The sequence below is a fragment of the Molothrus ater genome, chromosome 12, assembly GCF_012460135.2.
Source record: "Molothrus ater isolate BHLD 08-10-18 breed brown headed cowbird chromosome 12, BPBGC_Mater_1.1, whole genome shotgun sequence".
NCBI classification, from domain to species: Eukaryota; Metazoa; Chordata; class Aves; order Passeriformes; family Icteridae; genus Molothrus; species Molothrus ater.
The window spans coordinates 19,246,898-19,532,074 of NC_050489.2; the positions used below are offsets into that span (position 1 = coordinate 19,246,898).

General features: G+C 47.4%; 4 protein-coding genes across 5 annotated transcripts in view; 1 reads left to right on the forward strand and 3 right to left on the reverse strand.

Moving 5' to 3' along the window:
* Positions 1-7,587, reverse strand: part of KLHDC4 (kelch domain containing 4) — a 20,589-nt gene extending 13,002 nt beyond the window's left edge. The window contains exons 1-5 of one of the 2 annotated variants that reach the window (XM_036390468.2): positions 7,197-7,587; positions 6,148-6,239; positions 5,278-5,356; positions 4,341-4,439; positions 2,107-2,243 (exon numbers count right to left, since the gene is read on the reverse strand). In XM_036390468.2, the coding sequence (XP_036246361.1) occupies positions 2,107-2,243; positions 4,341-4,439; positions 5,278-5,356; positions 6,148-6,239; positions 7,197-7,295 (506 nt within the window). In that variant the 5' untranslated portion in view covers positions 7,296-7,587. Of the gene's footprint in view, positions 1-2,106; positions 2,244-3,672; positions 3,796-4,340; positions 4,440-5,277; positions 5,357-6,147; positions 6,240-7,196 lie in introns of those variants that run through there. The other variant, XM_036390469.2, reaches the window with a different exon arrangement.
* A 15,393-nt stretch (positions 7,588-22,980) lies between these two features.
* Positions 22,981-55,006, reverse strand: SLC7A5 (solute carrier family 7 member 5). Its single transcript, XM_036390258.2, has 10 exons — positions 54,249-55,006; positions 43,559-43,684; positions 36,036-36,141; positions 35,615-35,659; positions 34,066-34,189; positions 32,843-32,946; positions 32,109-32,205; positions 31,538-31,687; positions 30,535-30,712; positions 22,981-29,371 (listed from the first exon to the last, which is right to left on the reverse strand). The coding sequence occupies exons 1-10, from the start codon at positions 54,829-54,831 to the stop codon at positions 29,316-29,318; spliced, it is 1,569 nt and encodes a 522-aa protein (XP_036246151.1). The 5' UTR covers positions 54,832-55,006; the 3' UTR covers positions 22,981-29,315.
* A 3,793-nt stretch (positions 55,007-58,799) lies between these two features.
* Positions 58,800-72,154, reverse strand: CA5A (carbonic anhydrase 5A). The gene is given in 8 exon segments (XM_036390455.2): positions 58,800-62,832; positions 63,998-64,153; positions 65,421-65,456; positions 65,458-65,484; positions 65,922-66,017; positions 66,954-67,072; positions 70,803-71,000; positions 72,001-72,154. Coding segments are annotated over 8 exon segments (900 nt in total). The 5' UTR covers positions 72,134-72,154; the 3' UTR covers positions 58,800-62,697.
* An 11,966-nt stretch (positions 72,155-84,120) lies between these two features.
* On the forward strand, positions 84,121-196,954 carry BANP (BTG3 associated nuclear protein). The gene is made up of 13 exons (XM_036390682.2): positions 84,121-84,192; positions 94,887-95,028; positions 95,852-95,946; positions 97,138-97,337; positions 111,181-111,303; positions 113,067-113,242; positions 121,686-121,925; positions 134,398-134,565; positions 140,331-140,461; positions 142,546-142,608; positions 144,778-144,822; positions 191,471-191,614; positions 196,207-196,954. The coding sequence occupies exons 2-13, from the start codon at positions 94,959-94,961 to the stop codon at positions 196,276-196,278; spliced, it is 1,527 nt and encodes a 508-aa protein (XP_036246575.1). The 5' UTR covers positions 84,121-84,192; positions 94,887-94,958; the 3' UTR covers positions 196,279-196,954.
* Positions 196,955-285,177: the final 88,223 nt, after the last annotated feature.

Genomic DNA, 285,177 nt, shown 5'->3' on the forward strand with positions numbered 1-285,177 from the left:
ATGCAAAATGCAAGGAAAACACAGCTAAATCCTGCTAAATTTAGCAACGTTTAACTCTGTCAGGCAGCCTGCCACCACTGTGCTCTGTGCTAGGAGAAAATGGAGCTGCACTTGCCCAGCACAGGGAAGTTTTCAGAGTTAGTCAAGGTTTCCTCTTCCCAAGTCTTTCAGAATCGAGCCCCTCATGGTACCAGGATGGTTTGTGGCAGGAACTGTAGGCCAGGAAGGACAACATCACTGTCTGGAATCTGAACTGGGGGGCTGGAATAACCAGATTTCCTAGAATTTCATGTTTATATCACAGCAGGGTCATCTTGGACAAACCAACACATCAAACCCACCTGGAATGTGGCACTTGTGACCCTTCCCATGGGAACAGAACCAGAAACTTTGCCTCTCTTGTCCAGGCATTTCTTAATGAATAATTAATTGTATTACTTTATTATTTGCACTAAAATGACATTTTCTAAACCCCACACTAGTCTGTACCCCATGTGTGTCACCTGGCATTTATTCAGGTAACACTGGCAGCACACTGGACACATGGAATTATTCCTTGGTCTGTGTGAAGGCTCTTGGCACCAGGAATGGCTCCTCACCGTGATCCCAACAAATGGGAAATGCTGAAGGAAGTGAAGTGCAGCACGTGCCACGATCAGAGTTTTAAAAGAAGCAGGATAAAATCCCTTGTAGGAGTCAACAACCACCTCTGCTCTTTCCTCTTCCCCTTTCCAAGCAGCCTCCTGACCAAGATGTGGATGGAAAAGCAAAGAGGCAGCAGAACCTGCCTTTTTGTGCTCAGCCAGGTCAGCATTAAAACAAAGCCATTCCCTCCCTTTGCCTCATTAAAGCAGCTCCAGGAGCAGCCCAAGGATGGGGAGGGGATAAGCTTTGTCTGATTCCAACACTGGGACCAGGGCATGGGTGTTCCCAAAATCCCAGCAGGGCTGAAGGACAGAGGGCCACCCAAACGAGGCAGGAAGCTCAAATGGAGAAGACTCCAAATTCCCATTGTCAGGCACTATCAATGCTCCCACTCTGCAGGGAGAGGGAAAAAGGTGAGACAGGCACAGTGAGACACTGTGAGAGCTCAGCATGGAGCCCCTGGCTCCATCCCTGCACAGCTCATCCCAAAGCAGCCTCAGCTGCTGTGCAAGGAGAGGCAGGCACAGCTGACAGACCCCACACCCTCTAACAGGGTCAAATGGGATCAGCCTGGACAGATTTGGTGCTCCCATCTGAAGGAAGAACATCACTCCTAAGTGAGCAAAGGCTGCTGCTTTTCTCAGAGCACTTTGAGGGTGATCTGGAGCTCCAGCCCACCCAAAGCTGTGGTCTGGTACAAGACAATCCCAAAGTCCAAGAGGAAGCCAATCCCAAACTCAGACCCAAAGCCAATCTGCTGCCTCTCAGTCCACTGGATGTCACTAGAACTCTTCTGTCACGCAAATACAAACAGGAGCAGCCAAAGCAAGGAGCCAAAGGTTAAAGAAACATCAACACAGGACTTTGGGCCAGATCCACTGAAAATATTTACACTTTCACTCCTGTCAAAAACTTTTGGCACCTGTTTCCTTTGACAGGCCTGAATTACTGCCTTGTTTATCCCGAGGAATCTCAAGGCAGCAAATGCCAGGAGTGAAGTTGGGTGGGTACAAACTGGGTTCTCCAGTGGTGTTAAAATGGGGAGATCCTTGCACTGGCCTCGTACAGCCCCCACTGGAGGAGCCCAGGAAAACAGAGCAGCAGCTTTGGACATCTGCACCTGCCAGGGTTGGGAACAGAGAGCTGCTCATGATACTCTTCCCTTCAGTTAAGCAACACCAAGGCAAACCCACACCCCAAAAATCAGGATTGAAATGAACCAGCTTTGGTCTCAAGAGACTCAGAACACATCTTTCATTCCCACTTCTTTCTAGGGGTGTCTTCTCCAACCCTCTGTATTTAAGGGAGAGCTGGGAAATCACAGCACTGAACCAGGAATCAAACTTGGATCACACTGGCACAGCTCCTCATGAGGCCAACACCAAAGAGCCACTGAACACCAGGACCTCAGGGATCAGAAATCCAAATTTCTTGGCAAAAGAACGAGGGCCCAGCACTTACTTGATCTGCTCCCAGGTCTTGGTGGCCAAATGCAGGACCCAGAGATCTTTGTAGTGGTAGAACTGCTCCCCGTTGGGAGAGGCAAACTCGCCCCCGAAGATCCAGAGCTGCCCCCCAGCCGTGGGCACCACAGCTGCCTGCAGGACAAGGGACAGCTGGGTCAGAGAGGATTCCAAAGCAGGCACACAGCTCCCCCAGTGTCAAACACACAGCGCCAAACCCCAGGGAACAGCAGCAGCAGCTGCTCTCTGGGGCTGAAGGAGGGAGAATTTGGATTAAAGAGTGTTTAGCACATCTTCCCTAGAGCAAGGGAAAGCTGGCCTAGGAGCTGGGCTCTTCCCACCTCCTGGGGGAAGTTCAAAGTGTCCTAGAAAACACCTTGGGATTAGTGTAACAAAAAATGTTCAACTCTCTCTGTTCAAAACCAAACAAAAGAAAGAAAACAAACAAAAACCCCCAAATACAGAAGGAAATGTGCAGCATTTGGGCAAGAGGGGAGACTCTTACTGCTTTGATTGGGCCATAGCAGAGAGGGTTTTTTATAATTTTTTTTTGCACAGAGCAGCACCAAAACACCTCTGGCATGCAAGATGCCAGTTAAAAGCAGGGAGAAGAGCAAGACTCCACTGAAGTTATCTGTGGTAGGACCAAGGGAGAAGGAAGGAATCCCAAGAAGGAAATGCTGTGGCTGTGCAAATTTCAATTTCTGTTTTCTCCAGGGTACCCATCACAGCTCAACGTTGGGATAATGATCTCCTTCCTCACAAGGCTTCATTCCCTGCCTGTCTCTCCCAGCCAAAAAAAAAAAGATTTTTAGCCCCACAGAGGACCATGCCCTGCCATAGACCAGCCCAAACATGAAATGATTAATTAAGAAAATCCAGGGTGTGCCTTCAGGCAGGATTTGTGGGAACATGAAGTTACCTAAACAAAGGGGATGTGTGCCTGAATTCCATGGGCATCCAGTGCTTAAAAGCTTAAAGGGAAGGTTTATGCAACAGCCTGCTCATAGTTGTGGGTGACATTTCCAAGAGCTGGCTTGAAATTCATGACAAAACCAAACCCTTTTCCTTGAACAACTGCCAAAACCTGCCCATAGCTCCTCTCACCTCAGCTCCCACAGTGGATTGTGTGTGAGAGACCAGGGTAAAATAAACCTAAAAACATGTACCTAGCAGCCACAGACACACTTCTGCTTAGCTCTGAGCTATGCATTAAATATAAAGCCACAAGGAAGACAAACCAGTGAGCTCATGAGGCTGAACTGTCCCCTGTGAAACCATAATTAATTATCAGACAGAAGCACTGCTGAAGCAGGACTCCTCAGTTTCTTGTTGTTGTAATCCAGCTGCAGCTCCTGAGCTGCTCCCTCTGGATTGAGCTGCTCGACAGCCACCTGCTGGCTGCTGGAGCACAGCTCTGAAACCAAGCTCGACTTCAAACAGCACAGAGTAGCCCAAAAAGCAAGGCAGAACCTTTCAATTCAAGGATGCACAGCTCAGAGCAACGCTGGCACTCAGTAACATAACAGAGGGATATGAACCTAACTGGGGTGTTGGATCTTACCAGGGAGCTTTGGGATGGGTAGGAAAAGGACATTCACATCCTGTATGGCAGCTTTGGGAAGGCACCAGTCACCCACTGGCTGCAGCAGGTAAGAAAATCTATCAGCTGGTGAGGGCCAAAGACCTGCAAAAAATACAAGTCTTTGGTCCAGGTTGTGCTGTGCAGGTGTTCACATGAAGTAAACAAACCCGAATTCCTCATCCTCACAAGCAGCCAGTGACCTGGATTTGCAGAGAGGTGCAGAAGAGCCCAAGTGCTCCCTGCTGGCAGCAGTGGCAGTGGCTGGGATGTTCGTGGATGAAGGCTGTGGCCATGAAGGGAACAATGGATTTTGGGCAAATTCCAGTCTGGAAACTCAGGGGCCCCTGGGATTCTGGATTTGAGCTGGTCCTTGTACAATACAGCAAAGAATTAATTTCTGAGGAAGAATCCCCCCCCTGGCTCTGCCAAATCAACAGACACAACCCCAAATCTTCACACTGAACACTGCCAGAGGACACCCAGTGAGCAGAGCACCTTGGACACAAAAGCTGAACTGACACCACTGGCACCCCATTATGAGGAGAACAGAGAGGCAGGAAACCCCCAGGAGGTGCAAAAATTCAAACCCTCCTCCCAGATCTCCTTGAGAACAATCCCAGCTGCTGCTCTGGCAGCCAGAGCTTTACCTGGTGAGCACAACGCCTCGGGGGTGGGTTGGGGATGTCCAGCTTTGCCCAGCTGTTCTTCCTGATGTTGTAAATGTACAGCTCATTGTACAGGTAGGTCTGTGAGACAGGGAAAGAGCAGCTCAGCCCAGCCCAGCCCAGCCCAGCTCTGCACAGGGGATTTGGGGTGAAGATTACAAAGCACAACCTCCTCAGAGGGCAGGGAAGGAGGACAACCAGCCCCTGCACTGCACTGCACTGCACTGGGAGGCAGCAACTCTTCCACTGGGCTGGAAGGTTCCTTCCCAAACCCTTGGTGAAGGCTTGAGATATGAGGACTTAAAAAGCTGGAGCTTAACACAGATGTTTAGGTTAAAGCTGCTCAACTCCAGAGCAAAGAACAGCTCCAGGTGGTAAAAAAAAGCAGAATTAGTTCAGCTCATCACACTCTGAGGTGGCCAAGTATCACTGCCAGGCTGGAGTTTTCCAGAGCAGTTTGTTTCCAGGAGCAAAATAACCACTTGCAACCTGCAGAAATTCAGGAAAAAAGAGTATTCCTGAGTGCAATAATCTGCTGCTGCTCCCATCTCCAAGGCAGCCAGCAGCAAAGGTGTAGAAATATCTTGTTTTGAGAAGGGCAAGAGATTCTTCACTAGTTATCCCAAATGAGGGGCAGATATGGCTGCAATTAAGTCTGGAGAAATTATGAAGCCCTGAAATATTGATGCTGAGACAATCACTCTGACTCCTTAATGGGTTCCAGAGTGTCTCCTTCCTGCCAACTGCTCAGCCATGAGACAGAGCCATGGCAGAATTAAAAGGCTATTTTGCTCTCATTCAGGGACAAATACATATTTTATGACTCTGCCTTGAATTTCCCTTCAAATGAGACCCGTGCAAATTACAGGAAAAGGAGGGAGGGGGGAGATAAAGAAAAAGAAAATGAAGTATACATTACTTTTTGGCCATTGAAATATTCACCTCCAAAAAGGATCAGCTCGTCTCTCTCAGGGTGAGCACAGAAGGAGCAGTTCAGCCTGAAAGAAAAGAGGATGGAAAAAAGCAAAAAAAAAACCCATGTGAAAGTCCTTAAAACCCTGAATCTTGGAGCCTTTAACTCAGGCACCAGCACCTCTGCCCTCCAGCCCCAAAGGTCTCTCCATCATCTGCCAAATTACTGTGCTGTGACGTTCACCCCAGGGCTAAAAACTTCTCCAAAGAAATTAGTTTCTTCCAGCAAGATGAATGGGGCACTGTCTGAGAGGCTCTCCTATTTCAGGAGCACACGTTACTCCGTGATTTAACTCCCCCTTTGACGTGAGCTCCTGAATTTTAATGCTGGGGTGGCAGGAACAAAAATTACTTTGATGAGGGCACAGAACTCTGGGCTGTCTCCTCTCCATTTATCTGTGTCATTATTCTGCACTTGCTGCTGGTCACTGCTCTCCTGAACACCCCAAGTCTGTGAACCCCACTTAACAAAGTGGTTTTCACCTCATGACACATCCTTTTGCCTCTGAATTCCCTTCAGCTTTCTAGTCCAAACCCAAAACTTCCTCTTCACTTTTATTTTCCCTCAAAGCCCTGAAATCTACCCCTGCTTTGCCTCTTTTGTGCTGATGTGATGGTTAAAAAATGGATTTTGATGCCCAAAACCAGGCTTTTGGTCTCTTTATAACCATGAACTCAGTATTCCAGCTGTTTCGTAACTCCAGATATCAGCTATACCTTCCACTCTTGGGAAATAACTTTACATAAAGAAATTACATCAAAAGCACTCCCAGCTGCTCTACAAGTGGCAGCCAAAGCTTCACACAAGCTGTCTCACCTGGGTGAGGGGGGTGGGCAGGATGACTCAATTACTTGGGTCTTTTTAGCATCCAAACTCTGGAATTCTGCTATCAGGGCTTCAAGATCCTCCTGGAAAGAAAAAGCCAGACATGAGCAGCTTGACATGCACAGAAGCACACATGAAAACAGCACTCACTCGACAGTTTCCCTTTTTTAAAAAGAAAAATAACTGCCCAAATATAACTGGAAACTCTTTTATATCCAGAAAAACCTCGTGCATCTTTATTCCCTTTCAACTTCACTGAATTAAAACCAAAATCTGTCCCCATAACTGCTGACAGACCAAGGGCAGAGGCAGGACTGCAGCAATGGGAGGTTCTGAGCCTGGGTCTCTCCTACCACCCCACTTCAGGTCACTTTGCTGAAGGTGGGCTCCAAGCAGAGATTTCCAAAGCCTGGGAATTCTGCAGCATGGAATCAGCTCTCCCTGCAGCCAGGATACTCCACAGGGGCACCTTCCATGCCTTGGAGCTTTGGATGAAGCCATTAACAGCACTTTATACCAGGGAAAAGTCACTGCTTTGAGGCTTAAACACAAGCAGCCTCTCTAGGAGTGCGAGAAATAAAGGTTCTCATGTGCTTTTAAGGAGAAAAGGATGAAGGGGATGGAAAGCAAAAAGGAGCCTTAAACCGTGGATCGGAGGGGATTTAAACAAGATTCTGCTTGGAATCAGAGAATGAGGGACCTCAAATCTCACCCATGGGCAGGGACACCTTCCACAATCCCAGCTGGCTCCAAGCCCCGTCCAACCCGGCCTTGGGCACTGCCAGGGATCCAGGGGCATCCCTGAGTCCAACTTCAAGGAGCCCTTGGACAAAGCTCTCAGGCACACTGGGATTGTTGTGGTATCTCCGCAGGGCCGGGAGCCGGACCGGATGATCCATGTGGGTCCCTTCCAACCCATGGCATCCTTCACTTTCCCTGGGCAGCCCAGATTCCTGTTGGATTCGGTCTTTTGTTCCCAACGCTGCCCTCAACCTTCCCCCTGCCCCAGAGCGGCCCCCGCCCTCCCTGGCGCCCGTCACCTCCTCCTTCTTGGCTCTGCGGGACACCTTCTTCTCCATCTTGGCCAGCGTCTTCTCGGCGCCTTTCCCCTTCTTGTCGCGCTTGCCCTTCTTCCCCATGGCGGCGGGGACGGGATAGCCCGGGATTCCAGCGGGATCACAGCGGGACGGGGCCGGGATACCCCGGGATCACAGCGGGATCACACCGAGATCACCGGGATCACCCCGGGATTCCAGCTGGATCAGAGCGCGCCGGGGCCGAGATACCCCGGGATCGCACCGGGATCACAGCGGGCCGGGCTGCGATACCCCGAGATCACGTCAGGATCACAGCGAGACGGGCCGGGATACCCCGGAATCGCAGCGGGATCACGCCGGGATACCCCGAGATGCCCCGGGACCACGCCGGACCGGGATACCCCGGAAAGCCCCGGGACGGGGCCGCTCCCTGAGCCGCGCGGCAGCGCCCCCTGCCGGCCCGGAGGGCTGATGGCGCTCAGGGAGCGCTGAGGGAGCTCCGCGGGCTGCGGCCGCTCCGGGCCGGCGTCAGGAGCTCCGCAGGGCCGGGGAGAGGGGTTCGTGCAGCCCCGCACACCGGCCGGCACAGCCCTGGCACGGCTTGGACACGGTGGGGTTGATGCCCGCCCTGAGGAGAACGTGGAGCCCACAAAATGGCCCCCTCCCCTCACACAAAATGGCCCCCCCTCAGGGGAGGGGAGGCGAGGACGTGTCTGGAGGGGAAGGTCAGGCTCTGTTCAGTGGTGCCCACGGGCAGGAAAACAGCAATGGCCATAAACTAAACCACAAGTTCCACCTCAGCGTGAGAGTGGCACTGGCACAGCTGCCCAGGGAGTTTGTGGAGTCTCCATCTCCGGAGCCATTCCAAGCATACCTGGGCATGTTCCTGTACCACCTGCTCCCTTCCAACCCTAACTATTCCATGATTCTGTGATTAGGAGGAATTTCTTCACAGAAAGGGTGGTTAAACATTGGCAGGGCTGCCCAGGGAGGTTTGGGGTCCCCATCCCTGGAGGTGTCCCAGGAATTCCTGGATGTGGCACTCAGTGCTCTGGGCTGGGGACAAAGTGGGCATCAGTCAAAGATTGGATTCCATGATCCTGAAGCTCTTTTCCAACCTCAGTGGTCTTGGGATTCTGTAATTTCATCACCTGAAACGTGAGCCAGGCCTGGGGGAGGCCCTGTGCAGAAATAAAATAAAATTAAACCACGGGCAGAGTTCCCCAGGGACTGGGGCCCTGTGCAAGTGTTTTCATTTCCAGCTGCAGACCTCGGGGAATGGGGTTTATCCAGGCCACTCTCCAAATCCTGAGTTGTTGGAGAGCCAAAAGAAGTACAGGCACTGTCAGGCAATGCCAGGCAGCTGCTTTTTCCCTCAGTGGTGGAGAAGGAATAATGATGATTTTTGTGGTATTTCACACAGAAATGCTGAGCCCAGGGAAAAGTTCCTGGGAAAACACCTGCTTTGAACACCTAGTAAGTAAGGGTTGAAATACATCTTTTAGCTGCAAGTTCATCCTACTGTGTATCAAAATCGCTGCCATGATTGTTTCTTGCAGAGCAGAAGGAATAAAATCATTATATTTTTCACTGAATTCCCACAAAACCCCTCATTTCCTGGAAGCAGGGGGGTTTCACCACCCCAATCCAGAGAGGATTTCCACTAAGGTACAGTTCAACACCCACTGAATTATCCCAAACATCCAGCACGTGCCATGGAATTGCAGGATGGATCCTTTGCTGGGAACATCCACCTACTCTTGAACCTGGGATCAGGGAAAAACGCAGCCCTGGGGCACGGAGGGAAGAGCTGGGAAAGTTATTTTGAGGTTGCAGACAATGGTCACCATGAGCAGCACTTTGTTTTTCTGTTTGTTCTGAAAACATTGTGGTTCAAGCTGAAGCGTGTCCATGTTTATGTGCAGGAAGGGGAACAGAAACCCTGGAGGCACCGGGGATGGGACACTGCAATTCCCAGATGTGGGAGCTCTGCCAAGTTCCCTGGCCCTGCAAACGGGCTCGGAAGTTTCCCCGCTGCTCCTTGGGCTTCAACTTCAAAGAGACATCAGTGTGTGAAAACACATCCCCTCCTGGTGTCTACAGGTCAACAATTCCTCTGGGTCCAGATCGTCCAGCACTTTTTAGGGAGGCTTTGAAATGAAAAAGCTGCATTTTTAGGAAATTAACCCTCAAATCTTCACCTGCTGAGGGAGTGAGAAGTTTTTCACCTCCCGCACACCCAGCACCACTCACCCCCTTTTTGGTGCTGCATCATTCACGGTTATTTCCATAAGCTCAGAGATTCTCCAAGCTCAAATTGCTTTCTCACCCCTCTATTTTCCATGTTTCTGGTGCAGTTTGGGATGTGTGGGGTCATTCAGAGCTGGCTCCCATGTGAGGCAGGACATTGCTGGTGTGAGTTCTCTGATCTCTTGAACTCCCCAGTCCGGCTTCTCACGGGGGATGTGAGAAAGGAGGATGGGGGGACAACTAAAGCTCTGCTTTGAAAATGCAAAGCACGACAGGAGCGTGAAACAGGGCAGGAACTCCTCAGGGAATTCTGGGCTCCACTATTGAGGAGTTGCTGTGTCCATAATGGTGACTTCAGGGATCAATCTTCCTCAGAAGGTCGAGGGTACAGATGAGACTGAACACCTGAGAGCACCAACCTGCCCGAAAACATCAATTTAAAACTCCAGTACTGACTTAGGTGAGCTCTTTCCACAAGCTTCCCATCACCCAGGATGGAAAGGCCACTCCACATTCCCACAGTCTCACCAACATCTGCACACAGCTGGCAGGCAGAGGCAGCTGTGGCTCCGGGCTGGGGCACACACACACAGAAATCCCACGCCCAGATGTCCCACGCTTGTTTCTGTTGTGTCTCAGGTTTGGTCCCTGCTTTGTTTGGAGGAACATAAGCTGCACTTTGGCTGTGTTTGCACATTTCGTGCTCTGAAGTCGTCCTGTGCTGTTGTCTCTGGCAGCCCCTCTCCAGCTCTGACCTATGCAAAGCCCACGTGGTTCGACTTTGTTATTTTTTTATAGTCTGGAATATGCTCATTCAACAGGATGGTAAATCCAGCTGTATCAGCAAAGTAAAGAATAACAGGCATGAGAGCCTCAGAAAAGGCTCAAAAGCTTTTTCCCACAAGTCTTCTTTGTGCTCCAACACTTGATTTATTTTTCCCTTGTTAATGCTTTCTGAAGCCAGTAGCAAGGAAGGAATTAATGCCACAGATTAAGCGGGAGGACATGCTGACAGCACAGGAACTAAATCAACCAAAAAAAGCATAGCAATGGTTGGAATTGCTGCTGTTGGAGAGTTCTGCCTCTGTCTGTATGGAAAGAGGAGGCTAAAGATAAACCCTGCAAACAGAGAGAGCTGTGGGGCTGCTGATGGCGAGTGTTTTATAGAATCATGGAATGGTTTTGTTGGAAGAGATCTTAAAAACCATTCCATCCGTCCCCCTGCCATGGCCAGGGACGCCTTCCACTATCCCAGGTTGCTCCAAGCCCTGCCCAGCCTGGCCTTGGACACTTCCAGGGATGGGGAGTCAAATGATGCTGGTGGGAATGGGGAGCACTGCCAGGGAACACGGGGGTGTCGGAGAAGTTCGGCAGAGCCAGGGCTCCAAGTGCCCTGGGACATGCCAGCATGCCCAGGAAAAATGATTTTCTTTCACTGCTGTGTGGTGAAAAACCCAGAAAATCATGGAACCATTAAGGTTGGGACAGGCCTTTAAGATCATCAAAGCAGCACCACATTCACTACCAGCCATGTCCCCCAGTGCCACATCTATGTGTTTTTTACACAATTCCAGGTGTAAGGACTCCAGCACTTCCCACTCCAGTCTGTGCCAGGGCTTGACAACCCTTTCCAGGAAAAAACGTCCCCAATATCCAAAATATCCAAATATCTAAATCTCCCCTGGCAAGTCCTGAGGTCATTTCCTCTCATCCTGTCGCTGGAAGCAGCTTCATGCAGGAAACTTCACAAAATGAATCAAAACAACCTTTGGTCTTCAAGCTCAGGCTGCAATTTTCCTCCACCACACAGATAAAATAGGGAGAAATCCACCCAAAATGTGCCCTCCAAGCTGTGGTGGCAGCCAGAGTCAGTCATCTCCAAAGGCAAATCCAGCTGAGGGACAAAGGTTGTCCATAACCAGGGCTGACTTTGAGAAAAGTTGGGAATTCTTCGTTTTTCTCCTGGCTGTGCTGACAGTCCAGCAGAGGCCCCTCATTGCCTGCTTATGCCAGAGAGCCTGGAGCTGGACTGGGAGCTGGCAGGTGGCTGCTGCTCCATTCAAGGCTCATTTATAACCAGGAGCTGATAAAATCTCCCAGCCATTGAATTGGCTTCCTGGATTTTCTGTTTGGAAATCGGTGCTTTAATATCTCGAGAACAGAGGAAGCCAAGGAAGGCAGAGGCTTCCCTTGAGGGAAGTACAAAGCATGGCTCTATCCAGATACACGTCCCAAGGGACATCCATCTAAATCCATCAGCAAAATGACAGGCTTCAGGCCAAAAACTCCCCGTGAAGCTGTGAAAGCCCTTACTTTTGCCATTCCAGTAGGATTTCCTTGGGGTTTCTGCACTTTTTGAGAGAAAAATCGGAGCAAATAAATAAGAGTGTCAGAGCAAAGGAGGCTGAGACTCCCCCTCTCTGATCTCTGGTTTTAACTGGTTATGGATTGGGGGAAAATACAGAATTTCTGATTTGAATAAAGCAGACCCTGTCTCTGACTGTGCTGGGATCCTGCATGGAGCACCTTCTGTGCCAGAGCAGGGAGATGGTGGAATTATTTCAGCTGCTCACCAGGAGCAGCTGCCACAAGAGAGGGTTCTGCTCCCATTGTTCACTGGCTTATATCCCCACCCTCAAAAGCACCCAAATCCCCAAATTCCCTCCAGGGAAAGGCTCTGGTGACTCAATCCCTGCACACGTGGGTGCTCACGTCTGAGTAAGCACAGGAGGATGGGGCTCTTGGAGGAATGGCTGTTTCCATGCTGCTCCAGCCACACTTCCTCAGGGAGCAGCCAAATTTCTCTGCACGTGTCACTGCCCTCCTTTGCTTGTCCTTTATCAGACACCAGGGACTGCAGCAGGGCTTTGGTGCTGTTGTTTCATCAGAGCAGCAGCTTTGGGGTGTTGTCACTGAGCTGTGACAGGATTCACCAGCCCAGAACCGAAGCTGCTCCTGATTGAAATGCTCCAGCAGCTGCTCCCAAAGGCTCTGTCCAGCTCTTGCCACATTTTCCAGGACACTGACCCCCATCAATCTGCTCCAGCACCACAACAGCCATGAGAAAGCAGAAATCTTACACTGTCTTAATGTCTGTCCCGGATCTTCTTTAATTAGGCTGGTGAACCATTAATTAGGCTACCTAGGCTTCTTTAGAGATGCTTAATCTTCCTGGGCAAGCAGGGCTCACAATATCAGGGATGGATCCAGCTGACACCAGCTGAAACTGCTTTTCCTTACCTGTCACCAGCCTTGTTTTGCTCTATTCCCAATTTGCTGATGAACAAGTTTTGATATTTTTCCACTCATTTATGTCCCAAGCTGATCCAGAAGCACTTTGATGCCAGTGTCATTACACAGGTCCCTGACTCATTTGGAGTCAGGGATTTGTAGGTCCAGGGGCACAATTTGGGGCTCAACCCCATATCTCTGAACCCACTTTGAGATTTCTAAAGAAATAATTGAGTGAACCTGAGAGAAATGAAGGGAGTAAAAGGAAATCTTAGAAAATCAGAGGTGAGAAGTGAGTCCTGGCCAGTGAGATCGATCGTATTGCTCAGAGAACAAACCAGCCAAGAATACCTTAAAATCCGCTGCCCTTAGGCAAAGGACCATTTTGTTTCCTCACCAATATTCAAATTCGGAGTCTGATGCAACCCGGGCTGGAGTGGAGTCAGGCTGCAGTGGCTGCGGAGCCCCACGAGGTGTCAGCGCCAGTGCAGCCCCGCTGCTGCTGCTGCTGCTGCTGCTGCTGCTGCTGCAACACCCGACCCTGCCTTGCATCAGCTCCGAGCAGGGCTCGGCTCTCAGGGATGCGGATGTGCCGGCTCCACGCACAGCCTGGATTCAGGCTGTGTCAGGGATGATTCAGGCTGGAGTCAGGGATGTGGATATCCCCTGGATTCAGGGATGTGGATATCCCCTGGAGTCAGGAATCTGGATATCCCCTGGAGTCAGGGATGTGGAAATCCCAGCTCCAGCATAGCCTGGATTCAGGGATATAGATATTCCCTGGAGTCAGGGATGTGCATATCCCCTGGAGTCAGGGATGTGGATATCCCAGCTCCAGCATAGCCTGGATTCAGGGATGTGGATATTCCCTGGAGTCAGGGATGTGGATATCCCAGCTCCTGGAAGCCAGCAGGGAAGTGTTCTCCAGTGAGCAAAGCAGGTTGAGATGGAGAAATCCTTTGTATTTCAGTTTCTCCAGCTTCAGGACATCCTCGGGAATTCGGCAGTGGAGAAAGTATTTCCACTATTAGTCCCATTGTTTTGCTGAGAACGTGTCCAAGCACATTCAGGGACACCTCCTCTGCCATGAGGTGCCTGCACAGCCCAGGGCTGTTTTTTGGGATACACCATCTCCAGGACAGATCCTGCAGTGGGTGCTGCAGAGGACTGGCCACAATCCTCAGCACTGTTTGCCCTCAGAAAGCAGATACAAACTCACTTAAAGAAAACCTTAAATGCTGTATGGACATCCAGTTATCTTACAGCCAACACTCAGTTCCCAGCACAAACCCTTCCTCACAAGGCTGAGAACATTTCAGAGACGTTTCCCTTAGATGGAGAAGGAAATGCTGGGGGCAGATGAAATCAGCACTGAGACACAGCCAGGCTGGGGCAGGGCAGGGTTTACTGTCCCATTGGCTTTTGTGGCAATCCAGGAAAAAATGTCCTCATCCAGGTGTTCTCCAACACCAATTTCCCTCTGTCACTTGCCGAGGGAGCCTTAGGAGCCTGGGCTCAGTGGCTCACCTGTGTTCAGGGGGAGGGATCTCCTGGCAGGGAGGGTGAGGAGGATTGCTTATACATTATCAGAAAAACATCACAGAAAATCAGCGAGCTCCAGCACAGTGAGACATGGGAAGAGACTGATTGTGGCATTTTCAGAGCTGTGTCTAAGCCCCTGTCAAAGAGGGTTGGAGGGAATCAAGCTGTTCTGTGGAAAGGGTGGACCTGGATCGTTTCTGCCTGTCCTGCCATGCCCAGCTGAGGAGGTAAAGGACAGGGCCTGACCCTCAGTGTTTGATTTTTACCTCCCTCAGCCCCGACAGCAGTGCCACTGTTGACATTAATTCTGATTTATCTCCACAGAACCCACTGACCCTGTTCTGATGGGTGAGTAGGTTTTCCCAGAGCTGATTGGCATTGCTTTTCCCGGTGGTGCTGTGACAGCCTTTGGGATCAGATGGATTTCCTGCCCTACCTGCTGCTGTCAAGGCACTTGACAAGGCTTTACCAGTCAGAGCAAGGCTGGGGAGGATTTGGTGAGCCCTGCTCCAGTTCAGGCTGGTTCCCTGAGCCCCTCAGCAGAGATAACTCCTTACATCTCTTATCTTGCTCAGCATTTACCCTCAGGAAACGATGACCCTGGCAAGATTCCTTGTGGTTTTGCAAAAGGAAAGAAAATATTTGTTCATTCTCAGCAGCTTAAAAAGGTACAAGTGGGTGTGTTAACCACTCTCTGAGCAGGAATGTTCTCCTGAAGCAATAACCTGCAGGAGGAGGAGCTGCTGTGGTGGGGTCAGTGCAGGAGACACGGGAGAGCTCTCCCCCATGGTTAAAATGATGTTGAATTTCCTTTCTCACTCTTCCCTGTGAGCCCCCAAAATCTCAGCAGAACCTCTAGGGATGAGTGGCAATTTAGGAACCATGAAATGGAAATAAAACTTTGCTTTTCCCTCCAGTAGAACATGGAGTGTCATCTGCAGAGCCCCCCACCTCCTCCAAACACTGCTCCTGCATGACTGCCCACATGGATTCAAACTCCAGCAATTTAGATTTTAAAAGATGACATCACATGCACTCCTGAACATGTCTCAGGGTGTTTTTACAGACATGACGTAACAGGTGATTGTCCCATATCTCTCTATCACTGACTCAGTTTTTGAAGAAAAGGTCTAATTTTAACCTGCAGCCTCAGTTAAGTGTTTCCATCCTGTTCTCTCTGAAAAAACCACCTTGGTTTCCTGATCTGAGCTGTCATTTGTGCTGCTAGGAAAGACAGAGTCACACAGGAAGGCCAGCCCAGGTGTCAGGGACACGTCACAGCTGGGGTTTTCTGTGCTGCCTGCACGGAAAGCAGGGGTGACCACATGGTGACCACATGAACAGCAGCCTGACCCACCACACTCCATCCATCCCACTGGTGAGGCAGGTGGGAGTTAGATCCCATTGCAGAACCAATATTTACTCAGCTCCCTGCTGGGCAGCTCTGCCTGGCATTGCTTGGAGTGCAAACGGAGTTTCTATGGTGGTTCCTGGCACCCAGCACAGCTTCACCCTTCCCACAGGGTAAACTGGCACATCCTGGGGAGAAGCAGCCCAGGAGGGATTGGGATTGGGATTGGGATTGGGATTGGGATTGGGTTGGGATTGGGTTTGGGATTGGGATGGTGGCTGGGTCCCTTGCAGTGCAAAATTCATCAAGGAATCCCACGGTGGGGACAGAGCCACGTCCTTTCCCACTCCAGTGCTGTGACCACCAGGTCATTCCCTGCTTGCTGTGACTCCCACTAAAACCCTTCCAAGTCTCTGCTGATCAATCCTGCCTTTTTTGGGGTTATAACCATCCACATAGTCATTCCTGCCCAGCACTGGGAGTCTCTTCCCAAACTGGTGCTCCTGGGTGATTCCTGAACACTCAATGGGAGATGAGAAATCCCAGAAAAGGGCTGCAGGGTGGCCAGGAGGGGTTGTTCCTCTCTTCCAGGCTGTCCCCACAGCAGCCAGCAGGAGTGCTGGGTTATACTCTATGGAAGAATATCCTGAGTTGAAGGGAATCCAGAAGGATCATTGAAGTCCAGCCCCTGGGTTTTATAGAGCTGCTTTTCCCCACAGTTTCCCTGAGAGCCCAGGGCAGGCCCTTGGAAGAGGAGGACACGGGGGATGTGTTTGTGCACACCAGCTGCACCCTCTTTCATGGTGCTTTCATGGACAGGCACCTCCTGCTCACTTGTGGCACTGGGGCTGTCAGTCCATGAAAGGTTGGATAGTTCAGGACACCATGAAATCAAACAGCCCAGACAGGGCAGTGAGTCCTTCCACGTGGCACTGCTGCCATGGGACATCCACTGGAGGATCTCCAGGAAGGTTCATCAGTGGGAATTGGGGAATATCACACAAATACACGAACCAGGGATGCTCTGAAGTGCAGAGCAGCTGTGAGGAGAGGCTGCAGCTCTGCCCAGGCACAGACTTGCCTGGAGAAGGGCTCAGCTGGAGGCAGGCATGGGCTGGTGCTGGGCTCATTCCTCCCAAATCCCTCACCTTGATCCCCTGCAGCCGCAGGGCAGCGGGGTTTGAACAGGCTGGGGGATCTTTACTGGGGAGAGGCAGTGAGTCAGGCCCAGCCAAAGCTCTGCCTGCATCCTCACAAATCCCTTCAGCCCCAGGTGAAGTCATGGCAGCTTCACCCGGGTGCTGCAGGCACTCTGGGCTGCCCTTAGAGCAGCTGAGGCTTTGCATTCCAAAGGCTGTGGCCGTGTGCTTCCCTTCACCCTTTGGGATTCTGTGTGCAGGGATTTCTTCCTCCTGCCCACCACCAAACCACCAGCAGGGAATCTCCTCCTGACCTTCCTTTTCCTGTTTGGAGGATCAAATCCCTTTCTGGTTCCAGGCCCATTTTCCTCATTGTCTCCAGTTCCACATCTCTTCCCAGGCCCTTTTTCTGTCACACCTGGCTGGAGCCAGCCACCCCTGAGATCCATTTTGTCCTTGGTGTGTTCTCAGAGTCTCCCCCATGTCCCTCAGGGGGATGGATCCCCATCCCAGCAGGATTTAGGGGATGAGGCTGGAGCAGATCAACCCTCAGTGATCCTTGCAGGGTCAGGCCTGGCGCCTGTGAGGCTGTGGCACACAAAGCAGCGTGTGCAGCTCCACAGAAAAGCTGGAATTCATTTCATAAAGCTGAGGAAAATCAAATGAAAGCCTCCTTCCCTGCCTAATCCCCTGCATGAATCAACAGAGCTGCAGCATCCAAAGGCTCCAGGCTGGAGCCTTTTTCCCAGTGGAGAGCAGGCCACAACAGGCAGCTGGGAAAATCCAAGAGTTGCCATAAATTCTGTTCCTGAGGGAATCTTCTGCAGCTCAACTTCCCTTTCTTGAGACAGCTCTGCACTCAGTCCCTTTCCTCAAAAAAAAAAAAAAAAAAAAAAAAAGGAAGGAAGAAGAATCTGCAGTTTTTGGGGGAAACCAGGGCAGAGCCAACTGTTTCCTGCTGCTTTTTCTGATGCAACAGCCCTTGGCAGGGTCTTGCATCAGTCCCTGAGGATGCTGCAAGCCCATGGCCTGGAATGAGGAGAGTGTCAAAGTGCTTTTCAGGCTGATTTTTCTGTCTGGAGGGCAGGAGAGAAATCCAGATGGTATTTGGCCCACACAGCAAGAAGCAAATCCCAGAGAGAATATTTTGCAGGATTTATGGGTTTATCTCGTTTGCCTTGGGTACAGGAGCTTCTCTCGGATTTGGTTTCCTAATTAAGACAGACAAAAACCTGTTTAACCTTTGCTCAGCAGTGATAGCACCTGCTCAGAAATTCCATGGGGTACTAGGAAAAAGGCTAATTTTGCTTCAATTTCTATTAATTTTAATTAAACGTGGAAGATGAAGAGAGAATGGTTTGAGGTTTGCAGGATTTCTAACTGGGTAATACCAGGCTGCTGGTGTTTCTAGAAAATATTAGAGGTACCTGAAGAAAACAAACATAAACAAGGGACAGGAGAATTTTCCATCCCCAAATATTCCTCCTCAAGAAAAAAATTGTGACCTGCAAGAGTCATTTTTGATTATTCAGGGGGTCTTGCATACACTGGGATTAATGTGGCTCTAATGACTTTCTTCTGTGAGCCTGGGATTTTTATTTTGACCACGTTATTTCCTGTACCTGTGGAAGAACTCCCCAATTAACAGCCCAGACCCCTCCATGCAGCTGCTTCCCCAGGATCCTGCTCTCCCCTGGGAATGGGCTGCCCACAGCTGATTCCTGCAGTAATTGCACAGCCTGAGCCATCATGTGAGGGCTTAAACTCTTTACATTGTGGGCAGCCAGTGCCTCTTGGAAAGCCTCTTTCAGGCAACTTTGTCAGTGTGGATTATGATTTTTTTTTCCCCTTAATGCAAACCCAGTGCTGGCACAGGGATAAATCCCATTTAGTAGGAGCAAGGCTGTGGACAGACAAACAGACAGACAGGAGACTGCAGCCACCAGCAGGGAGCTCAGCCCTGCAATTCCTGCAGCCCACCAGGAATATCATTCAAAGATCCAGCTGCTTCCAAACATGCAGGAAAAGCTGGGGTAACCCCAGAACCCTCAGCTTCATCTTCCCCAGAAAACTTCCCTGGGCTGCTGGCTTTAGAGCCACTAGGTGATACCAGGCTTTTCTATTTTCTAGAAAATATTAGAGGTACATGGAGAAAACAAACATAAGCAAAGGGAAAAAGGATTTTTCCATCTCCAAATGTTCCTTCTCAAGAAAAAGTTGTGACCAGCAAGAGTCATTTTTGCCCTGGTGCCTTTTGGCTGCTTTTGGAAGCCGGGGCCAGCAGGAATCTCCTTCAGGTCCTCACAGGCTCCAGGAGTGTCTGGAATATTCTCCACCACAGAGAGCCTGGCAGGGCTGAAATCCCAGGGGCTGAGCAGGAGCTTCAGCCCCACCCTGCTCCTGGCACGGGCACCAGGGCCCCTCCAGCCATTGGAGTTGTCTTTTAGCTGAGCTGCTGGCTTTGTGCCCCCAGATCCAACGTGCAGCAGCTCATTGCAGCACACAGCCAAATTCCTGAGGTGCCCAGACCTGATTTCTGTGCAGCCCAAGGGATGAGGCTCCTGCTGGTTACACAAGTGAGGAGCTGCGTGAGCAGAGGGGCAGCCCCTGCTTTTCTGGGCAAGTCAGAGCAGAAATGACCTCACTGAGATCCAGAGATCTCCTGGAGATGGTGACCAAACCAGCCAGGAAATGGCTCCAAAGTGGAGCTCACCACACTCCTGGAATATTGCAACATCCCAAGGTTTGCTTAGGCTCAGGGCTCTGTACCTTTCATTCCTATCACTCATTTTGGGATAATTCTGGGAGGCTGCAGGCTTTGTCACCTGATGCAGTGACAGTCCCTGGAGAGGTCCCTGGTGCTGCTGGCATGATGCAGACACGTGGGATGGGAGCTGCCCATGGAGATGGGTGAGATTGAACCCCCAAGCATTCCATGATTCTGAGGGCAATGAAGGCTGCAATGATTCTGAAGGCTGCAATGAGCTGCTGCACGTTGGATCTGGGGGCACAAAGCCAGCAGCTCAGCTAAAAGACAACTCCAATGGCTGGAGGAGCCCTGGTGCCCGTGCCAGGAGCAGGGTGGGATTTCAGCCCTGCCAGGCTCTCTGTGGTGGAGAATATTGCAAACACTCCTGGAGCCTGGCCAAGCACGGCCAAATGCGCCCCCAGGCCCGAGGTGGCCCTGTGACCTGTCCCTGTCACCCTGAGGGACACACACAGTGACAAGTGATGCCAACTCATGCAGAAAAACTGGGAGAGCAGGGTGGGACCCTGGAGCTGGGCATTGCAGAGCTCCTGCCCTGGCTGCAGAGGGAGGCAGGCAACCACTTCCAAAAGGAGCTGTTGGAAAGAGCTCTTAATTCCTTATTTTAAAAAAAAGAATTATTTTCCCTACATAATGTGCCCATAATCCTGCCTGTTCCCATGTTTTGGGCACTGTCCTCACTCCTGCTGCCTCCCCAGCTCCATCCCAGCTCTTTGCTGGCTGCCACAGCTCCAGGTGCTCCCGTGGATAATTGGGTTCAGCTCCCCCAAATCCAGGACAGGCTCTCCAAGGCTGGGATTGCACTGGCCTAAGGCAACAGGGGCATTTTCCCAGCAAACCCTGCCTGCAAACTGGATTTTGGGAACAGGGTCCTGCATGGCCACCCCAGGACAGCGGCTGAAGGACACATTAATTAAATCAGGACATTAATTAAATCAGGAAAGAGGCTCAGGCAGCAGGAATTGCCATTTCTTGCTTCCCCGGTCTCTGATTCGATGGAGGGATCCAAATGTGGATTCATCTTTCCCGTTGTGCAGCTTGGATGAAGAGCAGGGGAATTTCCAGCATTTCTTGTCCCAGCTGATTGAGACAGAGCTTTCAGTCTGTTCTGGGAAGATGAGCAAGACCTTTCTTAGCAGGGGAAACTGAGGCACAGCCAGGAACAACGATGGTTTCTGTGGATTTTCCTCCTGCCCACCCCACTGCTTCCTGTGCCATCCATTCCCAGCTGGGAGAATTGCAGTCCAAGACAGGCAGGAAATTTGCATCTCCAGGAATTATGCAGGGGGAAAAAAATCCTTATAGAGATCTCTGAAAAATCCCTGTTACATTTCAAGATCTGGAATTAGGGAGTTGAATGGATCCTTTTGTTAAAGATCTTTAATACCCATTGTTCCATAAAAAACCTGTGCTGCTGATCTCTGACAGCTAAAAAATAAATAAATTAAATAAAAATAAATCTCCAGCAAAATCAGCTGGAGACACACCTTTATTTCCTGGCTTTGCAGGTTAAAATCAGCAACTCCTTTAAAGAAATGGTAAAAAACCCCTTCAGGCAGTTCCATTGCCTCAATATCAAAGGAGCAATTTTGTTACTGGGTGTTATTTTGCTGCAAGGAAGTTTGTCAACATCAATTTTCCTTGTCTCCAATTTCCCTCATACCTGGAGCTCATTTTCACTGTGTAAATTGATTTCCCTCCGAGGATCCCTTTATTAGTTCCAGCCACAATTCCCTGTCAGCTCCTTGTTTTGATTTATCTGTGCACCCTGTGTCACACCCCACCCTTCAGTGGCTTCTTCCCAACCCAAACAGATTTAGGGCCTTTCATCTTCCACACAAATCTTCAAAGGAACAGTTTTATGGGCTTTGCAATTCCCTCCAGTCCTGGGACATTCCCACCTGCTGCTCCAAGGGCTCACCCTTCCTTGGTGGCATTCCCTGTGTTCTCCACAGCCCTCCCACACAGCAGCTCCTGGGTTTGGGGAGAAAAACATCCTGGGATTGGTCAGAGGGTGGGAAAATGTCAGCCTTGCTCCCTGTGTGCTTTCCAGAGGGATGTTCTGCCCTCTCCCAGCACCTCCAGCCCCCGGACAAACCCAGCAGCCACAAGAGCAGCGCTGGGGACGTGTCTGGACAGTGCTGGGGCCACATGTGGCTCCCATTCCAGGAGTCCTTCCCAGGAAAAGCCCTCCAGGAGCCTTCCTCTGCCACACTGGCACCCCTGGTGAATCCATGTCTGTTCTCTGCTGTGGCTGCTCCATCCCTGGGGGTGTTCAAGGGGTCTGGAGCAACCTGGCCTAGTGGGAACAAGAGGAGCTTTAAGGTCATCCCACGGTTCTGTGAGGGCACAGTGGCACCAGGAAGGGTCAGCTGGGGGTACCAGGAGCCAAAGGGCCCAGTCTGGTGACCAACAATGGTGATCTGTAGGGAATGCATGGAGCAGGAGGGTGATCCCACCCCTGATCTCACAGAGTGTCCCCCAGATAAAAAACCCTTTTGTCTGTGCTGTGGGAGCTTCAGTGCACAAAGCAAAGTGCCCTGAGCACATGCCCAGCCCCAGGGTGTGCAGACACTTCCTGCCTTTGTTGGGTGTCCAGGTCCCCTCCTGCTCCCACCCAGAGCCCAGCCCTGGAGGGGGCACTGGTGGGGCTGGAGCAGCATCCCACAGATCCATGGGGATCGCCCAGATCCAGTGGGATTTCACTCCCTGGCTCTGAATTTCCTTGTTCTGCAGGCTCTGCCAGCCTGTCCATCTCCTTTTCCAGGAAATGATCCCTGGGTGAGCCCTGCAGACCTCCCTCTGTTGGTAACTATTTCTGTCAGTGCTCCCTCTCTCCCAAACAAGAATTCCCTTTTTCCAAACCCCATGGCAAGCTCAGGGAGTCCCTCCTTGTCACTCCTGAACTGGCTGTGGAATTTGTGTGACATTTGCTCACGTGGCACCACTCCAGTCCCACTTCACTGGGATTGCTCCACAGGTTTTCCTGCCCATTTCTTCCTCTGGGATGTGTTTGTGTCCCAAGGAAACAGCCCCAGCACCGCCCTCTCCTTTAGGAAGGAAAACTTGGGAGTTTTGCCCTTTGCAATCCAAAATCAAATCCTCCACCAAGCCCTGGGAGCCTGAGCATCCCTGCCCCGCTCCTTTCCCACTGAAACTCCTCTTCTCCAGCCTGGAATGCACAGGGAAGAGGAATTGCAGCACTTCTCCCATAAAAACTTGGTCCCTTCCTGCTGCTGGACATTCCTTTTGCTGCACAGAACTATGGACACACCCTGGGAATTGGGATATTCCTCCTCTGCTCGCTCCTCATGCCCAAAGCCCTCCCACTTCCCCATTCCCTCAGTTTTAACCTCAGGAAAATTATCTAGAATTTAAAAAGGAGGATGGAGATGGAGGCATGGATGCTCTCATTGCTCCTAAATCCAGCTGCAAGAGGAATATTGGGGAACCCAGGTGCTGATGGATGTGAGGTAATCATGGAAAAAGAAAACTTTTTGAGGCAAAGACCAGCAACCAGAGTGTTGTAATTCAGCTTTCTTTGTTAAAAAAACAAAACAAAACAACCCAAAACATAGAACAACCCAAACATTGAACAGATTTGTTAAACCACAGACATAAAAGAATCAAGAAATACTACCCAAAAAAAAAAAAAAAAATACAATTGCAAGAGACGTCTTGTTGTCCAAGGCCATTGGATTCAGGAGCTGCTGGTGCCCAGCCCTCAGTCAGTGGAACTGCTGTGCTGCCAGGAACACAAACATTGGGAATACACAGCGCTTACTGGAGAAGAATTAAGACTAAAAGATATTTACCCCTTTCAAATAAATATAGTGTCATCTACAGATATATTTAAATTAGTAAAACAGGTTTTTTAAAGCAACCAAATATAACAAAATCATAAATCAGATTCAGGTTTTCTTGTGTGTGTTAAGAGCTTTTTTTTTTTTTCTGTGTTTAAAAAAAACAACAACAAAAATACAAAGCAAAGTGTCTGAAAAGTCAGATTCTCCACAGGGAGTGAAGGTCACCCTCCCTTTGTTCTGAGGGTGGGAGCGAGGTCTGGGAACCACTCAGGATCCTCCCTGTCCAAGAATTTTGGTGGGACATGGACCTGCCCCATCCTCTAAACAAACCAGGAGGTTTTTCCCCTGCCTGCCGTGGATCCCAGCACAGCCACACCCCAGGATGAGGGGGAGCCCCTGTGCTGGGCTGAATGTCAGCCCTGGGGAGGAACTCAGGTGTAGCTATAAAGTCTCTTTTAGGCAGTTTAGAAATTAATTCAGTGTTTAAAAAAATACTTTTTATTTTTACTCATTACCACTTCCACAGCTGGAGAAAGCAACACCCCTTCTCAGGCAAGGAATAATCCTCTGACTATGGGATCTTTTGGGATCACCAACCCCAAGCCACATTTCCTACCACTGCATCATCAAATGGGAGCTCAGCAGCATCCCCCACACATTCCCAACCCAGTTCCGGTTCCAACTGGGAAGAACTCGAGCCCAGGCAAAGCCAGCACCATCCTGGGTGCAACTCCTCAAGGGGACACCCAGAATGAGGAGCCCTTGGAGCTTCCCTCAGCACCGAGGTTTCTGGGATGTCCTGGCAGGGATGAGGGAGCAAATTCCCATCCCTGCAGGATGAGCAGATTCCCATCCCTGCAGGGTTGAGCAGATTCCCAGCCCTGCAGGATGAGCAGATTCCCATCCCTGCAGGATTGAGCACATTCCCATTCCTGCAGGATTGAGCACATTCCCATTCCTGCAGGGTGAGCAGATTCCCATCCCTGCAGGGATGCAGGAGCACATTCCCATTCCTGCAGGATTGAGCAGATTCCCATTCCTGCAGGATTGAGCACATTCCCATCCCTGCAGGGTTGAGCACATTCCCAGCCCTGCAGGGTTGAGCAGATTCCCATTCCTGCAGGATGAGCAGATTCCCATTCCTGCAGGGTTGAGCACATTCCCAGCCCTGCAGGATGAGCAGATTCCCATTCTTGCAGGGATGCAGGAGCACATTCCCATCCCTGCAGGATTGAGCAGATTCCCATTCCTGCAGGGATGCAGGAGCACATTCCCAGCCCTGCAGGGTGAGCAGATTCCCATCCCTGCAGGGTTGAGCACATTCCCATTCCTGCAGGGTGAGCAGATCCCCATCCCTGCAGGGTTGAGCAGATTCCCAGCCCTGCAGGGTGAGCAGATTCCCATCCCTGCAGGATGAGCAGATTCCCATCCCTGCAGGGTTGAGCACATTCCCATTCCTGCAGGATGAGCAGATTCCCATCCCTGCAGGATCTCCCTGCTTGGCAGCCAGGCGTGGCTGGCTCTGGCTGAGGCACAGGCTGGGATTCAATCCCTGGGGTCCCAGCCAGAGCTCAGCACCAGCCTGGAGCCACCCTGCCCTGGGGCTGCCCTTTCCCAAGCTCCAGGAGCTGCTTTGTTCCAGCCCTTTCCCAATTCCATGTCAGGAGGTTGCAGTGGATGGAGGAAGAGCTGGCATCCCACGGGAGCAGCCCCAGGTTGTGTAAGGACGTTTGGCAGTTTCCTCAAGGATTTGTTTCGTAATTTGATTTTCTAATAAAGCCCGAGAGCTGAAGGCACAGGTACCTTCCCAGACTGAGTGGAAACGTTCCCTGGCATTCCCTGCAGCCAGACCAGGACTCTGCCACTGGGAATATCCCTCCAGGGTTGGGAAGTCACAGCTCCAGGGACCAGCCCCACTGCCCCTGCCTGGACCCACCACAGAGCAGCCCCTGGAGCAGCCCAATTTATTCCCTTGCCCGAGCCACCCACTGGGAGAGGACTTGGACAACAGCAAAGCCACTTCCAAGGAGTCCCAATCCAGCTGAAGGGCCTTTAAAGTTTGTTCAACTGTGCCAGAGTCCCTTTGAACTCCGTGGCCACCAAGGGGGCTGTTCCAAACAAAAGCCTGTTTACCAGAACACGGTGTCTGAGATGGAAACCACTGCAAATTCTGCAGGAAGTTTTAAGAAAAAAATATCATTAAAAGTCCATCACGATGACATAAATCCCCCTGGTTCTTGCAAGGCTGGTTCCCCTCCCAGCTGGAGGAAGGGTTCATTTAGAAAGAGGAACCCAATGGGTATGGAAGTGTCTGGCCAGCAGCTCCTGCTCTGTTTAGCAATCCCTGCGGGATGCAATTCTGGGAACACCCCAAACAACATCTGCCAGCCTGGGAGCCTGAACTCAGAACAACTGGAGAGGAGCAGGAATTGGAAGCTGGGGTCAGCTCAGAGCACAGGACCATGGCACAGCCACGGGCTCTGTGACCTGCAAGGTCTTTTCCAACCTGAATTCCATGGACAGAACAGCCCAGCAGGACTTGCAGGGAGCTGTCAGTGGAGCAGATTCCTGTGGAACCTCCTGTGGGTCACTGTGGCTGCAGGGCCCTTGTGGGGAGGGTTCATCTCCCTCCCTGCCTGACCACAGGCTCCAAAGAGCACAACAGAGAAACAACAGGGAAAATCCCAGTGCTGGCCAAGGATGGGGAACTGGGAACTCTGTCACTCCCCTGCCCTCCTTGACACATCTCACTCCATGTTTGAGGAAAACACGCAGCAAGGTCTTTCCCAGGGCTGAATTCTCCCTTCTCCATACCCAAACCCATCAGAGCAGCACAAGCTGGGGGCTGCCATGCTGGATAGCAGAGGCTGGGGCAGCCATTTCCATGATTGCAGAAACTCCTTGTGGTCTCTTCTTTCTAAAATGAAATTCAGTTTTACCCCATTCCTCGGCATCTCCCAAACCTCCAGGAAAAACCAACCCAAGCTATTCCAGCTGTGCCACCAAGCTCTGGTGCAGGGCAGCTCTGGGGGATCAGTGACTCCAGGGTGAAAGAAATCAGCTTTTTGGCAGATCAGCTTTGAGATGTGAGCTGTGGCTGACCAAATTCAGCCTTTTTGCGGCTCTGTGCTGGTACCTGGTTTAGTTTCTTCCTAAACCTCTATTGCCAAGGAGATGCTGATGAGATGCCCCCAGAGGTGGGATCAGAGCCTCAGGTTAGTACAAGAGAAAATCTTCAGCAGCAAGTGAGAAACCATGGAAATCCACAAAAAGCAAAGCAAGCCAGTTAAGGATTAAATTAAAATCAGCTGATTGCTTAAAAAATACTTTTTAGTGTGACAGCTCCTCTTTCAAAGCAGTGTGAAAGGGTCACCAGGAGGACACTGTGATGGTCACCACCCTGATGGACAATGTGTCCAAGCCAACCTTTGGCAAGTCTGGCCCCAGTGCTGAGCTCTCTGTGGAAGGCCCTTGGTGCCAGGTGACTTTGGGTTGAGGTGGCTGAGATTCCAGTGCCTTTGCTTTGCATCCCAAGGAATTCTGCTGGTGGGTTTTGGCACTGAGAGCCCCCATGCTGAACCCAGGCCCTGCAGGAGCTGCCCTGGGACCTCACAGCCAAAAAAACCTGCAGCTTGAGTGGCAGGTGACAGACTGAGGTCCCCTCTCCATGGAGCAGGTCCAGCAGGAGCTGGGATTTCCCATCACTGCTCAAAACCATCTCAGCCTTCAGCTGGAAGAAGGCAAAACTCGAGTTCAGATTTTGTGATTCATGACTTATTTATGCCAAAGCCTCTCCACTGGCATTGGATCTGAGATGCTCCAACCCATTGCACTGGCCAAAAACCTTGGGGTCTGCCCTCTGGATATTCCCAAAGCAGCTGCAAATCCTCATGGATTAACTCAGCTTCCAGAGAGCTGGACTGGGAATGTCCACACTGACAGTGGGAGTCTCCACACTCTGACTGAGCTGGACTGGGAATGTCCACACTGACACTGGGAATCTCCACACTCTGACTGAGCTGGATTGGGAATGTCCACACTGACACTGGGAATCTCCACACTCTCACTGAGCTGGACTGGGAATCTCCACACTGACACTGGGAATCTCCACACTCTCACTGAGCTGGACTGGGCATCTCCCCACTGTCACTGGGTATCTCCCCACTGTCACTGAGCTGATTTGGAATCTCCACCCCAGCTGCCATGGAATAAAGTGCTGATTGTCTCCCCTGTTCCTGCCTCAGAGCAGGACACGGGGCTGGCAAAGTGGGAGTGTGGAGCTGCCCCTGCCCCAGCACAGCTGCAAACTTTCCAGCACAAAGTGAGTGAGCACCAGGGTGTCCTTAATGCCCCTTCACCCCACAGAACTCTGCTACAAGGAGAATCCAGTGGGAAGTGACAGCTCCTGGAGCACCCCGGCTTCCCAACGGCCAAGATTAAAAAAAATGGGGAATAGTTCACCAAGCCACCTGCACAAAGCACGAGCACAAAGATCTGCAACACAGACAGCAAAGCAGCTCCAGTGGGGAAAGATCAGAATTCCAGCTGATGTCAGAGCACAGAGGCACAATGAGCAAATGGGTCAGGAACTGCAGCTTTCCAAAAGGTGACACTTTGGAGCAAAGAAAGCAACGTGTCCCTCAGGGGACAGTGCTGACTACAGGGAACTACAGGAATTCTGGGGTGCTCAGGGATGGGATGGCACCACCCACAGCAGCAAACCAGGATTTCACATGCAGATCATGGATTGTGCTCAGGGATTGCTCCTGGAACAGGAGGGTGCTGATGGGATCTCATCAAGCCAGACCTGATGCACGAAGGAGGATCAGGCCAGGCCCTGCTCCTTAGAGCAGAGCTCACTTTGATTACTCAGAGGTGGGCAGGCCCTGGCACAGGTGCCCAGAGCAGCTGTGGCTGCTCCTGGATCCCTGGCAGTGCCCAAGGCCAGGCTGGACAGGGCTGGGAGCAGCCTGGGACAGTGGGAGGTGTCCCTGCCATGGCAGGGGTGGCACTGGGTGGGCTGTAAGGTCCCTTCCCACCCAACCATTCCATGACCTCCAGCAGCCCAAGGTGGCTCCAGCCAGCCAGGACATCTGCCCTTCTCCACAGCCCAGAGCCAGTTGGTCCCATCTCCATGGCACATTCCAGAAGAAACACAGCAGGACAAAGGGAACAGTGCCAGGCAGTGCACAGAGACCCCAGGGAATGTGACAGGGCAATCCCCACCCCTGATTTCTCTCTGCAGGTGGTTTAGGGGCAACCATGGCTCCCTGAGCAGGGCCATGAGGAGAGAGAGCACAGGGCTGCTCATCCCATGCTGGATGAAAGCCTGGCACAGAAAAGCATGGAATGAGCAAGCCAAGGGCTTGGCCTTCTGCTGACTGCAGCTCCTGGGGCTCTCAGCAGGAATTCCCCCCTCAGTGCTCACTCCCAGGGATGGGCACTGTGGGGAGGAGCATCCTGGAGGACTGGCTCAGCAGCAGGGAGCTGCCTTGGATCTGAGAGTGGTGATCCAAATCCAAAGGGTGGCAGGGCCCCGAGTGAGGAGCACAGTGACACTCAGAGGCCCCCCCACATCCGGTGTCCAGCAGCACATGGGGGTGTGAGTTTGGGGGAGTGAGACAACATCAGCCAACCTCTGCCCCCCACCCTCACCTGGGCCAGGTAAGGCAGCTCAGGACCCCCCCAGGCACTCTGAACACTCAAAGCAGGCTCCAGCAGATGCCAGAGCCAAAGCCAAGGAGCCCCCCAGAGCCAAGCACAGCCCTCACACACACACAGAGGGCACAGGCAGCACTCCCCTGGAAGTGCCCTTTGGAATTCCTCCTCCTGGCTCGTACCAAGGACTTCTTCTGGCTGCTCTGCAGGGCTGGGAGGGGCTGGAGGGGCTGCAGGAGGTGAGCAGAGCCTCGGGGCAGTGGTGGCAGCAGGAGGCAGCTCCGGTGCCTGGGACTGAGGAGTGAGGGGTCGGATCCTTGTGTCATCTCAGAATAACCTTGTGCGTTTCCTCGAGCTCAGAGTCCCTGCTTGTCCTGCCTAGGATTCCTGAGGAACCACTTCCATCAGCTTCTGGCACAGCACGGTGGTGGAGACTGCAGAGAAAGCAAAGGAGAGGTCAGGAATCACCCCCAGCACAAACCTGGGTCCATGAGGGAAGGGCTGAGCCCTCTGCCTCCCCACCATGAGTCCAAGTACAGCTGAAGGCTTGGAATATTCCAAGAATTCCATTCCATTCCATTTATTCAATAAATCAATTTTTAAGTTCCTGTGTTTCTCACTGGACATGTGCAGAATTATCACAGTCTGTTCCCAGAATATTTTCAATATTCTCCTTACAATCCTTTGGTGGAGGAAAACAATGAATATGGTAATTTACTACCCAGGTATTGCAAAAATGGCTTTTCCAGGAACTGAGCCTAATACTCAGGACAAAAAAAGTGAGCGTGGGACAGAGGAACAGAGAGAGAGAGACAGGGGGAAAAGAAGAATAACAAGTGCTGAGTGCTGCTGAAAGCTTTGTTCTTCCTCATGAAACACCCAGCTAAGGCTGGGCACTTCTCCTTGTCTGCTTTTCCAGGTCAGCCCCTTGCAGGAGAGCAGGGAAGCAGCTGCTGAGCTCAGTTACTTGGGCAGCAGGGATTGACTTTCTGGGCTCAGTTGTTGAGGTTCTGTGTGTCAAGCACAGCCTCTCCATCCCTCCAAACACACCCTGGCCTTGTGGCAGCTGGTGGAAAACCTTGGAGCAGATACCTTAAAAATAAACCTGACAGAAAACATCCAGGGAGCTTCCCTTCCCTCTGCCCTGCTGCCACAGGGGGATGCCAAGGAAATCTCTGCCTGGATCCCAAATGCCAGCACTGCCTAAGCCATGGCTTGGGACTCATTGTCAAACTGAGGCCAGCTGTGCTCAATCCTCCCTACACCACTGGGAAGGGATTCTTTGCTGAGCAAAGGCTTGGCCCTGAGCTATTCCAGGAGCAGGGAATTCTGCTCTGCTGCTAACAACCTCTTTGGCAGGATTAAAAGCCCCCAAAAACATGGGATTGGTCCCAGACTTTGGCATTATTGCAAATCAGGATGCATTTTGGATGCTTGGCACACATGGCAATCATCAGGATCAACTTGTTCCCATGAAAGAAGAATGGAGCAGAGCCAGGATTCTGGAAGCTCCTCCAGAGGGAGCAGAGCCTGCACTGCAGCACAGCACTGGGAAATCTTTCGGGAGCCAAAGCTGCTCCTCCCTGGAGATACTCACAGATGCCTTGGAGAACCCACTTGGGCTTGTTTTGCCACCAGACCCCAAAGAAGTAAATGGGGATCCCACTGAGGATGATGGCAAAGCCGATCCCGCACTCCTTGGGCGTCATCCAGAAGGAAACGGCGATGAGGAACAGGCAGGCCAGGATGAAGAAGATGGGCAGGCAGATGTTCACCTGAGCAGGGAGCAAGGGACAGCTTAGGACATGTGCCAGAGTTTATCCAGCCTGGGGAGGGACAGAGTTACTGTCTCCCCACGGCCAGGAGCCTTTCTCAGCACCTTTTTGGACCTCAGCTCCATAATTCCATATCCAAATCATCACCAAGCACCAAAGGCAGCAGAGGCACAGCACAAGCTGGGGCTGTTTCCCAGGGGACTCCAAGCAGGGCACCCACCAGAGCAGCCCAGCTTTGAGAAGAAAACCCCAAAAGCTGAGGGAAGAGCCAGCCAAGATTCCCTTTGGGAAGGCACCAGTCCAGGCCCGTGGGTTTCTTTCCCTGTGGGTGCTGCTGCCTGGCACGGACCCGAGTGTGCTGTGGGATGAGGGAGAAACAGCTCTTGGGGGAGAAGCACCAGGGGCTGACAGGATCTTGGCCTTCCCCCAGATGGGACATGGGGCTGCCAAGCTGGCCAAGGACACTAGGGACAGAGCTCAGCACGGGGCCGGCTGCTTTAGCAGAAAACTATTTTAGGGGAATTCCACGGGGGTACAGAGTGTTACACTGAGAGCCACAGCCTGGGATCTGTCCTGGCACTCATGGAGAGTAATCCCACCACAACACCCTGTCCCTGTCACCCAAAGCTCCCTCACTGTGCTGTCCCCAAGGCGGCTCTTTGTGCTCCTGCATGGATTCAGCAGCAGGGACACCTCCTTTAGCCACAACACAACATTTCCCTGCAGTCCCAGCCCCTTTTCCATGCAGGACCAGCAGCTGAGCCTCCCCTGGTGCTGGGAAGGAGCAGGGGAGGGGTCCCCTGGCAGTGCCCACCCCGTTCTCACCTTGATGGGCCTCTCCAGCTCTGGCTTCTTGTAGCGCAGCCACATCATCCCAATGATGGCCAGGGCCACACACAGCCAGTTGAAGAAGCTGAAGAAGTTGATGACTGAGAAGATGTTGTTGGAGAAGGCATAGAGCAGGGTCATGACACACTAAATTCAGGGAAAAGGCCATTAGGAAAGGGAGCACGCAAAACCACCTATGTTACAACACTAAACGGGGGGATTTAGGGGAAATACTGCCAGGAAAGGGATCACATTGACTATTTTTTACTTATTTAAGCTATTTCAATTGGTGCCTGGAACCATTTCATAGGATCATGGAATGGTTTGGGTTGGAAGGTCCTCAAAGCTTAAAGGACCTCTAGTTTCAACCTCCTGCCATGGGCAGGGACACCTTCCCCTATCCCAGGTTCCTCCAGGCCTTGTCCAGCCTGGCCTTGAACACTTCCAGGGATGGGAAGAATTCAAGACAGACGTGGACAATGAGGATATGATGGGAAGGGTCCATCTCCTGTGGGCACATGCAGGAATGGCTGTGGCTCCATGCCAGTGGGATCCCAGCCCTGCTCACCGTGAACACGAGGGACGGGACGGGGGTGAGCAGCCGGGGGTGGATCATGGACAGGATGGAAGGCAGGTGCCCCTCTCGGGATCCCACGAAGAACAGCCTGGGAAGGGACACAGAGAGAGAGGGGACACAGCCCAGTCACAGCCCTGCAGGGCTCTGTGCTCAGCACACAACGAGTGAGTGGGGCCAGCCCGAGCTCAGCCCTGCTGGCCCCGAGGCAGGAGTGGAACACCAGGCCTGAACAGCAGGCCCTGCTCACCAGGGAGGCTGGACATGGCCAAGGAATGCAGGAAGGATGGATTTCTATCCTGCTCTCCAGGGACAGCAGTTAAGTGACTCCTCAGGAAACCCAGGGATGTGTCAGAGCCGGAACCATCTCAGTCCTGCCCCTGCCCAGCCTTTCACCCCTTCCCGAGGGATTCTCAGCCCTGAAGTTTCCCAACTTTCTGCTTCTCATAAAATGCACTTTCTCAGCAGCCCCAAGCCCCGAGCCTGTGTCTGGTTCTGTTTATTGACCTCACCAGGACTTTGCCTGAGGAACACAAGATTGACACTACTGAAAGGTTGCATTTAATCTGGTTTGAAGTCTGACTTTGTCTTCCTGCATTCCCCACGTGGCCTCCAGGCCCTCCAGACTTTGTGTCTGCCCACAGCCACCCTCTGGAGGAGAACTCCAAAGGGTGAGGAACTGAGCACAGCTTGTAAACAAAACCCACAGGATTGAGCAAGGAACCTACCGGGAAGAAGTGAAAAGAGATCCATTGACAGACCCAAAGCACGAGAGCCCCACAAAGACAGGGATGATCCAGGACATGACACCGAGGTGGTAGTTCCCAAAATCCTAAATGGGGGACAACAAGAGACATTTCACACTCACAACGTCCCAAAAAACTCCGAGCTGCCTACAAAGAGTATTTGGAGAAATCCCAAAAAATGCCACAGCTCAGTGCTGAAGCTGTGACGGAGTTTCCCATATTCCCATGTGCTGTTTCCCTTCCCTGAAAAAGCAGATTGTGGAATTGCTGAAATACATCAGCAGCCAGCCCTTCCCTCGGGGGCAGGACACGACATTTACCCACCAGCTATCGGAAAGTTCGAGACCAAACGGAAACTGTGAGGAAACTCAGACAGCAGCTCCTGCCAAGTGCTGAGGCAGGAGCTGGGAGCCAGCCCTGGGGACACGCAGGGACCTGGCCCTGCAGCTTTTTGTCACAGGCTGAGCCTGTGCTGCTCCACTGCGGGTTTGCACCAACAATACAGGATTGATTTCCAGCCTCTGCTGTTCCAGGCCAGGCTGCATAGGGCTGGCTTGGACAACCTGGGATAGTGGAAGGTGGGTGGGATAGGATCCCATGGCAGGGAGTGGGATGGGAAGAGCTTTCAGGTCCCTTCCCACCCAAACCATTCCAGGATCTCCTGCAGCACTGGAATAGGGCCTCTGTCCAAATCCAAAGGATGGAGCAGTGTCACCTGAGGGGCTCAGCTCATCCTGGGCTGGGAGACTCCCCCTGAAGCCCTGAACAATCCTAGTCAGGCTCAGTCTGCAAGGTCTGCTCCCTTCTGAAGCCATCAGGGTTCCTGACCACACTGGCATTTTAACTAATAGAAGTATTATTTTTCTCTCAAAGAAGATATGGAGAGAGAACAATCCAGTTCAGTGTTGACTGAGTGACCTTTCCCCATAAATATCAAGCTCTGGTAACTGATGGGCAGTCACAAGGCCAGCAGCAACCTTCCCTAGCTCAGAATGAAGAGCAGCACCGAGTGCCACCCTCACTGCTGCCCAGGATAATCCCCTGGGGATCACGTTGTTCTCCCCTGCTCTTTATCTCCTGCTCAACATCAGGGTTTCTGCAAGCAGCCCTGAGCAGCCTGGAAGGAAGCAGGAGATGTGTGCAGTGATTCCAAGGCTGATTTCACCTGCCCTAGGATGAGTCAGGCTGGAGCAGAGGGATCTTACCACGGCCACGGCCTCGGACGTCAGCATCTGCTCGGTGCTCAGCGTGGTGAAGTAAGCCAGGTTGGTCAGCACATACACCAGCGTGACCACAGGCAGGGAGATGATGATAGCCAGGGGCAGGTTTCTAGGAAAAAAACATCCATTGTCCTGGAGCAGCTCTGAGGAGGGAGCTGCTGATCCCAGGGATTGCCAGCCTCCTGAGCTCGCTCTGAGCCGCTCCGTTCCCTGGCTTTTCTGCTCTGCAGTGTCCCAGGCACACACTGCTCCCACAGGACAGGGGATCCACAAGGGAAAGGCTGCCCAAGGAGTGGGGGACTCCCCATCCCTCGAAACCACATGGATGTGGCACTTGAGGCCATGGTTAGTGGTGAACATGGTGCTGGTTCACAGCCTTAAAGGCCTTTCCAGCCTCAAGGACTGAGTGGTCCCTGAACAGCCTGGAGGCTGCAGGTGGAGAGGGAAGGATGATGGCAGAAGGGATGTTTTGCATGGAGAGGCCCTGGCTGCCTGGGCAAGCAGGAATCCAAGATCACTTTTAATTAAAAATACCCAGTGGCACCAGCACAGGGATTCTCTCTGGGCAATGGAGCTCCCTTGTGCTGGGGGGATTCCTGGGGGAGATGGCAATCTCAGGGATGCACTGGGCAGTTTTAGGCTCTATCTAAACTCAGCTGTCTGGACTGAGGGAACTCAAAGAAAAGGAGTTCAGGCACAGCCTAAGTGGGTCTGTGAACAGCCTGTGTTGGTACAAATATGCCTTTCCCAACAGTTTAATTCCATTTGTGAAGGGAAAGTGCAAAAGGAAACCCTGCTTGGTGCCACTCTAATTGCTCCAGCAGAGCTCCAAGCTGCAGGAGCGGAGTCAAATACCAGGACTGCATCCAGCAGACATGAAAATAATTGCAAAATGCAGCCCCCCTTCTGCTGTTTCTCTGGGAGGGGGTGGATCCAGCCCTGTGCTTCCCAGCAGGACCAAGGCACCCCCAGGGGCAGCCAGGATGGGCTCTTGCACAAGTGCCCCCAAGCCTCAGCTCCCAGCAGCTTCCAGCAGCTCCCAGGCACCTTCCCAGGAGCAGAAGGGATTTCTCAGCACTGTCCTGCTCTGCTGAGGGCCCCAAATAACCCCGAGAGGCATGGGCAGAGCAGGAAGCAGCTCTTGCTCAACAGCACGGGACAAACACATGGAGAGCAGCACAAACACATGGACAGCAGCACAAATGCTCAGTGGGAGTTGAACCAAGGCAGCAATAAAGCCCTGAGTGCTCTTTCCTGGCCCATAACTCACAGAGGTGTCAGGCCAAGGAAGCAGAAATTTCTCCCAGTGCTGATAACACAGCACAGGAGAGCAGGGAAAACAACAGCCCTGCTCCTGCAGGCATCATTGCTCCCTTTCCCTGATTCCAGGGAGGTGGAAGGTCATTAACTCATCTTGTTTTCACTTTTTCCAGATGAAGACCTTGGCTTCCTCCTCTGTTAAACACACGAGGAAGGGGCTTCCCCAAAACAGCAGCTTTTTCCCCAGGGAAGTCATGCCAGGACTCACACCTACCTGTAGGGATTTATCATCTCTTCTGTCACAAAATTCAAGTAATTCCTGTAATTTCAAAAGGACAGAGGTTAATTCTGGTTAAACAACCCCTCCAGTTTAACTCATCTGCACAGGGATCCCAGGAGGGGCACAGGCACTGATCCTGTAGGAAAGCTTAGGATGGCTGATGTCTAAAGCCAGGCTGGACGGGCTTGGAGCAACCTGGGATGGTGGGAGGTGTCCCTGCACACTGGATGATCCTGAAGGTCCCTCCCAACCCAAATCATTCCATGATGAGGATGGCTACAAGTGGCCTCTTTTCACAGCAAATCGAGAGCAGGTGCTCAGAGGACTGACAAGGGAGCCCTGCAGGAGCTTCAGTTTGGAATAACTGGAGCTGGGATTGAGCTCAGTGTGGCAGGGAGAGAGGGCTGTGCCTTACCATCCTCCATAGGCAAAGAGGCCGCTGTACAGAGCCAGCACGATGTTCCCAACGCCCACCTTGGTGCCCTCGAAGGATTTCTCAGGGGTCAGGTTCTCCACGTCACCTGCAGGACACAAACCCTGCTCAGTGCCACGGGCTCTGAACCCCAAAGGCCTCCAGAGAAACCTGGAGGCAAGAGCTGCTCTTAGGATGGAATTCTTTCATCATCACCCTGCTCCTTTCTGGGTTATGCTGAGCAGGGGCACATTTTCCCTCGTTTTCCAGGGATCGCTCCAGTTGGGTTCATCCCCACATGATGACCCCAAAAACTCATCTCAGGCAAGGACTGACTCCTCCAAACTTTCTCACGCTGCGACGTGCTGTCACCAAGGTGATGTCCCAGGGACATCCTTGGGGACCTTCCTGCTGGAAGATGCTTTGCAAACAGAGATTGTCACATTGTCCTCTCAACTCCAGGCTGCTGGCCTTCGATAAAGCCCCAGGATTTCCTGCACTTCCACCAGCCACCCAAACCCCCAGAAACCCAGGATTTCCTCCAGTCCCACCAGCCACCTGATAAAGCAGAGGCCTGTGGCAATCCCTTTGATTGAGGGAAGTCAGGTTCTGGGGGTTTGGATATCAGAAGTCACCTTCTTTAGGGCCTGATGATCAAAAGTTCCTGTTGTGGATCTGCTTTTGAAAGAAAACGCCAGAAATAGAAGATTTGATTGTGCCTCTGGTCCCAGCTCTCCCCGAGCAGCCCCAGGTTTATTTATTTTGCTTTCAAATGCTCTGCAGTTGTTTTGTTCCCTGTCTTTGATGGAGGGGCTGGCTGTGGGACAGGGATGGCAGAGCCACACTCCCAGACTGAGGGCAGGGAACTGTGGTGGGATCCAGAGGGGCACCTCTGCACCCAGGGGGAGCCCATGTGATTCCTCTTAGGGCACAGAGCTCTCCTAATCACCCCAGCAACTGCATCACAAGGCAGTCAGCAGGGCCTGCAGCTTAACCCTTCATCCCTTGGCACTGGGCACCCAGGAGGTGCTGCTGGAAAAGCTCAGGGATGCTCCAACAAAGCTCAGGTGTGCAAGGCTCCTCCTGCCCAGATCCCAGTCCCAACTGTTCTCTGCTGGAGTCACCTCTTTCCCAGCAGCTCCTTGCACCAGAAGGGTCTTCCCTGAATCTCCCTTGGGATGTGCTGGATGTATTTGATCCTCCTCAGCAAAATGCACCAATCCTTTTAAAAAACAAATCTGAGTGCAAGAGGAGAGCCAGGAAACACAGAGACTGATAAAAGGCTGAGTTTAACCTCAATTCCTGCCTTGCAGGTTCTGCACAGAATCCCAATTTAGCTCAGGTGACTCAAAGGGCTGAGCAGGAGGGGTGGAATGTGATCCCCTGCATCCCTTGGGCTCAGCTTTCCCCACCTCATTTTCTGCCCTTCGTGAATAATTACCAGTCTGGTTCTTTCCAGGCCTTTTGTTATGGGAATAAGAGACACATTTTGTTCACAGTGCCTGCAATTAGCTACTGCAACAGCACATGGATGGACTGGGAGAGCAGGAGGCTCTCCAGCATTTCAAACACCCCTCGGGATATCTCTTCTCAAAGGTCTCAGGCTCTCCATGTTCCCACCCTGATCATGGACCATCACCTTCACCACCCAGGAGGATGCTCCCATCTGGGAGCAGCACAAGCACCACTCCATTTCTTGTCCACAGCTCTTCCAAAATCCTCCTTGTCTGTCACAGGCAAAACCCTCTCAGGCCAAATGTTCCTTCTCCTGAGGCGGCCAACACCTCACTGCCCTTCCCACATCACCTTTGGAGAGCTGGAGCTCCCCAAAACCTCCCAGTGAGTTGTTAAATTTCTTATTTCTGTGCCCCAGGGTCAAATGGATTTAGCAACATGTCAGGACACAATTAAATTAAACCACAGGAGTGCCTGTATCTCACCATCCACAGCATAAAAGAATTCTTCCTTACATCTAATTAAACCTCCCAGTTTAAAACCTCATCCCCGCAACAAGCCCTGCTAAAAAATCCTGGAATTATTTAGGTTTGATCCTAATTTGGAGCTTTGATCCAGCCCCACCCTGTGAAGCCGGGGTGTGCTGCACCATCTCCCAGGCACTCCATCCTTCAAGCCTCGACAATTCCAACCCCAGGCTTTTGATCTGGCTGAAATTAAGGTTACAAATGTGCAGGTGAGGCTGCCAAGCACGGCCTTGGGGCATCCCCAGCTCATCCCGGGCTCCAGGCACTGCCCTGCCCATGCCCAGCACCCCGGAGAGCCCGAGCCTGGTTTGAACCGGCTGTTCCACCGCACTCTGCTCTACAATTAACCAAATTAAGGTAACGAGCTGTGACACAAAGCCCATTTGCGGCTCCTCCAGCTGCCAGGACTGCGGTAATTGTGCCGGGTCAGCCGGGGCCCTGCCGCGGGAGGGCTGAGGGAGGGCCCGTGAGGCGCTGCGTGTCTGTGCCCGGCCTTTCCTTCAAAAATGTTCATTTGCTCCCCGGTCATGTCTAGTCTGGTTTTAATAGCACAGCAATCTTCTCCTGCACAGAGCATTGCAGGATAATTAAATATTTTCAACTTGCCCCAACAGCAAGGAGAGGGAACTCGGCCATGGGGAGAGGGAGCCCTCAGCATGGGGAGAGGGAGCCCTCAGCACAGGGTGTCTGTCCCCAGAGCCCCAAAGGAGGAGGAAAACAGGGACAATTCAGGGAACTGAGTCAGGAAAAGAAGCGTTTGACACCTGATTAATCTGATTGAAGTGATTAATCTGCAGCAGGAGGCTGCTGTGATTTACAGGGGCAGGGTGTGGCAGCTGTCCCTGCTGCCAGGGGAGGATGAGGAAGGAGCCTCCCTGCGAAGCTGGAGAAGCACCGGCAGGCTCCGGTGGCATTTGGGATGCCAGGGGACAGCAGCAGCAAGGAATGCTGTCCCTGCCATCCTCCTGTGCCCTCAGGATGTTTCCTATCCATTTGGAGGATCCCTGGTGGGAGCCAGGCTGGGCTGGGTGGGGACATCCCCCTGCTCAGGGCTCCAGACTCCCTCACAGCTCCAGCCTTGTGCCAGGAGCCCTGGCTGACCACGGAATCCAGGACTGCTTTGGGTTGAAGGGACCTCAAAATTCCTCCCATCCCATGGCAGGGACACCTTCCGTTGTCCCAGGGTGCTCCAAGCCCTGTCCAGCCTGGCCTTGGGCACTGCCAGGGATGCAGGGGCAGCCACATCTTCCCTGGACACCCCAGCCAGCGCTGCCATCCTCACCCCAATACTGGCTTGTAAAAAGCTTTCTAAAGGTAATATTGTGGCTGGAAATCCTGAACTCTGCTGGGAGGGTTCTGAAAGTACCAGAAGGAAGATTCAGATCTTCAGTGAGCAGAGCTTGGCTCTTAAAATGCCATTTTTAGTACTCCAGGTGCAAGGAAACGTCTAGCACTGTGGGGTTGAGACATCTGGGTGCTGCTTTCACTTATCAAATCCCTTTTGCTACAAAAGGCCCCTTTGGCCTCTGTATTTCTCCCTGGGGGTTATTTTGGTAGCTCCCAGTCCACATTTTTTCCCTGCCCTTTTTTAGTGAAGAATCCCATGACTGAGAGAGAGAGGGAAGGAAAATTGAGTCTCTTCCTTTCCTCCAAGGCTTGGAGCAGCCTGGGACAGGGGACAGTGTTCCTGCCCATGGCAGAGGTGGGACTGGAGGAGCTTTGAGGTCCCTTCCCACCCAAATTATTTCATCACTCTGCAAAAAACAAAAGCAAAAAAACCAAACCAAACCAACAAACAAAAACCCACTGAAAAATAAAGCCCAAACAAAAAAAAAAAACCCCAAAACAAAACCAAAAAATCAATCAAACAAAACAAAAAAAGAAAAAAAAAAAAGCCCAAATTAAACCCAAATCTCCAAATCTCATGCCCAGCCTAAGCTCTGCTCTGGAGTTAAACCTGCCTGCTCTGTCCTTAACTGACCCCGAGCTGCTCTGGCAGATGCAGCTCTGCATCCCTGACAGCCCAAGGAAGGGAGGCAGGGAGAAAAATGCTGCTGCCACCAAACAGCTCCTGGAGGCACCACAGACCAGGAATTTCCCAGCCAGGATAAAGAAAAGGGACAATAAATAAAGGGACAATAAATCCAATAAAAGCAATTCAATAAAATCAGTGTTAAATTCTATTTCTCCAAGTCCCAAAGGCCCAATTCCAGGTTTTTAAGCAGAGCTGCTGGTGAGAGATCACACCAAGGGCTGGAGCTGCATCCCTGCTCCAGCAGCCTGAGGGCACAGAAACATTCCAGAAACCCTGAGGCATCATCCACAGGGAAAAAATAGATGTCAAACATGTCTGTGATATGTTTATTTCTAGTTTTTTAACATCAAAACCTTTCCTGAACTTCCTCAACTCTAAAAAGCACAAGGGTGTCCTTGAGGAATCCCAGATTTTTTGACCATTTCACACCTCAGTCTGTTTTAAGAGAAATTTTAAGGTGTGGGTATGGAGAGGACAGAACCACAGACTTCTGTGTCACATCCAGGGCAAAAATATCCCTCAGCCCTGCTGTCCAAACCTTGTCCATGACCCAGTCCCAGGTATCCCACTCCCCAGCTGAGGAATACTGCCAAAATATACCCAGCTGGACAGAAAGCAAATTGAGAGAGCTGGTAAAATGAGAGAACCAAAAGAAATCTTGTTTTCATAATACTGGAGTGAAAAAACTCCAACCCTCTTTATGTTTTAAGTTATTTCTATTATTTAAGTAAGTTATTTCTTACTTAAATAATATTATTTAAATAATAGATATTAATATATTATTGATATATTATATAAATAATAGATCAATATATTATATATAATATATTAATATATTATATATAATTATATTATATATAATAATATATATTATAGATAATAATTATAATATAAATATAATATAATTTAAATAACATTATTTAAATAAGTTATTTATTTAAATTTTATTTATTTATTTATTTATTTATTTATTTATTTATTTATTTATTTATTTATATTGTTTGCAGGCTATAATCTGGGGGCCATACACAAGATTTTACAAATCAATACCCAAATCCAGGACTTTTCAAGCCACACATTTCCAGCCCCAAAAAGTTTTTTAAAAGTTTTACTCTTGGATTAATAAAATAATTTCATCCCAAGCAGCTCAGTTCCACTGAGTCAACCTCCAAGCACTTGAAAGGCTGAGTAGGAAACCAACTTCAGCCTCCTCCTTTGGGAAGGGCAGGGAAGGAGTGATGGGAAACAGCTGCTGACAGGGAAATGTTCTTTTTGTGGGCAAAATTGCCACAGAGTCCTTTGTCCTTGAGAGATCCCTGCTCTTCTGCAAACCAGGAAAAGAGCCAAGGGGAGGATAAAAAGAGAAAAAGCCAAAGGCTGAAGGTGGGAGGTTAATGCAGAGAGACTTCTGTGAAATGACAGAAATTTCCACATTTGAGCAAAAAATGTGGTGCTGCTCCTCCGGGCTCTTTATGGATACTGGGAACACAAACCAGCAGTGGGACAGGAACCAGTAAAACCAGTTCATTGTCCAGAACATCCTGGGGATACACAACCCCATCCCCCTGAAAATTGGGTGCAGATCTCACCCCAAAACTGCTGCCAGCTTGGATGGGGTCACCCAGCTGCTGGTGGGAAGAGTCTTTGTTCAAAAAGAGCAACACTGGAATGGGCACAGGGTGTGGAAATGTGGGACAAAGCTGGAGGACAGGTCAGTGCTCTCCCATTGTCACTGAAAATGGGAATTTTTGTGCTTTTTTGAATTAAAAAAAAAAAAGAAGAAAAAAGACAATTTCTTGCTGTATCCCTGCTAAAAGCACAGAGTGACCTGAGAAGATAACTGAAAGGAAAATGGAGCAAGCTGCAAACTGCAGGTGGGAGCTGAGGAAGGGACAGGAAAGGAGCTTGCACATTCTTAAGGACTTAGCAGAGAGCCTGGAACTTCCCAAAGGAGATTAACAAAACCCATGCTGGAGCCAGGCAGAATCCCAGCTCTGGGATTCTGGACAAGCAGGAATGGGCACCTGGACAAAGTGGGAGCCAGGATCTGCTGTGGATCCTGAGGATCCCACTCTGATCCTGTCTGGTTTGAGGGCTGGCTGCTCAGACAGGGAGAAAAGTCTTTGCTTACAGGTGTCCCTGTCGAGGAACTGCTTTTGATCTCCTTGCCAGGTGGATCAGCAGGAAAATAAATCACATGGAATTCTCTGCCCTGCAAGGTCTGCACAGCCACAACCACCTGAAACTTCAAAGGAAGGAAAACAACTCCTGGGACACAGGAGGGGAAGGGGGGTTTTATTGTAACAGGGCAGAAATCCCTTCGAGGTTACACAGAAGCCAAGGGAAATCTCATGGATTTCCACCTGAGGAAGCAGGGCACAAAGTGGCCCAGCCTCCCCAAAAAGGCCAAAAGAACAGCACATTCTGAAGATGCAAATTGAGATTCTATCTGCAAACAAAGCCCAGTTGTAAAGATCTTCATAGTAAAATGTTAACCAGCTCAAAGAGATTTATCCTGATTTATCCTTTTCCTCCTGAGAGAGATTCAGGTCCAGCAGAGCAGGCTGGGGAGCTGGGCAGAGGGAGGAGGTGTGTTTTCTGATAAGCCTCAAACAATGTCCCTGTTGAGTGTCTGCACTGAGCTGGAAGAAAATAAAACCTCTGACAAAGCAAGAAATTCTGCAAAGACAGCACTGGCTCCCAGAGCTGAGACAGGAATTAGAGACCCACGAGCAGACACAGACTCACCCCTGTGCAGGGACACCATTCCCTGGAGATTTTATCCCCTTTCAGCAAACAAGGACATAACTGTTCCCCAAGACACATTTATTCCCACAAAACTTGCACAAAAAAGCCACACTTTGGTCTAGCTGTGAGTTAATCAGGTTTGGAACAAACTCAGATGGGTTTGGAACAAACCATCTCCCTGCTCTGAGAGGATTTTATGGGTGCATGAAGCAAAGCAGCAGAAGCACCAGAAAATCTGCTTTATCTTCCCATTTTTGTCTCCTTTTCCAGGTGCCAGAGCCAGCTGAGAGCTCCAATCTCTGCTCCTCGTGGGCTCTGTGTCCCTGGGTGACCCAGAGCTGGCCTGAGCCACTGCACACCTGGAACAGGATGAAGGGAAATGTGCAGGGGGAGTTTGTGGAAGGATTAAGATGACTGGGAGAGGTTTGCACACGCAGATAATTCTCTGAGAGCAAAATGTTACAAAGAGATTTGCCAGTGCAGCAGCACCAACATTTTCACTCCCAAAGGGAGAAATCACTGTCTCTGTGTAAGTGGGAAAGACTTTAAGTGGCTTCAGGAGCATGAAATCAAGCCTGGCAGTGATAATAGAAAATCCCACAAATAAAGCACAAAACCCCAGCCTTTGGCAAAGCTGGGAACATCCCCCAAGCAGCTGAGAGAACGGGAGGTTTGTAAAGCTCTGGAACACCTGGGGCTGGACTCCTGGGCTTTGCCACTGATCCTGCTGTACCCAAAAGGAGACAAGGAGCAGCACTCACCCTTTGCCAGCTGCACGAAGCCCAGGATGATGATGAGAGCCAGCGCCAGCAGCTTGGCCGCAGCAAAGGCGTCCTGCACACGGGTGGCAGCTTTGACACTGTAGCAGTTCACAGCTGTCAGCAGCACTGAGGGGACAAAAGGGACAAGGTCAGCACTCAGGGAGACATGCCAAATGCACCAAAAATCACAAGGAATCTTTAGGTGGGATACATGGAAGGAATTCCTCCCTGTGAGGGTGGGGAGGCCCTGGGTGCCCAGAGAAGCTGTGGCTGCCCCTGGATCCTTGGCAGTGCCCAAGGCCAGCTTGGATGGGACCTGGAGCAGCCTGGGACAGTGGAAGGTGTCCCTGCCATGGCAGGGGTGGAATGAGATGTTCTCCAAGGTCCTTCCAACCCAAACCATTCAGTGATTTCCTTTTGCTAGACCAACCGACCAGAACCTCTTCCCAGAAGAGAAACTCACTGAGAGCTCTGCAGCCTCACACTTCTCAATTGCACCTTTATGTTGGCAATAAGTGTTTTGAATAATGCCTGTGGTCCTTGGGACATGGAATGGGATTGCTCCACTGGAAAACACTCCTGAGGGCTTAGTATTTGTTTGCTGAGAAGCTCCTGCTGCCCACAAGTTGCCCTGTGGTTAATGCAACTACTGGGGTTCACTTCCAACCTTTCCTTGCCACATTCCCCCCCAGCTCCTCTGCATCCCACTCCTGCCAGTGTGACATTCCTGCCAGGCAGGGCACAGCCTGAACCAGGCCTTGATCAAAGCCTGAGCTTCACCTGCTGCAGCAAAGCTCTGCTGCCCTCACAAATCATTGACTATTTTGGTGCCCTGCTCCCTCCCCAGAGCCTGCTGCTTGTTATAGACACAGCAAATGTCACACTGAGGGTGGCAGTGCCCACGTGCTGGATGCCCTCCCTCCAGCCCAGTGACCCCTCACTGTCCCCAGGCGAGCCCCAGGCTGAGCTCTCACCAGCAGCTCAGGGAGGAGCAGATCCCAAACCTCCTCCTGGAGCTGGAGGCTTTTCCCTGCAGGATCCTTTCCCACCTCCCTCTGCCCCTGTGCAAAAGCTCCTTCCCAGAGCCTGCAGCTCCTCTTCACAGGAGCTCTTGAACAGAGCCAAGCAGCTGCTTCCCAAAACATCCCAGTCCCTCTCCTGAGGGCGGGAGCTGGAGCTGGAGCCCAGAGCTGATCTCAGAGTGGGTGGGCTTGGAAGGATCTCACAGACCCATTCCCACCCCTGCCAAGGGCAGGGACACCTCCCACCATCCCAGGGTGCTCCAAGCCCCATTCAAGCTGGCCCTGGGCACTGCCAGGGATCCAGGGGCAGCCCGTGCCAGTGTCCCAGCATCCAATGGCTTCCAGGATCACTGGCTCCTTCCCCCACTCTCCCAGCTCCAGGATCTGCTGCCATTCCAACACAGGAGCAGCTCAAGTGTGGAGAAGTGAGAGCTGTGTGTGTCAGGAAGGAAAGCACGGGATCCAAGCCATCCCACAGGGGTGACAGCCAGCAGCAAACAGGGACTGGAGATGGATTTTTGTCCCGTGCCCTTGGAGCCCCTTTGGGAGTGTGGCTGAGGCTGAAATGACCCTGAGCTGTTGCTGGGGAAGCAGAGCCATGCTGGGGACACAGGACAGCACGAGCTGGGCTCTGGCCAGGAGCAGGGGTGAGTGACTGTGCTGACAGATGTGCCACGCCACTGTCCCTGTGCCAGGCCCCTCCAGGAGATACAGGACAGGGACGGGTCTGGACAGTTCCCAGCCCCTGGAGCAGCCCTGTCCTGTGGGGTCACAGCTCTGTCCCCACAGAGGGACACTGGGACACATCTGCCTCTGGGGACAGGGCAAAGGGACACAGCCAGACAGCAGCAAGGAGGACACACAGCTTAACCAAGTGACCTTCGAGTGCTACAGGGGACAAGGAAACACAGGGAATGTCTCCCAGCAAAACTCCCAACCCAGGCAGTGAAAGCACCTCCAGTGAGTCCTCAGGGCAGCAGGCTCTGGAGCAGGATTCCCTTTGACCAGTGATTATGCTAAAAATAAATCTGCCCTTGTTTACTGAGGGATATTTAGAGGATGAGCTCACCCATCTAGGACCACACTGCTGCTGCTGCTGTCGTGGTGAGGACAGCCCTGAGAGGTGTGACAGTGACAGTCCCTGCCCCATTTAGGCATTGTGTGTCTGTGGCAATAAATGCTTCACCCCCACTTCAACACTGATTTTTAGGGGCTGTTTGCCCTGCTCTGGCTCTGTACAGAGTCCCCTGGAGGGTGGTGGTGAAAATGATTGGCAAAAGTTTCCAAGTGTGTAGGAAACCCTACACATGTTCAGCCCCAAAGCCCCGTTGGTGCCAGATAAACAGACTCCCTAAAAAAAGAGAAACCAGTTTGGGATCAGAGAGTAAACAGGGCTGGAAGTTTCTGCTGTAGTCATCAGTCAGAGCCCTGCCAGTCACATTTCCTCAGCTTTGCTTTTCCTCCTTTACAATAATATTTGTCTTTCCTAAAGGAGCACAGTAGAGTTTCTCCACTGAATCCCCCAGTCTCACCCATCAGGAAGAATCCAACAGACAACAAACAGGATGAAAGCTTTTCCATAAAACTCCAGGACAAATTCCAGTGGTTGCTGAGCTTCTCAGGAGGCTGGGATTTCTTAGGGCAGCAAGTTTGATTGCTTTGATCCCAGATGCTGCCCTGGCAGGCAGGGGCTGTGGGATCCTCCTGGCAGCGCTCCCTCACCTCGGCTGAATCACTCCAGGAAAAACACAGCAAAGCTGCACAGCTCCACCACAAACCAGGGCACTGACACAGAGAGCAGGCTGTGCTGCCCTAATTCCTGCAGTGTTTTCCTAAGGCTCCAGCCCCTGTCAGCCAGCAGCAGGGCAGAGCTTTGGAGTGACCCATCAGGGCTGTGCTGGGAAATCATTCGAGGAACGAGGATTTCAGCCTGACCTGATGTGCCACAGCCTGGCTGAGCCAGCAGCCCCTCTCCAAAGCTTTACATAATTGGGATAATAAGTGTTAGAAAGCTGAAGGGATGGCAGATGGACAGGGGGTGACTTTTCAGAGAATCCCAGACTGGTTTGGGTTGGGAGGAACATTAAAGCTCCTCTTGTTCCAGTCCCATGGGCAGGGACAATTTCCACTGTCCCAGGTGGCTCCAAGACCATTCCAGCCTGGCCTTGGGCACTGCCAGGGATCCAGGGGCAGCCACAGCTGCTCTGGGCACCTGTGCCAGGGTCTCCCCACCCTCACAATAACAAAAGTTTCCCCTACACCTAATCTAGCTCAGGTGATTAATTACTCATGACTCTGGTAGGAGAGATCCTGGTTTTTGCTCTCCAGGTGCTGTTCATCCCTTCACCCTCCAGGGACTGCTCCAGCCCAGCCTCATTCCAAGGCAACTCAAACCACAGAGGGAAATCTGAGTTTCTAAATACACCAGCAGGTCTGGCTTCAGTATTTCCTCTGTCCTGCAGTCCCTGCTGGCTTCAGGCACCTCACTGAACCTGCTCCACTGGCACTCACCTGCACAGCCAGGGAATTCCCCACTCCTGATAGGAACAAGGACAAACTGATTAATGTGACACCAGACCCAGGACTTTACCCACAATTCTCATTTTATGGCTGTTTGCCTCTGAAGTTGCCTCCCAAGCTCTCTCCCAGACACAACTCCTAGAGGACAACAGGAAAAACTGCAGACAGATAAATGGATCAATCCCTCCTAGGACACATCCATGGAACCACAGCTCCTGTGTCTGGGGAAAGGCAGGATGGGGAGAGTGAGGCTGTGCCCAGAGCAAACAGTGGGAATGGAGCAGGCACAGCTGAACCTGGGCTGCCACTTCTGATGCAAGAGCCTTGGCAGCACTGCTGTCCACAGGCACAGCTGCAGCTCTCCCAGGACAAGGGACAGGGACAAGGATCCAATTCCCACAGGGAACTGCCTGGGGGTGTCAGAGCTTGCTCAGCCCAAGATCTTCCTCAGCAGCTTTGCAGGTGAAATCTCTGGAATGAGCACAGGAATGAATTCCCAAGGTACTGGCACAGCTGCCTGTGGGGTCACACACACTTGCACAATGGCCCTTTTGTCCCTAATTTCACCTCCTGGGCCCAACCTGTGGCACTGGCAGTGAGATTCCACCTACACCTCTGGAACGTGGGTAAATGTGTGGAAGTAGCTGCCTTTAAGGGACTAAACTCTTTAACTTGCTCTTAATTCCCATGGGAGTCCTGTTTGTGGTATCACAGGACCCAGTGCTAACACAGAGCAGGTTGGGAAGTTGTGGAAAATAAAGGGAAATTGAAGGGACAATGAAGAGAAATCCCTTCCATCAGCTTCCCTGCCAGGAAAACAAGGCCTGTGAACTGCTCTGTCATGCATGACTCTGTCTGTAAGCCACATTTCCAAAGTGCCTGGCCCCTGCCACTGTAAGATGATGCTCCCATTTACCATCTGCCACTGGGTGATGTTGACTTTCCCTCACAATTACTCCCAGAACATTCCTTACCCCATCCCACAGCAAAGGCTGCTCCTCTCCCTCCACATGAAGTGCAGATCACAGTTAATCCACACAGGACAAAGCAAAAATTAAGTTCTACTGAGCAGAGTGGATGAAACCCACGAGAAAATCAATCCACCAAGGCAAAAACACCCCACCAATTTTATATTCCAGCGGCTGGGATGTTACAGTGTCTCCCAAAAATCTGTGGTGACTCTTTCCAACTGCACATGCCAACATGGGACAGGCAAGGTCACAAGCAGAAAATGATTCAGGATATTTCAACTTGGCAGGTATTGACTGAAGACTTTTGTGCCCTGCAAGGTGGGGAAGGGAAAAAGCAGAGGGAAGAACTTCGCAGATATTTCTGCAAGGACAAATCCCTGGAGAAACTTAACACCCAGGGCAGTCAGTCCTGGAAAGGGAAAGGCCTGGGGGCACATGAGGCTGTTGGAAAGCTCCTGGCCTCAGAGTCAATGTGTCCATATTAAAATGTCCTTATAATAATCAACATCCCTGGCAATGCTTCCCAGTTCCCTTTTTATTCCTCTTTCCAAAACAGCAATCAGGGAATGGACACATCAACAAGGAGAAGGCAAACTTGCCCTACCAGGGGGTTTAAAAAAGGGATCATCTCCAAACCCACACTGAGGCCAGGAACTCTGGATGTCCCAACAAGCAACCCCAGGCAGCCTGACCAGGTCAACACCCCTATCCCATAATAAGAGTAGGACACAGGAAAACTCCAAAGAATTCCTGAGTGTTGGGAGAGGTGGCTCCTATCTAGAGGCAGGAGCTGCTATTTTGGCTCCTTAGGAAGAAGGCTGTGATTTACTGCCAAGGTTTCCAAAGGACATGACACAGCAATTCCACCAACAGGACATTTACCTCAGGAAAACAAACAAAATACAAGGAGAAAGAGCTTTTCTATATCTTTTCTCCCTATTTCTCCCATTCCCATCAAATTAACCATCCCAAACTACCTCCATGCTCACCTCACAGAAGCATCTTCCCAACAGGGAGCAGCACCTGCCACTATTTTGTGTGCACAGAATCCAGCTCTGCATCCTGACTGGAAAACCTGAATTTCCCATCCCTTGTACTGGATCTGTGGCCACATCTGGCCCTGGGACTATGGAACTCTTGGAATACTTAAAACAAATGATGCTGCTTTAAATGAGGCTGACCCTGGAGGGGTTTTCCACAAAAACCTTCCCAATTTGTTCATGCCAGAGCAGAAAGACTCAGAATGATCTCAGTGATACCATAAATGATTCAAACACAGTAACATTTATTGGGGTAATTGTTGTGAGAGCCAGGAGAGGGGAGCTGGAATTGCAGTGGCTGCTCCCTGTGTGTTTCAAGAGCCCTCCAAGCTCTCACTGATTTCTGGAGAGCCCTGTGAGTGTCAGAGCCTGTTTCCATTAATGCTGCTCTAATTAAACACAGATTAAAAAAGCAACCTCAGCCCTGCAGCCTCTGCCATCCAGCAGGGGCTCCACAGACCCTTTCCTTCCACTCCACTCCACCAAGGGCAATTTGCTGATGGAGCTTTAGTCCCTTAATCCCCTTTCTGGAGGAGGGAAAAGAAATCTTCAAAGCTTCACACCCAGCTTGTCCTGGCTGATTAATGAAAAGCAGCAATGCTGCAGAAGGAACCCATCTCAGGCAGACAGGCCCTGGGTGTGTTTGGTGTTTGCAGTTAATTCCTGATGAGGTGAAAATCCACACACCTGTAAAAGAGCTGAGCCTGGCAGCAAAACCTTGATGTCAAATAAAGACATTCCTGCTTCCCACAGGATCTGGGACTTCTGGGTGCAATGCTGACACTGGATATTCCCTCCTGGACAGCTTGGCAGCCACCCTTGCTTGGACTCCTTCTCTCAGGAGTGTCAGCACTTCCACAGGACAAGGGCTCTCAGACCTGCCTCCTGCTCATCCTTCCACTCTCTGGCTGCTCTAAACAGAAGAGACAAATGAGGAGTTTATCAGCATTCCCTGGAATCCCAGCCCTGCAGGGGGAATGCCCAACAGCAGAGCTCAGAAGCAGGGAGGGAAGTTTAGATAAATTCTGAGGAAGATTAAAATTCCCTGGCTTTGATATTGCTGTGCTGGCATAATTAGTGCCAGATTTCCATATCTAATTAACAAGTGAGACACGAATTCAGAAGCAAACTGTCAAACTGCTGATCTAACACTGAGGAGCAAGAACAAAATTAAAACAACAGAATATCCTGAGCTGGAAAGTATTCACAAGGATGAGTTATCGAGTCCAATCCCAGTTTTCCACTGTGGAGCAGATTTTCTCGTCAGGAAATCAGGGAATTCTAGAAGCTGTATGTGGCTCTCAGGGTGTGAGGATGTGTGGGATGAACAGCTCAGGCACTTGTGGAACACCAAGATCCAGCTCAGGGCTGGCAGCAGCTTCATTCCTGTCTCTCTGATGCACAGGGAATGAATTTACTGCACCAGACCTGGGCAGGTGCCTCTGTGCAAGCAGGAAATCTGCAAATCAACAGTGGGAAATGAGGAACAGCCACAGCATCTTTAATAAATCAGTTTAACACCTTCCATCCCTGAGCCCTCTCTGGAAAACACAGCGTGTACTGGTGATTTTTACTGATTTTTGTTAGGATTTATTAACTTGAAGCGTTCACACAAGTGGCAGCAGGATGGAAAGAAAACCTGAGCCCCTCACAGCTGAGACAGAGCACAGGATCCAAGGTTTAATTCTTTGCCGTGTCCAATATTGACATTGTAATGCAGATCATCAGGGATGCAAATTCAGCACCTAATAACTGTCCCCCCACCCACTACAGAAGAGGTAAAACTGGTTTAGATGACCTCAGAAGTGAGAGAATTCAAATTATTCCTGGGTTTGCACACAAATGCACAAACTCTGTTTCCTGAACTTCCAATTTTTGTACACCAAACGTGGATGGATTTTGTGTTACGAGTTTTAAAGTATCAACCATCCAATCTCCCAGCTACAAGAGATGCTCGAGTTTCTGAATCACCCAAGTAACCTGCAGCCTGCAAAGTCTTCAGCCAAATTTGGGGAACATGAAATGAGGCTAAAGATGAACAGCCTGAGCCCTCCTGCTCCAGGAAGATTTCCCTGGAGTGGATTCCCAGCTTTTATTTGTGGCAAACACCACAGGCACTCCCGGTGCCCATGAAAGAAGCCCTGCATACCAACTGTGTGTAGATTACAACCTCCAGGGCAGAAAATACCTGCTTGTAGGGAAATTCTCCTTACCACCCACCTTGTTTTCCTCAGCACCTTCCAGGGGAACAAAACTCTCTCTTCCAACCATTTTTTTCCTTTCACTCAAGCCTGTGATTTAGATTCTCTTAATGCATTAATTCACTCTCTGAAGTTCACGGTGGCAAATTCTGAACAACACATGATTTATTCAACCCTTCAGCAGCAGCAAAGTGGAAACAAGTAACTTTAGTTATTCCTCCTCTTACTACAAACTGTGCAGCCAAGTGCATTTCGTGTGGAGATACAAACCCTGCAAGGAATAGAGCTGGGACTGTTCTGCAAGGCTGGATTTTGGCTACTGTACCCCAGCCCCAGGTCCCAAATTCCTCTGCTGCTTCCCAAGCTGCTCTCCCCCATTTTGAGGTAACTCATTCATGTATGTGCTACAGCCTATGCACAAATAGGTCATTTTTTTTTTCGACTCTAGAGCTTTTGAAAAGACTAAAGAAGTCTCTCTCTGTGCAGTTTCTGTTTGAACAAAGCTGTTTGTGAGTCCCCACAAGTGTTGTGTGGCTGCCTGAGCCCCTGGAGCAGATTTATTTCGTTTATTGTTCCTGGGTCACGGTGTGGTTTTGGCACCAGGGAGATGAAAAGCTGATTCCAAAGCTCAAAGTTCCAAAAATCAAAGTTCCAAAAATCAAAGTTCCCAAAAGCTGCCCTGCTGAAGGCGCTGCAGGATGAACAAACCTCTTGGAGCAAAGGAGACAACCCCAAACTTAACCCAAAGCATAAACAAACCAAGAGCCAGCAGTGCAAGGGGGAGCAGAGCTTAAAGGAGAAACACATGGGGATGATGCAGATTTGGAGAACTCCAAACCTTTCCCTTGGCAGTTCAGGATAGAGGTTCAGGAACAAATTCTGCCCCAGGCAAATCCTAATTGTTACCAAAGGAAGGCTGGAGACTTTTCTTGGAGGAGCATAAACAGGAATGAGAGCTGGCTCCAAGGAGCTTGGTGCTGCAAATCCTCACCAGTGAACAGATCCCAACGTGGACAGGTCTGTTTAACCCTGCCCTGGGCTTTGAGCAATAGAATGGGAACAGAGACCCCTTTTGGGAATGATCCTGAAGATGAAAAGTCACTTTTGGTTAGAAACATGTCCCCAAAGGCTTTGCCAGCTCTATCTGTGCTTGCACGGCAAAACTTTGCCATAAGGCAGCAAGAAAACCTTGAATTATATCCTAATTCCTTGGTTTTTCAGCAAGGAGCACAAGTAGCACGTGCATTCCTGCCCCTCTCCTGAGGAACCCACAGCGCAGACCAGCAGCAAAGCTCGAAAATCAGATTTCCAAAAGGCAGCACACCCATCAGAAGCACTATTCCCTGACCAGTTTACAGCTGTCTTTGTTAAATGAGTACATTTCCCTAAGAAACACTCTACACACTGTAAAAAATTTGGATGGAAATCCACATACCTGCCCAGGTACCTTTATATTCCTAAAAATCAGCTGGGGACTGAGCAGTTTCAGTCTTGCCTGAAGAAAGCACAGCCCAGTGCCATGCCTGTTATCAATCCTATAATTAACCATATCATTTACCTCCCACAGCCCGGGTCAGGCTGGCTCTGAGACATTTCCAGACAATCTATCTTCCCATAACGACCATGTGCTGCAGCTTTGGGATGCCTGAGATCCTCGGGGGGGGGGAAGGAATCTCACACAATTCTAGAAAAGGGCAGCACCAACGAGCAGCTTCCCTCTCATCGTTTAAAATGCAAAAATGTAGAGATCACCTGGCTGTGAATTTGTACAGTGGAGAAACGATTTATAAAGCCCTCACAAAAACTGAATCTTCTCCCAATAAACATCTCTAGAAAGAGATTAAATTCCAGTGGAGCAGAACAGACTGAATGGGAAATGAGGAGGGAAGAGGCAGGGCATGGTCCTGTATTTAAAGGTTTGGGAATTTGGATGGGGTGACTTTGCAGTCAGCAGAGGAACAGAAAAAATGATTTGAGTGGCAAAACTGCAGATCCCAAAAGAGCAGAGAGGTGACAAAAAGTGCATTGGGAGAGATCTGAGTGCCCGGGCAGGGCTCTGTGTGCCCAGGCTGGCACCACTGCTCCTGACTTCACCCCACCGTGACCGAACATCCCTGCAAGGCATCGCCCCAGAGACAGACAGACAGACAGACAGACAGCCAGACAATGTTTGCTGGCAAAAGAAACCCCACAAAAACAGGTTTTGAGCGCGCTATCAGCGCACACACGGGCGGGAAACACCTCCTCTCACATCTGGTGCTGAAAGCAGCTCAGGGGCGAGTTCAGCACCAGTTGCTGGTGACAGATAATTGTTATCCTCACCCAAAGCCGCACACCAACGCCCACAGGGCCCTGCAGAGCCCGGGGACAAGGGGGCTTTACCCTGCATGGTCCTTTGGGAAAGCACAAGAAATCCCATTCCAGCTCCCAGGAAAAACGCACGCTGCATTGATCACACGCTGCTCGGGAGTCAGAGAGCCTCACTAGCCCACAGCTGCCATTTGAGGAATTTTCTGCTGAATTTTTTACGGGTGGAGACACATTTTCTGCTGTGGCTATTCAAAGTAGCCAAAAAAACCCCAAAAACCCAGGATGTAACCAGCGTAGCACAGGAGAGATGGTGCAGATCTTTAGGGGAAGGTGATGGAGAGTGAGGAACCACGTGGAGTAGGAACAGCGGGGACCTGCAGAGGGTCACTGAATCACGGAATGGTTTGGATGGGAGGGGAATTTAATGGTCATCCTGTCCCATGGGCAGGGACACCTTCCACCAGACCAGGATGCTCCAGCCCGGTCACTTCAGTGATCCGGGGGCAGCCACGGCTTCTCTGAGCACCATGTGCCAGGGCCTGCCCACCTTCCCGGGGAGGAATTCCTTCCCTAAACCCCACCTGCCCCTCCTGCCTGGCACCCGAACGCCACTCGCTGCTACTTACAGACACACAGGCAGGCCACCAGCTTGGCGGCCTCGTCGGGCACGGGGCAAGTGGGGAAGATGGGCTTGAGCAGGTAGGTGGCGAACACCAGAGCCACGATGTACTGCGAGGAGGGCCGGATGATGAGCAGCTCTATCCAGAGCTTGAGGAAGGCGGGCAGGGAGCCGTACACCTCCAGCATGTAGGCGTAGTCCCCGCCGGACTTGGTGATGGTGGTGCCGAGCTCGGCGTAGCACAGCGCGCCCACGATGGAGAAGGCGCCGCACACGGCCCAGACCACGAGCGAGAGCCCCGGCGAGCCGGCCTCCCGCAGCACGCCCGTGGGGGTGACGAAGATGCCGGAGCCGATGATGGTGCCCACGATGATGGCCACGCCGTTGAGCAGGGTGATGTTCCGCTTCAGGGTCACCCCCTCCGCCGAGCCGCAGGGCGATGGCGAGCGGGCGCAGCCGTTTTCCTGCGCCCCTTCCAGCATCTTCTCCATCGCCTGCTTCTCCTCCTCCTGCGGCAGCGAGGCGGCCGAGCCGGCCGGGCTCCGCTTCTTCACGGCATTGCCGGGGGAGCTGCCGCCGCTGGCGGACATGGTGGCGGAGCGGCGGGAGCAGCGGGCGCGGCCACGCCGCCACCTTCGGCCGCCCCTTTTGTTCCGGCGGCGGTGGGCCGGGCTGCGTGCCGGGGGGAGGAGGAGGAGGAGGAGGAGAGCGGCAGGAGGAGGGCAGGAACGCCGGGGGATGCTGCAGCGCCCCCGGGGCGCCCGCTCGGGCCCGCGTCGCTCTCAGCCCGGGCCCCAGAAGGGACAGAGGGAGGCAAAGGCCAGCCCGCGGTTCGGCCCGGGTGGCACTCGGTGCCCGCAGGGGAGAGGTGTTAGCGGCGCTTCTCCGCCCGGCATGGGCGCTGGGCCTTCGGTGTGCTCTGTAAAGGAGCTCCTGTAGAGGAGAGCGGGTCCCTTTGCATGTATACATGTATACAGACATGTATGCGTGATATACAGGAGATACAGACGTGTATGTATGATATAAAGGATATACAGACATGTATACAGGCTATACAGACGTGTATGTATGATATACGGGATATACAGACATGTATACAGGATATACAGATGTGTATTTATGATATACAGGAGATACAGACATGTATGTATGGTATACAGGATACACAGACATGTATGTATGGTATACAGGATATACAGACATGTATACAGGATATACAGATGTGTATTTATGATACACAGGATATACAGATGTGTATGTATGATATACAGGAGATACAGACATGTATGTATGGTATACAGGATATACAGACATGTATGTATGGTATACAGGATATACATACGTGTATACAGGATATACAGACATGTATACAGGATATACAGATGTGTATTTATGATATACAGGATATACAGACACATATGTAAGATATACAGGATACACATGCATGTATGTAGGAAACACAGGATATACATACATATATGTATGATACACAGATATGTATGATATACCCACATGTCTGTATGATATACAGCCATGTATGTACCATGTACAGACATGTATGTATGTATATCCTGCCTCTCCCAGCCCCATCCTGCCATGCTTTTCCATCCCAGTGCACAAGCACAGGGCAAGGCCCCGGTGCTGCATCACCTGCACCTCTGCAGAGGCGCTGCGGGAATCAGCCCCTCCTGGCAGCCAAAAAGGCTTCTCTGAAACATTAATGAGTCACCAATCTCAAATCTGACAGATGGAAAAGCCACCAAAATGCTTGTTTGTGAAACGAAAATATAAAATAATTCACCCATCTGGCAGTCGTGCAGGGAAAAAAGGCAACGTGTGCCTCACTGAAGGCAGAGGTTCTGCATCCAAGGAGAATCACTTGGGTACTACAGTAATGCCCAAGGAGCCAATCCCTCAGCAAATTCAGATTCCCTCTTGCCCTCTTGGGAGGAGAGGAGCTCAGAGGCTCCAGCCTGGAAGCTCTGATTGCAAACATTCCCTCTGAGGGTGGTACCTGTGAGGAGCTGCTTCCCAGGCAGTGCTGTCACACGGGGAGTGGTGCTTGAGCTCCAAACCCGAGACTGGTTCAAGCTCCTGAAGTCCCCTCTGTGCACGGTTCAGACACGCAGGAGGTGGCCTGGAGGGTTTTCTCCAAGAGAACTCCAGGGAAACGTGAGGTGGACATTCTGGGGGGAAAGGGCACATTTCAGTTCCATTTCATTTCCATCATGACCACTTCCAGCCATTCCAGAATCCCAACCAGCCCAATCCTCGCAGCACTAGTCCAAACCTGACATCTAGTGGCTGCTCAGGGGCTCAAAAATCTGCTGCTGACTTTAGGTAAACATCCAAATTCTGGAAGGGAGCAAAACCAGAAATTACCTTGGCACGAAGCACGTTCCTCCAGTTTTCAAGGAGAAATGGGACCCTTGAAGAGACTGAAAAGACTCTGACAATTAATTAAAAATAAACAACAAAACATTTATCACGGGTTTTCTATAACCCCCAAAGCCTTTTTTTACTTTACAAGTTTACCATGACAGGCCATTTTTGTTGCTGCATTTCATGATTTCTCCCAGGCCCATGAAATCAGGAAAAGAATCAGATACTTACAACAAATGGGATTATCCCTGTGTCAGCCTTGGTACACAGGATGCAGCAGACAGGACTGAGATTGAAATTAAGTATTTGCTTCAGGTGTTTTCAGATGAATACTCACTTATATTTTGGGGGAATAAAATCATTTCTCAAGGGATTTACTTCTCCAGTGCTCCAGGCCAAGCTCCTCAAGGCCAATGATGACCTGGAACCAGGATCTCCTGAGCTGGAAGGGACCCACAGGGATCAAGTCCAATTGCTGGCCCCAAGAATCCCACCATGGGCATTTTACACCTGATATGAGCCCACAGAGACATTTCCATGAGCTCCCACAAGAATGGGACACAGTTATCCTGTTCTAATTCTTCCAAAGGGGAGTTTCTTCCTGGACTCAGAGCTGAGGACTGAAATGCCAGGCTTCAGACAGCAAACACTGAACTGCCCTGTTCCAAGCCAACCTCGTGCTTATCTCTCGTACAAATTATTGCAAGTTATTGCACGGGAGTTCATTCTGCAACTGTTTTTCCATTTGTATTCCTGAGAAAAGACCAGCCTGGCACCGGGGTGTGTTCCCAGAGCCGATATCTTCAAAGCAGCTGCCAATGGCAGGCGCTGTTATCAGCCGGCCCTGAGCATTACCTCTCCTCAGGGCCCCGAGTTCTTCCGCAGGATCTTTGAAGACTATTTGATTATCCAATCAGCTCTCCATGTGCTAACACTCAGAGCTTGGCACATCAAAAAGGAGGAGGGAAGGAATGATTTGTCAGAAGCACAAACAAGGAGCAGGAGCAGGAGCAAATGGGCCATTTGTCAGGAGGGATGGGGATGTTTTGAAGCAGTTATTTGGAAAAGCTGCCTTGATCCTGCTGGCATCAATCCCCCATTTCTTCAGCAAACACCTCAGCTGTGCTGATAAAGAGCTCAGAGCTGCTTTTCCTGGGTAAATGGAAGGGGTGGCACTTCTAGAACCATTAAATGGTCACAAGAGCTGAGCTGGCCTCACTCCTAACCCAGGCCACTCTTTCTCCACAAGAAAATGGGCTGCCCACCCACCAGCACACTTGGGGAACCTTCTAGAAACATTACCTACAATTATTTTAGGGGGATTCCTTAACCAGGAATGGAAGCTCCTGTTGTTCTTATCAAGAGAAACTTCTTTGGATTAATCCAGCTAAACAAAACCTGTCTGGGTGAGAGCTGGACTCCAGGTGTGGCTCAGCTGTGAGACAGAAATTAACACTTATTTCACCCAAGGTTCACGGAATCGTGGGATGCTTTGGGATGAAGGGACATTGAAGCTCATCCAGTTCCAACCCTGACACCTCCCACTGTCCCAGGGGCTCCCAGCCCTGTCCAGCCTGGCCTTGGGCACTGCCAGGGATGCAGGGGCAGCCCCAGCTGCTCTGGGCACCCTGAGTGAGGGCCTCCCACCCTCACAGTTGTGATTCCTTCCCAATATTCCATCCAAACCCACCCTCTTAGATCAACTTCTAATCGGTATCAGTAATTTAATCGACTTAAAGGGTTTTTTTGGCTATTTGACAGCATTGCTGTAGGCACAAGCAGCAGCTGAGTCACAGCACCCAGCTCGAGGCTCAGTGTTATGACAGAGGAAGGAGCTCAGCTGACAGGACCAGCTGAATGGGCAGTGTCCAGTGAAGGAGCTCAGGAAAGGTCCTGGAATGCTGCTGGAGATGGCCTGAGGCATCTGCCTGGCTGTGATCAATCATGGGACACCCTCCAGCAGCACAGAGAGCTCTTTGTGCTTTCACTCTAACACAGCTCAGCAGAGCCTTTCAGGGCTTGGAAGTATCACAGAACATCTGCCAGCTGATCAGACTCTGCTCCTAATGAACTGGGGCATTCCCAAAGAGCAATTCTCATCTTTTTTTGACAGGAAATTTGATTTTTCTTTTTTTTTTTGACTTGAAAAGCTTAATTACACAACGAGATACAGGCATGGGTTTCTCTGTTCCTTTATTGTAGTTGCACTCTAATGTAACAGTGTAAAATGCAGCAGCTGAAGGGTTCTGTACATCAGGGAAAAACTCTGGGGAAGGGCCTGGACCCCAGGAAAACAAAAAGCATTCCCTGTTCCAGGTGTTGTCTGCAGACAGTGATTTCAGTTATGGTCAGGCAGGTAACACACATTAAATACACAACATCATAAAGGCCACAGAAATGAGATGCACAAAACAAACAAACAAACAAAAAAAAGCCAAGATGTGCCAGGAAATACAAGTTAAAACATCCCAAATTAAGGCATGAGGGGACCCTTCATCCAAAGCAGAATTCCAGTCCTCTAAAACCCTCTGGAGATCAAAGCAAACTCCAATTCTGGAGCTTCCAAAGGCAGGGGATGCCCTCCTGTCATCCCTGCCAGAAAAGGCAGCACAAAAGTGGGCAGGAATGCCTGGAGAGTGAAAGTTCTGGAATGCAGGAACAGGGACCAAACACCCCAACACCAGAGGAAGGTGTCCCCAGTGTGAAGTCAGCCAGGCCAGGGTGAGAGCAGCAGTTCAGAGGAATCCTGAAAGGCAGCTGGAATCAGACCAGCACAGACCCTCCACACCTCCTCCTCCTCCCTTTGCAGGGAGCTGTCCCACAATTATTCCTGTGCCAGTCTTTAACTGCTGGGACTTGCTGCCCCAGGAATGCCTCCCAGGGCAGTATTCACTAATAAAGTGACTCTTATGCAAGGAAAATACAAATGTGTGCTTTGACCCTTTTGTATTGTGCCACCCAAAAGAGCCCAAAAATTCCTTTTTAACTTAATTGTGCAAAATCAGCTCTAACCCAACAATCAAATAATTTTTCCTCACAGAACTGGATGAGAGAATAAGGCACAGGAATTCTATCCCATCTCTTGATTTAAACACAATTATTTTCCTAAAGTTTACATTCACAAGGTCAATAAAGTCATTGTAACAGGAAAGTTAGAACTGGAAACAAACAAACAAACAAACAAACCAACCTCAGTGTGTTCATTTCCAGATTAATTCCAACAATCTGCCCTGCAGCTGAGCTCCTGCCTGCCTTAAGGAGATGCTGAAACACTACACATAAATGCAGGACTCAAGAAACAGCAAAATAAATGTAAAACCCTGTAAAATTTCTTTTTGTAGCACAGTACAGTTATTTTTTTTTATCTACATTAACCCTGTTTTCAGATATTTGAAGTGATCAGTGCTATAATTGGAATTTCTTTATTTTATGTCAGTAAAAATAAGTGTGATTTGATGGAGATATGGACACAGCTTAACTGCATCACTGGGTAATTCACTATTCTCTAACAAAGCTTCCATGGCAATACTTGAACAAAGCAAATCTCTGTGAGAACTTGAAATAAATCTCTCTGAGAACTTGAACTGGATCACAGGGAAGGGAATATCCCACATCCCCTCTGATGAATGCAGGGGGGTTCAAAAGGGATTTACACATCCAGGAGGAAAATCTGATTGAAAGGAGCAAAGCATGGAGGGCTCAGTGGCTGTGAGGCTGCTCCAGAGCAGCTGGAGTTGAACACTTAAACCCTGGCAGTTCCCTAAAATAAGCTGGGTTTTGGGTTTGTTGGGAAAGCTGGATCAACTGGTGACTCTTCTCAGTGGATCAGAGAAATCCAAAACCTCAGTGGAAATGACAAGAGCAATTTAAAACTGAGCATTTAGAAAAGCTTTTTAAAAGATCCATTCATAAATGAGAAGGAGATTGATGCACCCACAGCCCAGTGCTGCTGAGGCAGCTCTGGTTTTAAATAGAAGGCAACATTAAGATGTCTTTGTATTACAATTTTTTCTATTAATGAGTAGAAAATATCTGAGCTGCTGCCATCTTTCTCCAGGTTCCTCCTCAGAAAGTGTCTGCAAGAACAGCACTGAATAAATATCTCAGACTTAATGACTGGATCATAATTATTATATATTCAGGCAAAAAGTAAAATAATTATTTTCCTGTTCCCTGGACTGTAGCTATTCCTTCCAGCTTTGTTTTGGAATGTATCATTCTCCAGCAAAATCATCACTGATGTGGTTTTGTAGCTGAAAATCTGAGTGATGATGGCAAAGCCTGCAGAGTTCAACTGAGATCATGGAATCAGAAAATCATGGAATGGTTTGGGTGGGAAAGGACCTGAAAGCTCATCCAGTGCCAGCCCTGCCATGGCAGGGACACCTTCCACTGTCCCAGGATAATCCCAGCCCCATCCAAAGGGAGATGGCACAACCAAGATGGAAATGTTCCCCAGACAGAGAGGGCTTGGGGGAACTGGTGAAACCAAAGAGCTCCACTGAATTCCCAACAGGAAAAATACCCTGCACTGGGAGAGAGGGAGATTCCCTTCCTTCCAGCACCCAGAGTCACTCAGTTGAAGTGGCCACACTGCAGGGACAAAGGCACAACTGTGGCACCAGAACAGCAGCCTGAGGTAGAGCTGTTGAGGAAGGAAAGGCAGGATCTGGGCACTCAACTGCTTCAAAACGTGATCTCAAACCCTTAAAAACATCAGGCTCACACTGAAAAGTGTTAAGGTGCTTTGAAACTGAATACTTGGACTTTAAAAAAACCAAAGTACCAATCTGAAAGGTCTGGATTTAGCATTGCCAAGCCAGGTTGTGGCTTCACTGAATCCCACCAGGAATCAAACAGAGGGAGGAAAGATTCCTGAAAAGATTCCTGAAAAACAACCCATGGAGATGACACAGACAGAGCTGCTCCTCATCAGAAATCTGGTGCAGGAATTTGATCTGCTAAATACAGGAGAGCATACAGGCCTGAGAGAAGATCAGGCTCAGTAGGATGTGAGAGGTCAGTGATCCCTGGGGCTGTTGGATCACAGCTCCTGGCAGGGCTGGGAGCTGGCAGCTCTCACAGCAGCTCTGCTTGGTCCACAAATCAATTCCAACCCCCACTGGACCTTGTTCCCATAAGGTGCCATAAAAACAAACTGGTCCCCAATGGTCCTGAAGCTGGCTAAGTGTTTTTATAGGAAAATACATCTTAAGGCAAAACTGAAGAGAGCACTGGTGCTCCCTGAGTTACTGAAATAAAAGCCCTTTCTCAGTTTTGTCCACCCTCTCCTAGCACTGGTTTTAGGAATTGGTTTGGGTTTTTGCCCTCCTAATCCCAAGGGAGGTTCAGCCTTATCTAATCTTGCCTTCTGTTGATGTGATCAGTTTCCTGGGATCAATTGAACATTTTCACCTAATTTGTTGTTCTTGCCAGTCTTGAGACACTGGTGAATTCTCCTCTCCTCCCTTCTCCTGATAGATTATTAACAGGGGAAAACAAAAGCTGCCAAAGCTTCTACAGTTGTTAAAAGGTTTTAGAAAAAGTCCTCTGGCTCCTGGTGTCCTTGCAGTGGGCATTCTGTGGCACCCACATCAAACACGGAATGTGCAGCCAACAGAATGGAAAGAGATCCTGGAAGTCATCTTTGCCCTTCTCCTCTCATCCAAGGAAAAAGGAAGAAGGTAAAATGTCTCTGAGACAAGCTAGTTCCCTTCCAGCTCTCTTCCCAAACATCAAACAATTCCCTAAAAGGACCTGATCAGTCCTGATACTTTTCTTTGCTTCCCACTTCTTCTTTCTTAAGAATTTTCACCCAGGATTACTAATTCATGCAAGGCACTGAAGGAGCATTTGGAGAAACACAGAACAATCCAGAGAAGGAGCAGGGGAGAAGCTCTCCTGTCCTTATCTTTATCTGTCTTAATAATTCCTTCTTGACCGCTGCCTCGGAACAAGTTAAGGGTTAAAATATCACTCACTTCTTAAAAAAAAAAAATCAAAACTAAAAACCCCAGAGCTTTCCTGGGGCCAGCCAAGGAAGGGCATGGACAGCAAGGGCAGTGCTGGGGCAGCTAGGGGCCGAGCTGGGGGCGGAAGGACGAGCGCACGGTGCGGTCCATCAGCGGCTGCAGCGGGCGGAAGTTGTCCACCATCCTCCTCTCCTCCTCCCCGTGCGACGAGAACAGCAGCGTCCTGAAGGCCTCCAGCTGGGAAGCACAAAGGGCCACTCCTGTCACCTCCCAGGAACCCCCCCACAGGGGGAATTCGTGGCAAAGGACAAGAGTTCATTCTCAGAGAGGGGAGTGAAATCAAAGGTAGTGCCAGGTTTGTGTTCTGAGGGGTTTTAGCAGCCACATCTGCTGATAAACATTGTCACCTTATCTACAGCAGCATGGAAGGTTTATCAGTCATCTGCTACCCTTAGGGAAATCAAATCCCAAATGTGGCACCAAAGGTAGTGCTAGGTTTGTGTTCTGAGGGGTTTTAGCAGCCACATCTGCTGGTATCCACACCAGCATGGAAGGGTTATCAGTCATCTGCTACCCTTAGGGAAATCAAATCCCAAATGTGGCACCAGGTTTGTGTTCTGAGGGCTTTTAGCAGCCACATCTGCTGATAAACATTGTCACCTTATCTACAGCAGCATGGAATTATCAGTCACCTGCTACCCTTAGGGAAATCAAAGCCCAAGTGTGGCACACCTGAGAGAGCTATTGCCACTGAAATACTTCACCCAACCTCTATTTACAGCCTCCCTGGCACCCAGAAAAGAGGGAACCCCAACAATGCCCAAGTTATTCTCCTCTCACTGGTTTGTAACTGGGGTTAAAATAAAGCAGCAGATCAGGTTCTAATGCTCACAAGGCCATTCCAATGGTAAATCACTGCTATGAGAGTAAAGAGCCAAGAAAAGAAAAAACTGAGAACAATTTCAATTTAAAGGAATGCCACACTCTGCCTGCAGTTCTCTGTTAACAATTTCCAGCTCACAAAATCCTCCCTTCTTCCCTTCCCTCCACTAAAAGGCAGCATCATGCTAAGGAGAGCAAAATTATAAGAATTCCAGTAAGTTCCTAAAACCCCCCAAATTTTCAAGGGTCAGCTTTCCAGAACTGTATGACAGATCAAGATAAAACTCTTGAGAATAGATGGAAAGGTTGAATCAAGCTGGAAAAACATCTTGGAGAGGTCTTTCAGTATTAGTGGCTGTTAATGCCAGGATTCCTCCCCAAATCCTGGGTTGAAACAGTCACAGATCTCTGAAAACACTGAGATTTTTTGTCTTTGCACAGAGAATTACTGGCAAACAACTGGTTCTGAGCATCTCTGTGGCAGCAAGAGGCGTGGTCTGAGAGGAAAATTGAGATTTACCTGATCCTCATCCACCTCGATCGGCTTCTTCTTAATGATCCACGTGACTGACTCGGTGAGGGGGGGAGTGGTCAAGGAGCCCGCATAGGTCCAGTAATCCGGGCAGGAAGGGAGCAGGCACGAGGGATCAAAGACATCAAACTCGATCACAGTGTCCTAAATGGCAGGGAAAAAACATTTTAAGGATGTTTTTAAGGTGTTTTGAGAAAAAAATTGACAGACAGTTGAAAAATATCTTGAGAGTGAGGTTTAAAAGTGTGTTGTGTGTGCATGGGAAATGGGGTGTTGGGAATATTAATGATGTTATTATTTTAAATCCCTCACATTTGGGTAAAATTGGATTTGAGGTGTAAGGGGCAGCTGCTGAGCAGACAGAAGTTAAATATTTCTGCTGTCCCCACAAGCCATTAGGAATTCAGTGCAGGAGAAACAAGGAGTGAGAAGGATCAGGGGCCTAAGGCTTTGTGGGAGCTGGGTGCAGCCAGGAAAAAGAGGGAACAAATGGTGGAATAAGTTCAGGTAGCTGTGCCAGATCCTTAAAAGACTGCAAACAAAAAGTGGTTTACTTTTCACCATGTGATTTTAGGCAGCAGGAACAGGCACTGAAGTTTAATTTAAATCAAATATTCCCATTTCCAGAATGTTCATTCCCACTCGTGGGATATATCAGGAGCTTCAAAACCCAGGATTTCCCACCCAAACATTGCACCCGGGGGAGTTTCAGGATATACTGGGGGATCTTGGCTTAGTTTCTTTTAAATTCACATGCTGTAAATGATATTATCACAATAGATGTACATTCAGATTTGGGGAGGTCTTCTGGCACTGAACTGACACGTTTGGTGTTTATCTGGCAGAGCTGTCACTGCTCTGATATAAAAACTTGTTTTATTTGGGTTTTACAATCTCCTTCACGTGAGAAGCAGTGGCACAGCGACTTCAGCTGGATGAGATTAGAAGTTGAAGTGGTCGATGTGGTTTTCTGAGTGTACTTTCAGAAGGGAGCAGGCAGGGGAAGTGGGAAATGCTGCTTCTGTCAGAGACTCAGCGCTCCCTCTCCTGGCAGGAGCCTGCCAGGAACGATCCCGTTCCCCCAGCAAAAATCCACTGTTTATAAAAAAGCGAATAACCTCCTCAAAGATCAGACAGAAATCAAAAAGCCTTAATCCCACAGTAAACAAACCCCCACTTCAAGCATGTCCTTGTAAGGGGAAACAATCTCGAAGAGCAGCATTTCTCCAAGAGGTCTGGAAAGCTTAAAGTGTCCAATTCCTCCTGAAAAATCACCTTCCCTTCCCACTTCCAAGGTGTCAAGGAGCCCCCCCAGTAACATTTAAGGAAGAAAGCTTTTCTGGGTGTCCTGGGGTTCTCCAAGTGTTCTTTCTGCTGGGTGGCAATGGCTGGGACACCTCAGAGCACTGACCTTGTGTCTGACGGCTGGCAGGGCATCCACCAGGGCTCTGCAGCCCCTCGTGCCGTGCTCCCAGCTGCAGGGACAGGGAGGGGGTGGAGAATCAACAAGATTGATCAATAATCAATCAGTTCTACCTATCAGCCTAAGTATTTTTTCATAAGCACAGGATATTTAGGGTTGGAAGGGAGCTCTGGAGATCATCCAGCCCAAGGCTGGAGGAGCACATTCAGCTGGGTCTGGAATGTCTGCACACAAGGAGATTCCATGTCCTCCCAGGGCAGCTGTTCCACCCTCAACAGAAAGTTCTTCACACTGAGGTGAAACTTTTTTAGTTTCTGGCCATTGCTCCTCATCCTGTCACTGGCACCATTGAACAGAGCCTGGCACCATCCTCTGACACCCCTTGGGAACATTGATGGGATTGATGGGATCCCCTCTCAGCCTTCCCTAAATTGCCCTAAATTGGCTTGAACAGAATGCAAACAGAAAGGCCCCACAGAACAAAATTACCTTTAAGAACACTCCAATAACAGCCAGACCATTCCCTTCCATCACAGCCTCCTCAAAACTCGGGTACTCCACAGCATTCCAGTGCACCAAATGCAGCTGAAAGAGGAGTGACAGTGAAGTCATGCCCTGCCCAGAGCACAGACACCACACCTGGCTGCTGATCCTGGCAGGGTGAGGCACTGCAGGGAGCTCCTCAGAAACCACAGAAATGAGGAACTAAGTGCTCTTGGTAAATAATGGTCCTTCCCTTCCTTTTTTGTCTTGCTTTAACCAATAGTTAGGACCCACCACATTTAAAAGAGGTTTAGCCTGTGGCAGTCTGCCTCCAGCAATGCTGGTCAAAGGCACTGACAAAGCTGGCTCTTCCATCTCTTTCCTCTCTTCCCAGGAGGAGCAGAGCACCCTGTCCTGCTGAGGAACATCCTCCTGCACACAACAATCCTCCTCTGCACTGCTGGCAGCCAATACATTGAGGGGTTTTGTGTGATAAATGAATACCCCAGCCCAAAACTTAGTCACAGTCTCCCTGTTAATGAGGATCTTGCCAAGCTGGCAGCAGCACCACGAACGCACCAACAGGAGAGAAACTCTCCTTAAAAATAACCCATCATCACTTGACAAATTCTTCTCCTTTGGCAAAGAACTGTGGTCAAAGCTGTCACAGTTTCACATTTTCACTGACTTCATCCTTTTTATTGATGTTTTCTTTCTTAGCAGTTACTTAAGTATCAAAGTTTTGCTATTTTAGTAACTGTTCATCAGTTGCAAACAGAAAATAAGGTGATGTTTTTTAAGAGTATGTGTTTGTTTCTCTGAAAAATTTAGTAACAATAAACAAAGTGATTTTTAACTTTCAGTAATGGGGCCAATGTCCAGTTTTCAGGCTGTTCTCCAGAAAACACAGAGAATTTTTATAGAATAAAACAGCAGATGAGCTGTAGCACTTCAAAATAAACTGCAATTCCTCAGTTGGGAGTTTTCACAGACACACCTGAGCTAAGCATTTGCATTGTTCAGGATTTCATCTCATACCTCAGCTGGGTAAAATTTACAGTCAACTGTGTGCTCTGAGCCCCAGTCATTGACAGCTCCCCAGTGGAAGTGGAACTGCTTTAGCCTGTACTGGTTTTCCAAGGGGCCTCCAACGATGACTAGAAAACAAAACAAGACACACACGTTAATAAATATGATTTAGAATTGCCCAGACCAGCCAGTCCTTGGAAAAAAATTGCCCATGAAAAAGTGCAAAGTGGAGCAACTCAAACAGTGCCTATCTACACTTTGCCATGACCAAGTTACTCAAGCAAACACATTCTGGTTCTCCCTGCACCAAACTGGAGATGAGTGAAGTCTCCTCATCCATCTCCCCTCGAGGGAATGTTTCCCAGGGGAAAACACCAAGGCTGGCACAGTCACAGTGGTGAGTGTCCCATTCTCACCCCTCTGTCAGAGCAGGAGTGTCAGGACTGCCTGTGACACATCTGTTCAATGTATTCAATGACATCCCTAGGAGGATCTGTGAAAAATGTTGACATTTCTCATGACAAGACTTCAAAAGGCAAATAATGCCAGACAAATCAGTATATTGAGTCAAAGGTTCAAGTCTCCTGCAAGCTACAAAAATCCCAACATCTTATTCTGCTTCAGCACAGCTTCCAGACTGCACAAGCAAAGGTCAGCCAGAAATGTGTTTTGTTGTGCCCACAAGCTGTTCAGGAAGGATTTAAACATCCAGTCTGCCACTGGGCAAGCTTCTGAAAGATTTAATGCCCTTTTCATCAAGGAGTAAAGGCAAAACTTCAGCCTTGTCTCCTGATTTCAGAAGGCCTCCCATCCTTCTGCAAACACATGAATGAAGTCCATGCCCAGCTTTCTGCTTCCACTCATTCCCTCCTACCTGGACCAAAACCATCCTGCAAAGTCATCTTGCTAATTATGAAATCAGAACATCTGATGAGATGAGAAACCCTAATTACTTCCAAGGGCTAATAACACTTATGGAATCAGGAACCCATTTAGGTTGGAAAAGAGCCTTTCCAAGGCTTCATCCAGCACTAAACCATCAGCAGCTGCTGATTTTTACTGAACTGTAGGACATGGGGAAGTTTTACAGCAAACTTTGGTATAAAGCACCTAATCCCAACACTGCTTTTGGAAATAAGTTAATCACTTCCATGCTAAGGAGAAAACAATGAGAGGCATTAAGAGATTTTCTTGTATTATTTTTTTTCCTGAGAGCCAGCCAGCAGGTTTGAAATCTGAACCAGACAGGCCTGTGTGTGAAAAGGGAATAAATGAAAAGGAGCTGTGCAAAGTGACATTGAATTCATTTCATCCCCTGCTGCTGAGCTCTGGGCATGAATGCAATGCTGACCATCACTGGGAGATGCCAATGCCCCATCCCTGGAAGTGTCCAAGGCCAGGCTGGACAGGTTTGGAGCAGCCTGGGGTAGTTGGAGGGTGTCCCTGCCCATGGCAGGGGGTGGAATGGGATCAGCTTTAGGATCCTCACCCAAACCATGCTGGGATTCTGTGCTGGAGAAGGGGTGGGATAAACACGTGGGTCACACAGCCAAGCCCCTCATAAGTGAAGTTTCTGTGCTCTAACACAATCCACTCCTGTGTATGTGATGATACAAACCCACAAGTGACTACAAATTTGTGTTATTAACCACATGCACCTGAGTGTTTACCTCACAAATAACTTTAGGCACAGACACATGTATGGACTCAGGGTCCTGCAGTGGCCACCAGAAAGTGACAGGAAACAAAGAGAAACTCCAGTCCCTTCAGAAGCATTTCCTCTCCAATTACAACCTTGACAATTTCAAAACACAACTGAAGTTTGAGGGGCTCTAACAACAAGAATCACATCAGGTGTTTCTTGCAGCCCTGGCTCTGGTTCAGCCTCGTTTCTGGTGGCACCACACACAGACAGACCACATGCTGTACATACCTTCCCCTCACCCTCTTCTTCCTCCTGCTCTACCTTCAGCTTTAGCCCAAGTCTTGCAAACCCCATCTCAGGATTCAGGCATTTTTGTCTATCCTGGGTGTCTTTCTCATCTTCTCTTTCGACTGTGGTGCTTTTGTTTGCTCCCAAGCTTTCTTCTCTGGATTTCTATGATTGTTAGACAGAAGCTGGCAGTGAGAAGAACCAGAAACAGCAAGAGTGAAGAAAGAAAGGTGGAGAAGAGAGGCAGGCACCTGAAAACTGGGGGTTATACAGCAACACCTCACTGTCTGTTGCTTCTCTGTCATTTTGGAGCCCTGGCACTGATTGATTGATGCCATCCTACCCTTCATGGACTTTAATTCATTTAAGGAAGGTGAGGAGGATGAAAAGGCAGCAAATGCTCCCAGGGAAAGATTTACCCCAAGGAAAGTCTCACAGACAAAGCAGGTAAGATCTTTCAGAGGTGAGCACCTGATGATTCCAGCCTTGCCTTTATGCCACAAAAACTGCTCCTGTGCAATTAAATATTGCATATTTCTGAGCCCCCTACTGGCAATTCCCCTTTCTGCTAAACACTTTTCAGGATCTTATCCTCAACAGATAGTGGGGTGTGGCTTGTAAAGCAAGAGGTTTTTTGATGAAAAGCAAAGCCAGTCTAAAGTTAGTAAATTAAAATTACTGATGAGGTAACAAGTGATGAGGTAACAGTCTGTCCTCTAACCCAACCTCACCGAAAAAAAAAAACAGCACTTCTTCATGACATCAGTGCTTAAATCAGCAAGGGCAAGGATATTCCCTCTTGGAAATGGATACTCCAAGTGAACAGCTAGAAACAAGGAAAACAAAACGAGCCCCAAACATCACTCGAGCTCCCTGCATTCCACCACCACCGTCTTTTGCTGCACTGTTTTATCAGCCTCTTTCCAAACATCACCACAAACGCTGGTGTTGTGCAGACCAAGTGTTTGTTTGTGTGCTGGAGGCTCCCTCCCCGAGGGCATTGCTAAATCCCTCAGGAAGCTGGAGGAGCTCTCATGGTCAGCAGTCATTTAAAACATAAACGGCTCCAATCCAACAGGTTCAAACTTGCTCAGGGTCCTTCAGTTTTTCCCTGCAGGACAAGCTGAGCAATCCTGCTTCACAACAGCCCTGACCAGTTGCTACCAGCTCACCCACCCATATGAAATACCTTTATATTCTGCAATATCCTTTGGTAAAGGCAGCTTTAGAAAGAACATGGACAGAAAATCTGGGATTTGGGAGCAATATCTTGATTTTAAGTCAATTTTTTACTCTGTTGAGCTGCTCAGGTCAGAGGTTTATTCACATGAAATTGCTGGAATGCATGGTTGGATTTTCCATGCACTCCTGCTTCCCCTAAAACAACAGAGATACACACACACACACACCTGCTCTCGAGGGCAGAGCCCAGTTTTATTTCATTCCCTAAAACCCCACAGAGATAAGTGTGTGTGCTTTCCAACTGCAACTCATTTGGCTGCTGATTATTTCAAGTGCAGTAAATATCTTTATTAACACCACAAAAGATAAATGGCAGATTACTTCAATAAAGAGCAGTGAGGGAATCAGGTTTCAAATTGAGTAAGTACACATAGAAATGACTGAAGATTGACTCGTGTGGGTAAAGTTTATTACAAAACATACAGGGCACTGAGGCTTGTGAAAGGAGTTTCAACATACAGCAGGGGATTTGTGCACAATGCCCATGGTAATAAAAACACTGTAAATGTGAAGTCTGTATGGAATTTCTTCATCATGATTCCCACCACTTTAAACCCAGCATTTTTTTACTGTACTTTCATTTTCAACATCAGGTCTTACATCACACAGGTGTTTCTCCTCTCTTAGCATTAACGAGACATTAAACAGATTTCCCCCCCCCCCCCCCCTGAGTTTTTACTCACTTGATTTATCAGTAGAATCATCAAACTCCACCAGGAAGGAGTAGCCATTGTTCCAGATGTGAAGACAGGTGGTGGGGTCATAGCTGATTTTCAGAGGCTTCAGGAAGGGATCATAAACGCTGTCCCTCCACTGGATGTTGATGGGAGACTGGCGGGTGCCTCCGGGAATTGTCAGCGGGCTCTGCCACAGCGGATGCACTGCAAGATGAGGGGCAGAGTCAGGCTGATGCAGAACACAGAACTTTCTGGCAAGGGTAGGTGCTGTGTCACCAAAGGCTAATTCGAGTCAGCTGGTGCCCAGGAAAGCAAAAGAAAAATAAAACATTCCAGCTGCATGACTCAAAGCCAAACAGGAAAGCGCAGTAATTTGACTTAGAACCATGTCAGTACCTTCTGCCTTTGCAGAATGCTCTGCAAAGAAATTGTCCCCTTATTTCTCAGAGAGAATGTTTCCCTATTTTAAGGCTGCTTTGTTTACACACCAGCACCATCAGCTGAGCTGGGAGCGCTCCAGACATGGGATAATTCCCAGTGGGAAGCAAAACATTCTCTAGAAGAAAACACAAGCAGAGGGGTTACCCCACAAAGGGGGGGTTCAAAGCTCCTGCAGCAGGAGCTAACCCCAACCACGCCAATCCTGACCAAACTGCTTCGTGCAGATAGCTCCTGTCAAACCCAAACCCAGAAATTGTGGGGACCGCTTGGGTCTGGCACAAGCAGGACAGGTACATGAATGGTTTCCACAGGATTTTGTTCTGCTTAAAACCAGAACTGCCACCTGTGTGGAGCTGTTCACCCGGTGACCCGCACGCAGCGCCTCTGCCGAACCCCAAATCACGATGCTTCGAGCATCACTTTACAGGCTACTTCACTAGACACCACTGCTCAGGGTCTTCTAAACGAGCAATTGAAAAGAAATTAAACCTTCAAACCACTCGCACGAGGGATGACCGAAAAACTTCCCTCCCGCCCCGCTTTCCCTCAGTGAGGCGCAAACTGCGGAGCTCCGTAAGGTCAACTCAGGCAAAGGCGGCGCAAAACACTCCCTGCATTTATTTAAAACACCGCCACTTCCTGATGCTTCAGCCGAGGACAAAGCCAGGCAGAGCTCGGTGTCTCCCTTTCCTACACAGAGCTGGGCAGCGATGGCGGGACAGCGGCAGGGCGGGCAGGGGGGCTGAGGGACAGCGGCACTCACGGGCGTCTCGCAGGCGGTAGGAGCAGCAGGCGCCGAGGCTGCACCGGCGGCTGCCCCGCCGTGGGGAGCAGGACGAGGAGGACGAGGAGGAGGTGACGGCGGCCGCCCAAGCGCGGCGGAGCAGCGGCAGCATCGCGGCGGAGATCGCGGAGCCGCCGCCCAGCCCAGCCCAGCCCGGCGCGGCCCCTTCCGGCACGGCCTCCCCGCCATGGCCCGGGGGCGGGCTGGGCCTGCCCTCGGCGGCTCCTCGTGCTGGGACAGCCCCGGAGCAGCGGCAGCGGGGCCGTGCAGGGTGGGGATGGAAATGTCCCGTGCTCAGGGTGGGCCCCGTGACCCTGTCAACAGCGCGTCCCCTCACATCGAAAGGGATTCCTTCGCACCGAGAACATCCCTTCAAGAGTACTGCCTCACCCGAAAGTGTCCTCACACCAAAATAGTATTTACTCCCTCACACCGAAGCATTTCTCCTTTATCAAGTGTTTTCCCTCTCACAGAGTATTTATTCCCTCACATCAAAAGGGATTCTTCACATCGAGAACATCCCCTCACCCAAAAGTGTCCCCTCACACCAAAATAGTATTTACTCCTCACACCGAAGCATTTCTCCTTTATCAAGTGTTTTCCCTCACAGAGCATTTACTCCTTCACATCAAAAGTGATTCTTTCTCATTGACTACATCCCCTCACACCAAATGAGCATTGCCTCACATCAAAAGCACATCTCCTCACACCAAAACAGTCTTCTGTTTCTCCTTTATCAAGTGTTTTCCCTCACATAGAGTATTTATTTATTCCCTCACATCAAAAGCGATTCTTTCGCATCAAGTACATCCCCTTACACCCAATGAGCATCACCTCACATCAAAAGCACATCACCTCACATCAAAATAGTATTTATTCCCTCACATCAAAATAGTATTTACTCCCTCACACCAAAGTAATTCTCCTCACACCAAGTGCATCCCCTAGCACCAAAATAGTGTTTATGCCCTCACAGCCAAAAAAATGCACAGAGGTGAATGGCCCTGGCACAGCACAGTCCCTTCTCCAAGCCACACTTGAAAAAGTTATGAAAAGTTAATATTTACATTTACTTTTTTTGGCTGTCAGAAAGGCAAGAGGCCAAAATAGTCCCACCTTGGACGGTGAAAGGGTCAACTCAACTGAACTCAGTGTTCACCCGACACTGCCCGAGGCAGAGACATCTCAATGGAACTGGTTAAAACCTTCATCACTCCTTCTGTTCCAGCTGCCAGTAAGGAACACATAGCAAAAAATAAAATTAAAGGAAAAAAAGGAAAGCCTGTAGAAAGCTGAAAGCATCAGTGAGAGCACAGAGATAAAGCAAGAGCTTTAATTTTTGCCAGTTCTCTTGGGCAGCCAGGAGCAGAAGACCACCCTTCAATCTTGCTGTACAATCGTATTTCTTAATTACTCTCTTAAAATAATTTTGAAAATCTGCATTTCTCTTTTGGAGATTTTTTTTTACCTCTTACTTTTGAATTTTCACAAGGAACCTGATGTAACACTGAGAATGTTTTACTGAAATGAACACAGGACCAGATACTCAAGCAGAGTCAAGCAAGAAGTGTTTGCCCTGTTTTACCAACATTGCATAAGAAGTTTCCATTGCATTCACAATATAACATGTTTAAAGTACTAAGTTGAGTAAGAGCAGGTTGAAATCTGACCAACAATTTGCTTTGAGTGGCTGCATGATCACAAACAGATCATCAGGAGATGTACAAACAGCTTCTGATGTCAGGATGTTAAACTGGGTTTAAATTTCATTTTACTTCCTCCCTGCAGTCTTTTTTGTCTAGCAAAACTGCAAGCAAAAGAATTTTTGGTTTGACTCCCAACATTTTTTAGGGTGACTAATTTACTATTCTCAATTCTCAGAATGCATCCTGTGGCTTAAAAAGATGCACAATCAATGAGATTGAAAAGACCTGCTGCCATAAAGATCATGATTCAGTCAGGCTTAATCACAGTTTAACAGCCTATTGATCATGGTTAGGCAGCTCCTGGTCATCATGACAGAGCAGATGGGCTTCAGGTGTTTTATATTCAGCATCAACAAGAGATAGTGAGGCTTATTCTCATCTACCAACAAACCTCTGTCATCCCTCCACCAGTCTCCCTCTGTCCATTCTTCCAGGATGTACCCTCTAAATACAACTGATAACCTTGGGCAGCTTCGAAATTACATCTACACCTGGTTGTGTAATTACAGAAATCACAGAAAATTACAACCATCCCTTTTCTGTATGTTAAAGCTGATGAAACAAAAGGCCTCAAACTCCACTGCTTTATATTCTGCCATTAAGACAACCCAATTTCATTAAGCTTTTTGGTGGTTTGATCCTGCAAGGTTTTGAAAAATGAAAAGTTTTTTTACAGAGATTTTCACTAAGCTGAACAGAGCAAGTCGCGTCTTGTGGGCTGAACTACACGACAAAAAGGAAGTTTATGACACACTCTCAGCAACGATGGGCTGGTGAAGTACAAAACCAAAAAGAAATAACTTCGACCTGCAACACTTTTATTTCCCTCCTGTATCACTCACAGAACCTCCGTCCAGTTTTTTACATGTGCTTGGTACTTCTTTCTGAGCATGAAGTTCAGTAAAACTCAGTAAAACTTCAGGATAGGGACCAAGATCCAGATGAAAATAAAGGTTTTAATATTTGAAAAGAACCTGTTGAATCAAGTGCTTTGATTTCTCTACAAATGAGATAAACCAGGGCAAACAGTGCAGTGGGAAGAGCTGAGAAACCCCACCCAGGGGAAGGAAATAAAGCCCTGTTTACCATAGCAACACATTCTGAACAAGAAAATAAAATATACAGGTTGCTGAAACTCAGTAAAGAACCCTTTTAAACTTTAAAGGAGCACAGCTCTGCTTCAGCCACGGGAACCAAATATTGCAGAGGAAATCCAACATAGGTTGATTCCCTTGAAGCTTTTTTGGTCTGAATCAAGATTTTGGAGGATAACAGCACTGCTTGGCTCAGGCCCATCGTGACAAGGTGCTGAAAGTGCTGCTGAGTTGATGTCAGATGGGGGCTGTGATTTAGGCCAGTTTATTGATAAACAGCCCAGAGCTTTTTATCAAACAGATGTAGCTGACAGGGTGCTCCCAGCTCGACAGGGGAGCACAGCAGATTGGGAAACGCTGAGTTTTCCTCTGCCTCCAGAGTGCTTGGCTGAGATAGGAGCCTGGCTGAGGAGGCAGTGGCTGAGCCCAGATAAGGGGGAGGTAATTCCAGCTGGAGAGGTAAAGCAAACAGAGGCTTTATCTTCTCCTGTATAAAAAACACTTGCTGAAATTATGCATGCAGGCTTAGGAACTCAGTGTGGAAAGGGCTTTGAAGAGAGCTCCTGGACAATTTGGGGAGGCACTGCAGTTGTGTGTGCAGGCCTGGAGATGGCACACCTGGATTGTGTGGCTCTGCAGGACTTGTACAATTCTTTGGGGAAAAAAAAAATCCTAAAACTTGAAGGATTCTGCTTTTCTTGTAACTACTTCTAGAAGGGCAAGAAAGGAAAAATTCATTCGGGTCTGCTCTGCTAATAATTACTAAATTAGGCTTAAAAGTCCCCACGGAGAGCATTTCCAGCAATTATTCTGAAAAATGAATGTCCAAATGCTCCACCTCCATGTGTCATTACAAGATACCTCAGAGCTCGGCACAGACACTCCCTGGCCCTCCACACCACTGGGAATTTTGGCATCCATGCCACGATCCTCCCCAGTGTTTCTACAGTGAAGAGCAGGAAAAGCCCTTTGTCCTTGCAGGGTCACAAGGGGAATCCAGAAGCTGCAGAAACTGTCAGCCTTGGCGTTGTTTAACCCTGGTGTGAGTAACTGTGGAGTAACCCCCAGGCTGCCTCACTCAGAGCTCCCATCCGCTCCCTGCCTGCCAAAAACAGCCATTCCAAAGACAGGGATTTCCCAAATCAGTTTGTTTTGGCATTTCCTGCATGAATGGCACAGAGGAGAGAAAGGTTGAAGGAGTAAACAGTATCTGGCTCAATTGAAAAGAGGAATGTGAGTAAAAATTAACAACCAATTGTGGCTGATTCAATCAGCCGTGGTGTTTGGATGGAACAAACTGGCTGATCTCTCCTTGGAATGGGATCCCCTCTTACCCTGGGTAACCATGAAATGTTCAAGGAGGAGCCCAGCTCTGTTCTTTGGCAGAAGTTATTATGCTGAACAAATTTACAGAGGATAAAATAAGAAACAAAAGGTTTTTCTAGCTCTAAGAAATTACTCTTTGCTATTCTCCAGCTGACATTATCTGCACAGCAGTGAGTAGACACAATCTCTGGCAGGCCCCACATTATCTGAAAGCAAGTTAATCAGTATTTTAAATAACTAAATCTTTAACATCCTCCAGGAGTATCTTGCACTTCAAAGTGATTTATTGGAGGTCTGTGCAGCACATTTGGAGGGGTTTGTGGCTTGTTCTAGGCCTCATTTTCCAAATCAAACATTGCAGTGGCTATGAAATTCCAAGTCAGAATCAATTTGTACTAAATGTGTTTTGAATTATGCTCATGAACAGTTTTCATTGAAAGCAGCCAAGCCTCCCAAGTAATGATTGCTTTTTGCCACAGGTTGGAGTCACAAAAATCCTGGTGCCACTGACAGCAGAAATAAAGAACAAAGTGGAACCCTGAAATTCCACCAAGTATTTTCACTTCTTTCATTCTATCCGCTCTTTTTTTTCTTCACTCTTTCAGTCACGTTCCCAAATCCCCCTTTTTAATTCCCCAACAAATAAGAACAACACTCGACCTCACCAGCTCTCTGCCCACCCAGCCTCCCCCGTTTCTCAGCGATTCGGGGGAGATGCCGTGACTTACAGGCAGCGTTCCTGCTGTTCGTCCGGGAGCAGGCAGCCAGGCTGCAGGGCCGTGCCGGCACCGCCCGGAGGGGCTGCAGCAGCTTGGAGAGGCGGCCCAGGGCTGCCACCTTCACCCCGCTCATCGCTGCCGGGGCTCTGCAAACCTTCCCTGCGCTCCCAGCAGAGCCTCCCAGCCCAGCAGCATCACAGACTCAAACCCACATGGGTGCAGAGCTCCACTGAGGGGTGCCCAGGCTTCTTTATAAATAATTTTGAGAGCACCCTTTGCTGGTTAAGAGGTGGAGCCAACCCAGGAGTTAATTTTCAACTTGTCCCTGCACTGTCGTCTTCATTGGCTCTGCATTCTCTCCAGAGGCTGGCTAGTTGATGATTATTCCACATGTGCTTCCCAGAGGTGCTTTTTCCCCCCCCATCTAGTTCCAGGAACACAGAAGGGTTGCAGAAAACTCCTCTTTGGTATGCAAGGAGAAAGTTCTTATCACTCCTTAGTGCATACACGCTGTGAATTTGAATAGTTGTATATTTGAATACTGACAGCCAAGAGATGCTGTCAGGAACAGCTGAAATGCCCCGAGCTGGTGCTCGAAGTGAGGGATTCCCAAAATCCAGCAGCTATGCAAGGCTGGGCCCAGGAAAGGAAACATTGCAGCTCTGAGCATTTTCTCCAGGCAGCATTGCAGCCTCCAGGCAAGGAGCTGCAGAACAAGGGATGCCAACAACAAGTTTTGTTACAAAAACATCCCCTGATTTTGTACAGGCTAAAAATATTAACATAAGGACCCATAATTATTCATCTGCTCACACTTGGACCCAGCTCAAATTTTTGTTTCAGAGAGGATGGAGGGAGATGCTTTCCTGACCCATATTTCTCAGAGACAAGAACAAGAATGTTGCTCTCTTGCTGTTTCCACGGGCACTTCCAGCAACTTTGTTATGTGAAAATCCTCCCTGGAAATCCCACACTTTAATTTTCTTTGGGATGTTTGCTCTTCCTTCGACTGAAAAAAATCCACATCAATGACACAAACACAGCCAAGTCAGAGCCGCAGTTTTTCAGGCCAAGCACAGAAACAGAGGAAAGGAATTATTCCCATAAAAATTTCCCAATATTTCAGATTATTACCAGCCAAATAGGAATGAAGATGAGGAGCCATTGAAGATGGAATTATCCCTTCCAAGGACAGGGAGGCAAGGATGACACAGCAAAGGGTCCCCTGGCATTCCCAGCCTCTGTGAGTGACAAAATGACAAACCAAGTCCAAGGTCCAACCCAGGAGCACAGGGAGGAGCAAAAGGAGAGAACAGCGGAGTTAAGCAGCAGAAAATATCCCAATTCCTTCCCAGAGACACAAACAAAGACAAACCTGAGGCCAAAAACCCCAGCAGCAGAGCTGAGGCTTAAATAGTCTCCTGGCCCCATCGTGGTGGGTGGAGGTTGCAGGTGAGGATTATGGGGTCATTAACACTTAATTAAAGAATCCCTCTGGCTCATGACAAAATGAAAGTATTTACACAACCCATGTGATTCTTTTTCTCCATTAAATACCTGAATGGCTACACTTCAAAAACTCCAGAATCCATGAATGACAGAGCAAGAAGTGCTAATGATAACAGTGTTAACATTCTACCTTTAAGCCCTACAATTTTCTTAATTTATAAATTACCCTTGAAATCTTTTCAGTGGTTTTGTTTGTGTTCTGTTGGGGGTTTTAATTTATTTTTAATAAACTGCTGGTTTGAATTAGAAACCATTTGATGACATTTTCATGAAACATCTGCCTGTGTGCCATCTCTTATCACAGGGTGTCAGGGCAGGTCTCAGGCTCAGGGAATCCTCTTTGGTAGCCTGAAGTGGCCAGCTGAGCTGTGCTATTTATTATTCCAACCCCTCCTGTTTCACAGAGTCTTCCTTCCTGCCTGTCATTTATTCCCTGAGCTGCCAGCACTGCCTGTATTGGCAGCTCTGAGTTCTGCCCAGAGAACTGAAACATCAAGTGTTCTTCATCATTGGGTAATGTGACTGCACACAATGAAAATGGGCTTCTTTTTCTTCACAGAAATAAAACCAGGGAAAATTTAGAATTTTCTTGCTGTCACCCATCTGACTTTTGCTGTCAGTGCCTCCAGACTGAGTGGAAAGGATCAATAATTGGGATTTTTTTACTAGAGCATTGCAGCACCTAGTTGTTTTTATATTACCACTGTTCAGATTAATTGTGTTAATTGCAGATGGAAAATCACCTCCTCCCTGCAGTGTGTCCAAGGAATCTGATCCCCAGGCATCCTGCTTGGAAGGCTGTTCCTGCCCTAGTGATGTAGGTCAAACCCAGTAATTCAACAAAAAATACAGTGTTACAGCTTTACTGTAGTTAGCTTTCATGGAAGTGATTTAATAATGAACATTTTCCTCACCTAATTATTGTCTAATTAGGTAAGGACACTCAGTCAAGTTGTGGGAAGCTGCTGAGGAGTGGAAATCTCTATGGAGTGACTAAAAATATGACTCAGTGCAGGTTCCCCACAGGAGCCAGGCCATCCCTGGATGCCTTTGCCCCTCATTTCCCTGAGGATTGGCTCACACTCCCCATGGTAGATTTTTACTTGAGGAGAGCTTTTTTTTTGTAATGTCCACATTTTGCTGGGACACTTCATCCAGCTGAGCTCAGAGGCCTGGGAACCACCTCTGCTTTTCATTCTCTCTCTTGCATTGGAGTCCCCAAAGAGGAGAGAACATTCCAGATTTGTCCCCATGAATGCTGAACGGGAGGAATTCCTGAGATGTGCTGGGAAGTTCTGATGGACCTTCATCCCATGGATGAAGTCCATGGACCTTCATCCCTGCCAGGGAGCACTCCAGGATTTACTGGAGAACACCTGGAACGGGAGAAAAACTCTGTCTCCAGAGCTTTGCAGTGCCCAGCTTGTAGGGAAATGCAGGATTTCACCATCCCAAGGGCTGGAATTTGCCTCTGGATGAGGTTCTGGCTGACCTGGGTTGCCCTGAAGAGCAGCCCTGCCTTCCTGCCTCTGCCACGTGGAGCTGTGTGGAAATGTGCTCAGGGACATCCTGCCACCCTGGCCACAGCTGGGCATCTCCACTCAGTTTATTTTACCTCTCACATCTGAAACGTTGGAGTTAAAAATAATTTTGGAGGTGTTGAAATGGATGCATGTCTGGAATGAGGAGATTGTGAAATTCTGCTTAGAATCATAGAAGGATAAAATCCTCTAAAATCTGTAGGTGGAATGATTCCCCTTCAGGCTTTGATAATCCCCCCAAAAGCACTCAGATGATAATGGTACCTGACCAAATCAACGTGGTCTGGGGCAAACCTGAGCACAGCTGGGCAAATCTCAGCTGTGTTGGGGAGGTAAAAGGGCAGAGAAGAAGAGAGATCTTCTTCTGGATTCTTCTTCTCTTCTCTCACAGGATCTGTGAGAAATCTGGAAGATCCCAGCCAGGCAAAGTCTAAACACAGGGCTTGTGCCTGGGGCACATTTCTCAGAAGGGAAGGAGCCTCCCATCATTTGTTTTTTGGTTCTTTTTTCTCCCAGGATGTGTCCAGGGAGATGGAGGAGTCTGTAAATAAATAAGAGAACACTGAGGTCATGCCTGACCCTTCTCAGCTTGCTCCTCAGACTGGCAGAAGTGACCCTACAGGACCATGGACTTTGACCAGAGGGGTGGCAAAACGTGTCACAAAGTTTCTCCCTCTGCTGAGGGGATCCAGGGCCTTTTCTTCATCCGTGTTCATGAAAATCAGGAGTATTTTCATTGAATAAAATGGAGTTTATTCAGCAGAAACCAGAATGAGATCAGAGTATTGATTCAGAGGTAGCTGAAGTAGGTCCAGGAGCAAAACCCACTTGATGCTGCCCTGTTTTCTCTTACAAACCACAGAACAATTCTGAGGGGATTGAAAATGGATGTGGCAGCTGAAAATTAAATGATGAGCTTCTCTTCATATGCACATTTACAAATAGTATCAATATTCTCTTGGTTGAAGATATATTTTATGTAACTTTTCCTTAAGCATCACTGTCACAATACAGGACAGGCTGTGTTCATAAGGCTGGTGTATTTCCCTTTCCAGTTACAAGAGCTATTACAGAGAAAATGAATAAACCCAAACAGAAAGAAATTAATAAACAGGGGAGCTTCAAGTACTCTTTTTACTTGGATGTAATTGGGGATTTTATCCTTAGGAAACAAAATTATTCTTCCAACAAATACTCTGGAGTGACTTCTGTGCCCTGCTCACATCTTCCCCATCCCTTTTTTCCATGTCCTCATGCTCAGCACTGAGGATAATTATGGATGTCTGTCACTTGTTTAAACAAAAGCTTTGTTTGGCAACCTTTCTTTTTCTGCTGCAGCTGCAAAATTGTGTGCACAGTGTGTTAATTTTTTACCTTTGATGCTTTGGGAAGGGTTTTTTTCCCTAATGAAAAAAAAAAAGGAAACCAATGAATGAGATCCCAATCTCTCCTGATCCACACAAAACGTGAAAGCAGCAACTTCCTTAGAAAACAATAGTAAATGAATGCTGAGAGCAGGGTGAAATAAGCTGGATACTCATGGCAAAGCACAGACTTAAAATGCAAGAGGCTGAAAAAAAAAAAAAGCATGAAAATGTGAGGAAATAAAACAACAAAGAAATCCCTTGTTTTATTTGGGACAACAGACTAACAGGGCAACAGGGGCTATTTTCTCCTGTAAAATTAAAAGAATTAAATTATATATTAGCAGCCTGAAGTTCTCAGTTGCTTTTGTATGAGGACAGGAAATTAAGAGTGGATTTGATGTAGGCCTTGAGCAAATTATCATGGTTTAAATCAGAATAAACCTTCCAGTGCATCAACTTCTTCTTGGCATTTGCTCATAGGCAGACTTAGCCCAGAGTAAAGTGAAGCCCTCATTCACTAAATGGGGATTACACTGAATTTCTTTCAGTTATTGCAGAAATAGTCACAGGAGCTCAGTTTTGGCAGCAGCTGAAGCTCAGGAGATTGTGAAGCACAGGAAGCAATTACCCTTTGGCCAGTCACTCATTGGTACTGGGAATCAAAGACTAAAAATCCAAACCTGGCCCTTCAGACTGAGCAGAAAGATCCTTTTCCTCCTGCTGCTTCCCAGTGTTTCCAGTCAGACTTTGTGCTGCATGAAGTGTTTGTCATTTCTGGCTGTGCAGTCTCAAGGAAACACGGGGTAAACCATGATAAAGGAGACTTTCTATGATTTATTGGTGTCATCCATAATTTTTAAAAAAATGCCTCTTGGTTTGGAAAAGAATCCAAACTAATTTCTCTGGTAAAGAGGGAAAAACTCTTCTAAGGGGTGAGGCAATTGTGGATTCTCAGCTGCTGGATCAGAGTGGACTGGCAGGAGGAGGTGCTGCAGCCTCCCTTGGGATAAATTGTTTTATTTGTTTATTCTGCTGTTATCTCTGATCACAGTCGCAGACATCAGTTGGATCCTGCCAGTATTTCCTGCAGTTAATTTGAGCTAAATTAACTTTGGGTAAATACCATAACTGGTTTATGACAATGAAAGATTTATGTTTGTGTTGGGAAATGATTCATGGCTCTCCAGAGGAGAAACACCTCACACCTCCAGCAAACAGGAGTTAATAATCTTTGGGATTGCAATATTATAAAAATATGAGAAAACAGGGCAGCTTTTTCCTCGGGCTGGTTTAGGATGGCAAAAGCTTTTACCAGCAGCTCCCACAGCAGCTGGAACAGGGATATTTGTATCCCCGTTTTTCCAGCTGGGACCTGCAATTGCTTGAGTCCAGCAGAAACTCTTCAGCAAAACTGTTACAGGGCAAATCGGTGCAGCAAAGCGTGAAATAATCCAGTGCGAAAAGTCAGACTCTAAGTGGTTTAACCTTTGAACTGCTGATCTGCTTGTGAACGGGGAGAACATGATAAATAAATCAACAGGCTCAGCTGAGCACTCCCAAGCCTGCATGAGGGAGCAATTTCCCAACACACCAGGCCTGCAGGTGTCTGCAGAAACACAGCTGAGCCTGCGTGGATTCAGCTGTGTGACATGGCACTGGAAAACCCCATTCGGCATCTTATTTAGGAATTTTTATTTCTCTTTTTTAAGGACTGTTTTAATGCAGAAGTCTGAAAGTTGCTGCTGGCTACAGTGAAGCTGAAAAGTGAAGTGTGGTTGGTCTTTATTGGGCAGCACTGTGCTATATAAAGACATAAAATCGTCTAATCTTTGTCCTCTTTCAGAGCCATTTCCGTACACTTCCTCCGTGCTTCTATTTTGGGGACTTTTTGCATATTTTATCATCCCCAGCAGGTTCACGGTGCGTTCCCCACCTTCGCCCAGCCCTGCTGTTCTCACGGCACACACGGGAGTGACAGAGGAGCGAGGCCGAGGAGCCAATTTAGCAAATTCCCACTGCTCAGCGTGCTGTGGGCACGGTGACATTCCTGTCCTCAGCACCACAGTGACATCCAGCTCATCCCAGCTCCAAACCCAGGAGCTGTCAGGGGGGAGGAATCTGATGGAAGGAGCAGATGATGGGAAAGGTGTGAATGATTTTGGAGGTGCAGATTCCTGTTTCATCTGCCGGCTCTGCTGGCTGAGTGGTGCAGACATTGAGGGGCTTGAGTGTGTCCAGGGAAGGGAACGGAGCTTGGAAGGGACTGGAGAATCCTGAGGGAGCTGGGAAATCCTGAAGGAGCTGAGGGGGCTCAGCCTGGAGCAAAGGAGGCTCGGGGGGGCCCTCCTGGCTCTGCACAGCTCCTGCCAGGAGGGAACAGGGACAGGAGCAGAGGGAACGGCCTCAGGCTGGGCCAGGGCAGGCTCAGGTCGGACATCAGCAGGAATTTCCCCATGGAAAGGGGGGTCAGGGATTGGAACTGCCCAGGCAGGGTTGCAGTGCCCATCCCTGGAGGTGTCCCAGCAATTCCTGAGGTGGCACTCGGTGCTCTGGGCTGGGGACAATGTGGGGATTGATCACAGGTGGGACTCGGTGATCCCGGAGCTCTCTCCCACCCTCAGTGACCCTGTGATTCCGTGACTCCCTGACTACACTTCCCGGCACGCCCCGCGCCACCCCGCGCGTACTACAGGTCCCGGCGTGCTCCTGCGGGGGCGCGCGCGCTGCCCTCTGGGACTCGTAGTCCGGTCCCCGCTGCGGCGCCTCGGCGGGGAAGGGCGGGGGCATCGCGCGCACGGGCGCGGCGCGTGCGCGGCGCGGGGCCCCGGGCCGGATCTCTCGCGAGGAAGGACGCCATTATCGCAGCCGCCGCACAAAACACCACGAGAACTCGGCGCCCGCCTCACACGGTAACGCGGCGCCCCGCGGGCGGGAGCCTCCGCTACGCGGCCACCCCCCGGCCGCCCGCACGGCCCCGCACGGGGACACCGAGCACACACCGCGCACCCGCCGCGCTCCCCGGGCCGCGAGCCGGCGGGGAGGGAGCGGCCGAGGCGGGGGGGCCGCGCGCCCCCCTCCGCCTCCCCCCATCGCTCTCATGGGGGTCGCCCGTGGTTCGATATCGGGGAGCAAATCCTCCCGGTGAGGGCGCTGAGGCCCCGGCACGGGGTGCCCGGAGAAGCTGGGGCTGCCCCTGGATCCCTGGCAGTGCCCAAGGCCAGGCTGGACAGGGCTCGGAGCAGCCTGGGATGGTGGAAGGTGTCCGTGCCATGGCAGGGCTGGAACGGGATCAGCTTTGAGGTCCCTTCCACCCAAAGGTTTGGCTCTTCCCGCTCCGCTCCGGGGCTCACCCCTTGCCGGGCTCCCCAGTGCTGGGCTCGGTGTCCACTGTCCCCCCGGGATGTGTTTGGGGCTGTGGTGCAGCAGGGTCCGGGCACAGCCCCGTGTGCGCTCATTCAGTGCCTGGCAGGGTTTTCCACACCCATAGCAGGGTCGGTGTTTTGTGTCCTCTTCATGCCAGCCAGCTGTTTGACATTGAGTGCTTTCCATGCGATACTGAGCCGGAATTCTGCCCTGTGCGGGTGCTGAGGCTCTGGCACAGCTTTCCCTGGAGCTGCCCCTGCATCCCTGGCAGTGCCCAAGGCCAGGCTGGACAGGGCTCGCAGCAGCCGGGGATGTTGGAAGGTGTCCCTGCCATGGCATGGGTGGAACGAGATGAGCTTTAAAGTCCCTTCCCACCCAAACTATTCCAGGATTCTCTCAACACACTCGGTATCCCGATACCCTTATTTGCAATTCAAGTGTTGACTCCTTTTTCTCTCCCCCACCCACCCCCCCCCCCCCCGCTTTTTTTTTTTTTTTTTTGTTTTATTTTTAAATCCATCCACAGTGGCAAGTTGTGTACTTCACCAAATATAGTCATTTTATCCTGCTATGGCACAGATAGTTTATGTTTATTTTTGGAGCTCTCCAGGGAAGACTTTTTGAAGTAAACAAGGGTTATTAGCAACTGAGAGATTGCTTTGGTGGAAGCAGCTTTAAAGTGGTATTTTGGAGTGATTTTTGGTACTTTCTTGCCTTCTGTGTGAGGTTACCTGAGGTGTGGTGCCCTATAGATACCAAGATATCAAGAGGCAAACCTGATATTTTTATAACTTTAAATATTTCAACCAAGATTTTAAAATATCAAACAAAAAAGTGTCAGAATTTCATAGTAGTGGCTCTTGAACCAGAGGGTTTTCTCTGTTTGGAAGTTTTTGTATATATATTTATGTATATATTAAGTAGTTATTTATGGAAATGCACCAGCATAACAAGACTTTGATTCTGAAACTGAGCAAATTTTCCCATCAATAAATGGAAGTAGTTCCCTTTTCAGTAATAGATATTAGGAAGAAAGATTAATTAATTTATTGAGAGAATAAAAAGATAGAGGTTGGTTTTGGGAAACATCCCATCTTCTCCAGAGGCCACAAACATTTTAGAACTTTGTTTTTTCAATTTATCATCTCTCCTACAGCGGGTTTTCTGTCTGAGTCACCCAGCCATGTGAAAGTTGTGTGGTTCCAGAGCAGGTGTTAATTAAGGTTGCTTTAAAGAACTAATTGATTAATAACATCCAGAGTCATTTAATAAAACCATTAAGGGCCTGGTGCTAATTAGCAATGCTCACAGCTGCAGCTTCCAGAGGCACCTGCTCCAAGAAATAAGTTTGGAAAAGGGCTCCTTTCCTGCCTGTGCTGCTTTTACCATCCTTTCTCTGGAATTTTGGGCAATCAGGTGAGGAAAATGAGTTTTAGTCACAGCTCAGAGCTGCTGATTGTAGATTTACCTTGGCTTGGGAAGGAGTTGGGGTGTCCAAGGGATTCACACCCAGGGAATTCCAGGGAGAGGCTCCTGTTTGCCAGGACTTGAGTCTGCCTCTGGTTTTCTCTTGAGCTTCCCCCTCATCTTGTAAAGCTTTGTAGGTGCAGGAACAACACACAGCTTTATTGTGCCAGAATTCCAGAGTTTTCCTTCATTGTGTCAGAATTCCAGGGTTTTCCTCCATTGTGTCAGAATTCCAGGGTTTTCCTTCATTGTGTCAGAATTCCAGGGTTTTCCTCCATTGTGTCAGAATTCCAGGGTTTTCATCTCTTTCCTTGCAATTGGAGTTGCTGGGATTGAGCCACTAGTAGGAGGAGACAGAGCATAGCCAGGTTGGATTTAGAACCACAAAATGTCTTTGTATGCAGAACTTTGCCAATAAAATTTTGGTCACAGGTTGATTTCCTTTAGATTGAAACTCCATATTTGGTTACTGACAGTTGAAATAACCTTATTTGCTTTCTTATCCATATCATTGAGAGGCTAATCACCTTTTTTTTTTTCTTTCCCAAGTAAAATAAAAGGAATAAAATGTCTTCACAGTCACATAAACCACTTGTTTCCTTGCAGGTTTAGGTTTTTAAAGGTGCTGGAAAATAGTGAATTTTGCAACCAGTTAGACTGAAAAACATACAAAAGGTTTAACTTCATCACACCCTTGGTATGTGGGACTTGAAATAAAATAATTTGTGGCGGTGTCTGTTGAACAGAATCATTTGATGTTGCTTCCTGTTTGTAACCCCTGACTTTAGAGCACTTTAGGGAAGAATATATTCAGTTCAAACCTCTGAAAATCTGAGTTTTACCATGGAGAAGAATGGAGGGAGTTGATGGCAGTGGGGAGTTCCCATCTCTGCTGCTCAGGTATAGACAGACCAACCTGATCTTCTCTAGCACCCCCTGAACTGAAACTCTGGGGAGCTTAAAGCTGAATTTAGCTGGGAATTTTCTTTTCACTACAGGGAGGGGAGCTGCCAAGCCAGGATCAGGCGGTGTAAATGAAAATTCAAAATTTGGAGGCAGGATGGGAGGTTGGGCTGTGCTCCAGGGACAGGAGCAGAGGGAACAGGCTCAGGTCGGACATGAGCAGGAATTTCCCCGTGGAAAGGGGGGTCAGGGATTGGAACTGCCCAGGCAGGGTTGCAGTGCCCATCCCTGGAGGTGTCCCAGCAATTCCTGAGGTGGCACTCGGTGCTCTGGGCTGGGGACAAGGTGGGGATGGGGCACAGGGTGAACTCCACGATCCCAGAGCTCTTTTTCACCCTCAATAATCCTATGAAAATAACTCAGTTTTTGAAAAACTGCTCAATTCGTGTTCTCCTACTGAAATGATGCTCTTCATTATTTTTTTTTTTGGCAAGAATTTGAACCTCCTGCTATCTCTCTGTTATACAGCAGTGCAAGGTCTGGTTTGGCAGCTGGAAAGGTTTTTTTCCTTGATGCCTGCAGCAGGAAAATCCATTAGAAGACTTTGGAGTGAGCAGGTTGTATTTGATGTTGGCTTTCCTGCTTTTTTGTAGTAGCAGCAGCCTGTGCCAGCACTGGGGGCTGTTCTTGTCTCCTTTGGAATTGCTGGATCAGAAACATTTTCCAGTGTATTGAGGACTAGCAGTGCACATATTAGGAAAAAACGAGAAAAAACTATAAATAATTATTACTATTATTCTCTCTTGTTGCTAAAGGTAAGCTGGCAGGCCAAGAGAGAATGGCCCTAGAGAAGAGGGATAAGTGGAATATTGGGAATGAATTCCTCCCTGTGGGTGGGGAGCCCTGGCACAGGTTCCCAGGGAATTGTGGCTGCCCCTGAGGTGGTGGAAGGTGGATGAAACTAATCCTGGAAGTTTGAATTTCCTGGCATAATGGAATACCCTGAGCTGGAAGGACCCATAGGGTTCCTCCAGTCCAGGCCATCCCCAAATCCCCACCCTGGGCATCCCTGGCAGCGCTGTCCAACCTCTCGTGGAGCTCTGGCAGTGCCCAGCACCCTCAGGGGGAAGAACCTTCCCCTGCTCTCCACCTAAACCTGCCCTGGAAGTCCTTACAGGATTTTTGGAGCTGTTCCCAATTAAAATCCTCCATCTAGTGGCTGAAACCAAGAAAACAACGGGACGGGATTTGCTGTCTGGGCAGGTCTGCTCTCCCATTTGCTGCTTTTCAGCGAACTCTTACAAATTGTGCCTGGTGTGAATGATCCCTGTCGGGAATAATCCCGCCGGGATCCGGAATTCCAGCCCCTGCCTTCAGGCCTGCAGTCTGCAAGCATTTAGAGCTCCTCGCCCGGGGGTGGCCGCTGAGTTCAGCGGGATTAAAGGGCTGTAAATTGAATTCAGGCACCTGAGAGCAGAGCTGGGCCACGTGTGGACATTTCCTGCCCAGCTCCTGGGGAATAATCCCAGCCGGGCTGTGCCAGCGGGGTTTGTACAAGATCCACAGGGAATTGGGGCTGGAATTCCTGCTCCGTGCGACCACCCACGGCCAGTCCTGGGCCTGCGAGGACGCTGGGGAGCAGGGAAGGCATTCCTGGGTTATTTGTTGGGTGTTGGGTTAGGATTTGGTGCCAGGCTTAGAAGAGTTGGGAAAAGACATCCAAGCAAAACAGGGCTTTGTACCAGGTGGAACAAAAAAAAACAAAAAAACCCAAACCTAAAAAGCAAATATTTCTGAAGGCAAAACAATAAACCAAAAGTAATAATGGGAGCTTTCGTGGTAATTTTTGAGAATTTCTGCCTCCCTGGGAGGTTTTCTACTCCACAGCTTCCAGCTCCTTTATTCCTGGAGCAACCATTTCCTTTTTTTGGTTGCTAGCTGAATTTTACCACTTGCACTGGAGTCCATCACCATATTACCTCTGTGAGTGATATTTCTTTGATATATCCATCTCCAGAATGTTGTGGCTGGTGTCCTGGTTTTCCCAGATAGGGAATATTTCTATCATTTTTTTTGGGAAAACAGACATTTTTCCTGATCTTTGGCTGAATCAAATCTGCTTGTCTACTATTTCACTCATTTTTAAGCTGTTAAACTGAAATGTTTGTGTGGTTTCACTATGAAATTTAATTGAAACACAATGTTTTTCCTTGCCTTTTAAGGTGGATTGAGGATAAGGGTGACAGCCAAACAGATGCTAAGAAAAATTATTCTCATTTGTACTTTCGGGTAGTAAGAAGGAAGTGTAAATCTGATCTCTTCCTCCTAAAAATGAGTTTTAATTCACATTGAGATGGGCTGCAGAGAGCTGGGGCTCAGAGGAGGCTCTTGGATTTATGGTGCTTTGAGCCCTGCATGCTCTTAAATTGTTGCTTTTTATTGTGTTCCATTTGCACTGCTGTGGCTTTTTTGGGAATTGGGGATTGGTGCAGGAAGGTTCCGTTCCAGCTGCCAACCAAGGTGATTTTATCATGGAGGAAAAGCCAGGCTCTGGGTTAGAGAATTGCTGCAAGTCACAGAGAGACTGAAATGAGAATTGTTGTGTCTGAGCTTTGTAGCTCCTGGGAATAACTTCATGTGTGGAATTATCCCAACATTCCCAGCTGTGCCCTTGGAGCTGCTCCAGAGGTTGTTCCCCAGGACCCTCCAGAGGGGTCCCAGCTGTGCCAGGGGTTTGGAGTCTCCAGAGGGGGATTCTTGTTCCTGGAGACCTTCCCAGGGCCAGTCCTATCCTGTTCTTGGGCTGCTGCTTTGCTGGGATCCTGTAGTTTGCTTCCCAGGTGCAGTTAAGAGGGGATAATTCCGTGCCCAGAGATAGCTCAGTGCCCCTCTGGGCTATTTCCCTGCAGGGATGAGACCTCAGGGATTTAAATAAAAACCAAATTAATGAGTATTTTGTCCTCTGCATCTTCCCTGGAGAGCGTGGATGATGTTTATACCATAATCCCTGTGCAGTTTGAGGTCATTCCTCTGCTCCTGGAGATCAGCCCTGGCCTGTGCTGGCTTCATTCCTGTCACTGGGCTGGGCTTTATGTTCACCTGCTGTGGAAAACCTTGGGAAGTCTCACTAAATCAGAGTTTTTGCAGGATAAGGACCTTTGGCTTAGAAAAATGCGCTCAGTTAATGAATTAAATTCATTTGAGGGGAATGGTTTTCCACGGACAAGGACAGATGGGATATGGGGAAGGAATGAGGGTGCTGAGGCCCTGGGGTGATTTCCCAGAGCAGCTGGGGCTGCCCCTGGATCCCTGGCAGTGCCCAAGGCCAGGCTGGACAGGGCTGGGAGCAGCCTGGGACACTGAGAGGTGTCCCTGGGCTGGAATGGGATGAGCCTCAATGCCCATTCTCACCCCAGCAATTCCATGATTCCAAGTGTGGTTGGATACAGATTTTTGGAACAGAAATTCCATTTTTGAGCAGTGCCTTTAATCGATAAGAGGGAAGAGTGGAATGAAGAAGAGGAAGAACATTTGAGGCTCTGGGGCTGGGCAGAGGGAAATGGCATTTCCCAGCTTTTCCCACACAAGCAGCAGCAACATTTGCCACAGTGCAAGTTGGAATCTGGGGGATGATTTTCATTTATCAATAGCACTGGGAAATGTCCAAGAGAGCTCAGCTGCTCCAGCCAGAGCAGTGCAATTCCACACTCCAAGCAGAGCTTTGGAATGTGTTTGGGTTTTTTAAAAGATGATGTTTACCCTTGCTAATTAATATGAGAGAAGGTTTCTGGTTTGTGCATGTTCTCCTTTGTTAACAAGGCATTGGATGGGTTTGATTATCCACTTTGGAATGCTGCCCCGTGACCAGGGAAAGCCATCAGATATTTCAGTAAATAGCTTTGTTTACAAGGGACTGCTCAGAAGAATTATTCAGAATTAATGTTTTAAAATAGATTAATTAAATTACATTAAACTTGTGTGTGGAAAAGCTAATCTGGAATTCAGGTGAATTTAATTTAGTTGCTTACAAATATTAATTTACTTAATTAAACAAAGGCTGATTGAATTCTGTGTTAAGTGTATCAATTCTGAGTAAGAGTATTGGCAGAGATATTTAATGTAATTTATCTAATCAGCTTTAAATTTATATCTTTAGTTGTCTGTGATGAGGTTTTTTTTTTTGAGTATTCCAGTACTGGAGCCACTTCCAGGCAAGTGCTTATGGGGATACTCAAGGCTTTTTGCTCCCATTTTTAAGGGAAAATGAGATTATTTTTAGTCGTAGTTTCATTTATCCAGCAGGTGTCTGCTGGGATTATTGAATCAGAGGAACAAAGTGGGGTCTGGCCTGGGGTGGGGAAAGGTGGGGTAGTGGAAGAGCTGCTCTGGTAATGGGCTGTAGGAGCTCTGAGGGGTTAAAATGTTTGGGGAACCTGGGATTTCCCAGAATTGGTTACTGAGGGTGGAAGGAGCTCTGGGATCAGCTGTGCCCCATCCCCACCTTGTCCCCAGCCCAGAGCACCGAGTGCCACCTCAGGAATTGCTGGGACACCTCCAGGGATGGGCACTGCAACCCTGCCTGGGCAGTTCCAATCCCTGACCCCCCTTTCCATGGGGAAATTCCTGCTGATGTCCAACCTGAGCCTGCCCTGGCCCAGCCTGAGGCCGTTCCCTCTGCTCCTGTCCCTGTTCCTGTCCCCTGTTCCCTCCTGGCAGGAGCTGTGCAGAGCCAGGAGGGCCCCCCGAGCCTCCTTTGCTCCAGGCTGAGCCCCCTCAGGATCCTCCTGAGCCCCTTCCCAGCTCCCTCAGGATTCTCCATTCCCTTCCCAGCTCCCTCAGGATTCTCCATTCCCTTTCCCAGCTCCCTCAGGATTCTCCAGCCCTTTCCCAGCTCCATTCCCCTCCCTGGACACACTCCAGCCCCTCAGTGTCTGTTCTGGAGGGGCCCAAACCTGACCAGAGCCCCAGGTGTGGCCTCAGCCGTGCCCAGCGCAGGGGACAGTCCCTGCCCTGGGGACAGTCCCTGCCCTGGTGCCAGCCAGGTGCCAGTGGCCTCTGGCACACCTGGGCTCCTGTTCAGCCCCAGTCCCTTCCCAGCTTTCCAGCCTGGAGTTCCAGGGGTTGTTGTGACCCAAGGGCCCTGTGGAACCTCATGGATTCAGGCTGGCCCCTTTGGAGGCACCCAAGGAATTGGGAGTGGAGGGGGGAGGAAATCCCTCCAGGACACACCATAACCTGTTCCTCACTTTTAGAGTTGGAGGAGCCCCTGAAATTCTCTGGGAGAATCCAAAAGTGCAGCATAGATCCACCAAAAGCCCTGGGCTGGAATTGGTGTGAGCCTGGCTGGCCAGGAACTCCTTTAATGCAATATTTTCCACTGCCTGGTAAAACCTTCCTCCCCATCCCCTCTCCCAGACAGGGGCAAAGTGACCATAAAATATTCCTGTGTTGATCCAACTTCCATGTGCTTCATGGGGAGGAGAAGTGGGCACGTTCCTTGGCCCTGCTGTGGTTTATCCCCAGCTTCCTGGCTTTCTGTTAATATTTCTTTTTTATAACTGAAAATTTGTTCCTGGGAATAGTTCAGCACTGGTGGCCCGATGCCAATGTACATACACTTAATTTAGATTTAATGGGGGCTAGAGGTTCAGACAGAAGGTGGAAAAAAGGGGGAATATAGAGGAAATTTCAAGAAAAAGAGTGTTTTACGTGAGGAAAACTGGTAAATACTTCACTGAGTAAAGTACATGGAAACCATAATGGCAAAGTTACTCTGGATTTGTTGACTGAAGCTTTGGGAAGCTGATAAACTCCTCTAACTCTCATCCTGTTGAATTTGATCAGGCTTTTCCCCTTGATTCTAAAGCAAGGTCATCCCACCAGTAAAATTTACTGTTAGAAATGGAAATGGTGAAACTGGGAGAGGGACTCGTTATTCAAGGTGTGAGAACTGCAGTGGCTGCAGCTTCCTTGGACTTTCCTAATCCTAATTCATTTGTTATTTTGTTTGTATTTATTTGTTTCCCCCTTTATGTTTTGATCCAGGATGGCAGCAGAAGGGAATTTTGTCCTGGCTTTGAAAAGGCAGAATTGTGGTTGATTTTTTCCAAGTTGTGTCTGACTTAGTGAGATTGGAATAAAATTCATTTAAATTGAAATAAATACTGATGTTATGAGCACACATTTCTCTGTGTGTGCTGTAGCTGCTCTGCCAGCTGTAGGTTGGTGGTTGTGTCCTTGTTTAAAGGCTCTGGGACAGAATATTTGGGTATCCCTGAGGTGAAGTTGAGCATTTCAGCCTGTTTCCTGTGAGAGGTGGACAATGGGTGTTGGAAACAGGAAATAATTTGAAGAAAAATTGAATTTAGTGATTTTTAAATTTAAGTTTGAAGGCATTGAGTTGTCTGTGCAGGGCCAGGAGTTGGATGATCCATGTGGGTCCCTTCAAACTCAGGATTTTTTGTGCTAGATATGTGAAGTATTAAAGTGGATTTATACATTTATTACCATTTAATTGCAACACAATTATTGCAATTCCTTCAGAGGAGAAATCTGTTGCTCTGAGTGGTTTCAATGCAATACGTGCAGCATCAGTGAGTCCTGTAATAACCAAGTGAATTAGAGTGACTCCTGCAAATAAGAAGCTTTTTGACAGTTCTAATTTGTTCTAATTTGGCCTTTTTTGGTGCTTGCAGTGGTGGATGTGTCCCCTGAAGCCGAGGGCAGGGCTCTCCTGGTGCAGGCCGTGTGTGACAGGATGGATCAGCACAGCTGCTTTGTTCTGCTCAGCCTGGCTGGGCACCAGCGCTTCTCAGAAATGGCAAATTTCACTTGCCAAAATGGCATCCACGAGCACGGAAGGACTGCCAGGGTTTTTGGGCTTGCTGCCACACTCTGTGCTGGCCCAAAAGTCTTTCACCATGAGCAGAATTTCAAGTGACTCAGTGCTGGCAGTGCTGGTATTTTGGGTAAACAGTTGGGAGATGTGGGGAGGCCTCCTCAGAATCCTTCTCTAGGTTTTGTTGCTCTCCTAAAAATGTATCCTCTCCACGTCTGGCCTGATGGATTTCTTGGGCTCAAGTGGGAGAGGAAAATCGTTGTACATAGTTGGATTTGATTCCATGTCCGTGTTAATGGATGAATTATCATTTCCATCAGTAAATCTCCATTTATCTCTTCAGTGTTTATTACTCTAGGTTAAAAGAGGAAAAAAAAAATCCACTGATCTCTTGGTATTTGTTGTCTAGCCCTTTGTAAAATGGGAGAAAGCACAGCTAGGAGAGATTGCAGTGATTTTATTTCAATTTTACAGGTTGAAGGTTTCTCTTAAAACACTAATAAATAACCTGGACTGAGAATTCCAGGGCAGCAAGGCTGAGAAATATTTTGACTTTAAAATCAGGACCATATCCTGAAAAAGGTTTCATCAGAACTGAGCCGTAGAAAAACCAGGCAAGTTCATCCTGAAGAAAAAAGTCAAGTTTTACTTTAGTTGTAACAAGGTGTGAGGAAACTCCTGGTTCTCACTGAGTTTAGGAAGATTTTAGAGGCCTGTTAAGATTCAGAATTTGCAGTTCTTGCAAACCTGGTGTGGATGGGAGCTTTGTGAGCTTTGAGAGTGTGAACCTGAAAGTTCTCCCTCTCCCTGGGAATGTGCAGCGAAGAGCAAGGAAAGCTTCAGCTCCTGCCTCAGCCCTGGGGCAGGGAGGTTCCTCCTGCAGGAGCTGAACTGTGGATGCCACTGGAAAATCCCTTTGTAGCTTGGTCATTTCTCTGAATTTTTGATAAAAGGAGAATGAACAGCTGCAGGTGTTGATGCTGCCTGAGCTGTTTCACAAATATTAACCCTGTCCTTGCTGCTGTTTTGCAGGAGTGCATGCCTGGGCCAGCTCTGCCCTGGGGAGCTGCAGTGGTGCCTGAGGGGTTTTGCTGCAGGTTCTGAATGATGTCAGAGCAGGATTTGGCTGATGTGGTTCAGATTGCTGTGGAGGACCTGACTCCTGATAATCCAGGTAGGAAGAGATTTCCAGCAGTGCCCATGAACTGGAAGTCACTGCTGAGCTTTTCTGTAAAATACCAACCAGGGTTTCATTCCAAAAGGTGCTTTTGAAGCCCATGTCCCATGATTTCCAGAGCTTCACTTGTGTACCTCCAAACCCTTTTGATCAGATTATTTTATTTATTTCACTTTTCTCTTAAAGGCTTTATTGCCTGTTTGGTTTTTGTGTTTTTTGTGGAGGAGTAGACTAACCCCCAAAACAATGAAATATTGCTGCAGTCTTGTTTTTCTCCATGGTTTAGGCTTTTCCTCCAATGGGAACTGTTCCCCATCCATTAGGAATTGTTTTATGTGTAAGACACTTTGTCTCATCCATTATTAAAATTCTTTGGACAGTCAAATAGAAAAACACTTCTGAAAGCAAATATTTGGATATCACTTGCTCAGAAATTGACTTCCTGAGTGAAAATCTATTGAGATGTTGGTCCTCTGTGGCTATTGCAAGTAAGAGCAGTAATGGAAACGAGAGACACAGGCCAAAAATTGCTTTTCTGATACAAAATGAAAAAGTCACTCAGAAATGGTCCCAAAGAGTTGGAGGAGAAACTGAGACCTGCCAGTCCTTCAAAAGTCTTTGCTTGGTAGAGGAACTCAAACCTGGTCCCATCACCACTGTCAGAGATTTGAGAGAAACCCCAAGCAAGTGTCAAAGAGCACATTAAATATCTTAATTAAATGTACAGGCTTTTGTTTTCTCCACTTACTGTATTTTTAATTTGAGCTTGTCTCAGGCTCTAAACTCTGGCAATACAAAAAGCTTCTTGTTTCCTTTGCAGTTGTGTTGGAGAACCATGAAGTGGCAGATGATGATGTGGAGCCTGCCCTGAAACGTCAGAGGATAGAAATCAACTGCCAGGATCCCTCTATTAAGGTTATTTCATGTCCTTTCCTGGGTTTCAGTTTAATGCCTATTCAGTTTAGGGGAAGTTATTACAAGAATGTAAAATAAACTGTTTATACTTAATACTGGAATTACTCTGCTAGATACTTGTGCATTTTTAGGCACAAATTTAAAAATCTGGATAATTGTCTAATTTTCCAGTGTAGAATTAGTAGCAAGAATTTCAGATGTAATGTAAAACATCACCAGAATTAATTGCCCCAAAACTTCAGTATTGGGACATTTTTTGATAAAGTAAATGAAATTGACCAAAAAGAGATGAACTTGAGGATGTATTTGTGTTACAATTTGTAGATACTTTCAGCATGTTTGAAGTTATTATTTGAAGCTCACAGCATTATCCTGATAGATAATTCACATTTAATTCTGGCTCAGGAGCTCAGGAGTCACCCTGCTGTGATTTAGGGTTGGTTTTTGCCCTGGAGTGTGAGTACCTGATGAGTATTTCAGTGCCACAGACACTGTCCTGTGTAATTCTGTATTTTTGGGGCGATCCCAGGAGCTGGAGCTGTGTGAAGGAGGGGTTTGGGGAGCTCAGTGACTGCAGGGCCACAAGATGGCACAGCTGCTGTTTGCAAAGCACACAGAGTGCAGCTCTTCCCTCTAATGGCCTGTTTTCCCAGGAGAACCCAAGTGGAATATGTTTTCTTTTCAAAAAGATTGCTTAGCAAAACAGATTTTATTTATTTGCTTTTCTTGATTTGCTGTTCAGCAGGAAGCTGAAGTGAGTGGCATTAATTGTCTCCAAGATTTTTTGTGTTGATACAATTTCCACTGCAATTTATCTGTTTGGGCAGGAAAAAAACTTACTAACTTTATCCAGGAGGATGCATCCAGAGATTTATAATCCTTTTGTTTTCACATGTGGGCTGCAAGGCTTTGGCAAGTCATTAGAAACGATTTTGCAGCGGATGAAATCATCCTGACAAAGTGCTTAGGTGAAAATGGCTTTGGCTGGGCTGCTTTTGGCTCCCAAATAAAGATCTGGAAGAATGTGAGCCTGCTGAAACGCTCCTGGATGTCATCAGGGGTGGATTTTGTCACTAGACAGGCTGTGAGTTCCTTTAGGATCGCTTCCCAGTCACGTTTGTCTGGAGCTTCCTCAGGAGTGGGGATGAGGCGGGAGCGTTTTCACTGCGGGTTCTTCTCCTCCCTCCGCAGTCGTTCCTGTACTCCATCAACCAGACCATATGCCTGAGGCTGGACAGCATCGAGGCCAAGCTGCTGGCCCTGGAGGCCACCTGCAAGTCCCTGGAGGAGAAGCTGGACCTGGTCATGAACAAGCAGCACAGCCCCATCCAGGTGCCCATGGTGGCCGGGTCCCCGCTGGGCGCCACCCAGACCTGCAATAAAGTCCGATGGTAAGGACACAGCACTGCCCACTGCCCTAAAGACCCCCAAATCCAGGAGCTGGACATTCCTGCTCCCTGTGCAGCTGGCAAGAGGCTGCTGGTGGAGGTAGAGTTTCATTTATCTTCTTGAAGGTAATTTTTGTAGCAGTTTTGTGATGTTACTCAGAAGCAGATGCTGGTCCAGGGACAGTTTGCAGCTCTTCCCACATTTCATCCTGACTTAAACCAGACTCCTTCATCCATCCCCTGGAAAAGCCTCAGCAGCTCTTTCAGACAGGTTTTTGAGACTTGCTCTGCTTTTATTTATAGCTGTTTTGACTTAATGAGTTCATCATCATTCTAATTGCTTCTCATTTTACTTCTCTTCACCAGAAGTACAATGGACTGTGTTTTATGAACTTGTTTGCAAAAGAATCCTGCTAGAAAAATATCTCTGCTTTTTTGGAGTTAGAAGCTGGAGGTGGAAAATCTGTTGAATAATCTAATGCACTTTGCTGAAAGATCAGGCTTGACCTGCAGTCCCTTTGTGTCTCACTCCCCTAATGTGGTTTTAAATACTTAAATCTTGATGTGTCTGTCATCTTATCATCGAGGTGATCCCAGCCAGAGAAATCTGCTTAACAAAAGACTCTTTTCTCCAACACTTCTTCCTCCTTTTTCATTTTTTTATAGCTGGAAAACACTTCATACTGCTCTGAATAACTACTTTTTACTCTCCATTACAAAGGTGTGCAGGCATTTAATTTTTCTTTTAAGCAGGTGCTGCGTCTGCTTTTACCTCTGCTTTTGAGGGCTTCATACACTGAAAAGATCACTTACAGCTGAGCTGTGTAATAACAGACACAAAGTACACGCAGTAAGGACTTGGATCACAGAGAGAGCAACCAGAGTTTTACACCAGGGCTTTTGCTAAATACTCTTTTCTCAATAATTGTTTCTTCAAGAGCCTTCTTGAAATCTTGGCTGAATGTTTTGTCGTTAATTTAGAGATCTCCAAGTTCTTGTGCACGAGCTGTGGTTTGTGCAAAAGAGGCTTCAGAAACCTTTTCAGGAACCCACAGCCCCTTTGGGACCCTATTAATTCATGCTCAGTGAATGCTTTCCTCTGTAAATTGTACTATTTTGAGTTTCTGAAGGAATTTGTCAGACTTGAGCTGCTTGGTTTGATTTGGTTTGTTTTTAAATCTCTGCAACCATCAGAAATCTGTCCTGGCTGTTGATTGTACTTCATCTTTTGGTTTGGGTTACAGATTTTTGCTGACAGCTCCTCAGCCAGTCTGACACCATCATTTAGATAGAAGTTTTGAAGAAAGCAGGAATCTCTGCCCCAAATATTTGTTGCTGTTGGTCTGAAGTTGCACATTATCAGAGGTGTGATGCCAGGAGAGCACTGAGGGCTTTTTGTGCTGGAGCTGACTGTGGCCTCTGGGCCTCGAGAGAAAATAGGGCTGGATGTGTTGAACTTGGCACTGGGGACACTCCATTTGCACAGGGACAGAATGTTTCCCTGATTCCCTGTCTTTCATCCATAAATCCCTTTATCACTTGTTGATTGTTTCCAATTAAAGGCTGTTCCATGATACCAGCTCTGTATCCTTCCCTCTTCCCCATCCATCACAGAAGGCAGAGCTTCCCATAAGTTTGGGATAGGGATTTTCAGATTCTCCACAGGAATAGGATTCTCCAGCCTCCTTCTCCTCCTCCTGCCACCAAACTCACGCTGGGTTTGCTGCTGTAACAAAAAGTTGTGGTTATTAAAGGCTGTCAGGGAAGATGGTGCTGCACTGCCAGGAGAGCAGCTCTTGGGAAAAAATGGGAATAAATCCAGTAAATTCAGGATCCTGGCTGAGAATTTGGCCTGTGGGAATCCATGAGCTGGAGGTGCTGGTGGGTGGGGGCTGGCCTTGATTCTGCCCCTCAGGTGAGACCCCACCTGCAGAGCTGCCCCAGCACAGCAGGGACCTGGAGCTGCTGGACAGAGCCCAGAGGATGGAGGATGAGCAGAGGATGGAGCAGAAAGGCTGGCAGAGGTGGGATTGTTCACCTGGACAGGAGAAGCTTTGGGGTGACCTCAGTGTGGCCTTCCAGGACCTGAAAGAGCTGCAGGAAAGATGGGGAAGGAGTTTGGACACGAGTTGGAGGGACAGGACCCAGGGAATGGCTCCCACTGCCAGAGGGCAGGGCTGGGTGGGATATTGGGAAGGAATTGTTCCCTGGGAGGGTGGGAGAGAGAAGCTGTGGCTGCCCCTGTGCAGGCACGGAGTTTGTGGTGATTGGAGTGGGGCTGGCCCAGCCCATCCCTAACTGGGCACAGTGTGAGGAGCAGGAGAGCAGCACTGGCAGCAACGAGCCATGGAGTGCCCAGGGGTGCTGGGCAACCACCAGGGAGCAGAGGGCACCCAGGGGCAGGGCATGAACAGAGGGCACCCAGGGGCAGGGCATGAACAGAGGGCACATAGGGGCAGGGCATGAACAGAGGGCACCCAGGGGCAGGGCATGAATGTGAGGGAACAGAGGGCACCTAGGGCAGGGCATGAATTTGACATGAACCTCAGGAGCAGAGGCACCCAGGGGCAGGGCATGAATGTGAGGGAGCAGAGGGCACCCAGGGGCAGGGCATGAATGTGAGGGCACACAGGAGCAGGCATGAATGTGAGGGCACACAGGAGCAGGGCATGAATGTGAGGGCAGACAGGTGCAGGGACATGAACATCAGGGAGCAGAGGGCACACAGGATTAGGGCATGAATGTGAGGGCACCCAGGGGCAGGGCATGAATGTGAGGGCACCCAGGATTAGGGCATGAATGTGAGGGCACACAGGGACAGGGCATGAATGTGAGGGCCACCCAGGATTAGGGCATGAATGGAGGGCACACAGGAGCAGGGCATGAACATCAGGGAGCAGAGGGCACACAGGAGCAGGGCATGAATTTGAGGGCAGACAGGTGCAGGGCATGAATGTGAGGATTAGGGCATGAATTTGAGGGCACACAGGGGCAGGCCATGAACATCAGGGAGCAGAGGGCACCCAGGATTAGGGCATGAATGTGAGGGAGCAGAGGAGCAGGGCATGAACAGGAGGGAGCAGAGGGCACACAGGGCAGGACATGAATGTGAGGGCACGCAGGGGCAGGGCATGAACAGGGGGGAGCAGAGGGCACACAGGATTAGGGCATGAATGTGAGGGCACGCAGGGGCAGGGCATGAACATCAGGGGGGATAAGAGGCTGGGCTGAAGGACAGGAGGAGCAGCTGCTGCAGCCTTCTGAAGTGGCAGGGTGTTACTCTGTGGGGGCAGGCACCTGAAGCCTTCTGGTGAGGAATGGTGTTACTGTGGATGGGGAATGCTTCAAGCTTTCTGGAATTGTGTGCTGGTACTCTGTATGTCATCAAATTTTAGAATTTTGTTTGGAATCACCAAGATTTTTAAAGACTACAGAAGAAGTGGAAGTAAAATTTGGATGTTTTTGAGTAAAATAATTTGGTGAAGTGAAATTTCAGTTTAGGGGGTGAGAATTTGAATTGTTTTCCATAATTTTGTGGATTGGGCCACAAAATTGTTGCTTTTCCACATCATGGTGTGTGCTGTGGCACCCCTGGAAGTGCCCAAGGCCAGGCTGGAGGTGTTCAGATGTAAATGGAGAAAATCCAGAGGTAAATGGAGCTCAGGTATTTTCCTGGGCCTGTTTTTTTTTTTTGCTACAGTTAAAAAACAGACCACAAGCATCTGGTTCTGTTCCATATGTATTTGTGGGTAATTGACAACAAGTATAGAGATAAAAACATTTCTTTTTTTGTCTTTAATGAGAGTGGGACAGTAGTAAATGGAACTGTAGATTAATTGCACTCAATTAATGAGCCAAAATCCATCCTGGTGTCCTTGAACAAAACTCGTTGGGGGTTGAACATTGGCTAATTAATGTGGCTAATTAATCCTCAGATGCAGTTTTGTACCAGATGGGATGTTTGAATTTGCTGTGGTTTTGTAGGTGTGGATCATTGAAATGTTTGCTTTACCATTGGATTTAATCAGCAGAACAATTGAATTGAATTTGGAGAACAAGACTTGTCCACCCACTTTGAAATTTGCCATTTGGCAAAGCCCCCTGGCTCCACATCCCCCAAATTCCAGAGCTGTGTTTCTGCTCATTGTTTCCTTGTTTGTAAGTGGGTTTGGGGTCAAATAATGCAAACTCGAGAGCTGAGATGATCTTAAATGAGGTTGTAAAGCAGAGGATGTGGTGTGGAATGAATTGTAGGGGGACTGTTCTAGATTTAGCAAATATACTTTTGCTTCTCCATAAAACCTTTAGGAAAACAAACAAACCTAAAGAAATATAATCAAGGTATTGGTGTATAAACCCTAAAATAGCCAGAATTCTATTTTTTAAATTTATATATATCTATATATTTATTCTTTCTGTGAGTTACAAACCCCTTGGCCAACCTAATTGCGTTTTTATCAGGAGGATTTTTACTGATTATAATAAACTATCCCACTATGCTAATCCAGACTTTTAGAAGAAATAATAATTCCTCAGCCCTTATCAGTGAGCAGTGGCTGCTGAGTCTCTTCCCTGTGTTCACTGCAGTTGATATTATAACTCATTAGGGGATGTAAACCACTTTATATCCTTTTATTTCACTCAGTGATAAATAAATTAACATTGGGAACCTTCAGGATTTTTGCTGGTTTTAACTCAATTTAAGAGCTAATTGTTCCTTCTTGGAATTGCTTCTGAAGACCCTGAATTTGCAGGAAGATTTTAATTGATTTACTTGGCAACAAAGCATGGATTGAGGAGCAGAGGATCAGGCAGGGTGAAGGGTTTCTTTTCAAGGTGCAGGTCCACGAATCAGCCTGGAAAAACATTTCCCTGGCAGCAGATTCAGCCCTGGAGACAACCCAGCAGTGCCTGGGGCTGAGGAGGGAGTCAGGTACAGAGTCAGAAATTCGGGATGAGCTCTCAGGGTTTGATTTGGAGAACTTTGGAGTTGCCCAGGTTTGCAGGAAATTCTGCAGCAATGCAGGTTCATTTCTCCTTTATTTATCCTTGGCCTTTCCTGGGGCCCCACCCAGCAGCAAATGTGCAAAAAGTGAATTTTGGGAGGCTTGGACAGAGCCACAGCTGGACTTTTGTCCTTGTTGGGATGGAGGAATTCCCAACCTTTCCCTGTCTGTCAGCAGGCTCTGCCACGGGAGCAAGTGTTTCTTTGGAATTCCATAAATAATTACCAACAATTCTTTAGAATATTTGGGTTCTGGGATTCTCCCAGGTGGAATTCTGTTTTCCTGGAGGATTGAGGAGGAAGGGGCTGCAGGAGAATGGCACAATTGTCTGGGGTCTGTTCTCTCCACGTTCATTTTGGTTACACTCCCTGTGGGGAAACAGAGTCATTATTGACAATGAGAAAATCATCATTAACACTTCGTGAATTAAAAAATCCTGTCTGGAATCACAAGATTTTTAAAGACTACAGAAGAAGTGGAAGTAAAATTTGGATATTTTTGAGTAAAATAATTTGGTGAAGTGAATTTTCAGTTTAGGGGGTGAGAATTTGAATGGTTTTTCATAATTTTGTGGATTGGGCCACAAAATTGTTGCTTTTCCAGCCTTTGGAGTCCCCTGTTTTCAGTTCTGATAAAGAGATCAAGGGTTTCCACACATCATTTGTGTATGAACACTCTGTTTTCAGGTCGAGTTTGTGAATTGTGTTTTGTGTGGTTTTGTACATGAGGGAAGTCAGTGTTTGTCACCTTCGTGCCAGCACTGAGCAGTTTCAGCCTGCAGGAATTGTTGTGCCTTGGGATATGTGGTGAAAACCCCAAATTCCTTCTTGAGGTGTAGTAGAGAAGTTTCTCTGAAAATTACAGTTCTGTCCTGCGTTCAAAAATGGAGTTTATAAACAGAACAAATGAAATAAAGGCATTATTAGATTATCTGTCAGCTCCTTTTTCTTTATCCAGAGTTCTGTTGTTTCTTTGGCAGTGGAATGGAAAAAAAAAAAAACCAAAAAACCTCCCAAAACTTGACATCTTTAATTCCTTGGAAAACACAGCAGTGCTTTCCAAAATCTCCTAATTTGTCACAAAACGTGTCAGCCTCAACCTCTTGAGGTTTAATTTTATTTTGCCTTTCTGGCCACATGGATTTCATGGAGAAGATTTCTGGGATCTGTTTGATTTATCAGCAACACCAGTTGATTATTGAAAACGAGTTGATTATTGAAAAAAAGGGCTGGGATTTTTATGAATTCCAAATTCCCCCAGGATTAGGAGGAAGTGGCCTCTTGCATTAACCAGCTCCCCCAGCAGAGTTCTTGTGGAATTTCACATTCCAGGAGTGTTGGATATTGGGGAGCCAAGGGCCCAGGATTTGTTGATAAATTGGAGGCAGTGTCTGACTTGCAGCATTTCAGGGGAAAGGTCAGTTATGGAATGAAACCAACGATTTACCATCACCCCTTCAGCTGGGTTTTACAGAGTTCAGCAGTTCCTGCATGGATGGGGTGGAATTCATTTATACAGCTTCTCAGACTGACCAAGATTTGAACTGTGGATTCCTTCTCCCCGCTGCAGTTTCTCTAAAGTTAATGGTTTCTGATGAAATATCATTTCTGAGAGTCCAATAATTCAACTGAGAGCTGAGCAAGTAGCAGCTGATGATTTAGGGCTGAGAAAAGGATGGAAAAAGTGTGGTTTGGATCTTTTTAATTGCACTGGTGCTGTTTCAAATGTGCCTGTCAGGCTTAAACCACCAAAATGAACTTTTAAAAAGAGGTGGTTTTGAATTCTTAAAGAGAATTTGCACTGAAAATCAGATTTTAGGTAATAAAGCTCCTTCAGGTTTCAGATGTGTTACTAGGTTTGATATTTTACTTTTTTTGCTAGGAAATTGGGCATTTTCCCTGTTAACTTAGCTCAGGATAAATGTGAAACCCTTTAATTTGGGAGGTTTGCAGGATTGCTCTTCACCCTTAGCCACGTGTGGATAACAGGTGATTTATTGCCACTCAGCTGAAACACTTGCTTTGGGTCAGAGACCTCAGGGAATCCTTTTGGTTCTATTTAAAATCAACATCCTTTCATTGTAAGGGTGTCTGGGAAGGGGAAAAAAAGAGGAATACATGGGAATCAAACAGGATTTGGATTTAGACACAGATTAGGGGGGCATTTGCCACTTTAATTACTGTCTAAGAACATTTAAAAATCAATTATAACCTATTAAAATGTGGGTTAAGCTTGCCAAATCCCAGCAATGAGATGAATTCCTGGGAAGGCAGAACATTGAATTCCATGGCTCCATGAGCACAGCCAGGAGTATTATTATTGTTATTATTATTGAATATATAACACTAAATACATTAATAATATTAATATTACTATATAATAATATATAAGATATTATAATATATATGTTATATATTATTATTATTCCAAGAATAAATGGAAAGGTGCAGGAAGTGGGATTTGGTTCAGGCCTTTGTAGGGCTCATCTTTGCTTTCTGCCCAAAGAAACAATTAAAAAATTCTTATATTTAATAAAAGTAGGCAGGTTTTTACCTCATGGATGTTGTAAAATGGGATAATGTTCAGTGAAACTCTACAAATCTTTATCAGTGTGAAGCAGAGCACTGGGTTGTGAAAGTCTGTGTTACACACAATATATTTAATTTATTGAGCGGACCATAAACAGAAGGGGGCAGAAAAGCCTTATTTATCCTTTCGGGTTCCAGCCTGGCAGAATTTAAATATTTTGAATGGTGCAGACACTGGGAATTTGAAAATTCAGCAGTAAAAGCAGACCCTGGAAACTTTTCCTGTAGGTTGGGGAGTTAATTCTGCCAGTGCCAGAAAATAAATGAAGAGGAGAGCAGGTAATCAATTAGTGATTAAAGGGACAAGGTTTGGAAAGATATTTAGGTGGTGTCCAGGATAATTTGTGTACCAGTTGAGAGCAGTTTAAAGCAGTGATTTTGTTTTTAAAAATTGTGAAAACGACCAGTCTTGCTTTGAGCAAATCATAGAATAATTGAAATTTCGAGTCATTTCAAACGCTTGAGTTTGAAAAGTAAATAATTTATTTCTTTCAGTGGGTTTGGAGGGCCCCAGTTTAACTTGAAGCAGGATGGAAAGGAGCAATAGAAGGATTCCCAAGGATGAACCACCCCTAAAGGTTGGAATTGCTGATCCTGGAGGTCTTTTCCAGCCTTTGTGGCTCCAGAACCTCTCCCAGATCTCGCTGAGGTTGGAGCCCCTGATCCATCTGCTGTCCTTGGCAGCAGCTGCCCCTTAACTGCTGCATTTCCACCCCTAAAACCCCTAAAACCCTTGGAATGTCTTTTCCCCCCCTTTTTTTAGGAACTGTACATTTTTGCATATCTTGAGCTCCATCTCTTTGTTCCGTGAGCGGGAAATCTGCTCCCAATAACTCCTGAAATTGTGTTTTTCATACCAAGGGAAGAGCAGGATTTCTTTAGGGTGCCCTCAGGGGATCTGGAAATTTGAGATTTAATCCCTAATTTCATTCCAAGCGTCCTTGGAATGGCTGGAAGATGTCTGTGGTGGTGGCAAGGGCACGGAGCTGGCTGGGAACTTGGAAAAGCAGAATTACCTGGTGGGAGTTATTTACAAACTCCCAGAAAGAGCTCAGGGGTGTTTACAGGAACCTGATAATTGTATTTATTTGTTACCTGGTGATCACTGAGGCTTCATTTCCTGTAATTAATATCTTGAAATCCAATTTATAGCACTGCTTCTCCACCCCCAAGATTTGAGTGCTTAAATCTAAATTGAATTTAGTGCTTAAATCAGCCTTCTACTGATACCAGAATTTGTCAGAAAATCAGGAAAACCATCTCAAAGTAACTAATTGTATAATGAAGGATTCCAAATCTTTCTCCTGATTCAAACTGTGTTTTCTAAACATGCAGAATTTCTATTTTAATCAATAATTTCACTCCTGGGACTTGCTGGGGGTCAGGGCAGCTGCCTCATTTCCCACTGAGCACAATCTCCACGTGCTGCAGTGCTGCTCCTTATCTGCCTCAGGAAGTTAAGGCTCAAAGAAGGGTAATAACTGTAAATTTCTTCCCAGACTGGCTGAAAACAAGATATCTCTGCTGTTGTATTTTTATGAGTACATTTATCTTCAAAAAGGGTGGTATTGACCTGCTGGTTATGGCATGACCTGGCCTTTTCTTGGCCATAATCAAAAGTAGAAGACTGATAATTAATGTAATTTCTAGCACTTTTCAATCCTGGTTATGTCACACGTTGCCTGGATGGGTATTTCCCCCCCTGTTTATTTCCCCCCCTGTTTATTTCCATTTTTCCTTTTAAAAAATTTTTTTAAAAGCTTTTTTTCCCATTTTTATTTTTTAAAAAAATGATATATTTTCTCTTTATTCCTTTTCTATTATATATATTTTTTTCATTTTTCTTGGGGTTTTTTTCTTGCTTTTTTGTTATTTTTCCTAGTTTTGTGTGTACTTCTTAAAAGCAAAGTATTCCTTGTCCCTGTGTCACCACACTTAATTCTTACAGTTTCAGCTGTGTTCCAAATAAGAGATTTTAAAATTTTGTTGTATTTTTTTAAACCAAGATCTAAAATAATTTGTGTCCCCATCGAGGTGGTGGAAAATCCCTGGAGGAGCAAGGCTGGCTTGGGAACAGGAGGGTTTGAGTTGATGAACTCCTTGGAAATGGGTGTTGTCATTTTGGAGTTGGGTTCTCCAGGTGGGTTTAGCTTTTCTCAGAGCACAATAATCCCCAGGAGTGTTTAAATTAATTTTTTTAAATTTAGTTTTAATCCAATTTTTAAAGCTGTTAATCTTAAAGCCAGTAATTGATGTTCTCCTGCCTCCAGCCAACCAGAGGCTCCTCTGTAGGTAAAGATAGATTTTGTAACTTGGAAAATCTCTGATTTGTACTGAGTTGAGTTGAAAATCCGACATTGACTGTGTTTAAATTGTTTGGATAAAGCAGCATTTGCTTTATCTTTTATTATAAATTGCTCCCAGGGCTCTCAGCTCCAGGTTTTTCCAGCCCTGCCTGCTGGACTTTGGCTTGACCTGTTCCAGGGCTGTTCCTGGGGTCTTTGCTCTGGGGCACGTCCAGAATCCAAAGAGAACTTTTAATCCTCAGCTCTCTGAAAATGATGGATGCCACTGCTGCTTTTTTGGCAGTTGCCTGTGCCTGGACCATGAATTTGGGGCTTGAAGTTTGAATTGTTGAGGTGCCTGTGCACAGTGTGCTTGTTGACAGGTTTGTTCATTTTGGAGCATCGACCCAAAGCCATTTCATGGATTCTGTGCCAGTTGGTGGCTTTTCTCTCTCCTCTTTGGATAGGGATCCTTAACTCTGTCAGCAGCAGGCAAAGGAAGCAGGTGGCCATCAGGAGGAAGGAGCATTGGGACATTATCTGCCTAAATAATGATGAAAAGATCTAAAAAGGGGCTGTTGTTAAGGATGAACATGAGTGTTAGTGCAAGATAAACTAGGGATAAAATAAGGAAAACAGCACATTGTACAAAAATATTTGTTATATTTAGATTTTCTCCCTGCTAGAGATAATTGTGATATTCTTCCACACATGAACTGTACATTTAAATTTTAATTTAAACTGGGAAATAGCAAAGTTCAAGGGCTCTTTTCCAGCCTGGCTTTCCCTTAGGCTGCAGAGTTTTCCAGCAGGAATTCCAGCTCCTCTTCCCATTAACACCTCTCCATGAGCTGATCCATGGGAGTGAGGACAAAGAGAAGAACCTGCCTGAAAATCTCACTCCAGGTCATTTTCAGTTTTTTAGAGAAACACTTTTGATCCCCATGGAAGAGACAAATGTCAGTTCATTCCTTCTGCCTGATTTTTCTCTCTCTCCAAATGGAAAGCTCAGCTGGGAAGAGAAGGGGATGGTCCTGGCATTGCCAAAAGTTCTTTTCTGTCTCTGGCTGCACTCTGGGTGATTGGCAGGTTATTGGCAATGGGACCCCAGCCTTTAAGATGAATGATCAGATCTGACTCACACATTTTCCATACTGAAAATGACCTTTGCCAGCAATTTCCTTATGCAAAATATAGACTGGCCTTTTGTATTTAAAATAAATAAAAATCAAAGGCTAAATATGCGGTCATTAGTTGGTATGTTTATTTTTTAGGAATATTTTCACCTGTAATTTGACAGGTTATTCAGTAAACTGCATTAAAAAATTCCCAGATATCTGCAGGTTGCATGCATTTAAACTTTTTTAGAGAGTTGTGTCCAAGAAGAGGCAAATTGCTGCTCCAGTCTCTCCAAGTCCTAATGCTTGTGGGGAAATGAATATGTGAGCACAAATGGAAAGTTCTGGGGCTGTGCAGTCACTCTGGGTTTGTGAAACTCCCCTGACCCCTGGAATATTTTCCTTCCATCTTCCCCCTGAGTACTGGCAGCACTCAAAATTGCTTCCCTTGGGGTCTGAGGGAGTATCCACAGCTCTCCTCCTCCTCCTCCTCCTCCTTTGTGTTCTCTGTGTTTTAGTACAGAGAGAATGGTTAAAGCAGTTTCATCTTCAGAAAGAGATGGAGAGATTGAAGAAAGGAATGGGAACAATCCAAGGATGCACTTAGCTTTAATGAATTTTAATGGATTTTTTTCAGCTTGGCCCAATATTTTGATTTTATGTAGAATTCCATTTTTTTATTTTGTGGCTATTCATCAGATTTCTAAATAAATCTGAAAACAGGGACTGGAACATCTCCAAGGGAAGCAAATTCTTTATCATCCTCCACAAGTCCCTGCCAGGAGGGTGCAGCCAGGTGGGAATTGGGCTCTGCTCCCAGGGAGCAGGGACAGGATGAGAGGGAGCAGCCTCAAGCTGCTCCTGGGGAGGTCCAGATTGGACATCAGAAAGAATTTCAAGCAAGTCCATAAAAATGAACATTCCTAAGACAAAGCAACCCCCCTCAATTCCTTATTTTATGCCAATTTTTAGTGCTAAGGCTTTTATTTTTTTCTTCAGATAGAAACTTAATAAGAGCAAAATGCTAAGGACTTTCTAAATGTAATTTTATTGCATTTATCTCTCCAGTTGAAATTAATTATTCAGAGTCTTCATTAAAAAGAAGCTTTGGTAAGTGACATTTTAAACAGGCCTTCAGAAGTGATTGCAAGGGAGATGCTGATAAAGAACAGTGTCTGAAAGGAAGTGTAAAATACTTGAACATTTTCAAGTGGGATGTGAGAACTTGCAGGGCAGCTCTCTGGATAATTTGGGCAATGTAATGAGCACACACACGATGCTGCTGGCCTGGGAGCTGCCAGCCCTGCCACATCTCCCTCTTTTATCAAGTGTTTGGTGAGGTTTTAAAATGTTTGGTGCAGAGAAAAGAGATGGAAGTTGTCTTTTTTTCAGAAATAAAAATGTGGGGTTTTTTCCCTTTTGACTGGAAGTGCCCTAAATCCTGATTCTCCAGAGAACAACAGGAAAGCACCAGAAGCCCCCATTTCTTTCTTTCTTTCTGAATTCTGAGCTCCATGTGCCCACGGGGAGCTCTGGCAGAGCCTGCCCTTGCCTGGGATGAGCCCAAATCTCCCAGAGCCTGCCCAGCTCTGCAGCCATGGGGTCCCTGAGGAATCCCAGCAGCACAGGCAGTCCCTGGCAGGGGGAGGCAGGGCATTGCAGCCTGGGGCTTTTGGAGCCAAAAAATCTGGGGTCAAGCATTTTGTTGGTGCCAAAATTGGGATCCATTCATCCTCAGCTCCATGACAGGGCCTTATCTTTCCTTGATGATGGATAATTTGGCACTTGAGGCTTACACAGACACGAGAATGTTCAAGTGTGTGTTCTGCTGCAGCTGAAGGAAGTGCACTTGCTATCACCAAAATTGGCTTAATTTGTGTTTCAGTAATTAGCCAGGGGAAAATAAATGACCCTCAGTCACGTTTGGGATGTTGGAGCAGTGACAACAAGAACAAGCTGTTTACTGTGGGGAGAGCAAAGGGGAACTAAACCAACATTTCTCAGCCTCAGTCCTCCCTGAGCACAGCAGGAACAGTTTAAGTCTGAAATCCACACCTGGGAATATTGAGTGTGGTGTGGCAGTAATGTGAATAATCCCTGCAAACAGCTCAGGTGCCCAGCTGCATGTGGAGACAGTTGTTTGTTCCATATTTCCTTTTGTACTCCAGTGTCAATTTAGCCTGTCTCGAGTTTTCCTTCTCCATTGTCATCAGGAGTGATAAGAGAAGCTTTTTCTGGTTTCTCACACATGAAATGATTTTGGTGTTTGGATTTAGGCTTTTTAATGTGTGAAATCCACGCAAGAAGTAGTTTAGTTTTGTTTTTATTTGGTTACAGTCTGGTCCTGTTTGCTCTGATGCTTCTTGTGCTGCTCATCTCCCCACCCTGGAGGACAACACATGCCCTTTAACCATGCTCATTGTCCACTTTTGCAATAAATCCTTTCAAATTCTCTTTTCCTAAGAATTATCCTACTGAAACTGATGCATTACCTTGTAAATTGGCCACAGTACCTCTGCAACCACTCAGATTCTCCCAGAAAGAATTTGGTGGAGCTGTGATTTACACACATCCCCCTGTGTGTCCTGAATTGATGAATTCCTTCTTGCTTCCCCAGGGGTCGTGGACTTTTATATAATTCCATAGGAGCCATCCATCCTCTGGGAAAATCAGAGTGCTCGAGGTGGTGCCGGTGTCAGCCTCGATGGATTGCCGGCGTCAGCGGTGCCGGGAGAGGGATGAGGCCCGGACCCTCCCTGGATTACTCAAACCAAAACCCTCTTCATGGATTATTTATAAGCTTTGCTCCTTTACATTCCTGTTCCCTCTGTGATTATTTGTTTCTGCAGTGTTGTCCCTCAGACCACGGTGATCCTCAACAACGACCGGCAGAACTCCATCGTGGCCAAGATGGTGGGGCAGGAGGAGCCTCTGAGCAGAGCAGCAGATTCCCTGGAGAACATCCTCAGCAAGTGAGTGCCATTCCCTGGAACCCTCCCTCCTTCCCTCCCTGGCCAGGACCAGTCTCAAAGGCCAGTTTTTCCCTTCCATTTAAAGGGAAAAATGAGGAATCCTTGAGGGGATTCCTCAAGGAAATCAAGGAATGGGGGAAAGATTGAACCTGGGCTTGGAAAGGTTCTCTTGCTTCCCCCTTGGTGGGAGAGAACATCCTGGAGGAGCTGGGATTATCTCTGGGTCAAGTTAAAGAAGGGTTTCCTATAGCTGTGGATTTTTACATGGATGCACAATCCCTTGAGAACAGGCCAAAATCCTGTATTTAACCAGCTGAAGGAGGAATATGCAGTCCAAGCAAAACTTGGACTATCTAAAGTGAATTTTAAACAAGCAGACCTGGGGATTCTGGGTGGAAAATGGTCGTAATTAATATATTTTTATAAATTACTGGGATATTTCTTTTGTTTTGCACATGGGGCCTAGACTTTTCCATTGAGGCAGATGTAGGAAGTTGATACCTAAGATTTTTTTATTCTTTCTGCTAGGTGTGACACAAAGGACACAGTCTTAACCTGCACAAAGGGAAATTTAGGTTGGATGTTAGGAGAAAGCATTTTACTGAAAGAGTGGTAAAGTATTGGATTCATCTGCCTGAGGAGGTGGTGGAGTCACCATCCCTGGATGTGTTTAAAAAGAGATTGGATGTGGCACTGGGTGCCATGGTTTAGTTGAGGTGGTGTTAGGGCATGGGTTGGACTTGATGATCTTTAAGGTCTCTTCCAACCTGGTGATCCTGTGTGATTTTTATTCTGCTGGATGGCTCCCAGTTCTACAGGAGCAGAGTGATTTAAAGGAGCTGATTTTATCCAACGCATTTATTTTGTCAATTAGTGCTTTTAATTCCCTCAGAACAATGTGTGGGGCCATGAGCTGGACTGAGTGACACTGGAATCTGGATATTCCATGCTCACGTTCCTTCTGAGGGGTTGTTCTCTGGAGGTGACCTGCGTTGGTCCTCACAACAATGTGCAGGGCCACAGGCTGAATTCAGTAACGCTTCAATTTGGATATTCCATGCTCACATTTATGCTGAGGGGCTGTTCTCTGGAGCTGACCTCACAAGAATGTGCAGGGCCATGAGCTGAACTCGGTAACTCTGGAATTTGGATAGTCCATGCTCACGTTCCTTCTGAGGCGCTGTTCCCTCCAGGTGACCTGTGTTGGCCCTCACAACGATGTGCAGGGCCACAAGCTGAACTGAGTAACTCTGGAATTTGGATATTCCATGCTCACATTCCTTCTCAGGGGGCATTCCCTTGAGGTGGCCTGTGTTGTCCCTCACAACGAGGTGCAGGCCCACGAGCTGAACTGACGCTGGAATTTGGATATTCCATGCTCATGTTCCTTCTGAGGCGCTGTTCCCTCCAGGTGACCTGTGTTGGCCCTCACAATGACATGCAGGGCCATAACCTGAACCGAGTGACGCTGGAATTTGGATATTCCATGCTCACATTTGTGCTGAGGGGCTGTTCCCTCCAGGTGACCTGTGTTGGCCCTCACAACGATGTGCAGGCCCACGAGCTGAACTGAGTAACTCTGGAATTTGGATATTCCATGCTCGCGTTCCTTCTGAGGGGCCGTTCCCTCCAGGTGACCTGTGTTGGCCCCCACAACGACATGCAGGCCCACGAGCTGAACTGACGCTGGAATTTGGATGTTCCATGCTCATGTTTCTTCTGAGGGCTGTTCTTTGGAGGTGACCCGTGTTCCTTGCCCACAGCGCGGTGCCGGGCCGCCGGCAGAACACCATCGTGGTGAAGGTGCCCGGGCATGACGACAGCCACAACGAGGACGGCGAGAGCGGCTCCGAGGCCAGCGACTCGGTGTCCAACAGCGGCCAGGTGGGCAGCCAGAGCATCGGCAACAACGTCACCCTCATCACCCTCAACTCCGAAGGTACGTGGCCTGCCAAGGGGAGATTTTGCCTTTTTTTTTAATGTACATTTTATGTATCCTCAGTACTCGTAGTGTGCATACTTGTAATTCCTTAGGTCTGGTAATTTAGCACAGTCCTGGTGGTGTTTAGGCCTGACGCCCTAAAGGCCTCAGAGTGAGGCCTCGTGTGAGGCTGCAGAGCCCTCAGGTGTCTTGAGAAAGCAACGATGCCTTGAGAGGCTGCCTAGGACAGAGGCTGGACAGTGTTAAAGGAATAAAGTAGGGATTTATTAAAAGGCCTTCAAAGGCTGCACCTTGGGCAATGCAAGAGCCTGGCCAGGGGGTTGGGCTGTTCTCCAGGGAACAGGGACAGGAGCAGAGGGAGCGGCCTCAGGCTGGGCCAGGGCAGGCTCAGGTCGGACATCAGCAGGAATTTCCCCATGGAAAGGGGGGTCAGGGATGGGAACTGCCCAGGGAAGGTTGCAGTGCCCATCCCTGGAGGTGTCCCAGCAATTCCTGAGGTGGCACTCGGTGCTCTGGGTGAGGGACAAGGTGGGGACTGGGCACAGCTTGGACTCTTATCCTGGAGGTTTTTTCCAGCCTCAGTGATTCCAGAATTTATATTGCTCTGTGAGCTATGCCAGGAGCAAAGCTGCCAGCACCAGGAGGATGTTTGTTGTGTAATTCCCTTTCTGCCTTGGTATGGCACAGATTTGCACAGACAAATGTGATGTTTGACCCATTGATGTGCATGTAAATTCTGAAGAAACACCTAATCCATTAATGTCTGCAGATCTGATTTCCCTCAGACCTCTGGAACACTCATCCATTCAAAATCTCTGAGATTGATGAATGCTTTGAGGATCAGATCAGTGACCCCCCTCCACCTGCCCTTGCCCTTGCACGGGATGGAATTGCTAAGTGACTTTACCTGCAGGGTGGCACAAATTCAATTATTAATAAAGGAAAAGATGGAGAATAACAGGGCTGGTGTGCAGGGAGAGGCAAAGTCACAGCAGCCCTTGGCTTTCATCAGCTGGGGCAGAATTCCAGGTGACTCTGAGGTGTGCAGAGGTAAAACCAGGATGGAGATCCCAGCCCAGGACTGAGACCAAACACCAGGTGTTCAGGACAGCTCCACTCTGTCATCCTGGCTCTGGAAAGCACAACTGAACTGTGCTTAGAGTTGAGTTTGTCTGACATTGAGCTGTGGGTATTTCCAGGATTTAGGGAATGGATTTCTGTAAAGGCACTCATTGCTCTCTGCTGGCTTTCATGTGATTGTGATCATTTAAAAATTAGTGTTATTGCCTTTCTATCCTTAAAAAATAATGATTCAGAAGCTTTGAGCCCAGTTCCAGTAATGGTGTAGAACAAGGCTGGTTTTTTGCTGACTGAGCACTGTGACTTCAATCCACGTGTTTTTTAAAATCCAGTTAATTTTGGCATGCTTGTGTTCTTACTGGGAGTTCTGGAGTGCAGCATCTTCTCACTTCAAACACAGAACCACTTTTATTTAATTGTGAACATTCTAATTAGGCTTAAAAACAATGAGCTTTGTACAGTTCAGTGTCCTGTGCAGAGCAAAGAGCACAGGAAGAGCTTTTTGAGTTTCACTGATACTCCTTTGGAGCAGGAGAGCCATTAAGTGTTATACACTAAACATGAGGAAATGTCTTTTATAGTGTTTTGTTTTATAGAGGTTTATTTTTTTGTAATGGTTTATTTTATAATGGTTGCATGGGATGGATGTAATTGGCCCAGTGTTATTTTCCTCTTCACTTTTCACACACTGCCCTTGCACCTTCAGGGTTGTAAGAGCAGAAAAAGTTTGCTCTGTTCAGTTCTTTTGAGACTCTTTTCCTGTGCTTTCCAGAGTTCTTGTGCATTTTTAAAGTTCTGAAGATTCTGAATGCTGCAGCTGGTCCTTAGTGCCCTCCTTGCACAGAACTTCATTTGTGAATCAATTCTTTGGGCCTTCATGGCTCTGAAGCCATGGGATCATGGAATGATTTGGGTGGGAAGGGACCTTAAAGCCCATCCAGTTCCAGCCCTGACACCTTCCACTGCTGCTCCCAGCCCTGTCCAGCCTGGCCTTGGGCACCTCCAGGGATGGGGCAGCCTCAGCTTCTCTGGGAAATCCATTCCAGGGCCTCCCCAGCCTCACAGGGAGGAATTCCTTCCCAATATCCCATGTAACCCTGGTGTGAAACCATTCCCTGTGTCCTGTCCCTCCTGTTTCTCATGCAGAGAGCCCCAGGCTGGAAATGTGACCGTGTATTTTTGGAGCAGATAAGGGGAGACTGGGTGTTAATTAAGGGATGACTGATGTTTTTTCCAGAGAAAACTCCTCAGTCACATCTTGTCTCCTCAACTTGGCATCTGAAGCAGTCATTTGATAATGGCAGCATTAAGCAGCACTCAGGATTTGCTTTCCAAGTGGGAATCCAGGCAGCTCTGTGTCCCAGACTTATCTGTGCACAGGATTTTCCAGCTCAGGCAGGCTCAGATCTCACCCGTGGGATGAGCACTTGGAGCTGTTTCCTGCCAAGCTCCTCAGGACAGGCACAGACAGTGAGAGGAGCTGGAGCAGGGCAGGAGTGAACCTTTTGTACCCTAAAACACAATGATGTGCTGCTGATGTGGAGACACTGATGAGGACTGGTGAAAGCCAAAGAAAATTATAAAAATGGAATTGCTTTGGGGTTTTTTTTTTCAATTATTGAGATGAACAAGTTTCTTGCAGGTGTCTGCCACAGGGATATTTGCAGTTAACGCTGGCCCATCTCCACCCAAATCTAACAAAGATATACTAAACAAGGAAAAAAGGGCAAAATCCACATTAGAAATCTGATTTTCTGATGTGAAACACATTTTCCAAGGTTTTAAAAAAGCCCTTTGAGTCCATGGGTTTTAATTCTCTGAGGTTTTTTTGGATCTTTTTTTATCTGAACTTTTAATCTGATCACATCCTTCCATGAGTCATAAAGTAAGGGAATCTCTCTTGGATTTCACCAAAACTGAGCCTTATTCCTAACAAACGAGTGATGCCTCACTGATGTTGTGCTGAGGCTGAAGAACCTGTGAGTGCAGGGGCTGTTCCCAAAATTCCTCCTGCTCCTGGATCCACAGGGAGTGAGCTGGGACTGGGTCTCCTTCAGCCTCAGCCTTTGTGGAATATTTACCTGGAGCACAAGATTCTTCTGGGTTTGCTCTGAAACAGGGCAGTGTTAGGTGGGATACTGGGAAGGAATTCCTCCCTGTGAGGCTGGGGAGGCCCTGGAATGGATTTCCCAGAGAAAACTCATAAGAAATCAGTAAATGTGATTTTCTGTGGCTGCCCCATCCCTGAAGTGTCCCAGGCCAGGTTGGGCAGGGCTTGGAGCACCCTGGGATGGTGGAAGGTGTCAGGGCTGGAATTGGACAATCTCCAGTGTCTCTTCACCCAAACTATTCCATTATTTTTCTTTGATATTCACAAGGAAATGAAACCTTTCTTTCCCCCCACTAGAACAGTCTAGTGAAAAACTCCAGCTCTGTGCCCAGGCCATGTGTGCTGTTCCTCAGGCACAATTCCCAGTGTCTGAGCTGCATTTTGTGCTGGACGAGGTTGTGCTGAATGTGACTTTAGAGCTCTTTAACCTTTCTTTTAGCACAGCTTTCAATTCCACTGCTGCATCTGGAGGTGAAGTTACAGCCTGGTTGTCCCTCCCTTCCACAGACTTGATGATTTTTAATTAATAAAGTCAGTGCTCTGGAGTCTCTGCCAATTAATCACTGCCCCTGTGAACTTCTGCTAATTGACAGGAGCTCATTAAAAGATCACAGAATCATGGAATGGTTTTGCTTGGAAGGGACCTTGAAGCTCATCTCGTTCCAACCCTCCACATGATGCTGATGTTGAATCTTCTATACATCAGCCAAAACATTATTTAATTTCTCTAGAAATGAAGGTTTATTTTTGTAAGTTAGGATTTGTTTTTTTGGGGTTTATTTTAATTTTTTAAAGATTAATTCATCTTTCTGCCTCTCTGCACCTACCAGTCTTTTGCTGCCACTGCCAACTTTGCACCCAGCCTTGAGAGTAAAATAAACACAACTTCTTGGAGTGATGGAACATGTTAATTCCAGTATTTCTGTGGGCAGGTGTTTCCTTTTGTTTTCCCTAGTTTAAAGGAATGACTGACAGCTCCTGGGGCTAGAGCAGAGCCTGGCTTTGCTTTCAAGCTCATGTCAGACCAGGGGAGCCTATCCCAATGGAAAAATGGAACAGCTCAGTGTCTGTCACTTCCCTGGGTGGGAGAGCACGGCCAGAGCAGCCCCTGTCTGGTTTTTGTTCTCTTGACAGGGCTTTTTTTTTGCTGCTGACCCCACACTGGCTCCTCCTGTTCCCAGAGAATTCCTTGTTTGCGTGGCAGCACGTCCCAAACAGGGATGGATGGTCAGCTGTGCTGGGAGATAAAAGAAATGCAGCAAAAAAGAGTCAAAACCAGCACTGGAAAGCAAACTGGGTTCAGTAGAATGGAGATAAAGGCAAATTTTGTGATGTTGAAAAAAGGGGAACAATGGAGAGGAACTAGAAATTGGTGTGGGGGGAAATGGGGCTGTGAGTGCAGAGAGGGACTCTGATAAAGCTGGCAGGGCTTTCTGCACTGGGAGGAGAAATGAGCAGAGGTGATCTGATACTTGGTGTAAAAAAGGGCAGCAGGGTCCTCAGGAAAATTCACAGGATCAGGGAATGGTTGGAAGGGAGCTCTGGGGATCACCCAGTCCCAGGCAGGGACACATCCAGGTGGGTTTGGGATGTGGCCAGAGGAGGACACCCCACATTGTCCCTGGGCAGCTGTGCCAGGGCTCTGCCTCCCTCCAGGGAATGGAGTTCTTCCTCAGCTAATTAATTAGAGAAAGAAAACTAGGGCAAAATGAGAAGGTGTGTGAAGAGCTGAGCTCCAGGTGAGTGTGTGCAGTTGTGCTTCACTGAGCTGAAGGGAAGGGTGTTCTTTGAGTGTTCTCTTCCTCCCCAGCTGACACTGGCTGAGTTTTTGGACACCTTTAAGGAGCAGCAGCAGCAGCAGGGTATGGCTGTGCAGTGCTGGGGGGTGCAGTCTGCCTTTTACATGCATGCACTAAATAACCTATTCCACCCAGATATCACCTCTAAAGCCTGATAATGCACCTCAAGAGCCATTCCACATGCATTAAAGGATGTTTCAGTGCTGGGAGCTTCCAATGATCCAGATTTAGTCAATACTGTTTATGTATTTAATTGCTCAGAGGGAATTTCCACCCAATTCCCAATCTCTTTTCTCCTGCCTTATCCCTTCTCCTCCACCTCACACCACAGCTCAGGGTGTTTGTGCCTCACTCAGAACTGGCCCTGGATTTCCTTTTTCCAGCAGATTTTTGGGTGCCAGTTCTGTGTTTGCTCCCTGCAAAGTGCCGGATGTGTTGGCAGCCTGGCAGGAATGATTTTGATCTAAAATAAGGAATAATTCAGCTTTTGTGCCCTCACAGAGCTGCAGTGGATTCATGGTTAACTTCAGTCATGCTTAATGCAAAATGGTTATAAAATAAATTCCCTTTCTGTTTGAAAGGAGGAGGAAAATGCAAGAGATAATTTAGTGGGGGGATTGTGGTCATAGGTCAGAATAACAAGATAATGTCTTTTTTTCCAGGCTGGGAGCAATAAAAGAACAGTTGCATGTGGTAAAAACAGTATGTTCTGGACTCTGTGCCAGCAGAAAAAAGAGAGGATTTTGCAAATTGAACAAAATCTTTGGTTCATGTAGGTTAACAACGTTTGTTAAAAAAGTCTGCAGGCAAAAGGTGTTCCATAAGGAATAAAAATTCCTATATCCAACAGCAATCCTGTGAGCTGTAAGGCAGCAAGGCTGTGATAGGCTGGAGGATAATTTATTCAGGCTTCCTAGAATTTCTTTGAAAAACATACACATTGATCCAGAGATGTTTTTCCTTCGCCAGATCTGCCCAAATTTTTCTAACCCAGTCCATTTATCTTGAGGAACAGCCTGTTGTTTTCCCTGATAATGGTAACCAGACTTGTGGTGAGGCCAGACACAGTGGCATGCAAAACAAGGCACAACTCATCCAAACCACTTTATTTTTCAGATGGCACCTGGTACTGGGAGCAGAAAGCAGCCAGTGTGACCTATCCTGGCTCAGGATAAAAAAAGAAAGGATCAAATTAAGGCAAAAAAATACAAACAATTTGCAAGTGTATAAAAATATATTCAGGACAGGGCATGAAGTTCTGATTTCAGCAGGAAAAAAATTTGAGGGATGAGTTGCTACATATGTCAATAATAAATAGTTTTCCTTGCAAGTTACTGAATATAAGGAAGAAATTCTTCCCTGTGAGGAGGCCCAGGGTGCCCAGAGCAGCTGTGGCTGCCCCTGCATCCCTGGCAGTGCCCAAGGCCGGGCTGGACAGGGCTGGGAGCAGCCTGGGACAGTGGAAAGTGTTCCTGCCCATGGCAGGGGTGGAGGAGATGAATTCTGAGGTCCCTTCCAGCCCAAGCCATTCCCTGGTTGTGTGGCTGTGCTCGTGCTGATAATCTGCTGCTCTCAGTGATAAATCAGCATTGCACAACCCAACGTTTGCCTCATCCTGTCGTTACTCAGCCTGCGAACTTGGCCCTGACATGTGGGGTGACTCAACCCAAAGGTCGTGCTGGAAAAGCAGCTTGGAGTGTTTGGAGTTGCTTTTATGTTCTATTTTATTGAGTTCTTCTGGCTTGTAGTCTGATAAAGCCCAGGGCAGGATTTGGATATCCAGATGCTGCTTGCTGTGGGTGCTGCTCGGTGTGAAAAGGAAACGCTGTTTGACCTGAGCTCTGTCACCTCCTTTGGGGACTGGCAGGGTTATGGAAACCAGGAACTGGTTTATTGTGTTTATTTTTGTCTACATACAAAACTCTGCTGTAAGATCACTTAATGAAAGAAAAGTCATTAATGGAATTGTAGCTGAATGCTGTTCACAATAAATTACTGGAAAGCTCTCTGTGGAAGGGCTGAGTGACCCCTCAGTCAGCAAACCTTGTTTTACTCCACAGTTGAGCAAACATGGAAATCAAACCCAAATGGTCCATGTCAGTGGACACTGAAATATTGCTGGAGTGTTTCCTACCCTGCTCCAATTAGCAGTGTGAGGAATTCTGGAGGTTTGGTTTATGTCTGCAATAGGAGTCTCATCTTTGACTGTGTGTTCCATCCTCCACTTGAGGTAGGGTTGGTCCTGAGCTCTGTTCCAGTTTCTGGTTAGTCTTGAATCCATCAACTTTTGGCATTGTCTGCACAGGTCAATTGAAGTGAGGGCCTAATATTCCTTTGAATTCAAATTATTTATTTAATTAAATCCCTCATGTTCCTTTTTTTCCCCCTGACAAACTGGGAAAGAAATAAAAAAGCTTCTTAATATATTGAGTGTGTGTGTAGGTAGGTATAGCTGTGGCACTGATGGTCTTATATTTGAATAAGAGGGGAGATGATTAGTGATTGAATAATTATCCTTCTGCTGGGCCTGTTCCTTGGGAAACTATTATTTAGAAAATAATATAGCCAGTAAATATGAGGAAAAACCCAAATTATATTTAGGATCTCTGGTTACATCCTAAATTATTGTAATTGCTTGATGTACTCCTTTTAAATGATTAAACAGGTTAGCGTTCACTATTGATTATAATTTCCTAAATCTATAATCTTGCTTAATTTTGCTTTAATCTCATGGGTTTGGGGTTGGGGAAAAATAAGGTTTAAAGCTGTTGATTGCTTGAAATTTGCTGTGCTTTGAGAATATCCCAGAGCTGCAGTAACCTTCGTTTTTATGGGATGAGAGCACTGGGCCTGGTTTCTCAATAAAAGAGATCTCTGAGAGTGAGCTGGACACCTGGGCTGGCCTCACCAGTTGCTGTGTGGGTCAGAACATGAACAACAGTAACTTCTGGTCACTGCTGGGTGAATTTGGGTTTCTTTCTCTCAGTGGCCGCCATCAGGATCCCGCTGTGCTCAGCTGGGAAAGCCCACGGACAGCAGGAGGCAAACTGGGGCAGAGGATGCAAACTTAGCAATCTTGGCTCTGTCCTGAGCCTGCCTCCTGCTCACCCTTGCCCCATGTGTGTTTCAGAGGATTACCCAGCCTGTCTCAGCCTTTGCCCCATGTGTGTTTCAGAGGATCACCCCAGCCTGTCCCCATGTGTGTTTCAGAGGATCACCCCAGCCTTTGCCCCATGTGTGTTTCAGAGGATCACCCAGCCTGTCCCCATGTGTGTTTCTGAGGATCACCCCAGCCTGTCCCCATGTGTGTTTCTGAGGATCACCCAGCCTGTCCCCATGTGTGTTTCAGAGGATCACCCCAGCCTGTCTCCATGTGTGTTTCAGAGGATCACCCAGCCTGTCTCCATGTGTTTCAGAGGATCACCCCAGCCTGTGTCCATGTGTGTTTCAGAGGATTACCCCAACGGGACGTGGCTGGGTGACGAGAACAACCCCGAGATGCGCGTGCGCTGCCCCATCACGCCCGCAGACATGCTGCACATCAGCACCAACTGCCGCACGGCCGAGAAGATGGCGCTGACCCTGCTGGATTACCTCTTCCACAGGGAGATCCAGGCCATCTCCAACCTCTCGGGCCAGGGCAAGCACGGCAAGAAGCAGCTGGATCCTCTCATGATCTACGGGATTCGCTGTGAGTGAAACCGGGGAGTTTGGTGTGTTGGTAAGGCAGACGTGGAGGGGTTAAATGAGATTTTAAGGGTGTGTTTGATGTGTGGTGAGATGTTCTGGTGGCTTTTGTTTATGAAGAAGGTTTAGGGGTTTTAGGAAGAAATCCTAAAGGGCTGGTTTACTTCAGCTGGTGGGTATTCACCAGAAATTCCTCAGTCTTTTATTCTGAATTCTGACATCTGTGCAACCGTCAGCTGTGAGTATAGTAAATATTGCAGAAATAATTAGTAACACAAATTTCAGTACTGTTCAAGTGCTCAGACCAGCATGGTCTTGAACTGTAGTTTTTGACTTCCCATTTATGTCTCTTTTTTCAAAAGACTTGCTGAGATTGTGATGGGAAAAGTTGGCAACCTCAGAATCATAAAATCTGGGTTCACAGCAGGAATGGCAGGACGCTGTTGGATTTCTGTCTGCTCCATGTGCACCAGTCTTTGGATTATTTAAGCTGTTATGGAGCTGTGGACTGATATTATTTGTGTTAAAGGCACGATATTTGTTAATTTAAAAGGAATCAAATGTGGTTTCATGTAGAACAAAGGCACAGCCACTGGTTTGAAATGAAAAGGGGAATCTGGACGTGAGCATCGTGTTCTGCTGTGGTGACTGCTAGTGAATACATTGAGGACAGCCAAGTCTGTTCCCTCTGCTTTATTTCCAAGAAATTAGCATAACCAGGGTTTTGGGAGAAGTTTCTTCTGCCAGGTGGTGGTTGAGCACTGCAGTCAGGGAATGGGCACGGCCCTGAGGCTGCCAGAGCTCCAGGAGTGTTTGGACACCGTTCCCAAGGACAGGCTGGGATTGTTGGGCTGTCTGGGCAGGCCCAGGAGTGATCCTTGAACTGGATTCTAATAAACCTGGAGCTCTTCTTGTTACCAGATACTTGATAGCCACATTTTGTGTAGTCATCAGTGGATCTGGAGTGGGAATAATTTGTCCTCTTGGCGAGTTTTGTGTGGAATTGGCAATTTGAAACTCCAGGTAAGGCTTAGGAAGAGGTCAGCAAGGGATTATTTGGGATGGTGTTTGGAGAAGTGGCTGTGGGATAGTTACAGGGAAGGGAATGTGAATGGTGTTTGGTGATGGCAGGAAACATGTTCCTCTTATCTGCTGCTGTTTTCAGTGGTTTTCAGGCCATTTTTGGGGAAGTTGAAAACCAAATCTAACCCACTCAGGTGGCTGCATTAGGGCAATTTTTGCTTCATTATTTACCTGAAGCAGAAGACTTTGGGCTTCTTTTACAAACATATTAAATATGTATTTTTAAGAGAGAAGGCAATTCAAATTAATGCTGATCTCCAAAGCCTTCTTGTCTGCTGATCTCATCAGTGTCAACGATGTTGCTATTAAAACATAGATTTTTGTTAAAAGCTTTTAGAAACACTAAGAAATGGATCTTGCACCAGTGTTAAAGCGATTCCCAGGCAGTTCTTTTCCCATCCCTCAAATCTGAGAGCACAAATCACATGGGTCAGTTTGTAACTGGTTGTGGAGGAAGATGTTTGCCAATGTGAGCATGGGGAAGGAATGTGTCCATGTGACCAAGAGCTCAAGCTGGGGATTATGTCATTTCTGTGAGGCATTCTGACCATGAAAATACTGGATTATGGAAGTGATCCCTGCAGCTGGAGAAGGTCTGGAATGGCACAGATGTGAGAGCAGCGGATCATGAGCAGCAATCCGTGTCTGACTTTGGTGATATGAGCATGGTTTGGGATCCAGGTATCTGAAACAACTTCACTCCTTCCTGCTGTTGGCTGCTGTGTTGTTTTCTTTGGGAGCCAGGCCATAAAAAACTAGGGATTTCTGGAAAAAATAGACCCTGTGTGGATCTGGCCAGAGAAGTCTGGTTTGGGCAATGAAATGTTGATCTGCTACCAGCAAGGACAAAGAATCCTGTGGCAACCAGCAAAGAAAACACAGGAGAACTTGATGGAGCAGCAAATGTAACAGTGAGAACAGTGGTCCAGGAATGATGATTTCACTTAATAACCTCATGTGTTATCACTGGCAGTAATTAAGTGGGAGTGGAGCTGGATTCAGAGCCTGGTGAGGAACGTGGAGCACTCAGCTCTCAAGGATGGGATTGTGCCCACGCTCAGAGCTTGTGTGTGCCGTGATTCCATCCCTGCCTGGGCAGAGCCCTGCCATCCCAAATCCCCTTTCCCTGTCCACACACATCTGCTTTTCATCCCTGAGGTGTTCTCCCAGAAAATCGCCCCAAACCCGAGTGTCCCTGGTGTGGGAACCCCCTCAGGGCTGCTCCCCACAGTGGGATTTGCTTCTGCTCTCAGCCAATGATGCTTTGATGACTTAATTCAACCAGAAATGAAAAATCCAATGTCATCAGCCTGGCCTGTGCCAGTGACAGCCAGAGGAGCCCAAGGAAATAGAAAGGATTTTGTTTTTCCTTTCGTTTCAAGTTTCTTGCAGTTTGTCAGTGCAAAGATATTCCATCTTTTTTTTTTTTCTATAAGAAAAACACCAAGCAAATCTGTATTTAATAAGAAAGTATTTTGTGTAATATGCAGAAAGTATAGAAAATGAAGAGCTGTGTGTTTATTAAAAATTCTTGATGCTCTGCACTGGGTTTACCACAAGAGGAGAGGAAAGTTTATCTTTGGAAGTCTAAATTTTCACTTGTGGTAGGAATTTGCTTGTGGGGTGGCAGTGGTACTGAGGAGAGCTTTTGGGCAAGAAACCAGAATGATTTAAACACAATCTATGTCATGAAATAGCTCATTACCTCAGCCCTGCTAAAAATGGAGACTTTTGCTGGTGAAATACAATCCAAGAACATCCTCAGTTGTAATTTTCTTTGCCTAACAGAAAATACAGGTTTAGGTCTTTGGAGATTTTACAGCAATTTCCACGAGCAAGTTGGAAAAAACAGATCCCCAAATTCAGAATTTTGCAGTTATAAGAAATGGTGTAATAGAAAAGATGATTTTCCATGGCATGCTGGAAAAAATGGAGAGGGGATTTCTGAAGCTCAGAAAAGAAAATTTATCAGTCATTCTTATTCTTCAAAATAATCAAAGCAACTAAATGAAAACTAAATAAGATTAGTTACTTATAATATATATACACATATACACATATGTTATATATTATTGTGTGTAACTTTGTGTATTATTTCTGTGCAAGCCCCTTGCTCTGCCCATGGGTTTTTGCAGATTTTCACCAATCATTTTCCCACTTATTTGTCAGTTCTGGTTAATTATTCCACGAGGATGGAAGATCAGAACCTGCACATTTAATGCAGAATTTCTGGCTGGGTGGAGGAAGGAGATCCAAACTCATGAATTGCATTAGGGGGAACCTGTGCCCTTGTGTTATTGGACCCCACAATTCTTATTTGGGCTCCAGACAACATCTGTTGCTCAGGGGATGATTTATGCACATGGAAATAATTCTCTTGTTAGGGACAGGATTGTTGCTGAGAAAAAAAAACAACTCAAAAGCTTCAATCCCCCACCTAAACCCTCCAGTGCTCACAAAGGGGAGGAAACTGTGCTGAAAAATTTGGGTGAATTTTCCCATCTGCTTCCACTCTCATAGAGTGAATTTTCCCATTTCCCTTTAATTTCATCCAGAATGCATCCCTGTCTTTTAAATACCATAAAACAAAGTGTTAGCTGAGAATACCCAATGATAAAATCTGATTTTTAACTCTGAATGATGCATTTTCTGCTTCAAATGCCAAATAACTTCACTTTTTAAGCCATAAAAACACAGCACAGAAAGAAATCCCTCATCAAAGCGTGCTGCTCCTGCTCTATAAAACATTTCTTGCAGTAGGGATGGGAGCACTTCTCCTACTGCAGGAGTTGAAAGAGATGTTAATACACTCTGAAAGGACTTGTGTCCTCAGCAGAGGCCAAATGGAATTAAACACTGGCTCTGCTTCCCAAAAATCCACACACCAGCTCTGGAGCTGCAGCCCACACACGGCTGCTTAATAGGAACCACATTTGGCTGTGGAATTGATGGCAGTGGGATGAGTTTATGTATGGAGAGAGAAAGAGAAATAGGAATAGGAATAGAAATAGAAATAGGAATAGGAATAGAATAGAAATAGGAATATTGCTGCCCACAGCCCAGGCAGGTTGGGCTGCTTGGAGCTGCCTCTGGTGGTGTGGAAAACGTGTGGGGAGCTCAGCGCTGCTGCTCCAGCTTTCATGGGGAGCCTGAGCTTAATAACAGCAGGATAAACACAAATAGATCACATTTCTGTCCTTCTTGGGGATTATCCTGCTTGCAAATCCTGGAGGAAGGGCAGGAAGTTCTCATGGATGAGCTGAGCTCAGATGTTTCTCACCAGAGGATGTTTTGTGGGACAGTCCAGGCTGGTGCTGTTTTTTGAGATGTTTATCATGGAACCCTGGAGTGGTTTGGGCTGTGTGCAGCCATTCTTTATAGTTGTATTTTATATTTATGTATTTATATTTGTATGTTCAGATTTATATGTGTATTTATAGTTATATGTGTATTTATAGTTGTATATGTATTATAGTTATATGTGTATTTATATTTATAGTTATATTTTAAAGATCCAGGGCCACCCTCTGCCATGGCAGGGACACTTCCCACTGTCCCAGGCTGCTCCAAGCCTTGTCCAGCCTGGCCTTGGACACTTCCAGGGATGCAGGGGATTCTCTGGGAATCCATTCCAGGGCCTCTTCACCCGTCCCAGGGGATGATTCCTTCCCAAAATCCCACCTAACCTGTCCCTGGGAGTGGGAGGCCATCCCTTGTGTCCTGCCCCTCCAGAACCCTGGAAATAATTTCTCTCCAGCTTCTGTCTCCTTAGGTGCTCTAAACAAACATTGCAATTACTGAGGACATGCTCTATAAATACAGAATATCATCAATGTTTTCTATTCTTTCACTTTCCCACCTCTAAAAGCCCTTTTTATTACTGCATTTTTATTAACTCTACCAATTTTTCCTCTTTTTCTTCTTTCCTTCCTAATATTTGGATGCTTTTTTGGCATATTTTGCCTTCCTTTCATATCCTGTTTATAATTTTGAGCTACTCGTGTCTCCTTTCTGAATATCCCACAATATTCAGAGTATGGCTGGCTGTCAGAGTATTGAATAACATCCCATGGATTGAAAGTGTCACACCAACATGCCACAGTCCTGAACATCAGCACTTGGAGAGGTGCATCCAAACCTTGGATTCCATCTGGAGACTGCTGGAGAGCCTGAGGAAAAATGATCCAAGCTGGCATTTTGTCCTGTGTCTTTACCATTTCATCAGCAGCACAAAGTGGGGATTTCTGGCATTGGGATGTTGGTAATTGTTGCTCCAGTCCCTCCCCAGCTCCCTCAGGATTCAGCCATGGATGCTCTGGGGGTTTGGGGCAGTGGCAGAGCTCATCCCAGCAATTTCCTGAGCATCCCTGAGCTGCTGGCCCCAGCCCAGGGTTCCTCAGGCTATAGGATAAGAACTCCTCTTGCCAGCCCTGGGAGCCTGAACAGGAGTCCTGTGGTTTGTGTCTGCTGGATGAGCTAATCCTGTGGTCCCTGGAAATCCTTTTTGCCAACATTTTCTTCTCCCAGTGTTAAATACCACGGGCTGCAGTTCTTGGGAAATATGGAGTGACTGCAGGCTGTCCTGGGGTGTTATCACAGCACCCTGGAACTGTTTGCTTTGGAAGGCACTGGATGGAGTCTGTCCTTCAGGACACCCTGCCCTGCTCCAGGTGCTCAGTGGGACACTCCTGCTCCTCAGCACGCCTCAGGGGGAGGGCAGGTTCCCTTTGGGGTGGAAGGGTTGGATTTGCCCAGTTCTGCAGCCGTGTGCCCATGGCAGACCGGGGCAATGGTGCAGGTCCTGCTGAGCTCGGTGCTGTCACAGCCTGGGCTCGGAGCCTTGCCAGGGGCTCTGCTCCCCCTGCAGCTGGGCTGGCCCTCTTGGGAAGGTGGTGTCACCTGCTGGGGACAAAACCAGAGAGGCTGCAGAGCTGGGGAGCTCTGTCCTCCTCAGGAGCCAAGTCTGAGAGTTCAGCACATCTTTAAAAAGCAAGAAGTGAAAGAAATCCTTTCTGTTGGGCTTTTCTCCTGTCTGAAGAGCTTTAATTCCTGTTGGCCTCGTGCTGCTGCTGCCCTCACACGCTGTGTCCCTCAGAGCTGCACGAGCCTGGCTCCAGCTCCACAGAGCTGCTGCTTTGTGAATCAATTAAATGCTGCCACATGCAGGGCACTGATAACCTCGTTTGAGGCCAGGCAAGAAGATAATGGGAGAACCCATTGAGTTTATCTCAGCCCCACAGTTCTCATCCATGGCATCAGTGCTGGCCTTGCTTCCAGCTGGAACTCGCTGCTGCCTGCAGTTTGCTTCTTTCCTGGGCACTTCTCTTGATTTCAATTATTTTCCTGGCCAGGCCCTGTTAATAAACTGAAAAAAAAAAAAAAAGGCAGCAATTTTGGGGAAAGAAAATAAATTGTGTGTTTTCTGTCTCCTCCTCACACTCCTCTTGTTGTCCTTGTGTTAGACAAGCGAGGAATTCAATTTTCCATTCTTGGCAAAGCCGTGGTGGGGCTGTCAGTCCCCACTGCTGTAACTCCACTGTGTGTGATGTGCTGTCAGGCACTGGTGAGTGCTGGGCTCTCCAGAAACCAGAAAATGAATGTATGAGGTCACTTGGACCATCTGTTTGCACACTCCTTCCATCCCTCAGTGCTTCTCCCTTTTGGCCAGGCTTGGTTGGAGTACGTGCTGGAGTGAGCAGGTCTGCACTGCTGCACAGGCAGGAGCACAGTGCTGAGCTGGGCACACAAAAACAGCTTTCCCAGGGCTCTTGCAGGGCTGGGGAAACAGGAAAAGGGCAGCTTTGAAGATGGTCTCATTGAGAAGCTTTCTGCTGCAGCTGTTGTCTTTTCTTTTCAAAATAGGAGACAAAATAGGAATAAATGTAGGATTTTTTTTTTTAATGATGGAAAAAACTAGAAGCAATTGCCATTTGTCCAGTGTCATCACTCTGGTGTAACTTGGGTCCTGGAGCAAGGCTGGAGTAGAGAACAGTTTTCTCTTTTCAAATTATAAACCCTCTGTTTGGTCCAGAATAATTTTCTTATAGGGGTTGATTGATTAATTTATAATAATTGGACTCAGGTTATTAAACAACTGTGGATGTTCTGTCACCATCAGGAAAGGGATTGAAGGATCCCTCTGGGAATTCTGTAACGTGTGGAATTCCAAGAACATCACAAATATTCTGTTCCTGCAGGGATTAGTTAATTATGCAGAGATTAATTAATTCTGCAGGGATTAATTAATTCATTCACCCCAGCCTCTCCCTGCTCCTGCAGCTCCCGAATCTTTCAGAGCACTCTCTGTGTCCTGTGGGGAGTTGGGATGGAGCAAACAGATAAAAATCCATCTTTTCCTGCCACACTGGGAATTTGACACCCCACTAGATGGCAATATTTGAATGCTGATGGCTCCTTCCATAAATCAGAATAAACCAGGTTCTGTTTGCTGTAAAATAGGTAAAAATAGCCTGGTTGCTCTTCCAGAGAGGTGCTGAGGTGTGGCTGAGTGGAGGAGCTCTCCTGCTCTGGAACAGGATCCCTTGGTGGAATTTGGAGACTCTAGATCCCAATTAACATTAATTTTTCCGTTTTTAAAACTTCTGGTGGGGTTCTTTTAATTCGAAAAACAAAGGCATTTAAAATAACTTAAATTTTCATGTCTCCTCTGAATCTGTGGCTTGTTAAAGATGAATTATTCAGATAAATATCCTAAATAAATATGAATGAACAGAGTTAATGACTTGGTGGCTGAGTTTGCCTTCCCTCCTCCCTCTCCCCACGTTCCCAGCAGCTCCTCCTGTCCCTTTTTGGACGTTGTGGATCAGAGCAATGTCCTGGAAAGGGAATTTCTGGTGCCAGGATGGATTTTCCAGGCATGTGACATTGGAGCAGCCTCCAAAGCTCTGGCATCCCTCCCCTCCTGCATCCCAAACCTAAACATCCCAAACCGAGCAGGGGAAGTGGCTCTCAGCTGTGGAGATCATCCCCCAGCTGTCACAGGAGTAAACAATTCCTGCTCTCCAATGGTTCCAATATGGGCAGGGCAAACCCTGCAGCAGCTCTGCAGAATCAAAGCCTGAAGGCTCAAGGAGGAATTCCAGGGGTGCTTCAGCTTTTCCTCTGCTCCCTCTGTGTTTGGAGCAGCAGATTTTGCTGTCATGTGCTCTTGGTTTAATCAGAAAGACTCCAAATGTATGACCCTGCTGAGAAAAAATGGATTTTGGGAGCCAAAGCCCCAAAAAATCAGCCCCTTCTCCTCTCTGAGCAGGCAGGAGCCTTTGTTTCTTGTAGGATCCATCATGTTCTCGTCAATTTAAAAGGGTTTTGTCCATCCCTTAAAGATGAATTCCCCATCCTTGTGCTTCCCATTATGTTTTAAAAATTAGAGGGAATTGGAAGGTGAAGGAGCAGTGACCTAAATCTGCTTGGATTCTGTATTTAATAGAAATATATTGGTATTTTATACATGTGGCTGTTGGATTCTGTGCTGCACTTTCCCAAATCTTTCCAAATGCACCAAAACCAGCAGGAATTTCTGGGCCACCTGAGCCTAACTCTGCCAAGTCCATGAAAATGCTGATTTACCTTAGAATTTTCCAAGGAAATCTGTGATTCCTGGAGGATGGGGAGCAGCAGAAACTCAGGGTGTGCCAATGGAACTCCTGCCATGGAGTTTGGTTTTTAGGAGCTGGTTCTGAATGTGGGATGAGGATGGGATATTTCCTGTCTGGTTTTGATCTCTTCCTCCTCAGTTTGTTCTTAATTTGATTTCTTTACATTTTCATGTTCTGTGGGGATTGTTTTGTCTTTTGCTCCTTGACTTCTGACCTTCCAGAAAGAGAGGATTACTTCCTCAGGAATGCGGTTTTCCTGGGATTTTCTTAGTTTATAATTAATCCTGGTTTTTAGGAAACTCCAACCCTTTTTCTCTTTACTTTATACAGCAGATCCTCCAAAAATTTGGGAGTGTTGAATCATTTCAGTCACCACCTCCGTGTTTGTACCAAATCAAATCTTTTTTTCCTTTGCATTTCCTGGTTTTTATTTCCTTTAAAAACTCGAGAAAGATTTATTTCAGACCTGCTTGTGTTGTTCTTTTTAATTTTAATTTTAATTGAACTCCCCCAGCTCTCTCCCTGTGTCTCTGATCCCTGCTGCACCTGTTGCCTTTTAAAGCTGACTTGAATTTGCCTGGTTTTGCCTTCTTCCTGAGCTTTTCCTTGCTAAGACTGGAATGTTGATCCTTGATTTCCTCTTTTCTCCCCTGTGGCTCCCTGAATCCTCTTTGCAGCCCTTTTTGTCTCCCAAGCTGCAGCCAGGATCTCTCTGTCTGTATAAATCACCCAACTCCTGCAATTTCTGAAATCACTGAATTATTTTTAAGTTTTTTTTATTTGTGTTTTTTATGGAAAGCTTCCTTAAGGAAATGAGATTCCTTCCCCCAATAAAGCAAACTTAGGTTTTTATTCTTTTAAAATAAGGACTTTTTTCTTTTTGAGGCACCATTCATGAAAAGATCACTAAAAACACACTCAGCCAGTCTTAAATTATCTAAATCCTGTACTTTACTCTTGTTTTATGGGCATCCATCTTCCAAATCATTGTCTTTTGCTCCAAGTGCTGATTTATATTCCTGCCTGGATTTTTTCTGTGCTGTTCTGTGGCTCGTGGATGCTGTGCTGTGTAAAATATCAGTGTTTGATGCAGCTTTGGAGAGTAAATGATCCAAAACCCCTCAAATCCCTTCTCCCTGGAGCATTCCTGCCTTTTCTCTCCTATGGATTTCCCCAAGTGAGAGGTCTCATATCCAATATCCTGATTTTTGGCTGGGTTGGGAGTGGGACATGCTGGGGATGGGGCAGCTGGGGCTCCCCTGCCTGCAGTCATTTGTGGGTAGGGAGCACTCGGCACGCTCCTCTCTGCTATTGTGTGCACATCTGGGGGCGTTTCTCTCTCTCCTGCAGGTAAATCATGTTTTTAATGCCACTGGGAACTCTTTATCTGCTTAAAGACTCCTCCAGTGCCTTTAGCTTGAGATTTTTCCTGGTAGGAAATGCCTTGCTCAGGACCTGGTTGGAAAACAGCATTTTAGATTGTGACAGTGCCTGCACAGATTTTACATCTGAAATCCATTCTGTTCTCTGCTTTTGCTGACACCCATGGAAAGGAACCCTGCACAGCAGCAAATTGGAATTTCAGCCCGTTTTCCTCCTTTCCCAGTTTGGAGACACCACACAGGGCTGAAAACTTCTCTGGGTTCTTGCTGTCCCTTAGAAGAGAGAAATCTTGGGGACTTCAAAGCACTTCTGAAGTAGATTTTGGTGTCCAGTGTTTTCTTTCCGTGTGTTCTCTCCTTTATTTCAAATTGCTCCTACAAAAAAAAAAAATTAAAGCATTGAAAAATAAATTTTATTTTAAAAAATGAAAAAAATGATGCCACAAGAGATCCACTTCTCCACTTGGCTCTGTTAGAGCCTGCAGATTTCAGGCTTTGAGGACTCTGGGCTCATTTGTAATGCAGAGGAAACTGTGGAGCTTTTAGTTTGTGCAAACCTGGAATTTTGTGGCTCCAGGCTTCAAATCATTTGTCTTGCAGGAGCAGCCCATATCCTGTTCTTTAGGTTCTATATACAACAGCTTAGGCAAGTCCTTCACAGGATTAGGAGCCCATCTGAGAGGAAGATGGAAAGCCCAGTAAGTGGAAAAGTGGAAAAGATTATTTTACTTTGCAGGGTAGGGAAAGGAAAAGGAGAATTTTAGAGATTCCTGAAGCTTTGCCCTGTGGAGTAAAAGCATCTCTGGCAGCCTTGGCTTTGTTCACTGTTGCACCTCTGAATTTTGAATTACTGAGGGTTTGGAGTGTTAACATATTTAATGTTCAGAGAGCTCTGGCTGAATTTAGGGGTTTGGATCAGAGAATCCTGAGATGGTTTGGGTGGGAAGGACCTTAAAATTCATTTACTGGGCAGAGACACCTGCCCTGTCCCAGAGTGCTCCAGCCTGGCCTTGGGCACTGCCAGGGATCCAGGGCAGCCCCAGCTGCTCTGGGAATTCCATCCCAGCCCCTCTTCGCCCTCTCAGGGAACAATTCCGTCCCAAAATCCCCCCTACCCTTTTCTTTGTCAGTGTCAAGCCATTCCCCTTGTCCTGTCCATAGAAAAATCCACCTCCCTCTTTTTCAGATGGGCAAATAATGGATTTTAAAAGTGGTTTGTTTTTTTTTTTTTTCCATTCTGCAGCCAAGGGGGGACTTGGAGTTTTTTGCTCTCCAGTGTTGGTGCTTGAGGAAAATCCAAACCCCTCAGAAGCTCCAATGAAATGGTGAAAGTGTGGAATAATTCAAGCTGACACTGCACAGCATTCCCAGTTAAATTCCCAGCTTTAAAGCCATTCCTCACCGTGTTCATGGACCACTTTGGCAACTCAGCACCAGGGTCTGCAGAGCTGATCCTGAGGCTCCTAAAGTGCCTGAATTCTGGGAGGAGCTGTGCAGGGATCCTCATTTTGGGCTGTTTTTTACTGGGTTTGGATCAAGTTTGAACTGAGCTTTAAAAGAGTCGATTTTTTTCCTTTATATGGAGTTTTCTGCAGTTTCCTTCTTCAGCAGGAGGCAGTTTTGTACAGTCAGACTTATTGTGGGGTACTCAGTGAGGAATAATCCCTGCTCCAGCTTTGCCTCTGTCTGGAGTGCTGGATCCTCCTCTTGCTTTGTAGCAGTGCAGCTTCCACAGACCCCAGTGCAGGTGATAAATTCCATGCACATTTCACATTTTTAAAATTCCATGCAGTTTTACATGCAGAACTGTGCAGGTGAGCAATCACTGACTTTTGGGGATAAGTTGTGTTGAAGAAGTCCTGTCACTGCTCAGCTTTTGCACAGGTGCAGAGCCTGGTGTGTGGGACTGGGTGTGTCCTCTCTGTGCTTCTGGAAAATACAAGTTTGTGTTGATTATTATTGTCAGATTAAGCCCCTCTCTGACCTAGACATGGGGCAACTGAGAGATGTTTAAACTTTTATTCCATTTTCAGTCTCACGAGAAGGGTGAGACAATACAGATGTTATAATTCATACCATCACAATTAGAAGACAACTATTTCCTCATTTCAGTACACTGTAAGTGTTTTTTGGTCTATCAGCTTTTGCCACACCATGCTGTAAATGCCTTAAAGCCAAATTGTCCCTCGTGGGTCCCACTAGAATGCATTTTTTCATCATTTTATTTCTCCAAACTATCCAGTCTTTTTTTGTAAGGCTGTCTTTTTAAACTTGTTTCTATCTCCATTTCTCTCTCCACACTGTCTGTCCTATTCCATGGCATGTCTAGGGTGTATTTATTTCTGTGGTACATTCTGCTGTATTTCTACAATTCTCTCTTTTCCTGCCATTCCAGGCCACCTGTTTTACAAGTTTGGCATCACAGAGTCGGACTGGTACCGCATCAAGCAGAGCATCGACTCCAAGTGCAGGACAGCCTGGAGGAGGAAGCAGAGAGGGCAGAGCCTGGCTGTGAAAAGCTTCTCCAGGAGAACCCCCTCATCCTCCTCCTACAGTGGCTCAGGTACAAACCAAACCTTCCCCCCCAGATCATAAATCCTCTTGGTTTCCCCAAGGTGAATTTTAGTTTGGCTGCCTGGCTTTGCTGAGGTGCTGAGAGTGTGGAATCCTGCAATGGTTTGGGTGGAAAGGACCTTGAAGCTCATCTCATTCCACCCCTGCCATGGGCAGGAGCACCTTCCACTGTCCCAGGTTATTCCAGCCTGGCCTTGGGCACTTCCAGGGATCCAGGGGCAGCCCCAGCTGCTCTGGAAACCTCCCCACCCTCACAGGGAACAATTAATTCCTCAAATCCCACCCAACCCTGCTTTCTGTCCACCCCCATGGCTTCAGCTCCTGCAGCTTTGTGCTGGAATTTTGTATTTTTACCACTCTCAGTTCTTTGAGGAGAAAGTCCAAATATCCTTGCAGTTGTTGTTCCTAGGAGGAATCAAGTGACTAAACCCTTCCCAGTGTGTTCACACCATTCAGTGGGACGTGCTAAATGCTGTTCCTGAAGTGTTTTCCTCTGCAGACATGAAATGTGCTGTAGGTGATTCCATATTTCCATCTAGGTATGGAGGCCTGGATAACAAATGAAAAATCCTGACCTCAGAAGTGTTCTCTGAGGACATTTCTGGCTCATGCTTTTAATATAAAGCAGTGTTCTGGGACTTTTGTACATTAGATATTAAAACCAGGGTTTTGGAAGGCAGCCCAAAGAAAAGGAAGTCAGTTTATTTGCCTGCATAAAATTTTTGGTTGCATGTTAACACTAACCACTGTATCTCATGCAAAGAATGACAAAATCTGCTTTCAATGGAAAATTTTATGTGCTGGAACAGGGAATCCCATCCAAAAATCTCAAATTAAAACAACTAATCAATGTAATGATAACCATAAGCCCTCTATGTTGATGGGATTTTTGCTTTCAGTCTTTCAGCAATCAGTATTTCAGGGTAAAAAGGCAGCAGTAGGTAGATATTACAGCCTGTGCTCATTAGGCTGGACTCCTTGAGTGCTGTTGAGATTTATTATTCAAATTATTCATCTCCAGTCTGTTTTGGAGGTTTGGAGGCACCTGTGGAGATGTAAAACTCAGAGTCAGTGGATTCCTGTCCCCTGGAGGCTGTAGGATCATCAGTTTGGGTTGGTTCCTTGGTGTGGTGATCCCATGGGACCCCAGCCTGCTTTGGGTGGGAAGGGCCTTAATTAAAGCTCATCCCATTCCAGGGACCCTTCCACTATCCCAGGGTGCTCCAAGCCCCATCCAGCCTGGAACACTTCCTGAGGTATTCCCAAATCCTGGGACTGCAGTGCTGGGAACCCTTCCCTATGAATGGGAGGACTGGGATTTTCACAGTTGTTTTTAGCAGCAATTAATTTGGCTAATTAAAAAAAAAAAAAAAAAAAAAGTATCCTGAAGTTCACTCAGCTGTACCCTGACTTTGGTTTCCCTGGCTCTGAGGAACTTTGGGGATGACTGAGCACAGTAAGAGGTTGTCACCATCCCTGGAGACATCAAAATCCACCTGGGTGCAGCCCAAAGCCACCACTTCTGGTTGCCCATGGTTAGAGGAAGGACATTGGGTTAGATCATCTCCAGAGGCCACTTCCTACCTCATTTATGTGGGATTTTAAATTTTTGAAACGAATTATTGCACACACAATTAAGAATTCTGAATTATTTGCATCACAACAGGATTGTTGTTCAAACTCACTCCTCTTGCACTCTTGTTGGAAATGCCAAAGCTTTGAGGCTTTTCCTGCTTGGGATTAACAGTTCCTGGAGCACGTGGCCTTGATTGGAGCGTGGTGAAAAGTGACAGCAGATTTCCTCTCTGCTCTGCTCATCACATGGCAAAATTAACTCTGGAAACGACAGCAAAGCAGGAGCCTGAGCCCACAGACCCTCCAAGGCATCAACCTGCAGGGAAAATCATGTCTGGGGAGCCTGCTGGGAAAACACAAATGGATTTTCTTTGTCCTTCACCCCCAGAGATGTTAATTAAGATTTTTTTTCCACTTAATTGACTGCTAAATTCAGGCAAAAGTTGCTTTTCTTGATTTTCCCTGGCTGTTTGCTTGAATCCATTGCCTTTTTTTGGAAAGGAGGTGTTGATTGCTGTGCTTTGCTCTGCTCTTGGAGCCACCATTTCAGTACCTAGCTGTGTTTTGCCCATGTTTTTTGCCAAGCAGAGACATCCATGTGGCTGCCATGATAATTTCACTGGATATTCCTTTGGAAAGGGTTGGAGTCTGTGCAGGGAATGAGGGGTTTGGGAGGAGGATTAATTGAAAAGTGCCTTCTTCCTTTCTTTTCATTTCTCTTCAGATTGTTCAAGCTGTTATCACAATTTTCCATGTTGGAATTTTTAATTAATTCCCTGACTTTGGGATTTCTGTGCAGATTGAGGCCTGTGCTGAGGTGTCACATTAAAAACTGGATGTGCAGCCAAATCTTCAAAGCTGTTCCACACAACTGGGGCTGAGGCAGGGGGAGGTGATGGTTTACAGCTTTATTTCCATTGTTCTGGAATGGTTTTTTCCTGCTTTTTTGGGGTTTGGGGAGGGTTAATCCATCCACCCTTCCCTTGCTGGGGCTACAATGAGGAGATTGATCCCTGTCTGTGAGGAGAGCTGTGAGGGTGGAGCTGGAAAACCATTTTGAGTTCCAGAATTCCTAAGTGGGATTCTCTCCTGCTGTGGAATCTGTCCCTTCTCCCAGGGAACAAGGGCAGGATGAGAGGAGATGCCCTTAAAGTTGCACCAGGAGAAGTTCAGGTTGGAATTAGGAAAAATTCCTTCATGGAAAGGGTTGTCCAGCATTGGAATAGTTTATTTCCTGGAAATAAACTGTTCCATCCCTGGAAGTGTCCAAAATCCCATGGATGTGGCACTTGGGGACATGGTGGGTGGTGACCATGGTGGCTGTGTTGGACCTGATGATCTTAAAGGTCTTTTCCACCCTTAACAATTCCATGATTCCATGAAAATGAAAATCCTCAACAGCTAAACAGGAGCAGATTAGAAACACCAAAGATTCTGCCTTAAAAAGTGATTTTAGCTGGGAATTAACCCCACATATCCTTGAAGGTTCTTTGGGAATGCTCTGCAGGGTTCATGTCCCAGCTGTCCCTTGGGAACTCGTGGAAAATTCTGGACTTCAGCTCTGGCTCCTCCTGCCAGGGATTCTCCACAATCCCAGCTGGAGAAGTGAGGCTCGATGGTTTCCAGGGGTTTCTCCCTGCTGACAGCTCCTCTCCCCAGGCTGGCTGTGCTCCTCATGCCTGCGTTTGTTTGTAGTGGGGAATGTTTATAAAAGTGGATAAATATTCCCTTTGTCTGCCCTGAGATGAAGAGGGGGGGAAACAGCACTCAGAAAGGATGTTTTGTTTTCAGACGTGGCTGAATCCTCTCTCATCTTTCTTCCTAAGAAAGAAAACCACCAAAAAAATCCAACAAAATAGAGCAAAAAAAAAAACCACCCCAATTTCAGTTGTTGCAGTAAAGCCAAATTTAAATCCATTTATAGGTGACCATAGGAGAGGTGCAGGGTGATTCCATCCAGGCTGTGGCTCCACTTGCACCTTCAAAAAGCACAATAATTTCTGTCCTCTGAAGCCAAAAATGAATTGAAAATCAAGACTTTTGTGCCCCACAGTTAAAAATGCATTTCAATATGTGAATATCATAAAAGTATATAAAATATAGATTTCTCTGCTGCAGGTTTTACTTCTTTGATAATCATCTATCACATAACTTAATCAGCAAATAAATATTATAAATGAAGGATTCTGTATTTGCACACTGTGGTGTGGCTGAGGTTGAGTTGTAATTTAGCTCAGTTGAATTCCATAGGGAAAAACTGGGAAACACAAAGGAAAGACCAAGCCCTGAGGGAAATAATCCCTCAGAATCCTGGGGGAATTTGTTCCCCAAAATTCTGAGCTGAGAGCCTTGAAGGAGCAGATGATAGCACTGCATTTTCTCGGTTATCCCAGCAAAATGCTATTTGTAAATTAAAAAACAGAGAAATGAATTGCCTCAAATGTTGGGAATAAATGAATGGAAATGGGTGAAAAAGTGAAAGGCAGAGGCTCAGGTAAGGATTTCCCCAGGATATCCATTCCTTCCAGTGGCCATGACAAATCCAATTGTATCCCAGTTGGAAAAATCCCATTTTTATTTGGTAGATAAATGCCATTTATCATTTCTTTGGTTAAAAAAAGCCATTTTATTTGGTTTGGGCAAATTTTCTGCAATATTCAGCACTTTGCAGCCAGTTGGGATTCCTCAATCCCACCTGGAATTCCATACACCAAATTCCACTCTACACCAGAGCAGCAGAAGCTGGAATTGCACAGGGAGCACCAAGGCTGCATTTAAGGAATGATAAAAGCTCTGCATTTACCTGCTGAGATGTGAGGGATTAAAGGTGGGCCCAACAGGCAGAAAAAAGTGGATTTGTTGTGTTTCCCTCGGTTCCTGTGGAAATTTGTGGCTGGAATTCTGTGTTCCAGCTCATTCACAGAATCAGAGCTGCCTGAATTGTCGACCAACCCAACTTTTCAACAAATAAATAAATATTAACTTGGTGGTTTGGAGTTCCCAGTTCCCATGCTCAGACCTAAACCTCAAAATTATCTTCGTGCCCAAACATTTGCAGACAGGAGGAAAAAAACCCCCTTAAATGGCTGATTTTATTAAAGAACATTCCCATTAAAATATTTGAGTGCATAAAACTCATTCCTGCAGAACTAACAGTGTGTTTGCAGAATAAATCTTGGAGTATTTAGTAGAGATATTAAAAATGAATGGTTTCTGTCATTTTTACTTGCCTTTTGCCTCTTCTGTTTAGAAGAATCCTTTCCCTGCAGCTGGAAAACCTCAGAGTGGATCTATGATGTGTCCATTACAAGTTTTTACTCTCTGGAAATCCCACTGAGGTTTTCCTGGTGGTTTTTGTCCCTGTTACATGAAGATAACTCCCATTTTTTATGTTTAACATTCCCTTTTCAGGGACATTTCCACTCTGCAGTGTGAGTTATGTTTAAATTTAATAAATCAAGAAATCCACCTGTCATTTTGAGGTTCAAAAAATAAATTTTTTTTTTTGAAAAATACTGTGTGTCAGTATGAATTGTAGGGCATGGATCTTGGAAAACAATTGGGAGATTCCCTTTATTTATAATGATAAATTAGAAACAATTTATGACAAAATAATAATGATAATAATAATATAAATAATAATAACAATAAAATTAAGGAATAGTTGGTAAATATCACTAATAAGTAATAATATTCACTACTAATATTATGTTAGTTAATATTATAATTAAATATAAATTATTGTTGTTATTACTAATATTATAATTATAAATAATTATAATAATGATTTAATTTCTCACAATAATTTAATTTCTCACAATAATTTAATTTTTCACAATAGGCAGGGTGGGTTTTTCAAGGTGTCCTTGGGGTGGTGGTGGCAGAAATTGTTCTCAGATGACCAAAAAAATTGAATTCCTCAGGAAACCTCTGTGATTTTGTTTTGATGGGACTTTTCCAGCTGAAGAATCTGGGATTGAGATCCCAAAATGTGCTTTTTTTTTTAAGCAGGAGCTGTGCCAGCCTTTGGAATTCTGTGGGTTTGCAGCAAACACCCCCCATGCACAGGAACACGAGCGGTGAATTCCAGGCATGGATTTGATTGCTGTGGGGTTTTAGGAGCGCTTTGGGGGGATGCTGCACATGCCTTAAATTGGGCTTTGGTCTCTTTTGCTGCAGAGGGATCCCAGAGCTCGGTGTCAGCCTCCAGTGAGCTGCAGCAGAGCCAGCCCCAGGCCCTGCACTACGCCCTGGCCAACGCTCAGCAGGTCCAGATCCACCAGATCGGAGAGGACGGCCAAGTGCAAGTAGTACGTGCTCACCTTGCCTTCATCCCTGCTCCCACAGCTGCACTGCCATGCTGGGGGAAACCACAACCTCCCAGCACCTAGGGTGTCCAGAAAACAAATCCTGCAGGCTTATGGGGAAAAAAATAAAAATTAGAGTTATTTGACAAAACATTTCCAGGCAGGATTTCCTCACGCAATCAACGCACTTTGGTTGTTAGATAGAGAATTATCAGCCTGTTCCTGGCTGTGCTGACTCAGTGATTTATGCTGCAGAGGTAGTTCTGGTGCGATTCCACAACAAAATCAGATTTGTTTATTTGTTTTTTTTCTGTAAAACTGCATTCACAGGCACTTTTGGACATCTGGGAGATGAGTTCTTCCCATGTGTGTTTGTTGAGCTCTGTGTCTATCAGTGAAAGTTCTAAATATTGACATTTTTTTAAGCTTGACACTCCCACCACAACTCAGGCCTGATGGTTTTTATCTGTGGTTTTGGTGCACTCTGAAAAAATCCACCTTCACTTTAATTCTTGTGTCCCACAGGGCACTACAAGGATTGTTTGAAATTCAAATTCTTTTTAAGAAGTGTCCTCAGCGAAACAATTCTCTTTGTGCAGGAGCTGGGTGGAAATCTTCCTTTTCCACTTCACTTTAACTTTTCAATATTATCCTGGGAATTTCTCTGTCTTTTGAATTCCATGTAGATTTTAAAAGTGGATTTTCCTATGGATCTGTGGGTGAGATTTAACTGATGACTGAAAAATACTTCTGAAGTCTTGAAAGACAAGGTAGAAAGGAAAATTACATGAAATATATGACTTTAATAGAACAGATGGTTTGTTTAGAGATGGAAGTGATAAAAACTTGCCTCATTAAAAGACCTGGACATATTAATTATCCTTCAAATTGTGGAATCCAGGGAAAAACCTGCTATAAATGGATCTTCTAAACATTCCATCTTTTTCCTGGGAGCACTGAGAGTTTGATGTGAAGGAGGGGAAGTGATTTTAATCTCCCCCTGGGCTGGGCAGTGCTATAATTTTCTCTGCAGCCCCTATTGTCAGAGGGACACTTTCAGTGTGGTTTTTCTCCCTATAAATAGGCAGTTTCCTTCCAAAGGAAATGAAACTGTTGGAAATAGAGGGATCTGTGTGTCTTTGAAAATCACAGGCAATTGTTCTTGTGTTATAAAATCAGAGGGGCCTTTGACAGAATTCCAAATGATTATCTTTCATCTCATGCAGGCATATTAAAATGAACACAAAGCTTTATAAAACCTCCAGGAGGTTATTTAGAATCCAATCTCCCCTCAGGTAAATCACAGTGGCTGGGCTGGGCAGGATGCACAAGGAATTCCAGCCACTCTTCTCCCTGCTGGCAGCAGATGGGACCAGGAGAGTGCTGGGAATGGGCAGCAATTCCAAATATTACAGGATCAAAACCATCAGGGCAGATTCTCACCAATATAAATCAGGGGAATTGTTCAAATTAATGATTTCCTGCCAGATCCCAGCAGCTGAGAGTCCTTGGCGTGGTCTGTGCTCCAGTCAACGAGCAAAAATAGGTGGAAAATGAGATTGTAAACCTCACTCTTGAGATATTTCTTTTATTTTATTTACTGTTGGTATCTCTGTTCTAAAACTGAGTTTTCCAGATATTTAAATTCAATTAAAGTTTCAGTCAACAAAGCAAGTCAAACCCCAGGCTTTGTGTACCAGTCAAAAAGGCAATAGAAAAATACACTTGTTAGATGATGATGATGTTGTATTATTATTATTATTATTATTATTATTATTATTATTATTATTATTATTATTATTATTATTATTATTATTATTATTATTATTATTATTATTCCTCCTCCTGTTTTCCTTCCCCTGAAGTGGAAATGACCCAGTCTTTGGTCCAAGTCCCTCTGTTTTTATTTCTATCCAGAGCTGGGGCAGTACAGGTGCACTTTGCATTTTTAAAGCTCCTCAATGGTTTCATTGCACGTTTTGCTTCTCTCCATGAAACTCTGCTGCCTGCAAGGCAGGAGCTGCTTCCTGGAGCTGTGATTTTCCTCTGATGCTCCTTGGTGTTTTCTTTTGTTGTGGATCCCACAGGGCCATCTCCACATAGCCCAGGTGCCCCAGGGGGAGCAGGTGCAGATCACGCAGGACAGCGAGGTGAGCAAAGCCTGGGGGCTCATGTGCAACCCTGAGAGCTCAGGGAAAATGAGAAATGGGCTGCAACCAGCAGAAAATGTGCTTTAGAACCTGGTACTTCTGTCTCTGGGCTCTCAGGGGTTTCTTTTTAAATTGTTATTATTTACATTTATTTTATTTTTATTATTTTGCTTTATTGTCCCTTCCCTCACCAGCCAAAACAGCTCAGTGTGCGATGTTTCTTTTTCATTATTATTATTATTTATACTTATTTTATTTTTATTATTTTGCTTTATTTTCCCTTCCCTCACCAGCCAAAACAGCTCAGTGTGTGATGTTTCTTTTTCATTATTATTATTATTTATACTTATTTTATTTTTATTATTTTGCTTTATTTTCCCTTCCCTCACCAGCCAAAACAGCTCAGTGTGTGATGTTTCTTTTTCATTATTATTATTATTTATACTTATTTTATTTTTATTATTTTGCTTTATTTTCCCTTCCCTCACCAGCCAAAACAGCTCAGTGTGTGTTGTTTCTTTTTCATTATTATTATTTTGATTATTTTTTCCTCCCTCATCAGCCAAAACAGCTCAGTGTGTGTTAATTGTTGCATAAGGCTGATGATCTTTGGAAATTTACTACTGACAGAGTTTAATAGGAAACCAGGTGCTTAAAAATGAAATTATTCTGTTTAGGTTGATGAATTAAACGTGGTCAGAACTCTCAGGGCCTTTAATGGTTGAACAGGAGTTGGAGAAAGCTTCAGCCACCAATTAATAAAGACATATTCCAGAATGAATTTACCCCCCATTCCTGACCAGCTTATCTGGCACTGCAGTATTTGCTCTTCTTAATTTTTTTCCCAGAAAAACAGTTCAATGGAATGGGATGGATAAAGGGATATGGATAACTGGAAATGGATATAATTTCAATCCCAAACCCTTCAATTTAGGCTCAGCTCCCAAATCCAGGTGGATTTCCCTGTGTATTTGCTGCAGCTATTGGTTATTTAAAAATCTCCTGACTGCTAAAACTGCTCTTGAATTTCTCATGCACTTTGTTTAAATGCAGAAGGAATAGAAAAATCAGGTTGAACATTAACACAGGCAACAATTTGAATCTGTCCCATTTCCCTGTCAGGGTTTTCCCTTGCTGGGAAGTGGATCTGCCTGGCTTGGTTTAATCCCTGTCCAAAGAACCCAAATCACAGCTCATAAAACCACTTTGTGAAGGAATATTGTTAACACAGGCAGCTACTGGAGAATAAATATTATCATAAAAATTCTATAAATATTATAGTTAAAGGCTTGTCCTTTGAAGGCCCTGTCAGGCCTTGAGAGGGAGAAGAAAGGATTAAAATATCCTGGCTCTAAAGTGTGATGCTGCCATGAAACTGAGGGAGTTTTTGGGTCAAGAACCACTAAAAAACTGATGATTCAGCAGAGATTGCTGGACTGGATCCTGAGGTTCCAGCACAGCCTGGATCCTTTGGCTCTTCTTGTCTGTGGGACTTTCAAAGGCTGCATTTGTCCCTGACAGATGAAAACATCTGGTTTTAAATTGATGACAATGTACACAAGTGAGAGAGGAGCTGCCAGCAGCAGAAACTGCACAAAAAAGGGGATTTTGTCCTCCAAATTGTGCTGTTCCACTGCAAGGCTCTTTTGGGAAGCTGCCTTTCCTTAATCCAAGTGTACTTTTGGAAAGACATCAGTGAGCATGTGAATAAAAACTTCATGTCATAAAGATTTCCTGATTGGACTTTGGAGCTTAAAATACTTTGATATATTGAGATTTTTTTATTATTATGATAGATGTAATCCCTGTAATAGAACTGCGTTGGTTTTCAGTATGGAATGAGGATAAATAAAAAGCAAATAATAAATAGCTCTAATAAATAGCAACCCTGTAAAAGTGTTAGATTGCTAATTCTGGGATAGGGCTGGATTTCAATTTGCAGGTTTATATAAAGAAGGAAAACCAGAAGTTTTACCTCAGAAAAACTTTGCATAAAAGCAAAAAAAAAAAAGCAAAACATGCTGGGTGGGAAAGGTCCTTGCTGTTGAGTGGAGATTGATTGCCTAAAGAACTTTTGAAATTCCCAGATTTCCTTCACATTGAAACAGATTTCTCTGCAGGTTTTTCATTGCCAAGCTTGTGCTGACTGTCCCTTGTCTCCTTTCCCAGGGGAACCTGCAGATCCACCAGGTGCACGTGGGTCAGGACGGGCAGGTAGGAGCAGCACTGGCTGTCAGCAGCATTTCCTTGGCCTTGGATGGAGATTGGGACAATCCCCATTTTTAGTGCCTGTTTTAAAGAGCCAAACCTGCTCTGCTGCTAGAAATAACTTGCAAAAGGATAAAACCTGATGGAAATATTTGATATTTGGCCCAGCTTGGTTCAGCATTCCTGCAGGATGTTTTCTCCCTCTGTTTTCTCCCAACTTTGGCCTGTCCCCTGTGCAAAGAGGAGCTGGGTTGAGTGCCCAGAATGGTCCTGTCTGCTCTCCTCAGTCCCCAGGAGCCAACATTTATTGAAAAAATTACTCTTTTTTATTTACACTGTATCCTTTTCCACGGCATGGCTGCCCTGAGGGAAGCAGATCTGCTCTTGTTCTGGTGGATGAGAGGTTTTTTGAGGTGCTTCTGCAAACAGCAGGTGAGGAAAAGCAGCTTTTCCTGGGCTGAGCAGTCACTGAGCATGGAACTGAGCTCAGGATTCCCAGATCTGCTCACATTTGATCTCAGACACACTTGAAATGTTAAATTCTGCTAAAACAGAGCACAAAAATCATCCTGCAAGAAGCTTCCAGGCCACATGAATCAGAGTGTGACTATTATTATGTTTAGTGTTGGTATATCTGTTTTAAAACTGAGTTTTCCAGATATTTAAATGGCATTAACATTTCAGTCAACAAAGCAAGTCAGATTCACCAGGAATTGTTTGGTTCCTGGTGAATCTGAATAAATTGGGAAACATTTGGGATCCTGCCTGGGATGGAGGCTCTGCCATCAGCAGGGTTTCCATTGCTGGGAAATTTTGTAGTTATGGTTATTTTTTGGTGAATTTTTTAGTTATGGTTATTTTTTAGTGGATAAAAACCAGGACAAAACAAATATTTAAGGGATTTTTAGCTCTTTTCTGCAGTAATTACTGAATCAGAGTGTGAGGAACGGTTTGGTTCCTGGTGAATCTGAATAACTTGGGATATACCTGGGATCCTGCTGGGATGGAGGCTCTGCCATCAGCAGGTTTGGGGCTCACAGGAACCCCCAGCACTCTGAACTTGGCAGTATTTGGATTTCAACAGGAAAATAAACCCCTGGAAATGTTCTTTGCTCAGGGATGCATCAGGGGTGCTTTTGCAGGAGTGAATCTTGGGAAGGTGATTTTTTGGAAATGTTATTTTGGTATTTATTGGGGGTTTTTCCCTTTTCTGTGAATTATCGCTGTCCAAATGACACCTTAATTCTGGGTGGGTTTATATCTCTCTGAGTGTGGTACAGAGATGAAATTGAATTTATTTGTAATTAAAACCTCGCAGCGTTATTTTCCCCTTGCATTTCCTATTCCTGTGGAAATTTGTGTCCTCACAGGGCTGTGTCAGGGATGTGAGACAGGGAGGAAAACCATGATTAATGCTCTTTTCTGGGATTTCAATGATGTTATCTGTCTGTACTATCACTCAGATTTGGGATAACCTCTCTCCTGCCTCAGTGGTTGTTGGCTGTACCCACAGGATGGGAAATCAGTTTTTGACATCCAGGTTTTAGGGAATTTTTTTTTAACTATCTGTGCTCTGAGCTGTGCTTTTAAACTTTGGTTAGAACAAAGGAGGAAGTGCTGGGTTTTTGCTTTTTCCTCACTCACTCAGCTGCATTTTGGTGTGAAAGAGCTTCAGTGCCTTGAGCATCACCAGGAGCATTCCCAGGAGCCCTCAGCTCCTCCTGAAGTATTTGCTGGGAAATTGGCATTTTTAGTGGATTAAAAACCAGGAGTGAGCAGAGATTTGGGGGATTTTTAGCATTAAATACTGAAAGCTTCAACAGCAGCTGAAGAGCAGAGGGGGGTGAGCAGAGGGGAGCTCTGGGGCTGCTGTGTAGGACCTGTGAGCCCCCAGAACTGGCCAGGAGCAGGAGTTAAACCAGCTCAGCTAAACCCTGCTGGTGGTTTAAGGCTGGGAGTGGAACTGATCCCTTTTCCTTGGCACAGGAGTGGGATGAGAGCAGGGAAACACAGCACAAAGCAGCAGCTCCAAGAAACTCCTGGAGTTTTCCCACCTGTCCATTATTTTCCAGGCTTTTTCCTGGATCTTTTGAAGCCTAATCTGGATAATCAGGAATAGGGAGACTCAGGAATAACGTGGGGCTTCTGTGGCTGAGTGTTTTCAGCTGAATAATAAATATATCCTCACTGAAGACTGAACCTGAGCCTGGCTGCTGCTGGATGCTCCCTGGGAATATTTCCCAGTGGAAATTCCTGTTTTCCATGAATTTCTGGGCACACAGCAGGGGCTGGGGCTTCCCCTGGGCAGGTGAGGTTTGGTGCTGCAGCTTCTCCATCCCAATTGCAAGTGAAAGGTTCACAGAGCAGGAACTTGGGAAGTTCCTGGGAGCTGAGGCAGAGAGCAGCACAAACCTTGATGAGATGGTAGCAGGGAAATCCCCAAGGTGCCACAGGTGCTCAGGTACCAAATCTTGGCTTTTCTGCAGAATTCTGCTGATTGTACTTTCCCCCCTTCTTGCCTTCAGCGTCCTGGTGGTTGCTCTGAGCTCAGATTTTGTTTTTCTGGCATCCCTGTGCATGGAATGAATGAAATCATTCCAGAGGAGCTCTGTCTACCTCCACATGTGTTCTATTAGCTGGAAGTTTCAGATTTCAGTGCACGTTTAATAAAAACCCCAAACTGCAAAAATAATTAAAGCTTCACATTAGCAGAACCTTGAAACCTCAGAAAAGTGGGAATTTCTTTCTGCATTTTATCCTCAGGAATTACCAGAAATTTTCACTTTTGTCTCCTTTGATTACCTGCCTTGCCTCTTCCCCACCTCCATCCTTTTTTTCCTTGGAGTTTTGGTCATCCCAGGAAATGTTCCGTGTGTCCTGTGCCTCAGGGATACCCCTGGGATATAAAAACCAGCACAATTCCAGGAGTTTCCCACTCCTTAATTCTGTTTTTTAGCCATTCCATGTTACACACCCTCACTGCCAGTGTTTCTTCAATTTAGGGATTAATTAAGTGGCACCAGGGAAATGGTCTTTAATTATTGCCTGGTTCTTAAATGGAAAAGTTGATGTCCTTTAAAATCTAAAATAGGATTGTGTGTGTTCAGGGAGAGCCAACGATTTGTTCTGCTGCAGGGATGAAAAACTGGGGACAATTGCAGCATTGAATTCACTGTGGGGAAGTGGGAAAAGCAGGAAAATCCAGGATGGGGCTGGCAGGGAAAAACCAGCAAAGAGTGCAAAGAGCTTTTGGAGGAGATCAGTCTGCAGGATTGCTTCTGCCAGGCTGTTCCTCCAAAACCAAAAAAAGTTGGGATCTTGTGAACTGTGGACACAAGAGTGTCCCAGGAGGGCCTGGAATCAGAGGGGTGCTCTAGAGAGGGAGGGATCCTGTCCTATCCCACCCTTCTGCTCTTGGATGAGGCTTGGGATGGAGCAGGAATTGCATTTTCTTTCCCTGAACTTTGCCTCTGATGACTTCAATAATGCAGTGTTATCCAAAATGGAATATATTATCCTAAAACTCAATGTATAACCCCAAACTGAATATATTATCCCAAAAATCAAATGTGAATTTTTAACAATGTTAAATGTTGTTAATGTTAATTTTTGAATTCCAAGTTTTCCACTCCCAGACCTGTTTATTCCCATGTTTTTATTCCAGTCTGGAGCAGGGATCCATTGGCACTCCCTTGGAGTAATTTAAACCTCTCAAAATTGACCTTTATTTCATTTACCAGGATGGATAAATATTCTCAGAGAATTCTTTTCCAGATATTAAAATATTATTAAAAGATGGCTGTTTAAATTATCCCAAAATAAGACAAGAACCTTCTAATGCAATTTTTAACTTGCACAAATTTAATTTGCACAAATTATGTACAAATTTGATTTTTATATGATTCATTTAATTGGAATATTCCAGATTTCAATACACTGCGATGCTTTATTTGAGTTGCTCAGTCACAAGTGAATCCAAGGGAGGAATTTTTCCCTCTCCCCAGCCCAGGAGCAGCAGAGGGCAGTAGCATTAAGATGATGCTGAATTGTTTTCTGAAGGAATTGAGAGGGAATTTGGAGGGGGGGAAATGTGGAAATTCTGTGCTCCTGCTGCTGTTGCTGTGGAATTCCAAAAGGTTTTCCCAGTTCCAGCCCAGCTCCTGGAATAACACACATGGAGAAATGCTTGTTACGAGAAAAAAAATTAATTAAAAACTCACTGCAGCTCAGCTGGAGCTTAAAAACTCCTTGATTGGTTTGGAAAGAAATTAATTATTATTTTGAACCGATAGTTCTTCAGGAATTGTTGTAAATTGTCCTAAATTTGCTCCTGGTTTTAGGAGCAAAAAGGAAAAGAAGAGTTTGGAAACAATTGTGCTTTGTGCAAACTCTGTGAAATCCCAGAATATTTATGGATAAATAAAAGTGTTTAAATACTTAATTATACTTAAATAGAAGCATTTTACAGGCAAGATTTTTTGGGTTTTCTTGAGGATTTTTCTGCACAAACTTTTTACCTTGGTGTTCATAGAGCTGGTCCCCACTTTGTCCCTCAGAGTAATTAATCCAAACCACAAAACTCACCCTATTTAATTCTGAAAACTTAATTTTTAGGTAAAGTAGTATTTTAGCAAATGAAAATGGAGAAATTTTCTTCTAAAGCAGTCCTAAAATTTGGGATTAAAAAAGGTTTGAAGGAAAATTCTCTGACTTGGTGATCAGTGTCATCCAAAATATCTCCAGGAAAATGAATGTTGTAAGGAAAACAAGAATATTTCTGTTAAATCTGGCTTAAAAATGAAGTGTAATAAAATATTTATATCTACACGTGTGTATGTAACACAGATTTCTGCATGATTAATTTGTAGTTTCACTGCAGAATTTAGGATGGGTTTGGAGGAAGTTTGCACTTAATTTGGAAGTTTAAAACAGGATAAAACAGTGCCCAGGAGGATAAAAACTGAGCTCCAAAACTGAAACAAATTGGGCCAATTAAAAAAATCTATTATTATTATTATTATTATTATTATTATTATTATTATTATTATTATTATTATTATTATTATTATTATTATTATTATTATTATTATTATTATTATTATTATTATCGATGTTATATTATATTATATTATATTATATTATATTATATTATATTATATTATATTATATTATATTATATTATATTATATTATATTATATTATATTATATTATATTATATTATATTATATTATTGTATTATTATTATATTGCCATCATCATAATTATCACTATTATAATAATTATAATTATTATTTTATTTCAGTAATTGTATTTTTATTCTTTCATTATTATTAATTTTTATTATTTAATTATATTAAATAATTATAAGTATTATAAATAATTTAATTATAAATGATAGAATTCCTCTACCCCAGAACAAAGGACAGACCTGCAGTGACACCCAACCAAACAGAAAATAAGGAAACCCCTTCAGGAATTTGGGTGGGAGAAGCCATTTTGTGTAGTTTCAGAAGTGAGGTGTTGAAGTGAAAATGCCATTTTTGCTCCACAGCAGAGTGGATCCATCTGGGGGGTGAGGGAGGCCGGGGGCTGGGCTGGGGCAGAGCTGTGCCCTGGATTTCCAGGATTTCTCCTTTATGGCCGCAGCTTTTCCCCTCTCCAGCTCCCTGTCCCAGTCCCAAGTCCCTCTCTCACCTCACAAACTTCTCCTTTTTCTTTGCCTTTCTGATCAAAGTGTGCAGAGAGGTGGCAGAATCCGCTTTTATTTTCATGTGATATCAAAGAGGAATTTGTTTTATCCCCCCAGTGATTTTTTTCCATTTGTGGAAGGTTCTGGGAGGAATGAGCAGAGGTGATTTGTTAATCTCTTACAGGCAGCTCTGTGATAGTCCCTCAGTTCCCACTGATCTGTGCTTGTAAAACAAGATTTTTTAATGAAGCCTTTGGAAAAGGAGAATATTTTCTGCCTGGTTTTTTTGATTTTTCTCCTCAGAGAAAGTGAGTTTGTTCCATTAAAATTCCATTCAAGCAGACAGGAGCATTTATAATGCTCCAAAGAATACCTTCTCTATTTTGGAGTATATTATGTTCTTTATTCACCCAAATCTTGTTTTAATATTGCTGTAAACTTAATAAGAAGAGATGAGATAGGAAGTGATAATCTTTTAAATATAAGGAAAAATCATTTTCTCCACCTTGATAGGAGGCAGAGGTCTAAGCTGCCTCTTATTAGAGCTGTTGCTAATAAAAATCTCTGCTTGTAGGCTGGCAGTGCTCACAAAGCTATCAGGGCTCATCTGGAGAAATCATTTCTTTTTTGTTTTGTTTATTTTTTTTTTCCTGCTCTTCATTTATGATTTTTCTCATCACGTGATGCCAGCCCTGTCCTGATGCTCCACGTTTCCCTTATCCCATCCCTGTGCTCCACTCTCATTTATTTGGAATTTTTGGGGTGTCTGGAGCCTGCCCTGCTTGGGAATCACTGCCCACATCCCAATCCCAAGCCAGGGGGGATTTGGGGATTTTGAACCTGGAGAAAAGGAGCTCAGGGCAAATTCCCTCTCCCTTGCCACTCCAGGAAGCCCCAGGGAATCAGGGGAGTTCAGGGCATTTTGGGCTGGTCACAGCTCTGGGAATCTGTGATGACTAAAGATGGGAAATGGCTCCTCTTTTTCATCTCCTCTCTGTTTAAAACGTGGATTTTTGCCGATTTCAGGCACCAAACCATCCCTTTTAAACCTAAACCTCACCTGAAGGATCAGTTACTCTTTTTCAAAGCAGACCTGTGTGATTTACAGAGATTTTGAGCAAGGCAGTGTTAAATCCAGTGAAATTTGACAGTTGATTGACTTTTGTTTGTGTTCAGAGATTTAATCCTTCACGTAGTTCAACTCCATGTCCAGGCCAATTTTCCAGAATCCTTCAAATATTTCAAACTAACTGAGCAATAAATAAATGTTATCTACAGAATTCTGATAAACTGAAGAAGGATGATCCAAGATCCTGAATTTGGGATTAGGTTTGCACATCTATTAAAATAAAACCCTACCAGATGAGCACTTTAAGATGCTTAAAGATGATCCTCAGTTGTTTTCTGAAGGAATGAGGAGGGAATTTGGACAAATGAGCTGCTCCTTGATTTAGACATTAAAATCCCCCCTCAGCAGCCCAGTTTTAATTCCTGCTCTCAGCTGCTGTTTTAATTAGCTGGGATAGATTTCCTTCATTCGGGGAGGAACATTTGGAAAGCCTGCTTGGAAAACCATCCTCTGTAGCCATTTCTTTGGTGTTCTGTGACCAGAATTCCTCTTGTGGAGTGAGGATTTGAGTGCTGAACTTGCTGTGTTTGGTTCCCAGTCTGCTGGGATTAATTGGCTCCTGCTCCATCAATTATCCACTCAGAGCTATCAGTTCCTGCCGGGGCTGGAAGCAGAAGCAGAGCTGCTTCAGCCACTTTGATCCAAACTCTGGGCTCCCACCAGGCCTGGCTGAATGAATCCTTTTGAAAACTTGCCTTTTGATTTTATTTCTCTTTTTTTGGTTGGTTTTTTTTTTTTAATTTTTATTTTTTTAATAACAACTATTTTTATTCCTGAAATCTGTCACTCTGGAATGTTGCTAAATGTTTGTGTGAAGCAGCACGAGTGAGTTCAGCAGGAGGAAGTGTTGGGATTATTGAATTTGCAGTTAACTCTTGTGGGAGAGGTGGCACTGCCCATGAGGGACTCATCCCACAGGAGAGGTGGCACAGGACAGGGGACAGGGTGACAGGACACAGGGAATGCCTTCAAACTAAAGGAGGGACAGTTTAGATGGGATATTTGGGATAAATGCTTCCCTGGCAGGGTGGGCAGGCCCTGGCACTGGTGCCCAGAGCAGCTCTGGCTGCCCCTGCATCCCTGGCAGTTTCTGTTTTTTCCCTTGCCTGAAATATCAAATGGGAAGGGTTTTCCTTTCAGCCTCATATCTCAGAGAAATATAAATTATCAAATTACAACAGTAGGATCCAGCTTCCCAGACATTGGGGTTTGGAGCAGCCTGGGATGGTGGAAGGTGTCCCTGCCATGGCAGGGGTGGGAACAATGTGGATTTTAAGGTCCCCTTCCAACCCAACCCATCCTGGGATTGTCTGAAATCCAGCCCAGCCTGTCCTGCATTGAGTTTGTGTGGGTCCCCCAAATTCAGCCAGAAGCAAACACCAGCAGGTGTGAGAGCTGGGAGGGGAAAATGCTGAGATTGTAGGAAAAAGTCCTGAAAATGATTAGGAATTCCCTAAATTATTAGGACTGTGTTGGTCTTTGAGTTCAGGCCAAGGCCTTTCTCCTGCTCTCTTGGAAAATATCATTATACAGAACATTTTTGAGGTAGTTCAGTTGTAAAAGTCTTCATTAGAGATGCTCCATTGTGAAGATTTAATTTAGAGGCTTTTCTTTTCTTTGAAGTTCTTTCAAAGGTTAAGATGCTTCTATTCAAGGTGGGGTTATTTTATGGAACAAATCAAACCCTTTCATTTTCCATGTGTTGAGGAATGCCTTGTTCATTTTAATGGGAAGCCAGTGGAATCCATTTGGAGTCTGCTGTCAAAGTTGATTTCTTTCAACCTCTGTCCCTGATCTTTAAAAGAGCAGAATTTGGTCTCACTGATGACAGTTGGATAATGAAAAAGGAATGACAGCCCTCCAGAGCCAGAGCTTTCCAGAGTGAACATTCCATGTTTTTAACAGTTTTAATCTTATTTCCTGTTCCATTAATCAGGCTGAGCCAGATTGTTTTGTAAGTATTTATTGTTGGGTTGTTTTTTTCCCTTGCCTGAAGTATCAAATAGGAAGGGTTTTCCTTTCAGCCTCATATCTCGGATAAATATAAATTATCAAATTACAACAGTGGGGTCCAAATTCTCAGAATTTGTCAATACTGAGATTTTGACATTCCTCGTTTCCACTCCTTAAATTGAATTGACATTTCCAGGGAATTCTCTGGGTTTATCTCTTCAGAATTTGCTATAATGAAAAACTCAGATCCTTTTAACTGTGGATTAGTGCATAAGTGTAAAAAAGGGCAGTAATTTCCTAAAGAAAATCAACCATATTTAAATGATTCCCTGCAAGTGAATAAGATCTCTTAAAATCTGTTTTGCTTTGATGGGAAAACAAGAATCAGAAGTTGATTTTCCCGATGATTCTGCATCCATGGCATCCATCAGCCCTTAATCCAAACATTTCCAAGCACTGATGATGAAGAAAAGGATTTTAAAAGTCACATTCTTGAGCCTTTGGGCTGGGCTTTATTAGCCAGACCTTGCTGTCAGTACAAGAAGTGCCATTCCTTGGGAATTTTTTCTGAATTCATTCAAATGCCAGATGAATTCCAAATGTTGATTGTTGTGAGGGATGGTGTTTTCTGTGTCAAGGCAAACATTTTATTAAAATGATAAATGGCTTTGTCATCTGTTTGCATTTTGCCTGTAATTATGATTAAAGCAGAAATTTGTACAAAATGTTTGAATGAACTAAAAATCACTGGGTTCTTTTTGACCCAATAGAGTGTAAAAAGCAAAAGCTACAAAAATTCCCAGACTTCCTTTTTTTCCTAATTTGGAAAGTTATTTGTTTCAGGGAGGAAAAACTGCAGTATCAGGGAATGGTTTGGGATGAGGGGATTTAAAGATCAAATTCCACCCCTGCCATGGGCAGGGACACTTTCCATAATTCCAGATTTTTCCAGCCTGGCCTTGGGTACTCCCAAGGATGGGACATCCACAACTTCTCTGGGAAGCAGTAAAAGTAGGGAAATATGGTAGCAAAACCACAAAAATAATTTATTTTTCCATATATTAGCCTCAAATAGATCAGAATTAAATATTCTGTGAGGGGAAAAATGAAAGTAAAAATTCTTTTCAGCGTTAAAAAATAATTAAAAATCCAGTTGGCTTCAGAATCATCCTAAAAAAGGAGGAGGGATTTGGGAGCAGCTGCCTGGGATGTGTTTGGCTCCATGCTCCATTAAATTTTATGGCTGATCTGACATTATCTGCTCCAGAGTATCCTGGCAGGAATCGTCCATTCCAGGCTCTGTTCAGGACTCTGTGTTCAGTTTTCTCCTTGGAGCTGGGATGCAGGTGGGCTCAGGTGTGTGCCCTGCAGCTGGAATGAAAATCCCAGGAAAACAGCAACACTCCTGGCATTTTGTGACCTATTCCTAGAGAAAATTGCCTTAAAATTCAACTTTTCCCCTCATCTCTGCAGATCTGGGCAGTGCAAAGGTCTGAGTGTGACAAAGAGGAGAATTGTTGGGAGAATTGCTCCTTTGAAGGGAAAAAATTGGGAGCAACAGTTCCCATTGTTTTTTCTGACCAATAAACAGGTGCTGCATGGAATTCAAAGGAGAATTTGAGGGAATATTTGGTGTCAGGACTGTGTGTGCTGCTCCAATTAACCAGAAATATTTTGTCTCGCTGAGCAAAGTTTGACAATTAATTAAATGAGCTGGAGGTTAGCACAGAGTGGGATCCTGGAGCATCCCAGAGAATTCACATTCCTCAGCAAGGGAGGTGGTTCTGGCTGGGATGTTTTGGAATACAAACATTTTCTAAGCACTCAAACAAACCATCATAGCAGAGTTCAGCCCAGCCCTTGTCAGTGATCAATAAAAATGATGCTCCCTCCATTAGGAAATCCTGGAAATATGTAGCACTTCAATAGATATTTATGGATAGAAGAGAATTTGGGGGGTGAATTCCAAAGAAAAAGCTGAGGGTTTGTTTGTGGGGTTGGACTCAGTGCTGGCAGGCAGCGGGAGCCTTTGGGCTTGGGAGCTGAGAGAATTTTTTGGGTTGACAGAAGCCAGTTCTTTGGTTTTACCCAGATTTTTTGGGACTCCAGTGCTTTATTCTGTGTGAGCACCTTGTTCTGTATTCAAATTTCCAAGTCGATTTAGAATTATTTTGATGCTGGAGTTGTTTTGCCTGTGAAAAACCAGGTAAAAAATTGATTTTCTGCTCTTAGGATTATCTAGAACTGCCTTGAGAACAAGCTTGAATAAACCCTTCATTTTCATCCCGTTCTTTGACCTTTCTGAGCTGCTCTTTTCAGGTCAAACCTCAGACTTTCTCCACTCCTACATTTTATTTACAATATTCATCCATATGTTTAATCAGGGCTTGGTTTCTCCCTCAGGAGGGCCTTTGGCATCTTTTTTCTTGAGTTGCTCCAGGAAAAATTTGGCTTCTGAAGGATCTTCCTGTGTTGGTTTGGTTCCCCTGGCTCTGTGTTCTTCACCCATCCAAGGCTGCCTGGCTCCTGCCTCCCTGCCATTCCTGCTGGAATTCCTGCTGCTTTCATCTGGAAATTCCTGGCCATGCTGGCTTTGGAATCTGCTGGTGCCACTTTTAGAGGACAGCTCCCAGAGACCTCCCAGCTTTTTGTAAATTCACAAATTTGGGATTTGGGCGACTCCTGTGTGTGGTGATTCCAGGGAAAACCTTTGATCCCAGAAAGGTTCTGGCCCAGCAGCTCAGATGTGATCTCACATGATGACCTCATGTAAAAATCATCACGTTGGAAAGAGATCAGAAAACACCAGGATGCCACTGGGATTCTTCCTGCTCATTTTCCACGTGCTGGTTTGATATTCCCGTGCTGGTGGCGTTTCCTCTGAATTATTTGAGGTCATTTTCCTCATCAAGATCAGATTTTTTCATCATAAATCAACCCTGTCATGTTCTATAATCAGTCCTTCTCACACATCTTCACTTGGTAGTGATGTAAGAGCTCCAAAATCTTTATTTCAGGAAAAAAATCTGCATTATGCCAGCTCCCCCTCTCCACCAGCAAGGTGCAATATTTGGGGGACAGCACTTTTAAAAGCTGAATTTTTGGGACAAAATACACAGGGTGAATTTTGAGTTATTTTGAGTTTTTCTTGTGAAGCCAACTTGGAACAGGAAAAACAATTTTAAAAAAGCCCAGCCCAAATGTGCACATGTGATGTTTCAAGGATCTGATTGATGGCTGAATTCCATGTGGTCCAAGGCATACAAGGAAAATTGAGGGATATCCTCAGTGGGAGAGCAGAGGATGTGAAACATGCACTGGAGTGAAAATTTGGTACAGGAGAAAGTTGAAACAAGAATGGACTGAGCCCAGCTCCAGGGAATAGGGCTGGGCAGGACTTGGCTGCTTTGGACACCCTTGAGCCACTTCATTTTCTTTTAAAGGAAGGAAGGTAACTGGGACATTGGGTCAGAGAAAGGGGAGCAGTGCTGCATTCCAGGAGCATCTGAAACACCAGGAGATGCAGCTTTACCCTCGGAGGCAGGAGGTGCTGAAAGTGGCTGAAATCACAGAAAGCTCTGGGACTGAGCACAATCCCACAAATGTTTTTTCAGTTCTGAAGGGTTTTTATTGTTTCTGTGGTCAGAGAGGAGGTTGTGATAACGAGCTCATGGAAGAGCCTCAGGAGCAAAATGCTCTTTAAAACACTGGGATTTTCCATCAGAATAAGGCACTGGGTTAGGGATAAAACTGTGCCTGCAGCTCCAGAGTCATGGAATGGTTTAAGCTGGAAGGGACCTTAAAATTCATCCCATTCTACCCCTGCCATGGCAGAGAGACCTTCCACTGTCCCAGGCTGCTCCAGCCCCATCCAGCCTGGCCTGGGGCACTGCCAGGGATCCAGGGGCAGCCCCAGCTGCTCTGGGAATTCCATCCCAACCCCTCCCCGCCCTCACAGGGAAGAATTCCTTCCCAATATCCCATCTATCCCTGCATTCTTTCAGTTTAAACCCCTTTTCCCTCATCCTGTCATTCCATGCCCTTGTCCAAGTCCCTCTCCAGCTCTCTCAGAGCCCTTTAGGTGCTGGAAGGCTGCTGGGCTCCAGGAGGAATTCCAAATACTCCAGGAAAAAAGACCTGGAGCCACAAACCTCACCGATCAGAGAGCTGGAGCTGAGCAGAAATAGACTTGTGAAATTTTTCATTTTGAATAATCCAGCAGCTCTTCCTCCTCACGAGGACAGGAGGGTCACAACAACATCCCCTGAGAGGCACAATTATATTTTTATTTGTGTTTTAATCGCTTTAAACCAGACAGTTTTGTCAGATTCTCATTGGAGCTCAGCTCAAGCCTGTTGAGTTTTGCAGCCTGGTTTTGCTCACACAGAGCAGCCATGGCCAAGGGACAGCCCAGGGGGACAGCTGGGGCTGCCAGAAGGATTTCTGGCCTGGGTTCATGTTTGTTGGGATCTGTAGTGTCGGGTTAGAAAAATCTCTGTTGAGCCTGAGCAGCGCTGTCACTATTTTGGAAGTGCTCTCAGATGGGAGGGGTGATAAATAATGCTCTGGAATGGTAGTCAGTGCTCTGGGAAGGGCCCCACGGATGAGGCAGGAGGTGCTGTGGGGTTTCAAGCCAGGATATCCAGGCTGGGACACAAGGAGAGGTCTGGAGGCAGAAGGAAAGGGAGATCCTGGAGTGGGGTGAGCCTGGGGCAGAGGAAAGAGTGAAAGCAGGGAGGAGGAAGGAAGGAGCACTGATTTTCTGTGTGACCAAAAGAACCAGAGTTTAAAGTTTCAAAAAGGGACCAGGAAGGAATCTCCAGGGAAGGCAGCAAATCCATGGGTTGGATGTGGAAGCCCTTTGGAGAAGCTCAGCAGAGGGTGCAGAAAGGTCACCCTGGAGGTGTAGCTGCCACTCCTGGGCTGGCCTAGACAGGGGAGAGATGCAGAAGAGATTCCCATGTCTGGATCAGCAGCCAAGGAATGTGAGGGATAAAGATAACCTGTGGGATAATTATAAATCCACAAATTCTTCACCCCGCTCCCCTCAAAGCAATGAAACACAGAAAGCACCAGGACTGAGACAGGACCAGAATGGTCTAAAATTTCTGCCTTTTTGTATTTTACCACAGTGTAATCAGGAGCCAGAGCTCAAGAACTGGGATGTGGAATTGGTATAAATTCAGGAGCTGGGGTGTGGAGTTGGTATAAATTCAGGAGCTGGGGTGTGGAGTTGGTATAAAATAATTGTCCACCAGTGCAGTGGAAAGGAGGAGGAGGGTTTGGCTGTGCTGCAGCTCTGGGAACAGTTTCCATGCTGCCCTGGGAGAGCCCAGCTGAGGCCTGGCTGTGAGCTGGTAGTGCCAAGGAGAGCAGATGGGTGATTCCCCAGTGGAATATGGGGATTGCTGTTTGGCCTGCTGCTCCAGGATTCCCAGTGAAGCACAGAACTGGGAGACACTGGATGTTTGCAGCCGTTGTTCCTGGAGCTTTTGCCAAGAGCTCAGTGGAACAAAGAGCAGAGTTAAATTTAGTCCATGACAACCTGATCAAAACCAACCCCACAAAGGCAAAGCCTGTCCAGCTCCAGGCCCAGCGTGGCCTCTGGAGCTGCCAGAGCTACCACAGAGTTGGGATCTTGTGGAAAATCTTTCCAATTCTTGCAGCAGGAGGCTCAGGCAGCTGCTCTGCTGCTCTCCTGTGTCAGTGTGAGCTCAGCAGGCCTGGGAATGCCTAAAGATTTTATTTAAGGTAGAAACCCAGGGGTTTTGTGGAATGGTTTGGTTGGAAGGGACCTTAAAATTCATCTCATTCCACCCCTGCCATGGCAGGGACACCTTCCACCATCCCAGGCTGCTCCAAGCCCTGTCCAGCCTGGCCTTGGGCACTGCCAGGGATCCAGGGGCAGCCCCAGCTGCTCTGGGCACCCTGTGCCAGGGCCTGCCCACCCTGCCAGGGAACAATTCCTGCCCAAAATCCCACCTAACCCTGCCCTCTGGCAGTTTAAAGCCACCTTATCCATGGAGAAATTCCTGCTGATGTCCACCCTGAGCCTGCCCTGGCCCAGCCTGAGGCCATTCCCTCTCCTCCTGTCCCTGTTCCCTGGAGCAGAGCCTGACCCCCCCCAGCTGTCCCCTCCTGGCAGGGATTTCTAGGGAGCAGAAAGCCTCCCCAGAGCCCCCTTTTCCCCTCATGGCTCCAGCAGTGGCACAGAGCTTTTTCCTTCCCAAACAGGAATAACATAACCACAAAAGCTGCAGTGAATATTCCACATTGTGTTGGTGCTGGGACTGAAAGGTGCTGGGAGTGCTGCTCAGCTGGAAGGTGCTGGGAGTGCTGCTCAGCTGAAGATGCTGGGAATGCTGCTCAGTTTGAAGGTGCTGGGAGTGCTGCTCAGCTGAAAGGTGCTGGAATTGCTGCTCAGCTGGAAGGTGCTGGGAGTGCTGCTCAGCTGGAAGGTGCTGGAATTGCTGCTCAGTTTGAAGGTGCTGGGAATGCTGCTCAGTTTGAAGGTGCTGGGAATGCTGCTCAGCTGGAAGGTGCTGGAATTGCTGCTCAGCTGGAAGGTGCTGGGAGTGCTGCTCAGCTGGAAGGTGCTGGAATTGCTGCTCAGTTTGAAGGTGCTGGGAGTGCTGCTCAGCTGAAGATGCTGGGAATGCTGCTCAGTTTGAAGGTGCTGGAAGTGCTGCTCAGCTGGAAGGTGCTGGAATTGCTGCTCAGTTTGAAGGTGCTGGGAGTGCTGCTCAGCTGAAGATGCTGGGAATGCTGCTCAGTTTGAAGGTGCTGGAAGTGCTGCTCAGCTGGAAGGTGCTGGGAGTGCTGCTCAGCTGGAAGGTGCTGGAATTGCTGCTTAGTTGAAGGATGCTGGGAGTGCTGCTCAGCTGGGCCTTGGAGCAGGGACGTGATGTTCAAGCCTTGGAACAGCTGGGCTGGAGCCTGGGCAAGGTGCTGGGAAAGGCTTCCTTCATCCCAGAGCCAGCTGGACGGGACAGCCCTCGCTCCAGCAGTGGTGTCAGCACTGAGGGAGCACACACCACCCCACCAGGCCCAGCTCCTTCCATTTTCCCCTTGAGCTGATCCTTGTATTGAGGAGAACCAGCCCTGCCAGCTGCGCACAACCACCTGTGTTATGCTGTCACTTTCTAAGCTGCCTGCCCCTCCTCAGGAGGAGAAGATGACACTTTGGAGGCCTTCAGCCTCCCCTCTAACGAGATCAGGCTGCTGCTGAATATTTCCCCTTGTTTTGTGTCAATTAACACCAGGAGGTTTCTCTCTGAGCAGCCTGGGACAGCCTTTATCTCCTGCATCTCCAGGGCCGTGTTTATGCATCAATATTTGTCAGGAATTGTCTTCCCCACAATGATTTGTGGAGCAGATTTTCTTCATTAGGCCCAGCAGTGCTGGAAGATGCAGGATTTCACAAGAGAGTAAACAAAGGCGGGTTTGTGGTGGGGCACGGCCCCACGTTCCTGTCAGTCCTGTGGTTCTCATTCCTGCTGCTGCGGCCTCATTGGAGCGGGCAGGGTGAGGATGGGAGACACCACAAATCTCAGCATTTCACAGGGAATCATTCCTTCCTTGGAATCACTTTAATGGAAAACCAGCATCCAACCTGATGAGAAAAACGTGCGAAAAAAACCTTTTCTTCCTTTTCTTTTTTGCCTCCTTGAAATGGTCTTTTTTTCCAGATTATTTTTAGCTGTGAGCACTTTGAGAAAGCTTTGAAACCTCAGAGTTGTAACATTTGTGGAATTAGAGCACTTGGAGGAGGCTTTTTTTTTTTTAAGGAGCAGTGAAGTTCCAGCCAATTAGAAAAGAAAATTATTTGTGTCTGGGATAGTTTGCTTTAGATTTTAACCAATTTCTGCAGCTTATGGAGGGTTAGGAAGTGGTTGGATTTCCTTCTGAAGAGATAGAACATCATTTTTAATATATTTCACAGCAACATCAGATGTTAAAAACGTAAGAGGGTTTCTAGCTCAGCAGAGCACTCAGCACTCCCTGGTTTTGCATGAAGCACTGGATTATCTTCCCTCACATCTTCCTCACTTACTCTGTCATTCCTTGGATGTTTGCTCTTGATGATTTCAAAACACTGAAGAAGTGAAAACCACGAGTTTTTCACCAGTTCAGTGAAGATCAATTTAGTGACTCCCATTTGTAAGAGAAATATTGACACACTTTGTTGTTTTAGGACTTGGATTTATGGTTCTTGGGGATGGAATCCATTCCTTAATGCCATATAATCCATGGAGTGTTGGTCACAAAGCCAAAAATTGCTTCTGCTGCCACTGCAAAGTGCAACTTGAGAAAAGTCCCCTCACTGATGGTCTGAGGGAGAACAGCCACCAAAAGTGGTCACAAAAAAAAAAAAAAAAAAGAAAAAATTGAGGCTGTTACTGCATTGCTGCATTGTGGAGCTTCTTAATATGTGATACTTTATCAGTTTAAAAGCTGAGTCAGTCCAAAATGTACATATAAAACATGAACCCACACAATGTGCAGCCTGTGGTGGGGAGTGAGGGTTTAGTTTGGATTTTAGGAAAATTTCCATATGGAGGAAGTTGTAAAACAGCTTCTGTGGGCAACCCCAGGCAGTGGAGGATTCCCCATCCCTGGAAGTGTGAGAAAACATGGATGTGGCACTTGGGACAGGATTAGTGCTGCTGGGTGGTGGTTGGTCTTTTCCACTCTTAACAATTCCGTGATTCTCTGATTATTGTCCTTGAATTCCTTTTGCCAGGTGGGATTCATTCTGGCAATTGGAAGGAATTTGGGGGCAAAACTGGCATTTTATAGAAAAATTGAAATTCTAACATTTCTGACTCTGGAGAGGACCTTGATGCTGCTCTACCCCAAATTTCTGGGCTTCCCTGGTGCTTTGAATTTGGTGATATGACTCTGTTAATAATCAGGAGATTGTTCATCTGAATTCCACTTTTGAGTGGGGTTTTTTTTCTCTCTGAGTGTCCAGAACCAGTTTTTAACTCCACAGGATTATCCCTGGGTTTTATGCAGCAGTGAAGAGAGAGCTGGAGGTTGTCCTGTGCCAGTTGAGTTCCAGGGAAGCACAAATGGGATTTTGGCCCTGAGGCATTTTTGTGGGAATTTCCTGTGGCTCCCCCATTTACTCTCAGATTTTTGGGCCTCTCAGGTTGCCCAGTGCAAACCCCACTGCAGACAAACCTTGGAAGTAGCTTCCCTGCACCATCTCATTTTTAGGGCACCTCGAGCTGTGTAGAAAAGAAATCCTATGTAGGAATTGATAAAGACCAAAGAAAACAGAGCAAAACTTCCCTTTGATTTACAGCTTTACAATGATTTTCCCCACACAATCTTTTTCTCCTCCGTGTCAGGCACTCGAGACAAAATCCTGTCTTTGCTGATGAGACTTGGCCAAAAGTCAGCTGGAAAACTCTGCTATTTATCCATTGAGGAAGCAGCTTTTACAAACTTTCCTGAAGGAATTCAGCTAAGTGTTTTCTTTAAATGAATATATTTCCAGAGCCACGTTGTTACAACATCTCGGGCTTCTGGTGCTGCTCCTTCCAGCTCCTTGAAGATCTTCAGCAATTAGGCTGCACTGATAAAGCCAGGGGGGCTTATCTTGTCTCTTCTTTTAGCTCAGAGGAAATAATTTGTGCATTTTATCAAGGATAAGAAGTGGGAATTGTGAAATCTGATCCCACTCCTGCCACTTGGTGACCCAGAGGAAATTGGTTCCCCACAGCATTTCAGCCCTGCCTGTGTGATAGGTGCTGCTGGGCTCATTTTCCAGGGAATTCTGCAGCTCCTCCAGGATTTCAAACCAATCCCAACCCTTTTTGTGTATCACTTTTATTGAAATAAACTAAAAATGAGGTTATCTGGAGCTTACAATAACTGTGAAATCTTTCTGCTGGAAATCTGTGTGCCCCACTTGTTTGGAAAGATTTTCTCTTCCATTATTCATTACAGGGGCCTTAAAATTATACTCCAGTGACAAAGCCTCTATTTATTTTTAGACAATTGGCATCCACTTCTGGCTGACCTAGAATGTTTCTTTGATGACAATGCCTGTGATCCAGCTGGGTTTGCTGAATGGTTGCATAAACAAAGGCAGATAGTAAAATGTGGGAAAGAAAAGGCTATTTTTATTATATTAGAGACTGTCCAGCCAGCTCCAGGCCCAATTTTAAATGTCATATCTGTAACACTGCACTTCAACTAAATGCCCTGATCATCTCCAGAATGTCTCTGGAATTTTATCATTATTGGATTGCAGGGTTAGGAGGAGGCTAAGGGAAAAAAAGTTCAGAGTGGAGGTGATCCACAGAAAAAGACAATCAGTTTGGTATCTGGCCTCTTCCTTCCTGAAGAATGTAGGTTAAATACATGGAACTGGGAGGAAAAGTCTGAGCTTGATGTTTTCTCCTGTCCCATTTATTCATTTGTTGGCCAATTCCTCTTTCATTGCAGCAGCTTCATCTTTAGTGGATAATAACACTGCCTGTGGGCAAAGAATTCCAGGTAGGAGAACAAACAGAATCTCATTTTAACTCAAATCATGGAATCACTGAACAGTTTGGGTTGGGAGGGATATTAAAGCTCATCCCATTCCACCTTCCACTGCCCCAGGTGGCTCCAAGCCCTGTCCAAGCTGGCCTTGGACACTGCCAGGGATCCACAGCTGCTCTGGGTGCCAGGGCCTCTCCACACTCCAGGAAATCCAAAGGGAGTTCCAGTGCACACCATCACCATCCACATTTCTCCCAGCAGCTCAAAAAGAAGAGCCTGAAACAGTTACTGGGGAAAGAGGGAAAAATCTGGCCACAATTCAAATTCCAGTGTAAATTTAGGGGAAATTTCTGTGTTAATGAGACTTAAGACCAAGTGGCAGAGAACTTCCTTCCATGGATTTACATTGAGGTTCTGCATTATAAATAATAGGACTGGAAAGAACATCCTGATATTCCAGTTCTGGCCTCTCAGTTGTCAGGGTTAACCTGTGTCAGGGAGGGATTGGTTGGATTTTAGGAAAATGTTCTTCCCTCAGGGAAACTGGGACTGCTCCCCAGGGAATGGTCAGGTAGCAGAGCTCGAGGAGTGTTTGGAATTTTGGGATTGGTGATCCCTGTGATTCCCTTGCAGCTCAGGGTGTTCCATGAGCAGCTGCAGGCTCTCCCTGGAGCTGCCAGCAGAGAAGGAGACCCAGCAAATCCTGGCCTCCTCTGGGTTGTGGCCACACCTTGGCCCAAGGAAAACCATTGCTGCCACTGGAAAAATCAATGGCACAGCCCAGGAGTTCCAGCAGGAGTTTCAAAAGCAGGAAAATCAGTTGGCTTCCCAGGTTTTTACATGTCTGGGCAAGGATGTTTTTAGGATGTGTGGATTCCCTAGAAGTGCCCCAGCTTTTAACCACGACCCATCAGCAGAGATTTATTCCTACCCCATAAAACAATGAAAGCACCCAACAATGCTCTGCAGGAGCATCCTAAAATCAGAATGATCCTGTTTGTCTTGGATTGGGAACTTTGCAGGATTTATTTAGGAGCCTTTTTGTTTATCTGTTCAAAACAGTCTTTCAGTCAATGCTAAGCTCGATGGCTTCGGTGTAATTTTCCATGGTTCAGACTTGCTGAAGTAATAAATAAAATGTAATAAGAATAAATTATAAATATTTATAAGGCTATTTTCAGCTTTTATGAGGTTCTTAGGATTTTGAATTTAATATCCCAGCCAAAGCTGCACTCAGAGCTCTTCTCTTCCACATCCAAATGCCTGCTCAGGGTTTTGCAGCCGGATGGAGTTTGGCTGCCAAAGCTTCACCTGTGGGGATGCCAAGGAAAGCATCCAGTGGGACAGAGCAAACACAGGCAGCAAACCTGGCACCCGCACCAGGGCACGGAGTTCAGCTCCCATGCTTCCCTTTGACTCTCCAGCACTCACTCCCACACACTGGGACACACCAAGTGTGTCAGAAAAAGTTTTCTGAAAAATATCGGGGAGGAAAAGGGGAAAAGAAGGCAAAAATAATTGTAAGATTTCTAGAAAAGCTGATTTTATAAAATTATTTTTCCGTGCTTGCATTTTAATCACAAATAATTCCACACAATGTGCTTTAACCAATATTTTCTGTGTTTTTCATTTAAATTCGGGCTTGATTTAGATGGAAAAAAAAATGGGGGGGTTGGTGCTAAGAAAGCAATAAATACAATCTTCATTTTGGTTTAATTGAAGGACCCAGTCCTTGCAGAAGGACTCTTGAAGAAGATGATTACATTCCCTGTTAATTAATAATAAGCAGAGGGTTTGGGACTGGAGGGTTAAGGTCAGGAGTGGCCAAGCCTTGGTGAGACATGAGGCAGGTGCTGGTTGGAAGGAGCTGAGCTTTGAGGTCCCAAAGCCAAAGCATTCCATGGTTCCATGAGGTGTGGGGGTGATGGATCCCAGCAGAGCTCCCACCTCCAATTGGGCAAAGAAGATCCTGTCCCATGAATGGAAAAACTGAGAATTCTCATGTTCCAGAATTCTCCTGGAAAAAGAGATTGCTCAGAGTTCAGTCCATCATTAAACCCCAAATCTACCAAACAGCTGATTTTTCATGTTAACCTTTATTTGGGGAAAGTAATATCCCACAGCCTACGTGGAAAAAATGGAACCCTTGGCCATACCCTTATTAAAGCTGATTTTTGCAAAGCTTCAATGAATTCCTGCCAAAGAAGAGAGCAGGTTGGATGCTTTTTATTGTTAAGAAATGGGAAAATAACAAATGTTTTCCTGATCCCTGAAGTAATTCATTCTCTGGGTAACATTCTTCATTGATAACTACATTTTTTATTTTGAAGAATGATCCCAAACCAAGCCAGAAGTTAATAGATGAAAGGAAATTTGCAGAAATACCCTACTGAATACATGGTCTCTGTTAGGATTTGCCTGTTTATTCATATCATGCATAAAAGTTTTTAAACCCACGTGGGTGGAAATAGGATTTTAGTATATTGGTAAAATCCATGGACTTACGTAAAAATACTCTCTAATTTACTACCAGGGTTTTACTGCTGTGTCTAAGCTGAAGGGTTTTGAAAGAGAAATTTTCTTTTCTTGATGTCAAACAGATGTGTTAAAAATATTTTTTATTATTATTTTTATGTGGATTTTACTGATAGAGGGGAGTTTTTTCCCCATGGATTGAACTTTGTGATTCTGTCTGATATTGATACTTGTCAAACACAGGGGTTATGGGCTTTGAAAAAGTGTTAGTTGGATATTCCTGCAAAAAATCATAATACAGAGGAGGAGTGAAATATTTTTATTCAACTTGACGTAATTTTTCTAATCTTTTTCTCTTTTAGAGAGTGATTAGAAAATTTGATTTTCCCCTGTAGCCACTTTGCAAGGAGAGTCCTCTTGGTGTAAGAGCTTTGAAGACTGAAAGTTTAAATCTTTAATGTCTCAGTGGTGTGGGAGCTGTGTTTCCAGCTGGGTCTGCTTTATTTCAGTGACAATGTTCAGCTCTGCTCAGTAATGCAGGGAGAAATATGGATTTGGAAGGAGCAGCCTGAAAATTTGAGCAGCAGATAGAGAATTGCTGTGAAGAGGGTGCTCACATTTCAGGGGGAATGTTCAGGATGAGCCATTTTAGAGTGAGGAATCCTCCTTACACTTAGTTTAGCTCCTGCATCACACCCTGAGATAGAGGAGAGCATGAAAGGGGTAAGAATTTATTTTTTAATATTTAATAATTGTGGTTTAGTCTCAGTTCTCCGAGTTGTTTTTTGCTGCAGGGGCAATAAATTCATCTGGCAGGCTGTGAAATCCATAGTAGCAGTTTTTAATAGCCTCAGCATTTACCAAAATGAATAATTTGGGGGTTCTTTTTGTTGGTTAATTTGGGTTTTAATGGGTTATCATTAATATTCATTCAGTCAGTCCCTTCAGCTGTCAGCAGCCATTGTGTGCTGAGGATCGCCGTAGCATCAGCATCAGGAGTTTGGTCACTTCTAAATAAAACTGAGTGGCAGTGCTTAGATGTGGGTTTCTATCTTACAATGAAACCTTTCACTTCCAAACTCATCTTGTGCTGCTCGAATTCCTCTTGGATTTCTTCTTAATTTGCAACAGCAACGCAGAACGGTTGAGTGTTCCGGGAGCCTTTTCCAGTCATTTCAGTGCCTTCATTTAAAGAATATTCCACCCTTTATCCATGTTTTTTCTCCTTGGCTCTCCCTTCCCCTGCATCCTCAGCTGCCCCACCTTGCTCAGGTGGTTCTTGATGTGGATTTTGGAGATTTCTGGGGATTTCTGTAGCTCGGGGGGAGCGCAAGAGCCACAGTGGAAATTGGGATCTGGGAGCGGAGCGGTGTTGGGGGATACACAAACCAGCTGTGCTGCCAGAGCTGGGAAATGTCCCCTTGCATTTGGGAAAGGCTTCACATGCTGCGCAAAAATGCAGCAAAGCTGAAAAGTGTCTTGTGCTGCAGAATTAAATGAGGGAGGTGTGAGGAGATGTTTTTATTCGGCACCGCCGTGCCGCAACTGCAGCCCCGCTGTGCCTGCTTGTCCCGGGAATCCTTCAAATTCCCAACCTCCCTTCCACAGCAGAGAACCTGCAGGTCCCTCATATATTTCACTGCTTTTCTCTGGGCCAATTTCTCTATTTTCTTTGGTTTGTTTCTAAGGTTGAGAAGCTGAAAGTTGGACACGTATTTATTTATATGCATAACACTAAATTCTGTTTTCCAAAATGGCATTTCCTTGTTTTCCAAGCCTTTCACATCAGTTTAGGCTGACATTACAAACCTGGTCTTGGTTTCTTTTCCATGAATTTACAGAATTAGTTTGGAAATCGTTGTGGCATTAACTTGTGGTCCTTGGGGATGATTTTCACCTGCCTTTGGGATGCTTTTTAGTGTTCCTGCATTGGTTTGGGTTCAGCATCTCCCAGGATGTGCTCCTTGCACTGGGATCTGCTTTTCTGAGGGTTAAGGTTAAAAAAATTCCTGACAATTTAAAATTCTTGAAGTGTTTTTACTCACATTTTTGATGCAGAGTTTTGGACTAAAGATTTGCCGTCTCACAGAGAAATTAACTTCCATTCTCAGCAGAACTCGTCGTTATACTGGTATTAAGTTATATTTGAGAAGAAAAACATTCTGCAAACAGTATATTTTAAGTGAAAGTATTGTGAATTACTTCACCATATTCACTTTTTCACCCGTAAATATGATACAGCTGAAACAATGACTGTTTCCCCCCTTTAAGTTGTTAAACAGATACACTCTGTGCCTGCTAAATTGTGTGTAAATTCGGATTTATTTGGGGGGGAGGGAAAATCACTCAAAACACCCCATAGAAATTAATTTTGTGAAATCACTCGAGGGGAATTAGGTCCATCTGCTCAGAGAGTTCAGCCTTTCAAAATTCACTTCCACAAGAAAAGGAGTCATTGTTTGACTTGAGAGATGCTCGTGCTGTGAGCTGGGGTGTGTTTTTGTAGCACTGGCTGAGAGCTTTTGGAGGAAGAGGATTGTTTTTGGAAGGGTCTTTTATTTCCTTGCAGATAAAAATGGGTAATTAATACATTTTAATGATGTGTGTAAAGTAATGAGTGCAGCTATGGACAGATGATGTGCAAGCTCAGAGCTGGAGACAGAATTCCAAGTGAGGAGACACAGAACTCCAAGGAAAGAATTCTAAGTCCTAAGTTCTGCTCATGTCTGTAATTATTCCCATGCACTTACTAAAACAGGAATTTAAAAAGATATAGATACTTTTTGCCTCAGTCAGTTAATACAAAACATAGACTTGAACTAAAGTCTGATTTTTGGGCCCCAGCTGAACTCAGAGGGTTTTTTGAGACAGAATTAGGACTGAACCCCTTCAAAATGTCTTGCATTGATGGTTAAAAACAATAAACCTGCTTAAAAAAGGGTGTATATTATATAAATCAAACTCTAGCTTTGTCCAGCACTTTCAGGCTGATTTTCAACCTGTGCTTGAACTCATGTGAGAGGGAAGCATTTGGGGAGTTAGAAGTTTTACCAGTGAGTTTTCCCTTTTAAAATCATGCATTTCCAACTTCAAGGAAGTTCCCAATGAAATCCCTGTTTCCCTGAACCAACAGTGCAGAGACAAAATCCAAAATACTCCAAAACTGTCCTGGTTTCGTGTCCAAATTTCGAGGCCTAATTAAGGAATGGCCGCAGGGGGTTTCAGATCCTTTGCTTGCAGCTGGATTTCCAAGGGCAGAATAACAGTAGCAGGGTGCTAAAGAACTGCTAAAGATTTATTTTTGTGGCTTTGTGTGGCTGCTCTGCTGAACTGACAGTTCCAAACTTGGCACCAAATGAAAAGATGAACTCTGGAGTTTATCCAGAGTCACCAAGGCCTTGTGTTCAGCCTTTGAACAAGGCTTTGCTGAAAGGTCTACGTGGGATCTAAAGGAACTCCAATTTATCTGTGAGGATTTTTTTTTCCTTCAATCTTTTGTTTTCAAAATTGTTGAGTGTTTTTTTCAGAATAGTTTTTTTCCTTTTTGTTTCAAGGTGCTGGGGGGTTCACCCTTTAAACAAGGCCTTGCTAAAAGGGTCTATGTGGGACACAAAGGAACTTCAATATATCTGTGCTGATATATTTTTTTTTCTTAACCCTTTTTCCCCCGAAATTGTTTAGTGGTTTTTTTTTTTCTATGTAATTTTTTTTCTCTTTTTTTTCCCCAAATATTTTTTTCCTTTTATTTGAAGGTCTTGGGTTCACTGTTTGAACAAGGCCTTGTTAAAAAGGCCCATGCAGTACCTAAAGGAACTTGAATTTATCTGTGGTGATTTTTCTTCCTTAATATTTTGTTTTAAAAATGGTTAAGTAGGTTTTTTTCTCTGTAGTTTTTTTTCCTTTTTTTCCCCCAAAATAGTTTTTTCCCTTTTATTTCAATGCCTTGTGTTCACCCTTTGAACAAGGCCTTGCTAAAAGGGCCTACTTGGAACCTAAAGGAACTTCAATTTATCTGTGGTGATTTCTCTTTTTCCTTACATCTTCTTTCAGAGTTATTAAGTAGGTTTTTTTCTATGTGGTTTTTTTTGGCTTTTTTTTTCCAAATAGTTTTTTTTTTCCTTTTTTCCAAGGCCCTGGGTTCAGCCTTTGAACAAGACCTTGCTACAGAGGCATACATGGGACCCAAAGGAACTTGAATTTTTCTGTGGTGATTTTTCTTCCTTCAGTCTCTAATTTTCAAAATTCTTGTATTTTTTCTATGCACAGACTTCTATACTGTTATCTTTGATTTCATTTGGGTCTTTTTATGGAAAAAAATCATATATGTGAAGCTTTTTTCCCTGTGAGAGCACTTGCCAAGGAAATCTTTCTTGCAGTTATCCAAAGGAAAGGTCATTTTTACAACGAGACTTCAGATCTGTATTTTCAGACAACTCACAAACACCCAGCCAGCAATAGCAGGGGCATCTTTCAACTTTAACCTTGTGTTCTTTAAAATTTGTTTAACCAAAAAAAAAGAGAGAAATTGGAAGAACTTTCATCTTTTCCACTGAGTGATTCTTTGGAAAACTCGGATAACAAAGAGGGGGAGAAATGGGAATGTTCAGCTTTTTATTTTGAATTTAGATAAAAACATTCAATTAAAACCCCCATGAAATATATAACTCGCTCCTGGTCTTTTAGCCATGTGACTTTAATTGATGTTTATTTCTGTAGATGAAAGCATTAAAAATTTCAGCAGGTTTTATTCCAGTTTCTATTGAAACAAAACCCAAATGTTTCTTTATGAAAACCATAAAACTTACATTTCAGTGCAGCTTTTCCTGTAAATATTTTATTTCCCTGAGTTATTTCTTGCTGCCTTTAGCTACAAGTATTTAAAACAAAAACAGAGCTCAGGAATCTCCTTGAAAACAATTCTTCATCGGGGACAGGCAGCAGCTTCCAAAGAGAACAGGAAACCTGAACCGCTTAATGCCTCTGTTAATTAAATTTTCAGTCATTTCTCAGCCTGTTGAAAGTGTGGAGATGCACATGATGGATTTTTGGGGGTACTCACTCCAGGAAGCTTCCAGGTGCAGGAGAGGTGACTCCCATTTGGCTTTGGCTGCCTTTGAGAAGGGATTTTAGGGAGATTAATGGAAAATCCAACACAAACTCCACGCAGAGGTTGTGCTCCTACAGGAGCTGCAGGGGCTCGTGGCTGGCTTTGTCTTTAACACCTGAAAAGCTGGTTTATGCTAAAAAAACCCCCGGATTTGGGATTCATGGGCTAATTTATTGCTGTATATTGTGCTTTTCTGTTAATGATGATTTATGGAGCAGAGTGATGATATTTGTGGTTCATAACAATGGACGTGGCCAAATTCTCTGGTTATTAAGGGGGAACATCACAAGTTTAAGTTATAATTATAATCTGTCCAGAATCCCTCCTGCCTTTCCCTTCTCCTTTATTAAACCTGGCATGTCAGAGGTGTGAGAGATGAGGGAGGGAATCAGGGTGTCCCAGCGGGGTCTGGGGAACATTTTCCATTATTTCTCTCTAAGCAGAGGGTCCAGACCTGGACCTGCTTTTGGCATCAGTCCCCACATTCCAGGAACATTCCCCCAGAGCCAGGGGAATATCCAAGGAGTTCTGTTTGGATGTTGGGAATGTGCAGCATGAACGGAGTTGGAGCTGAGACTTGAGAGTGATGTTTGGGTGTTCCCAAAGCTTGGGAGTCCTTTTCCATGGAAATTCCAGAGGACAAAGCCAAAGTGAAGATTAGAGGGCATTGCTGTACCCAGTCAATAAAGCTCCTAATTAAAAGGGGAATGTAATTGAGTTAGAGAGGAAAATATCTGTAGAGGATATTGATTATAATAACATTTAGGGTTATGTTCTGAAGGGCAGATTTATTACAAGAAAAGGGGGGTTTTGTATAATTTTCAGGATGTTGGGACTCCTTTGGTAACGTGGGAGAGTGAAGGATAACAGGGGAAGAGTGAAATTTTGTGAAGAGCATTTGGGTGGGTGTTACATCCAAAAAACGGAATTATTATTGCCAGCACTCAGCACAAACTGGAGCGTGTTAAAAATGCATGAAAATATGAACACATTAAATTTGCATGATGTTTTAAAAGTATTGTCCAAAAATTGTAAATAATAACAGGAATAACTTCCATAATTCTTCTAAACCCATCTTTCTGAGATTCTTTTGGGCTGCTCTCTGCAAGGATATTCCCAAAAACTTCTCTAAATTAACGAAGTTCTGTGGGTTATTTTAAGCCAAATAAACTCCTGTGTGGGCAATATTTGACAGAATCCCAGAGGATTTAATTTATAGACCTTAATTCACTTTCGAGCCTAATTAGATTGAATTTAATAAAATCACTTGAATTATGAGTGAGAGTGCTGAGGGTTTTAATGGAGTTTATCCCTATATTTTTACAAATATCCCTGCATTTTATAGGGAAAAATTTATATCTATCTCTATATTTTATCTCTATATTTTTATATATATAACCATATATTTTATAGGGAAAAATATATATGTATCTCTATATTTTATCCCTATATATATGTATATTTATCCCTGTATTTTTTCCTGTTCCTGCTATGGATAGCCACCCTGAAATATTTACAGGACAATCCCTGGCAAGAACAGGATTTTTTGGATCTCTGACTATAACTCCAGTGGATAAGAAGCACCACACAATTCTTTAGTTTGCTCAGTCCATGTAAAATCAACCAAATATTCAACAGATTTGGTTGATTTTAGATCCACTCTTTGCAGGAGTGCAGCTGGAAAAGGAAATATGCAGGATTTTCTGTGAATATTTTGTCTTTACTCATCTGTGGCTGCACTTTTCCCAGTAACGTTCTCTGGAGCTGGGGATCCAGGAGGCAGAGGGGGAATTAAGGAATGAAGGAATTAAGAAGGAATTCTGAGGAATTAAGGAATATGAAGTTACACATTTGCAGGAAGAGCTGGTAAAGCTGCTCAGGGCTTGGACAGGACACAACTTTCCGTTTTTACCTTAATCCCAGAGCTTCCACAGAACTTTTGGGAAGGGCACCTTGTGTTTCCCTGCCTTATCTCATGTGCCTGTTCCTCATTTTCTCAGCTGAATTATTTTTTGGGGGTGAACTTCAGCTCCTCACTCTCCACCCGTTCGTTCTGTGTTGTTCCCTTTCAAACAATCGGGAATTTTGCCATCGGTTTGACAGGACCTGGATCAGACCTTGAAGTTTTCAGCTCCAGCTCCAAAACCCATCCCTGCAGGGATTTAAAAGTGACTGCAGAGCTTGGGGACTTGGCAGTGCTGGGAATGTTGGACTCCATGGCTTTGGAGGGGCTTTTCCAACCTAAACCAATTTAGGATTTGGGGATTATTTGAGTTCCTTGGTATTTTGTGTTTTATGGGCTCCAGAACCATTGATAGTCAGATCCAGCATTTTGTGATGTAGAGGGAACAGAGCTGGGAAGGGTTTGGAGCACCAGGAGCAGCTGTGGGGGCTCAGCCTGGGTAAAAGTAGGCTCAGGAGGGACCTGAATTCCCTGGAGCCAGGTGGGATTCGGGCTCTGCTCCCAGGGAACAGGGAGAGAGGAAACAGCTTGAACTTGTAGGGGATGTTTAGGTTGGATATTGGGGAAATTCCTTGCTGGAAAGGGCTGCCCATCCCTGGCACAGCTGCCCAGGGTGGAATCCCCCTTCCTGCAGGGATCTAAAGCCATGTGGTTGTGGCCTTTGGGGTCATGGATCCATTCCCTTGGCAGCTCTGGGAACAGTTGGATTTGATGATCTTGGAGAGTTTTTCCAGCCTTGGCAGTTCCGTGATTCCATGTCAGATCAGGGTTGCGTTTTCCAAGGTCCAAATCCCTGGATTGTGTTTCACTGGAATTTTTGTCCTGCATTTGGAGCAACACAAGCCTTATTTCCATGGGATTTCCATGGGGTCTGGATGGGATCACCTTCCTGTGCTTCCCTCCAGGGCTACCAGGATCCCTCAATCCCTCTCCAGGCCAAGCTCGTGCTGCCTTATCAGTTCAACCTGCAAGCATCCCCAAATACTCCCTGAAAACCCTTCTGTCCTTCTCTCAGGAGCCAGAGGAATGAAACCCCTGGGAAATTCCCCAGGATTTGGGAGGAGAGAGAAAATCCTTCAAATTGGCAAAACGTGCACATGTGACAACACCAGGGCTCCCAAATTTATTATTGTTTTCCTTCAAAAGAGAAATTAAAGAGCATCTTGAACCACTTGTCCTAATTGGCCGAGCCAGTGAAATCCATATGGATGCATATTATCCATAGAAAAAGTGGAGGATTGCAAATATTTCCCCTTTCTGACAAATGGAGCCATTTGTTGCTCATTTTTCCCTATCTAAACAGAGCTCCCGAGGCTGGAGAGCCCCGCGAGGGAGAGGAGGGGATTTCTTGGCACGGGGAGATCGGCTCTGCCTGGAGTTTTCCCCCTTTTTTTCCTACAAATCTCCTCAAAAAAGAAGGGGAAAAATTCCACGAGATAAATCAAGCAAATGAGAAACCCCTTTTATGCTTACAAGGGGTTTTGTTCATCAGGCTGTGGAATACGTGGAAAAATGCTGGATAAACCTTCCTGTGTTGGTTCCCGAAGAGATTTTGTGGAAAAAAAGTGGGAAAAACTGTGGAAAAAATATAGAAAACATTTTATAAATACAGATAATAGCAATTCCTACAGACCAGGTGCTGTGAGCAGAGCAAGGAGATAAAAAAAGGAAGTTTGAACAGCAATAATTTTAATTAAGCAAGGATTCTGCAAGCAAAACTGATCTTTTGGCTTTAAAAACGTGGATTTTTTTTTTCCTGTGGAATTAATTCCATTAATTCCAAGGTAAAAAATTTGTAATTTTCAGGAACATTTTAGGATTAATTTAAATAACTATCGCTGTGTGCATGTGCTGGTTTGTCACATAATATTCCCAAATATACAGAATTTAAGAGCATCTGAAATAGGAGAACAACTCGTGGCTTGTGGTTATTTCCCTCTGGGTCAAAGTTTTGGTGTCAAACCTGGATTTTGGGATTATTTTTTTTATTCATTATAGGTAAAAATTAAATAATCATAATTAGCAGATCAAAATTGATTTGCTTTCAGCTGAATGGAGAATTTACATTTTATGGAACTTTTTAATAAGAGCAAAGAACATTTGAGGTGCAGTGTAAGGAGTATAAAATTGCCAGTTTTAAAGCAGAACTATTTTTGCTCAGTGCTGCAGGATTTAAAATCCATAATTTGTAGTTAGACAGTAATTGAAGTGTATCCCATTAATTATATTTTTATTCCATTAACGATTTTTACTCCATGAATATTTTTTTACTCTGTAAATTATTTTTACTCTATTACTGATTTTAACTCCACCTTTTGCATTTTAACAAACCTCAAGGAAAAAATCTTGAGGAATTATTACAGATATTCCTCATTAATGTGAGATCCTAATATTATAATTCCAGGGGTGAATCAATTAACGAGGAATTAACTTGTTTAATTAAAGTTCCTTCCCAATCCAGTTCTTTGACTGTAAATCTGGATTTGTAGGGTGAATAATGATTATTTTCCCCAAAAATGGCCAAATTTGGATGCACTCAGATTCACAGGATCCTGCAAAAACGGAGGGGACAGGAAATGTTCCAGGACATAAAAACTCATCCTGGATAAAAATCCCTGCAGTGGGGAACTAAGCTAAGAAAACAGAAATTCTGGATTTTTTGTGCACATTTTTGGGTGTTTTCTCTGATTTTGAATGGATTGTCTCCTGCTTTTCCCAAGGAAGGAGCCTCAGGAGGTTTCTGGTTTTGGGGATCCCATCTGATCCCACATTCCCTGAGGAACAGAGTGAGCTCTGAGCCCTCTGCCTGTTTTTCCCCTCTGTCAATTAGCAGGGAATGATCAGGAGAAAACTTTGCCTTGATTTGCAGGGAATGATCAGGAAAAAGAATTCCAAAATCCCCCAGCTGTCAGTTACAGGAAAATTTGGGATTTTCAGCTTTCCTTGGTTTGGAGCTCTCTGCTCCCAGGGCTGCTCCTCTTTTCCAGGCTCTGTTCAAATCCTTGGGATTCAAAAGGATCTTGATGCATTTGTGACAGTTTTCCCCTCAAAATCTTTGGGATGGGTTTGATTTCACTGTTCCCTTTCAGCTGAATAAATCTCCTTTGTTCTGGTGAAAATGAACAGGAAACTTCTAATTGAATTTTAACTTCTCCATTTTAATTTTTTAATTTAATTTACGCAACAAACAGATTTGGTTTTTGTGGTGGAAAATCTGGCATTTTACGATTTCTGTGTTTAATTTCCACGCTGAATAATCAGATTTTTATGCCCTTTGTACCCTTTTAAGAGATGAAGTTTTACTATTGATTTTTGATGTGCAAATTCCTTAAAGCTGCAGCGAGCTCGAACCTCCTCGAGAAAAACTCGTTCGTGATCAACCCAAGTCCAAAGATTTTGAAAACTATTTCATGGATTCTTGGCAGCTCTTCTGAAGTGGGAACCAAATGAGAGCAGGGATAGCCCCAAGTCAGCTCTGGGTGTCTTTTAATGAGTTTTGGGTTTAATCTCAATATCTCAACTCGAAACATTTGCTTTTTGAAAGCGGAATATTTAATACACTGAGCAGTTGCTGACAGCTGCATGGAAAAGAAAAAAAAAAAAAAGGGGGAGTTTGTTTCCAGCTAAAAAAGAAATGCTTCAAAATGTTTTTATTAAAAAAAAATTCTCCACGACAGCTATGGAACATCTTCATCCTCAGATTTTATTCGCTCTGTCACGGCCGGGATTTACAAGCTCATGAAAAGGTTACAATCCCAATAAAGCCCCACGGAGCAGGGAATTAGGGAATTACAGAGTCTGTAAAACCTTGGCAGTGTTTAGTGAGGTGTGAGGTGAGGTTACAAAAAACCAGAGAGTTAAGGACAGGGAAACCCTTGGAGTTTAAGGAGCAGGTGGCCAAAGGTCGGGGTTAAACTCGTTCGGGGTTAAGCAAACTCAGCTTTGTTAGGTCTGGGTTAAACGGAGCCAGATCCCTCCTGACAGGGAAGTGCAAGGAATGCACAGAATCAGAATTATCTGACAAGCACTGGCCAAACCTGCTCCTGGTGCTGCTGGGGGTGTGTGAAACAAGTGTTTAACACAGAATTTTAATGGTGAAGATTTCCCTCTTCAACATTTCTCTCCATTCTTGCATGTAAAGAATTCTGGGAGTGGGATTCAGTGTTTTTCCTTTCCTTTGGAATATCTGCTCAAGGCTTTGAAATCCTCTCTCATTTTATTTGCTTTTCATTTGTCATTGTGATGTTTTCCCAGCTTCCCACAAAATTCTTTATTTCCACGGAATCGCTCTGGAAAACAAAACCCCACCACCCTCATTTAAATTCGTTTAAAATTCAGGCTTTTCCATCAAAAATCCAGGTGGATTCGTTACATAAGGGATCTTTCATAACCTTTGAGCATTCCTTGAGCTCAGTTCTCCCAGAAGGATCCTTCCCCAAGTCCTTGCTCGGCCTCGTGTCTCCACAAACACGCAGCTCATCCTGAGCCAGCTTCCCAAATCTTGGACATTTCCCGGGAACATTCCGTATCTGGGCAGTTCCTCTTATTACCTGGGATTGCAGGGATGGGAGCCATGGAATTACTCAACAATTAAGTCACTCATTAGGCAGATATCTCAAAATCCTGCTGCTTTTCAACAAATTTTGGGGTCGTTTTGCCACCCCATAAATAAAAAAATAGCGGCAGCGGTGGGAGATCAAGTCCTTGAAATATTCCTTGTTGGAAATTCCTGGCTTTTGATAAAAACTGCCATTAGTGCTGGGAAGGGATTTGAAAACAGGACTTTCACAGCTGGAAAAAAATCCCCTAAAATTGTTAATCTGATCTTTTTAGCACTTAAAGTCGTAAGTGACCGACAGACACAATAATTTAGTAAAGAAATTCGGGAACCATTCCCTTTTGTTAGCACTGAGAGAGTAAAAACTTGGAAAAACGGAGGGAATTAACAGTTTATTACTCATTTTTTTTCCTGCTTTTGAGGTCTACGAGAGATTTTATCGAATTAAACTCGAAAACAACATCACCCACCCTTCCCAAATATCCTAAATCAGGATTTTAACCCTGCCTTGGCTCTCCAGGGTGCCTGGCACTGCTCCCTTTGACTCCTTGGTGGCCAAAATCCACTTGTGCTCCGGCTCGGAGCGGGATCGGGGCCAGAAATGTTGAAAATGTGGAATAAGCGTGAGAAACGTTGGGCTGTAAAAGAAATAATTTCTTTATTTCCAGGGAATTTCACATGATTTGTACCCTCAGCATCACCCAGGCTCGAGGCTCCCTCACCCTTTGGCTTGGTAGGATTTTGTTTTCCTTGGATAAAATCCTTCCCCAGTTCCCAAGCAGCGAACAAACAGATTTAGACAGAAAACCCGCAATTGTTTGTTCTTTTCAGGCTCAAATCTCATTTCCAGCCGCAGGAAAAACAATAAAATGGATGCTTGCTTTCTTTTTTTGCCCCTCTGGTGATAAATATGATTTATTTCGAATTTTCTCAGGATATCTCAGCTATTCCAGTGGAAGCTTTGGAAGGAGAACGTTGCTTTCCCTGCACTGTTGGCTGCTGCTCAAGTGCTTTAAGTTTGTGCAGGAATAAAGATTTTAATTTTTAAATTAATTATTTCTCTTAATAATTTCCATTTAGAACTAAGTGCAATTCCTCAAATTTTTAATTATTGTGATTATTCTAATTGTTTCTCACTGCAGAACTTTTCCCCCCACTGTTTTCACCTTAATAACTCCAGCACACCAAAAATAAATTGGAATTCTCCCTCCTGCAGAATTATCTTACACTAATCTTTCCTGCACATCACATCTGTGGGTTTTCTCAGCTGTTTATCAGGACAGAAATGCCATCCCCTGGGCAGAAGCCCTGGATTTACCTTGCCATGGAATAGGAGGGTTTTATGCCGGGTTTGTGGAACGGCAGCGCTTGGCAGTGCAGTCTCCAAGGGTTTCTTTTTCCTGGAGAGCTCCGTATTCCGCTGGAATTTTTATCCTGAAGATTGCCTTCAAACTTTTCATTTTCTCCCTTAATCCCTTTTGGGGAGTCTCTGTCCCTGCTCTCATCCTCCCTCTTGGATTCCTCAGGGAAGTTTCAATCCGTGTGAGCACCGGCTCTGCTCTTCCCACGTGTTGAGTGGAAACATTCCCAGATTTCTCCTTGTGCCATGAGTAGAATTATTAGGGATTTATCCACGTTAAGTATTTCCACGTGCACCTTCCTCCCCTTCAGGCTTTTGTTTGCAGCATCCAAACAATTCCAAACTTCCCTTGTTGGTAAAAAACATCCAGAAATTCCACATGGGTTTTTCCAAGGTCAAATTGAATTTTTATAATTTAATCCTTGCATTTATTGTTCTGAAGAACAAATGATTTTTAGTAATAATAAGCTTGTTAATTTATAGTTTTGCTAATTATTGGTGCAAAGCTCAGGTGGAATTTGCTCTTCCCAACACAGGGTCAGTTACAGAAGGAGCAAAGAGACCCCTCTGTTTCTCTCTCCTGGTTTCTTATTAATTAAAATTCCCATAAAATCCATACAATAACATTATATTGTATGATATAGATGGCATATTAAATTATATATTATAATTTCTTCTAGAAAAAATAATACCCTCCTATATATAACATTGTTATCTATTATTTCTATAGGAAAAATATTATTCTATTGGGTATTTTATACAATAAATTATATTATTATTTTAATTATGTTAAATTAGTAACTCAATTATAATATGAATTATTAAGTTACTATATATTATATTATTACGTATATACTATATAAAAGAAAAATTAAAAAATAAAACTAAAAATAAAATAAAATTTAAAAATAAAATTAAAAATAAAATTAAAAATAAAATAAAATTAAAATAAAATTATATATAACATGTACCAATAGAATAATAATATTATTGTATTATATAATGATATCTATTATACAGTAACCATTTCCCTGTGGCCCAGCACTTCAGAAATCCCTTCAGGAATGTCAGCAGCAGCAGCAGCTTTTGCATGGAGTGGGATCTGGGATGTTTGAAGCGTGAATCCATCCCCAGGATGCTCTCAAAGGGGCTCTTTGTAAATGAAGTGGGAATGGCCGGGGGGACTCTGGGAATGTCCCCAGGTCTGGGATGGCAGCACATTTCCCCAGGGGCAGAAATGGAAAATCCTGCACGGAGAGGGAAATGTCAGAAGTTGTCAGAGGTTCAGATGAAATCATTGCCATTGTCAGTGGCACTGAGCTCACCCCAAGCAGGCTGAGCTTTCCCTGGAATTGCCCCCTGACATTTGGGATGTGTTAATGCCGCGTTCAGCAGAGTCTGGGGGTGGGACCAGCGGGATCTGCTGCTGCTGAGCAGGAATTCCAGCAGGGAAACCAGGGAAAAGCACAAGGGGCACACTGGGAATGGGATTGTTCTGGAGGAGCAAACCAAACTCCATTCCCTAGGATCAGATCAGCTCCTCAGAATTATCTGAGAGAAGGAAAAGGCTCAGTGATCCCTGAAATGCAGATTTGGGATTGCAGGTGGGGCAGGAGCAGCCTTGGGCACTGCAGGGTTTGTTCCTGTCAGATCAGTGGGAACGGGGATTTGGGGGATCTGCACGAGCTCCAGGGTCTGGGACAGGATTCCAGCAGCTCCTGCTCCATCTCTGGCCACTCCAGCAATGGAATTAACCCCTGAGCAGTCACATCCAGGGTGAAAATAGGCAGAAATTTTCATTTCCATGGATTTAGAATATGAAATTTCTCTCAGAGACTCCCAAACCTTTTAAAAGTTGCCCTGTTCACTCTTTTTCTGCTCCGTTCTGCGTGCCACCATTTGAACTTTAAAATCTCATTTTAAATCTAATTATCAACTCTCATTGCTCTTCTTAGAACACTGCCCAACCATACTCTGGCATGCCCAGTGCTTTAATATTTATTTCCAGTTTTAGGATGGATAATTCCTAAAGATTTTTAATCTGACCACACATAAAAAGGAGAAAAAAAAATTGAAATTGATCTTTTTCAGTACTGTTTCATGCCTTATCTCCTCTGTGGTTTATTTACTGTACAGTGACTTTCTTTGTGCTTTGTGTGATCCAATTCCTAAGCGATATATTCAGGAAAAAGCTCCAAGTAGGTAAATAAAAGGATCAGAGGGAATTTTTGGTCAGCTGCAAATCTCCTTGGAGAGTCTTTTATCCCTGTCTTTCCTGTGCTTTTATCTCCTTGTTATGACAAAAGCTTAAATAGCACTTATTGCCTCCTTCTCCTTAAATCCCATTTCTCCTTTCTCCTTAAAAAGTGTGAAACTTGGATTTAAGGGGGGTTGGGGAGTGATTTTTGAGGGATAAACTTTGGAGTTGTTGGGACTGTTCCATTCTGGCAGGATCCAGCCCCAGAGGAAAATGTTGGTACCAGGAGGAGAACAGGCTGCAAAAACAGCTCGTGGTCAGCCAGAAATTGTGAATTTATGGGCGAAATATTCCCAGAATTTCCTAGGGAGCTGGGAATTCCATAGGGAAATATTCCCAGAATTTCCAAGGGAGCTGGGAATTCCATAGGGAAATATTCCCAGAATTTCCAAGGGAGCTGGGAATTCATTGGGGACATATTCCCAGAATTTCCTTACCTTAGGAGCTGGGAATTCCATAGGGAAATATTCCCAGAATTTCCTTAGGAGCTGGGAATTCATTGGGGACATATTCCCAGAATTTCCTTAGGAGCTGGGAATTCCATAGGGAAATATTCCCAGAATTTCCATAGGAGCTGGGAATTCCATAGGGAAGTATTCCCAGAATTTCCTTGGGAGCTGGGAATTCATTGGGGACATATTCCCAGAATTTCCTTGGGAGCTGGGAATTCATTGGGGACATATTCCCAGAATTTCCATAGGAGCTGGGAATTCCATAGGGAAATATTCCCAGAATTTCCTTGGGAGCTGGGAATTCCATAGGGAAGTATTCCCAGAATTTCCTTCGGAGCTGGGAATTCGGGGCTGCCGGTGCTGCCAGCTGGAGGAATTCAGCTGAGGGGGCTCAGTGGCACCAGGGTCATTCTGGGTGTCTCCATGAGCTGCTTTTGCTGGACTTCCACACTTTTTGCAGGATTTTTAAGAAAGAAAACCCCAGCATGTTCTGTGTTAGATATGAAAAACTGCTTTTATGAGCCCGAGCTCTATGGAATCTCACATTAACGGGATCTTGGCATTTTGCACTCCCAGGGAGCGTCTGGATCCATGTGAGGGCTGGAAATTCTCTCATTTGTATCAGCCCCAGACTCCAGCAAGGCCAAATGTGGGTGGGTTTTGATTTTTTCCTCCAATGCTGAACCCATTTTCAGCCCTTCCTCATCTCCACAAACAGCCAGACGCAGTCAGGCTCAGACTGGAGGATGTGTGAAGAAAAATCTGCTCATCTAAATCAAAATAATTCATCCCTTAATGGGCTGGGAGGAGGAAGAACTTTCCCTGACACTCTCAAAACTCCTTCCCCATCCCACAAATCCCTGTCAGGCACAGCTTGTGCTCCTTCCCTCTGCACAGCTTTCAGGATAACCTTATCAGGTTATCACTTTTATTGCTGCCCGACTCCTGATGGATGTTTGGGCCACCAAAGCTGCCCAAAAATGATGGTTTGTATAGAATTAATCCTTGTATTCAGTACTCTTTGTCCAGCATTTCCCTCTCTACCCCAATAGCTGGAGTGTCCTAAGAATTAAAAAATTTCTTACCAGACTTTCCATGGATTAGAGGAAAGTGTGGAGTTGTGGAGGGAGAAGATTCTCAGCAGTCCAGGGAACATTCTGTGTTTGCTGCTTGGAGAAAATCACATTTTTGCTTTCAGAACTGAGGGGTTGATTGTAAAAATAAGGCTCTTTAACCTTCTAAAAGTGGATTTTATACAGCTCTGGTGAGTTTTAGTTCCACTTCCACTCGTGTGGCCACACATACGCACAGGGCTTGGTTTGGGGTGGATTTTCCCTCCTTTTCCCTCCACTGAGACCAAATTTCAGTGGCTAGAACACGAGTGAAGCTGAACTGGCTGCACACAACTATTCCTGAGCACAAATATGTGCTCCCAGCCTTTATTTGAGGTTCTATCCTCGTTTTACATTATCCCAGCTGGGTATTAAAGTGAGCTCCAGAACTGGCAATGGCTTGGGGAAAAGCAGATGTGGACTCAGAGCAAACAACACTTCTGGGTCCAGAGCTCTCCTTGATGTCTGCTTCAAACTCACACTGCAGGAAAAAAAAATAAAATCAAATGGAGAGGCCTTCCAAAATGCCTTTTCAAACATGCAAATGACGCTGGGAAAGTTTAACATGTATGCAAATGTAATCTGGAGAGGGGAATTAAAGACCTTTGGCTGGCCTGGAGGCTCAGCTGGTAGCAAAATAGAAATTTCGTGCTGGATGGGAGAGCGAGGTTCAAGCACAGGCCAGGGATGGCTGGGAGCTCCACGTAGGTGAAACTTGGAGCTCTACAGCAAAGGCAGGGGTTCAGAGATGTTCTGGTTGCTGTAATTGCATCCCCTGGATGTGGCTGGAGAGGAGAATGAGCACAAAGGGTGAACAGAAGGGTGAGGAGAGCACAGAACCTCGGGGAGCCCCGGCAAGGGTAAAACTGCCCTGACAACTCACATATGGTTGGAGTTTAATCCACGGGGGAGAACAGGCACTCCACGCCTGTGCCAATTGTTTTCCACCCCCAAAGCAAAGAGATTTTAATGATTTATAGCAGAGCAGGGTGGATGTGTTACCTAATGGCTTTAGAATGACTCGATGCAGTTTTCGGAGCGATGCAGGAAGTGCAGTGGATAAACAAATCCCTTCTTGTTCCTCTTTGTTCCCGTTTGAAACAGAGCTTTGGTTCTCTGCTAAAATCCAAATTTCTCTGGGACTGCTTTCCATGCAAGCGGAAAAAAATTTTAAATTTTAGAAATCCTTTCCAGAACGAGGATTTTATTTGCGGGCTCAATGTGGAATGTAATTGGCAAATCCCATTTTTGAAGGATTTGTACAATTCTTACATGTCAGGCTACTGGCTTCAACTTGAGACAAGTCCATAAAGGAGGAAATTAATTCAAGGAATCACAAATTCATTTGCAAAATTGGGAAAGCATCATAGGCAGTCCCAGAACTTGTAGTACATGACTTAAACAAACTGACACTCTCTGAGGAGTCATTTCTATTTTATGGCTGGAAATTAGAAAAAGAACATTTGCATCATTGCAAATGCTTGGTGTGAAAGAAGCACCAATTCCCAAGCTTTTGTCCAGGGGATTGGAAACATTTGTCCACTTAGTGCCTTGGCAAAAGGGAAGCACCTGTGGAATTCCAGCAGAAACGATGTGGCCTCAGGTGGAGAAAACGGAGATAATTCATGGCTTATCTGTGAGCCCTGCTGGGAATCTGAGAGTGCTGATTTGTGCTGATTCTGATCTTATTAAATCCATCAAAACCCAATATTTTAAAAACTACAGCGGCTGTGTGGAACAACATCCATCTCCATGGAGGAAATCCATCAGCTCTCCTAATGGCTTTTCCTCAGGAAAAGGCTTTGGACATCAGAGATGATTTTCTGGGGTGGGAGATGATGGATCACTTTTAATATCCAGCCCATCTGCTCTGAGTTCTGGTCACTGCCAGAGCCACACTCACCTTGCCCACTGCCAGTAATTGAAATAAAATAGATAAAACTTCTGTTCCTCTGGACTCCTTGGACATGAACCTTCCTAGGAGATAAAAGCCAGGATTGGAGCTGGAGTTGGGTGTTTTAATTCCTTTCCTACAAGTATCTGTAGTTTTTGTAGGAGTTTGGAGAAGCGCAGGTGTTCTCTCATATGGTTTTCATTCCAAACCCCATATGTTTGTTTTTAGCCGAAATTCTGGGATTCATATTCCCCCTGCACATGGAAATACTCCCTATAACACGGAGAACTCCTCGTGTTCAGTAGAGCTCTGTCACTCCTGTCACGAGATTTGGGTGGGAAAGGAAAACCAAAGACAACAGACAGCTCCAGGCTCTGCATTCCTTCCCTGTCCAGGAGATCAGGGAGCATCTTCCCAAAGGAGTGGGGCTGTTAAAGAGAACAAACCCTGAGGGCCCGAGTCTGCTCTTTAACTTGGGTCAAGTTTCCCCTTTTCCTTGTCCTTGGGAATTTTTTTCCATGAATTATATCCAGAGCAGGGTTTTTTTTGGTGCAAGTTTCTGTTAGAAACTCATTATTGTAATTCAGGTAATTCTCCAGAGCACTGTTTGCTCCTTTAAGTGCTCTTTAATTGTCAAGAACTGGCTTAGAACTTTCTCCAGCTCCTGATTTATAGCTCAGGCTCCTCACTTTGGTTTTTCCTGCCATCCTCCTCCTGCTTTTCCTTTGAAGCCACCACGAACTTCTGATCCTGATGGATGGAACTCCAGCTGGTGACATAATTCCAGAATTCAAGTGGAGGAGGGAGAAGATTCATTTTCTTAGGCCTTTTCCTGAGCTGTGCAATCCTAGAAGTTCTCTTATGTCTCCATGCTTGTTTTCCCATCCATATTTCTCCTGGTTAATGGGATCCTGTCGGGGACAGTAGGAGCAGTGTTTCGTTACTCTGGCAACAAGAGCCAAACTTTCAGATGTTATTTTGCTTCTATTAAAAAAAAAAAAACCCACTGCCAGTTATGATGTAAACATTTGCAGCTCCCCCTAAATCTCTTTTCTTTCTGGAATTGAAATGCAATGACCCTTCTGAGGGCAGAGTGAGGGATTGGAGCAGACATCTCCCAGCTGTGTGGGATTTGGGGAGATCCTCAGTGATCTGCTCAGGTCTCTGACTCTTTTTAAGTGGCATATTTACTGCCAGCCTCATTGGAGGGGATGGAGCTTCTCAGCAGCACTGAGAGGCCAAATCCTCCTCTGAATTTATTTAGGAAAAGATTGGATGCTCTCCCTGCTGCAATTGCCTGAAAGCTTCAGCAGAATGTCATGGGAAGTGCTGAAAATACCCCAGCATTTCTCCTGACCTTTCTTTTCTAGCAGAACTAATCCCACCAGGAATTCCAGACCAGGGTGCCATTTCAAGCCAGATTTGCATTTTTCAGACAAGCAGGGATTTGCCCCATTTGGATGGAAAGGGAGCCATTCCTTCAGGAAGGAGGGATCCTCCCCCTCCTGGCTGGGTCGTGGCACTCACATATTTCCCACCAGGCAGATGCTGCATGAGTGACCCTCAGTTATTCCTTGGAATGACCTCTCCTCTCCCAGTGCTGGTCACTTGCAGGAGTCTGCATCACCCATCTTTGACTCCTTCTTGAGCTCTTGCACTCAGCAGCTCCAGTTTAAGAAGATTTCCCTGACTCTGGAGTATTTTTCTCTGGATTATGCAGCCATTACTCAGTTGTACATTGAATAAAACCCAACAATAACATTCTTCTGGAAAAAAAAAAATTAAGCCAAAGGCTTCTTTAGTATTACTCAGAGCAGTGAATTATCCTAGAGATCTGCAATTGCCCATTCCTGAAAACTCTTCCTTTGGGAGGCAGTTCCATGGGTTTTGCTGCGCTTGCTGCTGGCACTGAAGCATTTCTGCACAAACTCTTGCAATTTGCAGATGTGGGGACTCCTGAGGGACCTTAAAGCTCACCCAGATCCACCCCTCCTGCCATGGGACACCTTCCACTATCCCAGGTTGCTCCAAGCCCTGTCCAGGGGACACTTCCAGGGATGGGGAAGCCAGAAATTCTCTCAGAATTCCATTGCAGCACCTCCCCAGCCTCACAGGGAGGAATTCCTTCCCAATATCCCATCCCTCCCTGCCCTCTGGCACTGGGAGCCATTCCCTGTGTCTTGTCCCTCCATCCCTTGCCCAAAGTCTCTCCCCATCTTTCTTGAGGCCCCTTCAGGCACTGCAAGGTCACAGTTTGGTCACCCTGAAGCTTCTCCAAGCTGAACAATCCCAGTTCTCCCAGGCTTTCCCTTAGGAGAAAGCTCCATCCCTCTGAAGCGCAGGCTGGTTTTGGGAAGAGCCCTCAGGTACCTCCAGAGCCATCCTGAGGAGTTTCCCTTGGAGCACAATTCCCTGGGAGGATCTCAGAGCAGGAGATGAGTCAGAGGAACCGCCCAGATTTCCTTTCTTCCCAATATCCCCTCGAATTTGATACAGGGGATGAGATGAGGTAACTCCTGTTTCCATAACCAGTCATTACTACTGAAATTCCATCTGCACTCAAACTGCCAATTAATTATGATTCTAATTAACCTTTGCACGTGTGCTGGTTTCAAGTGGATTTTCAGTGGAAATCTGTGTTTGGATTTGATGCATTCGACATCATTGTTCAGGGCCTGAACCACCCCTGCCAGAAACCAAAGCAAAGCCACACTTTGCCATCACTCCTCTCACTCCACCCGACCATGGCAGGCAGGAAAAGGGACATTTTGGGGACATTTAGGTGGCTGCAGGTTGTGTTCCTGCATTTCTCCAGGACAGGAAGGGAATCTCAGATCTGGGATGGTTTATTCTTCTTATGCAATTAAATAATGCCCCTGCTAAAAACACAGTCTGGGATTGTCCTTTTGGTTTCCCCCCACTCCGTGGAGCTGAAATCAGTTTCCTTTTCCATGCCTGGGATTTTGGGGGATTTCCAGGAGGTGCTCCCTGTTCAATGGCTCTGCTGGGGGTTCCCTAATGAAGCTTTGACAGATTTAAGGTCGATTTTTGCAAGGTTCCACTCAGCACTCCCAGAAATGCACAGCAGGGACAATTCCTCCACTCTGAACTGCTTTGATTTATGCTGAATTTATTTTCATACCGGCAAATTCATGTCAGAAAGAAACAACAAATTTAGGCAATGGATGCTTTTTATTTTGTTTTACTTTTACCCAACACACTTTTATGCCCAGAACAATTAATTGGGACATTAATGGGAATAAAGCACTTGAAAGCTCTTGCAGTGGGATTTGCTGCAAGGCCTTATCCCACAACCCTGCATTTCCTTCAGAGTGGAATATTTGAGCCACTAAATGAATGTTTTTCTGGCATTAAATGCAGGAGATGGTTTTAGTTTAAGGCTCCAAAAGTTTCAGACTGAAAAGAATCAGGGACAGGGAGTTATCTTTTTGAAGAGAACTCTTATCAGCAGAGCTTCTTATCATTTGGAGGAGCTGTGTTTGTCATTTGAATGTGTTTGGCCATCAGTGTCCCAGGATTTTCAGCTTCCAGAAACATCCACTCCTTCTGGGATTCCAAACCTCACTTTGGTTTAAAGAAACATCCCCTTTTATTGCATTCCTGCTGTAGAAATGAGGAAAAAACATGGAAAAAAGGCACCAAAACCCAATATATCTTATTTTTGAGATTTTTGTAGGTAGGCAAACACATATGCTTGCTCAGATTAATAAAAGAGCTCACAACAGTAGCAAGAATGGTTCAAAAAGGGGGTTTAGAAGGTTTAAAATGGGGTTTAGCAGGTTCAAAGGATGTGCTAGGAATTTAAACATGTTTGAATAATTTTGGAAGAAGTTGAAAGAAAATTTCTTATATTTTATTTTTTTTTGAAAAATTCCCCTTCATGCCTTGGCAGTTCAGTGTTAAATGGGAATTATTTGTTATGAGATAAAATGGACTTGACATGGAAAGAAAGAGAGCAGAGAAAATAGCTGGTTTTCATTATCAATATTCATTTTATTATGTTTTGTGTGGTAAACATCTCACTGAAGAAGGGTCAAAATAGAGAAATTTGGGAGATCAATTGTTTTCATGTCCCAAATCCCCAAGACTTTGAAGAGAATATGACAGAGGGGAGAAAAAGGAGAGGAGAGGGAGGAACCTGAAGAGAAAGGCAGAGATTCAGGTCAGTGGGATGACACAGGGGGGGATCCCAGAATCCTGGAATGGTTGGGTTGGAGGGGACATTGGGGTCACCCCATCCCACCCCATGGCATGGACAGGGACATCTCCACTCTCCCACGTGCTCCAACCCAAACTCTCCCAGGACTCTGTGCTCGTGGGGTTGTTCAGGCACTCCCAACCCTTCTGAATATTCCAGCTGAGAAATAAATGAGAGAAAAGTCATTTCAAACCTGCAGGGGATCAGTGGGACAAAGGGTGATCCTGACAGCATGGGGTGCTTCCAAAACTAATACTGTGGGAGGAGAGAATTCTGCTTATTCCTTCAAATCAGGCTGGGACATCCTTGAGCAGCTTGGTGCTGGTGCTGTCCCAGAACACCCAAGATCCCAATAAAATCCTGACAACACCCTGGAGGTCATTCCTGGAGGTCACCTCCTCTTCCTCCCACACTCCCCGGGGAAATTCGGGTCCAGCCCCTTGTCCATGGCCACCCACCCTCAGATCAGCTGAGAAATCATCCTTTGGTCAGCAGAACCTTTGTGAACAATGTTATTTTTTGCTCTTTGTTCTCTTCTTTTGGTTTAAAAGATTCCTTTTGTTCGTTGTGTTCAAATGTTTAGAAATCCCTCATTTGTGGCTCATAAAAGTTAAACCTGGATGTGGAGCTGGGTTTGAGAAATGCAAGGGGGACTTGTTATTTTTTTATATACATTTATTTTATTCTGATTTTTGTTTCAAGAAGGGAATTAAAATGAGTTTATCCCAAGCCCATTTTTAAGTGCTTTGAGATGGATCAGTTTTTCTGTGGGTTTGAGGCCTGTGAGGAACTTACTGTCTTCTCCAGCCAAATGCAGATGGGATAAACATAAGCATTAATTAGGAATTCCTAAATCTACACCTTCCTATTGATAGGAATATAAACATTGCTGTAATGAATGCCTTGGCTGTGGGAAGGAATATTTTGGATTTGGGTGTTCATGCAGGAAAACCTTGCTCAGTGATTTCTGATGGTATCACACTCACAGCAGGATCTGTCACTCTGTCCCAATTAACTTGTCAAAATTAACATAATTATCAATCCCACAAGACCAAATGCATTGAGCATCCCGTATGGGAATCCATGTGCTCTGTGTTTTGTGGGAAACCCTGCTGGGAGCAGCTGGGACTGAGGGACAGCTTCTCTTGTGGTTCCTTTAGTGGGTTTTGGTGTTGGATCTGCATTTGTTTGAGTGGTTTATGGGGTGTTCCTGGTTGGATTTCTCTGGATGTTCATGGGGTGTTTCTGGTTCTGTTTGTTTGGATGGTTCATGGCATGTTTCTGGTTGGATTTGTTTAGAGGTTCATGGGGTGTTTCTGGATGGATTTCTCTGGATGGTTCATGGGATATTCCTGGTCTGGGAGATGGCCTGAGCCAAATGTGAAGACAGTTAACTACATTTTATATGGAGTTCAGAGCTATGCACTAATGCAGTACAGGATTTGAAAAATACAAAAATCTTAAGGCATCAGCCCTGCTGGGCAGGGAGCTGGGACCAGTTGCTCTCTGTGCTCCTCCTGATGCCTTGAGAGGCTGCCAAGAACAGGGGCTAGGCAGTATTAAAGGAATAAAATAGACATTTATTAAAAGGTCTTCAATGGATACACCTTGGGCAGTACAAGAGCCCAGCCAAGGCTACCCCCGAGTTTTCACACTTTTATAAGATTTGGTCCATTTCCATATTGGGGTTAATTGTCCAGTCACAACTCCAGGTTATGCAGTCCCATCCTCCCAGTTTGCTCTCCTCCATTCCCTCTTGTTTGCACTTTTTGGGCCTGAAGCTGCAGCGGTGTCCTTGGTTCTGGGCTGGAAAAGAATTGTTCTGTGTGACTGAGCTGGGAGAACTCACTAACACTTTATCTGGAGTTCAGAGTTGTAAACTAATGCAGTGCAGAGCCTGAAAATAGAAAAGTTAAAACCTAAACATCAGTGGCAGCCTGCCTTGGTGGCATTCCCAGCCCTCACCCGTCTCTCCTGCCCTCCCACAGGTGCTGCAGGGGGCTCAGCTGATCGCCGTGGCCTCGGCCGAGCCCGCGGCCGGCGGCGTGGACGGCTCCCCACTGCAGGGCAGCGACATCCAGGTGCAGTACGTGCAGCTGACCCCCGTGACAGACCACGCTGCCTCCAGCCAAGTATGAGCCACCCCTCCTTCTCCTTCTCCTTACTCCTCTCCTCCTCTCCTTCTCCTTCTCCTCCTCCTTCTCCTCCTCCTTCCTTCTCCTTCTCCTTCTCCTTCTCCTTCTCCTTCTCCTTCTCCTTCTCCTTCTCCTTCTCCTTCTCCTTCTCCTTCTCCTTCTCCTTCTCCTTCTTCTCCTTCTCCTCCTTCTCCTTCTCCTTCTCCTGCCCCTTTCCCCTTCTCCTTCTCCTCCTTTCTCCTTCTCCTTCTCCTCCTCCTCCTCCTCCTCCTCCTCCTCCTTCTCCTTCTTCTCCTTCTCCTCCTCCTCCTCCTCCTTCTCCTTCTTCTCCTTCTCCTCCCCCTTCCTTCTCCTTCTCCTTTACTTCTTCTCCTTCTCCTCCTCCTCCTTCTCCTTCTCCTCCTCCTCCTCCTTCTCCTTCTTCTCCTTCTCCTCCCCTTCCTTCTCCTTCTCCTTTACTCCTTCTCCTCCTTCTCCTTCTCCTTCTCCTGCCCCTTTCCCTTCTCCTTCTCCTCCTTTTCTCCTTCTCCTTCTCCTTCTCCTCCTTCTCCTTCTCCTTCTCCTCCTCCTCCTCCTTCTCCTTTTCTCCTTCTCCTTCTCCTCCTTCTCCTTCTCCTTCTCCTTCTCCTTCTCCTCCTCCTCCTCCTTCTCCTCCTTCTCCTTCTCCTTCCCCTTCTCCTCCTTCTCCTTCTCCTTCTCCTTCTCCTTCTCCTTCTCCTTCTCCTCCTCCTCCTCCTTCTCCTCCTTCTCCTTCTCCTTCCCCTTCTCCTTTTCCTTCCTTCTCCTCCTTCTCCTTCTCCTTCCTCTCCTCTCCTCTCCTCTCCTCTCCTCTCCTCTCCTCTCCTCTCCTCTCCTCTCCTCTCCTCTCCTCTCCTCTCCTCTCCTCTCCTCTCCTCTCCTCTCCTCTCCTCTCCTCTCCTCTCCTCTCCTCTCCTCTCCTCTCCTCTCCTCTCCTCTCCTCTCCTCTCCTCTCCTCTCCTCTCCTCTCCTCTCCTCATCATCCTCATCTTCCTCTTTCCAAACCATAAAACTCATAATTTATAATAAGAAACATCATTTTTTTGAAGGTAGAAATGATCCTTGACTGCTCCTGCTTTGCTGTCCTTGCTTAGTGCCTCTGGAGAAGTTATTTTGGTCACTGGTGTGTCCCTGAAGGCTGAGAGCCTCACAAAGGACAGCACCAAAAATGTGGCTGCAATCAGCCAAAAAGTATTTTCAGACTGAGGTTTCCCTCAGAAAGGTCATTCCTGTTCTGACAGCAGTTTTCCAGTTGTTTTGATCAACAGCAAGTCCAGTTGGAAGTGAACACTTGATCCTCTCTGCTTGAGGAGGAATTATTGGGTTTTTTTTGGTCGTTTTTAATCAGTTTGAACAAGCATGAAGCCGAGGCTAGAAAAAGTCTGTCATCAGCTTGAAGCTTTGGTGACAGCACCACAAAGCTGATTTAAACCAGTTGGAACACGTTTTTCTGAATTTGGTCACACGTGGTTTTGCAAATCCCACTCCATGGGCTTCTTCAAGTGGTTGTGGAATTCTTTGTGCCTCGCCACTGCCCTTGACAATATTTAATTTTTAACAGTGCTCTGGACACTGAGGGTGTTCTGCAGGGATTGTGCCTTGTGTTTTATGGATCCTCCATCACTGCTGCTCCTGTGGATTTAATAAATCCAAGAACAACTGTTGTATTTGTGATGAAGGAAGGAATGATGAATCTGACTCCATGCTCTCAGAAAGCTGATTTATTATTTTATGATACTATATTATATTGAAGAATACTATACTAAACTATACTAAAGAATACAGAAAGGATACTTACAGAAGGATAAAAAGATAATAATGAAAACTCCTGACTCTTTCCAGAGTCCTGACGCAGCTTGGCTCTGACTGGCCAAGGAGTCAAAACAACTCACAGCAGAATCCAATGAAACAATCACCTGTGGGTAAACAATCTCCAAACACATTCCAAAGGAGCAAAACACAGGAGAATCAAATGAAATTCAAATTATTGTTTTCCTTTTTCTCCGAGGCTTCTCAGCTTCCCAGGATAAAAATCCTGGGCCAAGGGATTTTCCAGAGAATGTGAATGCCCCAAACAGCAGGGATACCCTGAGCTGGGAAGGACCCACAAGGCCCATGAGCCCAGATAAGCTCAGCAGGCAGTGAGAGCTGTTCCTCATGCTGCTGTCCCCACTCCAAGCCTGGGGAATTCCCACATTTCCCTCCTCATCCAGCACCTCCTCAGGAAGGAATTCTGGAGCAGGGTCCCCAAGAGCAGCAGCCCCCCAGGAGCTGCTCCCTGTGCAGGGACACTTTGCACCCTCTTGGTTTTACACTGTGGTGAACCCCAGAGCTTTCCAGGGAAAGCAGGGCAGGAACGGGACAGGAAAAGGGCAGGAAAGGAAAAGCAGACAAGCCCCAAAACAAGTCAGCCATAAATGTTTCCTCGCTTTGCACCAAGTGAAAACTGAGGATCTGGAAAGGAGCTGGAGAAACCAACTTGGTGTTTGCACTGCTCTGAGCTTATCCATCATTCAGGAGATTTTTGTGGATAAAGAAATGGAATTTTCCTGTGGAGAAGGATCTCTCATCTGAGGGGAAAAGTCTTATCTGACGGAAGGGAAAATCCCCTGACACTTCCACCTGGTTCTTGGTCAAGGTGCTGAGAGGTTCCCAAGGATTTTGCAGCTCTTTATCAATCAAAGCTCAATAAAGTGGAATTTATTTTCCACCTGGGTTGGATTCTGTGCCAATTCCCTGCTAGAAAAAGCACAAATGTGAATTTATTTCATGTCTCACTACAAGGTACCAGTTTTCTGCCCTTTTTTTTCTTGAAGTGAATTCCTGCTCTGAGTTCAGCTGGAACAGATCAAAATCCACTTCAATTTTGTATTTTCAGTGTATTCATGAATGATTTTTGCTTGGCTTGTTTTCATGTTTTGACAGCAGTTTGCAAAGTCTAGAAATACAGAATATTTGGATTAAAATTCTGTGCTCAGATGCAATGCTGGTGGTAAATTTTGTTAGATTTGGAAAAAAACCCACCATCATCCCAAATATAAATTCTTGTAATCCCTTCAGGTCTGAGGTTGGATCAATATTTGGTGATGCTGTTGTGCTGATATTTGATAATTCTATTTACTCAATACACTTTTCCTCTAAATGGGAAAGAAAACCTTGAGGATTATTTAAATTTTTTTTGTGGTATCCAATTTAGCAATCTCATAGATTTATTCAGCACCTTGGCATGAATTTATTGAACTTTTAAGCAAACACAAAATACCCTTCAAATTAAACAGGGAAAAAATTCCTGTAGCCAAATGCAACCACTGGCATCAAGGCATAGGGAAATAAATTAATTTAGGAGCAGCACTTTAGGATTTTGAAGTTCTGGTGTTTTAATTTGAATAATAAATAATCTGGGACTGTGTAATAAAACCTAAAAGTTGGGAATTCTGGTGGATTTTCCCCCCTTGTGGATCTTTTGGCAGGTTCAAGGCTGGAGCTCAAAGCAGGACCTCAAATGAGGCTTTTTTAATCACCAAAATCCTGTCAGAGAGAGAATTCTCTGGCCAGGGTGTTGCACAGAGCATCCTTTAGAGGTTTTTATGAGAGAAAATCCAGCAAGGGCAGATCTCTGGAATGAGGGGGACTTCAGAGGGAAAAAATCCTGAAATCCTTGCCCTGGGCTTGGAATTCTGTCCATGCTGTGATGGCTGCTGGCAGGGGAAGCTGTTTTGGGTGTGAGGGGCTCTGTGCAGGCCAGTGCAGCTGTTCTGGGGGCTGCTCCTCTCACAGCTCTGCAGGTGCTTTCCCAGCTCCCAGGAATTTGGATTTTCCCTCCCCTGTTGCTCCTGCTAGACAGTGAGTTGGTTTGTAAAGAGATTTTTCCTTTGGAGGTTTCAATCAGTTGTGCTCCCTTTAATTCTTCCTGGATTTCCTTGGGAGGTGAGGAGAGTCAGGAGGGATTTCCTCTGAGGAAAAGCTGCCTCTAGTCAAGCTGGTCTCACTTCACCCTAACCAGGGAAAGGCTGCAGTGGGGAAAATCAGCATTTTTAGATCCTATCCTGCTCCAGCTGGGAAATTCCAAGGACAAAGCCAACAGGTGACTTCACTGCCCTCACCCCCAGCAGCTCTGGCACTGCAGAACTCCCTCCTGCCTTTTCCATGCTCTTCCTTGGTGCCCTTCCCAGCTCCCTGTTCCCAAAATCTCTCTGTTGGGATGAGCCTTCCACAGCTTCAGTTTGCTGCCAGACTCTGAATTTATTTCCTTTATTTGGAGCTGGTTCTTTTCCTGGGAAGAGAGAGGGAATAATTGCCTTAGTGCCACTCATGATTTTGTAGATGTTTATCATAATTGCATTATTTCAGCTTCCTCATTAGGCTTCATGGAGGCTCTTGATGTTATTTTTGGTGCCTTTTTGAGTGTGTTCCCATTCCCACTGTCTCAGACCCCACATCCATGCGGATTTTGCTTTGGAATTTTTTCCACTGGAATTCACAAGAACTTTATAATAAGCTCTCATTCTCTTGGTTACACCAATAAAAATCCCTTTTGGATTGATTTCCTGCTGTCCCATTCCCCTTTGCAGGGCACCGATTCCCTTCAATCAGCAATCCAGCCAGAAATGCAGATAGAACACGGAGCCATCCAAATCCAGTGAGAGGATTGAGGAACGCTGGGGAGCTGGCAGTGAACTGCAGCCAGAAATGGAGTGGGAAGGGCTGGAAAAACCTCCCAGACCTCAGAACCTGCAGCCATGCCCTGCTCCCCCACCCCTGGGATAATTCCAGCGTCACTCAGAGGTGCATCACGACACCAATCCACGTCCTGGCCTTCAAAAAAAACCCCGTGGGCTGCACTTAAATCCACTCAGAGAGGACAAAACAAACCTTTCATGGGGAGAGGAAGAGCTCTCCTGCATCCAAACTGTGAGACTCCATCCCTGGCCATCCTGTTGGTCCCTCCTGTGCAAATGGAATGTCTGCAGATGTTTGGGTATTGCTGCCCTGCAGTACCTGCTTTGCCACCTAGGGAAAGTTCCAGAGCTCAGATATTTTTCACTGTTGGAACAGTCTTTTTTTTTTTTTTTTTTTAATTTGCTATGGTGTTTATAACAAAAAAAAAAAAAAAAGGAAAATATTTAAAAAAAGGAAAAATCCCTTGACAGCAAGTCTTGGCCTTTTGCTGGTGTTTTCTGTTCAGTGTCATGAAAACTGTATTTGCAGAAGACTAACACTTTTGTTTGTACTGTTGCTTAACTACTTTTCTAGGGGAAAATGCTTTAAAATGCTGTAATTACGCATTTCTAATGAAAAATAAATGTGTATTTATGAATAGTGCAGCTCTAAGTTGCTCTGCCTTGGGAATGAGTCTGGGTTGGCTGGGGAGGAATGTTGTCCTGGAGGAGCTGGGGATGGATCCACATTCAGCCTCTAAGGAAGAACTCAATCTCAGACCACTTTATTTTCTAAATTCCCAATCCTAGGCCCTTTTATTTTCTAAATTCCCAATCCCAGACCATTTTATTATCTAAATTCCCAGTGCAAGAAACATGGGATAACTGAATTTTTGAGTGTGCAAAATGTAATGAATTTATGAAATAGTTTTATGTAATGTGAACAATTCTGAGCTCTCTCCCTTTCAGTTCCTCCTGCCTCCTTTGTCCAGCAGTTCCCCAGAGTGGGATCCATCCATCTGAACCCAACATCCAAGATCCAGGTGAAATCCCCTTTCCTCTGAAAGTTCTGGGAAATTTAATATGGATTTTGACAAAGCACCATTGTCCTATTTGCTAATCCTGAGTGCAAAGGAAACCTGTTTGCTGTCACCTGGTTATTTTAATGATGCATGTTTTGGAAAATAAGGTTTGGGAAATAGAGTTTGGAAAATAAGAGTTTGATAAATAGGGTTTGGAAAACAGAGTTTGGAAAATAAGAGAGGGAGGTGTTGCTTGTATTTGATTTGTATTTGATTGTATTTGATTTCCAGCTGATTTCCCACAGGGCTATTCCCAATATATGGCTCATAATGCATTTAATGAATTGATAAGTGAGGTATGGCCACAAATCCCACGTGTTGGAATCCAGGATAAGTTGAATTTTTAATTTTTTTTGTTACCAAAGGAAGGGTTAAGCACCCCCAGCTTCTGGGAATGTTGTCCCTGGTAAGTGTTACACTTTCTATAAATTCCTCCTTCTCTTTAGGATATTTCTTGACACAGAAGCACAATGCAGACAACCACAGCTTGTGGAGCTCGGGGTCTGCAGCAGGCCAGGAATTTGGCTGCTCTTCAGCTCCTTTTTCAGTGCTGTTCCTCAGCCTGGGGGAACTTTGAAGAGCTTGGCACCCAAAGAGAGGCCTAAAAATAAAGTCAGGCCTGGACATTTTAATAATCATGGAATGGTTTGGGTGGGAAGGGACCTTAAGGATCATCCAAATCCACCTTCTGCCATGGGCAGGGACACCTTCCACTACCCCAGGTTTTTCCAACCTGGCCTTGGACACTTCCAGAGATGGAGCAGCCACAACTTCTCTGGGAAATCCATTCCAGGGCTCCCCACCCTCCCAGGGAGCAGTTCCTTCCCAATACCCATCCATCCCTGCCCCCAGTGGGAATCCATTCCCTGTGTCCTGTCAGGTAGGGTTGGGAATTCCTTTCCATTCCTCTGGTTTGTGAACTCAGAATTTTGTCCTTTTTGCATTTTCCAGCTGAAGTTCAGGAGGAGGCTGAGTTCAGGAGGCTTCAGCACTGAGCCAGGAATATTCCAGTGAGTATTCCCTGTCCCCGCTCCCTCTCTGGGGGTTGGATCTGCTTGTCCAGGCAGGAAAGGTCTCCAGGAATTCTGGATTGTTCTCCTTGTCCAGGCAGGAAATGTCTCCAGGAATGCTGGATTGTTCTCCTTGTCCAGGTAGGAAATGTCTTCAGGAATGCTGGATTGTTCTCCTTGTCCAGGCAGGAAATGTCTTCAGGAATGCTGGATTGGTCTCCCTGTCCAGGCAGGAAATGTCTCCAGGAATACTGGATTGTTCTCCTTGTCCAGGTAGGAAATGTCTTCAGGAATACTGGATTGGTCTTGTCCAGGCAGGAAAGGTCTCCAGGAATGCTGGATTGATCTTGTCCAGGCAGAAAAGGTCTCCAGGAATGCTGGATTGATCTTGTCCAGGCAGAAAAGGTCTCCAGGAATACTGGATTGATCTCCCTGTCCAGGCAGGAAAGGTCTCCAGGAATGCTGGATGTGTTTTCCAGGCTGTGCCACCACAAATAAATCATTCTCCAAGTGAGTAATTCAGGGATGGGTTCCCTCCTGGGAATGTCTGTGAGGTTCTGAGCAGGGTGAAGGCACCTTCACCTCAAGGTTGTACCAGAACCATGCACAAACCAGGAAGAAATCCTGGAAGTTTTGGAAGATAAGGAAGCAGGAGCTCGTGGGGGCCCTGAGGGTCTGCCTGGTTCTGAGTTTGGGAGGGTTGCTGTTGGTTCACCACGGATGTGGTTCCATCCTTGAAGACAATTTTCAGTAAATCCCCTAGAAACACTCAGTTTACATCTCCTCTTACTCCCAGTCTCTGCTTTTCTACCAATAACATTCTTTTTCCCTCAGCAAACCTTCCAACAGCCTCATTTTCACTGTTTTTACCTCCTCATACTGCTTCTGTGCAAGAGAGATGGAGACCAAGATTGTTCACAGGACATTTCTCATGGGCTTAGACTTGGATCAGCTGCTTCTTTTATTGGAATTCACCTCATGCCCTGCAGAATCCAGATTTTCCTGGGATGATTTTGGTGAGAGCAAAATATTTTGGCGTTCAGGTTTTTTTGCAAGAGGGTGAAGAGCCTCTGGTTGCCCTCCTTGGCCCTGCTGGTTATTTTTAATATTCAGTTCACTAAAGCCACAACCATTTATCCTGATTTTTGCTAAAATTCTCTCAGTGGACCATTATTAAGACTCTTCAGATCATTTAATCTTGAATCCTGCCTGAAAAGAAGAATCCTTAAGGGTTTCCTGATTAAAGCTAAAATATTCTGGTTTCATGGATTGTACAGCAAGAAATCAGTCTCAGAAAAGTGAGGGATGTGGGGAATTTCTTGCCTGCTTTTTTCTTCCCTGTTAGTTTTATGTATTTTGTCTTGCAAAACAAATCTATAAAAACCATCACCCTCCTGTGACCCAAATAAACGAGAATGTCCTCATGAGCTGCGTTTTCAGGCATTTCTTTGCCTGTAAAGCAAAGAATTCCATCCAAAAATAAAAAAGTTGCTCTGGTGCTCGTCTCTGTGGTGGAGCTCCTGCTGTGTGGAGATCCTCTGGTGGCCCTGGGTTTTATTACCCAATTCCATGGATGTGGAGTTTCCTGCTAGAAAAACACCGGGAGAAAACCAATCCCTACAAAAAAAACCCCAAACCCTGAACCACGGTGGGATCTCAAACTCCTGTTAGAAATCCATTCTCCTGCCGAATTCCCAGTTATCCAGAGCTGCAGATTTGGAGCTGGAACTGAAATGGGGCAGGAGCTGTTTCCCATTACCGGGATAAGAATGTTCCTTTCATTCCTGCTGATCCCAAAGCTCTGCCGGGAGCTGGGCTTGGTTTGGAGGAGCCCTGGGCACTCAGAGCTCATTTCCTGGGATGGAGCTGGGAATAAGGGAATCACTGAGCTGGGAAAAGGCAGCTCCTGCTCCCTGTGCTGCTGCAGGCACACAGCAATGCCTCCCACCCCTCAGGGATCCCAAAAAATGGGAATTTCGGCAGGAGGAGCCGTGCAGAGCCCACAGTCCAAGGCAGGGCTCAACTCTCCTCTTTCTCAAGATTTTTGATTTTTAATCAAATCTTGGATAAAAACCTTTTTTTCCCCATTTATGTCTCATACAAAGTTTAATCCAGCAGCAAATGTCTCCGTTGTTTTACTTCTTTTGCCTCTTTAAAATTCTATTTCTCTAAGTTTTCTCCTCTTTGTTTCCTATTCAATTTTTCCTTTTTGTGCAAAAGAAAAAAAGTCTTCTAGTGATAAATAATAAAATTTCATATTTTGGGCAGAAAATATCTTTTATATATTTTACCTATTTTATTAATCATATGGATTTTTTTAATTAACCAACAGGCAGGAAAAAGTTCTGTAGATCTGGTCCCTCTGTTTAATCTGTTTTGGGTGTTTAATTAAACTGCCCAGTTCCAGCTCCCCATCAGGTTTGTTATGAGATTTTGTTTTATATAATTATTATAATTTATTTAATATATACCATTTTCCAGTAAATGGATTATTCCAGATTTTTCCTGTGAGTTAAAGTTGTGCTGAAACACAACAACAAAAACCTGGATGGAAAACTGAGTTTAGGCTAAGCTTGTGCTCATTGTCCCTCAGTGTTCCATGACCTGGACTTTGATGGGATTTCAAAAAATTACCATAAAAATGAGAAATGTCCCTGCTTCCCTGCCTTTCTTAGGGAACCTCTGGGATTTCTGTTTTCCAGATGCACTGGCTTGGCTGGCTCTGGAGCAGGGAAATCAAAGGGACTTTGCTTTTGGTTGTTGCCACAGGGGCAGAGCTCTGCTGCCCAGGGATTGAGATGATTCCAGCTGGGAGTGATGGACTCTGCATTCCCTTTGCCAGTGCCTGGTGGGAAAAGCAGGAAAAAACCTGGGAGGTGTCCAGCACTGCCTGAGTGGCTGAAAGGTACCCTTCAGATATATATATATATTTTATTTATATATTCATATTTAATTTATATATTTATATATTCATATATATCTATATTTATATATAATTCTATATATTTATTTTATAACTATATGTATTTATCTATTTATTTATATTGATTAATTAAAATATTTTTAAATATATACGCCACATATTAAATATAGGTATATTTATTTTCATATTCACCATACATAAATTATAAATTTCTTTATATATATTAATATGTACAATATATAATATATAGTATATCATTTATATATACACAAAATGTATACAATATCTATATTAATTTTTATATACTCACCATGGATACTATATATATTTAATTTTATATTAATACATCATATATACAACATATATTTATATTTAGATACACTATTTACAGTTATAGCTATAGCTATAGTTATAGTTACATTTTTATTATAATTTTTGTTTAATTTTTATTTTTATATTTATTATATTCTATTTATTTCTATTTCTATTTCTATTTCTATTTCTATTTTACATATTTATAATTATATAATATCATTAATAATATACATCATATTTATTTTTATATATTTCTATATTTATAAACCCCATGCTCTGCTGCATTCTGAATTCCATTAATCAGGATAAACTAAAGCAATTTCAGCCCTTAATTTCATGCACAGAGAAGATGATTTTTACTGGGCTGATTTAACAGCTCCCAAAATTCCCCAGTTGGAAATTCCAGCCTTTGATGCTAATTAGGAACATTTTCAGTCAATATCCAGATTTTTCCCTGCAGTTCCCACATGGCAGTGAACCCAAAGCCCCAAAGCTCCCTTGGGGAGCCCTCAGGTGATGGCCCTAGGAATTCTGCTGGTTCCAGTTTGGGTGGAACAGCAAATTCCCACTTTGGTGCCTTTTCCCCCCAAACTCCTGCTCTCAGCCCCTCCTGGGGGCTTCACTCAGCCCCATCCCGTGGGATTTGTCCTCGGGGCCATCTGCCTTGCACAATTCCTGGGATTTTACAGCCATTGCATGACTCAATCCTTCCTCAACTCTCTTAATCCCCCTGCTCTAATGGGCTCCCTGCTCTCCTCAGCAAAACCAGCAGAGAAATTAAAGAAAAAAAAAAAAATCCAAATGTTCAGAGAAGAGGAGGAGGGAGCAATCCAGGGAAAAGCCAGGCAAAAAAACCGAGGAGCAGTTTGTTGGTTTGGTTGGATCCCTCCCTCCTTTTCCATGCTCAGGTTGCCTTTCCCTCCTCTCTGCAGCCCAGGGAGGGGGTTCCTGGGAAATTCCTCCTTTTCTGGCATGAAACAGTTCCCCAGATTTCCTCGTTCACCCCAGGAGCAGCAGGAGGAGGTAGGCAGGGGGCACGCGGAGGGGAGCGGCTTGGGGGGGATTTTCCATCTTTTTTTCCTTTCCCATTTTGTTTGTCCCTTGCTGGGTTTTGAAGGAGTCTGTAAACATCTGGGGGGATTACATCTGGTTTGGGTTCTGCCTGAAATTCCTGGGAGTTTCGTTCTGTTGAGCGTTAGAACGAAACCAGCGGCTCCTCTGGCAGGTTCTGCCTCAGGATTTTCCAAAACTAAACTCTGCATCCCCACTCGTCCCCCTCTGACACTTCCCTGAGTTTTCATGGAAGTTTTCTTGTGTGGCAAAGAGCTCAGTGAACCTGGAGCTCGGTGACAAGAATGATTCCCTTTTATTTTCCATATTGGAAAAAGTGGAATGTCTTAATTTTCCTGCCAGAAAACCGAGTTTGTAGGAGTATTCCCTTAAAAACTTTGGAATGTTTTTGCATGGATTGACAGTTTTCCATGCTGATCTTTTCTTTGAGCAAACACAACACTCTTGGCACTGATAAAATCCATTGATGGGAAGTGGTTTAAGATTTTGAGGTGGGGTTTTTGTGTTTGGTTGTGGTTTTATTTTGGGATTCACCTGTGTCATTCCCTGCTCCAATCCCAGCTCGGTGCTGCACAGGTGTCCTGGGATTTGAGGTCTCCCAGGCTCTGGACTCCAAGTCCAGATCTTGGCAGATTTAATCCATGTGCAAATCCATCAAGTCAAGGGTAAATTAAAAATCTCATCATTGGAGTTTTGCTGCTGGGAAGAAAAACTGGGGAAAAGCTTTTCAGTTTGGGCAGGGAAGGAACTGCAGGGGAAATCCAGGTGGGAATTGAGGGATTGGCAGTGTCTGGAGGAGGAGGAGGAGGAGGAGCAATGCCCAAGCAGCTCTGGAGTGGAGGATTCCTCATCTTCAGGTCCCTTCTGCCACTGCCAAGTGTCACCAAATGCAGCCCCATGGTGCCACCAGGTGCCTTGGGATGGGAATGGGAATGGAATGGGAATAGGAATAGGAATAGGAATAATAGGAATAGGAATGGGAATGGGAATAGGAATAGGAATGGGAATAGGAATAGGAATGGGAACGGTGCGTGGCAGCCTGGGATGGGTGTGCAGGGCTGATCCCAAGGGATGCCCCTGGATCCACACAGTCCAGAGTCCCTGGATCCATTCCCAGGCTCTGTCCTGTTCCCTCCCTGTCCCAAAAAGCACCACCCCATAATGTGGGAAATATCCTGAATTCAGAGAATCAGGGATCATTCAGGTTGGAAAAGACCTTTAGGGCCATCAAGTCCAACCATCCCCCAGCACTGCCAAGGCCAGGGCTGGACAACCCTTCTGGGGAAGAAATTGTTCCTAATATTGAGGAAATAAATGTCTTGCTCACGGGAAGTTCTCAAAGCAGGAGGGTTCAGTTGGGCTAAAAGTGCTTTTTACTGGGTTCTGACCAGAGGAACAATGGGTCCTTGTCCCCCTTGTTTGTAGGGGACAGCAAATTTCTGGCTGGAAATCCACGGATTGATCAACAGTGTAATAAAAAAAAATTGAGATAAAAGCAATTTTTAAAAGCCTTGAAACCTTTAATCCTTTGAGGCTGGTTTCTGAAAGTCCAGAATTAAAAATATCATAATTAAAAAGAACTTTGCTACGGCACAGAGTTAATAAGCAGAGAACACCCAAGAAAACACTGATTTTTCATTTAAAATGCCCCCTTCCCTCTTCCTTTTGTCCCTGATATTTTGGTGGGAGCTGACCAGACAGACCCTTCCAGCAAAAGGAGAGTTAACTCCTGGAGAAAGGGGGTGGAGAGGGAATCCCAGCTTGGAACTTGAGACTTTCCAGCTGAGAAAGAAAGATTTGGAGATGCAGACGTAATCCCAGAGCTCTGCAATCAGCTCCCTGTCAAAGGAAAAGCACATTAAAAACTGCCCAGGGCACTGGGAGCAGGGCAGGACACGAGCAGCAGTGCCACCACCTCCTCCAGGGTGAGTAGGGAAAAACTTCCCACCGAAACTCTTGGAAAATGGGTGAAATATTGGGAATGGCTGGGTGGGAAGGTCAGGAGCAGAGGTGAGTTCGGATTGTTGGGTACCAGATGCAATAGGTGATCTCTTAATTCAGGTTTTCCTGAGCTGGGGGGGTCTGGAGCAGAATCTCTGCTCTTTCCTGCTGTAAATCCAAAATTCCCCACGAGCTGCCAAGGACTGCAAACAAACTCATGGGGCGGGAATGCAAATTTGTGTGGATTTCCTCTCAAAGTGGGAGCATTTTGATTTGTGTGGCTTAACTCCTTCAGCTGGAGCTGCTCTCCTTATCTGCCTGCTCCAGCTGCAGGGTTCCAGGCAATCCCTGCCTTCAGCATGGGCTTTCCTGAACTTTGGAGCATCCTGGTGGAGCTCCACACTTTGTTTGCTGCCTGTGGGATGCTCCTGCACTGAGTGGGGGCTTTGTGCTCCAGAGCATCCAAGGATTTTCTGATTGATCCAGACACCATGAAGGATGGGAAGAAGGAAGAGATGCTGCAGCTTTGCTTTCCAAGCTTGCCAGGTGCACAGGGATGGGACGTTCCAGCTGCTGTGTGATTTATTGCAGTGTTTTTGCTGATGTTATTATTAATAATATTGATATTTATGGAGCAGTTCATGGTTAACACGCTCAGCTCCCCGACCCGTTTCACGCTGGGTTTGTGGGGCTGTGTTTGTGAAATGCCTGTTTTCCATTACAAAACTGGGAGATAAACGAAGATGACAGTCACATTTTCCTAACATAAATTTCTCCCTTTCCCTGTGCTCCTTGGAAACCATAAATTCCAGCAGCCTGGCTGCCTGCTCCAGACATCAAAAGGCCCTGGGTTTACAAGGCCTGCTTGCCTGGGTCAGGTCCTGTGCAGGAGAGACACAGATGATCCAAATCATCCACATGACACCAGAAAGCTGGGATGGGAGCAGAGTGAAAGGAGGAAGCTGGACATTGTGGGAGGGGAAGGAAAATCTCCTGAGAGGACTTGTCTCAGCTGATGCAGTTCAGGTGGTGGGGAGAGATTTTCCTGCTTTTTCTGGCCAGTCAACATCTTCCTGTTTTCCTGCTCCTGCCCTAAATGTTTTCAGCCCTAAGAGCTCAACCTTTTGAGCTGAAACTCGTGGCCAAGTTGTTGTCTCATCTCATCTCCATGAATGCAACATCCTTTGCTCTTGGCAGGCTGGACCTGCCTTTTGCCCAGATCACATCCATTCACAAACTTCCTCTCCTTGGCTTCTTCTTCCCTGGCACATCAAACACTCAGCAGGACTTTTGCTGTCCTCACCCCATATCCTGCTCTCATTTCAATCTGCTCCTTCCCCCCTGCTGCCCCTTGCCCTTGGCAGGACCAAAATTTCAATGCAAACAGTGAAAATGCAAAATTCCAAAGCAATTTCAATGCTTCCTTTAGTCCCATTCCCTGCTTCCCTGGACCTTCTGTCCCTCTGAGTTTGGATTATCCTTCCTTATGCAGCACCCACCACCTTTTGGTGGGATTAAGAGTATTTCATCCATGAATCCAGCTCTCATCATCATCTCAGAGCTCTGGATCAGTGATATTTCTCTTTTTATTATAATTATGCTAAGAATAAACATAATTACCTCAGAATGATGACACTGAATAAACCCAAGGCTCAAGTTACAGATGAGAAACCTTGTTCTGGTTTTTGCTCTGCTTTAAAAACTTCCCTGTGCCTTGAAGAGCAGCTCAAACCAACTGAACTATTGAAATAAACCCTTTTTTACATCTTCAACCTGCTGAGTGCTCATCAACACAGGGAAACCTTCAGTAACCAACACCCTTTGTTCGTAAGAACAAAGAATCCTGGGGCACGTTATTTTAGTCCATTATTTTAGGTCTTAATAGCTGCCATAAATAAATTTGGTTTCTAAATAATAATAATAATAATAATAATAATAATAATAATAATAATAATAATAATAATAATAATAATAATAATAATAACAACAACAAGAAAGAAAAATTATTTGCTTCCACACAGAACCAAGGTCTAAAATCCACTCTTTTCCCTCAACCATCTCTCTTAAACCCAGACATAAAATTGACTTTTTCCTCAACCCCCTCTCTTAAACCAGGTCTAAAATCCACTCTTCTCCAATCCCTCATCCATCTCTTTTAAAAAATCCATTTTTCCCTCATTCATCTCTTTTAACCCAGATATAAAATCCATTCTTTTCCCTCATCCACCTCTTTTAAACCAGACATAAAATCTCCTCCTTTCCTTCAACCCAGATATAAAATCCCTTTTTTTCCTGCCTGTGGATGTTCCCCTTCCCTCAGTGCTCAGCCCTGGGGTGAGGATTTGGCTGCTGGCTCAGCATTCCCATGTCCTGCTCCTGCTGCTCTTCCCAAGCCTGGACTGGGACCTTTCCTAAGGAAATTTCTGGGTGCTGAGCCTGGATTAGGACCTGTCTGGGTGCTGAGCCTGGATTGGGACCTCTCCTAAGGACCTGTCTGGGTGCTGAGCCTGGATTGGGACCTCTCCTAAGGAACTGTCTGGGTGCTGAGCCTGGATTAGGAACTCTCCTAAGGACCTGTCTGGGTGCTGAGCCTGGATTAGGAACTCTCCTAAGGACCTGTCTGGGTGCTGAGCCTGGATTGGGACCTTTCCTAAGGAACTGTCTGGGTGCTGAGCCTGGATTGGGACCTCTCCTAAGGAACTGTCTGGGTGCTGAGCCTGCCAAGAGGCAGCTCCTGCCTGGGACACATGGAGAGTGGCAGTGTCTGACCTTTGCAGTTCTCTCTTGGGAAAGGGGAGACATAAAGGCAAGAAATAAAGCAAACAAAACAAGGAACAGCTCTGCAAGTGCCAGAAGCAAAAGTCAGTACAGATAGCAAGTTGTTGGGCGGTTTTTTTTTCCCCTTCTATTTTTAAGCTGCTCAGTTTCATTTTTCTTTGGAGCTCATGGAAAGGAGGAGTTTCTGGATAAGGAAAAGTGACTGAACTGGTGCTGAGACAGAAATAATCTGGGCAATCAGTGCAGGGAAGGGGGGACACAAAACTACCAAGTGACCACTGAGCTGAAGTTTGGGCAAACCTCTCTTTGTCTGGGACATTTTCCTGCTTTTGCAGAGAGCTCCAGCCCCAGATCCAATCTCAGGGCAGTGTTATTACAAGAATTCATCTCTGAAAGCCCAGCAGAATTTGTTTGGATTGCTAATTTCCTCGAGGCCTGGGGATGTGCTGGAGTGGAGGAAATCCACGGGGTAGCACACAGGGTATCCAGTTGCAGGGTCTCTGAGGGGTGGGAAATCACTTCCCAAATGTGCCTAATAGTCCTGGAGTGGAGAAATTATTAGTGCTGATTACATCCTGAACCAACAAAGCATCAAAGCAGATCCCAGCCAGGGATGTGGGTGCTGAAAGAGCAGGAAAATGGATGGGACAGAGGGGAGATAAAGGCTCCACGCTGCTCTTGCTGTGTTTGTCCCTGGCTAGAGCCACATCAGTGGCTAAATTGCATTTCTTTCAGCAAAGCTCTTAACGAGGAGCTTGTAATTGCCAGCATGGAGGAGTCATGTGTAGCTCTCACCCAGTTCTCTGCTTTTTGGGACCCTTGGAAAGATGGAAACCAGCTCATTTTTACCTTCAGACTGACCTTGGATCTCCTGACTCTGGATGTGACAGGTCCAGTCCTTGCTGTCCCCTCCACAGGGGATGTGGTGACAGTGCTGCTCCTCCATCCCCCCTGAGGCTGTGGGGAGGGCTTCACCCAGCCTTGGGCACTTCCAGAGATCCAGGGGCAGCCCAGCCTCTCTGGGAAATCCATCCCAGGGCCTCCCTGCCCTCCCAGGGAGGAACTGATAAGAATTTATAATGGCTCTTTCCTCAGAGACCCCAAATCACCACCTAAAATCTAAAATATCCCAGGAGAAACAGGAAACTCAGCAAGGCCTGAACTCCCAGACTCAAACAGAGGGATTTTCCTGGAGAAGTTGAACTGAATCCCTGCAGGAGCTGCCCTGAGTCCTGTCCCTCCCCTGGGTGATGCAGGGGCTGCTCAGACACCTCGAGGACAGCTCTGGTCCCTTGGGATGGAGCTGTGGCTCCTCTGCCAGCAGGGACACTCTGGGGTGTCCCCATGGGTGACTGTCCCTGGGAACAGCAGCACCTCCAGGTGACATTCCCCAGGTGGGACATTCCCAGGTGGGACATTCCTCAGGTGACATTCCCATGTGGGACATTCCCCAGGTGACATTTCCAGGTGACATTCCCATGTGGGACATTCCCCAGCTGACATTCCCCAGGTGACATTCCCAGGTGACATTCCCCAGGTGGGACATTCCCCAGGTGACATTCCCAGGTGGGACATTCTCCAGGTGGGACATTCCCCAGGTGACATTCCCAGGTGGGACATTCCCAGGTGGGACATGCCCCAGGTGACATTCCCTGGTGACATTTTCAGGTGGGACATTCCCAGGTGACATTCCCAGGTGGGACATTCCCCAGGTGACATTCCCCAGGTGACATTCCCAGGTGGGACATGCCCCAGGTGACATTCCCCAGGTGGGACATTCCCAGGTGACATTCCCAGGTGGGACATGCCCCGGGTGACATTCCCAGGTGACATTCCCCAGGTGACATTCCCAGGTGGGACATTCCCCAGGTGGGACATTCCGCAGGTGGGACATTCCCCAGGTGACATTTCCCAGGTGACATTCCCAGGTGACATTCCCCAGGTGGGACATTCCCAGGTGACATTCCCAGGTGACATTCCCCAGGTGGGACATTCCCCAGCTGACATTCCCCAGGTGGGACATTCCCAGGTGACATTCCCAGGTGGGACATGCCCCAGGTGGGACATTCCCCAGGTGACATTCCCCAGGTGGGACATTCCCAGGTGACATTCCCAGGTGGGACATGCCCCAGGTGGGACATGCCCCAGGTGACATTCCCCAGGTGACATTCCCAGGTGACATTCCCCAGGTGGGACATTCCCAGGTGACATTCCCAGGTGGGACATTCCCAGGTGACATTCCCCAGGTGACATTCCCAGGTGGGACATGCCCCAGGTGGGACGTTCCCCAGGTGACATTCCCAGGTGACATTCCCCAGGTGGGACATTCCCAGGTGGGACATTCCCCAGATGACATTCCCAGGTGACATTCCCAGGTGACATTCCCATGTGGGACATTCCCCAGGTGACATTCCCCTGGTGACATTCCCAGGTGACATTCCCCAGGTGACATTCCCATGTGGGACATTCCCCAGGTGACATTCCCCAGGTGACATTCCCATGTGGGACATTCCCCAGGTGACATTCCCCTGGTGACATTCCCAGGTGACATTCCCCAGGTGACATTCCCATGTGGGACATTCCCCAGGTGACATTCCCCAGGTGACATTCCCAGGTGGGACATTCCCCAGGTGACATTCCCCTGGTGACATTCCCAGGTGACATTCCCCAGGTGACATTCCCATGTGGGACATTCCCCAGGTGACATTCCCCTGGTGACATTCCCAGGTGGGACATTCCCAGGTGACATTCCCAGGTGACATTCCCAGGTGGGACATTCCCCAGGGAATGGCATCTGCCCTGGGAAACCTTGGAGATGAGGAACACTCATGAGGAGGTGGCACCTGTGGCTGACCCAAGGGGGTTTGGTGCTCACCTGTCTGGTCTCATGAAATCCATGTCTTAAAAACAACATCCAGGGGAAATCCTGGAGAATTTAACAGAATTCCCACTTTTTCCCAACCCTCCTTTGTTGGTTTAATGTTTGAGGTGCAGCTTTGTCCCAGACAAACCACATTAACAGAAGCCCAATTCTGGTCCTTCTCCCCAGGAATTTGTGCTGTTGCACCTGGAAAAACAGGATTCCCTTCAGGAAACCCCTTCAGGAGTGAGGGATCTGCAGAGCTCTCAGTCCCCAGGGCCTCAAGGTTAGTGGATTTTCTGTTGCATCCTTTTAAAAACCACTGGGACTGCAGCAGGATGGGGAATTATTGTGGAGGATAAATATCCCCTGCAAGGAACCTCACAAGGATATGGAAAAGTGGTTCCAAAAGCAAGGAAAGAAGAGGAATCTATATTTTCCCTAATTTATTCTTTCCCTCCTGGATGGAAGAGAAGCCTAAGTTTGTTTGCACCTTGCATAATTATTATGAAAATGAATTTTTTTTCCTAATGATTAGAATTTGTGTAAACTGACAATATCACAGAGGACAGGGTGAGAAAGAGCAACTCCAGAGCTGGGTGTTAATTATTCTCCTGTTAAAGTTTACTGTTGAGCTCATGTTAATTGTGTTTAATCACAGCTTTAAGGACAGGTTTCAGCCCTCCCAGGAATGAGGGAATTCCCTGAGTCTCTTCCCAGTGCTGGGTTTTCCTTGTTCAGATCACCAGTCTGGATTTTCTCTTATTTCCTATTTTATCCACATTATTTTAGAAGATGCAGTGCAGAAAAAGGAGGATTTCATGCAAATTAAGGGCTGAGGAGGAGAAAATCCTGACTTTTGGCTCTGGGAACTCCCAGGGTTTCCCTGTGGAGGCAGGGAAGTGAAAAGAAGCAGGAAAGGAAAATCCAAGGCAGGGAAGGCACTTTCCCATCCATCCCTCCCCTCTTGTGCAGCACCTCCCACTCTGGGGTAGGAAAAGCACAAAAAGTCAGGAGATGGTGAGGACAGAATTCGTTTTTAATTTGCTTTCCCCAAGTTTTAATAATCCCCAATGCTGTTAATAATCCATTTCTATTCCTCCAAAGAACAGAGCTAATAAACTTCCTTTTTTCTAAGGCAGTGCCTGTTCAGGAGGTTAAACATTCTCCCAGGTGCTATTCCAAAAAAAGAGCAGGGATTTAAACTCCAGGAATTTCAGTCTGCAGGACAAAAAAAAAGAAGCTTGGGTAGGTCTGGATTTTCAGTGTCTACAACCTCCCTCCCCCCTAAAATAACACTTCAGCCATGGTGAGGGAAACTTTGGGCCAAGTTTTACAACTTAACCACATGCAGAAGTGCTTATGCAACTGCTGCCTTCAAAATGAACTCAGATTTCAGGCAAAATAGGAGATTTTTGGGACCCTGAGGGTGTCAGACTGGTCTGGAGATGTGCTGGCACCTTTGGGGGCTTCACACCTTGGCTTCTGTGCTTTGTGGTGGTGCCAGGAGGGAGCTCAGGGGGTTTTCTGTGTCTCCCTGGATGCCATTTAAGGTTGGGCAGGAGGGAACTTTAGGAGATGAGCAGCACCTCCTCGAGTTACTGTCTGCAGGTTAAAGCAACAGCAGAAAAAATAGAGAGATATAAAAAATAAAAAAATAGAGAGATATAAAAAATCCAGGCCCTTTTCTCCAGCTGGTTCCATCTGTGTGGTCTGCTCTGCTGGGGAATTGCTGCTCTGGGAGATCCACAGCTCCCAGAGGGCTGGGGGAGATGTTCTGGAGGGGTTCATCAGCTTCTTTCTTCTGGACACCTCAGAATTTGGTGTCTTTGAGGCTCTGGTGGCCCCGTGGCCCTTGGATGTGTCTTTGCCACAGAGTCCCCGAAAAGGAGCGCAGGACCAAGATAAAGAGTGAAAGCAGAGGCCTGGAGCTGGAGCCTTGGCTTTTCCCCAGCCTAATGGATATTCAGGGCTGGCCTGGAGCTCTGGGATTAGCAGAGTTGTTTTCCTCAGGGGTTTGGGGAAATCTCCAGTTTGGCTTCTCCAAGGCCGGTTCCTGCCCCGTCTCGTGACGGGTTCATCCCCTGAGCAAGAGCAGATGAGAAATCCATCACCTCCTGAGATTCTCTACTTTGTGTTCCTTTTTTCCCCCTTTTTCCCTCTCACACAATGGCACCAGGGCCTTCCAGAGGGAGTTTGCAGCTTCCAAAGGAACAGGATGGAATTAATGGGAGCGCTGTCGGCCTCCCCTCAGCAGCTGCAGATTAAAAATCATTAATTACAACCAGGGGGAGGCTCCAGAGGCCTCTGTGGAGCTGGACTGGGATGGACACAAGCCCTTCCTGATGGCCAGGACACTGGGAATGCCTCCAGTGTCACTTTGGGATCTTTTGGAAGAACAGTGAGGGTGGAAGCACAGAGCTGCACGCAGGGATGCCTTTGGGTGTTGTTTTCCTACAGAGTGAGCTGGATTTGAACAGCAAAGCCCTCAGGGGATGAGCTGCTCCCTCTGAGTGCTCTGTACATCAGCCTCCCTCAGCTGGGCCTGAGCAGCACAAAACTGAGGGGATTTCTTTGATTTTTCCCTGTTGCGTGGTTGGAGTGGCTCTGTGGCTGTCTCTGTCCAGCAGGAAAGGCCTGGACATTCCAGGAGGTGACAAAGGAAGCTGAGGGAAGGGGCAGCTCCATCACTGCCTCCAAATAATCTGTTGGATTTGTGTTTCTCTGCTTGGGGCCAGCTGGAAAATCATTTGCTTCCAGCCAGTGGAAATGCAGGGAAGGATTTATGGGATAAATGTATGGGATAAAAGGGGGCAGATCCTGTGGAACAGCCTCATGTGTGACACACACTTCTTTTGGATACCAGGGGTTGGATCCCAGGCTTTCTTGTAAAACCTCATTTTTTGGTGAAGCATTGAGGCCAATTCCTTCCTTGCCCCTCTGCCCTCTCCCAGCAGCCATTTCCTGCCCTTGGGGATCATTCCTGGATTGTGCCAGCACAGGGAGCCTGGGCACAACACTGAGGGGTTGCTGGTGTGAAAAACCCATCCCATTTGCACCCTGGGCTTCCCAGAGAGCCTCTGGGAATGCTGCAGGCAGGGAAGGGCTGGGAGCAGCCCCAGGGTGGTGCTGACATCACCAATAAAGCTCAGGCAGCTCTCTCCAACTCCCGAGCCTCAGAGCTGGGCTTTAATCAGCTCCAGAGCTCAGCACGACCCCACTGCACTCCCAGAGCTCCCAGGTCGTGCAGAACCAAGGATTTCTTTCAACACCCCAGGAAAACCATGAAAAACAATCTCCAGCTCATCCAGAGCCCACCCTGGCTTCCACCCACCATTCCCGCCTGGGATTGTTTGCCAGGAACCTCCTGGAAGGGAAACCCCAGGGCTGCTGAGCAGGCTCTGCGGGAGTTGGGGATGGATGGATCTCAGATCCAGCCTTTGGGGGCTCCAAACAGACATTCCCTGGCAATTCCCCTTGGGCTCCAGGCCTTGGTCTCCTCCCTACTCTTGGGACAAAGCTTTGCTTTGCTGCACTGCTCTGAGTTCCACTTTTGTCCTATTAATCCCTGGCAAAATAAAGCCCAGCCAGCTCCAAGCAGAGCTGGATGACAGCAGAAACGCTTCAGTTCTGCTGAATTCCACCTGCCAAATCTCCAGGTGCCTCTCCAGGCTCGGATGTGGCTGGTGGGGAGGGTGATCCATGTGTGCACCTGCCCTTGGGATAATGCCAGCCTTGGGCAGCTCCACTGGCTCTGCTCCAGGGGGAAAAATGGGCTTGGAAACTTCTTCAAAACCAGGGCAGCCTTGTTGGTTGTTTCTGTGGGATTTGGTTCCACCAGCTCCCAGGACCTGCTTTCCACGGGGCTGGCAAGCTCTGTCTGCAATCCTGATCTCAGAATGATGGGAGCAGAGCCTGTGCTGAGCCTGTCAGCTCCAGGGAACCATAAAAAAGGAACTGAGAGTTCAAGCAAACAAAACCTGGAAGCCTGGAGAGGAGAAGGTCATGCAGACACCCTGTCCATGGCAGAACACTGTGTTTTTTGGGGCTGGGCTGCTCTGCCTGGCTGCAGATCTCTGGCACATCCCAGATGGACTCTGTGGAGCTGCAGGAAGCAGCTCAAACTCAGGACAAACCAGGAAGATGCTTCTGAAGCAAAACCAGGTGCTGATCAAGGCTCAGGGAATGTTTCAGGTGCCTCCTCCCTCCCTCCCTGTCCAGAATCCATCTCCAGCAGGATGGACGGCTCCAGGAAAATTCCAGGAATTTCCCAGGAAATTCCAGGCTGCAAACCCAGGATCCCCATCCCAGGCAGGGAATTTGCTTTGATTCCCTTCTGTCCCTGCCACTCTTACCCTACACAGGGGGAGCTTCCAGCTCTGCCCCAATCCTGGTTTGTGGTGCACTGTCCCAGCTGCTGGATGTGTCTGGGGCCTGTGGTGCCCAGCATGGGATTGGTTTCCTTCCTGCAGACCAGTTTGGGACTGGTGCTGGCAGCCAAGGAGCTGCCAGGAATGTGGTGAAAACAATTCCCAAAATCTTCCCTTGCAGGGCACAGCAGGCCTGGGGCTTCAGAGAGCTGCTCCAGCATTCCTGTGGCATTTCCCCACCTTGACCAGGGCACAAACCCCATTCCTGGCAGTGCCCAAGGCCAGGCTGGACGGGGCTTGGAGCACCCTGGGATAGTGGAAGGTGTCAGGGTTGGAACAAGATGAGCTTTGAGGTCCCTTCCATCCCAAAGCTTTGGGCAGAGGGTTCTGTCCAGGTTTACCAGGTTGGGAACCATTTCTGGAGCCTGGAACGGGGCAAAGGCTCTTTCATCTCCTTCCCAAGCCTTGGCAGACCCTCCCCACTGAGCCCCTACTGCTCCCCCTGAGCGAACCCAAAGATTATTTCATCCCTGTCCTGTGGCCCAGCCAGCCCTGGAGCCAACAGGAACGTGGCTTCAGGAGCTGGGGAGGGCCCCCAGGATCCCAAACATCCCAAAAATCCATCAAGATCTGTGCTCTGTGTGCACAGCTGGGATCTGCTCTGGCTCCTGCCAGCCCCAGTATGCTGGAACCATCCCAGAGCTCCACGTGCAGACAAACTGGGGACAAACCCTCCTGTCCAGGGTTTCACCCCTCAGCTGCAGCAGCTGGAACAATCCAGGCCCTCCTGGGGCTCGTGGCCTTTCCCTTTGTCTCTGTGTTGGGGATCAAGCCGGTTGCTGTCAGGAAGATAAATGTTGTCTCCAAGCTGAGATAAGAAGGATGAAATCTGCCCTTTGCCGAGGGCTCTGCAGAGGTTTGGGGGGTGCAGTTGGAAAATCAGCAGTAGGTTTGCCAAAAGCATGGAGGCTGATTCAGAGGGGTGGGTTTTTGGGAGGGAAGTGGATGTGGACCCTTTATTTGGAGGTCATTTCCCCACTTTCATCCCGTTTCCACCCTGGTGGAGCAGCATTTCTGGGGCATCACCTAAACTCAGGGATGTTCTGCTGAGGAAGATCTTGGAAGCAGAAGGGCAGATCCCAAAGGTCTGGTTTTCCCTGGATATGGGCAAGCTGAGTGTGCTGGCCCCCATCCCATTCCCACAGCTGGTGTGCACCTGAGGAAACACATCCACATCTGGGGGTGTCAAGTGCAATGGAGGTTGTGGCACCTCTGCTCCCCAGTCCTGGCAGAATCCAGCCTGGATTCACCCCCTCTGCCATTTAAACAAAGAAATTTCCTTAAAACTCGTGGTGAGCCCTTTTTGGTGAGTGCAGGTGGTGAGAAAACACGAAATTTCCCAAATAAAACCAGCAAAATGCTGGGTGGCAGCCCTGGTTCCCTTGGCTTCCTTAAAACCCAGCTCTTAATGGATCTGCTGGAAAGTTTTTGAGATGCTGTTTGAAGTCTGGGCCGGTTTTATGTTTTATGCAGGAATTTGGCTACAGGAAGTCTCGGTTCTTTCACGTATTTTGTATCAAAATCCCTTTATAGACCAAATAATCCCTATTCCATGGCAGAGCCTGTGCCCAGATTGCTCCAACCTGCTCATGCTGCTGAGACGATTTCTGTCTAAAAGACAAATCCGTAGCTTTTTTTTTTTTAATTATTATTATTTTGTTACATTTCCAGGCTTTTGCTGTTTTCCAGGGACATTTTCACAGGGTGGGAAAATCCCCAGGAATTTCCAGAGCTGGAACTGCTGGGGAAGTTGGGGTTCATGAGAAGCTGGGAATGAACTGAACACAAGTGAGCTGAGCTGGTGGGGGCTGCTGGAGCTTTGGCTTCTCTTCCAGTGGTGTGTAAGGAACTAAATACAGGGGAAACAATTTTATTCCATAGGATAAAGGAAGAGGAGAAAGAGGAGAGGAGAAAGAGGAGAGGAGAAAGAGGGGAGGAGAAAGAGGGGAGGAGAGAGGGGAGGAGATGCTCAGCAGAGCTGGAGCATCCCTGAGTTCAGCGCTCGGAGCCGCTGACCTGGCGTCACCTCCGCTGGCACTGCCGGGAAAGCCTCGCCAGAAATTCCTGTGGTTTCCCAGCCCCTGGGCTGCCGGGGCTCCGCAGCATTCCCAAAGGCAGCCGAGCCTTCGGGAATCCCCCTGTGCAGCAGCTGCGGCTGCTCCATCCCGCCCCGCACACGCTGATAACGAGCTGGGCGAGGCTCTTATCAGCATCCCGCTGACATCCCCGATGAAGGCTCGGGCTGCCGGAGGCACCGGGAGCCTCCCGGGACACACGGCACGGATTAGGGACCTGCCGGCTGCTGCGGGGATGCTCGGGAATGTGACGGGGCCAGGGGAGCGGGGATGAGCTGCGGGAGGGGGGATGACAGAGATAAGGATGTGGTTTTCATTTCAGCATCCCATGAAACGGGAGGGGAATGTTCCTGAGCCGGCAGGGCCCCAGATGTGGCCAAGAATGAGATCCCAGGGATTGCAAATCCCAGCTGGATTTGTCCCCCGAGCTTGGCACAGGCATTTGTGCTGCATGGAAGGAGGGGAAGGTCCCAACGTGGCTTTGCAGGGCTGGAAAATCAGGAGAAGGCAAATTCCTGACTGGTTTTCAGTGAGAATTTGGCTCTTCCCATGCTGGAATCCAGGCTCTGGTGTAAGAGCAGGAATTTGCTGTTTCAGTGGGAGCAGGCAGAAATCAAACACTCTGTGATGACATTTAGTGAAGCGGCAGGGAATGCACCGGGGACATCCCCAGCATCAGCCTGGATTTCAGGTTGAGCCCCCTCAGCTCCTTCAGGATCCTCCATTCCCTTTCCCAGCTCCCTCAGGATTCTCCATTCCCTTTCCCAGCTCCCTCAGGATTCTCCATTCCCTTCCCAGCTCCCTCAGGATTCTCCAGAACTCCAAATGAAGCCAAACTGAGCTTCCATCGGGCACAAACCTCCTCAAACTCAACTGCATTTCACAAACAGCACAACACTGCTCCCCTTGACCAATCCTTTGTCCCAAGGCCGGGTTGAGGACCTGGTTCAGCTTTGCTGGAGCTCTTGGACGAGCAGCACTCGGAGCCAGGGCCTCTCCTGACCTTCCTGGAGCGCTCACATGTGCGGAGCAGAGCCGGAGCCTCGCCCGCGCCGAGTGCATCATGACCTCAGTTAAGCAAACACTTGCTGTAATCGCCTCCAGATCTGCCCTGGCTTTGATCAGCTGCAGGATCACTTTATCTTATGATATAAATATGCAAAACATCCATTTGTTTTCGGGCAGGATGCAAATAAATCATTGTGTAAGTTCGGGCCCGAGCAAGGAGTGCGGCTGTGGCTCCGGAGCTCCTCAGGCTCCACCTCCTCCTGGAAGGTCATTCCTGCAGGAACACGGCCTTTCTCCTCCCCACTCTGCTCCATTCCAGGGCTTCCTGTCACTCATGGACAGCTCTGGGTGTTCCCAGCACAGCGGTGACGTCGGCATGGACGTGGTGTCACTGCTGTCCCATGGAACAGCGATCCCAATCCCACCCAGTGATCCCAATCCCACCCAGCGATCCCAACCCACCCAGCGATCCCAATCCCACCCAGCGATCCCAATCCCACCCAGCAATCCCAATCCCACCCAGCGATCCCAACCCACCCAGCGATCCCAACCCACCCAGTGATCCTCAGTACTCCAAAACCAGCTCCAAACTCCTGCTGGGATCTCTCAGAAGGTCTGGTGCTCATCACTGTGGTGGTCATCACTCTGGTGGTCACCTCCCAGCCCTGCCATTCCATGTTCAGCTCATTCCCAACACCCCTTTGCTGTTTCCACAGGAATCATTTATCAGGCAAAGACGGGTTCTGTTTAACCCTCTGGCTCTTCTCCAGCCTTTCCCCAGAGCCTGTGCCCATCCCAGCCCCTGATCCCACTGCTCCTGCTGGGATTCCATCCCTGGATCCTGCTGGGATTCCATCCCTGGATCCTGCTGGCTGCTCATGGCTGTGGCCCCCAGCCCGGAGCCCTTCCCCAGGGTGGTGCTGCTCCAGGCTGGAGCTAAGCAGCAATTCCCAGTGGGAAGCTGCTGGGAGTGCTCTCAGGGTGGTTTTATGGAGGTTAAGCTGAGCTCAGAGCTCAGCAGCTCCTCTGTGGTGTCAGCCAGGCTTAAGTGCTTGGTTGGTTGATGGGAAATTGGGATTTGGGCTTTCCCCAGCTGAGATTCCTCAAACTCGGCTTCCTCTGCCTGTTCCCAACCCAGGCACGAGCACAGCCCCTGTTTAGGATGTCAGGGAAGGGAATCTCTTGCCAAGAGGTTCAGGAAAAATTATAAAAAACAACAGCTGATGGCTGGGGAATCTAATCTGCTGAGCCAGGAGAGGCAGATGAATATTCCCATTTTTCCAGAGCTAAGGAAGGATCAGGGTCTCCACCAGCTGTGTTCTCCAAAGGTCTGGCAGCACCTTTCCAAGAGAAAAGGGATTTTGGGCAGCTCTGGCTTCATTCCTGCTTGTGGCCTTATATCCCACCTTCCTGCAGGCCCTGGATTTTAACAGGTTGCCCAGAAAAACGGTGAATTCCTCATCCCTGGAATGTCCCAGGCCAGGCTGGAGGGGCCTGGAGCACCCTGGATAGTGGAAGGTGTCCATGGCAGGGGTGGGACTGGATGAGCTTTAAGGTCCCTTCCCCCCCATTCCATGACTGTGTGATTTTTCCTCATTATTAAAAGGATTTTCCAGTTTTATCCCAAATGCTCTGGTGCACTTTGGGGCAGAGCCATGCCCATGTTCCCATCTCCCTGAACAGCTCAGCAGTGCCAGAGAAGAACATGGACACAAGAGCAGGAATCAATATTCCAGTGCTGCTCCAGGGTGTCCTGGGAGGGAGCACGGGGAGCTTTGGGAAGATAAGATGGGTGCATAAAGCAGTGCCAGATGATTAATGACCCTTTGTCCTGGCAAGGGAGATAAAACCCCTGCAGCTGCTGCCCCCTGCTAACAGCTTTTCCATCACATTGGAAATATTTTTCCTCATTCCAGAGGTATTTCATTATCTGCCTTTATCCAAGGGCAGATGGAATTGGAAATCTCCCCCAGCCCCGTTCTGCTCTCACACCAGAGCTCCCTCCTTTGCTGTTTGTTTGTTTTCTCACCTCTGCAGGCTCCAGAGTTGGGAGAAACCCACATCAGTCACTGATATCCCACTTCTCCTCCTTCCCAAACTTCCAGCAGGGCATTTTGTCTCCCGGCTGCCACTGCTGATGGATCCCTGGCTGTCCCCAAGGGAGGAGGGAGAGGTGGATCCACACCAGAGCTTTGTCATTGCACAGAGAGATTTCCACCTGGAAAGGGAGGAGGACGAGGCAGAGCTCCCAGGGCACTTTCCAGGATGTTAAACTGGGATGGACTGGGAGAAGACACTGGGATTTGGGTGGGCAGAGCTCTGGAGCCTTTGGAGCTTGGAAGATCCCTGGTGCTTGAAAAAGCCTTTTCTGCTCCTCTTCCTCCTCCAGCTCAGCTTTCTCCTCTCTTCCTTTCAATTTTGCCACAGCTGATCCAAGGAAAACCCTCCCCAACAGGGACAGGCTGGGAATTCTCCAAGGAAGGAGCAGGGCTGGAGGGCTGAGGACACTGCTGAGAAGTAGGGAGTGGTATGATTTGGATGCTGAAAACCTCCATTTTTCCATGGAATTCCCCTGGAATTCTTGCCACACCATCAGCACAGTCTGTGGCACTGTCCCTGAGAGGTGAAGCTGTTCACACATTAAAAAAAAATTGTGTTTTCTCTGTTTGGAACTTTTTCTCCAAACTTTCAGCTGCAGAGCAGGCTGTGTTTTGTAACTTTATCCAACAACATTCCAGACAAACCTGTGGATGCTGGAAATGCCATTTCCCTCACTTTGGGCAGATTTTACAGAGCCAGCACAGAAATCACTCCCAGCACAGAAATGAGGAGCTCAAGTTCCCTGTAAAGTGAGGATTTCAGCTGGGACAATCCACAGGAATATTCCCTGCTGGAATGAGTGGTGTTACTTTTATGCCCATTAAATTCCTGCATTTCAGTGAGTTTACTCCAAATTTATTTCCAGGACAGGGCTTGGAGCAACCTGTGATGGTGGGAGGTGTCCCTGCCCATGGAATGGGATGAGTTTTAAGGTCTTTTCCAGCCCAAACCTGGAATTCTCCAATTCCACATCGTGTGAGGCACAGCCAGGCTGCTAAAGGAAGATAAATATCTTTAAATGTTTGCTGCCTGCTTGGATGAAAGGAATGCCAGGGCTAGAAATAAACTCCAAGTGGAAAAAATAAGATTATTTTGGGAGAGGTGGGAAGGACACAACAAATCCAGGGACAAAGGTCTGGCAGCAAAGGGGGGCAAGTGCAGGGACGGGGGGGGCTGTGGGGAGAAAAACGGGGATTTGACAGCTGGAATGGCTCCCACTGCCAGAGGACAGGGATAGGTGGGATTTTGGGAAGGAATCCTTCCCTGGGAGGGTGGAGAGGCCCTGGAATGGATTTCCCAGAGCAGCTGTGGCTGCCCCGGGATCCCTGGCAGTGCCCAAGGCCAGGCTGGACACTGGGGCTTGGAGCACCTGGGACAGTGGGAGGTGTCCCTGCCATGGCAGGGGTGGGATGGGGTGATCCTTTTCCCCTTCTTTTGGAGAAAACCCCTGGAAAACGGGATAATTGCAGCCAGGGATTCTCTGAGCAAGGCTGGGAGGAGCAGAGCATCCCTTGAGCTGCTCATCTCCCTGAGGAAGGACGAGGAACCCATCCCTGGAGAGAACAGCTCTGGGATCCGCAGGGCTGGGGCAGCCAATGCCCTTCCCTGGTGCCCTCCAGGTGCTCAGCGCTGCCCAGGAGCAGCTGGAGGTGCTTATGGGGTGATTTGGTGATACCTGGGGTGATTGGGATGGGCAGCCCCGCCCAGCCCATTTCCCACCTGCCTGCGGGATTAAAACCGCCCAGAAATTCTGGTTCTGCTCCGGGACGCTCTTTTGGTGGCGTTTATTCCACATTTTGGAGTTTTTAGGGACAGTAAGTGAATTAGAGGAGGAATCCCCCCTTCTTTAGGGGCCGCAGAGGTCTTAGCGACCACCTGGATTTTGGGGGTGAGGCGCCATGGAAATTTTGTCGCCTCTTTTTGGAACTTTGGGCGTCTTCCAGCGCCGGAGCTCAGCACTGAGCTCTGTGTGTCCCCAGCAGGTCAGTGAGCTCTGTGTCCCCTCTGTGTCCCCAAAGCGCCCCTGTTGGAGCTGAATTTGGGATTTCCCGGGAGGGAGGCTGAGCTGCGCCTGGGTTCCTGCTCGGAGTTAGGCGAGCCCGGGGCTGTGTGGGATGCAAAGCCCGTCCTGCTCCTTCCCCTCTGCTCGGAGCAGGGTTTGGTGCCAGCCCCTCAGCCCTGGGGCTGGGAAGGCTCAGGATATGGAAACCATTCCTGCCTCACGGGATGCTCCCTGCTCCGCTCTGCTTTCCTCTCCTTTTGTCCCAAACCTCATCCCTGTTGCTCCTGTGCTCCGCTGGCACCCCAAGGTACGGCTGTTATTTCTCCTCATCCCCCCTTTTTAACCGATTTTAGCTGTAGTGAACGTTTGGCTGTTGTTGGGTTGGGTTTTGCTGTTTTTCTCTTTTATTCCTCTCCTCGTGTCCCGTGAGCTCCGCCTGCGCAGCCTCCCTGAAATCCGAATTTTGGGGGGGGTCTCTGCTATCCCTCTGCTCCCCTTTGGAACGACACAACATTCTGCCGCTAAAAATCCTCATTTTTCAATGATTGTTGTTGCAATAAAACCCCGAATTCACACCCGTCCTGCTCCCTGGACACGGCTGGGTTTGTTCGGATGCTTCCCCTGCACATTGGGGGTTTTTGGGGGTTTTTTGGGGGGGCTCCATCCCAGGCTGTGCCACCCTGACCTGCCCCGCTCCAGCTTCCCCCGCTCCTCGCATCTGGACCAGGGGAACAAAAGCGCTTTGTGCTCCCTCTGGAGCGGAGTCCTCGTGAATTGTGCAGGGGAAAGCAGCGGCTGGGGCTGAGCCAGAGCCTCGGGAAGCTGCTGCGAGATTTCCATGGATTTCTCGGCCTTGGGATGCTTCTCCTCCCTTTTGTTTGAAAGCCGCTTTTGCTTTCCTTCCCCAGCTGAGCGTGCTCCGCTCCCAGCTGGAGCCGCTCGGGCTCATCAGCGGCCGGCCCCGCCCCGCCAATTAACGAATTAACTAATTAACCCCCCGGGCTGCGCAGGTGCCGCCGCTTTGGCGCTAATTGAGGGAAAAACGGCCCCGTGCCTCGCCTGGGATCCTTCCCGGGCTGTGCTGGGTCCGGGCTCTCTGCCCCGGAGGGAATTGTCAGAGCTGGGGTGACCGAAGGGCTGCGGAACCCCGGAGCCAGGAGCTTCCCTCGGGGTTTCGTCCCTGGCAGGAGGGCGCAGCAGGATCTGCTCCCCTTTCCCTGCAGATCCCCGGGATCTGATGGGATCTGGAAACAGGGGTTGAGCTGCAGATCTGATCTCTCCCACATAAACCCATCCTGCCTGAGTGGAAGTGAAATATTGGGTACCCGGAGAGCTTTAAAGCTCCTTTACGTGTCCACAGGGTCTGAATGTTTCTAGGATTAAAGAGCAGTTGAGCTCAGCTTTTAAAATTTCTTTCCATTTAATTTTTTTTTTTTTTTTTGAGAGCCTCTGTTTCAGTTGTGGGCTTGCCTTCACCTGTCAGGTGTTTGAAGAGCTTCATAAACCTCATTTAGAGGTCCTGGAATTTTTGGCTGCACTCTTGAACCTCTCCACCAAGTGCTTGTGTCTGTGCTTTTCCTAGGGAAAAAAAAGGAAGGGTTTCCTAGGGGGAAAAAAAAATCTGTTTTTTTTTAGGAGCTCCTTTCCTGTTCCTGCAGGGGCTGCTGGTGGGGAGAGGGCACTGGAGGAAACTGGGATGGGAGTCGGCAAAGGGGAAGCAGGAGCTGGTGCCTCCATGGTTGTCATCGGCTTTAGGAAGTGGGGGTGGCTGGGCTGGTTTGTTTTCCTAACTGGGAAAATTCTGCCCTTTTGTCTTAAGGCATCCATTTCACTCCGAACTGAAAATTTAAAAAAAACCCCAAAGTTGAGGGGGAGAAAAGTAAAAATGCCGTGTTTGGTGAAGGGCTTTGGTTGGTGCTGGAGGAGGCAGAGATTTGGGAATGCTGTCCCCGAGGGAGGGGCGGTGTCCCCGCTCAGGTGGCGCTGCTGGCTTGGGTGAAATGAGCGAAACGAGTCCAGGATTGAAGCCCACGCTTGGCTGGGGCTGCAGCGCCGTCCCTGGGCGCTGAGCAATGAATTCATTGACACCTGGAGCGCTCGGGGCTCTCGGCGAGAGAAGTGGGGAATGAAGAGCTGGGCAGGGGCAGGACCTGGCTCATCCTGTGTGCGTCCAGGTCCTGGCAGCCTCTCCAAACACCTGCTGAGCTCCATTTCTCCCTGCTGAGGCCACATTTCCCCTGGGATGTGCGAGAAGAGTCCCCAGAAGTGCAGGGTGGCAGTGGGGGCACTGCCAGGGGTGCAGGAGCTGCACATCTGCAGCACAGCTGGCTCAGCATCCCGGGCTCAGCTGGAGCAAATGTGGGAATAAATGGATTTTATTTAGGATCAGGTTGCAGCACAGCCCTGATAAATGAACATCCCATTTTCCCCAAATGGAGGAACCCAATCCTGGAAGTATCAGTGCATCTTTTAATGGCCTTGGTCTAGGAAACACAAGGATTCTGTTGAAATGGGGTTTTAATGGTTCTTGCTTTTTTCCTGCTTCTCCCTGCAAAGCCTTTTGAGCTGGGAAGGAGGCAGGGGATGGCTGGAATGCTGCTTCTTTGTGGGCAGCCCAGTTAAAATCTAATTATCCTGGTTATCAGTCAGTAAAAGGCTCTCCCAGAGAAAAGGGGGTTTTTATCTGTTTGACAGCAAACCTGAAATGCATCACTTGATACCATAACTGAGCTCTATTCACCCATTTCTGCCATTCCAACAAAAAAAAAAAAAGGGAAGTTTGATGCTCCCTTTAATGCCAAGAACTACAAAAAAGGTCAATTTAAGTTTTACTGGCTCGTTAATTCAAGCTGTTCACTCAAAGTGCATCTTTCCCATGCAATGGCCCGGCCTAAAAATGTTCTTTATTTGGGTTTGGAGATAAATGGCTCATCCAGAGAAACTGCAGGCTCTGGAGAAGATCCTGCATCAGAGAGATGTGGACTAAACCCAGCAAAATGGGCATGGAATGATGCAGATGGGAAAAGTTTGCTGAATCCAGGGTGGGAATGTGGACGCAGCCACTCAGTGCTTGGTTTTGGGGGGCTGGGGGGAGGTTCCCCTTCAGGATTTGTTTTCTTGCTCACCTGAGGTGAAATTTGCCCTCAGTCAGGCTCTGCTCCCAGGGAACAAGGGACAGGACCAGGGGAGCCTGCCCCAGGTTGTGCCAGGGGAGGTTTAGGTTGGATTTTGGGGTGAATTCTTGCCCAGAAGGGTCGGCCAGGCTGGCACAGCTGCCCAGGGCAGTGGTGCAGTTCCCATTCCTGCAGGGATTTGAAAGCCACACTTTTGAAATGGTAGAATTTATCAATTGGCACTCCCAGCTGCCATAAAATGTCTAAAATCATGGAATATTGTCCTTCTCTTCCCTCCCCATCCCCATTTTCCTTTCCCTGCCCCAGGTGCCAGAGCTGCTGTGGCACAGGCAGGACCTCCCCAGGGTCCAAACCTGAATCTTCCCAAATCCACCCCAAAACCTCTGGCCCTGGGAGAGGGAGGAGAGTGGGGAGCTCTGATGGGACGGAGCTGGATCCCAGTTTTGCCAGGGGAAGCTGCAGGAAGAGAGGACAGGGCTCCCCTGGAATTCCTTTGTCTTTATGGAGGCTCAAATTCAGGAATTGTCTTTAGAACCAGAGGGTTTTATATCCCTGTGGAAAGCAGGTAACTGATCCCTGCATGAGCAACCCCTCCTGCAGGGAGCTCCACCTGTCTGGAATGGGAATGCTGGTGGAGGGAAAGTCAAAAATGCCCAGAAAACAAAATCTGGGCTTTGTACAGAGCCAGAGTGGGTTGAGTTCCACACAGGAATGCAAACAAGACCTTGGAGGCTGAGGGTTTGTTCCTTTGGTGTTGGAGTTTTTTTTCCCCTTTTTGGAATGGAATGGAGTCAAAACATGAGGTTTTTGGACAGGAAAGGCTCCCCCTCCCACCACTCTGCCTCCCTCCATCCCTCTGGAGGCAGCAAAGGGTTCATGCTGGACCTGGGATTCTGTTCCACTAAATATTGTCAGAATTAATCCCAGTCCCCGTGGACTGTTTGGGCAGAAAACATCAAGTTCCTTCCATGCAGCCAAGAGGAACCATGTCCTGAGCCTTAATCCCAAAAAAAAACTGGGATGAAAAGCTTCACTCCCAGCCAGCAAAGATGGTCCTGCTTAAATCAAGTGCCACAGAAAACTTCCTGTGCCTGATTCCCTGCTTGAAATGGGGATGCTGGAATCACAGCTGGTGGCTCCTGGAGGGGCTGGGATGTCCCCACCTGGCAGGAGAGGACACCTGGGGTGCTGGTTGTGCCATGGGGAAGTGCAGGTGCGTCCTTCCCTCTGGATGAGGGCACAGCCTTGCTCTTCCAAGGGGCTCAGAACTTTTTCCAAGTGTAACTCTTGGCTCGTGGAGGCTTTGGGAGAGGATGGAGCTGTGGGAGGTGCTGGCTGCCAGCTGCTCTATAAAAACACTGCCTTGATCCAGAACCCCTTGGGGAGCTCCCCCAGCTCATCCTGGGAGGATCAGGGCTGACCTAAATTCTGCTGGAGTGGCTGAGGTGGAGCCGCCACTGAAATGCCACCAAATGTGGCTTTGATTGTTCCCAGAGCAAGTGGAACGTGCGGGGAGCTTTGATTTCCTTGGAAAGCCGTCGTGGCCAGAGCTGCTGCCACATGGTTGGGTTGGTTTTTTTGTGATCTCACTCCCTGATCCTTTTGGAGGAGTTTCAGGAGGAGCTTATCATCCAGCTGGGAATGGCTGGGAGAATCCATGAATTTATCAGACACCTGGGAGACTCTGGAGGAAATATTTGCTGGGATGAGCAGCTTTTCCTTTTTGAAGTTCCCATGGGTTCAAGGCAGACATTTCTTATTGAGGTTGTTTTTTTGAGGGGGGATGGAATGCTATGGGAAAGAAAAATTCCATGTTTTTATGGAATTGCTGGGATACCAATGGCCAGGCTGGGAAGGGCAGGGTGTCTGCAAGAGGAAGGAGCTGAGGGCTGGTGCTGCTCCCAGCTGCAATTCTGCACTCAGGAGTCTCCCAGGGCTTCCAGGGCCTTGGGGGGTTTGGCTTCCTGAAGTTGCCACCTCCTCATCCTGGAACTGGGATGGAAAATGGGGTATGGGAATTATTGTGGGCTTGATCAGGGGATTCCCAATGGTTGAATCATGGAATGGCTTGGGTGGGATATCTGAAGGTCCCTCAAGTGCAGTTCCTGCCATGAGGATTCCCAACTTTCCACTATTCCAGGGTGCTCCAAACCCCATCCAGCCTTGGACACTTCCAGGGATGCAGGGGCAGCCCCAGCTGCTCTGGGCACCTGTGCCAGGGCCTGCCCACCCTCCCAGGGAACAATTCCCAATTCCCAATATCCCATCCATCCCTGCCCTCTGGCAGTGGGAGCCATTCCCTGTGTCCGGTCCCTCCATCCCTTGTCCCCAGTCCCTCTCCAGCTCTCCTGGAGCCCCTTTAGGCCCTGGCAGGGCTCTGAGCTCTGCCTGGATCAGCTGAACAGCCCCAGCTCTCCCAGCCTGGCTCCAGAGGGGCTCCAGAGCATCTCCTTGGCCTCCTCTGGACTCGCTCCAGCAGCTCCATGTCCTGATGTTGGAGTTCCCAGAGCTGGAGCTCCTGTGCGGTCTCACCTGAGCAGGACAGAAGGGAAGAATCCCCTCCTTCCTTCCCCTGCTGACCCCATGCAGGAGGATTCCCTGTTCTCACCTCCTGGGGGCCACCCCCCTTCCCAGAAGGGTTTTCCTCCCTGTCTGTGCCTTGGACAAGGTTCAAACCAAGGGAAATGGGGTTGGAATCCCAGCTGTGCTCAGGATTAGCCCAGTCCAGGTGTCCTGGTGACATCTGCACACCTGGGCCCTGCTGGCCCAGGCTTGGCTGAGTTCCCTCTGCAGCTCCAGGAGAATATTCCCTGCTGTTGGTGTGCCCCGTGTGCTGGCCCTGCCATGGAGCAGGAATTGTTTCATGGAGCAGGAATATTTACACCCCAATCCTCCTCCTTTTGGGCAGAGGACAGTCCAGGCCCGTTCCTCCAGTCTTGCTTTCATTAGTGCAGGGCTGCAGCTCATCAAGCCCCATAAATATTTATATCCTGAGCATTCCTTGGAGCACTGCACGCCCTGGCCGTGATTTCAGGGGATGCTTTGTGTTGTTTGTTGTGCAGCAGCTTTGCCATGGATGCTCTGACAGGGAATTCCCTGGTGGTCAGCAGGGCCAGGGAGGCACGTTCCCCTCTGGATGTGTTTGTGAGCCTGGTAGGAGCTGCCCTGCCCTCAGTGTTCCCTGGGTGGGTGTGGAGCGAAGCTCGGCTGGGGATTCCCCCATGGATGCTCTGAGTCCAAAGGATTTGCAGCTCTGCCAGCCCTGAACGCTCAGAAATCAGGAGTTGTTTTCAGAAAATCATGGATTTGTAATAAATGAGGGAATGGAGGGGGATTCTGGCTCGTTTCCCAAGAGCTGTGGTTCTGGGTGAGATCATGGAATGGTTTGGGTGGGAAGGGACCTTAGAACTCCTCCAGTCCCACCCCTGCCATGGCAGGGACACCTCCACCATCCCAGGGTGCTCCCAGCCCTGTCCATCCTGCCCTGGAACACTTCCAGGGATGTGTCCCCTCACTTGAGAGGCAGGAAATGCCAATGTTGGCTCTAATGGATAAGGATTTATTGGGATTTTAGTGGCATTTGGATTTTGGACCTTGTTCTTGGCTGCTCTAATGAACCTGGTTGATTGTTAAGCCATCAGTGCCAATGGAGATCACTGGGAATGACAAGAATGGAATTACAGAATCATTTAGATTGAAAAAGACATTTAAGATCATTGAGGCCAAGCATGTCCTGAAGTTTTAGGTGTTTGACTGTTAATTTTATTTTTTTAACTGCGAAAATTAAATCAAATGGCCTTTCCTGAAGGTTTTTCTAGAGTTTTGTGGAGTAAATGGGATGTGTGGCTATTCCTAATATTTATACTCTCAAAAAATTCCCTGATTTGGTGCCTGAAGGAATCAGCTGCCAGAGGAATCTGTCCATGGAACTTCCATATGAAAGGATTCCTTTGAGATTGCTCAATATTTTTCTTCCAAGCCTTTTATTTATTAGAATGAACTATTTCTGGAGAATAAGAGGAGGCAGAGTTATTAATAATTATTAATAATCATTAACTATTAATAATAATTCAAAATTGTTATTCTTATTATCAGAAGTTGCTGGTGTAAATAAAAATACAACCCCAAAGTCTCTACTACTTAATCAGTAAATCTAAGTGTTGACAGCTTTAATGAATTAATTATATTTGTTTTGTTCATTTAGAAAATATCTTTATTTTAAATTTTAACAGAATATTAATTTTCCTTCTCTCTTTTTCCAGGCAGGATTATTGACTCCACACTGTGAGAATTCTCCTCCTGAACACCCGCACCAGGTACTGCATTTCTTTCATTGCATTTCTGTGCTTTTTTCCTGTTGAATGCCACTTCCAAAGGTTTTAATGCTGGAATATTTGTGCTGTGCTTGCATTTGAATTTTACTTCTGAAGGTCTGGGCTCTGTATTTTGCTCCCTGGCATCTCAGATTTTAATTACAGGAAGAGGTGATGGTACCTTGGGAACGGGGATATTGTGCAGAATGAATTGAGGTTCTTGAAGGCTGTGGAAAACCCAAGATCTTTATTACCTGTTGCTCCTGGATAATGTGGTGAGGGCCTTTGAAAACAGATATTGTTGTGTAGGGTGAATCAAGGTTCATGGAGGCCTTGGAAAACCTGGGAGTTTTATTCCAGTTCTTCCCAAAGTTCATGGTGAAGCTTGAAGGCGGTGACCCTTGGAAACAGGGATATCCTTGTACGGAGTGAATTGAGGGGTTCATGGAGGCCTTGGAAAATCCAGGATCTTTATTCCAGTTGCTCCCAGAGCTCATGGTGAGGGAAAATGGGGATTTGGTTGTGCGGAGGGACTGGAGGTTCATGGAGGCCTTGGAAAACCTGGGATCTGTCTGGATGAGCACCTGGGTGTCTCCGCCGCTCCGGTTGTGCTCCCCCCATGCCTGTGTAACTCAATCCTCTTCCCAGCTGTTCCTGATCCCAGATGGAGCCTGTCAGGATGAGCAGCCCCATGTGTGACCCGAGCCATCCCTGTGGCTCGAGTGTCTGAAATCCTTTCATGCTCCTGTCAGCCCGAGCCCCCTGCCCGTTTCATCACCTCGCAGTTCTGGCGTGCGCCGGCACCGCAGCGCCCGAGGCGAGCCGGGAAGCGCTTGACCAATTTCTGGGATGGTTTTCAGATGGGATTTTATTGGTTTATGAATTGTTACCTCTGTTTCCTCTCCTAAACGAGGCTGCAGAAGTAGAAAGGGAATCAAGGCCAATTCTCCCTCTTTCCCAACACGGGGAAGCCGATCCCGTGCATCGGCCCCTGCTCCCATCACGTGCTCATCCTCCGCGGATATTTTCCAATCCCAAGCCCAGCGCTGAGCCTCGCTGGTGTTTTTTGCTCCTTTGTTTATTCCCCAGCCGCTGGGGATGAGCGCAGCACCCCGCTGGCAGGAACATTTGTGGGAAATCGCATCACGTTGCACGTTTGCGCGAGGCCAAATCCACCAGAGAGCCCCCGGCGAGCGCTCGCGCGGCCACGGAGCAGATTCCGTTCCCATTACTCACCAGAGAGGCTCGCTGGATGTTTATAGCTGTTGGGTGGGCAAGAAAGTTGGGAAGAGTCGGGATTTGTCAGAGCCTTTGATGGTTGAGGCTTGGGTGGGAATGAAGCAGCTGGCCTGGCTTGAGTAATGAGGTGGCACTGGTAGCCCTGGCTCGTGGTAACTCATTTCTCGCTGGAGTAACACGTTGCTGTCTGTGGTGACTCGGGTTTGCCTGCTCAGCCTGTTCCTCAGAGCTGCAGGAGTTGCTGGAAGGCTCCGAGTCAGTTTTATGGATTGTTATGACTCGGCCTAAGAGCCGGATTTGCCGGATAAAGGAGCCGAGGGCTCTTTGTTAATGAAACGTGAGGACTTTATTTAGCAATTCCCACTTAGTGCCTGTGCTCCTGGAGAGCGGCTCCTGAGTGATGGCTGGTCCCAAATTCTCTGCTCCCAGTGCCCTGCACTAATGGATAATTTTGTGTTTTCTTTGGAGAACACTGGGAAAAGCAGCTGTGGCTTCAATGCTCAGATTGGACTTCACAGCTGAGTAAAGCATCCCTTGATGGCTCTGTTTTCCTGCAGGGGAGGAGAAAGCCCCAATAAACTGTTCCAGTTGTGGTTCTGGAGACAAATGTGAGCTCTGGTGGACACTTGTTAAATGGAGGTCAAGCAAAAGTTGCCTCATCCTTGAAGGATTTGCTTGACAAAGGTAGCTGAAATAAAGCTGGGTGTTTTTCTGGAGGGCTGGCCATGCATCTGAGCAGAACAATTAGTGTTTTATGGGCTGAAGCCACACCAAAGGATCCAAAACTGGCTGAGACATCTGAAAGAAAAATCCTCCTCGTCAGGGAGGTTGGTGCTTGGGCTCAGTGAGCTTGGCCTGCTCTTGTTCCATCCCCTCCTTGGCGACCTGGAGTCCTGATAAAATTCCTGCTGCTGGAGCTCAGCCTTGGCTGGGGAGGGCAGGGTGGTGATGGAGGAGCTGTGCTCTGGGAGCTTTGCAAAGCTCAGCCCGTGGAAATGAAACGGGCTTGGATGCTGGGCTTGAGCTTGAGGCAGGGGGTGCTCCCCATGGCATTGCCAAGGGAGTAAATAAAACCTTTGGGAGCTCCCAAAAGGTCACTGCGGTGCTGGGATGGGTGTGAAGGGAAGCCCCACATCCCTCACCAAACCGTGTGGAATTGGTCCTATTTTTCTTTTCCGAAGGATGTCAAAAAGTAGAAGTTAGTATAAAAAAGGGCTAAAAAAATGAGAGCAAGAGATTGAAAAGCTCCTAATCTACTGCATTTCTGAAGAAAAAGCTAAAATAAATGGAGTGACTTGGTATTTATGCACTGGGATCGCTTTGAAAGAGAAAACTTTGGAAACAAGAGGATAAGATAGAGTGAGAATCTGAGCTGGAAGCTAAACCCCAGCACTTTCTGCCTTGGCCACAGCCCAGCCTTTGTGATGGAAGTGCCACAGAGGATTTGCTGTCCCCTGCTGCTCCTCAAACCAGCCCTGCACAGGAGGCTGCTCAGCCAGGACCCCAATTTTTGGGTTTTATGTAGTTTTGGGGTTTTGTGGTGCGGGGTGAGTGAGGAAATGGGATTGTTGGGGCGGTGCAGGAGGTCAGCACAGATGAGTTCATGGTCCCTTCAGGACTCACAGCTTTGTGAAGAAATGCACTTGAAAATCCTCTTGTATTGCAGGGGAAGGGATTGTTGTTCCTGGAGATTTATGGGAGATGGAGACCACAGGAAGGTCCTTGTTGGCTGCAGTGTCCCACCACCAGGTGCTGGCTCCCGTGTCCCTGGCATGGTCCTCAAGGGAGTGAAGTTCTTGGAGCTGATGATGCTCATTATTCTGATGAGTTTTCTCTCATTAGACATCACAAAATAATATTTAGAGGACACACTGGTCAAGGAAAGCAGTTGTTTGTTGGATGTTTTTATATTATGAATATTTGGAGTTGAGGGCAGTTTGGTGCCTTGCTCTGGGAACTCTGAAACGAGCAGTGGATTTTAGGGAAAAGGAATCTCTGTGTCTCCTTTTCCTTCTTTTCCTTTCAATCTGATTTATCTCGAGACATCTCCATAGGTACCATTCCTTTGTCATGTTCAGAGTTCCATCAGGACAGACATCTGAGACAGAGGGTGGTGATAAATGTCCCCCCTTAAACCCCATTTATTCACTTCCCAAAAGAAATCATGTGGGGAAAACAAATATTTGACTTTGTGTAGCAAAACCAGGGGAAAAAATATTTCCAGGTCAGCTGTGTAACTGGTGATCAGTTCTGTGCTGGGGGATTGATGACAGTGATTCTGTGCTCCCTGAAATCCCATTTTTCCTCCAGGCTGTGCTGTGCCTGTCCTGCCTTTCAGTCCAATTCCATTTTGCTGCTTTAATGATAAACCTGAGTGAGTTTAATGAGCTGTGTTGTGCTGAATTGCTTCCAGACAGGAGGTGAAGTGCCTCCAAGAGGAGGTAGATAATGTTCTCCAGGTGATCCCGTTGGGATGGACTGGAGGATGCTGAGGAGTTGTTGCCGCTCCTGTGGGTGCCGAGCTCGTGACTCGGGATGAGGAATTTGGGGGTGTTCCCCCTGGTTTTGTTGTTGTTTGAGCTGGAAAGGAAACACCTCTGGCTGTCCCCTGGCATGTGAACAATGTCCATCGTGGATTGGGGTTGTTGGGACCCATCTGCTCTGGCCTTTCTTAGCCATGAGAGGAGCAGAGTGCTGTGAAAAATCGGGTTCAGAGCCCTTAGAGCTGAGCAGATCCCTGTGGTCACAGCTGGGTGGGATTGGGAGAGTGAACATCCCTCAGTGTGGCACGGGGGGATGAGCTCCTGGGCCCTGTGAGGAGCTCAGGAGCCTCTCAGGCTGCCCAAGGACAAAGGATTGGTGCTCCAGGGGTGCAGGTGGCCTTGGGGACACAGCTCTGCTGGCCTGGCAGCATCTCCAGGGTGTGGAAGTTGGGAAAAACCTCCCCAGGGCCGTCAGCTCAGAACTTGCAGGAGGGATTTAATCACAAGATTTATTTGGCTGTGAAGCCTTTTTTGGGGCAAAGCAGTTCCTGGGGATGTCCTGGAAAACCAAAAAGTGGCTGAGGGGTTCCTGGGGATGTCCTGGAAAACCAAAACTGGCAGAAGGGTTCCTGGAGTTGCTCTGAGAAACAAAAAGTGGCCAAGTCATTCCTGGGGGAGTCCTGAAAAACCAAAAAAGGGGCTAAGTGGTTCTTGGGGATGTTCTGGAAAGCCTAAAAGGGGCTGAGTGGTTCCTGGGTTTGCCCTGAGCTGGCTGTGGCCACTGGGGTGGCAGTGCCAGGCTGCCACAGTGGGCTGGTCATGCCCAATTCCAAATAACATCCAGCCCAGAAAGAGGAAAAAGCCCCCAGAAACAGCCAGGATGACTGGACTGATCAATGTTTTGGTCACTTAGCTCTAAGATTTGAAAAGCTTTCATGGGAATGGGAGGGAAGTCAGCTGCTCTGGGGGGCAGGAAATGGAATCTGGGGGCCCAGCTCCCTGTGCCTCAGTGGGAACATTGTTGTCCTCACCGGAGCTGTGCAGACGTTTCTTTTTATCCCAAACAGAGCAATTTCCTGCCTTCCCCCTGTTCCTGTCTGTCTGTGCTTCCCCAGGAGCCCTGCAGCAGCAGGAATGTGGCATCTGTCAACACGTGCTGCAGGAGAAGCACAGGAGCTGAGAGTGGGGCTTGACAGGAGGGGCTGAGCGTGTCTGAAATCATTTCATTATTTATGAGCTGCAGGAGCAGGGAGGATGTGGGGAACGCCAGGATTTTGGGTTCAGAGGGCAGAGGAGGTGGCAGAAGTGCAGGTGACAAGTGTGGCAGCCTTTGGTGGCACGAGGTGGATCTGGAATTACGAAAAGGAGCAGATTTCAGCAGGGTTTAGTGTGGGGCAGCTTCAGCTCTGTGGGACTTGGGAGCTCTCTTACACCTGGTGGTTAATTTGCTTTTTTGGCCAAAACCCTTCTCTTGCTGCATCCTGAGGTGTTGGCACCTCTTGGAATCACAAATTGGAGGTCCTGGAGTGTCACTTGAATTTCCAGCTGGTTACTTCTCAGAGGATTTAATCCAAGTTTTTAGGTTCATTTGCTTAAACGTTAAATCCTGGGCTAAATCTGAATGAATTCTCCCTCCTGGGTTGGAGGTGGGAGTCTCCTGAAGGTTTTTATGCTGTGTGAAATCTCCATCACACCTGATTTATCCAGTGCAGGTGCCACCAGCAAAAAAAAAAAAAAAACAACTTGTCCTGAATGGGCTCCTCTCTTGTAATGCTGAGTTTATTGATGTTTGTTTAAACCTTATATATTGGGCTAAATTTGAATAACTTTCCCCTCCTGGATTGGACCTGGGAGTCTCCTGAAGGTTTTTAGGCCCTCTGGAATCTCCATCACACCTGACTGATGCCCCCCAGCAAAAAAAACCCAAAGCAACAACTTTGCCCTGAGTCAGCTCCTGTCTCATAATGCTTGAAAAAAGAGACCTTTGGTAACTGGGGCAAGAAAAGTACTTTGATTATCACCGTTCCCTGCCCAAATATTGCTGCTGCTGGGCAGGGAGGGGAAGGATGACCTGGGAGGAGCTGAGGATGCTGCTTCCATTCGCTTCTGGCTCCGGGTGGGACTGCCCAGAGCAGCTGCGGCAGCCTGGGCTGAGCCCAGGGATTGATTTCCAGGAGCAGGGGATGGCTTCGAGCTGAGCCTACAGAACAGTGCCCCCTCGTGTGCTGACAGCGCTGCGAGCCCTCCCAAAAAACCCCTCCTGGATTTTGGAGCGTGCGTCAGGAATTCAGCCTGACCCTGAGTGCTCAGGTTGTTATTTGTAATTTTTTCCTCTCTGTAGCACAATGGCTCTGAAAGTTTTTGTGACTGAGATTTTAAATTATGTTAATGAATGCTTTTTTTAAATAGACTTCATAGTTCAATACACTGATTTTTTTTTTTAATTATTCTGATAGGGGAAAGGCCTAACAGCTCTATTTTATTTTATTTTGACGATGAAGCTGGCAGAGATGGCTCTGTCTGGCAGCAGCTGAGCTCAGGTTTAAGGTGTAGATCCCAATTTCAGAATAATCCCAAAAGAGAAAACCCACCATTAATATTTGTATTTCTGGGTGATTTTGGTTTTGTTTTTCCCATCATTGTTTGTCTCTGCAGTGGGAGTGTTTGAAGTGCTCAGTGAGGTTCAAATCCTTGTTTTGCCAGAGATTTTGCAGATTCCAAACCTGTGTCCTCTCTCCTGTGCTGCTCTTTGGGCCCAGCCTCCCAGTCCAGCCCAGTTTCTCCATCATTTCCCTGTCTGGGGGTAATAAATCCCATTCCTGATCTCATGGAATCATTGAGGCTGGAAAGGAGCTCCAGGATCAGCCATTCCAGCCCTGCAGCCTGTGGCAATGCTGCTCCTCATGGTGCTTTCTCTCCCCTTATTCTCATGTTTTACTCTTGGCTACTCCTTGCATGATCTAAGTTTGGGATTTATCTGGGTGAAGTTATCCAGCCTGGAGCTTTGTCTGCTCCATGGACAGATGTTATTTTATGTCTGGGTAAATATGGAGAAATCAGCTTCATTCCAGGCCCATATGTGAAATAAAAATGCTTCAGTGCTTTTAGGCTGCTCCCATAATAAGTGGACCTACAAATTAATATTCTTTGGGATTGCAGCAGAACCTGTGCTGGGAATTAACTTGATTTGGGGGTGTGTTTTCTGAGCAGACTTAAAAATAATTCCTCTGGTAAAACTTAGACTTTTGGTGAGCTTTGTAATGCTGCTTTGCCTGTGCCTCCTCCTACTTCAGGAGAGTGATTTCTGCCTGATTTTCCCTGTGATTTGGGGGTGTTTTCCAGCAGGGTGGATGGAGCCTGTCCTGAAGTGGAGAATGCATGTTAAATAAGCCAGTGCAGACCCTGCTCAGGTTAGGTGTGTTTCCCTGGTTTTTAGAAGGGGATGGATGGGTTTTTAGGATGTGTTTGGATGGAGAATTTCTATTTTACACTCGGGTTCCCTTTGTGCTCACTCCAAGGGCTGAGATCCCGTGTTTGGATCAGCCAAAGGAAGTCAGGAACTGGAATTGCATCAACCAGAGCTGTGTCCATGTGGATGAGCTTGGGGCCGGGTCCTGTCTGACATCTTTAGGATCTTGCTGGGAAGGGTTGGCCTGGATGACCTGTAATGTTCCCTCCAACCCAAATGATCCCAAATTTCTGTGGGATCTGGGCTGTCCTTGGTGGCATTTCCCTGTGGTTGGTCCTGTTTTGCTTCCAGCACAATTCCTGATCAGTTCCTGGCTGCGAGGATGGAGATTCCAGCCTGACCCTCATGGAGGCTCCTCTGCTCACAGCCCCAGCGCGGTGGGGGAAACAACCAAACCTTTTTTTGATTTTTGGCCAAGATTAGTGGAACAATGGAATTCCCATTCCAAGGGCTGGGTCCCTCCAACCCAAACCAACCTGTGGAAGCTCTGGCCTTGCAGAGGAGCTGGATCCCAACCAGCTCTGGGGAATCTGCAGGGTTTTCCCAGAGGGGGGCTGTGAGTGGGGCTGGAACCCCGGCTGGCTTGGGGAATCTGGGTCAGAAGGGGCAAATGGACCAGGAAAAATCCCTGGGAATGCTGGTGCTGTGCCCCAAGATGATGCTGAGAGAACAAGAGGCTGCTCAGGCAGACTGGGGATTTAACCTGGGAGGGAATTTTCCTTCTGGTCCTTTTCAAGAGTCAAGGAAAATGACTTGATGTGCACATTTTTCAGTTTGAGTCAAGTAGTTTCCCATTTTTCTCCTGGAAGGCAGGCAGGAGGATCCTGAGCACTGGCAAACCTGGGTGGGAAGGGCTGGTGCTGCACCCCTGCTTCTCTTGTTAACTAATTACAAATTTGCTCTGAGCTTGGTGCTGACTCCAGAATGGAAAGGCAGCACTAATCCCACTGTCCTGACCAAGGGAGGTGCCAAATTTTGGGATATTCTGTTCAGGGAAGGCCAGCTGAGGCCACAGGGTGCAGGACTGGGCTCTGGTAGTCCATGCTGGGCTGCTGAGGCCTCAGAGCTCTGAATTTCTTGTGACACCAGAATTATCTCCCTGACATTGTGCTGCACGCAAAGGCTGCACCAGCAATTCCATGTTCTTACAATCCCCGGCTCGGATAAAAATCAGATGGGAACAAATGTGCAGCACATGAGGACTAAAGACTTTTATTACAGTATCTTTTTAATTATCAAGGTGGGGAATCACGTTTTGCAAAGTCCAGTAAATTGAATTTTATTATGGTTTGTGTGAGGACTTATTTAATAGCAGACTGCACGAGACACTGCCACAATTCCTCTTTCTTTCTGGAGGTTTATTTGTTGCTCTTGAACTCTGGGAAAACGAGCTGGGACTGGAAGCAGAGGGTTGCAGATCTAACCAAGGGATGGTTCATGTTCATGGTTTAGATTAGCTGAGTTTAATTCCAGATTGTGTGCACTTGGAGCAGCTGGGAAACCCAGACCAGGCAGTTGGGCTTTATTAGGAAAGAGCTCCTGCTCTTTTCAATCGGTGCTTTGGGAAGTCTCAAATCCTGAGTTATGGCTGTTTGCTTTGGAAGGAGCTCCAGTTCTGCTCTCTGCTCCTTGCTGTTGGAATTAAGGGCTTCTGTGGAGCCTCCTGCCCAGGGCAGGTGTGGAGAGGGGATGGATTTCATTCCCTAAGCTGGGAACTGCTGGGCTGCCCATGGAATTATGGAATGGTTTGGGTTGGAAGGGATCTTAAAGCTCATCCAGCTCCACCTTCTGCTGTCCCAGGTTGCTCCAAGCCCTGTCCAACCTGGCCTGGGACGCTGCCAGGGATGGGGCAGCCACAGCTTCCCTGGGAATTCCATCCCAGCCTCTCCCCACCCTCCCAGGGAAGTTTTCCTTCCCAATACCCCATCTAGCCCTACTCTGGTGAAATCCCAGTATTCTGTGGGTTTGTGCTTTGTTGGGAATTTTTTCATTAACACTGAGGTCTGTTCGCAGTGTATTCAGCTCTGGGTGGTGAAAAGTTCCCCTCTTGGATTTCAGATTTATTATTTGGAGTTATTTGGTTGTCTTTCCTGTTTCTGACAGTTTACAGTCTCTGGGAGGGTCAGTCCATACAAAAACCCCTTTCAGTTCTGGATGCTGCTGCAAACAAAAGTTATGAGCAGTATTTTGGATATCAAGTTCTGTGTGTTGAGAAAATGCCAGTTTGAGGGAATTGCACATGGATCCCCTTTCCCAAATTTGTGTCTGGAAATGCAACAGACAAAACTGATCCCTGAACTGAGTAAATGGGAACACGAGTTACAACTTGCACATTGAAGTTCCAACATGATCAGGTTTATATTCCCATTTTAACTCCTAAGAAGACTTTTGGAAATGAAAATCAATCCTATAAACCCATGGAAGACCTTTCTGGCCCCATGGCTACAGCAAGCACAGACATTTAAGAGATGATTTTCATATGCATGGAGTCTTCTTAGAATTCTGGAAGGGAACAGTTTGTCTGGGATTCATAATAAATTATTCATCCTTTTATTACCATAATAATCGCTTTTTATGGTTACCCAAGTGAATGTTATTATGAAAGCACAGAAAAATCTATTAATTATTTTCCAGGTTTTTATAGTGTTTCATTTTTTTCCTCAATTTTTTTCCCGTTCTGGGAGCTTTTTTGATGTTATCAGAAAGCAAAGTTATTTTTTTCCAGAGATAAAAGTCTCTCCACACTCTTGTTTTGTGTATCAGAGCTGGAAGAACATGAGATCACCTTATCCAGAGAAAATGCCAGTCTGGAGGCCTCTTCTCTGCTTTTTGGTCCCTGTGGATCCTGGGATGTTTCCTTTAACCTTGTGTAGGTCTATAATTTACTTATAAAAAAATCAAAAACGTGGGGTGGGGTCTTAAAAATAAGAAATGCTGGCTTGTGCCAGGAACAACTGGGAACAGCCTGGAATGGAGGATTTTCCCCCTTTAATGGGAGGAAGGTTTAGTGATGATTAATAGGAGCCTCCAGGGCCTAAATTTGTCCAAAGTTTCACAGGGATTTGTGATAAGCTTATAAATTCTTGTTCACAACCTGGTTGTTGGAGGGCTGGACATTTGTTGGTTGGATTTTCCCCAAATAAATGATTCCTGTGTGGATCAGCAGCTCCCAATGACATTTATTTCCATGGTTTTGACCAGCCTGGTCTGTGGAAGCTCAGCCTCAGCAGGGATTGGAATGAGGGGAGATTTAAGGTCCTTTCCACTCCAGGATCTTCTGGAAGTTTCCCCGAGAGCATGGACTGGGTTGTTGCTGTGGAGTTTGTAATAATTCTGGCTTTGCAGGGGAAAGCTTTGTGGAATGTTGTTGAACCAGGATATTTGGGGGTGTTAGAGGCTGAGGGAGTGTGAAAAGGACAGATGATAAATCTTGATTTTTGTCTCTCTTGATGGGCTGAGTCTCAGGTAATGCCAAGTTCAAGGTTGCCTGTGATGCTCTTTGGGTCTGTGAGTGATGTTCAGCACTGAACACTAGGGAATCTTGGCATAATCAAGGGATAAGCTTGGAATTCTTCAGTGAGATCAGCTCTGTTGGTCACTGTGTGGTGCTGATGACACCGCGGTCGTGGTTCAGTGCCTGGATGGGCCTCACTTCAAAGCTGGACTTGATGATCCCTTCCCACTCAGAATATCCAGTGACCTGGAATAAAGCGGGAATGAAAAACACTTCCAGAGCTTCCAAAGTGCTTAAGAAAATCAGTTTTGCATGTTGGATCTCCTGAGGGAATCCTGCTGGATGTGTCCATGTGGTTCTTGTGTGACCCCACACGTGAGGGAGTTTGTGGGTGGGAGATGATGATAAAAGCCCAGCACAGCTGGGAGGTTGATCCTGGCTCATCCCAAATCCCTGATTTCCTGGCTTGTGACCCAAGGTGGGTCTGAGAGGACTGGGTTCAGCAGCAGAGCTCAGCACATTCCAAAGCCTAGGCACAGGCCTAACCCTGTGGAGCAGCACCCTGGGCTGCAGCCTGGATACCTCAGGGGAAATATTCCCCAGGAAAGCTTGTCTTTGGAGCTGGCTTGGTTCTGAGCATCCATTTGGCCTCTGGGTGCTGGAAGGGTTGGAAAAGTGTCACATTTTGGGGCCTGTGTGGGGTCTGGGGTCCCCTTGTGGGGCCTGTGCAGAGCTCAGCCCAGTGCACACCCATCCCATGGTGTTCAAACCCTTCCTACACCCAGAAAATCCTGCATAAATACACTCCAGGCTATTTTATGGTGCTTCCCTCGTGGTCCTGCTTCATCCACCAGCAGATCCAGTAGCCCTTTGGCCACCTGGTTTTGGTGTTGGCTTCTTGTCAACTGGGACGTGGCACTGGGAGCTGGGAGAAGCTGCTGGGAGCTGAATTCTTCCCTGCCAGATGCCAAGGAGCTGCTTCTCCAATTTTTTCCTGTTCTGAGTTTATTATATTAATGGAGAAGAAGTGCTTAAAGCCCTCAGTGGTTGCTCAATGTAGCCTTTGGCACCACACACAGCAGTGGTGGAAAAAAAGCAAACAGAAGTGTGAAGAGCCCGACAAAACACATGGAAAATATCTTGTATTATATAAATAGGCTCAATGCCTGTGCCTCAAGTCCTGCCTCTCATTCGAGTGAATTCCTCCCACCAAGGAGGCAGAAAAATCAGAAATTCAGAGGTAGGAGCAATGAAAATGAGGAGCAGTTGAGGGTTTTGGAGGTGTTTTGCCCACAGTGGATTCTTAGAGTGGTTGGAAGGAGTGTAAAGGAAGGAGATGCATGATTTGAAGTTTGTTTCAGAGAACACACAACAAAAGAGGTGCTTGAACAGGAAAATCATCACACTGGGTTGTCAGATGTTGGGGGTGTTGCAGAATCAGGCTGGGACCACGAGTTCCACACCTTGAAACTGAGATAAGAGCTAAATGAGGTTACAAAACCCAAGAACTCAAAAAATAAAACACCAAACAACTGCAGAAATCCCGACTAAAGAACACCCAGAATGGGAATGTTTTAGTTGTGACCATAGTGCTGCTGGGTTAATGGTTGGATTTGATGTTCTGAGACGTCTTTTCCAACATTAAGGATTCCAGTGACACAAGATGAACACAGGGATTTATAACTGAGCAGAAATGATTTGGGTTTTTTGTTTGCATAATTTGGGGGAGTTCCTTCCTCTCCTTGTGCTGACAGAGGTGCTGGTGGTGCACAGGTGAGGAACCTGTCCAAGAGATCTGGTGGTACCCCTGGTATATCCAGGTCATTTCAGGAAAATTACCTTTTAATTCCTTCTGTGATCCAGGGTTTTGGGGATGAAGAACCCTGTGGGCTCTCAATGCAACCTCCCCTCTCCATCCTCCAAGGAACATCCTGCCTCTTATCCATTCTGTGCTTCCATCATCTTTCATCTGCCCTTAATTAACTTTTCCAATTCTGCTGAGCGTACAACATCCCCAGATTAACCTAAGAGGGAGTGCAAAGTTCCCAGAGAATTGAAAATCAATTTCTGTGTCTTCGTGTACCTGTCAAGGATTGAGTGCCAGGGCTGGAATTCATCCTCTGGTAGCTGATGGTATCATGTCCACCTAAATCACCTTTTTAGCAGTGCCTGAGATGTGTTAGGCTGAGTTCCCTGGCTGCCATCCTGTTCTTGGTGGGATGGGGAAGCAGAGGGGTTGAGTCAGTGCTGACTGTTCCATGTCTGGCAAAAATCTGGTTGTGGAGCAAGAGGGAAATGCTGGCTGGTCAAAATTCCTGGGTGTCCTCATCCCTGACAACAGCTGAGCTCTGCTGTTTATAAAAAGGATTGAGGGCCTTGAGTTGGGCTTAGTCAGCTGCTGATCCCTGGGAACGAGGGAAGGGGGGGTGTTGTTTCTCCATCTAATCACTTGCAGGCTTGTGATTACAACATTTAATGATGATGGCCGAGGTCAGTTTTTAATTAGCTGAGCCACATGATGGGCTCTCACAGTGCCAGCAAAGCCTTTCCTCATTGATGTCTGGCGTGATGTTCCAGGAGAGCAGCTGTGCCAGTGAAATCCTGGATTTATGGGTTAAATCACGCTGTGTATTTCCCAATCCCGAGCTGTTTTGCTCTGATCTGGATGGGACACGGTGAGTCCAGATTGCAGCATGCAGCAAGTCCCTGTCTTTGTTCAACATGTTGAGTGAGCAATAAATAGGAAAAATAATACTCCAGAAGTCTTGGGAAGTTGGCAGATGTGGCTGTTACCAGGACTCACATGATGCCGTGGCCCGGTGGAACCGAGCCGTTGCCGATTGAATCACATGTTTTTGTCCTGGTAACAACCAATAACACCCCGCTCCTTCCCAAAAATCCTAAATATAGTCCTGAGAACCTCCAACCAGGGAGGATTGGCACCGGGCTGTGCCTTTTCCACAAGCCCTGTGTGATGGCTGGGATGCAGAGGGCCTGTGCCAGGAGCAGATGGCAGAGCAGGCTGCACATTCCTGAGGCACTCAGCCTCTCCTCTCCCCTTCCCTGCGAGGAGGGACGGATGGATTCACGCATGGCTTCGCCTCCAGCACGGCTGGAAAGGTGTTGGAAAGGGCAAACGGATGACTTGGGTTTTCCTGGCCCACACGTGGATGATAACAATCCCCCCAACTCCCTCCCTGCCGTGGGATGGGGTGGAGGAGATGATTCCCCCAGGGATGAGCCAGCCCCTTCCCAGCTGAATGCACACATTTGTTTTCCTGAACGTACATCTCGACAGGCTCCGTGCACGCTCTGCCCTTGACCCTGCTTGCATGTGAGCTATAAAATTTTCCATTGATTTCCTGGAGGTCTGGAGCTTTCAGGCGAGGCTGGGTCCCTTTGAGCCATCCAGGTCTGGAGTGTGTTTAGGGGATGAGGTTTAGCCAAGTCTGAGGTCGCTCAGAGCTCTGCACGTGAGCACAGCTTTCCTTATCGTGCTGCTCTGCCGAGCCAGGGACACATCCCTGGGGTGCTGCTCCTCAACCTGAGGCAAAATCTGGGGGGGCTTCATCTCCCCTCAAAGTCTGGGGCTGGTCCCTGGTGAAGGCAGAGCTTCCAACCTGTTGCGTTGTTCATAAATTCATCAAATTTGGCTCTCAGACATCACTACTGGGATTATTTTTTTTATGTTTCCCCGTAACGTCACTGTCAAATTATGGTTCCTCAGTTGTTTTTTATTTACCTCACTTTTGTCATCAGGTTTAGCCCAGTTTGCTATTTTTTCCCCTCGCTTTTGTAATCAGTTTAGCCTAGTTTGTGCTTTTCCCCTCACTTTTGTCACCAGGTTTAGCCCAGTTTGTTTCTGCCTTCCCTGATTCCATCAGGAGCCAGGGCCCCCACCAGGAATCTTCCAACCCTGACCTCAGGCTCTTTCCTGCTCTAAAGAGAAAAGAAGGAATCTCCTGCAAACCTTTTTGCTCCCCACTCTGGCCAGTTCCTGACACCCACTGGTCCCATTCCAAGGGAGGTGTGCTGAGTGAAATCTCTCCAGTTCCCTCACATTTAACTTTGAGCCTTTCACAGTACCCAAGATTCCCAGTAAGAAAAAATTGGAATGTGTGGAAGTTGGTCCCACATCTCTGCTAATTCAATAGTTGAGGATTTTTCCGCTGAAGTTTTGGTTTATGCAGAGCTGAGTTAAACTAAGGCTGAGTTTTGCCTCAAGGACGAACATTGTGCTTTGTGAGGTTGAGCAATGTTTTGTCCTCTGAGCCTGACCTGGAATTGCAGTTCTAGGGGAATTTGGAGGGAAGAGTTGTTTGAATTATATAGGAGCAGCAGTAGACTGAGGTGAGGGCTCTGGTTGGGATGTCCCCCTTACTCGAGGTGGGAGCTGTTCCTCCTTTCTTCTTGGCACCCAGGAAATGAGAATGGCTGGAAAATCCTCTGAAAAACTCAGGCATGATCTTGGATAATCCAAGACTTGCGCTGTCACTTTGGTGCTGTCTGTTTGACAGGGTTGGCACAAGTTTGGCTCTTAAAATTCCTCAGGATCCCCTCAAAGATGAGGATGAATCCATTTCCTTGCATTTTTGTCTGGAAAGATGTTTGCTCAATCCAAGTGTATCCGGTTCTGCCCTTGGGGAAGAATGAAGAGCAGAATTTGGTGATGTTTGGGTTTTTTTCCAGGCCACTTTGGGTTAAGCTTTGGCATTAATGGTGGTTCTGCTGGAAAATTCAGGGCTTGTGCAAGGAGATTGCAGGGAAGTGTTAAATCCAGCTGGGTCTGCAACAGGATGTGGCTCCCACTGGGAGGTTTTCTTGTGTCTGGACAATGCCAGTGGCTTTCATGAGGCTCTCATCTTTTCACCATGCTGACTTCCTTCTCTTATCACTACTGGCTTTACACATGAATTCCCATCACCAGGCGAGGGTTTGGAAGCTCTGATCCCGGCCGGACCAATTCCAAGGCGTTCTGAACGTGCCAGTCAGGAAGGCACTGTAGCGTAGCCTGATATGAAATATTTTGAATGTCCTGCTGTAGGTCTTGCCTTTATAAACAAGAGCCATTCCAGAAGTTGAGCGAGGATTGATAGGATCAGGATGTATTTGCAGGGAGGGCTGGCTCAGATGGAGCAGCTGTAGCTTGCCCTCAGTGGGAAGTGGAATAATCTGCTGTTCTCCCTGTGTGGCTGTGAGGGGGGAAAAGGCCTAAAAATGAGGAGAAACTTCTTGAGTTGAGATGTATTTTCAGAATGAAGTGTTGCAGCAGGGATTTGGGATGTTCGGGGGTGTGCTGAATTAATTCCAGTCTTAATTAAAAGGGTGTACTCAACTCTTAATCAGTGCAAGCACATAATTGGGGTATAAAGTGAAATGGAACATTTGGGATTTTTGGGAGAAATCCTCTCTTGTAAAGGTGGGGAGGCTCTGGTAGGGGTTCCCAAAGAAAGTATGGCTGGCCCATCCCTGGGAGTGTCCAAGGCTGGGTTGGACAGGGTTTGAAGCACCCTGGGATAGTGGAAGGTGTCCCTGCCATGACAGGGGTGGAATGGGATGAACTTTATTGTCCATTCCCAAACCATTCCATGATTCCTTCAGTGCTGGGTGTGCTCTACATGGTCCCAGCATCCAGGACCTTGGGATCCAGCTGCTGTAGGAGCCTTTGGGAGCCTGGAGAAAGCACTGGAAGATGTGGTGTGGGCAGACCCACCTGGACAGGGATGTTGGAGGCCACACATTGGAAGAGCTCCATATCAGGGCACCTTTCCCTGGCCCTCCCTGGCCCCAAGCTCTGCGAGGACGAGCGCGGCTCTCCCGCGTTTCACGGAGCCCCAGTTCCATGGCGTAACGCCACCACACCCTTCTGGAACAGCGCGGCATCCTCGGGGAAAGGAGAGAAGTGGATGGGGTGGGGAGCCCTTGGTGGAGCTCCACACCCAGCCCTCAGCTGCTCTGCTGGCCATCCCCGAGCTGGGGAGCACCGGGGCGCTCGCTGCGGGGCTGCTCCATGCCTGGCGGCTGCCGGGCCCCGCAGCTGGGCCAGAGTTACAACACAAACACCCTCAGCCATCCCAGCTGGACGCGAAAGCAGCCGCGCGTTCCATGGGAAGTGCCGATGCCAGAACGGGGAGGTCAAGGCTGTGCAGTGTTTTTCTGGCAAAGGAAAAACCCAGTCGGATGGAAGGCGGTGCCTGGGGAATCTCCGCAGCGGTGGGATGAGCTCCGAGCACGACTGGAGATAATGGGGCTTGGGGAGGGGATTGAGCCAGGGAATATTGGAGAGAATCCAGTTCCCCAAGCCCAATGGCCACCCTTCTTCGGGATGAAGTCATTGGAAGCAGCACAACCACTTATCCGGAGGGCCAACCTGCTTCCAGGAGTTTTGGGATCGTGGTTTAAGCAGGTTTTTGTGTTCCCAGCCCTCTGTGCCCACAGGTGCTGCTGGTGCTGCCTCATTTCTCCCTCAGAGCAGCTCCAGCTCATCAGATTCCCTGTCTGTTTTCTTATCCAGGGGAAGGTTTTTAGCTCTTCTTTCCTGCAGAGTGAGGTGCTCAGAACTGTCAGCACCATATGATCCATCCCTCCAGGAATATCCAAGGGGATGGAGGCAATGTGTCAGAACATGTGGAAAAATCCCCCAGAGCCTTCCAATTGATGCTGGAATTATTAAAACCAAAAAAGCGGAGAAAGCGTTCATGGAGCTCTGGAAAATGCCACTGATAAGGATCTTTTCAGGGCTACTCAAATTTCTCCCGTGAAAAGATGAGCTCAGAGTACCAAGGTTTGTGTCTGGATTTGCAGTTTTCCAGACTCTGGGGACTTGGAGCTTGGAATGATCTTTTGGCTTCTTGCACAGTGTAAGAGGGACCAAAGCTCCAGCAGCAGGAGGCACCTGGAAGCTGCTGGAGATGAGCATGGAGCTGGTCCTCTTTTCCTGGACAAGGATGAAGCCAATGTCCCAGTGATGGTCACAGCCCCTGGAATGGGCTCTGATGAGCTTTGGATGAGTTTTGGTTTTGCTCTGCAGAAATCCACAGCTTTTCCTCATCGCTCCCCAGAACTGGATCCATTCTGAAGAGCAGCAATACATGGAAAATGGAATATTTTGCTTATTAAAGTCACTTGGAGAATTGCAGTTCCGAGGTTGGCAACCAGAGCTCGGAGAGGCTGAAGGAGCTGGAGAGTTCATTGTTCCCCTTTTCCAAGAGAAACTTCCACATGTGCCAGCACTTTTATTTATAATGCTCAAATAAATGGAGTCCATTTAAAGGTATTATTGAGGGAGCAGCACTTCAAATATATCATTTTTATGTTATTAGACTGCTTGGAGTGAGGTGTCCTACTGCAGGCAGATAATCCATCCCCCTGCCTAGATTCCAGGCTGGAACTTACTGGAAGCTTTGCACCACAAGAATCTGAGTGAAGGGATTATTTTCAAGGGAAGAAAAGGGAGCTTGAGGAAAATAAGGCTGGAAGGCAGAACCTCAAACCACGGTGGAGAAATTTCCTGACAGCAGCTCCGCGTCTCGTGACCACCTGATGGCTCCTGAGCTTTTTGGGGATTTCAGCAGATGCCCAAAGGGGAGCTCAGCTGGCTGGGAAGGGTTTGGGGTAGGCTGCACCTGGAGTTGGAGCCAGCTGTCCCCCTTCCTTCATTCCATCCATTCTTTTTTTTTTTGTTGGAACAAGGGAAATCCGGAAGGAATCCAGACGTTCTGAGAGCATCAAGTGGTGATGCTGACCTTTGCAGGCTGTTCCTGGTGTCCTGTGCTGGGATCTGTGGTGTGAGGGAATGCTGCTGCTGGGACAGGAAAGGTGGTTCAAGCAGCCAGATATTCCAAGGAACAGGAGAGAGGGAAGATGGACTTGCTTGGGAGCACCAAGCCCCAGGCTTGCAGAGGGTCTCGTGTCAGAGCAAGGTCCCTGTGTCCAACTCAATTCCCTGCAGCCAGGAATTCCCAGGAGCTGATTCTGCCCTGTGAAATCCATGAGATTATTCAGGAACACCAGGCTTGTGCACATGCCCTGTGAATTCCTGATGGAAAAGTGCTGTGGCACATGAGCAGGTGTAGGATAAAGAGGGAAAATTCCCTGTGCATTTCCCCATTCTCACAGGTGCAGAAATTCAGGATTCAGCCATGGTCAGAGCTACCCCAATAACTGTTGGAATCTGGCAGGAAAAGGTTTAAAAAAGTGGGAAGAGAACTGATGTTGTACCTGATTTTGTCAGAGAGGAATTGAACTCTAGCCCAAGGGAGCCCACAGAATTAGAGAGAGGAGCAAAACAAAATGCAAGTGTGTGGAGTGCAGGGGGATTGGAAAGTCCATTCAATTCCCAGGTCTTTGGGAGCTGGTTCTGGTTTTCATCTGCTCCTGGTGCAGCCTTGTCCAACTTCCTCCAGCTTTTCCATGCATCTCACTCCCTCAGGAGCTAAGACCAAGCCCAAAGGTTTTTTTAGCTAAAAAAGGATTTTCATGTGAACACTGGAAGTTAGGAAGAAACTCTTTTATCTTGAGCTGTGCATCTTGATGAGGCTTCCAGGTTAATGCAGGGCTGCACCAGTTGGGTACTGGAGGGGAAAGGCCTTGGGAGATGGAGGAGGAAAACTTCTCAGGAGATGGAGGAGGGAAGCTCCCTCTGGAGGCTCTTGGATGAGCTCTGTGTTATTAAAAGAGTCATTTAGTGCCATCAAGGAAGTGCCTGGAGGCTGGAGCTGGGATCTGTCACTCCCAGTGTGGTGCCCAGGCAGAACAAGAACCAGAGGGAAGAGCAAATGAGGTGAAGGAGAGGAGGAGGCAGAATCCCAGATTTGGGATTGGGGTATCCAACCCCACAATTTTCCAGGACTTTTTTTTTCCTGCAGCTGCAGGAAGGGCCCATCCTTGTGGCAAGGCTCAGTTCCTGTGATGTTTGTAAATTCCGATCTCAGTATTCCTGACAGTAAATGTTTGGTTCTTGGGGAATATCAGAGCCTCGTGGCTGTGCTTGGATGGTTGGAGGGGAATGGGAATCAGGGGTTCCTTAGGGATGGATATAATTGATTCAAATTTGGTGCATTTTGTATGGACATTCCCAAGCAAATGGTTAAAATAAGGAAAAGGTGAAGGAACAGAAGTTTGCTTTCCCCGTTACTATTTTTATTTTCCTTTTACTGTGTGGTCGCAGTAAAAATTCTCCTTCTGGAATCCCAGAGTTTTCTTTCCCTCTCACCCTGATTTAGGGCAAGGGTTTGAGCCTCCCCCCTCCTCCTGGCTCCTTTGAATGGGGGAAATGAGGAGGTTTCTTAGGAATATTCTGTTCCCTCCCTGCTTGCTGCCAGTTGGCATCTCTGCAGCCCCTCCACTGCTGCATATTTGGGGATGCAGGAGATTTCTCCTGTTCTTTGAGGTTTGCTGGAATTTCTGTCAGCTCCTCTGGGCAAAACCACCCTGATTTAATTGGGAAAAGCTAACATGGAGCTGAACTGTCTCTGGTTGTGTTTGCTTGGGAAGGAGCAGCCTCTGCCTTGGGTTTGCCAGGATCAGCCGTGTTTTGTCTGGGAATTGCAGCAAACAGAATGATTTGGGGTTTTATTTGCATTCTGCACATCCAGCCCCGTGGAGTGCTCCAGGGTGGCATTTTTATCCCCACCCAGCTGTTTGCAGCTGTTTTCCTGCTGTTTGGGCTCCCAGATGTGCTCAGCAGCTGCATCCAGCCCCAGCTGTGGTTCCATGGAGCTCTCCTGGAGCATGGCAGGGAGCGGAGGTGGCAGATGCCTGAGGGGCCTTCTGGAGGTGTCCCCTCCAAGCTGGATTCCTGGAGAAATTCCCTCAGGTGATCTTGCAGCCCCTGGGATCCCTCAGGAATGGCTGGGGAGAGATCCCAGTGTTGGTGGCCCTTTCCTGGCCTGGGCACCTGCCAAACATCCATGGATTTACTGATGTGGGTTGGGGTTGGACTCTTGGTTCCAAATGCCATTCCCAGCTCCCAAAGCCTGGAAAAACCCCAAATTCCTGCTCTGCTGAGTCACCTTCCACAGGGATCCTGCCCTGAGGTGGTCCCTGCCTTGGGAGAGGGCATTTGAATGCTCCTGACTCCTTAGATTAATTGGAGGATGGGTATTCCTGACCCAGGCTGAAGGGGATCAAACAGCCAGCAAATTCCATGTGGTGGATTCCCACAAGGATTTCAGCACCTGATTTCAGGCTCCAAACCATCCAGAGCAGCTGTGGGCAGGGAAAAGGGGATGGGAGGAACAAATCCAGAGCATGGATCCAGCTCCAGGAGAAGCCCTTCTGTGGGATGAGCGCTTAGGTAGCCCAGAGGGTTTGTTTAGATGGTGCCTGTGCACCTGAGCTCTTTTTTGGTTCAGTTCCTTCCTTGGAAAAGATGGATTTGCTGGTTCATCCCCACAAGGGTTGGGTACCTGAAAGCACAAAGATCATGGAATGCTTTGGGTGGGAAGGGACCTTAAAGCCCATCCAGTTCCAATCCCAACACTTTCCACCGTCCCAGGCTGCTCCAGTGTCCAGCCTGGCCTTGGGCACTGCCAGGGATCCAGGGCAGCCTCAGCTTCTCTGGAAATCCATCCCAGGGCCTCCCCACCCTCACAGGGAAGATCAAAGGGACACTTTGGAATTGGAAATTGGCTTTTTTTCTGTTCTTTGACCCATCTGGGGGTGCTCTGGCTTTTCCCCTGGCACTGCTGATCCACATGTCCAGCTGATGGAAAGCAGGAGGTGGGATGACATCATCCCCCCCTGCAGGAGCGTAATCCCTCTTGACAGGAGCAAACCTTTCCTTTTTCCTTTTGTTTTTCCTTCTTTTTCTCTTTACACAGAATCCTTGTCCTTTTCCAGAATGGATGAGGGATGAAACCAGCTTGGAAAGTCCTAAAAGAGCCTCACTGTCACTTGTCCAGCTTTTATTTCCCTCTGGCTTCAGCTCCATCCTCTTCCAATTGCATCCTCTCTGTTCCCTATCTTTGATTGGAAACAGGACATTTTCCAAATCCTATTTAGGGTTTTAATAACCCCGAATGCATCCTCTGAGCACATAAACAATCCTTGTGGGAAGATCCCAGGTGAATCCTCGGTTCTTGAAAGCCAGATATTCCATGCTGCTGGCAGGGCATGGGAGGGATGAGGGGCGCAAAAAGATGGAAAAGGGAATTATCTTCCTTGGAAACTGCCAAGGTCTTAGGGAAAAAATTAAAATAGATGGAATGGCTCCTCAGTGACAGAGCAGCTGAGGCTGCTCCAATCCTGGAAGTGTCCAAGGCCAGGCTGGATGGGGCTTGGAGCAGCCTGGGACAGTGGAAGGTGTCCCAGGGGTAGGATGGGATGGGATGATCCTGAAGGTCCCTTCCAACCAAAAGCATTCCATGATTTTCTCTGGAGGGAATAGCAGTGCCCTTGAGGAAATTGATGTGGAGTGGTGCCTGTCAAAAATATTACTGGGAAAGAATGTAAGTTAATAAATTTTGAAATTTAAATATAAAATTTTATTAAATTATTTTATATATAATTCTGTGAAGAATGGGAGTGGTGGAATTCCTCCCATCAACTTTTAATTAATTTTGACAAGCAAAAGCAATTTTTCAATGGAATATTCTCCATTTAAAACTGTTTGTTCCTCCTGAAGGCATCCACAAACCTTCCTGTTAAAATGTTATCAATTCTAGGAAAACTTCCCATTATTCCTTCAGCCTTCCCTTCACCTGGAGCTGGGTGTTGCTTGTTGGGAATTTGAGTGTGTTTTCTGCCCATCACCACTGAATGAATAATCCAAGTTTTTGCTTGAGCTGCCTAAATTTGGAGCGTGCTCAGGTTTTTGTCTTTTGGAGCAAATTCCCCCCAGGAATGGTTGGACCCTGGGTTGGATCTGATTTCTGTCCCTGGGGCCCTGAAGCTGTGCTATTAAATAGGGCTTTTTATGGGCTGCAGCAGAATCTCTCTTTCTTCCAGACTTTCCTGAGCTCTCTCCCCACCTGGAATTCTGAGCTACAGGAAGGCCATAAAATGTCTGCTCCTGTAACTGCTCCTGTCAGACCTCCATGGCTTGTAACAGGACCTTTTCCCCAATAATTCTAATTTCCACCCCTTGTGGTCACGATGGGTTTTGCCCACAGGACCCATGAGCTGTTTTGGTTTTTTTTTTTTTCCTGGATAAATTGTGCTGCGCTTCCCTGTGCTTTTCCCAAATCCTTGGCATGGCCACAGCTCCATCTTTTCCCTGGGAAGCCTTTGTGCTGCTCAGCCCCGTGTGGCTGGGAGCACATGGATCAGGACTGGCAGGGTCAGAGGGAGCCCCAGGACACCCAGAGCTCTGGAGCACACCCACAAAACTCCTGGGGACCCCTCAGGTCTCAGCACAGCCCCCATTCCCATGAACCTGGGAATGCCGCAGGCTGGGTCGCTGCTGATATTCCAGACACCTCCATCCCAAACCTGTGCAGCCTCTTTGGATCCCAGCCTGGGTAATGTTGCCCAGGAAACCTCTTTTTTCCTGGATTCCTAGAGAGGGGGAGAAGTTTCCAAGCTCCCAAGTTCAGCAGGGTTTTCTCACCTCCAAAAAATGCCTGGAGTTGAAATGTTGGCGATAAAAGATTTTTCAGGGCGTGGGTCCCTCTCCTGAACTCCCTGCTCATCCCTAGGAGCCGTGTCCAAAGAAAGAATGTGGAGGTTTGAGCTGGAAAAAAAAGCATTTTGCAAGGAACCAAAGCAAGGAGAGGAGCTGCTGCTCTCTTCTTCCAGCTGATCCATTTCTGCTGAGTTCCCAAATATTTCTGAAGGGTAACAACCCAAAAAGGTGGGAAGAGCCCAGCATGTGAACAAATGTCTCTTTGATCTATGTGACTTTAATCAAACTGGCCTCATGGCATCCCCAAACCCTATTTCTGGGCACAGGAATGGGATTTTTCCCACAAATTCTGTGGAGAAAATCCAGGGCAGTGCCCAGGCTGGTGCTGGGCTGCAGGGCTGGGCATGGTGGGGCTCAAAGCCTGGCAGGAATTGGCCACTCTGAGTTCTCAGCTCTTTTTGCCATGATCTAAATCTGCATCCAGTGCAGAATTCCATCTGTGCCTTCTGCTTGGAGCAGGGAGGGAGCACATCTGGCCAGATGTGCTGGAAAAGGGTTTGCAGTGCAAGCCCAGCTGTGAGGGCTGTCATGGTCTCATTGCCTTCATGGTGGCGATACCCAAAATATCCCAAAATTCTGCTTAAAAATAGCCCAGGATCTTTCCCCTTCCTCCTGTTATGGCCAGAATCCCTACAAATGGATTTTCTGGGAAGGGTTTTTGGTGTGGAACAGGGAGAATTAGGGAGGGAAGTTACTCTGTGCTTTGTGCTTTGGTTTAATTGTGTGGTGGATGAAGTCTCCAAATGTCTCCTTTGGGATCTGGAGGGAACCTTTGTAAGGAAAATGGGAATTTCTGAACTCGAGGATTATTAGGAAACCTGGATGATGGGAATGTGCTGGGTACCAAATAATTTAATGTATCAATCACTGAGTAACATAAATCAGTGTTCACTGTAAATCTTTGTCCTGTCACTTTCACAGATCCTTTCAGATTGAATTTGACCTTTTCCTCTGGATTCACTTGGAAAACACATTTTCCCAGCTGCCAGACATCTCTGTGCATGAGGAGTTTTTGGGTTTTGGTTTTTTTTTTAAGGATAATTCAATATTTTTTGAGTAAGTTGTAGTGCTTTAAGTGAAGAATTGAATGGTGGAAAGGTGTCCCTGCTGCTGGCAGGGGGTTGGAATGAGCTGAGCTTTGTTCCCTTCCAAACCAAACCATTCCACTGTTCTGTGGAGGTGAGGTCATAAAAAGAGCCTGGACTTTGATCTCTTTACATTTGGCTGGAATCTGCAAATCATGTGGAGGTTCAGCTTTTCCAGAGTCATCCAGAGCTGGTGGTGACACTGGGAGGGAGCAGAGATGGACCTGCCAGGGCTGCCCTTCCTTAAATATTGTGGCAGAGGGTTTTAGGATCGCCAGGGTTGTGTGACACCAAAGCGCTGCCCAAACTGGGGGGCTGGAGGCGACTTTTGCCCTCATCCCCCTCTCCTCCAGCACATCCATACGGTGTCCACACCACTCAGACGTTCCCCTCCTGTCCTGCCAAATTTCCAGCTGCTGCAAATGAATGTTGAGGTTGCTGTGAGCTCATTGTTGAGGCAAACAGCTGGCTCTGCTGGAATATAGGTTTGGATGGGGCTCCTTGGGATGGGAATGTCATTAATGCCTCTGTGTGAAGTGAAATGAAATGAAATTCCTCCCGCGCGCCCCGCGGGATTTCAGCGCTCCGAGTTCAAGGGGAACGGGAAAAATCCCTTCAGTGGAGCTCTCAAGGTTCAGCTCCCACCAGGGGAGAGTCAGTTTGTGAGCTGGGCATTCCGAGTGTCTGAAAATCCTCCTGAAATTCCAATTTCCTGCTCTTTATTGCTCGGGGAACATTCAGCCTAATTGGAGTCGGTAGGGAAAAGGCAGAGTTAAGGTGATGATGCTGATGGAGCTGCTGGGATTGCAGCTTTTCTGGGAGTTTCCCTCACACGTGTGAAAATGAGGCATTTCCTGCTGTCTCCTGGGCTGTCAGCGGGCTCCAAGAGCTGCAGTGAGTCGGGATAAACCTCGGGATCCCTCCTCTTTGCTGGCTGGGCTTTCCTCACCTTCCTGCAGGGAGCAGGGGAAGGGGAATTGCACCAGGAGGAAAAATCCTCCCCTGGCTACAGCCAGAAGGTGGAATCTGGATCTCCAAACTCTTTTCCATCCTGGGCATGTTGTTCACCACTCCTAAAATGCCTTCCCTAAAATGCAGGTGCCAGCTTGGGTGCATCCCCACAGCTTCCCCCTGAGCAGGGAGAGTCCCAGGTGGGAATTCTGTGGCAGGATGGGATGTGCTGGGCCCTGTAACAAATATTGGGGTGTGCAGGAAAAAAAAAAAGGGGGGGGGGGAAGGAAGGAAAAGCCCACCTGCCTTGCTTTCAGCAGCCCTGATTCCATTGTCTCTCCTCAGAACATCCTGCTTGGCAGCTGAGCCCTCTCCCCAGAGCTTTTCCACACCCCCTCTCCTTCCTGCAGGAGAACGTGGCTCTGCAGATGGAGGTTGTTTGCTTTGTGGTTACAGATCCGTGGAGAAATTAAAAAGGGAGGGGGGAAAAAAAAAATCCCCAACTTTGCCTTTTTTTAGGTTTAGCGGGTGGAGTCACTCGCTCTGTTCATCTGGGGTTTCACCAAACTGGGAGGTGAGCTCCCAGCATGGAATCCCAGACTGGATTGGGTGGGAAGGGCCCTTAGAGCTCCTCCAGTTCCAACCCCTGCCATGGGTTGTTCCAGGTTGCTCCAAACCCCATCCCTTGAGCTCTTCCAGGGATGGGGAACTCCCAGCTCTGAACATCCAGGTGTGGGGAAGGGAATGTGGGCAGGCAGGGAGGAACTGGGAGATGATTCCAAAGGAGGAATTGCTCTCCATGACCTTCCCTGTGCAGCTCCCAGGGCTGGCAGGGCTCCTGTGCCTGCTGCCTCCAAGGATAATGCACTGATGAGGATTGTTAGGATGGGAAAGAGCAGGATGAGCAGGATGGTGGTGAGGAGGCTTCCAAGCTACACCCAGAGCCTCCATCTCCTGACAAATGAGTGGTCTCCCAGCTCCCCTTGGAGTCTGTTGTTGATCCATGTTGGGATTTGGCATTCAGGGATTGCAGCACCTGGAGCACTGAGCATCCAGAGGCCCAGGGAGGCTGGGAAGGAGCAGCCAGCTGTGCCAGCCTTGTCTTTCCTTCTCCCCATCCCTCCTGGCACAGCAGTGAAGGGGGCACGTGAAATTCCAGCTCTCCACGTTGGAGAATGGCTCCTTTGGGAATGGGATGGACAGGAGAGCTCGGAGCAGGCAGGGGATGTTTGTAGGATGACACAATTAATGACTGCCCCACCAATTTTATGGGTGTGCTGAGAGTTCAGGATGTCCCCTGGAGCTGGGGTGGGAGGTGGGCGAGGGGAGATGGGGTCAGGAGCGTGGGGCTCCCTCCAGGACCACCCAGGAACGGCGCAGCTTCCGCAGCTGTGGCTGCAGCTCCCCACGGCTCCGGGGCAGGATGAGTGGGCAGGAGGAGCCGTCCCAGGGGCCAGAGCTCACGTCAGGATGCTGGGGGATCAGTGGGAGGCAGAATCAGGGATGCTGGGTGGGATCAGGAGGCAAGAGTGGGGATGCTGGGGAGGATCAGGAAGAGTCAGGAGGGGGGATGCTGGGGGGGATCAGTGAGAGGCAGGAGTGGGGATGCTGGGGAGGATCAGGGATGGTGGATAGGATCAGCAGGAGGCAGGAGTGGGAATGCTGGGTGGGATCAGGAGGAGTCAGGAGGGGGGATGCTGAGGAGGATCAGGGATGCTGGCTGGGATCAGTGGGAGGCAGGATCAGGGATGCTGGCTGGGATCAGTGGGAGGCAGGATCAGGGATCCCAAGATAAAAGGGATGGAGCCAGGCACAGCCGTGGCTCAGAGCAGAGCTGCCGCTGCCATGAGACCTCTCCAGGAGATTCCCATGGGATGCCATTGCTGTGAGGGACTCTGGAGGCACTGACCTTCCAGGTGAGGGTCTTGCCCAGCTTGCTGCTTGTTTCCTGCCACCCACGTGGAGCTGGAATTCCTCAGGAGCAACCTTGGAGTGAGCCCTGGGCTCTTGGGATGGTTGACTGTGGAGTTGGCCTGTCCAGTGCTCTCCCCATCCCACCCATTCCTCCTTCCTCCCATCCAGGGATCTCTGAGGCCATTCCTGAAGGGAGCAGGCAACAAAAGGGAGTTAGGATGGGATGGGATTGGCACTTTGCTGGCTTGGTTGGTTTGTTTGTTTGCTCCAAATGCTTTTGCTCTGGTTGCAGCTGGAGCCTTGCCCCGAGCTCCAGGGGGTGTTTTTGGGGAATCAAAAGACTTTTCTGCTGTGAAATGCAAATGTGAGGGTGCCGTGCAAGGCAAGGCTGAGGGCTTTGTAAATTTATATATTTGTATTTATAAAAGCCCTTTTATTTCCTTGGAATTTTGTGGCTGTGCTGCTCTAACAAAGTGAGCTCTGATTCAATTTGTGGTTCTTATCCAACCTGCAAACAAGGCTGACTTCTGGAAGTGCTTTAAAACCCATCAATTCCGGCAGGCTTTTCCTCTCAGAACTCATTACAGCATTTCCCTCCTTTGTTTCTTCCTGAGTCTCATACTGTAACTCAAGTATCCTGCCCTGGGATGCATCTCAGAGGTGAAATCCCTGGAATTCTGCATGGGTTTCACCACAGGGTTCCTGTTCTGTTGCACTAAATGAATCTACTCAAACCCTTCGTTCTTTGGAGATTTTTATTTCAGTTGTTGTAACTAATTTTGCGTTTTTCACATCCCTTTAGTGGCCTGGCTTTCCACCTTTTACCTTTGCAGAGGTAAAGTCATGTGCAGTATCATTATTGCTGGAATGAGCTTGGAGGTTCATTATGGCACAAGGAACACAAGCTGGGTTTTGTCCTCTGATTTATTATTGCACCTGTCTTGACTTTAAAACAAATTAATAGGGGAAAATTTAATAAAAGCTGGAAATGTGGGGTACTATTTTAGTTGGTGTGGTGTGAGGAAGGGCAGGAGCTGTAATTCCAGGGATGAATTGGAAAACCTTCCCTGTGAGGTTGGGGAGGCCCTGGAATGGATTTCCCAGAGCAGCTGTGGCTGCCCCTGGGTCCCTGGAAGTGCCCCTGGAAGTGTCCCAGGCCAAGCTGGATGGGACTTGGAGCACCCTGGGGTAGTGGGAGATGTCCCTGACACAGCAGGGATGGGATGAATTTTGGGATCCTTCCAACCCAAACCATTCTGTGTGAGGCCTCTGAACTGGAGACAACTGGTGTGTACTCAGAGCTGCTGGCTGGAGCTGGGAAATTGGGAATTTCAGGCTTGCAGACCAAAGCAGACAGGCAAGAAGGGCCGGGTGGCTGCAGTGGGAGCCGTGGGAAGCTCCTGTGGGATGCTGGGGAGCAGATGCAGCCAAGATGGGCCCTCAGACACAGCCACATTTCCCTCCCCTCTGGCAGAAAGGGCCATTGGAAGTGGGAAATGCCAGGGATTCTCCTGAGCAATGTTGTGTCTGCAGGCAGAGCTCGCAGGGCAGAGGTTTTCCTTCCACCAAGCTCTGTTTTTCCACAGGGAGCTTTGTTTGGGTCTCCCTGTTGTTCGTGGTAGCAGTTGTTTGCTGGATTAGCAGCAAATCTGATAAAATCTGGATGGGTTGGAGAAATCTGAGGGATTCTCTCTCCTTGGGAGAAGCCTGGCTCAGATCCAGGTGCTGCTTTTATCCCTCATGCGAAGGTACCCGTGCTCCAGCTCAAACTGTGACAGCTCTTCACACTCTCTGTGTCCCAGGGAAGGAGTTTGTACAAAATGCTGCTCTCAGGGGGTTTTCCTTTAAGGGCAAATCTTCCACCAGAAAATTCCTCAGATGGTTATGGAGATTGGGATGAAATTGGGATGAAACTGCCAGCCTTGCAGCTCCAAACTCTGCTGGGAAAGGGGGAAGTAGAACTGTGGTGAACTCCTGATACACCTGGATGGGAGGGAATGGGAAAGAGCTCCAGAGATGATCCCAGAGTGTGGAATGAGCCCTTTTGAGGCAGGATCCTCCAAGCACCCATGCCTGGAAGTTGCTCAGAGTTGGATTTATCATCTTTGAGCTTTGATTTTTAGTCAGAGCCCCCCAGCCTTGTCTTCCACCCTGACAGGCTGAAAAAGCAGCTCCTTTTTGCTCTGTCCAGTGTTTAAGTCCCTCTTTCTGTGTGTGGAGAGGAGGATTTTGTCTGGGTTTGGGACGAAACTTGGAGACCCTTTGCCTGAGGAGATGCTGCAGTCCTGAGTCATCCAGAGCATCCCAAGGACTCCATGTGCTTGCCTGCAGCTCCATCCTAGCTCTGAGTTATGGTTTGGAGTTGCAGCTTTAAGTTTCAGCAGATGGATTCATCCTGCTCGGATCCCAGGGCAATAAACACAACAAATAATTCACAGATGCACCAGGTCCCCCGGGTCCTCCTAAAGCCCTTAATCACTGCCTGGGGCTTTTCTCCCTCCATGCTAATGAGCCTTCCTGTTTTCCATGGGCATTTCTCCTCTGCAAGGGTGCTTTAACTCAAAAATCCTGGATTTAAAGTCAGTCAGAGTGAGGCTTTGGGGCCACAGAGCAAGTGCTGCTCCTGTCCCAAAAAGTTTCTCAGGAAATCTGAAAGGGATTTTTCTTAGCAGCTGTTTGTGTCTCTGGGGATGAAATTAGGTGACCTATATTCCATGGAAGGGCTGCAGGACAGGGCTCATCCCAAGGCAGGAATTTCACTCCTGATAAATAATAATCAAATCAAAAAGGAGGAAACCACATCTGACTCTTGATCCCGCTCAGACTCTGCCCGTTCCCAGGAGCCAGCGTGACTAATGGGATTGCTCCAGGGCAAGCTGGATGTTTCACTGGAGTAAAAATAAAATCCAGAAGCCCAGACTGGTGTGTGTGTGTGACATGAGTCATCCTCAGGCTTCTGCAGCTCCAGCCCTGCGCCGTGGGATCAGACAGCAGATCCTGCTGAGCTCCGTGCCCGGGGCAGGAAGGGCACGGAAAGTCCTGAAAAAATAACTGGGAGGTGACTCTGCCATGCTTGGAATTGCTCTGTGGCTGGAATATTGGGGTGTTATCCAAATTTCGGTATGGAGCACAGAGGACTGCTCAGCCTCTTTGTGGTCCCAGTTTTGGAGTTTTCCAGCTGGGATTGTTCCTTGTGCAGCCCCAAGCAACGCGTGGCGTTCCCACCTTCCCATGAGGTGCAGGGGCTTGGAGCAAGCTGGGAGAGGGAAGGTGTCCCTGCCATGGAGCCAGGGTGAGCTTTGAGGTCTTTTCCAACCCAAACCATTCCATGGTGGCTGCTGGAATGGCCGAAGGGAACTGGGGTGACCGAGGTGTGATGGCTTTGCAGGGAATTGTGGAATTGGCCAGTGGGGCTTGGACTGGGAATGGGAAGGGCAGGGAATCACTTTTCCCTCTCTCCATGCTCTCCATGAGCAGCAATGGCTGATGGAAACACAGAGGCACCTCCAGGACCTTGGCTCGTTCTCCAGAGGTGTCCTGGTTCTGCTCCAGGAAGGATTTCACCCAAAATAGACCCAATCTGGCCCCAAACGGAGCGGGAGCCGGCCCGAGCTGGGGCTTTGAAGGCACTCAGGTCATTTCACACTTGGGGGTGGGAACTGCGCCAAGGAAGGGAAAATATCCCAGATTTCCACCCAAGAGCAGGCAGGAGTTGATATCTTGGACTGGGCTGGGATTGAGTCATTGAGTTTGGCTCCAGGAGAAATGAGCTGGAATCGCAGTTGGTGAAACCAAACTGGATGAAGGCACAGGGACGATGCCAAAAGTGGGAAAAGGTGCCAAGGTTGGAAGGGGTTGGGCTGAATTCCTGCTGGGGTGGAGCTCCCCTCCATGAGGGACAGGGACAGTGACCCTGAGGGGCTGCTCTGGGGTGCCACAATTAAAATATCCTTAGGAACACAATATCCTCCTATTCTTTACACAAAACCAGAATAAAATCCTCCCAATAACTCTGCTGGGGAAATGTGTCTCAGGCTAGATAAAAATGAAGTTTAAAAAAAGAATCTTCCAGTAGTTTTTGGTTGTATAACACTGAAGGCATCACTTATTTCTTGCCAAACCCCCTGATAAGACTCCTCTGTGTTTTTCCTTTTAATTAAAACGAGGCTTTTTATGTACAAATAAAACATTGGTGCCATATTTTTCTTTTATGGAATATTATGTCATGGCAGGATTTGTGGCTGCACCAGACACTGAATTCCCAGCGGGAGGGAAGTAAATCTCAAGTGCATTCTCCAGTTGTTCCCTCCACCATTCCTTGCTGATATAGAGAGGCCCAGTGCCTGCTCATAAATATTCCCAGCTTTCCAGAGGATCCTGGATGCCTCTGCTGCTTTAATGCTTTGGATTAAGAGTTGCAAGAGGGACATAAATTTAATCTCTGGACCTACAGAAAGGAAAAGGCTGTCTAAGTTTAAAAATGTTTTTCTTTGCAATAAAACCAGCAGAATTATTGATTGGAGTTCCTGGGAGTTGCAGAGGCTGGGGTTTTTTTTTCCCCTTTTTATTTCATTTTATTTTAGTTATAAATGCCCAGGAGCAGGGGCTGTTTATTATGTGCCAGCACAACCCCAGCCAGGGCTGCTCCCAGGCTTTTTGGTGACATTTGGATTTGTTGTCCCAGAAATGAGGAGAACAGGAAGAAATATGGGAATGTGGGGGAATGTGTGTGGGTGACACTGAGAGCTGGATCTGCAGCAGGAGGCCTGGAATGATCCAGCTTTTCTTGGTGGCCTTCCCCAGGGAGGGAAGAGAGAAAACCACTGGACAGGAGTGAGAAATCTGTGGGATTTTGGGAATTACAAGGACATGGAGTCAGCAGCCCTGGAAGTGTTTATTAGATTAAAGGGAGTTGTGACTCAGTTTTGGGGACATTTGGAAAGTTCCTGTCTGGTTCGAGATGTTCCTCCCTTAGTGGGGAATCTCCCACCCTGCCAGGGAGGGAGAGCAGAAATCCTAGGAGTTTGTGGATGTGATTCCTGCAGGTTTTTAAGGAAAGCTTCTCATTGGAGAGGGGCTGGTGCCAGTTCCTGCTGGAACTGGACTTTGGGATCTCGGGGAGTTCCCTCCCAAGCCATGGATTTGTTGCATTACTGGAATTTATTTGATGGGGGATCCTGCTGTGCCTTGTGGAGGGGGAGTGGGGTCTGCTGCTGGAATGATCCCATCCATCCAGAGCAGAACACACTCCTAAATATTCTGATGCCTGATCCGGGCATTCCTGGGCTTGAATTGCAGCCAGTTTGCTGGAGTGAGGTCATTTGGAGAGCTGGCACGAGGAGAGCTCTCCTGACTTGCAATCCTAAACCACTTTCCACCTGCCTTTCCATCTTGGCTGTGCTTGGGAGGAAGGAAAATCCATTGTTCCCCTCCCCCTTGATGTTTTGGGGCTGGAATATGAAGGGTCCTGGTTTCTCCGCCCCAGAAAGGTGAACTTGGAGCGTTTCTTGCGTGGTTTTTGGGGTGTCTTTGAGTGTGCCCCCCTCACCTCTGCTGCTGGCAGGGTCTGACTCCTGCCCAGAGGAGCAGCTCTGGCCCCTCTGCCCTTTCTCCACGAGCTTTTTCCAAGGGAAAACTCATAAAACACAAACTCTGCTCCCCTCATCTCCTGGCTGGCCCTGGCTCTCTCCCCAGAACACGTTATTGGATTTTGGTGGAAAGGCTCTGGGAGCCCCCCAGAATTTCCAGGGGTCTCTCACCCTCTCAGCTCCCTGATGCTGCCTGGGCTTCCTCTCCTTGGATTCTTTTTGTGGACTCTTCCCTTGTGCAGCCCCTCTTAGCCCTGATCTCTTTGCTTTTCCTCTCTCAGCCCAGTAGAGCTTTTCCTCTTCCTCATCAGTGTTTCTATCACCATCCTCTCCTTTCTCAGAGTTCCTTCCCACTTTGGAGATTTTCTTTATTCACTTTTCACCATTTTTTTTAGTTCTTTGAATTTAGGGAAAATCTGTACAAATACCTTTGAAGTAATTTCATCTTCCTTGCTCTGATGGCTGCAGCCAGGACTGGGGCAGTGCCAAGCAAACTTCCCAGAACTTTTCCATGGCTCCCTTTAACCCTGAAGTCCTCTATTGTCTCCTTATTTAATTATCAAACTTCCCATGATACAGAAGCCCAGAATTGTTTGGATTGGGAAGGACCTTAAAGCTCATCCAGTCCCACACCTTCCATAATCCCAGGTTATTCCAGCCTGGCCTTGGACACTTCCAGGGATCCAGGGGCAGCCACAGCTGCTCTGGGCACCTGTGCCCATCCCTCTCCACCTTCCCAGCCAAGAATTCCCTCCCAATATCCCATCTATCCCTGCCCTGCTTCTTGGGCTGCTTTGTGTTGGCCAAGCTTTGGCCTCCTGGAGCCCTCTCAAAGTGAAAAATTCCCTTTTCCATATGAAAAATCCACATTAATTGTCAAGGAGCTAAGGTCAGGGAGAAGCTGGGGGTAAGAGAGAGTCTGCAGGTTCTGGGATTAACATCAGGCAAGGAAAGGGAAAGGGGAAAAGAGAAAAGGGGAACAGTTCCACACTGAACATGTGGTTGCTCTTTTGCCTTGTTGTGTATTATCAGCCCAGTGATTTACACAGGCTGAAATCCGTTCCAGAGCATGAGAGCAGATTAATAAATATGGGATTCTGGACCTGCTTGAACAGATATTTGTCTCTAGGATGGCTCCCTGAAGGTGTGGCCCGTGTTTTGTGGATCAACCACTTTCCACAAAAGCAACGTGCTCCGTCCCTGACATGGATTTGTGGCATCAGCAATTCCTAAAGCAGCTTCAGAGCAGGGAAAATGTTTGGTTTGGAGGTTTTTTTTTTTTTTCTGGCTCCGTCCTTTTCAGTGTCTATTTTTTAACCTAAAGTACATTCTTGGCTCGGCCAGGAAGGCCAACCAACTTTTCTTTTTATGATCCTTTATTTGCCAAAGATATTAAAATGTATATATTCATATATATTTATATATATTTATATATTCCTAGAGGAAGTTGCCAAAGCAAACTGTCCTCACTGTGTGTCTGCTCCCGGGTAGCTCTGCCAAGGAGCAGGTCTGGATTTTCCTCCCAGTCTAGCCTCCATGTGGGACAGGAGCAAAGGAATTGGAGCAAAATCCAGGTGTTCCCAAACTGCTGAACTGGTACCTTCCCTTCTCATCCTGGGGCAGGGAAAAGGGGTAGTCTGGGATTGTGTTCACATTGACGTTCTACCAATGTAAACCTGGAAATATTCCAAATCTGTTTGGAAATATCCAAAGTTGAGCTTTCCCAGTGAATCCGTGCCAAACTTTGGAACATCCCAGTGGCCAACATCTCAAACCAACCCTGTGAGGATGAGGGGATGGAGGTGCTTGAATGGATGGAGGGATGGAGCTCCAGGGATGGGAGGATGGAGCTGCTCCTGGGGATGAGGGGATGAAGCTGCTCCTGGGAATGAGGGGATGGAGCTCCAGGGATGAGGGGATGGAGCTGCTCCCAGGGATGAGTGGTTGGAGCTCCAGGGATAAGGGGATGGAGCTCCAGGGATGGGAGGATGGAGCTGCTCCCGGGGATGAGGAGGTGGAGCTGCTCCCAGGGATGAGTGGTTGGAGCTCCAGGGATAAGGGGATGGAGCTCCAGGGATGGGAGGATGGAGCTGCTCCCGGGGATGAGGAGGTGGAGCTGCTCCCAGGGATGAGTGGTTGGAGCTCCAAGGACAGAGGGATGGAGCTGCTCCCAGGGATGAGGGGATGGAGCTGTGCCAGTGCTCAAGCGGGTGAGTCACGGCCCCTCTGAGTCACATCCCCGATCCATGATTTCATCGCTGGAGGTTCAGGCTGAAAGTGCCCCAAGGAGGGAGATTGATGACCCTGGAAGTGCAGAGGAGTGGGAGTGGGATGTTGGAGGGGAGTGGAGTGAAGCTCCGAGCTGGATGAGGCCCGCACGTATCGGGATGTGCTGATGTCATCGTGTTGACAATGTGTGCTGGAAAGAAAAGCTCCAGGCCGCAATCTCCAGGTTCCTGGAAACTCTGAGGAGGATTTATTGTTCTGTGCTGCTGAATGGGGCTTTGCATCCGCCTTTCCCTGCCTTATCCCAGGCTTTGGGCGTGTGGTTCCAGTGCTGGAAGAGCGCGTGGCCGCTCCGTGCAGCCCCAATCCCTGTGGAAAGAGGGAAGGCTGAGAACTCCCAGGAACAAAATTCCCTCCTCAGCAGCCTCCTGAACTCCCTGAGCCCTTCCTGACCCTTCCAGCTTCCCTGTGCCTGCAGCCAATTAACGAGCCTTTGCAAGCTCATCCCTTTAATTATTCTGCTCCTGCTGCTCCTGAGGTTTTCCTTGGCTCTCCCTGCTGGGAGCACCTTGAGGCAGGAGCAGCACCACGCTCCAGCCTGATGCCTTTTGCAGTGAGGATTTCCAAAATAATCCAGACTGTGAAATCCCATCACTCTGCACCTGCTGTCCAGCCTGGAAAAGAGCTGTACAGGCTGGAATATTCACAGGGAGGTGGTAGCTGAACAGTAAAAACAAGGATTGGGACAAAGACCAGAAGGTTCTGTGCAAGTTTTCCTGGGATCTGAGGGTTTCTCCACATTGTGAGGGAATTTGAGCTGCCCCATCATTAACCTTGCTCAAAAATCAGGGATGAGCTTGAAATGAGATACCTGTGGTTTTCCCAAACCTTCCCAAGGGCAGGAATCTGGGATTGCCTCTGTTTCTGCTCCATGGACAATTCCAAGAGTTCAATCCCTGTGCTCCAAGACCCTGTTCTGGCCTCTAAGGCAGAAAAGCAATAACACAAAAGTAATGAAGGTTTGGGGAGCTGTTGTGGGGAGATCTCTCTGGTTTGTGTCACAGACTGAGAGCTGGGCCTGGGGGTCTGCTTTCAACCTGATACAATCAGAAACAGCCCCAGGAAGAGGCTGCTTAATTAAAAAACTCCTTTGTGCAGCTCAAATAAAACCCAGCAGCTGAAAGCCAGGGGATCCTGGGAGGAGATAAAGGCACAGGGAGAGGTGGATGCTCCGTGGCCTCGGGCATGAACAAAGCCCAGAGCAAAGCCAGATGTGGGCTGGGCTCCAGATGTGTGCTCTGAACTCTGCCTACCTGGGATGCAGCTGGGAGGGCTGCTGGGATGGGAGGAGTGTGGCCAGGAGGGGCAGATTTCCAGGAGATTGGGATCACAGTGGGCAGTGCCCGGCCAGCCAGGCTCTGTTCCAGCTGCTGCTTCCTGAGAGGGGTGAGAGGATGGGATTTGGTCCTGCTCTTTTCCCTTCTTTCTCTATTCCTGTCACTAATTCCCCCTCCAGGACCTGGGGGCTGTGAGGATCTGGCACCTGCAGATCCCAAATCCTGCCCACTGTATGTGCTGGGGATCCCTCCTGATGGATTCGGCCTTGGCTCTGGGTAGTTTAATTTCACCAAAAAATGGATCAAGAGCGGCTGCACAGCCCTTCCAAATTCCAGGGGTTTGTTCCTCTCAGTGTTTCACTTAAGAATTCCCAATATTCCAATTTTATATATTTTATATATTTTATATATTTTATATATTTTATATATTTTATATATATTCCTATACAACCCTTTATATATTACATATTTTATATTTATATATTTTATATGTATATATTATATATTACTATATGGAATAGGAATATGAATATATGGAATGCATAAGAATATTATATATTCCTATACAGTCCTTGAGAATCCCCCTGCCTCAGGCTTTTTCCTGCAGTAACTCCCTGTCCTTTGAATCCAAAGGTTCACAGCACTGTGGCTCTCAATCCCTTTGGGAGCTGGGTGAAAGCTCCTGTGGTCCTTCCCATCTTTCCTGGCCTTTGCATGCTCCCCGTGGCCTTGCTGGAAAGCTGCCCCCAGCTCTTCTGCCCTTTGTTCTGGGCAAGATGCGCTCAGTTCTGCTCACCCTGAGCTTGCATTTCCTTCCTCACTCTCCATCCCTGACCCTGAAGCTTTTGGAACTCCCCCCCTGGGAAGGAGAATCCTTTGTGGAGTGTGAAATGCTGGGAATCCTGAGGAGCTGTGGATAAACCTGGCTGGAGCAGCAGCCAGAGCTCAGCAGGTACCAGGCCCCACCTGCCATTCCCAGCTCCCACTCTTGGCACAGATGGAGCAGGAGCAGCTGCCAGGGAAAACAGGAGGAGGAGGAGGAGGATGAAAAAGCCCATTTGGATGTGAAAGCAGAGGAGTTGTGCAGCTCTTCCCCCAAAACAAAAATAGTAGCTCCAAGTGCATTCAGAGGAGTTCTGGCACTGCTCGTCCTTCGTGGATGGGAAGCACATTAGGAATGGAGCCTGCTCTGGAGCAAGCAGCTGTTATTGTGTCCACTGGAACTGTGGCAGTGCACACAGAGCACAGCTCCCCTGCTGCCCTGGCATGGATTTGGGTCTCTCTGGAGTAAATCAGACTCCAGGGAGGGCAGTGCTGTTACTCCATTTATGCCAGGCCTGGCCTGGCTTTTCCGAGTCCCGTGGGTGGGTTTTGATATCCAGAAAACGAATGCTCGACATGGATCTGACCCAGCCCCCTGGATTTGGACTCTTTGCAAGTTGAGATCCGGATGCACATTTCTCCCAGCTGCACCCTCTTGTCCCTGAGCCCAGTCAAACCCTGTCTCTGAACCACCCACAGGCTTCAGGAGAAGGGACTGAGCTCAGCTCAGCAGGTCAGGATTTGCTGAGCCAGTGCTCAGAGCACTCTGGCCCCTCTTCCCTGCTCTCCATGAACTGAGCAGCTCATGGAAATCTGCTGGATTTCCCCAGCCTGGGCTCAGCTGGGAGTGTGAGCAGGATCAGAGCTGACAGAGTTTTGGGTTTGGTTGGTTTGAGGAGGCAGTGAGCTCCCACCTTGTGCTGGCCGGGTTCAGAGCTGGGCTGGACCAGCCCTGCTCACCCAGGACACTGCTGGCCATGTGCTGCCAAATCAGGGCTGGTTTTGTTCCAGCCTCAGCCCTCTCAGCTCGTTGGGAAAGCTGATGAAGAGTCAGGAGGCCCTGAGGGAGAAGGAAGGATGGGGCAGAGCAGTGTGTGGGGATTCTATAAAGGAAACAGCAGCATAAAACTCCTGGGAAAACTCTTCCCTTCAGTTCCTGCTCAAGTGGGAATCTTCTGCCATCTCTCAGTCCTCTCCTTACAGGGATGTGCAAAATGCTCAGGCTGACCCAGGTTAAATGGAATATTTCTGTGGTGGTTCCAGCTGAGAGTGGTTCTTGTTGCCTCAGCCCTGAGCTGGGTGGGTGTGATTTAAGTTTCCCTGGGTAGGTTTTCCCACCCAGAACAGGAATATTTCGTTTCCTTGACATTCAGAAGATCCAATCCTCAGCTATAATCTTTATCTGTTCCTGTTTAATCATTAGTTTTTCAAATTTTAGGGGTTTGGGGCAAGTATTTTATTTGATGTGTTTCTTCTGGGCAATATTTTCATGACGAAAACTTGATGTGTGCAGGTAAAGCCCATCCTTGGGTGGTAGGAGTTGTGCTGGATTTAATTTTTGGCTATTATTCCTCATGGAATGTGCAACCTTCTGAGATCTCCCTTCCCATAGATGCAGCTCTTTGCCAGGCGTGGTGTCTGTGTTTATTTTGCTGTTTGATAGGGGAAGTTTGGGTGCTGCTTCACCTCTTCTGTGACTCTCCTGGAGCAGCAGCAGTTCTGGGAACTGAGGACAGGCCTTGGCTTGCAGGGAGCAGAATTTGGAGCACTTTAATTCCCAGGGTCATGGGTTTGCTGTTTGATGGGAGCCCATGTGCTGCTTTCCCAGCAGATGAAAGGATTTTGCTGTCAGCACTTTGAAAAAACAGAAAAAAACAGAAAAAAACCAAACCCAAGTGGGACTCTGGGTCTGCCTTTGGCATCTCTTGGGGCTTTTTGGGTCAAGCCATCACTGGAAAAATCCCCCAATTCTTTCCACTGGGAAAACCCACAAAATGTGCTGGCAAAGGGAGCACTGTTAATCTGCAATGTAGGCAGATTAACAGCCAGGTAGTGGGGCCATGCATTTTTAGGGATACTTCATGGATCATTTAACCAGTTTAAGCACCCGGTAGGGCAAAATTCCCATCTCCTTCACTATTTATTTTCCTGAATAAAGGAAAAAGCTCACATTATTTCTCTATTTTCCCTTTAAGAACAAAGCTAAACACCATTAAATCACTTTAATCAAAGTCCTTCTTATAATGTTTCCACGCCATGGCTTGGGAGCATTCGGAGAGGATCCAAACCTGGATGTGGTGATGGAGATTTGAGCTAAGCTCAAAGTTTTGTTTTCAGAATCTGCAGACATTTGGGCAGCTTTTTCCAGGATGAGGAGTTCATTTGCCGAGAAATGCAATTTTGGGGTTGACTGCAGCTCTTTTCTGAGCTGGCACTGGGAGCTCATCTTTTTGTAAAGGGCAGCTCAGTTTTGTTCAGAGCTCAATATTCCAGTTCTTCCATGTCCCAGTAATATTTTATAGCCTCCAAACCTTCCTGCAAAGGGCAAGAATGATCAGGAGCACCAAACCAAAACGAAGGGATTGGTCATGCTTTGGGGGCTGACCTGAACTGAGAGGATTATTTGGGGTTTTCTTTTGCTGAGCGGAAAAATAAATCCGGAGCTTTTCACTCCGAGTGCAAACATAACCTTCCCTCACCCTTGGAACGAGCCAGGGAATCTCACTGTGGGATGGGCCTGGTGGGGAGTGCAGAGCCAATCTCCACATCCAGGGTGCTTTTGCAGCTTTCTCATCAGCAGGGTGAATTAGGATTTAATTATTTAATTAGGATTTAATTAATGCTTTGATCTCGGGCACTTGTGGATCCTCATTCCCAGACAAGTCCCTGTCCTTGTCCATGGTCACTTTGTCCTTGAGTGCAACCAGGCTCAGTTCTTGTGAGTGCCAGGAGGGCAGATTCAGACCTCGGTTAACTTGGGTAAATCAATTAAATTGAATTAAAGGTCAGGGTGTTGCAGTTCAGGGCAGCACTTTGAGCTCTGGGAACGTGTCCATAAAATTCACCTCTTTTTCAACAAGGTGTTCTGGGGCTTGGAGAGGATCCCTGCCAGGTTTGGGCAGAGGGGTTGGGAGTTCCTGCTCTGTGATATTGATGTGGAATTGATCTGTGCTGCTCTGGAATTGGAAGGGTTATGGAATAGAATCACAGGGTGGGCTGGATTGAGAGGAATCTCAAACCTCATCCTGTTCCCTGGGCAGGGACACCTTCCATGGAGCAGGGCTGCTCCACGAGAACATTCCTTGGGCTGATTTGATCTGGAGCAGGCTGGATCCCAGAGCTGGCAAAGCCTGGAAGGTGCAGTGGGCCCCTGGGACACTCAGCTCTGCCATGCCAGCAGCAATCCCAGCTGATGGCCCTCGAGAAGCCCCCGAGGGCCCCTGCAGTCGCTGTCACCCACAGAGTCAGTGTTCCTGAGGAGCAGAGGAATGGAAGGATCACTGCGCTGCTGTCAGCGCCTCCCCAGCCAGGCAGCTCTGCCTCCTGGAACAGGAATCTCATCTCATCTCATCTCATCTCATCTCATCTCATCCCTGGCTGGGCTGGAGCCGCTGGTGTCACAGCCTGGGAGCTCCAGCAGGGCTGTGCTGACGAGTGATGGCTCTGTTGGAGGTGCTGACAGATTCTGGGGGAGATCCTGGGGCCAGGTCCTGTTCCTGGATGTATGGGAAGCCAGCACACTCCCATCTCCTCCATCTTCCAGCTCCTTCCCTGCTGCTTTTCATTTTATTGCCCATCTCTCTTCATTCAGAGGCTGCCTTTTGGGAGATGTCTCTCTTCCATCTTCCTCCTGCTCATCCCTCACGTTGCCTCTTCCTTGCTTCTCCAGTTTTGCTGTCAGAAGCAGTTTGTCCATGATTGTCCATGTTTATTAATGACACATCCGTTATCCTCGGGGCTGATTTTTCTGTGGATCTCCCAAATTCCTGCTGCAGTTGCATCTCCCAGTTTCCCTGTTGTTTTATGGAGCCAAGGGAAGCTGGGGAATGTGGCTGATGGGGGTCCCTGTGTGACAGCCTTGGAGTTTCCCAGCTTCCTGCCTCTTCTCAAATCCATGCAAAGCAAGATAAACATTCCCTGTCCTGCCATCAGATGGATTGGAAACGTGCAAACCTCACTTAAACCAAAGGACAAAACCACTCCTGGGTTTGCTCAAGTCTCCCCCCACATGCAGAAAATAAATGTTCCAATCATTCCTGAGGCATCCTCCCTCATGTGACGCAGCCACCAAAGAGTTTTAGGTGGCTTTAAGGGCAGGAAGCTGCAGCAGGGGAGGGTTAGGTTGGATTTTAGGGAAAGGTTCTTCAGAGAGTGGAACAGCTCCCCAGGGAGTGGTCACAGCTCCAGGAGAGTTTGGACAATGCTCTCAGGGATGCACAGGGTGCGGCTGTTGGGGTGTCTCTGCAGGGCCAGGAGCTGGATTTGGATGATCCGTGTGGATACAACTCATTTAATTGCATTTATTTCTGTATTTCTGCAAAAAAAATGCTCCTAAAAGCAGCTGTGGGTGATCCCCCTGTTCCTGTGGAGCTCGAGATCCCTCTGGGAGTTAGGGACACACACACTGCAGCCCTGCAGTGAGGGATGTGCCTCTGTGGATGCTCCTCTCCATCCAAGGCCCCAATATCCAGATGTCTGTGACAGGGAGGCTCTGCAGACATCAAACCCTCTTTCATATTCCCCTTTCAGGTCAGCTTTGCCTTTCCTTGGATGGAGTGAAAGCAAACAGATGTTCCCAGAGAGCTGGGCTGACCTGGAAACCATTAATTAGGGAGTGAGGGAAGGAGCAGAGTGCAGGGCTTGGATTTCCTTTGAGGAGAACTATTTTTAGGCTCAGGACAAGTTAACAGCAACCTGCTGCTGGGGCCAGTGGGGAAAAGGAGCAATAATGGTTTCCTTTCAGAGAGGGATGGTTCCTGGAGTGCTGTGATTCCTGGGATTCGTTTAGGTGAAGTTTAGGTGTGTTAATATGGAGGGAAAAAGTGGATGTGTGTCCTTCGTCTTGGTCTGGAAGAATCATAGGATCACGGAATGGTTTGGGTGGGAAGGGAACTCAAAGCTCCTCTCATTCCAGCCCCTGCCATGGGCAGGGACACCTTCCACTCTCCCAGGTTACTCCAAGCCCTGTCCAACCTGGAGCACTTCCAGGGACCCAGGGACAGCCACATCTCCTCTGTGCCAGGGCCTCCCCACCCTCTTTGTAAACCTTCACTTGCTCTGGATCCCAATCCTTCTGTGGGATTATTCCTGTGGGATTGTCTATTCCCACCAGCTAAACCAGGCTTATTTTTGGGCTCTGGGTGGGTTACATGTTTTGGGGCCAGCCTGGCAGATTTCCAGAGCTGTGCCACCCCTCTGCCTGCCTGCAGAGCAGGGAAGGGGCGTCAATCCCAGCCTTGCTCCCACAGCTGCATTCCCAAGGCTCAGCTGGAGTGGGAAGTTTGAGTGGGAAGTGTGTTCAGCTAATATATCAAGTTTAGATACCATAGTCTGTCAAACACAACCCAAAACCCCCATTTTCCACTTGTCTGGTTAGTGTACCAGTAGACACTTGGCTAATTCCAAAAGAAATTAACAAAGCCGTACAAAGTACATTCCCCACATCATCCACAGGGGATCTTCTCATGGGCTTGTGTGAAATGACCCCAGCTCTGTTCGTGCTGTCCTGCTCAGCCCTGGCAGGCCAAAGGCCACACGAGCTGCTGGAGCTGCATCCTGAGCCCCCGAGCACCTGGTTCCAGTTCCTGGAAACCTGAGAGCCGTGGAAGCAGCACAGGGAAGGGCAGGGCTGGAGCAGCCCTGGGGAACGTGTGGGAGTCCTGGTGTCGTGTTCAGCTCTGGAGCCTCCCCAGCTCCATCCTCGGGGAGGGATCTGTGCTGTCCTGGAGAACTGGCCAAGCAGCAGCCAGCTGAGAGCAGCACAAAGCCAGCAATGCAGAGCAGGCCGTGAGCACGGGGAACAGTGGGAATGGTGATCCCTGGGCATCCAGGGCTTGGGCACTGCCCTCTTGGTGTCATCTGTGCTGCCCAGGGGGTTTTGCCAGCCTGAGGATGCAGGGAATTGTGTGGCAGCGCTGAGGATATCCAGGCAGGTGTTAAAGCCTGGCTCTGCGTGCTCACAGATGTTTTCCAGCACAAGCACAAAGCCAGGGCCTGGGTTAGGTTCCCATCCTCTGTGAGGTATTTTCTGTGGGAGTTTTTTCTCCTCTCTGCACTTTTTGGGGGTGTCATTGCCACAGCTCCTGTGTTGTGGGGGAGCAGTGCAGGTCAGGATTTGCTGTCCCCTTGTCCCTGGGCAGCCCTTGAGTGGCTCAGTGTCCCCAGCCAGTCCCGAGTGCTGCAGGTCCCTGCTGAGGGGGAGAACTTCACTAAAGGGATCTGATTCTCTCAAGCATCACATTCCTGCCTCGTCTGAAGATCAATCATCCCTCTGCCAGAGCCTCCCCTCTGCCCCAGCCCAGGCCTGCAAGGCTGCACTTCCATGGAATTCAGTCATTTCTGGGAGCAAGACCTGACTTGCTGCTCTGGGAAGGAGGCGATGGTCAGGGCTTGTTTTTAGCGCTGTGGGTTTCAATCACCCAGGTTTAATCATTGCAGGGACAGAGAATTCCCTTCTGGAGCTTGATCCAAGTCAGGCCTGGCAGGAGGAGAGGGGCTGTGCCCTCTGTCGTGGGCAGGGAGTTGGGAGATGTGTTCCTATAAACCTCCTGCTTGTAAGGGTGCCATAATCCCATCCCTGGATCAGCATCCCTGCAGTGCTGGTTTGGGATGGGGAGGCAGCTGAGCCCAGTTTGCACAGGTGAGCGCCTGTGGCAGTGGGACAAGGTGCTCTCAGGTGCTTCTTCTTCCCGTGCAGCCAAGAAAAACATCAGGGAGGATGGGATTGCAGAGCCCAGGGGCATAGCAGAGCTGTGCCTTCCAGCACAGCCTTAAAATTGTAGGATCGTGGAATGGTTTGGGTTGGAAGGAATCTTAAAGATCATCTCATTCCTGCCCTGCCATGGGGACATTTCTGCTCTCCCAGGCTGCTCCAACGTGGCCTTGGAAACCTCGCAGGGATGGGGCAGCCACAGCTTCTCTGGGCACCCTGTGCCAGTGTTTTACCACCCTCAGAACCAATCTCCTCCTGCTTCAGATCCCTGTCCAGTTGTGGGATTATTTTCGTAGCATTGAATTTTCTCCCAGCTAAGCAAAACTTATTTTGGGGCTTGGGGTTGCTTATATTTCTTGGGAACGAGCTGGCAGATGTCCAGACACCCTCTGCAGGTGAAATACCTGCAGCAGGGCTTAGATCTTGTGTCCAAGTCATTTCTGTTGCTGCAGTGTGGATTTGTTGGGAGAGGCTTGGAATTTCTGGTGTCATCTCTTGTGAGTGAGGAAAATTCATGGCATAATCACAGCTGCTGAGCAGGAATTGTGCTATTCTGCATGTTTTCTCTTTTTTAATAAAACATGGGTTGGCTGAATAATGTGAACAATTTGAGCATTTTCTATAGGACTAAATCACAGGGATGTTTGTTTAACCTACAGCAACAGGCCCCAAATCTATGGGGTTTAATTTGAACGCATATTTTACATAGGTGAGATGACAAGGTTATTAAAAATGAAGCCATTGTGGATGTAAAGCATAAAGAGACATCAGCAGTGAATTTTCCTTCCCCTCAGCAAAACCCTGCACCCCTGGAGCCAAAAGCTGAGACCCCAGAATCATGGAATGGGTTGGGTGGGAAGGGATCTTTGAGATCATCCAGCTCCACTGTCCCAGGTGGCTCCAAGCCCTGTCCAACCTGGCCTTGGACATGTCCAGGGATGGGGCAGCCACAGCTGCTCTGGGAACCTGTGCCAGGGCCTGCCCACCTTTATCCTTAGGGAAAAGAAACAAGGACTGGCTGTATCAGTGACTGCCTTGGTGTTGTGGTTGCTTTGGGGGATGAATTCCCTACAAATATGGGGTCGTCCATGTGGGAATGGATTTGGGGCTGGGCCCCAGCAGCAGCTCCAGGCAGGAGCTGTTTATGAGGTGGGAGAACGCCAGCTCTGGAAGCATTTGGGACAGAGGACAGGGGGAGGTGGCATGCAAGAACAGAGGGAGGATTGATTTATGTTCACCTGTAATCAGACTCCCCAGAGCTCCCAGGCCTTTTGAGTCGTGCCCATCATGCTGTAAATCAATCAAACCCCAGCAGCTTTCCCTCAGAGCAAGGCCCAGCTGCAGCTGAGCAGGAGCAGGGAGGTGCTGCATCTCCTCTCTCCTCACCTTGGGGAGGAAAACAGGGAATCACTCAGCAAAGGGACACAGGGGGTGTCCCTGAGCCTGCTGTGGCTCCAGGGGGTGACCCTGGTCACTGCCAGTCAGGTTTTACCCTTTCCCTGCACTTCTCACCCCTCTCTGTCCTGTCCTGTTCATTCTGAGGATAATCCACGCTCACACTGCAGGAATGCTCTGGGAGCAAGGCTGGTGAGGGGTTTTGGGGTATGATGATGCACTTGTGGTTCTTCCTGCCTTGGTGCTGATGGAGATTCCCAGCATCTTGGAAAACTGGCTCCGTGGTTAAAGAGCTTTAAAGGAATTTGGAATACGTGGGATGAGGCAGTGAGGGCTGGGAGAGGGAGGTGCTGCTGGAGAGCCCCAGCCAGCAGCGCTGAGGATGGGCTGGAGGACACAGGGAGTGGGCCAGGAACACATCCAGGTGCACATCCAAAAACTCAGCTGCTTCTGGCCCTCAGGAGAAAGTGGGAACAGCAGGACTTGTCCTTTCCAAGGTGTGTTATTTGTGCTTCCAAAGAGTAAAGGGAAGAGAAATAAATCAATAGCTGGATTTCAGTTTGACTGGAGTAAAAGCAGAATGTGGCATCATCTGGTTAATTCATAATTAATATTCTCCTTTAATTAATAATTAATATTCTCCCTCTAACTTATTTGGAGGCACATGTTTGGTTTGAAGCATCTCTGTTGCGTGTGTGAGAGAAATCTTAGGAGCAGTCCGAGCATTCCTGCAAATCTGGGGGGATTCCTGATTGCTTCCCATCCCAACAGCAGAACCACTTGGAGCAGAGCCCCGTGGCCCCCTGCCCTCTCTGAAGCACTGTGTGATGACATGTTCTGAGTCTCATCCCAACATCCCCAATAATCCTGCTTTATGGTAGTTGGATGCCATTCCCTCCTGTCTGTCACTACCTGCCCCTGCAAAAGGTCACTTTCCCTCTATTTTCCAATTCCTCCTTAAGCACTGGAAGGGGCTCCAAGGACCTTTCCCTGGAGCTTTCCCTTCTCCATGCTGAGCATCTCTGTGCTCTCCTCTGGACCTGCCCCAACAGGTCCTTGTCCTTCTCGTGCTCAGGACCCCAGACCTGCACTCAGGATTAGATTTTTGTGCTCATTTTTCCAACAAGACAACATTTCCACGGCACAGATCCAAGCATGGGCTCCACTGGAAAAAAAACCTGTGGAAAATTTAAGGCACCTCCTGTTGGAATTGTCCCTGCGCCGATGAGCCTGTGCCACCCAGCCGTGACAGAGTCACCGGTGTGGCACCACAGCTGGTGGGGACAGCTCTGCCCCAGGGCTCCTCAGCTGCCCTGGCACTCATTCCAAAGCATCCTTGGAGCAGGAGGATGAGTGGATCCTCCTTCCGTTCCTGGAGGAAAACCCAGGAGATGGGAACCCAGCAGCTCCCACCCTGCTCTCCCAAACCCCCTGCTTGTCCCTTTTGGGGATTTTTGTCCGTAGCTCAGGAACTCTTTGGTACTCCTGGAATATCTGAGAGCTCGTGGAGCCCCTGAGCTCCTGGGTGTTACAAATTGGCCTCTTGCTCTGAGTCTCCTGGGATTTTAGCCCTGAATCAGAGCAGGGGAATCCTGCTGACCCGAGACTGGGGCTGTCCCGGCAGCTTCGCGTGCGGAGCCGCTTGTCCGGAGGCCGTGGCTGCTGCCAGGGAATCCAGAGGCTTCCCTGGGGCCTGGGATTAGCACAACTCCCTCCTCCCCCGCCAGGGCTGGCTTGGGAAGAGGAGGAGGGGAGAGAAATCCCCGAGGGGAAGGGGTTGGCCCACCCTGTGTCCCTAATCCTGGGTGGTGTTGGGGGCAGGATGTGCCGGAGCGCTGCATCCCAGCCAGTCCACGTAGCCCCTCCAGACATCCCTGGAATGCTCATCCCTGCAGACACTTGGACGAGGCTCTGAGTGAAGATATCCCTGCTTAGTTCAGGGCCTGGATGTTTCCTTTCCAACCCAGATTATTCCGTGACCCACACCTGATGTGGATCCTGTGGTTTGTACCCGAAGCGCTGCTGGGAGGGAAACTCAGAGCCCGGAATCCTGATGGATTTGGGAGCACAGCTGGGCTGAGAGGTGCTCAGGGAGCCACTGATCCTGTAGAGCAGCTGGTGTTGGGCTCTGCTAGGGCTGGACTCACGTCTGGACACCTGATCCAGGCTTTTCCTGCTCATCCCATCATCCAGCTGGGGGTGGGTTCAGTGGGGTGGGATTAGCGGGAAGTTCTGCCAGGGAACTGAGACAGCCCAAGCTTTGCTCTGGAGGTAACACCTTGTCCTGAGGCTAATGGGAAACATTTGTGGCAATGCTCAGGGAAAAGAGGTGTTTCGAACAAAATTCCAGCTTGGTGCTACTGCTTCTGTGATGTTTGGCAGGATCCCTTTAATTCCCAGAGCAGTTTGGTGATGGCACAGGCAGGGGACAGGAGCTGAAGGAAAAAGGAGTTTGCCCAGGGGAAAACTTGGATTTTCTCCTGGAGAGAGTGAAATGCAACAGAGAAATCTGTTCCCAAATTGCTGATATCTTCTGGGAAAAGGGATCATTTAAAAGAATTAATTACATCTTAATTTGTCATCCAAGCAGAGCCCTGACATCTGTCAGGGCTTTGATCAGCTCTCACACCTGACTCGCGTGCAGCAGCTCCATTTCCAAACATCCACAGCTGTTTGCTGGAGCTTGGAAGCAGTGCCAAGAGATTGGAAGGTGCTGCCAGGAAAAACTCAAGTTGACGAATGGGAATTACCCTTCCTGGGATGGCTGGGAGTGTTTTTAGGAAATCCAAATCTCTTGCTGGTCTCTGGCAAGTCGTTTGTATTCCAGACAGGATCAGGCAGCCACCTCCCATTTTAGTTTATTTTATTTTAGCTCATTTGATTTTAGTGGAGCACCCTCAGCTCAGTGTTTTCCTTGAGCAGGTGAGTGGGAATTGTGTCCATATCCTGATGTGGGAGCTGGAGCCGAGGGGAGGTGGGGAGGAGGAAATTGCTGTGTGGCAGCACTTGATTCCTGTTTCTTCATTTATCCCACCCTCCCAGCCTGAAACCCCTCCCTTCCCATCTCCCTGTAAGCGTGGCAGGTCCTTGGAAGTGCTCTGAGGTTTTGTTTGGAATGTCACCTTCCAGTGTCGCCTCTGTGACTCCTCATGAGGAACAAAGCCCCTTGTGGTTTTCAGGGAAGCCTTGGAGGGCTGGGCTTGGCCCAGGGAATGTGGAGAGATGAGGAGATGGATTTTCCATCCCCATCCCCAAATCAGTCACCCAGGCTGTGACTTCTCCCTTCTTTCCCTTTTGCCCCTCGTTCCCTTGGGATGAGTTACCCGGCACTGGCTCTCCACACCTGCTGCTGCCAGGAGGAGCTGCCCTGGAATGTTCCAGAACCCTTGAATGGGGTCTGTCATGCTCCAGACCCCTTGAGTGAGGTCTGGAATGCCCCAGACCCCTGGAACTGGGTCTGGAATGCTGGTGTGCTCCTCCTGCTAGTGCAAGACCCTGATTTTTGTTATCTTTTTGTGCACACACATTAAAAAAAAAAAAAGAAAAAGTCTTTTTTCACTCAATTGAGCCCAAGAGCCAAGGAAAGGAAAAGTGCAAGGAAAAGAGCAGTCCAGGCAGTTGTCAGCCCTCCCCCTTGCCAGAATGATTTGGAGATCTCTGCAGAGGAAAATGATCTAAATAGTATTTTAATCTGCCATCGATATCTGCAGAGAGCAGGACATGGAATTCTGATTCTGGGTCTGGATGGGGTTACTGAAATAACAGAAATGTGGGAAGAGAGCTCCTAAACCTCCCACCGAGCCTGAGTGAGGGCTGTGTTTGCAGAGCAGCAGTAGCTGCAGGGAGGATGGAATCTGTCTCTGTGGCATTCTCTGCTCCTGGAGCTGGGGATGGAGAGGCCCGGGCAGCCAAGGACGAGCGTGCTCCTCTCTCTGTGAATTTTAAAGGATATGCTACTGGAAGTGTGGAAAACGGCTTTGACTGGAGCTGGAATTCTTCACAGAGCTGCTCAGGGCCCTGTCTGGAATAAGGAAACTCGTGGGTTTTTTCTTTTGTTGAAGAATTAACTGAAAGTCTGAGGGTTTTTCCCTTTCCTTCGGCCCTGTTGTAGCTGGAGTCTCCAATGCTTTCCCTGGTGATATTCCCTGACTTCTCCTGCCTCATTCCTGGTGCTCCAGGTCTCTGCCCCGGTTCTGTGCATGTTTCAGAACCATAAACATGATGGATCCCTGTTTTTTAGTGAGCTGTTGAATTATTTATGGATCTGCTGGGATGCGGGAGCTGCCAGCTACCGGCACGCAGCCAGCAGGGACCGGAGCCAAACTGGGAAAGGGAAAAGCCTTCCACACTCTGAGCTGAACTCGGGGAACGTTGAGGGTGGGATCCTTGGGTCCTCCAGAAGGTCTGGAGCATCCCTCAGGAGCAGCATCCTGCTCCCAAGCCGTGGAAATGCCAGCGGTGAGGAGGGCTGGCCCCAAGCACAGCGGAATTCCTCGCGCTGTGCAGTGAGATGGATTTAGTTCCTGACCTTTTAAAATCCCGGGAAAAGGCTCGCTGTCTGGGCTGAAGCGTTTTCCAGCTGTTCCCTGTCTGGGGGTGCCACAAGCCAAGGCTGAGGTTTCTGAGGAGGAGCTGTGAGACTTCCAATGTCAGGGTGACACGCAGGGAGCACGCCCGGAGCTCCAGGACAGCTGGGATGTGGGATGTGGGAATTAGGATTTGGGATTTGGGGCTGGGCGAGGAGCAGGAGGGCTGGGAAAGCCACATGTGGATGTGGGAGGTCTGTGCCGAGGACTGGGCAGCATGGATGGGATCCAGGCTGGAGGAGCAGGAGGATGAGGGATCTGGGGCACGTTCCTCTGGCAGGGCGCTCTGGGACACCCAGCAGAGCAGCTGCTCCTCCTCATCCTCCCTGTCCCCGTGGGATCAGCCCTTTGGGATCACTGTCCTCACAGGACCAGCTCTTTGGGATCCCTCTCCCCGCAGGATCAACCCTTTGGGATCAGCCCTTTGGGATCCCTCTCCCTACAGGCTCAGCCCTTTGGGATCAGCCCTTTGGGATCCCTCTTCTGACAGGATCACCCCTTTGGGATCAGCCCTTTGGGATCCCTCTCCCCACAGGCTCACCCCTTTGGGATCAGCCCTTTGGGATCACTCACAGCAGGAATACCACTCACTGTTGCTTGGTTTTCTTGGAGCTCTCCTTGAGGACCTTTTGGGAGGGCAGCTTTGTTCAGCCCCCAGGTGGAGGTGGGGGAGATATTTGGGAATGTGCTCCCAGGCCTGTTCTAAGGGCTGCTGTCAAGGAGGGGGTTCAGAGGGCTGTAAACTCCTGCCTGCCCCAGGCTTTGCAGTGAATCCATGGCCATCCAGGGCTTTTGGGGCTGGAGGAAACCTGGGTGAAGTAAAAACACACTGAGACAAACTTAGGGTGCAATCCACCTCAAAGACATGAAAAGTGGGCACAGGTGGGGTTTGCAGAGGTGATTTTCCAGCCAAAAACCAGGAGCCAATGGATGCAGGAGTAACCTTGGAAAGGAGTAACCTTGGGAATGGGAGCTGTAGGTAGGGCTGCATTCCGGGTGCATTACAGGGAGAAAAGTGCATTTCTGAGCTGAGCTCAGCCCCTGCCAAGGGACACGGGGCCGCTTCCAGATGCCTGCCCTGAACCTCCAAACAGTCCCACATTGTTGGGCCTGTGAGTCACCCTTGTGTCAACAGCAGGACAAGCCAAGCATATTATTCCTTGGGAGGGAAAGGGCTGGAGAAGACAATTCCTGCTTTTTTACATTCCCGTTTCACCTCCAGGTTTGGCATCCAGGAGCCAGCGGTGCCTTTGCTCAGCAGCAGAACCGTGGGGTTGTGTGAGGGAAAGGGAACCACCCCAGAGCTGGGCTGGGGACAGAGCTGCCTTCCTAAAATACCCTCTGATGTCACAGCTCCTGGGTGTGGATTTTTTGGAAGAGGGAGAGAACAGACTGGGACTTCTGCTGGGAAAAAAACAAACAGACAGGAGAAGTCTCCCATTGATTTGGTCTCCCGAGGAATTAGGCAGGAATTTGCTTCACATCCCCGCATATTTTTCTCCTTACCTCTCCTGAGGTTGAGGGAGGAATTTTAAGCTTCCCAAAAACTCGGCCCTATTTTTTTTTGAGGAGCACAAGGAAGAACCAGACTGAGGGTGGGAATCCCAATGGGCAGAGGCTTATTGGAAACTCTGGGCAGCTTTAAGGGCTGGGAGAAAATTCAGAATTAAAATAAATAAAAGCCAGTGCTGGTTGGGGGCTGGCAGTGGTGGCAGAGCAGGAAAACCTTGGACACGATCCACCTGGAAAACATGGCTTGATCCAGCCCTGCAGCAGGACTGAGGGCAACAATCATGGAATGGTTTGGGTTGGAAGGGACCTTGAGGATCATCCAGTTCTGTGCATGGGCAGGGACACCTTCCACCATCCCAGGTTGCTCCAACCTGGCCTTGGACACTTCCAGGGATGTGGCAGCCACTTCTCCTCTTCCCTCCCAGGGAACAATTCCCTCCCAGTGTCCCACCTCACCCTGCCCTCTGGCACTGGGAAGCCATTCCCTGTGTCCGGGCACTCCGTGTTCTTGTCACCCTCCCCAGCTCTCCTGGAGAGAGGCACTGAAGGGGCTCCAAGGTCTCCCTGGAGTCTCCAGGCTGGACAACAGGTTCATCCCTGCTCTGTGCACAAACCCCATCCTGCTCTGGTGTTTACCTGGGAGAAGTGAGAGTTTCCCTGCATTTTCAGTGAGGAACTCCAAGCTCTTTCCCCCATGGAGCCCCTTGGAAAAATGCTCCTGACTCCAGCATGGAGCTGGCACAGTGCTTGGCCCATGGGACACATGGAAAAACCCTTCCCATGGGGCTGGAGCTGCCTCTGGGGCTCAGGGCTCAGGGCTGGGCTGGATTGGAGCCTCCTCCTGCTCCTTTTGGAAGCAAAGTTCTCTGTGTGTGTTCAAGGGAGGGGTTCAGAGGATGCTGGGATGAGATGGAAGCAGGATGGGCCATCCCCGGATGTGGATTATGCAGATCTGATGGGACACCTCCAGCATTCCAAACCTCATGGAGCAGCACATCCCTGCTCCAGGTCCAGCATTGCTCCTGCCCTGGGAGTCTCCCAAGGTGCTGCTGTGCTCCATGGAGCAAATCCCACCTGTTCCTGCTGGGAAACATCAGGAGATGGTGCTGGAAGAGCTGACAGCTCCTTCCTCACCCAAGGGTGGCCCCACAAAACCGGGATGAGCACAGCACCAGTTCCTTTGACAGCATCCGAGGGAATGGGGAATGTCCTCCTGAGGGAGGTGAGCTCAGGGCTCCAACACCAACAGGAGAGGAGACAGGGAGGGTGTTTCAGGGAAGCTGGAATGGCTCTGGGGTTCAGGCTGGTGGCGTCTGGATGGGAGGGAATCCATGCCAAGGGCGGGCAGGGAGGGTAAAGCCTTGGTGGCATTAGGAAATTCCATTAAAAATTCATATTTTCTCCTGACCTTTCAGTTTCTGGAAATGCAGACACAATAAACAAACGTGGAAGGGAGGAGCTGGTGCTGGAATATGGGGCTGGAGCAGAGTGGAAAGTGGAAAGCAAACAAGGAAGCAATTAAGGGCACAATGAAGGGAATTAAGCACCGTGCACTTCATTCCGGAGTTATTTATACTCTGAGGCAGAACTAAAAATAAACACAGGATTTCCACAAGGAAAACAAGCTCAGTTCCCTCTTTTAAACAACTTTACGGAGCTGTGATGATTATAGATGGAGAAATTCCTTGGACCTCCTTCTCCATGACCCAGTTTTTGCCTGCAGCGGGGATTTTAGAGCTGGGACTCTGGGGCTGCAGAGCCCTGGGAAGGCTCTGCTGAGGCTCCTGCAGCATTCCAGAGCAGGACAATCACTGCTTTCCAAGTGGAAGCTCCACTCTGGAACTTCTGGGTACCACCAGGCTCTAAAGGTTGAAGAATCATTCTTGTGATCTTTGGCTCGGGGGCAGGACAGTGGTGGGATGGACCCAAACCTCCTGGAGGAGGTTCCAGGGTGGCAAAGAGCAGCTCCCAGGGGGGTTTGGACTCCCTGGGTTGATGGAGGGAATCTGGCAGGAGCAGGGTTTTCTCTGGGATACCTGCAGGTGTGGGGTCTGAGCCACTTGAGGGATCTCCTCCTCCAGGGCTCCAGTGCTTGTCATGGGTTTGCTGAACTGGGATTTTGGGGTGGAAAGTGGGATGTGGAGGTTGTGAATACCCACGAAAATTTGGGGTTTTGAAGTGCATGGAGATGTGTGAGGAGATCCAGGTGGATTTACATCCTTGTGGAATTATCCTGGATGGGATAACATTGATCCTTCCACTGTGAGTCCTTCTCGTGGGTGCTCCTGGCATGGGGCAGGATCCCTGTGAGCAGGCAGGAATCCTGGAATGGTCTGGGTTGGAAGGGACCTTCGGAGGTCCCTTTGATGAGCAGGGACACCTTCCTGAGGATCCTGCACCATTCCCATCTCCCTGTAAACACCGGGGCGTGTTCCTGTTGGAAACCTTTCCAAATCCTGGTTTTCCACCCTCTGGGGTCACAGAAAGGTTGTCCAAGGTGCTTTTCCCATTCCTTGTTCCCACTTTGTCTGTAGGCACTGCCTGTGTCCGTGCTGGGATGGGGACTGTCACCATAACCTGGGATCATTCATGGATCCAACTTCAGCTGCTAAACCCCTTTTTTGGAAGCGAGGAGAATTCCCTCCTGGCACGAAGGGCTGGCACTGGTCTGTCCTTTTGGATAATTCCCTTTGATGGAGAGCTTGGAATCTCCTCCCTGCTGAGGGAAAGTGGGGGTGACAGCGCTGTGCAAATTCCTTCCTTCTGCTCCAGGATTGCCCAGGATCCTCTTGGATCATCCGAAATTGGCGTTACTTGCGGGAATTGTTAATTTGCGTAAAGCTTCGGAGATGTTACAGAAGGGCTCATTAGTGGCAGACATTGTTATTAGTTCCCTCAAATTTAGGTTGTTGTTGTTTTGTCTGAGGGCAGGATTGTGATTGCCAGTGATCCCGGGAGGAGCACAGTTCCTGGAGTTTGGTGGGGCTGGATGTGCTCAGGAACACATGGGGAGAGTGGACGAGAGGGGGATTTGCCTCATTTGCCTCATTTGCCAATTAGTGAGACGTCTCTGTGGATGTTTCTGGAATGTTTATGCTTTTGCTCTTCCGAGTTTAGATGAAGGATGGGAAACATCCCAGGCCAGTCGCTTTGGAGCCATTAGAAAGGAGTGGAAATGAGGGGGGATAAAAAGATCAAGTGTGTCGAGTGCTATTGTTCTAAATCCTTCACTCCTCAAGTATCCAGACCCTGGATACTTAATCCAGGCACTTCAGTCTCTTATTTAGAGATCATTCATAAATATTTATTTATCTATTTATTTATTTATTTATTGACTTAAAAAATCATTAATATTTATTTATTATATGATATATATAATAATTTAAAAATCATATTTATTTATTTATTTATTTATTGCTTTCAAAAATTCATAAATATTTATTTATGATACAATATATATAATAATTCAAAATTTCATATTTATTTATTTATTTGTTTATTTATTTATTTATTTATTGCCTTCCTGCTGCTTTTCGCAGGCTGCCACTTTAAGGACAGAGATGTCCCCAAATAAGGAAAAAAAAAAAATCCCTCGCTTAGCAAGTTAAGGGAGGTGGGATTCCAAATCCCAGGTCAACTTCTTATCCCTCTAGACCAATTCAGCTCCTGGGAGCTCCTGCTGGGATTCCCCTGGTTCTGTGGTACCCAAAATGTGTCTCGGGCCTCTCTCCTGCTTTAAGGTTTTGGTGTGGAGTTCACGGAGTTTGAGGTCCCCTTGTTCCAGGAAGGTGAGATCCTTCCTAGGGGTGGACCAGGAGCTGTCCCTTGATCCACAGCCTCCATTGGCGATTCCCAGTGTTCCTCTCCTGTGGCAGCTCCCTGGAACCAGCACTGGATTCCCTTGGACTCACTCAGTTCTCCCTTCTTGAACCCTCCTGAATTTCCACCCAAACGTATTTTGGTTTTTCCTTCTCTTCTGCACTGTTGGATTGTCTCATTTGGGCTGTGAAAAACTCCAGCTAAGGAGTAAAATGGATGGAATTGTTCCCTGTGAGGGTGCTGAGGCCGTGGCACAGGTGCCCAGAGCAGCTGTGGCTGCCCCTGGATCCCTGGCAGTGCCCAAGGCCAGGCTGGACAGGACTTGGAGCATCCTGGGATGGTGGAAGGTGTCAGGGTTGGAACTGGATGATCTTTAAGGCCCTTCCACCATAAACCATTCCATGAT

Bases quoted from the DNA above. Each gene is read 5' to 3' on its own strand.
- SLC7A5 (XM_036390258.2), bottom strand. From the start codon at position 54,831: ATGTCCGCCAGCGGCGGCAGCTCCCCCGGCAATGCCGTGAAGAAGCGG. The intron at 32,206-32,842 runs GTAGGTTCCTTG...GTCCCTTCCCAG, and splicing joins TCTCTTTTCACTTCTTCCCG to GCTGTTCTTCGTGGGATCCC. The intron at 29,372-30,534 runs GTGAGTATCTCC...CTTTCTCTGCAG, and splicing joins GTGGGTTCTCCAAGGCATCT to TCTCCACCACCGTGCTGTGC.
- BANP (XM_036390682.2), top strand. From the start codon at position 94,959: ATGATGTCAGAGCAGGATTTGGCTGATGTGGTTCAGATTGCTGTGGAG. The intron at 97,338-111,180 runs GTAAGGACACAG...TTGTTTCTGCAG, and splicing joins ACCTGCAATAAAGTCCGATG to TGTTGTCCCTCAGACCACGG. The intron at 144,823-191,470 runs GTAGGAGCAGCA...GCCCTCCCACAG, and splicing joins ACGTGGGTCAGGACGGGCAG to GTGCTGCAGGGGGCTCAGCT.